General features: G+C 48.8%; 6 protein-coding genes and 1 long non-coding RNA gene across 36 annotated transcripts; 5 read left to right on the top strand and 2 right to left on the bottom strand.

Moving 5' to 3' along the window:
• Positions 1-13,441: 13,441 nt before the first annotated feature.
• MECR (mitochondrial trans-2-enoyl-CoA reductase) lies at positions 13,442-20,584 on the top strand. 4 transcript variants are annotated; one of them, XM_033080842.1, is made up of 10 exons: positions 13,442-13,727; positions 14,970-15,067; positions 15,242-15,373; positions 16,846-16,989; positions 17,075-17,177; positions 17,389-17,491; positions 17,885-17,958; positions 18,369-18,429; positions 18,923-18,995; positions 19,767-20,584. In XM_033080842.1, exons 1-10 carry the CDS (start codon positions 13,537-13,539, stop codon positions 19,928-19,930), a joined length of 1,143 nt encoding a protein of 380 aa, XP_032936733.1. In that variant the 5' UTR covers positions 13,442-13,536; the 3' UTR covers positions 19,931-20,584. The 4 variants fall into 4 exon arrangements, with proteins under 4 accessions (XP_032936733.1, XP_032936736.1, XP_032936734.1 ...); XM_033080845.2 differs by having other exon boundaries at positions 13,458-13,584; XM_033080843.1 differs by having other exon boundaries at positions 13,560-13,644.
• A 1,261-nt stretch (positions 20,585-21,845) lies between these two features.
• LOC117007580 lies at positions 21,846-23,192 on the top strand. The gene is made up of 2 exons (XR_004420170.1): positions 21,846-21,934; positions 22,028-23,192. It is a non-coding gene; the product is annotated as an uncharacterized LOC117007580 (long non-coding RNA).
• Positions 23,193-25,092: 1,900 nt separating this feature from the next.
• Positions 25,093-33,993, top strand: SRSF4 (serine and arginine rich splicing factor 4). The gene is made up of 6 exons (XM_033080627.2): positions 25,093-25,247; positions 28,466-28,608; positions 29,500-29,612; positions 31,319-31,533; positions 32,326-32,409; positions 32,577-33,993. Exons 1-6 carry the CDS (start codon positions 25,141-25,143, stop codon positions 33,346-33,348), a joined length of 1,434 nt encoding a protein of 477 aa, XP_032936518.1. The 5' UTR covers positions 25,093-25,140; the 3' UTR covers positions 33,349-33,993.
• Positions 33,994-39,192: 5,199 nt separating this feature from the next.
• Positions 39,193-83,816, top strand: LOC117007415 (lethal(3)malignant brain tumor-like protein 3). Of its 7 annotated transcripts, none has more exons than XM_033080574.2 (20): positions 39,193-39,268; positions 48,950-49,058; positions 49,372-49,480; positions 50,840-50,897; positions 51,919-52,007; positions 53,123-53,227; positions 53,815-53,950; positions 54,449-54,540; positions 55,478-55,629; positions 57,025-57,101; positions 59,272-59,357; positions 63,601-63,711; positions 64,846-64,960; positions 65,061-65,160; positions 66,002-66,178; positions 68,730-68,861; positions 69,244-69,305; positions 71,821-71,987; positions 76,441-76,503; positions 79,792-83,816. In XM_033080574.2, the coding sequence occupies exons 2-20, from the start codon at positions 48,997-48,999 to the stop codon at positions 79,918-79,920; spliced, it is 2,022 nt and encodes a 673-aa protein (XP_032936465.1). In that variant the 5' UTR covers positions 39,193-39,268; positions 48,950-48,996; the 3' UTR covers positions 79,921-83,816. The 7 variants fall into 7 exon arrangements, with proteins under 7 accessions (XP_032936465.1, XP_032936466.1, XP_032936463.1 ...); XM_033080575.2 differs by having other exon boundaries at positions 39,236-39,268; positions 49,375-49,480; XM_033080572.2 differs by having other exon boundaries at positions 39,236-39,268; positions 49,320-49,480; positions 79,795-83,816.
• A 12,911-nt stretch (positions 83,817-96,727) lies between these two features.
• Positions 96,728-115,370, top strand: TMEM200B (transmembrane protein 200B). 2 transcript variants are annotated; one of them, XM_033080989.2, is made up of 2 exons: positions 96,728-96,888; positions 110,771-115,370. In XM_033080989.2, the coding sequence occupies exon 2, from the start codon at positions 110,794-110,796 to the stop codon at positions 112,093-112,095; it is 1,302 nt and encodes a 433-aa protein (XP_032936880.1). In that variant the 5' UTR covers positions 96,728-96,888; positions 110,771-110,793; the 3' UTR covers positions 112,096-115,370. The 2 variants fall into 2 exon arrangements, with proteins under 2 accessions (XP_032936880.1, XP_032936879.1); XM_033080988.1 differs by lacking the exon at positions 96,728-96,888 and adding an exon at positions 103,719-103,763.
• Positions 115,371-118,284: 2,914 nt separating this feature from the next.
• Positions 118,285-213,501, bottom strand: EPB41 (erythrocyte membrane protein band 4.1). Of its 20 annotated transcripts, XM_033080730.1 has the most exons (25): positions 213,480-213,501; positions 168,424-168,883; positions 165,531-165,761; positions 163,083-163,187; positions 160,019-160,061; positions 157,729-157,804; positions 157,049-157,267; positions 154,813-154,900; positions 154,122-154,274; positions 153,224-153,321; positions 152,714-152,886; positions 151,134-151,250; positions 149,790-149,918; positions 148,483-148,596; positions 146,788-146,993; positions 144,979-145,035; positions 144,822-144,866; positions 144,002-144,064; positions 140,927-141,106; positions 138,972-139,007; positions 126,853-126,981; positions 124,728-124,829; positions 124,196-124,276; positions 122,635-122,742; positions 118,285-121,725 (listed from the first exon to the last, which is right to left on the bottom strand). In XM_033080730.1, exons 2-24 carry the CDS (start codon positions 168,877-168,879, stop codon positions 122,644-122,646), a joined length of 3,000 nt encoding a protein of 999 aa, XP_032936621.1. In that variant the 5' UTR covers positions 168,880-168,883; positions 213,480-213,501; the 3' UTR covers positions 118,285-121,725; positions 122,635-122,643. The 20 variants fall into 20 exon arrangements, with proteins under 20 accessions (XP_032936621.1, XP_032936622.1, XP_032936623.1 ...); XM_033080731.1 differs by lacking the exons at positions 148,483-148,596; positions 213,480-213,501 and adding an exon at positions 175,270-175,340; XM_033080732.1 differs by lacking the exons at positions 148,483-148,596; positions 213,480-213,501 and adding an exon at positions 175,270-175,340 and having other exon boundaries at positions 146,788-146,990.
• A 2,852-nt stretch (positions 213,502-216,353) lies between these two features.
• LOC117007475 (CCN family member 2-like) lies at positions 216,354-232,084 on the bottom strand. Its single transcript, XM_033080685.1, has 5 exons — positions 231,960-232,084; positions 222,347-222,560; positions 218,252-218,503; positions 217,057-217,265; positions 216,354-216,875 (listed from the first exon to the last, which is right to left on the bottom strand). The coding sequence occupies exons 1-5, from the start codon at positions 232,020-232,022 to the stop codon at positions 216,564-216,566; spliced, it is 1,050 nt and encodes a 349-aa protein (XP_032936576.1). The 5' UTR covers positions 232,023-232,084; the 3' UTR covers positions 216,354-216,563.
• Positions 232,085-238,439: the final 6,355 nt, after the last annotated feature.

The raw sequence follows: 238,439 nt of genomic DNA, 5'->3' as shown, positions 1-238,439 counted from the left end.
CGTGCGGGGAGGGGGGCGGTACCGAGAGTTACGGAGAGGTGGGGCGGTGAGTGGGTAAGAGCGGGGGGGGTGTCCTGTACTGGGGGGTGCGAATATCCGGTACCGGGGCAGGAAAGGAAGTCCCAGGGGAGGCGGGCAATGAGAGTCCCGGGAATTACGGGTCTGAGGGCAGTGTACGGTTAAGGGAGGGGCGGGGAGGGGAGTCTCCGGTGCCGGGGGAGAGGGGCCCGGGCTGCCTAGGAGCGCCTCTTGCTGGCGCGATGGTGCAGGGAAGGAGCCCGCAAGGGTGCGGGGGAAAGCACAGGGGTGCCTGGCTGCAGGGAGGTCCCACTGCGCGGAGGGTCCCTGTTGCTGCGGGGAAAGAGGGGTTCCCTGTGTGCAGGAGGCTGCCAGGCTTTGGGGGAGTCCCTGGTTTTCCGGGTATGCAGGGATGTAGGCATATCCCCCCATCTTTGGGGAGGCTTCTTCCAGAAGGGAACTCGCGATGCCCCAAATGCAGGGAGTATCCTCAAGGATCCCAGTTGTAGGGTCCCCACCAAGCTGGAGTGGATGCTGCTGGGTTTCCAGCTGCAGGACAGGTGCTGGGAGGTGCTGGGAGGAGGCTGGGACAGAGGGAGGTGATGGTGACACCCACTCTGGGGTGAGTGTCCCCAGCCCCTTGAGTGCCCCCCATCACCTCTGGGCTGTGCCTGAGGCTGTAGGGCAGAGACCAGACCCTACTGGCTGGACATTGGAGACAGAGCCTCCTGCCCATCCCGGGGTGTCCTCGGACACTGAACCCCCCCCCGGTCCTCCAGCACAGGCTGGATGTCCGACAGGGACAGGATGCTCTGCTCCGAGGGATGGTGACAGGGAAAGCTGGATAAGGCTGTATGAGAGCGGCAGTGGCACCTGAGACCCCGGTGACATCCAGCAAAGCCACCATCCCGCAGGGTGAGAAGAGGGTGACAGAGGGAGGTGCAGGATCTAACTCAGAATTAACAGAAAGGACAAAAACCCAGAAGGATGTAAAAGGAGGAAATCTCTCTTCCTTTCCCAACCGAGTGCACAGGATCAGGCACAGAGCATTGGCAGCTCTGGTGTCCCTGCTGGCAGTGCCAGCGGGGATGAAAAGGCCCGTTGTTCATTGACATCCTCTCCAGCCCTATTTCTGGAGGAAAATGTTTTCCCAAAGCTTTGGGGTGAGGAGGAGGGGGAACTTTTGTATCAGCTTTCTGGCTGATGCTTGGGTCATCTAGCCTTGGCTGTGACTCCAGGGTGGGAAACTGCCTGGGCACAGGAAAACTTGGAAGGCAGAGGGAATAATGCTGGAAATATTGGAACTTTTTACCCCAAATCACACAGGGAGAGTCCCTAGCATTGGGATCACCCTGCAGTCATTCAGCCTTGTCCTGAAAGACAGCATCCCACAAGGTAACAGAGGGACAGGGTACCTGGGTGTTGCTGAGCCCGGTGAACCCATCAGGAAGCTTCCAGCCCTAGAAGCAGGACAACACTGCCTGCCAGCTTCATCCAAGTTCGGCTCATCCCTAGGGATCCTGCTGGCTGCTCCTCCATGTTGGGCTGGCTTCGTTATCTGGGGACACTGTACAGCCCTGGGGACACTACACAGCCTTGGGCACACTACACTGAGCTGGGGACCCTGCAGAGCCTCCTGCCAGCCCCCTTCTCCCTGGGACAGGGGTTCAGTGCATCTGAGGTCAACTCAGAGCTGCCAGCCCCAAATACTCCTCCTGGCAGTGTCACTCCTCCCTGTGCCATGGGGATACAAAACGTTATCTTTCATTCCCAGTTGCCCCCAGTTGCTCCCAGCAACCCCCCAAGCAGGTTAGCACCATGGTGACACTTCTTGCAGGGATGCATCAGTCCCCATGGATCTGGGGACAAACCACACCATGTGTCCCCCAGCCAGAACAGCATATCTGGGGTGAGGGCAGAGGGTGATGGACAGTCCTCTCCACGTTGCCCCATGCTGAGCATGGAGTGATCCTGACAAATCCCTTCCCCAGCGACACTAAAAGCCTGTTAAAATAATGCCCGATAAAGGAATTAAGCTGCTTAGATGTGTGGCAGCAAAGGCAGGAGAGGGCTGGCACGGTGCTAACTCTGCAGGGTCCCTCTGGAGTTTCCTGGAGAAAGATCTCCCACATCATTCTGGGAAGAGGAGCTGGGTGACACACCAACCGAGGGATGAGCTGGGGGTAGTCTCTGCCCAGTCTGGGGGGGTCTTGTCTCAGCAGCTGAATTGAAACAGTTCAGGGGGGAAATGTAGCCAAGGGCAAGCAGAAGCAGGATTTTCCCAGGATTGTGGGGGAATCAACCAGGAAGCATGGAGTTTTTACCTGCACAAGCCTGTTGGAGCACTGTGCTGTGCTCTCCACCACCTTTTACATCCCTGAATTGTATTTCCAAACCAATCACTTCACAAAAGAATAAAAAGGGGGTTTTGTTGCAGCCAGTGTATCACAACAGAACTGTTCCCCATTCCCTGTGGGTGACCATCCTGCTCCAACTCTACAGCTCAACCATGCCACCTCCTCAGGTGAGCCCTGGGAGTCATCTGGTGACACTCCTGTGCTTCCCCACAGGATCGTGAATGCACCCAGGACCTGCCGCGCACGGGGGTCACAGCACGAATGGCACAGGAGCGGAGCAGGACAGACACGGGGGCTCCACAAAGGCTCCTTGTCCCCGCCAAGGGCTGGCACTGGCCCCGAGCAGCCCGGTGCGGGTGAGCGGCACCTGCCGGGGGCTCCTCCCCTGGGGAAGGGGCTTGGAGGAGCCTCCCGGGATGATGGATCTGGGTGTGGGGAGGGATGCGTGGAGGGTGTGCATTCATGTTGCCACTAGGTTTGGGGACAAGCAGGAATTGTCCTCAGGGCTCTGCATGAGGACAGTTACAGACATTTGCCCCTCCAGCATATCCAGCTCAAATCCCACCTGTCCAACAAGGCTGAAAGGGGGAAAGTTTGGCCAAGGACCCCCCGAGCTGGGGGGGACCTGCCTGGCACTAACTGGGCCAGGGGTGCAGACAGAGACACAGGGATGTGTTTGGAGGTGGCACAGCACCCATCATGAGTGGCCTGGGACTAATCCTGCACCTACGGAAGAAAGGAGGGACAAAGGGAAGCAGTGAGGAAGGAAGGATGGATGGGCAGACAGCACTGCCCCATGCAGCTGCAGGGATAGAGCCAGTGACAACCCATCAGGATCAAGCTCCATCCCATTCCTGGGGTGCAAATCCTTTCCCCTAACCCTTCTCAAACCTCTCCTCCCACCCTGAGCACTGGTAGGATGAGCCTGCAGTCCCCTGCCCTGTCTCCCTGTGCCATCAGCCCCCAAGTGTCTTGCAGGAGCAGTCGAGCTAAAATGAAGTAATCACTCTTCAAGTACAGTCATTTGCAGGAAAAATACAGACCTTGCTGTGATTGCAAATGGTCTCCACTGCAACCATCCCTCCCACCCGAGGGAGAAATGTTTTCAGCTCTGGGGTGCTCAGTGACAGCAGCCTCAAGCGCAGCCAATGTGGCCACATCACATCTTATGGCTTCTCTTGGGTTGGGGGTAAAGAGCTTGGATTTGGGGCTTTTAATCTCTTAGGAGCCAGCAGTACTTTCAGTAGGATTATTTTGCTCCCAGATATCTCTGTAAAATGGCAGGTTGAGGGAGAGGGGCTGCCCTGAGCCCTTGTCCTGGAGCCCAGGAATGGAGCTGCAGCACCCACTGGTCCCCCCCAAAACACTGGGTGAGCATGTCCACATTGACCACACCAAAATCCTTTAATTTTTGACTCATTTCAGAATACCGTCTTTTGCTGCCAGCACAGTAATTCCTCATTTTTCCCCATTAAACCCACAGGACACAGAGCCCATCACTCCCTCCCCAGCACCGCTCCCAGCAGCGCCTTCCCTGCAGCTAACGGCTCTTGCAGAGCTGCTGGGACACAACATCCTACACTGAATTTTAAGCAATTTTATCCCCCCAAATTTTTCGCCTTCTGGGTTTTTTTCCTCCTTTTCCTTTCACTCGAGTCTCTCCTCCTCTTCCTCCCATATCCCCCTTTTTCTTACTTCCATCTATCACACCCCCATCCAGCCCTTTCTAACAATTCTCTGCCATTTTCTCAAATCACCTGCCTTTTGCCAATGCCAAAAATCCTTTTTCTTTCTTAACAGACAAAATAGATTATCTCATTCTGCTGTTCTCCTCCCTGTCTGTCCAGCCCCAAGCGGTCAGACGCCCGCCGCAGTGCTGTGGCCGGATGTAATAGGGCTATTAGATGAGTTATCACAGCCTGAAAGGATGAAATAACTTCTGTGCCTTCATCCAAATAAAACTCCCTATTCCTGTTCAATGCAACGAATGAACAAGAGTTCCCAGGGGAAATAGTCAGGAAAATGTTAGAAGACGTTAGAAGGTGTTAGGAGATGTTATTTAAGACCCGACCCTTTGCCAAGCCACTTCTTGGTTTGGGCTCAAAGGGCTCTGGGGTTTCTCCATGAGGAATTGGGAAGCTCAAGGATCAGTGCCAACACCCAGAGCTAAATCCTCACCCTGGTGCTGCTCCAACATTTTTTGAGTGCTTGGTGGCATAACCTCTTGAATGTCCCACATGTGTCTGAATCCTCGGACCACGTGCATCCAGCAAACTGCTGTTTGCTCGCTCCAGGTACTCATTCCAAGGAGAAACTTTGCTTTTCATCTCACAGAGAACTGTCTCAAGCTGTCCCTGCATTTCCCAAGAGTTCCATGCAATGTCCCCAGATCTGCAGGTGGAATATCCAGCCCAGCCCACGGCAGTATCCCAGCTCCTGTGGGAGATGCTCCGGAGCCAGCTGGGAGCACCTGGGCGGGCCCTGCAGGGCACCACTGCCCTGGCCAGCCCTGACCGACCTCCTTGTGCCACCAACTCCCCCCGTGGGGTTTTACAGGGATTTCCTTAGAGAGGTGCAAGCCCCCAGGGCCTCCCTCCTGGGCTGGCAGGGAATGGCCCAAGGCAGCAGCTCCACTGCAGAATTTAAAATCCCAGCAGTTATTAGGACTCTGCTTGTTCCCCCTCTGCTACCCCACTAAACCCTCTCATTTCTGTTCTGTCTGGAGTGTGACAGACATGGGGACATCAGTGCTACCAGTGTCACCTCTGGGCATACTGTGCTGCTCCTGGAGCTGCACCCGCAGCACCTGGAGCCACAGCTACTTCCTGGCCACCCATGCAGGAAAAGCCCAAATGTTTCCTCCATTCTCCTTGTTTTGAGCTTATTTATCTCCCTTCAGGTCACTTTTGTCTCATTTTTTTTGTATTCCTAGAGAGACCTCTGTGAGAGCAGGGTGGAAATGCAGAAATAGCTCTGCATTACCCTGTGGTGCCTACCCTGGAATTGTCATGTAGAACAGTTAAAAATCACATTACTGGGGACACAAGGGTCCATTTTAGTCCCTCCCCTGCTTTTGGAGCCGTCTGGGAGCATGATAAATCCTCCTAGAATTTTCAGAAACTGCTTTTAACCCCAAATATTCCACAGTACCGTGCACCATCCATCTGTCCATCTGCTCCGCACTTCACCCAGCCCAGCTGCCATTCCAGCTGCATGGATTTGCCCATCCCTAAACCTCACAAGAAAATGACCTTGATTAAAAACCAAACAGAACTAAGGCATTGAACCCAAGCAGTTCTACACCAAAACCCTTTGTGCTGCTCCTTCGGTATTGCCTCAGGATGGAGGTTTTTTGAGGGGGGATGTAAATCAGCTGAGGCATTTTGTGTCTCTGGTCACATCAAAAATCACAAGTATCATTTATTTTTCAGACCAGAGGTTTGGCTATTGCTCAAATTTCTCATAATCATGTCTCAGTGCTGACAGGCTGGAGTCTGAGCACAGAGCTGGGTGTGCAACCAACTCTATTTAAAATCTGACTGCAAGGAAAAGAGGGAACAGTATCATATCCAACAGTTATTTATTACAATTTTTAATTTGGTTTTACATCTTGCGTAAAGGGTTTGGGCTTATTTTGTTCAGTTTTATGTACAGGGAAAGCAGCTCTCCTCTCTCTTGTTTGCCCTCTTCCAAGCATCAGCAGCTCTGCTTTGGTGGTTTTCCAAACCCCATTGGGCACTTTGTGGCAAAGAGAGTTCATTGGGCATTTCACAGGAACAAACAAAACCAACCAGTTCTGGAACAGACGGAACCCAGACATCCATCAGTTCTTTTCCCAAATAATTTTTTATGCTCACAATTTCCTGCAATGCTGGGAAAATTTCAGCTCTGCAGACAACAGAAGGAAAAAAGTTAAAATACAGTTTTAAAAGGATAAAAGACACCAATTTGGTGTCTTTCTTCATCTGAGAAACTTTTCAAGCTGTTTCAAGAGATCTTCCCTGCCAAGTCACTTGGGATAATGCCTCTGGGTGCCATTGCAGCAACATGGGCCCCAAAAGAAGCATGTACCCAAAAGCAGTATCTCCCCTCCCCATCCTAGCCGTGCCTTTCCTCATCCAGCTGGACGATGCCCAGTGGACATCACACCTCAGTTCTGTGTCACCTCCCAAACACCAACCCCAAGGACCAGCTCCTGCACTGTCCCAAGCTGGAAAAATGCCTGAACAGGATGATTTTTGCATCAATAACCCCTGAAAGTCCAGGGATGGACCAGCTCCACTGCACAACCTGAATATTGGTGGCACGGGAAAAAGCTGTGATGGGAAAAACAAGGAGCAAGCAAGGACGATGGCCCAGCACAGCTGGATCCTCTCAGCATCTCCCTCTCCTTCTTTATTTATGGCTGGAGCTGAATCCGCCTTGTTCATCTCCTTGGCAGAGGATCAGAACTCATCAGTTCTCCATTTGAGTGTTGTGTTTCTTCCTATACATTTTTTCTTAATTATCTGACAATTAAACAATATAAAGGGGGATTTTTAAAAAATCAGAGAGGCAAGAAACAGCCATCAGTGTGCTTAAAAAATAAAACCTCTGAGGGCATCCAATCCCACTGCCTTCATCCCCATGTGGAGCTAGGAGCAGCATTGGGCATGTGTTTTGAGGTGAAGAATTCAATAGTTTATGGAATTGTCCAGCTCCATCAGAGGTGTTAAATGATCGATTCAGGGATAAACCAAGGATTATGTCTTTAAGGAGGACAATGTGTTTTCCATTCAAAGATTCAGGCATGTCTAATGAAAAGCAATTGATGTCAAAGCAATGGGGCTCTGTCAGCACTGCTGGCTTTGGGGGGAGAGAGGCTCAAAATGGGAAAATAGACAGCTGACCTGTTCTCAAGCACTATGAAATGCAGGAGGTGAGGAGGGACTGGCCCCAGGAGCCTGCAATGGACACAGGATGGTGGCTGCAGTGATTGGGAAAAGGGAAAAGGGTCCAGAGACATGGGAGCTCAGTGCTCGGGGGCCAGGACACCCCTCCGCTACCTTCCCCCATGGGGGATTCTGAGCATCCCCTTCTCTGCCTGGACAAGGAAATTATTTTGCAGCTTGTTTCACAAGCATTGTCCTTTTGGTGCATCCCTGCCCTGAGATCCCAGCCCAACCTTCTAACCTGATGTCCAGGGGATCCAGCAGGGCTTGGACCACATCTGGCTGCCCGGGGACGACCACTGAGTTGCAACATCAAATTCTCACCCCAGAAACCCTTCCCAGAAATCTCTCTAGCCTCAGCTTTCTTATTTTTTCCTAAGCAAAGCAGACACACCTTCCATTTTCTCCACCAAAAAGGGAAAAGGCAATAAATTCTTATTCCCTTTAATTAAAAGGCGTGTCAATCTTATAAGCAGTTAATTAATAATTCCACATTAACTTGATTAAGCACTAGGAGAGCTGGAGGTAGCACAGCCCACAAGGCTCCTGGGGTCAGGCTGAACCTTCTGGGCTCAACTCCTCCTAAACCAGGAGAGAAAATCTCTGTCCTCAACAGGATTTAGGGAAGATATGGCAGCAGATGTCATCCTGGTGTCACGAAGGTGCTTGCTCCCACCCGGCATCCCTTCACGCCTGCAGGAGCAAACCCAACTTATTGGCAGCACCTTTGTCTTCTAGCTGTGCTCAAGTGCGAACGATTCAAATTACAGTAATTTCACGACTATAAGGCGCACCCTTTTGACTAAAATTTTCCCTCGAACCCGGAAGTGCGCCTTATAGTCCGGTGCGCCTTATCTGATGTACAAAGCGGCGAAATTTGCCAAACCGGAAGTGTGAGCTGAGAGCCGTGGGGGGAGCCGGAAGTGCCACTGCAGCCGGCTGGGGGCGGGCCCGGAGGCCCGCGGCACTGCCCCTGCCGGGTGGAGGCGGGCCAGGGGGACCAAGGCACCGCCCCTCTCCGGTCCAGGCAGTCCTGGGGCCTCATGGCTGCCGGGTGAATGTGGGCTAGGGAGGCCGCGGCACCCGCCTTCCCGGGTCCAGGCAGTCCCGGGAGCCCACGGCTGCCGGGTGAATGTGGGCAAGGGGGGCCGCGGCACCCGCCTTCCCGGGTCCAGGCAGTCCCAGGAGCCCATGGCTGCCGGGTGAATGAGGGCAAGGGGGGCCGCGGCACCCGCCTTCCCGGGTCCAGGCAGTCCCGGGAGCCCACGGCTGCCGGGTGAATGAGGGCAAGGGGGGCCGCGGCACCCGCCTTCCCGGGTCCAGGCAGTCCCAGGAGCCCATGGCTGCCGGGTGAATGAGGGCAAGGGGGGCCGCGGCACCCGCCTTCCCGGGTCCAGGCAGTCCCGGGAGCCCACGGCTGCCGGGTGAATGTGGGCAAGGGGGGCCGCGGCACCCCCATTCCCGGGTGGAAGCAGTCCCAGGAGCCCATGGCTGCCGGGTGAATGAGGGCAAGGGGGGCCGCGGCACCCGCCTTCCCGGGTCCAGGCAGTCCCAGGAGCCCATGGCTGCCGGGTGACTGAGGGCAAGGGGGGCCGCGGCACCCGCCTTCCCGGGTCCAGGCAGTCCCGGGAGCCCACGGCTGCCGGGTGAATGTGGGCAAGGGGGGCCGCGGCACCCCCATTCCCGGGTGGAAGCAGTCCCAGGAGCCCATGGCTGCCGGGTGAATGAGGGCAAGGGGGGCCGCGGCACCCGCCTTCCCGGGTCCAGGCAGTCCCAGGAGCCCAGGGCTGCCGGGTGAATGAGGGCAAGGGGGGCCGCGGCACCCGCCTTCCCGGGTCCAGGCAGTCCCAGGAGCCCATGGCTGCCGGGTGAATGAGGGCAACGGGGGCCGCGGCACCCGCCTTCCCGGGTCCAGGCAGTCCCGGGAGCCCACGGCTGCCGGGTGAATGAGGGCAAGGGGGGCCGCGGCACCCGCCTTCCCGGGTCCAGGCAGTCCCAGGAGCCCATGGCTGCCGGGTGAATGAGGGCAAGGGGGGCCGCGGCACCCGCCTTCCCGGGTCCAGGCAGTCCCGGGAGCCCACGGCTGCCGGGTGAATGTGGGCAAGGGGGGCCGCGGCACCCCCATTCCCGGGTGGAAGCAGTCCCAGGAGCCCACGGCTGCCGCGTGAATGAGGGCAAGGGGGGCCGCGGCACCCGCCTTCCCGGGTCCAGGCAGTCCCGGGAGCCCACGGCTGCCGGGTGAATGAGGGCAAGGGGGGCCGCGGCACCCGCCTTCCCGGGTCCAGGCAGTCCCAGGAGCCCATGGCTGCCGGGTGAATGAGGGCAAGGGGGGCCGCGGCACCCGCCTTCCCGGGTCCAGGCAGTCCCGGGAGCCCACGGCTGCCGGGTGAATGTGGGCAAGGGGGGCCGCGGCACCCCCATTCCCGGGTGGAAGCAGTCCCAGGAGCCCACGGCTGCCGCGTGAATGTGGGCTAGGAGGGCCACGGCAACCCCGCTCCTGGCTCCAGGCAGCCGCGGGAGCCCATGGCTGCCGGATGAAGGCAGGCTAGGGGGCCGGCAGCAGCCCCGTTCCTGGGTCCAGGCAGTCCTGGGGAGCCATGGCTGCCACGTGAATGTGGGCTAGGAGGGCCACGGCAACGCCGCTCCTGGCTCCAGGCAGCCGCGGGAGCCCATGGCTGCCGGATGAAGGCAGGCTAGGGGGCCGGCAGCAGCCCCGTTCCTGGGTCCAGGCAGTCCTGGGGAGCCATGGCTGCTGCGTGAATGTGGGCTAGGAGGGCCACGGCAACCCCGCTCCTGGCTCCAGGCAGCCGCGGGAGCCCATGGCTGCCGGATGAAGGCAGGCTAGGGGGCCGGCAGCAGCCCCGATCCTGGGTCCAGGCAGTCCTGGGGAGCCATGGCTGCCGCGTGAATTTGGGCTAGGAGGGCCACGGCAACCCCGCTCCTGGCTCCAGGCAGCCGCGGGAGCCCATGGCTGCCGGATGAAGGCAGGCTAGGGAGCCGGCAGCAGCCCCGTTCCTGGGTCCAGGCAGTCCTGGGGAGCCATGGCTGCCGCGTGAATGTGGGCTAGGAGGGCCACGGCAACCCCGCTCCTGGCTCCAGGCAGCCGCGGGAGCCCATGGCTGCCGGATGAAGGCAGGCTAGGGGGCCGGCAGCAGCCCCGTTCCTGGGTCCAGGCAGTCCTGGGGAGCCATGGCTGCCGCGTGAATGCGGGCTGGGGGGCCGCAGCACCCCCCTTCTCAGGTGGAAGCAGTCCCGGGGGCCCATGGCTGCCGGGTCCAGGGTGGCTCGGTGGCTCGCGGCACCGCCCCTACCGGGTGGAGGCGGCCCCGGGGGCCAATGGCTGCCGGGTGGAGGCGGGGCCTCGGCCAGCAACCCCACGGGGTGAGCTGGGGGCGGGGCCTCACTGCAAAAAAAAAGTGCGCCTTATAGACCGGTGCGCCTTATCTGATCTACAAAGTTGCAAATTTTGCCGAATCCGGGGGGGTGCGCCTTATAGTCCGGTGCGCCTTATAGTTGTGAAATTACTGTAATCAATGGCTTGCATAAATCATGATAATATGATAATTCAGAGCTCATTAACAATAACAGGGGTTAAAGCAGAGGGGAGCAGAGGACATCACTCCTTCCCCCAGATTCCAGATGAGGAATTATCTCCTCTTCCTCATCTGCCCACCTACTCCTAAACCCTCAACTGCAAAGTGGATTTTTATGCAACACTTCTATAAAAAAGTGCAATTCCAGGATATGAAGTAGTCATTAATCACCAGGAAATTGTGCTTGTTACAGGAGAAACATTAACAAAATAATCATAAATCATCTGCAGCCCTGATTTGTGAGTGCACAGGTTTGTAAGGGAATGGAGAAGCCTGTCATTTGGCTGCTGTAATTAGTGATTAACCCTTTGCCATGTGGGGCAGGGCATGGACACCACCAGTGTCCTCCACCATGGATTGCTCGTGTGTGTCCCCCCAACACAAAATATCTGAGGCACTTCTGGCATCCTTTGAAAGCTGCAGGTTTTGAGGTTATTAAAATCCCATCATTTTATTGCTGTGATTAGATTAAAATGCTGATTGAAATGCCAAGCCATGCTGGAGGCAGCCGGGGAGGCCCCTTCCTGCCCGGAGGTGAAGTTGCTGCCAGGACCTGAACGTGTCTAAGATCACACCAAACCAACCAGGTGGGAAAAGGCTGTTTTGTCCTCTGAGTCTGCTGTCCTTGGAGTGCCATCACATGGGAGACTTTTACATACACCTGCAAGTGACCTCAAGACTCCTTTATAAACTGAAGAAGTTGGTGAGAAAAGTTTTCTCTCTGTCTCCCCTGTGTTGTCACAGAGGCTCTGGTGGGAACACCCCTGAGCCATCTGAAGCACCCCCAAAAGCAAATCATACCCCAGAAAAGGCAGAAAACCCTTCACTAGCACTTTGGAAGAGAGCTTTTTCCAAAACTGAACTTTTCCTTCATCTTGAACCTGAACTGACATGAATTCATACCCCAAAGAATATGTTGTTTTCCTTTTGTATTTAAAAAATGAGGTGAACTGTGAAGCAGCTTGACTAATTTTTTTTATTTAGGATCATGACAGCCTTAGGGATGGGTCACCTGAGCCAGAAAGGACCCTGCCCTGAGCACCTGGCCTTGTTTCAGTGCTCACCAGGTCTGTCTGCACTGGGTCACTGGAATGGGACAGTGTTAGGAAAATCTGTGAGGATACAGGAAGAATCTGTGGGGCCAAACCAAACAACTCCTCCCTTGGATATCAATCCTTTGCCAAGCAAGTCTGTGGGGATAAAATACCACGTGCTTGAGAATAGGATGGGGTGAGCAGTCAGGGAAAGCATTTGGATTTCAGGGTGTTGCTGGTGGCCTTTGAACCCCAACACTGCAGAGCGGGGATAGAACTGGCCCCTAAACTGCAGGTGCCAAAGTCTGGGAGGGGCAGGACCCGGCCACAGGCTCCTGTTGGAGCTCCCTGAGGGGTTCTCACCCCGCTGGGTGCTCCAGGCCACAGGGACCAGGAAACTCCAGGGCTGGTACAGGGAGGGATGGTGTTAATGAAGGAATCTGCTAATTGCTGGGCAAACCAGGATTTAGGGAGCTGCTCCCAGCATCCAAATGGAGAAGTCCAATCCCAACGAGAGAAGAAATAATTTTTAAGCCCCACTGTTCTCTGTGAAAGGTCTGTCAGGATGGCAGGAGGCTCCATTTCTTTTTTTCCCCTCTAACCTAACCAGTTTTAATTGGAAGACTAAATGAGACCTTTCCTTCAATATGATTATACAAAACATTGAATTAAATTACTATCAGGAATTTTTTTCTCACCACTTGTGTCAGGCATCTGTTGTTTTAAATAATCATCTGATGAACACTTCCCAGCAGCTCACCCTGCTGGGAGTATGTCCATCCTGGCCAGGGCAGCTGGAAGGCACTGGATAATAAAGCAGAGAAAAGGGACTTTTATCCCCAAAATCACAGAATCATGGAATGGTTTAGGTTGGAAGGGACCTTAAAACTCATCTCATTCCATCGCTGCCATGGGCAGGGACACATTCCACTATCCTAGGGTGCTCCAAGCCCCGTCCAACCTGGCCTTGGACACTTCCAGGTATGGGGTGTCTCATAACGATGATCCTGGAGGCATTTTCCCATCCAAATGATTCCATGATCCAGTGACCACATAGACCAAGATGCTTCCGTGTCATCGCACAGAGAGCTTGGCTGCGCCGACACGGACACAGTTAATAATTTCAGAGCGTTTTTGGGACAAACCAGCGGGAAGCGGGGCCCCACTGTGTCCCCGCTCAGTGAGTCCCAGCTCAGTGAGTCCCCGCTCAGTGAGTCGAGTCCCAGCTCAGTGAGTCCCCGCTCAGTGAGTCCTCGCTCAGTGAGTCCCCGCTCAGTGAGTCGAGTCCCAGCTCAGTGAGTCCCCGCTCAGTAACAGCTCAGTGAGGCCCCGCTCAGTGAGTCCCAGCTCAGTGAGTCCCCGCTCAGTGAGTCGAGTCCCAGCTCAGTGACTCCGCGCTGTGCGAGCTCGAGTCCCGGCTCAGCCAGTGAGTGCCACCCAGCGCACGAGTGGCCGGGCCGCCTTAAGGGCGGGGGGAGGGGGGAGAGATCTGTAGGGCGGGGCCAAGCTGAGCGTCACCGACGGCAGCGCCGGGCTCAGCCGAGGAGCGCCGACAAGTGCCGAGTTCAGCCGAGCGGGGCCGAGTTCAGCCGAGCGGGGCCGAATGCAGCAGGCAGCAGCGAGGGTGCTGCGCGGGGCGCGGACCCCCCAAGTACTGAGCCCCCCGGTTCGGACCCCCCAAGTGCTGAGCCCCCCGGTTCGGACCCTCCCGGTGCGGGCGCGATCGGCCCCGGCGGGGAGCGCTCCGCTTGGGCTGCTCTATGAGCGGCACGGGGAGCCTGCAGCCGTCGTGCAGTAAGGGGGAGACACGGGGGTGCATTGCAGGAGCCTGCAGGAATGGGGTGGGGGTGAATTTGGGGGGACATTGCAGGTGGGGTGCAGGTGTAGGGGCCAAGGCTGGGGGGGACACAACTGGGCAGAGATCTGGAGTGGGGGCTGGCACAGGGGTGCAGAGAGGGGTGGGGGTGCAGGTGAGGTTTTGGGGCGCTGCAGGGCTGCTTCGGGGGTGCAGTGCAGGGGGGTCAGGACTTGCCCACCCCAGGTGTAGAGGGTGGGGATGGGGTACAGCTCCCTGTGGGACCTCCGAACACAAAGCAGACAGAAGGACCCTGGGATGCCCTGATGTTTTATTGGTGCCATGGTCTCACAGGTGGATGCTGGGGGTGATGCTTCCATATCCCCCACCCTCCTGCTGCTGTTCCTTGTATTTGCCTTAAACCTCGTGTTTTTCTCAAAAAGCCCGTTCTTGCTTAACTTGGGGTACGACAGGGAGGTCCAGGCCCCAGCATCGCTGCACCTCAACTTGTTGCACCCCATTGATGGGGCTTCTCTTTGAGATCCCAGTTTAGAGACCAAAGCAGCATCACAAGCATTGTTTGCTCAGCATCAAAGATCCTGGAGAGGTCAAAGTCATAGTTTAGTGGAGTTCAGGGATTTTTCCCAAGGGAGGAGACTTTGAGGTCTTGCTGGCCCACTTGAACCAGATCAGTTCATGCTGATACATCATCCAGGTGCATCCAGAAACCAGTCCCCTGTTTTTTTGGAGAAAGACTGTTGCTTTTCCAAATGATCATTTAGTTGTGCAATTGTGCTTGTGATGCTGCCACTTCCTGAGATTTGCTGTTATCACCCCATTGCTTGCGCAAGACTGGTCTTGCTTTGTGCTTCGTGTCTTCTCCTTTTTTCACAGATTTCCAGAAATATCACAGGTTCCCATAATGCTTGAGCAGGGCAGGACAAGCCGTAAAATCCCTAGCCAAAACCACGTCTTTTTTTGCAACCTGCTGAGTTTGTTAAGTTTAGTGAGCATCTCTGGGATTGGTGGTACAGGATTGTTTTGGATGACTTATCAGCTTCCTCCTAAAATCTGTTCTTCTGTCTAACATAAATCTGATTTTTTAATAGCATGGGACATATGGTGCTGTTAATTTAGGTGGGATGTGTAGGTGATACAGGCACCCTCCAGCTTCAGCCACAGCACAGAAGACATCATCAAACTGGTGTTAATGCCCTTTTCTTTTGTGTCTCCCTGTTCAGACTGAAGGATCTGGAAGTGCCCAAGTTGGGGGACTGTGATGTCCACGTCAAGATGTTGGCAGCCCCCATCAATCCTGCTGACATCAACATGATCCAGGGTAATGTGTTGGATTAATACTTTGCACTTTAGTTCTTGCAGGATGCTCTGAGTTGGAAGGGACTAACAAGGATCATCACACCCAGCTCCTGTCTGGGAGGGTTCAGAGATGGCTCCTGGCATAGTGACATTGGGGTATGAGGGGGTCTCCAGCTCACCTGCAGCTTCCCTACAGGGACCTACCCGCTCCTGTCACCGCTGCCGGCCGTAGGAGGGAATGAAGGTGTTGGGGAGGTGCTGGAGGCTGGGCGCCGTGTGACTGCTCTGAAACCTGGGGACTGGGTCATCCCTGCAGACGCCGGACTTGGTGAGTTTATCCTCAGCACCATTGCGTCCTCGCTCATCCCCCACCTGCAGAGCATCTTCTCAGGGGATTTTGGGGGTGCTAGAGCCCCTGGGGGGTGCCCAGGCTTGCCCAGAGAGCAAACCCATGGTTGTGCTCCTGTGTGAGCTACTGGGGGGATTTTGGGGGCTCCAGAGCAACAGCACAGCTCTCCAAAGCACCATCTTTGTAGGGTGCGGATAGAGCCATGAGCCCGTCCGCTTAACAGCAATTACACCTGATGGGATGAGACTCAAAATGGGGAACAAAGCTCCATAAGGGAATGCTGGGGAAGGGAAGCAAGAGTTGGAACCCATTTACTGCTGTATGAGAGCAATCATAGTGAGACAGTTGGGATAATTGATGGAGTTATTCCTTACTTCTTTGTGTCTTGGTTTATTTTCACCACCTGTTTTTATTTTTAATTTATTGATATATTTTAATTTTATTTTTAATGTATTTTTTTTAAAGCAAGCTCAGTTCCTACTCCTCAGCCCCAACAAGTGATGCTGCTCATCCTCCACAGACACAGGAAGGCTCTCGGGAAGAATGAGGGTCCCCAGGGAAGAGGCTTCTGTGCATAGGACTTAGCATGCACTCTAGAACACTTGGAATAGGAGCAGTGGCAATGCCCTTGCTTGTGCCAAACTTAGCAATAATGTTAGCAATAATCTTCCTTCCTGTAGCATAGATCCTTTATGGGATGTCTGTGCTATTATAAAGCATTGCAGCAATCTGTGTTTCTCTGGAAACAAACATGTTTTGTCCCATCAGCTTAGAGCTCCCCTAAAGACCTGGGATAAAACATTCCACATGGGCAAGCTTGTGGTGGCCTCTCACTGAATTTTTCTCTTTAATAATGCTCCACTGGGAAAGTGTGGGAGTTTATTTCCCAACAAATGTCTCCCATGCTCCTCCAAAATGCCAATGGCCTAATATTTGCTGATTGTGGTTTCGTGTCACAGCTTGTTCTTTGCCTATTTCTTCTTAAAAGGCTTTTTGCTAAATGAGAGAAGGAAAACGACGGAGTTAAGAGCCAAATGGGGTATTTTTAAGCATAAAACGCTGTAAATAGATGATAGAAGGTTAAATTGGATGTAAGTGTAGAGGGAGTAAAGCTGACTGAATTGGCTTGGAATATATGGGCTCATCCATAGGATGGAGAGTATTTCCATTATCTCAGCACACATGGCCAGGGAGCCCCAGTCCCATTATGCCTCTGGGAAATGATTAGGCTTTGCTGGGTGATAAATCTTGGCAGGCAGCGAGGAATCTATTCCTTGCCTCTTGGAGCATTCTGACTCTACTCATACTAGAACCTGTTCCATAATCCCCTCTCCAGGGTGTAGCTAGTTCCCGGTGCATAATGCTGCAGCGCCAAGGCTACGCTGTGAGCTGATGGTTTTCCTTTGCTTCCCCCCCTGCTGTGGCTGTGCCCATGGTGCTGCCGTGCCCAGGAACGTGGCGGACACAGGGAGTGTTCCCTGAGAAGATGCTGCTGAAGGTGCCCAGTGACATCTCAGTGCTTTGTGCTGCCACTCTGAGCGTCAACCCCTGCACAGCGTTCCGTGTGCTGGCCGACTTCGAGAGCCTGGTGCCTGGTATGGTCTCCTGTCATGAGGGAGCAACTCCACACAGATTTCCTGGCTGCCTCTGCAGTGGGAATCTGGGTTTATCCACCTCCAGGCGACTCTGTCATCCAGAACGCTGCTAACAGTGGTGTGGGCCAGGCTGTCATCCAGATCGCCAGGGCCTCTGGTATCAAGACCATCAACGTGGTGAGGGACAGGTAGGTCCTCTGGGGAGGAGCAAGTTTGAGAGCTGGATTTGCTCATCCTGCCATCCAACCCAGGATTTTCTCCTGTTTGCTCCTCCAAGTTGTCCTCCAGCCTCTTCCCTGTTGTCCCATCTCAACACCGGAGCAGAAGGAAGGAGAAGGTGGAACCCTGTTTCCTGGCTCTTCTAGTCCTCTTTTTTAAAACTCGTTTTTCCCTCCCCAGACCTGATCTCCCAAAGCTGGTGGAGAGGCTGATGGCCCTGGGCGCTGACCATGTCATCACAGAGGAGATGCTGAGAAAGCCAGAGATGAAAGATATATTTAAGGTACCTCAATGCTGATCCCACTGGAATGATGGTCCAGGGCTATCACTGCTGTTCAGTACTGGAGAGAAATGCAGGGATGGTGAGAAGGACAAATTCCTCTCCAGATCAGGATTTAGCCCCAGGAGTGGATGGATTTTGCTGCTGCCACAAGGGAAGGATCACAGATTTTGATTCCAATCAGACTGGGCTTGAAGCAGCCTGGTCTAGCTGAAGGTATCTTCTGCACATGGCAGGAGATTTAAATGTTCCTTGATTCTGACAGATTTTAGCTCTATAACTCTCAGCAGCCCTCAGGTAAATGTTGAGGTTAATGCATATGCTTTGTCAAGAACAGTGCTCCCATCCCCTAAAGGAGCCATCAAATTTAGGAACCTTTGTCATAAACCCTTGCAGAGCATCCCAAGGCCCCGGCTCGCCCTGAACTGCGTTGGAGGCAAAAGCACCACGGAGATGCTGCGGCATCTGCAGTAAGTTTGGCTGGGTGGTGGCTTGGGCACAAGCTTGGGGACAGAAACTGGCAATAGAGGGTCCTGCTTTGGAGTCTGTTGAACTTTTGGAGGGGGAAGATGAACGGAAAAGTGGTTTTGGATAACAACAGTGATTTGAAGTCTCACGCTGCTGGTGGCTGGGGGCAACTGGGGTCCAGTTGTGAAGGTCCTTCAGGTCCTGGCAAAGTGTAACTGGTGTACTGAGCTGCAAAATCAGCTAACGGTGCACAGAAGCAAGAGGAAAGCCTGGAAAGTAGAATCTGAGGGGTAACTGGGGAGCCCTTTTTGCAAGGACAGCCCCAGAGGGGTTGGACATGGCAGAGGAGGAGGTGGTAACTCAGTGCTGCACTTTCAGGACCACCTAACCCAATACCTCTTTCCTACTCCAGGCCCAAGGGGACCATGGTCACCTATGGGGGGATGGCAAAGCAGCCTGTGATGGTGCCTGTGGTAAGTACTGGGGATGCCCCTCCTTAGTCCTCTGCGCTCCACTGTGTGTCCCCATCCCCTTGGTACTGTGGGCACCTGGCTCTCCCCAGCTGCAGATTGAGACCCTCCAGCCTTTTTCATTTGCCTAATGGGTTCCATCACAGGACAAACTGCGTCTCACTGCTGGGCTCTTGGCTTTTTGTACATAGGGTTTGGGCTGCCTAAAAATTTCAGTGGGGAAATGACCCTGCAGGTGCTGAGCATCAAACCTGCCCTGACTCCACATGTCAGAGTCACCTCTCTGTATCCCTGGCTTATAAATGGGAGTTCTAACGAGGGGCCTTACTGCCACTTTCCACCACTGTCATACTGGGAGGGGACACACGCGTGTAACTGCCTGTGTGAGGGGACATGGGTTGCACAAGGGGATGCTGGTGTCATTTGCACAAGGGGACATAGGAGTGTCGCTGGGTACCAGGAGGACACACAGGTGTCGCACATTGCCTCTCCACAGAGCGCCTTCATCTTCCGGGACGTGCGACTCCGCGGGTTCTGGATGACGCAGTGGCGGAAGGACCATGTACAGGGTGAGCCAGGGAGACTGAGGGACCTGAGCTGGGGGGGGTGGGGGAACTGAGCTGGGGTCCTGAAGAGCTGTCCCTGTGCCAGGTGTGGGAGCACAGCCAGACCCCACCCAGTACCATCCTCACTCCCACTCATGGAGCTGTCTCTGCTTGTCCCAGTGATGCCTTGAGAGGCTACTTGGAACAGAGGCTAGACAGTGTTAAAAGAATAGATAAATATTTACTTAAAAGCCTTCAAAGGATTCACCTCGAGCAGTACAGGAGCCCGGCTGAGGCTACACCCAAGATGTACGACAGGTCACACATTTTCACACTTTTCTAAGTTTTGGTCCATTTCGATATTGGGGTTAATTGTCCAATTACAGCTCCAGGTTATGCAGTCCCACTCTCCCAAATTGCTCTCCTCAATTCGCTGTTGTTTCTATTATTTGTGGACTTAAGCTGGTGTCCTTGGTTCTTGGGCTGGAAAAGGATTGTTTTGTCTAACTAAACTGTGAAGAGAACTTGCTCACACTTTATATGAAGTTCAGAGTTATACACTAATGCAGTACAGAATCTGGAAAATATGAAAGCTAAAACCTAAGGTGTCACCAGGGCACCGAGACACTGGTGCTGGGCTCAGGCAGGGACTGTGCCGGGGGCTCTTCCCTCATCCCACATGCCTGAGCTGGGAGCACGTCACACCCAGGGACCCTGTATGGCCTCGGGCAAGTATTCCCAGGGGTGGTGGATGGCCCTGCATGGCACAGTGAGAGCTCCTTCCTTCCCGTGCAGACCAGGAGAGTGTGGCCGCAATGATGGACAGCCTGTGCCAGCTCATCCGCAGGGGCCAGCTTACAGCGCCGGCTTGCACTGAGGTCCCACTTCAGGACTACAGGGCAGCGCTGGAGGCCTCCATGAAGCCCTTTGTGTCCTCCAAGCAGATCCTCCTCCTCTGACCTGCAGCTCCTGGAGCCCTGTCCTGTTCCACATGCTTGTCCACAGACTTGAGGGGGAAAAAGACTCTCCAGATCAATTGAATTTATTTTTTCCTTTGTTATTCACATTTTGGGTGCCCACTGAAAGCTTTAAAAGCCTTTGCAGCTTTGTGTGAAAGTGCTCCTGGAGGGAGGCTGCATCTCACTGTGGGTGGGGGGAGTCTGGGAGCCCAAATTATGGCTCGCTCAGCTGAGGGTGTGAAAAGAGCAGCAGTTCCCCCTCACATGTGCTTTTGGGGCTGGCAGGTCTGTAGTTATCCCAGCTGGAATGTGATACGGGCAGGGAAGCCCAAGTCATCTCCCTGCAGCCCTGCTACCTCCAGGCCTGCTCCAAGTAGGAGGAGGAAGAGGCTCGGACTGCCAAATGATGAGGAGTGCTGTGGTTGGGGTGGCCCTAGGTGGTGCAGCAGCTCCTGGAGGTGCCGTGGGTCATCCCTGGCTGGGTTTTGCCAAAGGCACTACCAGTGCCAGACCCTTTGGCCATCAAAGGCTGGAGCCAGACCCTCAGTGTCCCTGAAGGCCCTCCTGCCCAGGTGTGGGACAGTGACCAGGACACTGCAGAGCAATGTAAAAAGATTTATTATTGAGAACAAGCAACAATGTGTTCTTGCTTCCTCCTGTGCTGCTCTTCTACCTCTATGACCCCACAGGCTCCCTATGGTCCCTGCTCTTCCCAGTCCAGCTCTGGCGGAGGTCCAGCAACGTTGACTATGCAGCTGCAGGTGGGGCAGTGGCCATGGGCCAGAGCATGGCCAGCTGCTGGCCCTGGCCCCAGCCTGACCACCCCAAACCACAGAGGGCAGGGTGGGGGCAGCGCAGCCCCAGGCACCTGCATAGCGCCTGGATTTGGCTGCCCAGAGAGGGGAGTGGGCAGCGCCTCGAGTGTGAGGGGCCCGTGTGGGGCAGGAGGGGTGGCGTGGGGCAGAGGAGCTGCGACTGGAGCAGGAGCTGCCTGCTGGGTGCCGGCGGGGCTGTGTCTGCAGGGCCGTTTGCATGGGGAGGGCCCGGTATGACCCGCCTGGGGCCTTGTGGCTGCCTGTGGCCTGAGCATTGTGCAACTGCTCGTAGATGTCTGGGTGTCCTCATCCTCCTCCTCCACTCGTGCCGCCGGCTGAGCATCACACCTTTTCCTTGGGAGCTTTGCCAGGATCTCAGTGCCCAGAGGGGGCACAGCCAGGAGGTTTGTGCTTTCCCCAGCACCCTGCACACCCCTCCGGACGTAGGGTGGGTCATCCCTCGTGAAAAAGGGGTTGGAGTAGAACAGCAGCTGCAAAAGGCAAAGGAAGGTTGTTTGCTGCAAGGAGGAGGAAGAAATCCGAGAGAGAGCCAGGAACTGGCACAAGAAAGGGGAAATGAGGGTTTAAAGGACTCTGGCATTTCACATCTCGGGCTTTGGCTAAGAAAAGTGTTAGGACAGAGCTTTGTTAAGTCACAACCGCCCTCATGTTTTGAGCACTGGGAGCAGAGAAGTGCAGGGTTTTCAAAAGCCAGAAAACTGCTGAAGAAACCCAAAGCCCACTAGTTTTCAGGCCTCTCAGCATGTCCAGAGTAACTGACCCCACAACAAAATGAAGTTGTTTGCTCCCATCCAGCCATGTCTAGGCTCATTTTAGCTGAACTTGAACCTCCCTCTGAGTGTCCCAAGGGATCTCTGAGTCAGGAGGAGCTGACGTACCTTTCCAAGTGCAGACCCTGCTGCTGCTACTGCTCGGAGCTCCTCCATGGAGGTCAGCAGGGGAGAATCCCCTTCCATTCTGCGGAATCCATGGAACATGAGCTGGAGAAGGAAGCCTCTCATGGACTCCATTTCAAAGATCTTCTGGGGACCCCTCCTGCCCAGCACTTCCTTCCTGAAGAGCTTTTCTCCGATGACAATGCAGTTCCCATCATTGCCCCACCAGATCGACTCAAAACTCTGGCTGCTCAGGATCTCCCAGAGCTTCTCAAGGAAAGAGTCAGCCAAAGGTTTGGTGCTAGCAGAGATCTCCAAAGAGCTAAATTTCATGTTGGGGTCCCAGAATTCATCAGGCAAACCTTCAAGGGTATTTTTGTCTGCAGAGGGTCCAGCAGCAGCATCCCAAGATGGTTCCATATCATCTCCGGGATGGTCAGGAGAAGCTGAAGCCACCCACCAAGCTGGATCCTCAAGGTCCGAAGCACAGGATGTCTCCTGTGAAGATAGCTCCATTTTGACTTATTTTACCACAGCTTGGCTGCCTCCAACCAGCTTCTTGGTCCTGGCAGTCAGCAGGACGGAGTCTTGTGGCTCCAGCTGCCTGGGAAATTCTCCAGCCTGTGTTCCATCACAGTGACATCACAGCGTGACACCTGTCTCCTGGCAGCAGGAGGTAGGAGATGCAGAAATAACCCCAAAACCCTGATTTCCCAGAGAGCTGTTTGAGCCCAGAGCTTGTTCCAGCTATATTTCCATGTGGAATGTCCTGACAGGGCTGTGTCCCCATGCCCCTGGGAGCCATGCCCAGGGAGGGATAGGGAAGGGGACAGCATTGGGCATCCAAGTGCCCCAGACCTGAGGTTTTTCACCTGGGCACCTTCTTCCCCATGCAGAAATGCCTGTATGGAATTCCTCTGGAATAACCCAGTTGTGTGGTGCCCACAGGGCTGCTTCTGCTGTGACTGTCCCTGTTCCTGGGTGATGCTCTTGGATCCCAGCAGGCTCTCCATGCTGCTCCATAGGATGAATTATAGGGGAAATGTTCTGCAAACACATCTTGCAATGGAAATAACCTCCATTGGGCTGGGTTCCGTGAAATTTCTTTGCCTCAGAATCTTCAGAACCCGACCCAGGGACCTCACTGGGGTTCTCCCACCTTGTGCCCAGTTCCCAACACACTCCGAGTGGGAGGATTGCAGACTTGTGTGTGGACAGAGGAATTGTGAGGGACTGGTTATGTCAGCTGAAGGCTCTTCTGGGATCATCCTGCAGTCCTGGATGAATTGGCAGGGCCCGTCGGGATCTACTAAAGGCCTGGGGGGCCCAGGGAGGCCACTCCTCACTGGGACATGGCAGTGTCATTCCTGTGCACAGGGAGGCTGTGGGGGACAGCCCAGGAAGGTTGGGATTTTCTGGGTCCCATAGGGTGAGCCGAAGAGCAGGGCAGGAATGTTGCTCAGGGTTGGAGGGAGCACTGTACAACTGCATGTGCACTTGGAAGAGCAGAACTCTCTGAAATTAAACCCCACTGCCATGCTGGCAACTAAATGGATGTGTCAAAGCCATTTCATCCTCCCTAAATCCCCTCACACTGAGACCTTCCTTAGCAGAGAGCAGGAGTGCCTCAGGATAGACTCTGTGCCAGTGTCACCCTTCTGCTCCTCCATACCTAATAAATCTCCCAATATTTTGCATTTTCCTTCCTCCTTCCAGCATTGGAGGCAGAGCCCCATTCTGTGCCTCTGTGCTTCCTGATCAATGGATAAAGTGGGGGAAAAAGCAAAGAAAGAACTCAGAGATCGTTATAAGCACTATTAAGCATGACATAAACCAGAAAAATTAATGCAAAGCTTTTATCCCCCATTGTTTATTTGGTTCAGCAATAAAACCCAACATGCTTTAGAGAACTCTTTCACAAAATGTTCCGACCTCTCACGCCTACACCAGGGCACGAAGGAATAAATAAATAAATTTAATTCTCCTTGTTAAATGAGCAGGATCATGGTTGGAAATCCAGCTTCTGATGTTGCACCTACACGGTATTAATTGATGAGGTGGAGGTGATTGTGGGGTTTTCTGGGAGGGTGGCTGCTAATGCTGGAATGTTCCAAGAGCCTCTGTTGTGATTTGGTGTGATTTAGGCATCTGACATCTCAACCAAAAGGATAAATTTCCCCAAAACTGACATTTAGAGTTCAGCAAGAGGGATGTTGCCGCTCACCAGAGGGAGTGAGGAACAGGCGAGTCTTGCCATGGATGGGGAATGCCATGGCAGGACGCCTGGGCACCCCAAGTGGGGGGACGGGGGACCCCCATCCCCGCCCGCCTTCAGGATCCCATCAGGATCCAGCATTTTGGGAACGGGGCGCTCCCCGAGACACTCCACAGGCCCCTGCTGAAGAGAGGACCTCATAGACACCTTGGCACCCTTATTAGTGCCCCGCATGTGGGACAGGTGGGATCGATCCATCCTCTCCATGGGGAACGGAACCTCCATGGGAAGGCAGACCCCAATACACATGGGAGAGGGGACCCCACAAGCCCCCTGACCATGGGAAGGGGGATGCCACACTGCCCTGCACATCAGACACACAGGAATGCCCATTAGTGCCCTGCACATGGGAAAGGGGGTGTTACAGATAATAAACTAATCAAGCCAAATTAAAAAGATTTAAGAAGCAATTTTTATTTTTGGGACCGAAAATACGGTCCTCAATAGCCACAATCAAAAAGACAACACTGAGCCCGGGATCAGTGCTGGGTGAACACTCATGCTGATCGCATTGAAGCCCCGTTTCACAAATGCCATCCTGGGCAGCCCCCGTTTTTATACAGTTTTTCTGGCCTGGGGCAAAAGTCCCTTTGTTTCTGCCGTGGATTCGCATATTTGTGTCGTTTTCTTTCTCCGCAGTGGACTGGACAAAAACAGTTTCGGGGCAGCGATGAATTTTGATGCGTGCAGATTTTGGTTTACTGGAACTGGGTATTGAAATGTAGGTTTTCCTGAGGACCCTGGTTATTTTGATTGATGGCGATTATCAAGTCCTCATGGCCGGGGAGTTTCCTGGCCTGTCCCATAACGAGTCACCTCCATTGGGGCTGGTGCTATTAATTTGCTAATTGCGGCTTTGTTAGCATCTGCAGCGCTGGAATCCAGTGAAGCAATCTTTTCTCCTCTCTGTGGCTCAGTGTTCCTGAAGTTACTTTATTAAGCTCTTTATTTATACAAACATGATTCATCTTTCATAAAACACGAATTACTTTATAACATGTATCACAGGGGGATCGATCCATGTTCTCCATGGGGAACGAGGCTGCCATCTCCGCAGGTGGTGGGGCCCACACAGAGTTGTGGCCCCTTTAAGAGCCAGCCCGTGAGAGGGGCGTGGCCCGCGGTGACGTTGCCCCGCATCGCTGCCTGCGCGCCGCCGTGACGTCAGGCGGCCGCGCGGCCCGCGGGCCCCTCACGCCCTCCGGGCGCAGCCCCGGCCCCGCGATGCCGCGGGTCTACATCGGCCGCCTCAGCTACCAGGCCCGGGAGCGCGACGTGGAGCGCTTCTTCAAGGGCTACGGCAAGATCCTCGAGGTGGATCTCAAGAACGGGTGAGCGCGGGCTCGGCCCGGCCGCCGCGAGGGGAGGGCCAAGGCACCTGAGGCCCTTGGCGGGGCCGCAGGAGAAGAGGCTGCTGGGGCGCTCTGGGCAATGTGGGGGCAGGACGGCTGAGTTGCCACCTTTGGGTGGGAATGAAAGGGGCAGGGAGCTTGGGCTCCCCCGTGGTGGGGGGACGCGAAACCTAGGCCTTTATTGGGGCGGCATGTTGGGTTTTCTTTTGGGGAGTGGGCAGGATGCTTGAACTTCCATTGGAGGAAGGACAGGGCGGCTGGGTCCCCCCTTTTGCGGAGGAGAGAATGGCTGGGCTTTTATTGGGAAAGGGCAGTTTGCTTAGGTTTCTTTGGTGGGGGACACAGAACGTCTGGATTTCTCCTTTTGTGTGGGAGGCGGCAGGACGCCTGGGCCCCTACTGGAGGGGGGAGCAAGACGCCTGGGCTCTCCCCTTGGGGGAAGCAGGATGCTCGGCTTCTCTTTTGGTGTGGGGGGCAGGATGCCTGGGTTCCCTTTCTTGTCTGGGGGGACAGGACGTCTGGGTCTTTTTTGCGGGAGGCAGGGTGTCTGGGGCTCTGTTGTGGGGGGAAATGCAGATGCCTGGACCCTCCTTTGGGTAGGGGTGAGGGACGCTGAATGGTTGGGTTCCCATTTTTTTGGAATGGATGCAGGACACCTGCACTGTCCCTTTAGGACCGGCCCGGATGGGTGGGTTTCTTCTTCTTGGAAGGCGGGACACCTGTGTTTCAGTGACAACCGGGGGGCAGGACGGCTGAATCCTACCTCAGTTCTTGGGGGCCAGCTCGTCTGTGTCCTGCCCTGCCTCCTGCAGGGAGGGGGTGTCACCCAGAGGGGCCCTCCAGGCTCCTCTGCACCTCAGGGCAAGCACTCACGGGTGAGGCAGTCTGCACCCCAAGATAACAACTCCCCAGAAAGAACACCATTGTTTTGGGTGTGGGAGCAGCACTGCTCCCAGAGCCCCTAGGCTGACCAGGGATATGTTCTGCCCCACCAAACCTGCCGTACCTCTGTGTTCTCACCTGTGCTGTTCCAGCAGCTTGAACCTTCACTGCATTTCCAAGAGTTAGATCCTGCTCTACCAGGGCTTGGCCAAGACATTAAAGTGTGGATTTTTGAAGAAAAAGCAAATTGCCATTTTTGGTGGGTTTTTCCCCAAGACCCAAACCCTCATGAGTGCTGGTGCCTTTGCTTTTTCCAAGAAACCAAGCTTGAAGTCTTCCTTAGGAAGGCTGAATGGAATATGGATTTATCATTGTATAACCAGGAGGGCCAGGTATTGATTATTCCTCAGAAGTGGACAACAGGAATTTCTTGTACAAGTTAGTCCTTCAGCATTAAAGTGAAAGAGGTTCATTAAGTTTTAATGCTGCTTGTGCTGGCAGGTGAACATTTAACAGGATTATAAGATGAATAAAATCCATTATTAAAGCAAACAAGTTTTCATGTGTCAGTGTTTTAACCCACACAGCCTCAGGTGTTGTTGAAGATTAGCTGAAATATCTGAGGCTGCTGTTTTCCAGTCCTACTGTTTATCCTTGGAAATGTTTGGGGGGTCAGCTTTCCTGTTGCTGAGGTAACTCCAAATTCAGTATTTCTGTTTCATACATTTTGGGTGCAGGGGGAGGGAGCCAACTAAACTTTCTTAACAGATGTGGAACTGCTGAGTTATGTGGCTGATATGGAAAAGGGACTTGTCTTCCTGCTTTTAAGTAAATTTAATTGTCTTTTTAGTTTTATATTCTGGAGTCTTTTAACAGATTTGCAGTTAAATTCCTTGTCCAAAATGGAACTTGAGCGGTCAGGTTTTGTGTCTGTGCTTGGGAAGACCTGGGCTGAGCTGTGCTCTCCTGAGCCTTCCTCCATGGCTTGTTTCTAGTATTGCTCAGGAAACAATGGAAACTTCCTGCATGGTGTTTGACTGGAGAGATTCTTGAAGTTGTTTCCAGAAATCTGGGAGTTCTCTTTGGTGGATCCTTCACTGGGTGTTTCAGCAGCAAAACTGGAGTGCTGGAGCGGGACAATGGAATGCAAAGTGATACCACAGAGCTCTAAAAGCTTAGCTGGGGCTCGCTAATTGTAACGTGAACTTGAAATTTAATGGCTCAAAGCAATTATTACCTGAGGGAAGGATGGGGAAATGAAAACGTGGGTCATGTAGGATTCTCCATTTCAAATTGCAGTTTTTAATTGTGTGCTCTTAGTTTTCATATTCTTTCCTGCTTGGAGCTGCACTGTCAGTTGTAGCTCTGTATGTGTAGTGAATGTATGAAGTGACCAGAAAATTGGGCTTTTCAGCCTGCTTTTTATCTTCTGTGAATACACTAAAAGCTACTTGTGATGCCTCTAAGACAAAAGCAAACTGGTTTTCCTCCTGTACTTACCTGCCTGCATTACTCTGGGCAGCTCTGAAGAATTCAAGGCTTTATCCTAATACAACACCTGCAGGACAGAGGAATGTAACTTCTGCAGTGAATTGAGAAACACAGATAAAAGATTCAAACTTCCATCCTACCCTCTACCTCAGTTCAAAATCAGTGTTTGCTTTCCAAAGAAAAGTAGTTTGAGTGGGAGGGGACCTCAAAGCCCATCCTGCTCCACCTCCTGCCATGGGCAAGGACCCCTTCCACTACCCCAGGTTCCTCTGAGCCCCATCCAGCCGGGCCTTGGACACTTCCGGGTATGGCTAAGGCCATCTCTGAGATCACGGTCAGACTCCCTGACCTCGGAGGGCTTTTCCAACCTGAACAGTACCGTGATTCTGTGTTTATTTGGTGTGTGTGGGGTAGTGCTCCTGTCTAATGGTTGGGGATTTTAACTTCTACCTTTACAAAGATAGATAACATCCTTGTTTTCATCAAAGATTACACCATGATAGCAGTGTCTTGCTAACATAATTCAGCCATTACACTCTCACATGATTTATCATTTTGTTGAAGAATTACTTCAGGTTCAATTCAGCAAATCAGCAGATGTGTTTTCATGCCCTTCCTATTTCTCTCCCTATTTTTGGGAGGGTTTTCATTTTTTTTTTAGTTGTTTTTCAAGGCTCAAGGCCCTGAACACTCCGGTATGCTCAGGAGGCTCATCTGTAGGAGAACACACACAGGGCTCTGCAGGAAACCACAAGTTGCTTTTGAGTACAGATACCTCAGGTTCAGTTTCTTCCCAGTGATCCCTTTTCCCTCCATGTCCCTAGGTATGGCTTTGTGGAGTTTGATGATCTGCGAGACGCCGACGATGCTGTCTATGAGCTAAACGGGAAAGATCTGTGTGGGGAGAGAGTGATCGTGGAGCACGCCCGGGGCCCACGCCGGGACAGCAGTTACGGTTCTGGACGCAGTAAGCACTTGTGCATTTGTATCCATGGCTTCTTTTAAATAAAACAGTATTTTACTCCTTTATAAAAGTAATTTAAAAGGAAAGCGATACAAAGTTGTGACTGTATCACAAAGTTTGTGATACAAAGTGTTCTGTAATTGTAAATGTAATTGTTGATCTGAATATTTATTAATTTGTTTGTTGTATTAAACTCTTCTAATTGATACATTAATAAACACAGTTTCTTGTACCATTTTTATTATTATCATTTTCATTTAACTATTTAAATGGTTTATTTGCAATGTGATGTTTAACATAGATTTAACAAAGACCTCAATGTTTTAATTGAAAGAGTCCTTTGAGCTAAGATGACTGCCCGTTCCATTTGCTGACCTTGGGGTACCTTTCCATGAGTGGCTCTTTGACCTTTGTGGCCCTTGACTGACCAAAAACTAAAGAAGCCATGTGACGACTGCAAGCTTTCCCCATTAGACCTGGGTGGTGAGGATCCCAGGGGTTAGAGACAGATGAGATTAATCTGAAATAGGTGCCTGAAAAACTTTTTTCATGTCAGATATTCAGAAAGCCTTTAAGCAATGTAAGTAACATTAGTCAACTGGCTTTATTCAGTTTCTTATCTCAAACTGTTTTAAAAATAATATTAAATATAATTGCATGTTAATTCTAGTGTAATTATAGTTCTGCGCCTTGTTTAATTACAAGCTTGCAGTAAAACTGTTTTAATGCTTTGGGTCCTTGTAAGGTGTTACACAGGGGGGGTTGGATTTAACCATGAGGAGGGGGTCTCTGATGTCTTTGGGAACACCAGGGGCAGAGCAGCTCTGTCGGGGTGGAGAGCGAGGCTCTGTTTCCCTGGCTGAAGCTCTGCTGTCTGCTTGTCACCTCCTAAAGGTGGATATGGTTATAGAAGAAGCGGAAGAGATAAGTACGGTCCCCCGACCCGTACAGAATACAGATTGATTGTGGAAAATTTATCAAGCCGCTGCAGTTGGCAGGATCTGAAGGTATGGGGCCCCTTTCCTTACCCTCCCTCTGTTCCAGAGTACAAAGGGTAAAAGACATCTTCAGCAAGGCAAAGAGGTGTGCAACTTTGCTTTGCTACAACTCCTGAGCAGCTCCATGGGGAGTAGGTTTTGGAAGTAACACACACCTTAATGCATTTACACACCTTAATATATTTACATATATGAAACCATTATGAGAGGTTGGGAGTTGCACCTCCAGAACTGGTGGCACTGGACAGTGGGAGAATAATTTTATCCTTAGCACCAGCTACTAAATGTGCAGGTCTTTTATCTTCTGTTATGCCCTGTCAAAACAGATTCAAATCATGCCGGGATAGGATTCACTAGAGATGGAGTTTGCCCTTGTCAGTTTGGATTTAACCCATTAACTCATAAGGTGCTACAGCTGTTTGAAACAATAGCATTATTCCTGCTGTGTTCCAGTCTCTGTTAGGAATTTCCGCAACATCTAAAGCTGTTTTAAGGAGAGTTTCAGGGAAAGGATGCTTCCAGAATGAGTAATCATGCAGTATCTCTGCCAAGACCTTCTTTTTGAAATCCAGAGGAGTGGCAGGTGATTCTCAGTAGTGAAGGTGTTGAGTGACACTGTGGAGCCCACAGTACCTCTGAGTACTCTGGAGGTGACGTGTTGGCTCATGATTATGCACATCGTGGATTCAGGGAGGAGGGAGCAGGAATCGAGAAGTTTACTGCTTCCTTATCAAACTGACCAACAATGGTTAAACCCCCTTGTTCTTGCTGGAGCACTTTCTCTTATGGTTCTCTTTTAAGGAAGAGACCTTTACAGAGAGACCTTTAAGTGTAAAATCTGTTCTAAACAAACTTTAACGTAGTAGAAACTGGTCTGTAATTGAATTTTAGAGTAGTTCAGGTAGGTATGGAGATGCTTCCAGTGTCTTTGTTGTTAATGCTTTACACCATCAGTAGCTTGTCTTTGCTTCTGGTATTAAAATCCTAAGTAGAGCATGGCATGATTAATTATCCAATGGGTGCATTACTGCTTTTTTGGGAATAGCTTTCATTTCAGTGTACTTAAAATGGGTGAAAAACTGGATTGAAAACAAACCAAACCAGAGCTCTGTTTCCACTGCAGCCAAATTTCACAGGGACTGAAAGATACCCTGGCTTGGCAGCTTGCTCGAAGCAGAACAGACCCCTGATAAAGAGAAGAGTTTAGTGATGGAAGCAGAGAAGCCAGGAAGCATGAAGTGGAAAAATGAATTGAACTTGGAGTTCTGTGGGGGCTTTTTCTAGCAGAACATGCTGTGTAGACGAGGTGGAAGATGAAGGAAGGTCTGCTTCTCTGTGGGCTTCCTCTTCTTCATGTTCAACCTCTACCACTTTTCTCAATTATTTTTGAAAACATTTAGAGAGCAAGCATTTTACTGCTTTAATCACTTCTGTAGTTTGAAACTTAAGAGTCTAGAGCATATTTGATCTAAGCCTTGAAGTGGGAGACCTTAGGTTATCATTTGGCTCAAAACTTGTCAACCTGATTCTAATCACACCAACTCTGTGAAGTCATAGTGCGTTATTTAGCACTACAGATGCCGTTTGAGTCAAACCCTTGCTGACATGCCTGTGAATAGAAGAGGCTCAGGGAGCATCATGTCAGAAGTGAGCAGGGTCAACTGGAAGCCTGGCTCTGGGTTCAAGGCGATGGTGATTCTGTCCTCTTCCCCTAGGATTATATGCGTCAGGCAGGGGAAGTGACATATGCAGATGCACACAAAGGAAGGAAAAATGAAGGTGTGATTGAGTTCAAATCCTATTCTGACATGAAAAGAGCCCTTGAAAAGCTGGACGGGACAGAAGTAAATGGCAGGAAGATTAGATTAGTAGAAGACAGACCTGGATCCAGACGGCGCCGCTCTTACTCCAGAAGCCGAAGCCATTCAAGGTATGTGTGTATCTATCTCAGGCTGCAGTTATTGAACACAGAGCAGATTCAGACTTTCAGGTTCTAAAACACCTTGGGAATGTTTGGAGTTCTCTCTAGCTTTTTGAGCATGTATTAGTATCCAGGGCAAATGAGGGCTATGTTCTCAGGTGTGTCCCTGAATACCTGTCACTGTTCTTCCCTGATACTCAGCCCTTGTTCCTAGTGGGAGCAGCTGCGTGGCCAGTGGAGCCATGCACATGGAATGAAACAGAAGGTGCTTCTAACACTAGCTCTGAACACTGTGTTCTTCTCCAAGCACCAGGACTAACAGTTCCTTCTCAGCTTGGAAACCTCCACCTGTTCCCTGTTTCTCAGAGATTTGTTGCTTTCCTTATCTGACCAAGAGCTGCTTCAGCAGCACCAAGTGTTCTCCCATTTCCATTCTGGGGTAGAACTCATTGCAAGAAAACTGAGGCTATTCTTTACTGTTCCTAGAAGAACTTGCTTGTGAAATAAAAATCTGAAGTCAAAGCTTTATGCCAGTGTCTCATCATATTCAAACTGTGATTTGACTGGGAAAGTGATTATCCCTTAAATAAAGTGGCATCTTTTCTTCCAGATTAGTATCCTACTTGCAGCCAGACATGGCAGCAGGGATGAGAGGTGGGGAGAAGGATGCTCTAAGTGACTGTATTGTGTAACTGAACATGTGGCTGCTGAAAGGTGCTTTAGCCCCATGGGGTTCTGTCCATGGAGATCACAAACTCTCCATGGACATATCTAACATGAAGCTGGTTCCTTGTGTTGCAGGTCTCGCTCTCGAAGCAGGCACTCCCATAAGAGTAGGAGCCGCAGTGCCAGTAGCAGCCGCTCCAAGAGCAGATCCAGATCCAGGTATGTCTTTTTCTTGGGAGAGCTGGGGGCTCCCACTTCAGTGAGAAGAATCATGTGAAATTTGGAGCAGGAACACTTTGTTTTTCTATTCCCTCCCATTCTCTGCACACTCTGCTCAAACCCTTGCAGTGCTAAAGCAGAGCTGTCTGTTGCTTTTGCACTTCCAGGTCTGTGTCCCGTTCCAGAAGCAAGAGTCATAGTCGGAGCAAGAGCCGTAGCAGAGGCCAGAAAGAGAAAAGCAGGACTCCAAGTAAAGAGGATAAAAGTAGGAGCCGCAGCAGGAGTGCAGAGAAATCCCGAAACAAGAGCAAGGATAAATCTGAGGTCATTCTCCATAACAGCGATGAGAAAGCAAAGAGCAGGAGCCACAGCAAGGAAAAGAGCAGGAGCAGGAGTGGGAGTAAGGAGAGGGGAGAGGCAAGGGAGAGCATGAGGAGCAGAAGCAAGGAGAAGAGTAGAAGCAAAGACAGGGAGAAGAGCATTAGCAAGGCTAGAAGCAGGAGCAAAAGCAGGGATGAGAGTAGGAGCAGGAGCCACAGCAAGGATAAAAGGAAAAGTAGGAAGAGGAGCAGGGATGACAGCAGAAGTAGAAGCCGGAGTCGCAGCAAGAGTGAGAAAAGCAAGAGGCGCAGCAAACGAGACAGCAAAGGCAGCGGCAAGAAGAGAAGGAAGGACAGCCATGAGCGGTCCAGGTCAGGCTCCAAAGAAAAGGAGCAGCTCAAATCAGAGTTGGACAAGAAGGAGGCAAAAGGTGAGGGGGAGGATGCAGTGTCCCGCTCCAGGTCTAGGTCCATTTCTAAGTCCAAACCAAATGTCAAATCAGATTCTCGTTCCAGGTCCAAATCTGTTTCAAAGCCAAGGTCCCGGTCCAATTCCAGGTCTAGGTCTGCCTCTAGGTCACACTCCCAGTCGCAGTCAAGGTCCCGCTCCAGATCCTAACCTTGATGCAGCCCCACTTGGAATGGTTGGAAAAGTCTTTTGTACATGTTTAGTAGCTGTAACCAAGTGATTGAAGTAGAAACTCTGTCGATGCTGTGTATTTTTAACAACCTGATGGTCTGTCTGTCATTAACTGCAGCGCTCTCTCCCTGCAGCGCTCTCTGGTGTGAGGCTGCTCCGCTCATTTTCTATCCAATAGAAAGGTTCTCTTTACATACAGCTCTTCCCTGAGCCTCCAGATTGCCGTTTTCCAGGGAGAGCCTTGCAGGGATTGAGCACTGCACCCTGGTGGGTTTATGGGATTGCAGTGATGACTGATAGGTAGGTATGACAGATTCAACAGTCTTTGCCCTCGATTGATGCCCTTTGATGTCTGCCATTAGTGGAAGTGCTAAGTCTTAAGTTTCATACTTTTGTTCCATATTTTTTGGACTTACAAAGTTGTGAATAGCACAGTCAAAATGAAAAAAAAAATAGAGGTACTTGCAGTAATCTATAGGGAAAAGAACTACAGTTCCATATTCTGGTATTGTGACAATATCCTTGTTTTATATTAAAATTTTTTATTTTATTTTTCCCTGTCTCGCAAAGTACAGTGATCCCTGTTTCCATGAAATTTGAATAAAGACTATTTTTGCTTGATGACATTTGGTTACATGGTGCTGTGTTGTGATTGTCAGCATTTTCTATTGATCAGGGTAAGCCTGAATTTGTAGAGAGTCACTCAGAGAAAAGGTTCTTAGTTTGGAAAGTCACATTCAGTGCAGGCACAACTCTTGAATACAGTCCAGATAAAGAACTTATTTCTCCAGCGTATTTTCCATGAGTTTTTCCTCCTAATAAAACACCTGTGCTTGGGAGGAGCCTTCATAAAAGAAAAAGCTCAGGATGTGCTTCTGGGCTTGAAAGCACAGAGGGTGGTGGCGGCTGTTCTGTGGCATGTTCCCAGCATTCCTGGGGACCTGGGGAGAAGGGAGGGCAGCTTCTAGCAAGAGTTTCGTAGGTGTGTAGGTGTTCCTGAATAATACCCCAAATTTAGACTTGGGCCATTTGCAAATTGCTCAGACTGAACTTCCCACAAGCTCTTCTCCTGCACAATTGGCTTTGAATGAAGAAGTGACATCCCCAGCACCTGTTCTGCCTGCAAGCAACATTCTGAAAAATAGAAGGCAAAATGTATTTTGTGAATTCTTGGTCTGGAATAAAAGGGTTAGTTACAGCTTCCCCTAAAACTGTCCTTTTAGCCAATTCCAAACTGCTCACAACTGATGGCAGGAGCTCTCCAGCAAGAGTCACCTCATAGGTGCAGTAATTCCATATAATTTGATCATTTGGAACTTGTCCTACCGTATTAAAAAGATGAAGAGGTACTACATCATCAGAGTTGCTTTCAACACAAAATATTTCCCCACACTTTGAGAGGGATCAGGGCTTGGCGAGTGGCTCAGACTTTATCAAATGTCATATTACCACAGCACCATGAGAAATCTCTGTGGAAGTGATATTTAATTTCTTCAGAAGGAAAAGCCTTTTCCAGCTATATGTATTTAGTGCTTTAACATCTTAAACTCTCAAAATGACATTTTTAATCCTTTTTGCTACTTAATCTTAGTACAGAAGCAAACCAGCAAAGGCAAGATATTTGCTAATAAGGGATAATTAACTGGAAGATGCTTTTAAGACAATCTGCAAATTATATGGTCTAGGCAGAGACTAAAAAGCGACTCCAGTTTCTGCTGTCTGGCAACTATATGAAATGATCAAGCCAGGTTTTAGTGAGCCTTTTGGGAGAAGCATCCATTCCTTAAATACCTGAGGACAGACCTTTGGAGGAAGGCTTGTGGTAAACTTGTCTGAGGTGGAGCTCGTCACTGCATGCAGTAAGAAGAGGGAAAGCCAAAAATCCTTCATGTGTGAGCACCTGGAGTGATGGTTCCTGGGTGTGCAGTGTGCGGTTTGTACACAGCACCCTTTGCGAGAGCACTGGGGCTTTACTGCCCACAGCAGGGACGCACCTTGGGATGGGCTGATCTTCCCCAACCACCACATGTGTGGGTTGGAGTGTTGGAGCAGGAATTCCCAGGGAATGGACATTCTTTCCAGTCTTCCCAGATCCATTCTTCCCAGATTCTGTGACATCTTACTGCTGATAATTAGTGAGAAGCATTGGGAGTGCCCCCACAACAGTGATTCCATGGGCAGGGCCAGGCACCTGCCTCAGTTGGGCTCTGCTGCATCATTTAATGTTCATACTCATATCAGAATGCACTAAAAAACAGCCCAAATGTGATTTAGGGTTGGGGTACCTGTCCTATGGGGCAAAAGCACCTTGGAGGTGAGCTCTGAGAAGGGAAGGCGGGAGTGCATCTGGTGGGCATGGCACAGGTTCTGGCAAAACCATCGGAGCAGCAAGATGAAAAGGCAAGAAGCCTCAGACTAGGGATCTCTCAGCTAAACTTAGAACAATTAAAATCAATTAAGAGTCTAAATAAATATGGATGGTTCAATTACTTGTAAAATTTTTTATCTCTGTCACTCCTGTAAACCCAGACCAACTGAATGCTTCAGTGCTGGCTGCAGGCATCTGCAGTATTTGTGTTTCAGCTGGAATTGCTAGCACAGATGAGGTGAGAAATGTATTTGTTTTCTGCTTAAATTTAAAGATTCTAAAGGGTATTTTATGTGCCTTGCTCAAGGGATGAAGAATATTGTGATGTGTATTTCAAATGAGCCATTGCAAATCTCATTTATTATTTTCCTGAAATCCCATTCCATTTAAGCTGTCACAGCTTGGGGCCTGCTTTCCTCTTTCCTCACTCACCGTGGTGGAAAACCCTCGACGCATCATTAAAAAATCCTACTCCCACCTCTTTTATTGTTCCAAAATTCAAATACAAAGGAAAATAACAGTCCCAGATGAGAAGACAAACAAGTTTTACAAATGCAGAGAACAGGGGGCAATACCCTCTGTAACTCCTGGGCGTGGGAGGCAGTGGGACACCATGGTCATGATTTGCTGGATGCTGGTGGCAATGGTGATTTACAGCTTCTCTTCTCAAATCTCCCCTTCCCAAATCCCCAGATCAGCCACGAACGTGCCCCAACACCCATGGCCATGACCAGGCTTCACCTAGCTGACTCTGGGAGCAGCACTGGGAGTGGGGCTGTGCCCCTCACACCCACATTGTCCCCTCTCAGAGCCCCCAGTGCCCCGCACCTGCACCCTCCCAATGCCAGCTCTGTCCCAGTTCATGCCTATCCCAGTGCCAGCCCTATGCCATTTCATTCCCATCCCATGTTTCCATATCCCAGTACCAGTCCTATCTGAGTTCCAGGTCTGTCCTAGGTCTCTCCATACCCCATATCTAGTACCTCGTATCCCAAGACTCCATATATAAGTACCCCAAATTGCAGTACCCCATATCCCATTACCCTGTATCCCAGTACCACACATCCAGTGACCCATATCCAGTACCCAATACCTAGTACCCCATATCCCACTATCCCATACCCAGTATCCCATATCCAGTACTCTGTATCCCTGTATGCCAGTCAGTACCCCATATCCAGTACCCTGTATGTTGTTACCCTGTATCGAGTAACCCCTATCCCAGAACCCCATATCCCAGCACCCCATATGCCAGTACCCCATATCCAGTACCACACACTCTGTACCCCATATCCAGTACACAATACCCAGTACCCCATATGCCAGTATCCTATACCAAGTATCCCATATCCAGTACTCTGTATTCCAGTATCACAGAGCTAATACCCCATATCTCAGTATCCCATACCCAGTACCTTGTATCCCTGTAGCCCATATCCAGTACCCAATACCTAGTACCCCGTATCCCAGTACCCCATATCCCAGTATCCCATACCCAGCACCCCGTATCCCAGTACTCCAGAGTTAATATCCCATATCTCAGTACCCCACAACCAGTACCTCGTATCCCAGAAGCCCATATCCCATTATCCTATGTCCTAGTACCCCTCATCCCAGTGCCCCGTATCCAGTACCCCTTTTGGGGATTGGGGGATTTTTTACTCTTTCCCTCGGTGGAGAAAATTTTTTCCATTAGCATGTTAAAGGAACCTGGCCCAGGCAACTCCCTGGTTTCTAATTACTCAAGACAAAAGAGGGGTGGGGATGAATAGCTGTAATTGGCTTCGTCTTGCAAGGGGACACTCACACTCGCCGGCCCGAATGTGGAGGACAGAGATTCTTTTTCTCCGTGGTGGGACGAGGCCCTGCACTCCGACACTGCTACAGCTTCCTGCTTCTGAGAACACCGCTGACAACCGGGACGCAAATGGTGAGCGGAGGTTTTTTCCTTCACCCTTCTCCCACCTGGGACCCCGCTGCTGCTGCCGCCTGCCTGCTCCTAAAGTTGCTGCGACTGAGAGAAAAGAAAAAGCCACTCTGGCCCGCTCCACCGGGACTGTGCGGAGGAGAAAAGGTGTCTGACTGGACAAAAGACTGAAACTAAGTTTCATTCTGTTTTGTCACTGATCTTTTCATATCTGATGTTGTTCTTGTTTTGTCTTGTAGATATATCAGTAAAGAACTGTTATTCCTGTTAATACCCCGTATCTCAGTACCCCACACCCAGTACCTCGTATCCCAGTAGACCATATCCCAGTATTCCACATCCCAGTGCCCCATATCCCAGTCACCCATATCCAGTACCCCATATCCCAGTACCCCATATCCCAGTACCTTGTATCTCAGTAGCCTATATCCAGTAACCCGTATCCCATTATCCTATGTCTCAGTACCCCTCATCCCAGTACCTCATATCCCAGTATCCAATACCCAGTATTCCATATCCAGTACCCCGTATCCCAGTACCCCAGAGTTCGTACCCCATATCCTGTATCCCAGAGCCAGTACCTCATATCCCAAATAGCCCATATCTAGTACCTCGAATCCCAGTACCCCATATCCAGTACCCCGTATCTCAGAGTACCCCATATCCCGGTACCCCAGAGTTTGTACCCCGTATCCCCTACCCAGTACCTCGTATCCCAATAGCCCATATCCAGTATCCCATATCCCAGTACCTCAATATCCCAGTACCTCAATATCCCAGTACCACAGAGTTAGTACCACATATCCCAGTATCCCATATCCAGTATCCCCTATCCCAGTACCCCAATATCCCAGTACCACAGAGTTAGTGCCTCGTACCCCAGCATCCCATATCCAGTATCCCATATCCCAGTACCCCAATACCCCAGTACCGCAGAGTTAGTACCCCATACCCAGTATCCCATATCCAGTATCCCATATCCCAGTACCCCAATATCCCAATACCCCAATACCCCGGTACCACAGAGTTAGTGCCCCGTATCCCAGCATCCCCTATCCAGTATTCCCTATCCCAGTATCCCATATCCCAGTACCCCATATCCCAGTACCCCAATATCCCAGTACCACAGAGTTAGTGCCTTGTATCCCAGCATCCCATATCCAATATCCCATATCCCAGTACCCCAATACCCCAGTATCCCCTATCCCAGTACCCCAATACCCCAGTACCGCAGAGTTAGTACCTCATATCCAGTATCCCATATCCAGTATCCCATATCCAGTACCCCAATACCCCGGTACCACAGAGTTAGTACCCCGTATCCCAGTATCCCATATCCAGTATCCCCTATCCCAGTACCCCAATATCCCAGTACCACAGAGTTAGTAGCCCATATCCCAGTACCCCAACACCCCAGTATCCCCTATCCCAGTACCCCAATACCCCAGCACCGCCCCGATCCCGGTCCCCATGCCCAGCCAGCGCCCCCTCCCCTGGGCCGGGGCCGCGCATGCGCCCGGGGCCCGCGGGGCTCGCAGTGCTGCCCGGCTCCATCGCGAGGCCCGGAGCGGCGGCGGCGGCGGGGCCGGGCCGGCCGGGCCGCGGTGAGTGAGGGCGGGCGGGCGGGCGGGGGCCGCGGGCCCGGGCGGGGGCCCTGCCGCCATCCTTTGCGGGGAGGGGGCACCGGGAGCACAGATGGCACCGGCGGGCCGGGCCTGGCGCGGCCCCTGGGGGCGGAAAGTGCGTTTAAAGTCCCAAAAGGGGTAAAAACACCGCAAACCCGCCGATGGACGCCGGCAGAACGCGGGGTTATCTCTGCACTGTCGGAAAGTATTTACAGTTTCTGAGGTAGTGTTTGCCCAATTTTGAAGCAAGAAGTGGCAGAGAAAATCGGGGTTATCCCACTTGGGCGCTGCTCCGGTGAAACTTCTCGGTATTGTGACAACTCAAAAATATTAACAAGTACATAAAACCGGTGCAGTAGAAACAATTTTTGGAAACTTCTCCAAAACCAGAAAGATTTAAGTTTGAAAATAGAGATTTAACATGACTGGAAAAACAAAAAAAAAAAACCCATCAAACTTTCTGGCAGCAAATTCAAAGTGCAGAACTAATGGAATGGGGATTTTGGGAGGGGAAGTCGGTGCTGAATAAACAGAGGGATAAATATAATCCTTCAAAAGTATCGATCGGCTGCGGGTGGGGATCGGTGTGGGACAGTCTGAGTGATGTTTGGTGTCAGCAGAAAGGGATTAGGACAGTTTTATGGACTCCTGGTGCCGCAAGGAATCAGATTAGATTGATAATATGAAAACATTTAATTTATTCAATTACAGCCCAGATAAATTTAAGAAAATGGCCTGTAACTGGGATTAAGGGAAAAAGAGCTCTGGTATTTTGTGCCTAGTTATAAAAGACCTTTCTGGTCTGTGTTTTATTATATAATATAACAGAAGTAAAAAGGAGGGAAAACAGGGACTTGGTCCTTCAAACTTTCCTTCCCTACACAGCAATTAAGAACAGTCTGATGTGGTCTCATCAGCGTTTTGCTTTCTTACTTTATGATCTATAATCTACTCAGATTATATGTTTTTGGGGATGGAAACAGGCTTTTCCTGAGTGAGCATTCCTGCTTGGTCATGGGAGATATGTAATAGTGATTAATAGGGGTCCCCAGGGTAATTTGCTGGATTGCAGTCTTACAAAGTAATTACAGATACAATTAAAGCAGAGGATGCTTTTGGCCTCTGTGCACTAGTTTTGCCCTAAAATTGATTGCACTTTATACTGCAAGTAATCCCATTAAAGATGAATGTGTGTGAAATGAATTGTAATTCCTGGTGAGTGCTGGGGTGGAATCAGAGCTGATTTGAGCTGCTGAGGACAGCCCAGGGTGCAACTCCTGGGCAGATTGTGCAGGGCCAGCTCTGATTGTCTTGGCCAGAGGTGATTTATTCTATCTTCAGGGGCTTCATTGCTATAATAAGCAAGTTGCAGCAGGGTGAATGGGTACACAGCCAGATGTGCTCTGCCCCACTGACTCCTCAGGAGACAGGGTGTGTTTTCCTTGCCTCAGCCATGCTGTTTTTCAGCAATTTTATCACCAGCTCTTTATTTACTGAAATCTTAAGGCTTTACACTGATTTTTAAAAGTAACTTCGTGAATTTATTTAAAGCCGTGTCTGCAGTCTTACTTTAAATATGCTTAAAATTGTGTTGGTTTATCTGCAGGAGAAAGCCTGGCTGGCCCTTATCTCACTTCTGTCTTCATGCAAAGCTTTTAGTGCAGATACTTCTGGGAATGACAATATATTCCATTGGTCCTGAGGGATGTGGCTTTAGAGGTGACGTTTCAGTGTAACCCACTTGTCCTTTTCCATGAGTGCTGGTGTTTTTTGTGAGATGACACATGCTGAAAGCCTGACACTGGGACATAGAATCAAATTCTTTCAGGGTGCTGATGGAGATCATAAAATAATGGAATACTATGAGTTGGAAGGGTCCCACAGGGATCATCGAGTCCAAGTTCTGGCACAGAACTCCAACAGTCCCACTGTGAGTGTTGTCAGAGTGTCCACGTGCCAGTCCATGCTTCACCTCTGGGCAGGAAAGTGCTCTGGAGGCCTAAATCTCATTCTCAGAATAGCACAGTTTGAATATCAAGGAAATGTAGATAAACTGGATCAAAACCAGATTGACCCACAGCAGTGATTACTCTGGGCATTTATAGTCTCTCTGTGAAATAACAAGGTCTTCTTCCCCACACGTTGTTCCCTCTGTCCCATATTTTCTGTAATTTTTAATTTATGTCAGCCTTTCTTCAAACCCTCCAATTGTGCTGCATGGGCAGAAGAGCCGGAAGAAGGAGACACAGTGGGATGAAAAATTAGATTGGAGACTTGGGGAAAAAATGACCAAGTGAGTCCTTATTAAGAAAGGCTGGCAGCTGCACAGTCCTACATGTGGAATCGATTAGCAGCCAAAGCCAACAGAGATCTGACCAAACCCTCTTTCTCCTAATTGCCATCACTCACTGTGCTCCACAGGTGAGGTGTGGGGGCAGATGTGCTTTGCTGAATTTGGCAGATTATCTTGTAGAGAATGGTTCAATTTACTGGTAAAATACGTCCAAGGAATGGGTGTTTTATCATTATGTTTAGCATCTTTTGACTCATCTCTTTGTTTTGTTTTTTAAATTTCTGATTGAATCCAGCAAAGTGATGGGATAAATGCATGGTAGAGCTAAGCAAACAAGTAGAGGTTGTATTCATGAATCACACAGGCTTTGTTTTGACAACACTATTTATACTGTAGCTTTTAAATTTTTTGAAAGGCTGAGAGAATTGGGATTGTTCAGCCTGGAGGAGAGAAGGCTATGAGGTGACCTAATTGCAGCTTTCCAGTACCTAAAGGGAACCTACAAGAAAGCTGGAGAGAGGCTATTTACAAGGGCCTGGTGTGACAGGGGAAGCAGGAATGGCTTCACACTGACAGAGTCAGGTTTAGATCAGATATTAGGAAGGAATTCTCTGTGAAGGTGGGAAGGCACAGGTTGTCCAGGGAAGCTGTGGCTGCCCCTGGATCCCTGGAAGTGTCCAAGGCCAGGTTGGATGGGGCTTGGAGCCACCTGGGATAATGGAAGATGTCCCTGCCCATGGCAGGGGGTGAGACTGGATGGGATTTAAGGTCCCTTCCAATTCCAAACCATTCCAGGATTCTGTGATTCTACTTCGGGTCACTCCTGCAGAGTGTGAAGGTTTTTAAGGTGTATAATTCCTGTGTGGCGCCAGGTGATGTTCAGAAGTGTGTGTAGGTGTTAGAGTGGTTACAAGTGATTCCCAGGGACTGGGATTAGCAATTCTGTGGTTTCAGGCTGGAGGAGATACTCCTGGGGCTCCCAGCTGAGCCCTGTGGAGTGTGGGGTTTGTGCAGGGCTCAGGCAGTGTCTGAGTGCCTTCCCCAGAACCACTGCTCTTCCCAAGCAAGAGGAGGTGAGAGCTGGGGAAAGTAGCTCAGCACCCATGGCTCCTAGTGAAAGCCATAAAACTGAAAGTACACTCTGTTTCTGCTCCCCTCTTTCCATAAAGGAACATAAAGCATTAACTCTGTGGAAATGGATAAGGTTTTGTGCCTTCTTTTACATCCCTCTCAATCTGTTTGGAATAGGTCAAAATGCTGTCCAGCATGGCACAGAGTGCCTGTAAGGACAGGAGAGAGGAGCTGTTGCCACATGGCCATCACAGTATCACATAAACCCACAGAGACAGGCAGCAAGGTGGGTGTGATGGCAAAGGGGGACAGTCAGACTGCACGTGAGGCAGCACTGTCAGGTGTGCTGCTCCGTGTGCTCTGTGGGAGCGCTGGAATGCCGGCTGTTGGCAGGGAGAGGGGCTGAGTGTGGAGTGGGTACACGTTCAGTGGCCACAGCCTGTGCCAGTGCTTCTCTTTTGACTGCTGAAGTAGATACGTGTGTGTGTGTGCGCGTGTGTGTGTGTGTGTTTTTGACACAACTGTGTCAGCAAACCAAGGTGAGTAGCTCACAGGCTCCAACAGTGCTTTGGGCTTCATTCTGAGATGAGTGACTGGTTTAAACTCACAGTTTTGCTGTCTGATCCTATGAACAGATTGAGGTCACATTGCCATGGTGCTGTTTATCTGTCTCCCAGTGCAGTAGCACCTACCATAATCCATATGTTTATTGTGTGCTTAGGGGAAACTTGGAGGGGCTCTGTTATACAAATGAGCTGGACAAACTCCTGAAAACACAAGTACTTCATCTTGTGGTCCTGTGGCAGAACCTAGAGAAGAAGTGTTTGCTTTTCTCCATACCAGCCAAAGCATGCCTCTCCCTTCCTAGACCGTTTTCCACTCTAATCTTTCCGATATTTTCCTTGATTTGTATTTACAGTTTTTCCCTCTTTGTGGGAAACAAAAATTAGTAGGAAGTGCAATGAGTGAAGCTTGGAATTCCTCAGTTCTGAATTTGTCTTTTTTTCCCTTCACTGACATAGGCAGTCTCTTCACACTGTTAAATGCTTGCTGGTGGCTACTGACACTTTCTCTTGAGACATTGGTACAATTCTGTCGCAGACTCTGAAGGTTCATTTCAGTCCCTGACTGATGAGGTTCCTGGAGATGAGGCTGGGGTTTGATTTGGTAATGGTATTAGCTCAGCCTTGCAAAATATTACTTGCCTGAGGTGAATAACAGGTGTTGATAGGTGAGTAAAGCATCATCTGTCATTGTCACAGCAAAGTACAGGCGAGGTGGTTGTGTCTGAGCTCCTAAGTAGCAGGTTGTGTCTGCTCCTAAGTAGTTCTGAGACCAGTTTAGTTGTGCTGCGATGAGTCGTGCTGGGGTTTGTGTGTTGCTGTTTAAACTGCAGCTCTGCTCCTCATTGATGGCACCTGAGAGCCTGGCAGATGTCACACATCAGGTGTCAGATACCACTGAGAGCTCCCAGGAGATGGGGGATGCACAGAGCTCTCAGAGCCAAGTGAGAGGAGCGGCTTTGCTCCTGCCCTGTTTCAGGGCAGAAGGGTGATCTATAAATCAGTTATTACCAGAACAGCGCAGTGTCAGATGGTTCTCTCGATGCCAGCTACTTCCTGGATGGGATTTTGCCTCCTGGTCCATGGAAGCTCAGCTGCAAACTTCATGTTATTACTTGATTTACAGTCTTTGGGTTTATTGCACTATTGCATTCCTCGCCAGAGAGAGACACTGAAATCCTCATGCCATTGAAAATGATCCTGGCAGCACCTGAAATGGGATTTCTGTTGAAATGTTTCTCTCTCCATCAAGTCTGATGGTGTTTATAGAAGTAGAGTGAACCCCCGTCCACCCATTTAGCCTTTACACTCACTTTGTGTGAACTTTTACCCTTTTTTCTTCCTGTTCTTGTATTTTTTTGCTTTTGTTTTGGTTTAGTTTTTTGTTGTTGTTTTTTTGTTGTTGTTGTTGGGTTTTTTTGGTGGTTGTTTTTTTTTGTTTGGTTTGGTTTTTTGTTTTTTAGGTTTGTTTTTTTCTTTTTGTTGTTGTTGTTTTTTTGTTTTTTGGGTTTTTTTTACATTTTTGGTCTCCTAATGAAGGTAAAATGGATGTTAAAAGCCAAAGCTGGTCTTTTACAGTAAAAATGAGCTGGTTTCCCAAACCTGCACTGGTTCAGGGGCAGAAATGAGATCAAAACCTGTGTATTTCTGACCTCTTCCTGTGGATTCCCTGTCTAAAGATAAAGCATAGAGGTCTGGGTGGAAGCATATTAATTAGGGTCCATTATCTCTGCCGTCCTGGCAATAATTTATTATTTCATAAATCTGAATCTGCAACTTGGAACTGAGTGACTCATCTCAGTTTTGCAGTATATTCTTTTGCCTTAATGTTTCTGAGACTTAAAATTCTAAAGATGAAAAGAAATCATAAATTGGGATAAATGAGGAATGTTCGGGCCTAATTGTGGTTCCTCAAAATGTTTCATGTTAGTTTTTACTCTCTTCTTAATTGCCCCATTTGCTTCCTTTTATTGGGTTGTCTTGATTTTATTGTAGATTTTACTGATAGAGAGCATTATAAGAAAAGCAATTTATTATATTTTTTGTGGAGTTTACTCTATTTATAAAGTGCAGAGATGAGAAAGACCGATTATTTTATCAGGTCTTCTCTGATTAACTTTAAGATTATTTTTTACATTGTGATTTTTGACAGTTTTTCTGACCCAGTTTGAAGTAAACTCTCTGAGTTAATTAGTTCTGTCCAAGCAACTTCCAAACTCCTTCTCCCAGAGGAAGCTTTGTAAATAGTCCTGGTGCTTGAGCTTCTTTATTTTTAAAGCCTGAACACAGTAAAATCTAAAAAGGGGTGGGTTTGCCCTTGTTGAAACTGGCAACCAAACATTTGCTATAAACAAATGTTTATAGATGTATAAGGCTACATCAAATATTAATATATTCAATACTGCCTGACACGAGGCTGATTTAGTCCAATTCCTTCCTTTCCCTGCAGCCATGGGCATGTGGATGTGTTTTGTGACCCTGAGCATGGACACTGGCTGCAGATGTTCTGCGCCTGCAGTTTGGATAAACCAGTGGAAGCTGGGGAACTCCTACAGAGATCATCCTGTGCTACCCAGAGATATTTGCTACTGCCATTTGCAAAATGTCTGTCCTGCTTGTGGACCAATTAAATAATCATGAAGAGCCGTGGTGGTGCTGAAATTAGGGCTGCAGGAATGCTGAAGTGTCCTGTGTTTACCCTGCATCAGGCCCGTGGGGTCTGCCTTTGGCTGAATTATGCTCAAACTGAACCTGTAGGTAGAAGTTGAGCACCTGGAAGGCTTCAGGTTCAAGAGTGGAGTTCAGGAGCAAGCAGGGCTCTTGTGAATCAGAACCAAGGTGTGATGGTCACAAACCTAGGGTTGTGTGTTAGAGGAGGGGGAGTGGATGTTGACATTTGCAAATTGCCTTCAGCTGTTCTGTTTCTTTGTGCTGAAAACAAATATGCAAAATTATCTTCAAGGTGGCAAGTTCTGAGTCTTGGGGAGGAAAAGACCAACTTCAAGTGAAAGAAACTGGAGCTGAAGGAACTTCAGAGCTCTGAAAAATAAGGTTGTTGCTACCACATCAGGCATTCAAAATCAGGCCCCCGGCATTTGACCAGTGTTGATAATCTTCCTTTTCTTCTCCTCCTCCCTTTGAGCATTGGGGAAGGGCTGGGAAGGACCTTGAGCTGTGAGGAAACAATTCTGCCAGCAGATGTGGATAAACCTTCATGCTTGGAGTGTTCTGAGATCAGCGGTCTGCACTCCCATAAAACATGGAATTGGTCCATGGACGCCTTTCAGTTATTTTGCCATGGCGTAACTTTTGCCCTGTGTTCAATCCAAGGCATTTCACTTCTGCTCCTTACCCAGTAGTAACATTCCCTCGCAGAAACAGCTTCACTTTTGTTGATTCCTCCTAATAGCAGAGAATCAGCAAAGCACCACATTATATATTAGCCTGAAAGACACCAAATAATAATGTGTTGTTTTATATTGATGATCAAGTGTAAGAACCTCAGTACCTTGGTTAAGAGGTCTGGCTGGAATGTTCAGCTGGAGCACAATAAATGTCTGCCAGAGAGCTGCTTTGTCCTGAAGATGCCAAATATAAATATAGATTTTTGCTGTGTAATCCTACCCCCACCCCCTCCATATTCCTGCTATATTCCACTTCTTGCATGCACAGAATACATTTTTCCTTAATACCATTCAAGAAGATCTCTGGAAGAACAGATTATTTCTGAAGGGTTTGTGTGGATTTCATATTAGCAAACCTGCTCTATTGGGGTGTGTTGTGTAAAGGAATATGCAGTCCTGACAGTAAATTCTGCATTTCCAGAACTTAGCAATGAGGGATAGAACTGTGGGATGAAACTGGAGGATGCCCCCATTATCAGCCAGGCCTCACCCTCAGATCAGAGACTATTAGTAAAGATGCTCGTTGTTTTTCTAATACAAAATTAGAAGTTTATGTGTTCTGGGATTGGGGTTGGGCTTCCCCAGCTCGCCTGGCCTCAGGTGTGTTGTAAGATTATGGCAGGAGGGAGCCCCAGCCTCTGTCTGCACCAGTTTGGGCAGAACCAGAACTATTCATTCATGTGCAGGAGCGTCACTGTCCCAGAGACGTCTACTCCTGCAGCACCATGGGCACCTTCCCACTCCCTGGCACAGGAACTCTGTCTGGAACAGCATGTGGAGCTTGGAGATCTTCCACTGACCTTCTGCCATGGCACTGAGCCATGCCATCAGCCTCAGCCCCTGGAATCTGCACCAGGATGCTGCTGCTCCTGAAGTGTTAGAGGGAAGTAAACTGGATGAAATCCTGCAGGAAGCTGAGTCCACTTAGAGTTATCACTTCTTCAAAATGGGATGTTTCTCTTTGTGTTGAAATGAAAATAATGTTCTGTCTCCTTGGGGCTGCACAGAAGGACATGAGCCTTTCAGAAACAAGTCCAGCATCTTTGAAGCTTTAAGAAATACAAGCTTCAGATAAAGAGAGGGAAGAACATTTGGGATGAAGCTTTGATAGGGTGCTGGAGGCAGGATCCTGAGGCCAGGAAGCACGCTGGAGTAGAAGACAGAGAGGGCTTCTCCACTCAACAAGGAGCCCTGTTTCAGAGTGAAGCAAATGTTTTCAGACTGAGGTTTCAGTGAAGTGCAGATGGCTGAGAAAAGATCTCAGACTAATGAAGTGCTTTGAATAAAAGCTTTGGAGCACAGCTTGCAAATGCAACCATCTTTGGCTTGTCTTTCATTCTGGAGTTCAGTAGCTCTGTCATGCACAAAGTAAAGAAGATGAAGGAGTGAGTAATCTTTGCAGCTATTTGCTCATCAGAAATGTGGTTTTTTAGTTTTGTTTTTTTGTTTGTTTTTGTAAAATGCTTGGTTGTATTTGCAGGTCAGGGGTAATAAAAGATGCACTTTCATAATTTTATCTGGACCAATAAAGTGTTCCTGCATGGCCTTTATTTTAAGCTCCAGGGATGAATCTCTGAAGTCTGCCTTCATTCCTTTTTCAAAGCTGCCCTCTGTGTGTCTAGATGGGTTTTATAGTTCTGCATCTGGATTTCCTGTGACGTCCTTAGCAGGACAGGCTGAGTGTGTGCAGGGCTGTGCTGGAGCAGGGATGGGTGTCAAACCCCTCCTTCCTTCCCTTAGTGGCGTAGGGAGATGGGAATGGGGGTTCTGGTTGGTTCATCCCAGATTATATCTGGTATTTCTGGGGAGAGGAGTCAGATCCTTCCCTGCTCCAGCAGGGAATTCCTTTCATAGGAGACAGCTTTTAATGAACTTCTTAAAGTGACTCCATTCCATGGGCAACAGTTCTCCATAAACTGCTACAACATGGGTCTTTCTTCCTCAGGGCCAGCCCTTCAGGCTGTTCAGCATCACTTATTTGTAAATCACCAGTTTCCTTTGATTAAATTACTGTTTCAGCAGCACTCCCGCACAGATAGTATCACAGAGTCATTGAGGTTGGAAAAGACCTTTAAGATCATCAAGTCAACCAAGATGTGCCTGAGAGTACTACTGGAGACCAGTGCTCCAAAATTAAAATGTTTCAAATAAAAGGTTTTTTTTTTCCTGCTGAGGTGGTGTGGCAGCACACAGATGGTAGTTACTTCCCTCATGATGGGATACTGAGTGTCAGTTAATGAAAGTTTGTAAAGGACTTTGACAGAACTCATTGCCTGAAAGATATTGTATCATTTTAATTTAATAGTAATCTTTTTCTTTACTTCTGCAGTGCCCAGACAAGCCGTGCCCTGCTCCAATACCCAAACCTGTGAGGAAATGGATTGCTTTGAGAATGGAAAGTTTTGTACTCAGATGGGCTCCCAGCAGCACAGGGAGAGGTACAGAAATCCCAGATTTTCCCCGTTTCGTGTTTGAATGCATTTAAAGAGACCCTGGTCTTGCTGTGAGTAGAATGAACCTGTCAGACCAAGTGTTACAGTTCTATATCCAGGAAATACAACAGACACCTTTCATTTCTTCAGGTTCTCAGCCCAGGCTTCCTCATTCCAAGAGGTTCAGAGACACTGGGAACAGTGCAGAAATAATGTTACACTTTTAATTTGATATTGTTTTAAATTTTGGATGTTTAATGATATCAGAGACATTCCAGATGATTGCAGAAACGGGAAATAATGGAGCTTTTACTGCCAGCAGTGGCTGTCAGGTGACTGAGGCTGGCAGACCTGTCAGACGTCTCCGGAGGAAGAGAAGATTGCCTCTGGATTCGGAAGATGAGGAGGAAAATGCATATGAGGATGAGGTAAATGTGACTGCATGTACTTCCTTTAAAGAGAGCTGTGAAAAGCAGGGACAGTTGTCTCAGAGTTCCTTGTGCAGTGCAAACTGGGCTGAGGGAGGTTGTTCTGTAGCCAGGGAATGGTCTGGGTCTGATCCTGATTTACATCAGTGATGGGAATATCCCTTCTGAGGAGTCACAGAGGTGAATGAATAGCTCAGGGATAGTGAAAGTCAGTTCACAGTGTAACACCATGTGTCTCCAGAATAACTACACTCAAATACGGTTGTGTGATATTGAAGATGAGTGTCAAACTACAGGGTTGGTTTGGGTTTTATTACATACTTGCATGTACTCTCATTGCACCACCAGAAACCTCTATTAGTGGTGCATAACCAGCGGTACCTCTGTCCCGAGCTGATCTTGCCTTCGGTTTCCTGCAGCCCCTAACCCTCCCAGGGCCCTCTGTGCCCGCCCTGTGCTCTACTCCCACCCATCAGTGCTTCTGAGCCATTTGTGTTTATTCACATGATGCAGGGTTCTGTATGGCAGAACAGGGGTAGATGTTTGTGGGCAATAAAGCTACAGCCTCTGCTGTCATGAGCAGTTTACTTCATCATCTTGCTCAGCTTTTCTCTGAGATGTGGGTGAGATGTTTTAAAGGATGGATGTTTTTAGAAGTCCTTGTAGTCTCTCTCTTCCCCCTTCTCCTCCTCTTCATTGGAAACTGCCCCGCTGTCCCTTCTGGGGAATGTTTGGCAGGCAGCTTTATATGGCACATTTTGCCTGGTTTTGGTTTGCTCTGAGAAATGAGAGCCTGGGAGGAATCAAACCCGAGTTTGCAAACACACAGAAGAAACAGGAATGACAATCAGGCTTGGAGTGTCACACGGGGAGACCACATTGTCTGGGGTGCTTGTCTATGACAGGAGTTACTTGAAGCTTCTGTTTCTTTCAAGGCTTGATAAATTCCTTTTTTACCCCTGTATCTATTCCCTGGCATAGATGGACGTAAGAAAGGGAAAAGAAAAAGGAGTGTTCCAGTAAGGCTGCTGACGTGAGCAGCAAATCCTGCATTGCAGAAAGTAAATCCTCTGTATTGTAATGGAGATTTTGGTCCTGTGCTGCTCTTTAGGAGCCATATTTAAATGAACTGCAGTAGCATATATTAAATAACTTGTAAAGTACTTTGGGACACCAAGATCAGCATTACCTGTGTAACATTCCCTCCTGATGTTCTTCCAGGGTTGTTCAAGAGACAGCAATGCTGGCTAATAGTCCTTTTAGCTACCTGTTACATCCGTGTTGTACCTGCATTGTGAGATGATCAGAGGGAGGGAAAAACAATCTTGCTAAACTTCTTTTTAACGTATCTGTGTCTAGGAGAAGAATAAATCAAATAATATGAAAAGCCGCAGAAACACTAAACCAATAAAACAAGGTGAGCTAAGCTCATAGTCTCTTTTCTTTAATGTTTATAGATTTTTGTAGTAGTTATTATAAAGTAAATAATAATAAACAGAAGAGAAAAGGACAGGAGAGCTCATTTCACATTCAGAACAGCTTATTCAGTACATAACCCTCTTACCACAGTCAGCTTTGGAGGTGTATTAGCAGGAATATCCTGGATTTGCCTGCATGATGGGCACAGGGTAAGGATCTGGAAGGAGTCAGCTTCATCCAGAGCTCACTGAAGACAAAAATAATCTTTTTTCCATTGACTTTGAAGAGCTTCAGCCACAGCCTACAGTGTTAAATAAAAAATAAATTGTAAACAACGTGATTGATTGTAGACTATGAGTTAAATGTATTATATACCTTAAATCAGTCACTATGTAACTGGGGGGAGAGTTTTAATATACATTTAGAATGTAATTTTATGTGTGTATGACTGTGGTTCTACCAGAATGAATCCAAGTTGTTTTCGTCATCTGGGAGCTGCCTCTGTAGATGCATTGTGTTATTAAGGGATTATAAATATAGGTGCATATATATTAAAAAAAAATTGTGAACTGAGAAAAAAATGACTTGGTTTTTAATTTATTTTATTTTAGGCTTATTTTAGCTGCAGTTATATGCCTCTCTGTGCTGCCTGTTAGTTTATATTTAACCCCTTACTCCTCTGTGAAATGTCAGGAGGAGGAATTAATGCCCACAATTTTAAATTATTCTGTTTTAGCCAGACTTTCCCGTGGCATCTTTCCATGGGCAGCTTGCCAGCAGTCCAGGTGCTACAGTTCATTTGACTTGTGATACAATTAATGGTCATTTCCTGAGGAATCAGCAGGTTTTCCTTTTGCTGTAATTCCTACCTTTCCTCAAAAGTTGAGTAACACTACCTCTTCTGGGGTGCCACAGCAGACATGGGAGGAGAAGGAAAAGGAAGGACAAGAAAGGAGGAGAAGTAGAGCAGGAGGCATCAGAGAGAAATGTTCATTTTCTTGTTGTTTTTGATTAATTAGTGCTTCCTGGAAAGAAGAAGGTATGGAACTGGTCTTCCTACTTGGAAGAGGAACAGATGCCAGCTGCTCCCCAAAAACTGTTCAGAGAGGTTGGCAGCTTTTTTCACTCTCTTGCTGTTTTTCTCGGGCAACATCACAAGATTACTGGCATTCATAGGACTACAGGCTTAGTGAAGGTGGGACTGAAGACCACCCTTTAGCCAGCACTTGTATTTCTGAGTTGTTTTGGTACAAGTAGGCAGCAAATGTTTGTTTTCTGCCCAGGCAAACAGGCATTTGCCCTGGGAGTCTCATCCCAAACCAGGGTGTAAAAAATGCTGGTTGAATCTCCAGATAAGCAGCAGCTGTTAGGATCTGCTCTGCTCTGGCCCTGTGGGCTGTTAGGCAGCCTGATGTGTGTCACATGTCCTGTGTGGTTGTACAGAGCCTGTCCCACCCTGGCTCAGGAGTGGTGTGGGTTCCCTCAGAGTGCCAGGAGGGAGGCTGGGCGTTGTGGCAGTCACATGGAGGTGCCAGAGTCTGAGTTCAGCCTTGGTGAAGCTGCCTCTGCACCCCAGTTCAATATGCAGCTCCCAGTGAGCTGTTCAGAGCCCAGGGCTGTCGGTCCTTCCAGAGAGAGCTTAACAGGAAGGTCCAGTCCTGCACTGGGTCATTTGCAATCCCAGTTCAGGGTGCTTTTAAACTTTTACTGTATTTCAACTGTTTCACTTAGATTAATACTGCAGATAAATGAAAACCACAAATGCTTTCTGGAATAACTGTAAAACTGGGCTGCCTTGTCCCTTTCACCATTTGAAGATGACAAGTTACCTCTGGGGAGAGTCTGCACTGACACAAAGTGATTGTAGCTTTCCCAGCTCTTTGATTCTGCATTGAGCCGGGAAGGGAATTATTTTGTGTTTAAGAAGAGCTCATTTCTGCATCTGCTCAAAGATGTGTTTGTAACTAATTACAACAGTTCAATATTTTTGAGAGATTAATTAGAATAATGAGTAAATGTGAAATATGGTGATGGTGCCATTACTGATCCCTAAGCCTGCACCTGTCTGTTGGAGCTGCAAACACTTGGGGTGGGATTTTCTTCTCTGAACTGAACATTTGAAGCCTGAAATACAAAAATTTGAAGTCTTAAGTATTTTATGACTGCTCTGTAATAGATTTTGTCTTTAGGAATTAAAAACAAATGTTTCTTCCCCCTCCACAGTATCAGTCATTCCCACAAGGCCGAAATGGATTTAAAGTTGGAATGAAATTGGAAGGGGTGGATCCTGAGCACCCCTCTCGATTCTGTGTTCTCACAGTGGCTGAGGTAGTTGCTTTTCTTGTCTTTGATTCCACAAGTCCCATGTACACCTAGAATTTTTTTTCAATAAAAAGTAGAAACATGAGTGCAAGGTGACACTGAAGGAATGATGTTATGTGATTAAGGATCTTTGCCTGAAATCCTACTGGCAGATTTTTGCACTTATAACTAAGAATAGAAAACCTATTAATTGCCTGTAGTGAACAAGTATGAAAAAGAATAATGCCATGAGGCCTTAAGACTTAGTAAATATAAGCAAGTCAGAGTGCTTTTATGCAGCTTCAGTTATGTGAAATCTGGGTTGATCTGGTATAGGCAAAAAAGTTCTGGGGCTGTTTTTGTAGCCCAGGAATGTGTGCATGGAGCAGGAGCTCAGGGAGGTTCCACTGACCAGTTCTATTTCCAGCTGTTTGATGTGGGGAAAGAGGAGCATGGAAACTGGGGGAGCAAGTGAGTTAAAATACAACTACAGAGAAATAAATGAGATCCTAAGTTACTTTCTCTGTAAGTGCAAACATGAGGGAGTGTTTCATTAGTGATTTTTCTTTCTCCTTTGTGACTTTTAGTGACAATCAGAGCTTCTCTCACTGTAGGTGCAGGGGTACAGGATGCGACTGCACTTTGATGGTTACCCAGAGTGCTACGACTTCTGGGCTAATGCTGATTCCTCAGACATCCATCCTGTGGGCTGGTGTGAAAAAACAAGCCATAAGCTGCTTCCTCCTAAAGGTATGACAGAAAATAGAATGGTATACAAGAAACCATAAATTCTATTAAGAACTAGATGTCCTGGCTCTGCATATTTCATTTTTGGTGTGATTTCATCGTGGAACTCGATCTGAGGGGCTAAAAGGAAGAGGTTTAACTAAAACAGTGACTCACAAAAGAGCAAAATACCTTCGCTGTGATATTCCCAAAGACTGACATTGTTAGTTACAGTAGAATCTCTGAATTGGATGTCTCTCTCTGCTTCAGAACTTGCTTCTTTCCTGCGTTCAGTTCTTTCCTGCGTTCAATTTCCTAGAAACATTTGAAGGTTGAGATTAATGATTGGCCATTATGGTGAAAAAGAGAGAGCTGGTTTAGCTGAAATGCACAGCCCCTGGAGATCATAGCAGGGCAGTTATCATGCAAAGTTCATATTCTTTCCAGGTAATTTCCATTTCTGAAAAACTCACCAGAATGTACCAGGGCCATGTAAAACAGTCTTTTTTTCTCTCTTCCTAGGTTTCAAGGAGGGAGAATTTAATTGGACTTCCTATCTGAAGAACTGCAAAGCTCAAGCAGCTCCAAAAAGCCTTTTTAAAACCCTCAGCAGTGTAAGTAGTGATAAAGGAATAGAGGGGGTTTCAATAGGTCTGGTGCTAAGTGAGTTTTGACCAGAATATTTATGGGGTTTTAATATGCTCATGTCAGAGGTACAGCCACGGTACAATCAGATGCAAACTACCTCCTGCTGTTTTATTTTTAAGAAGAAAAACTAGTACAATTTTTCTTCCTTTCCGCAGTCACTGACTTTCCAGAGAAAGAATTTTTATTTCCATTCCTCCTTAATGCTGGAGAAAAAGATTTACTGAACCATTTATTAAATATATTGCAACCGTCTGTTTTACTGTGCCCCTACAGTCGAGATATTTGTGTCACTTTCCTCTAATTTAATCATTTCCAAAATAATTTCTGTTTTCCAGCAGCATGCTCATGTGTGCTGTGGGATTCATTATGGGGCTGTGGGTCTTGAGCATTTGTCATCCTTCCCCACTGGTGCTTTCTCAGTGGTTGTTAACTTCAATTCCCATGAAATCCTCCATCCCATTTCATGTTACTGGGGTGACATGGAGCTCACAGGCTGATGGTTGAAAGCTGCACATGGACAGTCACTGACTCCAGTAGGATCAGGGCCCAGCTCTGTCCTACTTCCCACTCAGCCACTTCATCTCCTCGAAGACTCTCCTAACATTTCCACCAGCAAAACAGGATGTGCAATGCCCGTTATCCTCAGCAAATCACTGCAGGATGTCTCAGCCTGGGGAGTCTGCAGTGGTGGGTGTGCCTGGAAATGCTGTTTTTTGAGCCACATTTGCTCTTTTTTAGTAATAGTAATAGTCATTGCCAGAAATCCTGTCTGCAAACCTCTTGATAGTCACTGTAGTGTGTTTTGGTTTGTGGTTTTTGGGGTCAAAGGAGTTTATAAGGGGGATTTCAGCAACTTGACCAAGAACGTGGCTGATTTCCCTTTCGTGATGTCCTGTTCCTCAGCCTGTCACACCTTCTGGCTTTCGTCTGGGAATGAAACTGGAAGCAGTGGACAAGAAGAACCCGTCACTGGTTTGTGTCGCCACCATCACAGACATGGTGGAAAACCGACTGCTGATCCATTTCGATAACTGGGATGAGAGCTATGACTACTGGTAAAAGATTCTATTTCTGTTACATGTCTGCAGGTAGACTGACTTTGCTTTAAATGCAGGCCCTAAAGTTGGAATCCTATATCAGTTATCAGGCTTCTGAATAGTTAATTGGGGTTTTCACAAAGAGCCAGTTGTCCAGTAGTTCCCTTCCCGTTTGGGTGCTGGGCAGTCCAGTAGAGAACCAGTGGGGGTGGCCTGAGCTGTCTGGGAAGCATTGGAGGTAAGAAAACTCCTTGTGGTACCTGAAGGGGCTCCAGAAGAGCTGGAGATGGACTTTGGGTAAGGCATGGAGGGACAGGACGAGGGGAATGGCTTCCCACTGCCAGAGTGGGATGGATGGGATATTGGGAAGGAATTGTTCCCTGGGAGGGTGGGGAGGCCCTGCCACATGGTACCCAGGGAAGCTGTGGCTGCCCCTGGATCCCTGGAAGTGTCCAAGGCCAGGTTGGACAGGGCTTGGAGCAGCCTGGGACAGTGCGGGGTGTCCCTACCTGTGGTAGGGGGTGGAACAGGATGGGCTTTAAGATCCCTTCCAACAAAACCATTTACAGTAATTTCACGATTATAAGCCACACCATTTTGACTAAAATTTTGTTCCCAAACCGGAAGTGCGGCTTACATTCAGGAGCGGCTTATATATGAACAAATTTTGGAAATTTCCCAACCCGGAAGTCCGAGCCAGCAGCAGCCCCGAGCCGAGGCTGAGCCTGCCCGGCCCCAGGCAGTGGGGCAGTGGCGGCGCAGCGGCAGCACCGACCAGGCACACCCCTCTCCCTCTTCCTGGCGGCACTGGCTGGGCACGCCTCTCTCCCGCTTCCCGGTGGCACCGGCTGGGGGCACCCCTCTCCTGCTTCCCGGCGGCAGCAGCCGGGCACACCCCTCTCCCTCTTCCTGGCGACACCGGTGGGCACACCACTCCCCTGCCTCCCGGTGGCAGCGGCAAGCGGGGCTGGGGCCACTCCCAGGCCTCCACCCCGAGCAGGGCTGAGCCAGTAAAACCCCGTGATCCCGCGATTCTGTTAGTATTTGGCAACTTTGTGAAAGTTGCACGCAGATCCTTGCTGCAAACGAAAGTGCGGCTTACAATCCGGTGCAGCTTATATATGGAGGAGAAATGAAATGTTGCTGACACCCTGGAAGTGCGGCTTATAATCGATGAGGCTTGTGATCGTGAAATTACTGTGCTTCATATTTCCCTTTCTTTTGGGCACAGCTTAAATGCCTTGAAAACCCAGTGTTACACATTCCAACGAGGCAGTGCTTATCTTCTACACAATGATCACACCCACTGAAAGCATCTGCTCACCCAGCAAAGGCCTATCAGACAGCATTTGAAACCCTGCCTTTCTTTTTGCTTTCCATCTGACTGCTGCCAACTTTTCCTCTTTGATTCAGGTGCGAAACGAGCAGCCCATATATCCGTCCTGTCGGCTACTGCCAAGAAACTGGAACCCCACTGACAACACCACCTGGTAGGTTGCAAGTGAGACTTAAGTCCTGCCTAAGCCAAAAAACCTGCAAACTATCTTCCACATAATTACATGTTTGTAAGTTCCAGGTGCGCTTCAGAACTCTTTACTGCCTGAGCAATATTATTGTTCCTATAATTTGCCACTGCAATTTATGTTGTTTCATAGTTCTTTGAAGAAATGGAACAGGGTTTGGTAGTTTATGATTTAATTTGATTTTAGAAGGGAAAAAGTGAGAAGGATTTCCAGCATTTCCTGCAAGGTGAGCTGGGAGGAAAAGGGATCTGTACCATGATTTCCTGGAATTAACAGAATACAGTAATTTCACAAATACAAGCCGCAGCAATTTGACAAAAATTTTGGTGGAAACCCGGAAGTGCGGCTAATAGTCGGGGGCGGCTAATATGTGAATAATTTTCTGACATTTACAACCCCAGAGGTGCCAGCCAGGGCACCGAGCCAAGCACCTGCCACTAAAAGCCGGCATTCCGCGATTGTTACAGTGTTACTGTGTTGCCCTGGCTCCCTGCAGGCAGCACGGGGGGTGGGGAGAGAGGCGGGAGAGCTCTCTTTCCTCCTCTGCCGCAGCCCAGGGGAGAGACGGGGGGCCCCGCGCCGCCATTGCCGCGGCTTGGAGAGGAGCGGGGAGGGCTGCGCCACCATTGCCGCAGTTCAGGGAGGACGGTGGGGGGCCGCGCCGTCATTGCCGCGGCCCGGGGACGACGGGGGGCGGGGCGCCGCCATTGCCCCGACTCGGGGAGGACGGGGGGGGGGGGGGGGGGGGGGGGGGGGCGCGCGCCGCCATTGCCACGGCCCGGGGAGGAGGGGTGGTGCTTTGCCCCCGCCCTCCGCTGCCGTGGCGGGAGCAGGGGGTGCTCCGTACCCGGCCAGCGCCGCGGCGTGAGCGGGGCGCTCTCTCCGTGCCCGGCCGGTGCCGCGGTGGGAGCAGGGCCGGGGCGAGCGAACCCAGAGGCGGCGGCCAGCCCCGAGTGGCAGCGCCGGGCTGGGCCACCTGGCTCCGTCAGCAGCCCCTAGCGGGCCAAGCCTGCAGAGCCTTAGTTGAGCCAGTAAACCCCCCGCCATGCCACGGTTCTGTTAGTATTTGGCAACTTTGTTGCATGCGGGTCCTCGCTGCGAACGACAGAGCAGCTTATATTCAGGTGCGGCTTATTTATGGATAAAAACCGAAATATTTGCCAACACCCAGAGATGCGGCTTATACTCAGTGCGGCTTGTATTCATGAATTTACTATACTCTGTTGGAAGGACCCGCAGGAATCATTAAGTCCAACCCTTAAGTGAATGACCCATACAGGGATTGAACTATGGCCTTGGCATTGTTAGCACCATGCTCTAATGATTTCCTAGATGGAGCTTCTGGAAATGTGATCCCTCTGCAGGGGTGGAACTGGCCTCAATGTCTTCACTGTAGATGTAGAAGGGTTGTGAACATTCCCTCTCAGCAGCACCACATCTGTCCTTTTTCGTGCAAGGTTCAGCAGTGCTGGGCTCTGCAGTTCTCTGCTCATATCAGGATTTCCTGTGCCCCCAACAAAACCTGTAGCCAGTTCTGGTCTCTCTGCCAAGGGACTTAAATGCAGCAGTTTGCAGTCTGTGCTCTGCATTTAGTCACTGCACTTTCCTGCCAAAAGGAACCCAGCCTGGGAGTAAAAATTACCGAAATAGAAAAAAATTGAGTAGTTTCTTAAATGTAATTGTCAGGGAGAGACATCCACTGTTGTTAGAGCAGCACACCTGTGGAGCCTTTTCTCTCCAGGCTGCTGAGTTTACTCAGTCTGGGTGTGTTGCAGGAGAGGAGAAGTTTCTACAGTCTTACAGGCATACACACATAGAGTAGTTAATAAAACAGGAGGTTAATTTAGTGATGCCATTGCACATCACAGAATCCTCTGACTAGCTCATAATTGGAGTTTTCTCTAGAGAATAAGAATTGATTAAGCTGTGCAGAAATGAACTCACCAGGGTTCATGCCCAGTGTAAAACTGGGGAACTGGCAGAGCTGCTCTGGTGGAGGTGGTGGGTAGGAGCAAACAGGCCACTTTCCAGCACCATCCATTGTAAGTGCTAATTACAGTGTCAGCTGCCTTTTTGCTGTTTGTAACAGTAAATGTGGGGGTTTTCTTAGAGGAATGTTAATTCTCTGTTTTTTCAGGACACAGGGATTCCAAAGACTTCTCATGGGAGAAATACTTGGAAGAAACTAATTCCCAAGCAGCCCCAGCAAGAGCCTTTAAACTGGTGGGTGAATCTCTTTAATGTTCTTGCTTGGGTGCTGTTATCCACCCTTTTTTTGCTTTATTTGAGTGTGGTTCACCTTGTCTGTGCCAGGAGGGTGAAACTGTGGTTTACTTTGAGTTTAAGATCATCTCAGTTCTGCTGAAACAAAAACACACAGCAAAATACAGGATTTTTTTTTTTTTTAATACTATGGAAAGCTGGCTTGGAAAGGATTTTTGACTGAATATCTTAAGTGACTCTATTAGCAGATTTAAGGGCAGAGCCTTCAGTCCACACAGGTAACTGTGGCTTCTGGAGGTATGTGGGAAGTGTCTCACAGAGGGCACAGAGAGGAGGAGTGCAGTTACCTGGTGTCCCCTCTACATGAAGTTTTAAAAACCTTTCTAAAATTCACCTTGCAGTTGTGCAAATCCATACTTCCCTGGCTGGTGGGGCTGGAGTTAAGGTAGAGAAGTTCATATCAAGGGTTTACGTGTGCTGATAGAGACCTTAGTCCATCTAGGGAGGAGCCAGCTGTGCCCTTCACAGAAATAAATGTCTTAACAGGTGAAAGAGGATCTCTGCCAAGCCCCTGGGTGCACTAAGACCATCCTGCAGCCTCAGTGTGGAGGTGCTTCTCTCAACCTTGGGATCATGAGCTTTTGTTTCTTTCATTGCAGTTCAGTGTGTTTGTCTGGAATCTCACTGTGAGCAGAAACAAACCAAAAACCTTTGAAAATAACTGTACTTTTAATGTGATTTTTTTCCCTTCCACACTGCTGACTCACCTTGCTAAACTTTGCAATATGTTTAAAAACTCTTCTTTGCCATCGTGACACGTGTCCTGGTTCCTTTTTCTGAAGTGAGAGTTGCAGGTTAATACCTACTGCCCTCCTGTGTATTTTTGTGGAAAGGTCTTTGGGACTGAGGAGGAGAAGCAATCAGGGAGGTCTCAGATAAGAGAGGCAAAAATCCAGCCAGACAGCTCTGATAATTGCCAGATTTCAGCAGGTGTCCGCATGAGGTTGGTGCAGGCTTCAAGTTGGTGTCAGGGAAGTGGAAGAGAATTTTGCCTCTTCAGAGAACTGTAAGGCTTTAACTGGAATTATCTGCGGCACAGTGGAGCTCCAAAACATCCCTGGGATTGAGGCTTCCCATAGCTGGGAAGCACCTTGGAGCCAGGGCCAGGATGTGGAGTGGAGCCTGTCAGTGGGACAGAGTTGTTGCCCTCAAGGGTGGACTAAGCTTTTTTGAGCCACACTCCTAAAATCCCAATAGAGCTGGGAAATGTGAACTTAAAACTCTCAGGTCAAATCCTTTGTAAGATCTGCCATTGTGGCTTCTTCCCTCAGATTTTCAGGGTCTAAAAGGTGGTGAGAAATGTCATCTGAACATAAGAAGGCTCTGCTTAGGACAGGGACCCTGTTCAGTACTGAGAACTCCCTTCTTTGGATTCTTTCAAAGTGAAGTGTCTTCCCAAGGGGGATGCAGCTGCCTTGTCTACCTCCTTTCCTGTTTTCCAGACATTTCTGCAGCCATTGCTCTGCTCCTTAAGGTATCAGGCTTTGAGAGAAGAGTAGAAGGACCAATTCTGGCTCTCATGAAACTCCAGAGTGCAAATTAGCATCTAAAACTGTGTTTCAAAAATGAGACAGAAAAGAAAAGATATTTGAGATATCAGCTATATCAGATATATATAGAACCAGATATATATATCAGATATATATAGAACTCTTTCGAGATCAAACCTCGTTATTTTTCTGGCTTGGATGGACTGAAGTGCAAATAAATGGCAAAGCTATTGATTTTTTAAAAATTATTATTATTATTCCAGCTAGCAATTACAGGAAATCAGTACATAAAAATGCGGATTGAGAGCCAGAACAGACATTTCTCACTGAATTAGCTTTTAACAATTTTAAAGAGCTGTCTTATGTAGTCTGGAGACACAGGTCACCAGCACAAATAGCAGGTCTTCGGTCTGGATTTCTGCCCTCTTCACCCAAAAACTCAGGAGACAGCTCCAGTGTAAGCATTGTTATTTCAGCTCATTCTCTTGGGCTGGCAGTTCCAAAGCATTTATAAACTATTGTCAAAAGGGCAGCAACCCTTCAGCAAGGGTTAAGCAAAGAGCCTGGCTCCTCTTCTGGGCAGGATTTGGACCTTGAGCACTCAGCTTCTTCTTCAGGAGGACAGACAAGGTTGGCTGGTTAATAAGATGCTCTTGAAAATAAAAGCAGTTTAGATTGTCTTTTTTGTGGTGTGTCCAGTGTCTGACAGCCCATTGATAGATGTCTGTGTCCAGGTGAAATGACCAAAGAGGAACTTCAGGTGTGGAGTTAAACCCCTTAGCTCAGGAGTGCATCTCCTTCCTGTCCCCAGCCACTGTCAGTAAAAAGGGTAAGGAAGGACTGGGAGGGAAGTGTGATTTTAATAATTTCATTATCCTTTTTGTCATGTTCAAATAGACAATTTATCATTTCTTGCTAAAATCCTGACCATTGTGTGCAGAAGTGAAGAGGGACATGTTTTGACTGATCATCCATAACCCCGCACTGAGGAGGTCAGTGGATGAATTTGCAGTCAGATAAATGGAAAAAATTGGTAAAAGCTGTTTACTGCTTAGAGGTTACCTAAGGTGGTGCCAAAGGCACACATCAGGTCAAAGGACATTCTGGAGTTTTCCCAAAGTCTTCAGGATTTGAGGAAAAGGGTGAGTCTCTGCAGGGGAAGGCTCCAGGCCAGAGCTGCTCTGAGTCCTAGCACAGCAGCTCCCAGCAGTTGTTAACAAGCAGTGCAGGTGTTGTCATAAGGAGTAATCTGTGTAACGAGGGTAACTGTGATAGCCAGGAGCTCTAGCTGATGCCAGGGAGGATGTAGTGTACTGAAGAGCGGCCTCACCCAATGGCGTGTTCAGATGTGAAAAGTGGGGAGCTGGCCACTGTCCTTGCTGGTGTGACATCACAGAATAGTCAGGTTGGAAGAGACATCCATTCCAACCCCTTGCCAAGGCAGAGTCACCTAGAGCAGGTGACACAGGTGGGTTTGGAATTTTACATCCAGATAGGTTTGGAATGTCATCAGAGAAGGAGACTCCACACCCTCCCTGTGAGTTACCAAGATATGAGTATTGGTCTAATACCAATACTCAACTGTGATGGACAAAAGACTCTGTAACAATTTAAAGTTAGAAAGTGTGTGTTTATTCAGTGCTGGGCAGCAGTGTGGGGTAGCCCCCTAAAACACACTGCAAAATCACAGGTGATCACAGAGTCTATTTATTGACAAAAGGTTCAAATACATATTCATAATACCAGCCCCTCCCATCCCCTGCTTCCTATGGTAATTAGCTTGAAAAGCTATTAAGCAGCGTGGTTGGGGTTGTTTTTTGTGGGGAGGGGTCTTAAACAGAGGAAGTAAGGCAAGTCTTCCTCGCCCTGACCTTTTCTGCTAATGACAATACAAATGGCTTTTGGGGCAACTCCAGTTTTGCAAAGAATGAGTTTCTGGTTGCAATTGTTTGTGTTCTTTGGACCTAACTACCAGTTTCATCCTTTCCCATTTCAAGCACAGCTAAGCAACCATAAATTGACAGGCAATCAATTATTTGAGTATCAGGTAACTATCTCAAGCCCAGTTTCTTTCAACTTTTCACTAAAATCCTAATTTCTTTAAGATTAGTGTTTCATCTGGGCAGCTGTTCCAGTGCTCTGCCATCCCCCATGGAATGTTCTTCCTTATGTTGAGGTGGAACTTCCTGTGATTTAGTTCAGGGCCGTTGCTCCTTTTCCTGTCGCTGGGCCCCACTGGAGAGTTTGGCACCATCCTCTGACATCTGCCCTGGAGATACTCGTATGTACTGTTGAGATCTCTCCCCTCTCAGTCTCCTGCTCTAGAGAAAACCATGTCCCTACTGTGTGGGAGGTATGCTGTCAGGCTGGGGAGGCTGTGTTAGTGGAGCTGCTCGTGGTGGTCCCTGGCATTTTGTCCATGAGGGAAGGGTCTCTTGTCCTGGCTGGGACCCCTCCTCTGTGGTGAGCTACCTCAGGCTGCCTCTCCAGCAGCATGGGGCTGCTGACAAACACTCAGCTCAGTCCTCTTGGGAGCTCTGATTTTAGACTCTGAACAGTCTGCCATGTGAGATAACCCAAAGCTCCAAAGGCAGCTAGGAGTGGATGAAAACTGGAGCACATTTCATTCAGAGCAGGTACCAGCTCTGAGCTCCAAGACTTCTTAGCATTCTGCTTACAATCCTCTCTTTCAGCGTCCTCCTCACGGATTTCAAGTTAATATGAAGTTAGAGGCTGTGGACAGACGAAATCCCATCTTGATAAGAGTGGCAACAATCATTGACAAAGACAGCCACCGTGTTAAGGTATGACCTTGCTCACAAGTGCAGAGCCTGTGCTGAGAGCCCCGCGATGGGCAATGCAGGGAAAACACCCCTTGGGAAGGAGGAGTGGCAAACAACAACCTGGCAGCTGCTGTGGCCCCTGGGCCTGCCCAAGTGGACATGGTTCCTGTTGCTTTGTTTTGCTGAAATCTGATGGAACTGACCTGGTGTTAGTTGCTGTTCTAATGCAACTGTTTTGAACTAACACTTGACAGTGTGATGTTCCATCTCTTGGCATTTTCTGTGTGATCTCCGTGACTGATGGCAGCATGAGTGTGCTGCTGGGGAAGCTGCCTGACTGGGTTTTTTTCCTACCAGGAGAGGAAAAGCCAATGCAATTTAAACTCTGGTACATGTGGGAAGCAGTGTCATTCTCCATACAAATTTGTCACATAAATGCATTTTAACCTAGTCTTTTCATGGAAGTTTGTTGCCCAAATAATCTGTTGCTTCTGAGGAACTAATTATGAGCCAGCTAAAGTGGAGGCTGCACTGATGGAGGCTCAGTGGCCACAGGTCTCCTTCCCAAAGGATGATTCCATGGGCAAGAGTGGAGTTGACTCCCCATTTTCTGGTTGATTCTGAATCTCATTGCTATGAACAAAAGCCAAACTTTACCGGACCGTAGTGGCATGATACTTAATTCATTCATACATTGAAACTTTGCTGTATGAACAGCCCAGTAGCCTTTAAACTCCAGTGATCCTCAGTCTCTGTTAACCTGACCTGGATCTGAGCTACTACCAGTCTTCATCTAGCAGAAAATTGCAGCTTGTTCACTGCAAAACCCACCAAACTTGTTGGGTTTTGTGTTGTTCTGGGATCCACAGAAAACAAAACAAATAAGCGTTTGTGTTTGCATAGCCTTGGACTTTGCGTGTTAGAGCACCCCATGGGCTGTGGGGTGACACACTGTGTTAGCAGAACCCAGTTATTCTGTAAAACACAGGTGCAGGAAAACAAAGAGACTGAGCACAGAGACGATTGTGCCTGACTGAAAGATTGATCTGAATGATTGAATGAATCAGCTGAGCAAGGGGAACAAAGGGGGAAGTTAACCTAAAAGCTGAGTCATGCCCTGAACTGTGTCTTTCCTAAGACTTCCGCTTCTTTCAGATACATTTTGATGGCTGGGACCATCACTATGATTTCTGGGTGGATGCAGACAGCCCTGATATCCATCCTGTGGGCTGGTGTGACAAAACTGGACACGCTCTGCAAGTCCCTCTAGGTAAATACAGGACATGCTGTTGTTATGCTGGATAATTTCCTAAGTGTAGTTCTGCTCCTCATGTGAAAATCTGTTTATCTTCCTTTTTTACTACTCTCAGGTACTGAAGATCCAGAGGGAGCAGTGGGACAGGCGTGTCCTACTCCAGGCTGCCAGGGGATCGGGCATGTCCGGGGCCCCCGATACGGAACACATTACACGTATGTAGATGAGTGCTGTTAATAATAACAGCAGCAGCAGCAACAACAAACAACAACAACAACAACAACAATAATAATAATAATAATATTAATAATAATAATAATAATGTTGCAGCACCAAGCAACTGCACTGCACTGAAATGATCTCGGTGGTTATTCAGGAGATAGCTGCAATCACAGCTCCCTCTTGTGTCTAAGCAGGCTGGTTCATCATAAATTCTGTTTATATCACTATAATCATGATAGCTGCAATGCAAAGATTAATTCCCTCCAGTTTCTACATTCCAGCAGTACTGAAGGAGTTCTATTTGTGAAATAATATACCCAAGGACAACATGAAAGGAGGCAGTTGAAGAGGAGAGGGCATGGGTAGGATGTTAAAATGAGGAGGGGTTGCTCATGTTTTATGCTCTGTCTTTTGATTTCTTGTGTGCTCTTGGAAGAGGAAGCTTTTTCTCAAGTAAATTATTTTAAGAGCAAGAAAACAATCTCAGGTGGGAGGTCAGAAGACTTGGTAGTTTATAATGTAGTAAAGTGCTTTGAATTTTTCAGACTGAAAGTTGCAGAACTCTGTTGATTCATGAAATGTTCCAGTTTGCAGGTTACAGAGGATGAGCTCTTCTTGTCCTGTGCAGTGGTTCTTTGACTACATGAATTTGGCTTTTAATTCTGCCATATAGTCCCCTACTTTCTCATACCTAGAGCTGAGTAACAGCACCTCCTGAGAGTTTGTGGCCTCGTTTTTTCTGGTTTTGTGGCAGATTTCTGTGCTGGAGGTAGGGAAGACTGTATGACTGTAAAGCTTTCATTGTCCTTTCTCTTTTTTGTTTTTCTGCCACAGCTTAGTTGGCTGCCCATACTCTGATGTAAACCTCAGCAGAGAAAACCTGTTACAGGACCGGCTGAGTGGGGAGAGACCTTCCCCTGGGAACAGCATGCAGAAAGCCAGGAAGCTGGAGACCCCTGGCCCATTGTTGGGAACAGAGGAGTCTTCTCAGGGTGACTCTTCACAATCCAGGTGAGCTGGATTTTACTCTTGGCTAGGTACTGGGGAGCAAAACCATTTACAAGGATGAAAACCACCAGAATTGGCTGCAATGCAGCAGAGCATTGCGTACATCTGTCTGTACTATTGACCTGTGCCCCAGACACTCTTAGCACAGAGCAGTGCACTTTTATACCCTCATATGCCTTAATAGGTTTCTTGACTCCTTAATCCTGGTGTTCTGGTCCCATTCCAACAAAGGAAATTGCATTCTGTCTCCATAAATTTTTCCTTGCTGTTGCAATTTAAAATACAGTAGTTTCACGAATACAAGCCGCACGGATTATAAGCCGCACCCCCGGTGCCTCGACAATGTTGCTGTCTTTGTCAATAGATAAGCCGCACCCCGAATATTAGCCGCACTTTCGTTCGTAGCGAGAATCCGTGCACAGCTTTCACAAATTGGCCAATTAGCAACAGGATCGCGGCATAGCGGGCTTTACTGGCTCGGGGCAGGGCCAGGCAGGCTCGGCCCGCTCATGGTTGCCGATAGGGGTGGATGGCCCGGCTCGGCGCTACGGCTTGGCTGGGCCGGCCGGGCGGTGTTGCTGCCGCCGCCGCCGCCAGGCTCCCTGCTCCCGTCTGCACTGCCACTGCTGCGTTTGCTTGCCCTGCGGGCGGTGCTGCTGCCGCCGCCGCTGCCAGACTCCCTGGCTCCCCGCTCCCGTCTGCACCGCCGCTGCCATGTTGGCTCGCCCTGGCCGGCACTGCTGGCCGCCGCACCGCCGGGCTCCCCCACGCTGCTAGCCCTGGTTCCCCTGGGCTCCCGTGCACTGCCAGCCCTGCTTCTAGGGGGCTTTTCCCCGCCGCCAGGCAGCCCTGCTCGCCGGGCTTCCTGCTTCTACTATCCTATCCTATGCAATGTGGCTCCCGTGCACTGACAGCCCTGCTTCTAGGGGGCTTTTCCCTGCCGCCGGGCAGCCCCGCGCCGCCGGGCTTCCTGCTTCTACTATCCTATCCTATGCAATGTGGCTCCCGTGCACTGCCAGCCCTGCTTCTAGGGGGCTTTTCCCTGCCGCCGGGCAGCCCCGCGCCGCCGGGCTTCCTGCTTCTACTATCCTCTCCTATGCAGTGTGGCTCCCGTGCACTGCCAGCCCTGCTTCTAGGGGGCTTTTCCCCGCCGCCGGGCTTCCTGCTTCTGCTATCTTCCCCTATGCAGTCGGGCTCCCCTGCACTGCTAGCCCCAGTTCTCCCAGGCTTCCCCGCCCTGCTGGCCCGGGCTCTGCCGCCCTCCCTGCCCCGCCCTGCTGGCTCAGGCTCAGCCGCCCGCCCCCACACTGCTGGCCCCGCCTCTGCCCGGCTTTCCCACCTCAGCCGGGGCCGGCCGGGCTCCAGCTTGGCTTGGGGCTGCCGCGGGCTCTCACTTCCGTGTTGGCAGCTTTTAGAATTTTGTTAATGTATTAGCCGCCCCGGAATATTGGCCGCACGTCCGGGTTTCCACCAAAATTTTGGTCAAATTGGTGCGGCTTGTATTCGTGAAATTACTGTATATTCTTTTCCTTCGTTTCCTGTCCTAAAACTGTCAAGCCGAGGTTGTTTTGCGCTATTAAACTGTAACTGTGATCCAGCCCGGGTTGGCTGAGCATTGTGTGTGTATCACTTAGCAGCAAACAAGCTGAGTGCTCTCAGATACTTTGTTTTCTTATAAGGAAATCTTGCCTTTGAGTATCATTGAAGGAAACTGTGCCTTGGTTTGTGGAGTGTAGGAGTTGGTTAAACCTGTCATGGGACAGACCAGGATATGTAGGATTTTTATTATCATTAGTGTTCATAAATCCCGTCTCACCAAGGCAAGCTCCAGCAATACTTTAGTTTCTTCGTTGTATGTGAAGGCTTATCTATATTTTAAAGTTCATCTATTTGTTTAGGTTTATAACATTTTCAAGATCTGTTTGTCCAGAAAAAAATTAATAAATGCTTCTTTCTCCTCCCTGCCCTTCATGGCTGAAGTGCTTCCTCCCATACCACAACTATGCAGGCATCTTCATTCCCTAATTTCCACACCAAAATGTATTGCATTTCAATGGCATTGTTACCGTAAAGCTTTCTTGGGAGATTTTGAATTCTGACAGAATAAATGGCATTTCAGAATTGTAATATACTTATTTTCTTCTAAGTATTTCATTTCCTGATAGTGAGAGGTCCAAATTCAGCCTGGAAATCTGGTATCACTCTGCTGCTTGTCCTCACTTGGCCAACTCTATAGCGCAGTTTATGCATCAAATTTAGTCATGGAAACTCTTAAATGTTATCCAGAGGTATCAAGTTTCAGAAATCTTAATCTCTTGCTTTCACCATGACACTGCCGGGATCAGAGCCTGAGTCCACAGTGGCTGATTTATTTCACATAAACTCTCTCAATCCTTGCAGAAGAACAAAGCACTTTGTACTCATGGAGGGGAAAGTTCTGCCACAAGGTGGTGGTTGTTGCTCTCACTTGCCAGGAGCAGCAGGCTTTGCTCTCCTGTGGGAAAAGAGAACAGAGGATGTCAGCTCAGCTACTGTCATTTATCTGTCTTTTCAGAAAATCTGCACCAAACAGTGAAAAGTGGTGTGAAAGCAGCATCCATACTCCATCAGAGCAGTCAGAAAACAGTCAGGAGAGAGGCTGGGGAGATGAGGATTCCTCTGCAGACCTCAGAGCCACAGCAAAAACGTAAACAAGTTTTGTGATATATTTTCATGCATTAACAGTTGCATTTCTTGATGCTGCTGCTGTATCTGAAATAAGGTGTAAATAACAAACAGCCCAATTTGATCAGAGTTTTGCAGCGGAGTGTTTTAGAATGACATGGTAAATCTCCTCCCTTCCTCCTGTTGTTTTGGGCCCTCTCTTTCCTGCAGTAAACTCAGATCTGAGTTCTGGCCATGACTTTAATAGAATAGCCCTTAACTCAGAGGGAGGTCAGGGATGGAGCTATTGCTTCTTTTAAGAAGAAAAAGTTTTCCGTTTCTATAAATCCCATTAATCTTCATATAGAGAAGAAATTGCATCAGTTTCTGTGTCTTCTGAAATGTTTTGTAATTGTTGCTTTCAGGCTTGGGTGCTCACATGCCTATATCAAGTTTCAGCTGGTGAAACAGGAAAGCAATGGGAAAGGTTGGTTAAATTTTATTCCTTCTTTCTCTATGTATGCCCATCTACAATATCCCCACAGTCACAAGGAACATTCAGAACTTCACAGCATTTTTTGTCTTTGATTCCACAGTCAAGAGAAAGCATGTGCTGGAGATGATGGCAATGGTAGTTTTTTCTTCCTTTAAAATGGGGAGAAAGGGTAAAATTACTTAGAAGTGAAAGATTTAATAGAGGAGTTTGTAAAGTGGAGCCTTGTATTTATTAACTGAGAAGACAAGTTTGTACTGGTTTTTGTGCCACTTCGTAGTGATAAGGGGTTTGCAAACAGTCTGTGACCTGTGTCAGGCTGTGATAAAGCCAGCACAGAGCTCAAGGGAGCTTGCTCAAAACTTAGCAGATAGTTTAGGTTCCATCACCCCTATTTTTTTAGACCCCCATGGATATTCAAAAACATATTCTGAGGACTTCTTAAAGGTTCTCTTAAGGATGAAAAAGAAAATGAAAAGCTGAATGGAAAAACAGTGGGGTTTTTTCCTGGTGCATGACAGGTTAAGTTTTCAGAGCAGCTTTCTGCTATCACTTTAGCAAACCATATGCTTAACTTTCAGATTTACTATAAAAAGCCATTTTAGAGTACAGAGCTGACCAGGCTTTTAGGAGGATTTAACATGGTAATAAGTCTCCAATCAAAAATAGCTAAGCAGGCACAAACTGGGACAGGTGCCTGGATTTTTTTTTTTTTAATGCTCATTTTTACCTAGTGCTGAGTTCTGCAGTCAGAGCTGAGTCTGCAGCAGTTGCAGCTGGCAGGGAAAGCTGCCCACTCTCCCTTCACATTCACCTCCCATGGAGTGATGGAAATCAGGGGAGGGAAATGCAATCATCCACTGACCTGCAATTACACAATTACCCAGAGCTTTCCTCCCAGCTACATTTAAACTATGAGATCACTGCTTCTTCATCAGAGGGAAAGTCACTTGTCTCAGTCATGGTTTGGGTGCTTAGTCCAAGGATTTGGGCTTAGTGGAGAAAAGGAATTACTCTGAGATGGAAGCAGTCCCCACCCATCAGGGCTGTGGTAGTGGGGGAGACCTTGGACATGAGTGGGACCTCCTGAAGCAGGAGGTGGAGCCAAGACCAGCTGCTGTCTGTCCCCACCATTGCAGCAGTGCAGCAGGGAAGGAGGGGGTGATAGCCCTCTCACAAGCAGGTCCTGTGCCCTCTCATCACCAGGAGCTCCTGAACTGAGCAGTTCTTACTCAGGCTTTATTTATCCTCCTTTGGTTTCATTATTAGAAATTTGATGTTATTTGATGCTGTCTCATGACCTTTAGGGATGTGGAGATGAGAGGAGCTGAGGGGGCTCTGGGCCCAGGGGAGTGACTGTTCAATAGGACAGGCTTTACCTCCAGAGGTGCTTTCCCTTCAGCAGGGAGGGAGCTGGCAAACTCTGTGAATCTGATTTTGTTTTTATTCCAGCCGTTTTCATGTGCGCTTTCCATGTAGTGACTGCTCACGCCCCACATCTGACACCCCATCCCACTGAGAGCCACTGAGCAGAGCCAGCAGAGGCTGCAGAGCAACAGGGGCAGGAGGAGCAGCAGAGGCTGCAGAGCAACAGGGGCAGCAGAGTAGCAGGGACTGCAGAGGCAGCAGGGTTAGCAGAGGCTGTAGGGCGGCAGCAGGCGTAGCAAAGGCAGCAGGGGTAGCAGAGGCAGCAGGGGTAGCAGAGGTTGCAGGGGTAGCAGAGGCAGCAGAGTAGCGGGGGCTGCAGAGCGGCAGCGCAGTAGCCGCTGCAGGCACACGGAGCCTTCCCGAGGCTGGGATGCAGTGTGAATGCTCGGGAATGCCACCCGATGGCGCTGGGCAGCCTGCGGGGCCGAGGTTGGGGGCAGCCCCCGTGCCGCTGTAAACCAGAGGAGTGCTTCCCTGCCTGTTCCCATCCTCTGCCTGACTTCCTGTTGTATAACCAGCATGTCCCTGTAGGACCATGACTCTGCACTGCTCCAGTGATCTCATTAGGGAGGGGTGATTCCTTCCTCCTTTTTTTGCCTTGGTTTTCAAAGCTTCCATCACTTGATACATGAGGAGGGAGTTGATGTCTGGAGGTACCTTAAGCACTCCTGGCCTGGGAGTCTCCTGGGGAGTAAGCCCAGGCCGTGCTGGCGGCACAGAGCTCTGCTATAGCTGGGACTGGAACGGTGCCATCAGTTCCCAGCTGAAGATGCTGTTACCAGAACTTCTCCACCTTGTCAATAAAACGCTGCAAACATCTTCTCTGTTAGCAGCATGACATCATTTTCCAGGGAAGAAGCTAAGGATAAAACCTCCAGCCTGGCAATCTTACTTTTTTTTTCCCTTTCTGCTGCTCAGGAGGGTGAGAACACCCTGAGAGCTCTGTGTGCTGCACAGTAGCTGTGCCTGGCTCTGCTCACCCTGCCTTGCTTTGCCCTCCATGCTGTGACCCTTTCTCCTGCTTTGTTGTAGTTGTTCCGACTTGAAGCCTGGCTCTGACTTGTCTGGGTTCCTTTTCCAGGCCCTGATTTGGATCTCCAGCAGGCTCTCCACCAGTCTATCTTCATGCCTTCCCTGACCGCTAACCCGACCCACCGCCTCCATCTCTTCTGGGAGCAGCACTGCAGGCTCTTGCCGGAGGTCTCAGGCCTGACAGCCAAACAAGTTGCCAAATGGACTGTGGAGGAGGTGAGTTACCTGTTCCCTGTTCCGCTCTCCAGGGCTGCAGGAATGCCAGAGCACTCTTCCTCTGGAGTGCTAGCTGGGAGACATCTTTATTTCCTTCCCTCTCCTAGGCAGTGCTTGTCTGTATGCTGTTCGTGGGCAAGAGCTGACTCAGCTGGAGGTTAGACCCAAGACCCTTTATCAGGGAGGGGAAGGACCCCTGTTAACCCTCTGGTATTTGCAGTTTATTGCCCTCAACAGAATTCCCTCCCTCCCTCCCTCCCTCTGTTTATTTACCCCTTGATCTCTCTCAGTCCTCAGGCCTGAAGCATCAGCAGATTCCCTTTCTCTGATCTCCCTCCCCCTCTCCTGTGACTTTGCTGCTGATTCACTTTTATGATGGAGAGAATTCCAGAGTGCACTGTGCATGCCCACTCCTGCTGCATCTCCATGCCTGATTCCCTGGGAACAAAACTGCCCACAGCCTGACCTGATTTCTGGCAGAGGTAGCTGTGCAGCTGGAGATGTGTCTCTGCAGCTCTTGAGATGTCTCCTGTAATTAGGTGGTGTGTGAAAAAGCCAGAGTGTTTTGTGTGCTGAGTAGTTGGTTTTTGCCTTGATGCCTTGGGCACAAATAATATTTCTCTCTGTGCTTGGGAAGTAGTGACAATTTGGATCCTGGTGCTTAATTGCAGGGCATTTAATTCCAGAGAAATGTGCTGTAGTGTTGCGCTTGCAAGGATGCAGGGAATGTGCAAAGCAGGAAAAAGGTACTGCTGTTCATGATGCAGAGAGGATCTTCAGAGACTTTTAGAAAGTGCATTTTCCCTAAGTACCTCTTAACATCAGATAAATCCAATCTTGACTTTGCTCTTCGTGCTATAGGAGTGGTAGGAGTCTGGTGGGATTGCAGTGATTTGGGAGATGGGAGCCACAGCAGCTGAGAAAGGGACAGAGCAATTAGTGTTGATGTTTTAAAATCTGGTCCTTTTTTTGTTGAGTTGTTGTGGTTTGGTGGTAGTGTTGTGGTGTTTGGTTGTGGTGTTTTGTTTTTTTTCTTTTTAATAAAAATGTGCTAGAATTAAATTCATACCAAGGAGGAAAAAATATCTGAAAGATATATTGTTCCTGTCCTTTTGAGAAGGCTTCCAATGATTTGTCCAAAAGGTCTTTTAGCAAATCAATAAAGTCAGAAGCAGATAATCCTCTGACATGATAATCAAAATCTCTTTCTTTTGGATAAAACAGGAGGCTGCTTCATGGAAGTACAGTGTCAGGATCCAAGCCAAATAAAATTTGTCCTTTGTAGTTGACCTTTAAAGCAACTGTTGGTAAATTTAACTGGGATATTAGTTTGATAATGGATGAGTGTGAGCAGGGACCACAGACATGGATGCAGGGCACTGGATATCGTGATTCAAGCCCAGAATAAACTGAATTGTACTGCTGTCTGAAACAACTGGGGAACTTTTGGCTGCCATTTGCAGTGTGAATGGCACATTAAAAACCTCAGTTGCAGCACCACAATGGACTGGCTAAAGTCATTACAGGTTTTATCTCGAATTTCAGTAAAGTGGGTCTGGTTTTGCAAATTATGTTCATCACAATTTCCCAGAGGAGTCAATTTAGGCTCTCTCTGAGCACTTGCAGGATCAGCATGTGCACTGCAATGTAGCCACAGGTCTGGAAGTTGAAAGCAGCCGGACTTGCTGTGTTTTAGGGAGTCCAAAATACATTTGGTCTGTTGGCATTTGGGCTCCCAGCATCTTTCTGCAGGGCAAACATTTGCCTTTGGGTTGTGCTTTGAACTCTGCTGCACAGAGAAGTCCATTCTGCTGATCTGAAATGGGAGTGTGGGGGTGTAAAATTCTCCTTTGGTTTCAGACTGAAGAGCTGTTTTTATTTTATAAAACCCACGTTAATGAAAAAAACGTTTCTTTAATTCTCCACTGGTTGAGAACAGCTGAAATGGCAGAGCAGCAACAGCAGCAGTATTTAGGGGCCCTCAAGCTAAGAAAGTCCTAGTAACACTGAGCAGTCACTGTGAGTAGTTACTTTAATGCATCTTTGGTATTTATTGAAAGCTTCCTGTCATGTTTTCAGAGCAGACTATTGACTCATAGAAGAACATTAGGATGTGCTAGAGTTGTATTGTTCCTTAGTTAATCCTGCTTCAAATGCTAATACCTGGGGGCGGGGGGACTGTCCTTGTGGCAAGTGTGAGTAGCTTTCTAAATCCCAGTTACCCCAGGTCCTCTCTGTGGCCTCAGACGGGGTCAGTCCTGCAGCAGCTGTTGAAGGGATGTCGTGTGGGGCTGCTTTGTCAGCACGGGCCATCAGTCCTGTGCTGATCTCAGTGTGTCTGCCACACATCAGCACCTTCCAGAAGGGTTGCATCCAGTTTCCAGGGTGTTCTTAGGATTACACAAAGCTCTTTTTCAAGCCCTTTCCCTACACCAATGTGCTTTGAGAGTGTGAGAGTTTGCAGCAGACGTTCTGAGCCATGAGGTGGTTACAGCAGGAAGGGTCAGCAGACTTTCACCTCCTCATAGAAAAGCTCTGATCGCACTGAAATGTTCCAAACCTGTCCCAACACCTGTCCCACCCTCACTTTGAGCCCCACTAGTCTCAGCCTTTCCCGGGGTTCGAGGCTTCTCTGCCACCATTCTGGGGTTGTGTTGGTTTCCTGTGGTGTTTTGTTCTTATTCTCCCAAGCCTCCCTCATCCCTCAACTGTCCAATCTTGCTTTGGGAACCCTCCTCCTCAGCAGTGAGAGCCAGGAGGTCCCTGTTGCTCAGTGGTACCTGAGGTCTGTCTCATGTCCTGGGGATCTTCTCTCCCATTTTCTCCTCTTGCATCTTCCTTCCCTCTCTGTTCTCCATTCCTGGTAAACCCCAGGGCTGCTGTTTGTTCAAGAGGCCTCTTCAGTGGCGCAGGGAGCTTGCAGTGTCCCTACAAACGACTTTGGGGCAGATCAAAGGTCTGTCACTCTGTGTCAGTGACAGTAGCCAGCAGTAGTTGTACAGGGAAGGATACAGGAGAAAGGGGAGCCCAGATCATTCCCTGGAGATGTCTGCCAGCCTCTCAGTGCCACAGACACTGAAGAGCACTCAACTCTTGCCCCGAGGGTCCAACTGTCTTTAAAATTCTCGGGGAACTAGATCTGGCAGAAGGATTTTCATTTGTGTTTTAATTATTAGCAGACGGGGGGACTCAAAAGGAAAGTAGTATTTTGTTATTGATTGCTAATAGGAGTTTACACTTCTACAGAAGAAAATTTGGATTTTAGGGGTTCCCTTTAAGATGGAGTGGAAGCAGAGGACAAAGGAGAGGGATGTTGTGCTTTCGGGTTACGTAACAGAAACCACGAGAGTCAGAGCTGCTCCTGCCAGGGCAGAGCAAACCTGGAGGGCATTCTGAGAGCCCTGTTTCTGCTGGGCTGGAACTGGGGGGAGGGAATGACTCCAAGTCTAGTGGGAGGATGATCTGGAGGTGATTTAGGAGAGACTTTGACAATTCTGAGTTGTAGGGAGCCTGTATCTGACAGTGACCCCTCCCAGCTGCTTGTTTGTGTGCAGGGAAGAAATGTCACATCTGCAACAACTCACATGGTTATGCCTCATGAAGCAGAGCTGCTGCTGCAAGGGAGCATCCAATTAGCAGGAGATGTTTGATCTGATTATGCCTCAATATACAAATCTCCTGTGAACCAATGAAGCTGCAGCTGGAGGGTGATGCCCATTAAGTCCTCCTTGACTGCACAAAGGGCTGCTCCTCCCTCACACTCCTTGGTGTTACATAATGTAACCCCAGGGCTGCTGCATGACTCCAGGGAGATCATTCCAAATGTTAACAGATTTCTTGCTTAGAAAGGTTTTCCTAATGTGAAATGTAAAATTAACTTTTACTTGTTTAATCCTCTTGGTTCCGTGGATCCTGTGCACCCAGCACAGATTAAATGAAACAAAAATTCCTTTCCTTTCCAGCTCTTCTGCCTTGGCATGTTGGTAAACGAGCAGTGCTCATTCAGTTGGTTTAACTTGTCTCTTACAGGCATGTCATCTTGGGAAACGGTCTAAATCCTTTTTTCTTGTTAGTTTTACTTTCCGACAGTACTGTAGAGAAAGTGAAGTTGTGAGTGAAATTAAAGTAGTCTAAGCCATATACAGTTTTTAATCTGGAAAAATAATGTTGATTCTGTGAGGGCCTTTTAGAGGAGCAAGAAGCTGGATTCCTACAGGGAGAGAAGTGGTCAAATGGCAATAGGGGCAGTTACTCCTCTAAAATATGCAGAGGAGTTGCAGCAACAACCCAGCAATGTTTTCCATCAATAGCTTTCATTAATGTGAGACTTTTAAGTATTAAAATTTTAAAAATTCTTGCATAGAAAACTCTCATATACAGAAATAAGAGGGTTTTTCTTGATGGTGTCTCATTTTAATTGTCTGTGTTTCCTTTCTCTCACATGCAATTGCAGGTAGTGAGCTTTATCCAGCATTTACCTGGCTGCAAAGAGCAAGCATCTGTGTTCAGGGAAGAGGTAAGTGGGTTGTGCCCAGACCCTGTGGTGCAGATCCTTGGAATGAGGGCAGAGAGCTCAGACCTGCTCAGCCATGTCATTGCAGAGGAGTGGCATTTAGGAGGCAGCTTCAGCATGGAGCTGAATTCCTCCATGGCTTATTGCATCCTGCTGCTTTAAATTTCCCCTGCAGTTCCAACCACGGAGCTTATGCTTAACATCCTGCCTTGGACTATGGGTTTGGCACTGCTCTAAAGATGCCCTGCTGGAATGGTTAGTGAGGATCTCACTTGCTGCCTCTAATGAGGACATGTGCCTGCTTCTGCTATGGAGCCTGGTAGGCACAGGGTTTCCCAGGAATTACTGGCTTTCCTCGTGGGCTGGGGTGAGAGCAGGAGGGGAACCTTTCTTTTTGACAAGCAGAGGTTGGGAAGTCAGAGCATGTCCTTGGTGAGGTGTGTCCTGTCAATACTGCTATGGGCTGGGCTCAGGTCCTATTCCTGGTGTGTTCATCATGGCCTCTGGGAGACCTCCATAGGCACAGGGTGTGGCTGTCCTCCTTTTTGGCACAGCTCTGTAGGTGGATCACAGACAAGGATCTGTTGGATGCTTCAGCTTCCACTTACATTGCAGGTAAAACTTGGAGGTTCTTTAGGGGCTGCTGATGAATTTGCACCTTGTCCTGGACTCATCTCACAGTGTGGGCAGCTTGTGCGGGTGGAATGCTCTGTCCTGCTCAGGTGATTCCCCACCTGCAGAGCTCCCTCCAGCCATGGGCACCAGCCTCAGAAGCATGTGGAACTCATGGAGTGAATCCAGAGGAGACCACAGAGATGCTCTGGAGGCTGGAGCCCCTCTGCTCTGGAGTGAGGCTGGGAGAGCTGGAGGTGCTCACCTGGGGAAGAGAAGGCTACAGGGAGATCTCAGAGCCTCTTCCAGTACCTAAGGGGGCTTCAGGAGAGCTGGAGAGGGACTTCAGATGAGGAGTGACAGGACAAGGGGCAATGGCCTTAACCTGAAGGAGGGTGGGCATTAGAAAGAAGTTCCTCCCTGTGAGGGTGGGGAGACCCTGGCACAGGATGCCCAGGGCAGCTGTAGCTGCCCCATCCATGGAAGTGTCCAAGGTGAGGTTGGACAGGGCTTGGAGAAGTCTGGTCTAGTGAAGTGTCCCTGCCCAGAGCAGGGGGTGGAACAAGATGAGCTTTAAGATTATTTCTAACTGAAACCATCCCATGGTTCTGTGATTCTGTCCTTAGAGCTCTCCTGTGTGGCTGTAAGAGTTCCAGGGAAGGGCTGGAGTCACTTCTCCTGCCTGGCAGTGACTGAAGGAGCAGCCCTGTAATCGCTGTCTGCTCCAGAGCTGGCTCCCTTTCAGGGAGAATCAGGCTGCAGTGCATTTTGTGGATTTATGTATCTGTGTTTTGTTTTCCCTTGTTTTAAAAACCATGCACAAAAAATAGGAGGCAAAAGAAATAGAGGCTTGCAAAAAGCACTGTCTACAATGTGACAATACAGCAGAGTGCTCGTTAGCTGAATATAGTGGGAACGGTGACATTTGTTTAAATGAACCCCTCTTTCACTGTAGCTGAGTGTAAAAGGGATTGCTGAAGAATGTGTATTCAGAGGTGAGATGTACCAGCAAATCTCCTAATAAATCCAACTATTCTCCATGTGTTTAATTTCTTCTGGTTCTGACCACAGCAACTCCTTTCTGGTTCTGAGAGTGCCATAGCCACAGTTTGTTCTAATCCTTCTTTTCTGCAGCCTCAAAGTGTGATTCCCTATGCCCACTTTATAGGGGCTTGTGTTGTTTTGCCAGTTTATGCTCAAACCACATTGTCAGTTTGCAGTTAAAACCCTTTTAGCAGTTTGGCTTTGGCCAGAATACAGGTGTGAGTGACAGGAGAGCTGAACTCCCCCGCACTGTCCAGGATCAACCTCCAAGTGCTTCCACTTGTGCTGTCCGGTCCAGGATAAATAAATCCCTTGCAGACTTCCCTTGGTGGGGTGCTGGAGGGGAATAAGTTGCTGTGTACATTAGGAGCAAAGAGAACAAATTGTGCACAGAATTCTAAAACCCATCCAAATAAGATGGAACAAAGAAATTAATAATAAAGCACAGACTTGCTTCTAGGTCCAGTTCTGGGCAGGACTGTTTAAAATAAGCAAGTGTGAGGCAATGTGATGAAAATGAAGCATAAGAATAAATAATATTGGCCATAAAACCATTTTGAAATGTAGGACTGATTTCCAGCAGTTTTCTGCTCGTCTTGACTCTGTTATTTAATTTAAGCAACACAGTCCCATTTGTTTCAAGCTATTTTTAACATATTCATTGCAGCAATGTAGACTTGAGGCAGCTTGAAAATAAGATGCAAGGACATGGTGTGACCATCTGTGGACTGGGAGCATTACTGTTGTTCCCAGTGGAGAAATTAACTTCCCAGTTACTCCCAGTTGCTTAAGTGGCAGGTTAAGTACCTTGCTGAAGGTCTTTTGTCTGGTGAGAGGCAGGGAAAACGAAAACCAAATCTCCTGGCTCCCAACCCTTTGCTTTAATTATGTGTTCTCTAAGTTTAACTCATTGTTTCCTCTTGCACCAGGCATTGACATCTGAAAATATTCTAGTTGGGAAGACCACAAAAATAGCAGAATTGTTATTCTGGCTAGTCTGAGTGTACAGTGCTATGTGCTGCACTGGTGAGCATCAAGTGAGAGGAGGAGACGCTGTCAGTCTCTGTAAATGGACTTTAATGGAATAACTTAGGGAGACACATATTGTTTGTCTGTGTCCATTAATCTTTGGCTTCATCCCTGCAGGATTTGGGGTTTATATTAATTATATCTATGTTGTCTCTGTGGATGTTTTTGCTCGAGTGAATTTTTAACCTTTTCCAGAAACAATGTGTCATGATTTCACTGGCTGCTATCTACAGCATCCTGGATTTTCACATGATAGTATGTTCATCACTTGCTTAATTTGCATCTAATCAAATGTGTCTCCTTGTTGATGGATTAGAAGACAGTGTTTTTCCAGCTGTATTGCATCTTCACTACGCCTTAGTCTGTATAGCATATGGAATCATGGAATGGTTTGAGTTAGACAGGCCCTTAAAGCTCATCTCATTCTACCTCTGCCATGGGTAGGACTTCTCATTTCTAGGGAAAGCTGAGAGAGGAAGTCTGTGTCCCTTGGAAAGGGGACATCACGGGGTGTAGGGGCCAGAACTAGGCCAGGATGGCCAGAAGTGGGAATCCTACCTATCCCTTGGTGGTTAATCTCTGTCCTGTTCATCTTTCAACCTCCAGCAGATTGACGGTGAGGCATTCCTGCTTCTCAAGCAGAACGACATTGTTAAAATACTCAGCATCAAGCTGGGCCCTGCCCTGAAGATCTACAATGCCATCCTCATGTTCAAGTCTGCAGAAGACAACTAAGAAGAGACCTTTGGCAGATCCAGGAGGAATTGACAGGGATTGGATCTTCAGCTGTGAGCATTACAACACACCAGACAGGTAGATTGGGACTCAGATGGATTTTAAGTAGAACTTAGTAAAAGTGGTTTGAGGTTATAAAAATCCTGCCACAGTCTGGAATATGGGGCAGCTTCACTTCCAAGAAGAGGATATTATTATATTTTGTAATTGAATTTGGTTTTGATATATCAATCTCTTTTTGAGATCGAGAAGAAACCTCCAGTTCTAAGGGGAATCCAGGGTAGCACTGTGGAGCTGCACAAGCAAGAAGAAAGTTTTGAGACACTGGCTTTGTGTCCAATGATAGTGCCTGAAAGACTGAGTGATCACCAGCGAGATTAATGTGTTCTTTGTAATAAAAGAGAGAGGAAAAAGATGCACTTCAGAGCAACTCCCCTGTGTCCTTCACTGCTGTGACTCAGGAGCTGACCTTTCTGGGACTGATTGTTAAATTCCAGTTTTTCCTACTGATCCTGGTTGTTGTGATAGCCTTGGCTGCTGGGCTGTTTACACCCCAGCAGGATGGGAGTATGGGCAGAGGGTTTCCATCAGGGTTGGGTTGCACTGGTACTGCCAGCAAGTAAAATGTTGTCATTCCCTGTCAGGAGGCAGGGGCAGTGCAGGTGGGCTTTGGGTAGGCAAAGATTCCGTAAGGGCAACTGCTACTGGAGACAAAGAGATGTATTTTAGCTGTAATTCTCCCATCAGTGCTTTTGTGCAGCTCCTTCTGGGCCAGGAACATCTGGCAAAATGGCACAATCAGGAGCACTTGGGGATTGGTGTGTATTCTTGCCCTCTCAACCAAATGTTAGGAACAGGAATTGGAAAGCCAGCAGTGGCCAGAGTGTGTGTGTAAACAGATTTCCTAGAAACAAATGACTTTTCTTTTGAACCATCCAAACTGATGAATGTGAAGTGCTTTGGCCTTCTCCCCTTGAGGTGGACTTTGGTGTGTTCTGCCAGAGAGCTGGAGAGCAGGGCAGCAGCTCCTCTGCCCCTGTGACGGGGGCAGGCAGAGCACACAGGGATGTGAGATTGGAGAGAAATCAGGATTTAAACAGCAAAATGTTGGAACAGTTACTTCCCAAAAGAAAGCTGCTGTGTGTGAGGAAAGGAGTGTAGCCTGCGGCTGTGTTCCTGCACGTGCAGCCTGTGCTCTCCTGGGTGGGAGCACGGGTGGTTCCTGTTCCAGCAGAGCCAGTTTAAGAGCGTGCCCATGGATATCCTGGGTGGGGTTAGAGTACTTCCAAGCTGTCCTGTCCCCACGGACACCCTGGCAGGCGCGGTGAGTCCTGCTGGGCTCTGCTCCGTGTTCCCACTTAGTGCTGGCAGCACCAGCTCATGACTGCCCCTCTGGCCACTCTCCTGCTGACTGTTTGGCTGTTCTAGAACCGCCTCAGCTCAGGCAGCCCTTGTAGCCCCTCATCTGTAGCTCCAGGCTGAATCCTGTATTTGGGAGTCCTGGGGGTGTGTTCTGGTGCTGCCAAAGGCACGTTCTGCCCTCAGCCTCTGCCAGGCTGTATGGGTGTCTCAGGGCACTGCATGGTGATGTGATCTATCCACAGCTCCTCAAACTCCCTTGGCATCTCTGCCACCAGTGCGGCTTCCCAGAAGCTGTCAGGAACAGAGCAAACACATTGTCCATGACTGTGTGGTGACACAAGGAACACACTTGTTCCCCATTCTTGCATCATCCACGTCTTTTGTCCAACCTCCTGCTACTGAGAAGGTTATTGTGACTTGGCTGAAGCAGAAGGTTTCTTAAATTGAAAATATGAATCCACACCACTGAAGCCATCCAGTCCTGGAATAATACTTAGAGCACTTTGTATCCATATTTTTTTTTAAATAAGAATTTAAGGAGTTTAAGCCTTCACACAGGGAAGACACAGGTTTCGTGGGATATTTAATAGCTGAACCATTAAGTATCAGCCAGGCAGCTGCAGGGGAAAGATTTATTGCAGTGTTAAGACTAGCAAGGGGTGAATTTATTTTATTAAAATAAATTTTTAGTATGATAACCAGGATATTCACCAAAGAGTCATATTCGTTTATCCTGCTCTGCACATCCAGTGTCAACATAAAGACTTGAATTGTAAGTGGCATGTCCTCTGACAGAAGTCACCTTCTGGGCAAAGCAAAATTGTTTCTTGACAGCTGGAACAGAGGATCCAGAGCTGGGCTGTTTTATTCCTGGCTCTCCACTGAGTTGGTAAATAACCCTGAGCCCTTCCTTGCCCCAGTTTTCCCCCTCTGTGACACCCAGCCAGGTGGGGCAAGTGCAATTTTGCCTTTTTGTTGTTTCAAGCAAGCAGGTCCTGCCAGATTTTCTGTTTCACCTTCTTCCTTTGGGAGCCTGAGTCGGGGGACAGCCGCTTGCCTCTATCAGTAAACCAAAATATAATATGAATTCCAGTTCTTTTACTATATATAGATGGAGGATGAAGAGAATCGGTTAAACAAGCAGTGAGATTCTAGTCAGTGAAATTATTCAAACAGAAGAGAAATCTTTAATCCTTGGGGCTTCCAAGCCAGCTGGATCAAAGAGGAAAATGTGTACTTGGAGGTTGTTCAGTGACAGCCAGCACAGTGCTTTCAGCAGGGGGGAAGGAGGAACCTTTTAGGGATGGAAGAAGGAGGAATGTGCTTCTTGTGCCTTTTTTTGTAATCTGATAATTGTCTTTGCAGAGCAAGCAAGAATGTGCACACATCTATTACCAACTCCTTTCCCAAATATAGCTGTATTCCAATAAAATCTGGCACTTCACAGGACAAAAAGACTTCCAGTGTCTTCACTGGACACATTTAAAACTCCTTGATATTTACAAGATAGAAAAAAACCTAAATCAGCTCATCTTTTAGCCCCATAACTTAGGAATTCATCAGTTGCTGGTGCCATTCCATTTGTGTCAGGGAGTGTGAGTTGTTTCTGCTGCCTGTCCAAACTCTGCTCCGCCTGTTCTCAGTCCTGCTCCAGGCCTGTGGCACAGCCAGGGCTCTGCAGAGGCCTTTGGTTATCTGATGCCTTGTGTAATTTGAAATGTGCACTTTGAAGCAAAAAATCTAGAAGTTGCGCTTCTGTGGGGAGCAAAACTGAATCTGGTTAATGCCAGCTGGGACTGGGAGGATTTCAAGTCTGCTGGATCTCAGTAGGAACCAGTTGTTGGTCCAGTTGTTGGTCCAGCTGAACCCAGAAGTCTCTTAGCAATACAGATATATTCCTTAGAAGCAACTCAGAGCTGTGACAAGTTCCCAGGGGCCAGCAGTGCAATTGGGAATTTCCAGTTCTCACAATCTTATTCCTGGCTGTGTTTTTGTTCCCTTACCGCTGTGTTTGAAATTCAAAACAATCAAATTTTTTCCTTTTCTCTTTTTCTTGTTGGCTGGGAGTCCTGTTAAATTTTTTCTGTGCCATCACCAACAATCATCCCCGTAATCCAGTAGCAGCAAATTTCAGCTGTGGGTAATGAATCACATTAAAGTCAGACAGGAGCATTTGGTGTCACCAACAGCAAAACTCCACCGCTGCAGGAAAAGCCCAACACGGCCCCAGGATAAGCCAGTTCAGCTGTACAAGATTTCCTGCCCGCTACTTTTATGCCCTGCTTAGGGATTTATACCACAGAGAGATTTTAAAGTTTTTGACATCCCCCCATCATGTGATGAGCCAGCTTATTTTGGAGATTCCTGTTACTTGAACTGGAAGGACGAGCAGAGGAAGGGAGCAGGGGCTTGGCTCAGCCTCAGAAATGTCTGCCTGTTTTAAACCAAATACTTGAGCTTTTCGACACTAGCCATGACCTTGCACTCCACCGATGCTTTCCTCTGGAAATTTGAATAAAATTAATGTAAGTTAACACCTGGTTTGTTTCTTCTGTATGTGGGGCTGACCTCAGCAGTGCTCAGGGAGGCATGGGGCTGTCTGCCCTGGAGGGCTGGCACTGGGAAGGTTTGGTGATCACATCATTGTCCTTCCCCTAAACCTAAACCTGGCAGTCACAACACAAGGCAGCATGTTCACTCTTTTGTCTGTATCTCTTATCTCTGTACTTGAGCTCTTCTTGTTGTGTTCACAAGATAGCACTGGCTGTTGCAGCTGCACCTGATCCCCAGTTCCTCACTGTGCTCTGCTGCTGCCAGGTTTTAATCATGGGATGGTTTGGGATGGAAGGGACTCTAAAGACCATCCAGAGATGGAGTATCTACAGCTGCTCTGGGCAATCTGTGCCAGGCCCTCCCCATCCTGCCAGGGAACAATTCCTTCCCAGAATCCCATCCAGCCCTGCCCTCTGGCAGTGGGAAGCCATTCCCTATGTCCTGTCCCTCCATCCCTTGTCCAAAGTCCCTCTCTGGCTCTCCCAGAGACTCTTGAATTCCTTAATCCCTCGTGGTTTCCTATCACAAACAATCCCAGAACTCTTCATCTTCTTAAAGCAGCTCCCAAATTTGGGTTTTTAACTAAAACTAGCATAAACTTTTTCTCAGTATAAATCATGTTAGAGCACTGCATTTTGGTGTCTGTTTTCCCTTTCCATAATGCCCCCCTGAGTTTCTTCACTGTGTGTCCATAACTGTGGTAATTAACTAACCTGTTTCTGCTCTAATCATAATTAGCTGATAAATTTCAAACCATTCTCTAATGTGCCCCAAATAAGTAATTGAACTTCTCCTCTTGCTCCTCCCCAGCGGTGTCTGGAGCTGCACCTGCAGCAGGCCACCCGTCCGAGGGCAGAGGGGCCAGGGCCACATTCGCAGCTGAGGTTTGCAAACCTTCTGAAACTAAAAATATTGGAGAGTTGGCTCCCAGCCGTAATTTCTAAACTATCCCATCTTTGGGGTAAACATTTGCTCTCCTTGGTTTTTCCCTTCCAACGTTTTTGCTTCTATTTAAACCATGGCTTGTTTGCTTTTGTTACCGTGATCGGATTCTCGGTCTGGGGAGCTGGGCTGCTTGGAGCAGGCTCAGGAACATCAAATGCTGCTCTGTACTCTTGTTAGTTCCCTCGAGGCTGTGCTGGGTTGTGTGACTTTGTCCTTGCACTTAGGAGATCTGAGTTTCTCTGCAGCAGCGATTTTTTTCCCCCCCAATTTTGATAGAGAAGTTTGAGCAGAGCAAGCAGCATCAATCACCCAAATGGCTGATTGCATTTGCAGATTATTCTGCTCAGGCAAACATGGAATTTTTTTGTCCCAAGTCATATTTCTCCTTGGGCAGGGAAAACTTGTGGTTGATCTTTTTGCCTGCTGAAATTATTCTTTCATCCCTGAACATGCTGTGAGGGACTGGTTTGTCCCTTGTGCCAAGACCCATCATACAATGCTCAGTGGGGTTTGCAAACTCACTGAGGGACTGGAGGTGCCTCTGATTTTATCAGGTAACCTGCTGTTAGCTGTGGGTGTACAAGGAGGAGGGCACAGCTCTCATCTTATGCTGGCTGGATCCTGCACCACCCTGGTTTCCACAACAAACCTCATCTGACAACCTAAAATTCTCAAACCCTACAACTTTCTCAGGAGCAGGAGCTGTAAAGACAAACCACTGCACTCCCCTGGCAGCCCAACCCAGTGGGAAGAAGGATGTGGGGATGGATGGAGAGGGAACCTGCTGCCTCCATCCTGCACTTTGCAGCTGATGGGCAAATTCCAGCTTCAGGAGAAAAAAAGAGTGGTGGCATTAGAGAAAAATGGTGTGTTGGAGGGGTTCAAGAGAGCTGCGGAAGTGCCAGACCTTGGCCTGTCACTTCCCCTAATATTTTTTTTCTCCTTGCCACCATGTACAGCCTCAGCTTATTAATTGCCCCACAACAATTTCTCCTCTCTACATTATTCACCATCCAGACACTTCTAATGTAAGCAAGATTTTTTTTGGAGTTGGATACATTTGCTTCTGGAACATTTCCAGCTGTTTCTTCATGAAATATGCTGAAGGCCTTTGCAGAAGGGTATCAGTGCCAGAGCCCCCAAAGGTGCTGGCTTTCCTTCAGAAAATCCCTTCCCACCCACTCCCATCCTGGACCAGGGCACTGGTGCCTTCAATCATATGTTTTGTCCTCAAAAAAAGGGTTATAACTTCACTATCTGGTGCCCTCACATGTCATCAGCAGTGGATCCTTCTGGGCCAGAGTGGCCTTTTGCAGCAATTGAAGGAGCTTTTTAAACCAGGGCATTGTCCGTGTCCCTTTCAGCACTCGAGTTGACTCAAATTCCCCAGGTGTTCAGAAACACTTCCAAAAGGTTGTTCCAAACTGCGGTGGTTTCCATGTTTGGGGTCATGGTTATGCTGAAATCCAGCAGTTCCGTGGGTTGGCGTTGCTTTGTGCACACTCCTAAAACTCAAGAGGAATTTTCTGCTGCAGGCTCAGGTGCCCAGAGCCCGCAGCCCCGGGGTTTGTTATCTCTGGCAGGAACAGAGCAGGGGAGGCTGTGCTATGTCTCTGCTGCTCTAAGTGGGACCACACAACTATTCAATGAGTCTCCAAATGGTTTTCACACTGTCTTGAACTCGTCTCTCTCATGGGTGGAATTGAAAAAGGCCAGGGAAGAGCTCAGATATAAATTTCCCCATTCCCAAGCATGTCTGTGCTGCTGGTTGGCAACTGGGGAAGGTCTTGCTGTTCATTTCAGAAGAAACACAACAGCCGAAATATTGATTTCTTCCCACAAACAGGTATTTTTCTCGTCCTTGCACTTTACCTGCACACAACATGCTGAAGAAATTAATCAGATCAAATCTTCAGAGCTCAGTAGCACATTCTCCCTTTTTCTGACTGGGTTTTTTTTTTCCTCTCTCTGGCCGTGCCTGTGGGATTTCCCTTCCCAGTGATGTTTGTTCCTCACCAATCAATTCTTCATGCCATCAGTTAATTCTGCCACTGTCCCACCATCCTTTTCACAAATGCTGCACACACATGTGAGCCCATGGATATCCCCTTCTCTTTACCACCATCCCTCCTTCCCAACACCATCCCCAAATGCCCCTGACCCTGTGTCCCTCCCAGGGCTGGTGTGTTGAGCACTAGAGGACAGGGTGTCCCTTGGGCCTAGTGGGGTAGAAGCAGCCCCTTGGATTTCCCTCCAGCTCCTCCAAATCCTGTCACAAAACAGCAGGAAGATGCTCTTAGGCAGCAGCAGCAGTGCAGCTCCAGCAGCATCTCAGCTTCCCCCGCTCCCACCGAGCCAGGCTGCAGACCCTTGCCATGGCAGAAAGCCCAGGGTAAACCAGAGCAAGCAGCACTGGATCCACCCAGCCCGGCTGGAGGCAGGAGCCCTGTCTGTGTCCCCAGCACCACAGCCAGAGCCAGGGCAAGGTGGCCCAAAGCGAGTGGGAATCCCACGGCATCCAGAGGGGAGAGGCTCCAGCGATGACATGGGAATCTGTTGGGATCCCTGTGCCCCCATGGTGCTCCCCAGCTGGAGATCAGATTGGGCTGGAAGCAGAAAGGAGCCTTGGAGCTGTGGTTGTTCCTGACAGGAGTGATGCTGGTGGCTGCAGCATGAGCCATTCTGCTCATCTTGTTGCAGCAACAAGTGTCCAGCAAAGGCAGCTCTGGGAATGCTTTCACAAGGCATGGAAGGCCCCTTTCCCACTCGCCATAAATCAGCCAGCAGGTTTTGTATGTCTTCCTTGCTGTTTTCTCCCAGGATTTTGCAAAACTCTGGGCTGAGCAACCTATTTGGAAGGAAACTGCCCTAAACAACCCCTGAAACAGGCAGATGATAGAGGAACCATTTACATTACAAATAAATAAAGCATTTTTGGCTTTGGATCAAAACCAAGTTGTGTTCAGTGTTACCAGTTTCAGTGAGTCATTTCTTTTTATACCCAGGCAGTTTCTCTTATAAAATGTGCATGAGGACTCATTGTAAGCAGGGCAGGAAGCAGACTGGGATTTTTCACTGTTGCACAAGGTTTCCCCAGGACAGAGCCACCAAAGCTTTTCTCTTGCCTTGAAGCTGGTGCTTGTTTTTGTCTGTTTACAAGCAAACTCCATTAAGAACCAAGAATGATGCTGTGGATGGCTCTATTGTATGTTAGCACTGTATTTCCAGCTGGATGTTGCAAGTAACTCTGTATCCATTACAAATGGAAAATGTTTATAAACTTTAATTGGAGCTTCTGATCATGCAGCCAAGGAACTTTCTTGCAGGCAGGGTGAAAATACAGGGTTTGCCCCTGTAACTGCAAAGGAAAGGACTGGACATGAGCACAGACAAAATAGCCCCTGTCCACTTGGAACCACTAAGAGCTTGTGGTGATAACCAGGAGGAGAATAAGTTGTTCCTGTCCCCCCAAAATTGATAACTAGCCAGCTGGAGACTTGCCATGGCTCAACCATGAGCTTTGGCTCTTGCCCACACTTGAGACATGCTAGCACCAAAGGCATCAGGGGTTCACAGTCTTTGTAGTGAGGTGATGGAGCTCCTCATCAGTGCTGCAGCCCAGGTCCTCCTTGGGAACATTCTGTCACCCATGTGAGATGGATGTGATCTTCCTGCATGAGCTTTGCCAGTGGGAAGAGCTGGGAATATGTGTTTAAGTCCTTCAGATTGTTAGAAAGCAGGTAATTCATCTTTGAAGAGGAATGCGATGTATTAAAGTGAATTCTCCAAGTGCTGCTTGATCTTAAATCCTAGAAAGCATACAAAAGAGGCTACAAGGATGCTGAAGAGTCAGGAGGGGCCACACAAGGAGTGGCTGAGTGTACTTGGAGTGTTCAGCTGGAGCAGAGGAGACTAAGCCCAGACCTCCCTGGGGTCTGCACTTCTCCCGAGCGGCAGCTCCGATCTCTGCTCCCTGGGCCAGGGACAGCACCCAGGGAAGGGCTGGAGCTGGGCCAGGGCAGGCTCAGGCTGGAGATCAGGGAAAGGGTCTTCCCTCCCCCAGAGGGTGCTGGCACTGCCCAGGCTCCCCAGGGCATGGGCACGGCCCTGAGGCTGCCAGAGCTCCAGGGATGCCCAGGGGAGATTGTTGAGGGGTCTGGTCAGGGCCAGGGTTGGACTTGATGATTTCTGTGGGTCCCTTTCAGCTCAGGACATTCTGGGATTCCATGATCTTCCAGGGTGCTCAGCCAGAGCAGTAGCATCTACATCCCTTTAAGAAGACATGTCTGGTCAAGATCATCCACCACTTCCCCTGAAACAGGATTTAAAATAGGACACCTCCCCTTCAAAGAGTCAGCTTTGTTTAGCTGTAAAATTGATTAATTGCTGGCAGGGATAAAGAAAACAATGTCTCCTGTTGATCCCACGTGGTCAGGCTCGCTGTGTCAGATGCCCTGCAAACACTGGGTGCTTTCACCTTCCCTTGCCCTGCTCCTGCTGTGCTGCTCTTTGCTTTGGACCCTGAGGGACCATCCTGCTGCCTGCTTTGAGAGAGAGAAGCATCACCCAGAAGGGTGCAGGGACTGCAGTAGCTACCACAAGGAGTGTCAGCTGCTCAGCACGAGGGCAAACAAGGACAGGAGCTCCAGCCTGAACCTGCTCCTGCTGTGCGTGAGTGCTGCCGGTTCTCATCCCTTCTCCCTGGCATGCGAAGGAGAGCTGGGAATGAGATAGGACAGCTTGGATGTGATCTGGTGTGTCCAGAGACATGCTGGGCACTGTCAAAAGTCTGATTCGTCTCAAGTGGCATCAGCCCTCACAAAGCTGAACATCTTGTCTGAGGTACCTCAGCTCCAGTGCTGGGCACAGGAGGAATTATCATCTGATGAAATGGAGGAATCCCCTTCTCCTTGCACAGCTCTTTTGGGATTAGATGTATGGAAATGCTGACTTTCTCCCTTAACCCTCAGAAGAGCCCAGGGGACAGCTGATTTTCAGCTGGCTGAGGTCAGGCATGTTGAATTCTCTCAGACAGGATGTATGGAATGCTTTCCATAGTATTTATTACATGTATTATTATAATAACACAGTGGGATTTTTCTCCTTTCTCCTCTTTCCTCATGCCTGCTTGCCCAGGCTCTGAGCATGATTAACCTAGAAAAACTCCTTGCAATGTTCAGTAAATGCTGGATAACTTTAAGAAAGCATCAGCTGGGAAGCATCCCCAGCCAAATAGGTGCAGAAGTGATGTGTGGTGGGGCTCTGTCCTCATAGGACAATAGAGTCCCTTAATTCACTGCTGCTCAGGCAACTCAGTTAAATCCATAGATGCAAAAAATCAGTAGTTATATGTGAGATCATGAAATAGTCCCAAAAGAGTGAAAAAAACCACACCCTGATACTCCTACGGGAGCTCAGATTCATGAGGACTCATAAAATCACCACTTGAACTGTGGCAGAGTGTTAATTATTTTCTTGCCTATTACAGTCATGTGGGTAATTGTTCCAGTCCCCGTTAATAGGGTTAGCAAAGTGCTCTCCCAAATGGCACCTCCTTTATTTTTTCCTGGATTTCATCTAGACACAGTCACTTGGAGACTGGATCCAAGTCTTCTACTTAACATAGTGTCAAAAATCTCTGCTCGTCAGATGATCCCTTTCCCCTGGGCCACTGTTGCCTTGGGAGAGCTCCAGGATTTGTGAGCTGATTTGTTCCTCTTTTCTCCAGAAGATCACCCCAAATTTCATACCATTTCTAAGAAGATTAAACAGCATTCTAACAGCTGAGCTCCCTCTTGGTTCAGGATTCCCAGGAATTGCTTCCCTCTGGGTGAGATCCAAGGCCAGGGCTGTTCTTCAGTTGTTGTTTAATTAGTTTCTAAGTTCTTCCAGTGCCAGTGTAGATCTACATAAATTAAGTTCAATACTCTCTATAAGCACTTCTGTAAGAAATAGAGCTTTGGAAGGCCCCATGGCAGAGATTACGCCCTGCCCCTCCTTTGGAGGACATCTCCTCCCCTCCCTGTTTCTTCCCCTTTTTACCCTGTTTTTAGCTCCAACTTCTATTTTCTTGCTCTGTCTGGGTCAGGATCTCCAGCCAAACACTCCATGGCAAGGGGGCTGGGAATAGATGGGGTGGGTGGCTCAGGCCCCCAAGGGTGACTGGGACCCTGGTGGGTGGCTCAGACCTCTCAGGGTGGCTCTGCCACTCCCCATCTGTGCTGAGTTCCACCACGAGCCTCTGTGGAAAGGAAGAATGCTGCTTTTGTTTTCTCTGCAGCCCTCAGAGATGCTTTAACTCCCGAGTTTGACTCCTTGACAGTCTTCAGCTGCTAATCACACCCAAAAGTGCCTGCAAATATAACCAGTGGCAAATGCATAGATCTAATCACACCAGGGAAGGGGAGAGGTGCCATTTAGCAGGTCTAGAAAAAAAACATCAGCTTTCTTCAGACTATTGGGGAGTGATAGCACATGCAATATTCAGTGGGACATGGAAAGCTGCACAGAAGGAGCCAGAAATACTCTCAGGAAAAATGTCACTGATGGAGATGAAGCTGAAGAGGGTCATAGGGCTGGAAAGCCTCAGCCAGCACCACCATGTCTTGAGACCTTCACTGACTCCCTCCAGCTCGTGCTTCGAGTGGGAGAAATCCACAACCTTTCCCCACCACATGATGGGTTTTTTTGCACATCAGGAGGGTTCCTGCACACTGGAATCTCTGTGGGGAGCAGAAGAGGATGGAGGGAAGTGGGCACATGGAGCAGGTTGTACATGTTGCCCCCCTGCTCTCCAGAGGAGCCTGGTGCAGCCCCAATCTCATTACTCCATTTTCCATAGTACTACATCATGGACATAGTTATTACAGGATTTTCCACTACCCAGTCTGTAATTGAAAAGTTACTGGGACAAACAGTGTCAGGTTCCCTAAATCAAAGTTATCCCTTTTGCTCCCAACCCCCTGCCCCCAGTTTCTTGTTACTTGCACTCATTCCCTCATGTGTCCCTTTGCTGGTGTCTCCTCCCTTGCTCAGTGCTTAGGTGGCCATAAAATGTCTCCGTTTCTGCATTCAGCATGGCCTAATCCTCTCCAGAGGGAATATGAAGAGCATTTTTCATGGTTGTTGCTGCCTTTGCAGCTGTGGCCATCCTGGGAGCAGCGCTGGGGCACCGGGCTGCAGTGACTCACTGCAACTACAGTTGCAGAGTGTGGATTGGGATGGGCTATGGGAGGCTTGGTGTTCCCACAACTTCTGAGCACAACGTGGTAACTGGTGTGGTTTCCCCTCCGGAATTCCATCCAGCATCCAGCCTCCTCAGCTCTGCTCCGTGCCATCAGTGAGTCCTTTCCAGAGACCTGTTGGAGAGGAGGGGTGAAAACTCACCCAGTGCCAAGGAACTCCCAGCCGAGGGCTTTGAAGCTTGCTGAGGTTCAGGGGCGAGAAGCAGTCTTGCTTTGGAAAGAGCTGGGCTGTTTAATTGCAAACAGCATTACTGGCTTCGCTCATAAATGCCTGTGCGCTCAGCCACCCCCTCCAAACCTGTGCTGAGCCAGCAGGAGCTCAAAGTGCCTGCTCGCGGGGTCTGGAGTGGCAACTTTTGGATGTTTCTCCCCAAGAGCCGAAGCACAGGACAGGGCAGGAAAGTCTGAGCCACCCTCTGTCCATGACGGGCTCCTTTGGTGCAAAGCCCACTCAGGCAGGCCTGCGGGGCAGGCGCGCTTGCTTCACTCGGGGCTCGTTCCAATGTGGGGTTGGTTTTGCACCAAGAGGGTCAGGGGGCTTCGGGGGGAGCTCTGTGTGTATGTCTGTGTCTCTCTCTGTGTGTGTCTGTGTGTCTGTGTGTCTGTGTCTGTGTCTGTATCTGTGTTTCTGCGTGTGTGTGTGTGTGTGTGTTTTCTATGTCTCTGTGTGTGTGTGTCTGTGTCTCTGCAGTGTGTGTGTCTGCGTGTGTGTTCTGTCTCTACATGTGTGTCTGTGTGTGTGTCTATGTGTGTTCTATGTCTCTCTGTGTGTGTGTCTATGTCTCTGTGTGTGTCTGTGCGTGTGTCTGTGTGTGTGTGTCTGTGTCTGTGTGTGTGTCTGTGTGTGTCTGTGCGTCTGTGTGTCTGTGTGTGTGTCTGTGTGTGTGTCTATGTCTCTGTGTGTGTGTCTCCGTGTGTGTGTATGTATGTCTGTGCATGTGTGTGTGTCTGTGTGTGTGTCTGTGTGTGTGTCTGTGTGTGTCTGTCTGTGTGTGTCTGTCTGTCTGTGTGTGTGTGTCTGTGTCTGTGTGTCTGTGTGTGTCTGTGTGTCTGTGTGTGTCTCTGTGTGTGTGTCTGTCTCTGTGTGTGTTCTATGTCTCTGTGTGTGTGTCTCCGTGTGTGTGTGTATGTATGTCTGTGCATGTGTGTGTCTGTCTGTGTCTCTGTGTGTGTTCTATGTCTGTGTGTGTCTGTCTGTGTGTGTGTGTCTCTGTGTGTGTCTGTGTCTCTGTGTGTCTGTGTCTCTGTGTGTGTGTGTGTGTGTCTCTGTATGTGTGTGTCTGTGTCTCTGTGTGTGTGTGTATCTGTGTGTGTCTGTGTCTCTGTGTGTGTTCTATGTCTGTGTGTGTGTGTGTCTCTGTGTGTCTGTGTCTCTGTTTGTGTGTGTCTGTGTCTGCGTGTGTGTTCACGGTGCAAAGGGCTCTGCTTGCCAGCGGTAATCGCTGCCATATGGAGCACGGCGCGTTGGATGCTTGGCCGGCAGCGGGCACAGCCTGGGTCTCACGATCACTTTAAGCTGCAGAACGTTCTTTGTGAGCCCTTTTTCCCTACAGAGCGGCCATCTGGGGGATGTTCACACACTGGGGGTGTTGCTGGTGTCGGGAAATGAATCCTCCTGACGCCACTGGCTTTGTGCCCCATCCCCAGTGCCCAGGGTGGTGCTGGGGACACCAGGATGTCTCTTGAGCACCTTGTGGAGTATTTGCAGCACAAGTCTGATGAGGAGCAGCTGAGGGAGCTGGAAAAGGGGCTCAGCCTGGAGAAAAGGAGGCTCAGGGGCGCCTTTCTGGCTTTGCACAACTCCCTGACAGAAGGGAACAGCCGGGAGGCTCAGGCTCTGCTCCCAGGGAACAGGGACAGGAGGAGAGGGAACGGCCTCAGGCTGGGCCAGGGGAGGCTCAGGATGGATATTAGGAATATTTCTTCATGAGAAGGGTGATTCAGCCCAGGCACAGGCTGCCTAGGGCAGTGGTGGATTCCCCATCCCTGGAAGGATTTAAGACATGTGCAGATGTGTCACTTGGGGACATGGTCACTGGTGGCCTTGGCAGTGCTGGGGAATGGTTAGGATTAGGACTTGATGGTCCCAGGAGGTTTTTCCAACCTGAACAATTCTGTGATTTCCCTGATTTAAGCCATCTCCCTAGATCAGATCACAGAATTCCAAAATGATTTATCTTGGAAGAGACCATAAAAGCCCTTCCCATTCCACCCTTGTGCTGTGGGCAGGGAGGTCCCTGACCAAGCCTCATTCAACCTGGCCTTGAACCCTTCCAGGGATGGGACAGCCACAACTTCTCTAGGCAACCTGTGCCAGGATCTCACTACCCTCAGAGGGAAGGATTCCTTCCAGTGTTCCACCTATGCCTGCTCTCTGGCAGTAGGAAGTCATTATACTTTGTCTTGTGCCTCCAGGCCCTTGCACAAAGTCCCTCTTCAGCTCTCTTGGAGAAAGGGACTCTCAAGTCTCCTGGAGCCTTCACTTCTCCAGCCTGGCTGGGGATCCCACCCAGCACCACAGGGAGATCCCACCTCCCCATCTTGCTCTGTTTCCAAAGCCTCTGTATGCCCACACAAGGAAGGACCTCACAATGTCAGTTCCAGAAATGTCCTGCCTTATCCCCAAGTTCATCCCTGTCCCCAGAGCCTCTGCCTCAGGCAGTTTCTCCTGGCTGAGTTTCAACTGGCAGTTCCATTTATCTAGCTGCATTAAGTGCCTGGCAAGTTGCATTATTCTTTAAGTATGTGAGGCTTTTCCAAAACTCATCTTCTCCCAGTAGCTCCCACAGGCTGGCAGTGGGGAAATCTTACAGCATCCCAGCTCGTGATTCCCACTGACCTTCCCCAGCCAATAGTCATTGTTGTGGGATACTAGAACTCCTACATCCTGCTTTTTTCCTGATAAGTATGGAAAAGTGGGGTTACAGCTTAACCATTTGGGCTTATTTCTCATTTGCAGTCAGCTGAGGATCTGCTTATTTTCATCTAGAACATAATCCATTGCTATATATATAAAATATATCCATATATATGACATATACCTGTAGTTATTTAAATTGAGATCACAGTCCCTCACTTCATCTGCGGGATGAGGGTTGCAATTAAAAATTATCTGTTCTGCCAATAGTAATTTAAAAAGTCCTTTTATTAACTAGGGCAACACACTTTTTGATTTGCATCAGCAGGATCCAGGGATGACAAGTAAGATGTTGCACTATCCTGCATTAATAGCTCAGTATCCTGCTCTGAAACTTCTGGGATGAAAAACTGAGATGTCCCAAAAATGTGTTACAGGCTGAGGGGAGGGAATGGAAACAGGAATTTTTATATCCCAGAACACACAGGGCATTAGCAAAAGGAGCTGTGACCTGCACCATGTACCCTCTGGGAACCACAGCCAAATCGTCTCCTGTCAGCTCCCGGTGCTTGGAAATGGGAATCCCTGGCCCCCAGCTCATTGTTCCCTATCCCCTCTGGCTCTGTCCCCAGTCCATCCCACTCCTGGTTGCAGTGCTCAGCGTCCAGCTCCGCTTACAGCCCGAGTGGGACCCTCCCCAGCACTAGTCCAGGGCAGGGGAGATGCCTCCAACTTTTCTACATGACAGGAGAGGACATCAAAGGCACCAAACCGCTGCCTCATCCGTGCCCTGCCTCAGCCTCTCTCCCCCCTCCCAGTTTGCATCATGGAAAATGATATCTATGGGGTGCAGCCGAGGCCGCTGGCTCAGCTCCACATGCCCGGGGCCAGCTGAGACAGAAACATGAGCTCCTCTTCTGTCCTGGGAGGGGGCAATTGTTCCCTCCCTCCCCAGTCCTGCATCTCTTCCCCTCTTCCGGAATAGTTACAGCTGCTCAGGAAACACCAGGGAAAGCCAGCAGAAGAAACTGCTGTGTTTCCCTCCTTTCTTCTTATCCACCAGCCAGAACCAATTAAATTCACAGGAGCTCAGCTCTTCCCTTCTTCCCTTTTAATTTCAGACCCTCTGGCAAGAGGAGAAATTATAAAATGTAAGATTAAATGTCTAATGCCTGGGATTTGGGATTACCAGGGCCAGGCTGGATGGCTGGAGGTAGAATCATGTCTCGAGTTAGGGAGATATTGGGCTGGTGGTGCTTGTCCACATCTCGTCTCTTATCTGTGGCAAAAAAAGAGCAGGGAAGTGTGAAACCCCTGCACAGATCCAGCCCAGAGCTGTTCCAAAGGGAAAGGCTTCGCTCCATGATGCTCAGGAGTGGCTTTGGGAGGGGATTTCTGTTCAGGGCTGGGGGATGAGGTCCAAAATCCCCTCATGGCAGCAGGGTGAGGATCTGTGGGGCCAAATCTCTTGGGTTGGTAGGTAATGACATTGGATAACCCCTGTCATAAACCAAACATGCATCACCCTGCCTCCCACCTGCTCTTCACCCCATACAGGAGAGTTTCAGGCTTTGATGGCTGGAAAGATGCTGCTGATTTATTCATGGCCACTTCCCACCCATTAGCATTAATAGCTCTTCTTGCTCTCTGTCTATGAAGCCTCTCGGTGACCTGGGAAGGTCAAGCACAACGAGGTGCTGGAGGCCAAATAATATCCTGGAAGTAACTGGTGTGGTGAGTTTCCATCCTCAACCCATCTTTCCAGCAGGGAAGGAGAAGGATGTCTGCAAATGTCTCCTCTCCATTTCTTCTTCCACTTTTAGAGAAGAAATTTCAAAGATGAAATTGTGGAAGCTCTCCACAGCCTTCCTCCCAGCTACTCCATTTCTTCTTCCACTTTAGAGAAGAAATTGCAAAGATGAAATTGTGGAAGCTCTCCATAGCCTTCCTCCCATCTACTCCTGGCTGCACCATATGGCAAACAGGCTCAGTTCCAGCTTGCTTCAGGTAGGAAAGTGCCCTTTGGGTAGAAATGTGTCCTTTGGATGAATCCCAGCCCTATATAAGCCCCATGGATTTCAGTGAGGTCAGCACATCTCAATCCACTGTGTGGGAGGTTTCCAGGACGTTCCCAAGGGAGAGAAGACCATTTGTCCAAGATAAACCCCCATGTCAGAGCTGAGCAGAGGGAAATGAGTTCTCTGAAAGCTGCTGTTTAATGCCTGGGAGTTCGTGCATTTTGGGTCTCATATCTCCAAACCCATCACCCCTGCTCCAAAAGCTTAATTTTGCCAGCATCACCTTAAACATGACCAGGGTGCATCTCCAGCCCTGCTTCTGGTCTGGGGAACAGGGGGGAAAGGATCTGTGGGGATCATGCTGGGATTCTGGTGCTATAGGGCTGAGATCCCCTGAAAGCCTCGGGGGCTGCCCTGCTGTGGGGGAGCATTCTGCATGCTCCAGAAAGTGGGAGAAGATCTAGTGTGCATTGGCTCCATGTCTGTGAGGTGATGTGGGTGGGGGGATCCAAATCTGTCAAGGAAAGGGCTGCAGAGGGTGAGTTTGTATCCTGGGATGAAACAGAAAGCTTTGTGGCTGAGATTGGCCTGGTCTGCCTTTCCAGGGGATCTCACCCAAGTCCTCCCCCCTCCTGAGGTTTTGGCTCCCTGGATGTTATTTAAAACAGGGACATGGATAAATGCAATAACGTTCCAGAGATGTTAAGATGCAGATGATGGGCCGAGGAGCAGATAAATGTATTCATGCTGAGGCACTGCAGACGCTCCTCCTGCTCCTGCCTGACCTCAGTAGCCAAATTTAAAGCACAAGAAAAGGCTGTGGATGTTGCACTGGGTGATGTTTTTATTCTGGTTTGGGTTTGGTTTTTTAAAATTGACTAATCCTTTGGCGGCTTGGTAGCAGAACTGGAGCCTTCTCTGGGGCTGCTGGAAGAGCTGGTGCTCAGGCACAGCAAGAGACACCATTTCAGTGAGGGTATTCACCGCAATCTGGCAACACTGGGCTCAGGTATCTGAATTGCTAGTAACGGCCATTTAATGTTCTGACCCAAGATGTGTCCTCAGCCTGTGAATTTTTGTCTTATGGGTGTCCAAGCACCTGAGTCGCACAGTTTTCCTTGTGTGGGGATGCTCAGCTCCTGCATCACCAAAGCGGATACTGAAACATTTTGAGAAGGGGCTTTTGTACAGAATGGCTCCATGTCCCACTGTGGGAATGAGGAGCAGAGACACTGCCAGACCCTGTGGTTTCACCTCCCTCAGGCTTGGAGCAGGGGACAGCACCTTCCCTCTGCAAGCTGCTAATGAAGGCCTGGTGCTAATGAGAGTGTGATTTAAGAAGGGAGGGAACAAGGAATTGGAGGGTTTTGGGATGTGGATCCTGACATGGGTCAGGGATGGATGGAGGACAGTGCTTCCCTGGTGTGCTCCATCCCTTCAGAGTGACAATGCCTTGAGGGCTTCTGCAGTGTAGATGTCATCCCATCATCCCATTGACCATGTTGGTTAGCTGATGATGCTCTTTCCCCTCAACTGGACTTTGCCCCTTCCGAGCTTGTTCCTGAGCTCCTGCAGTGACAAGTTCAGCAATTTGATTAAACAGGATCTAAAATGGATTTCCCTTGGTGAGTGTTCAAATTTGGCCTGGATGGGTTCATTGGATTCCCATGGGATTTCTCCTGTAGGATGAGACATCAGGAAGATCCCTCAGCTTCTGCCTTAAGCCACACAGCTGCTGCCAGTAAGAGCCCAGCCTGTCTCAAATCTTTCCCTGCCTGCTCTGGCAAGGCACAAAAGGTTGAAAATCCAAATTACCTCCCCCACAAGAGGCATGTGGAGCTGGAAATATTATGGCTCATTTTGAAATGAAAAGGTAATCTCAGAATATTGCATTTCTGTAAAATATCTCATCCCTTCAGTACTTCAGCTTTTATTTCTGTTACTTCAACATTAGCAAGCATTAATGCTTAGTAATTTAGGATATAACTGAAATGACAAACCAAAACACTTTGATGCAAAAACTCTCTGAAAGCTGGTGAAGAGATAGAAGGATGAGCCTTTTGGTGCATTTTGGGATAATCCTTCAAGACAGTCCACACTTCCCATCAAAAGCTGGATCTTGATCCTTTTTATGACCAAGAAAAGCAAGTGCTAACCAGATGCAGCTTCTCCAGAGCAAAAGCAGAGCAAAAGCCCCTCTCCTGAATGCTTCTGGCTGCTAAAAATTCATTCTGGCTGCACTGACCCCAGTTCGAGCCACCCACTGAAGTGCTGGGTATGTATAGACAAGATCGAGCACTTTCCCTGCAGCTCTCTGCTCACAGAGTGTGTTACAGACATGGGCTGACATTGAACCCACTTCAGTGCAGATCTCCTGCCTGGCCTGTGCTAACACTGTACTGTCCAAGCTGGAAATGCAATGGCCCAATATTTTCTGGCAAGTCCTGCCCCCAGGTCTGCAGTCTCTTCCTTCCTGCTCCTCCTCCTTCTTTTACTCCTCCTCCTCTTGCTCTTCCTCTCCCCAAGTGGCTGCTGGAGCATCAGGAATGTAAATGCAGCAGGCAATGTCATCTTCCCAGATATTTTCGGTCGAGCATGGATGTGTTTCTGTGGACTTTCAGTTGCATAAAACTTCACAGAGCTATGCTTTGGCTAGAAGTGGTCGACTTGATGTTCCCTTCAGTTGGGTTTTATTTTTTTGTTTGGAAAGAGGAATTCATTACATGGAACTCTGCAGTCATGAGCCCAGTCAGGCAAAGAGGGATTGCTTTACATGGCAGTGGAGGACAGATCTGTAAATCAGATCCCATCTTACGTCCACTGGCTAGAAAATAAAACAGCACCACAGGATGTGTCCAATACCGGAAAAGTTTGCAAAACACTTTCATAAATCCCTGGGAAAAGAAGAGGCATTTAACATACAGCTTTGGAGACATATTAGAACTCACTCATTTTGCACATTCGATTAACTTGCATTAACATGTGAAAATATGCAGCTTTTCTTCTACATGGAGATGGATGACATTTCCAGAACTCAACTCTTTAGGCTTTTCCAAGTTCTTACTGAAAAGCTGGAGATAATTACTTTTCCAGGGATGTACAGATAATGACTTCACATTTACAGAGCATGATTAATTACAAGTCTGTTTGTATTTACAGTCGTTTCACTTACCCCTGTAATGGGGCCACCTCTGAAGCAGCCTTTAGAGCTTTTAGCCCACGGCACCAGGAATCTGGTGCTGTGGTTATTTCCAGGCATCATACAAAAAACATCTCTCTGAAAGCAACTTTGGGAAGGTGCTGGCTCACCCTTCTGCTCCTAATGCCTTGCCCAAATCTCCTTCTCTGCCTGCCCTGGCTCCACTGGATATGGGGGACTGTTTTCCACCCTTATCCCTGTGGCAGCCTTGTGAAATCTGGGGAAGCTGCTGCAGCATCTTCCACTGGATGGAAGTTGGATGGAAGCTCTGATGCCCTACAAGCATCAGCTGCCAGCAGCCCAGGAGGGATGGTGGTCTGACTCCTCAGGCAGAAATCACTTCTAGGCCCAATCCACCTCTCCCAGCACAAGAAGAGCATGATCATGGGCCAAGGAGCCCACAGGGAGCATATCTCTGCATGGAGATGGAGCCCTAGCTCTGCTCATGCTTTGGTTTCCCCTGTCACTAGGTAAGGGAGGAATGTCTGCTTCATGCCTTGTCCTTCACATCTGACCTGTCCATCCCCATTCCAGCCCCATTGCTCTGACTCTCCTTTCCCAATGCAGCATCCTGGAGAGCAGAGGAGTCCTAGCGCTCAGGATACACATCCCTCAGCCAGAGCAGCTCTCACTACTGAGCCCTCTCTCCTGCCCAAAATACCTCTCCAGGCCATGACCCTGCTTCAGCAGGCAGCATTCTCTGCCCATCAGCTCCAGCACAGGTTGACAGCTGCCTCTGCCAGGTTGGAGCCATCATGGAGGCGCCTCTTTCCCCTCTCTGATAATGGGGAAGGCTCCTCAGCCCCACGAACCAGTGCCAAATCCCGCTCCAACAGCTGTATGTTCTCCAGCATGAGTCATCCCCACCCTGAGCTCTCAGCCTCTCCATAACAACATTCCTTTTCTCTGATCTCAGATCCTGGCTGTGATCACTCCCTGCCTAGTCCTTCTTCCTCCATCCACATGGTCCCTGCTGCCCAGACTCAGTCCCCGGCCAAAGCAGCAGAGAGCAGAGGAGGCTTTGCCAGGATTACCAGAGCTTCAAATAAGGATTCAGGTTCCCTCCCTCCCTTAAAATCAAGAGGAGGTGCCGACTTATCATGAGATCCATTTTTTCTCTCTTTAAAGAGAGACAGTGAAGTTGGTTGTTTTTCATATTGTTTTTTGTTGTTCTTCCCCATCCCAGATGTCTGTAAGAGTCACCACTGTCACCCTCTCCCATAGGGAAAATGCTCTGAGCTTTTGGTCCTGCATGTCTTCTGTCCTGCCACAGGCTCTTCTCCAAAACCTCCTCCCTGAGCCCCATCTTCTCTCCCTGATGTCACTTTTGTCCCCAGTGGGTTCTTCTTTTCACCCCTCTGCTCCTCTGGAGAGAGGTGGTCCCACTGTCTGCAAGGACACAGGAGGAACCCACATCCCCATCCCAGCAGCTTCCATCTCAGGAAGGGTGGAAAATCCAGGCTGAGCTCTTCCTGCCCTGCACATTCCCACTTAAACCCCGGGGAACCACAGGCAGTTTCCCTCTCTGCCAGTCCTGCCTCCAGCATCTCTCCCCACATTAAACATTGACCCCTGAGGGATACCAGCCCACTCAGCTCATCACTGGTGACCTGCAACCGGAAAACTGCTGTAGAGACAGAGAGTGTGCAGGGAGTGGCACTGCTGGAGCATGGCCAGCCCCATGCTGCCAGTCCCCTGCCCTGCCCATGCTGCCAAACCATCAACCCCTGCTCCAAAAGCTGCCAGCACTGAGCTCAGACCACTTCCCTCTCCAGCTCTTTGGCCAGCACTGCCTGGCACAGGTACAGCCTCTGAATAGAAATCAAATTTTTCTCAAAAGCATTAATTTTTTCTAGATCATGCCCAGATGGGTTCCAGTGGTGGCAAAGGGAAACCTTTAATATGTTGCTTCCCTGTGCAGTGGTGTTCCTTTGTCTGGAAGGTTTGGATGAGTGAGGCATCATTCCACTCCAGAAATGCAGCTGGCAACTTGGACCCACAGATCCCTTCCCTTAAGAAACTCCAAAGATTTACGGAAATTGTCTTAATTGAGCCCAGCAAGGAGGCAAAGAACTGACCCTGTGCAGAATTCCCCCAGAATCAGGGATTTATTTCCCTCATCATCAACCCTCTGGATGATGCTCCCTACCAGAGACAGGTGAGGAACTTGGTCCTGCACCTCATTGTTAAGTTTTATCCCTAAAAACCTTTCCCAAGAAGTGCTCTGTGCTATAGAGACATACAGCTGGATCCCGGATCTGCTTCTGGATTGTGGGATGTCAGTGGCAAAGTCACACAGGGAATTGCTGAGTTGTTTTGTAGCATCTTAGGGGAAGCGGAGATCTGGGGAACGTGACCTTGGCACACTTTTAATTAAAGGCTGAGAAAGAGCCTCTGGCTGCAGAACATCTGGGCCTCTGGGTGAGATGAAGTGGAGTCCCCGCCGCACTTGGGTGTGGTGCTGGGGAGGAAATGTGCTGGTGAAGGCTTGGATTGGCAGCTTCAGTGTGTCGGGATGTGTCCCTGGTTACAGCCGTGAGGTTCTGCTCATTGCCCTGTAGGGATGAGGATGTGGGCACAGGGAGGAGGAAATTGGAGCATGTGGGGATGGAGATGAGGGATGAGGATGCAGAATGGGGGTGCTGTGCCATAATCCCTGGGGCTGATAGATCTGTTGTGTCTTTGTCAAGTTTGCCAGAGGAGGGGAAACAAAGCCCTGCACTCTGAGCAACTCCTTGCAGAGGGTCCTTGCTCTGCGCCTGCCTGGAGGAGAAAGTGTCTCTGGAACCTGCATTAGCATCGTCTGGGGGGCTACAGCAAACGCCTCCAACTGCCAGGATTGACGTGGGATAATGCTTCACCCCAACTGCTGAACTCTGTGTGCTGAATGGGGGGATCCACTGCAGCCCCAGCCCCAGTGCAGGCTGGCCTGGCTTGGAGAACTGGGATCTTCTGGTGCACTGCAGGCTAGGGAGCTGAGGTGGGCTTTGCTGGAGGCATGGAGAAGAGTCTCTGCGCTCTGAGTATTTCATAGGATCAGAAAATGATGGAATAGTTTGGCTGGGAAGGGTCCTTAAAGACCATTCAGTTTCATCCTTCCCCCGGCGTGGGCACGGACACCTTGCACTGGAGCATCCCCCGGCGCGGCAGGGCCCATCCTGCCATCTTGCGGGGGGGCCTGGGGTCGCCGCAGGGCGAGGAGACCCGCGAGCGGGGCGGAGGAAGGATCCCAGCCCGGCCCCTTCCATCCCCCGCCGCTGCCGGCCCCGCTCGGAGCCGGGGAAATCCCAAATCCCACAGATCCCGCACCGCGATCGCAACTTTCCCACGCCCGGGAAGCGGCCCCCGGCCCCGCCAGAGCCCGGACCGAGAGCGGCACAGGAGGGTCCGGTCCCGTCCCGTCCGCGTCCCCGCTTCCCGATCTCGCCGCGCTCCGCCCCCCGCGGGGCCGGGGCGGGACCCGGGGCCGGGCGGAACCCGCCGCCCCCCCGCCCGCACCCAGACGTCCCGGCGGCGGCGAGCGGGGAGCAGGGATCCGGGAGCGGGGATCCCAGCGCCCCGCTGCCTCCTGCCGCTCCATGGCCCCGGCCGCGGTGGCGGAGCCCAGCGCCCGCCGCCCACGGGGCACCGGCCCCGGCGGGAGGCGCACGGCTCGGCGGCCGCCGGTGAGTGCGGGGACGGGGGGATGGCGGGGGGGGATACGGACACGGACACGCGGCACCGGCCGTACACATCCACATCCACGTCGGGCACACAGAGTCCGGACGGGGATGCGCACCGGGCACTGAGCACCCCCGGGTACCCATGGGCAGGCACCGGGCACCCACGGGCAGGCACGGAGCACCCTCGGGTACCCATGGGCAGGCACCGGGCACCCACGGGCAGGCACGGAGCACCCACGGGTACCCACAGGCACTGCGCACTGAGGGGCATCAGGCACGCACGGGCACGGTGTACCCACAGATAAAAATCTGCTCCCTCAGACAGCGAGCACACGCAGGGACACCTGGACACGCACACGGACATTCACCACACGTACACATCGCAGGCACACCCAGCTGTGCACAGATGTGCACACACACTCCTGTGCAAGCCCGCACAGAGACACACACATCTTCACACAGCCAAAACCCAGGACCTGAGCGGAACTGCCTAATCCCAGCACTTTTTGCAATTCCCGAGGCTCCTGGCAGAGGATTGGGGCAAGGAGTAGCTATGCAGCTTATCTCCACGCAGGGTTTGATGTAGACGCTCGAGAGAAACGGGGTGGAAATTATCCCATAATAATATCCATTATTATGAAGTTTGGGATCGAGTGGACCTGTGTGCGCAAGGGGATCAGCTTTGTGGTATGGAGAGGTCAGTGACTGCAGCCAGACCCATGGCTCTGTTTTCAGCCCTAGGTGGGTTTGGATCCTTGCTCATGAAATCAGCGAGATATGTCTTGCAGGGTAAAGAGAAGGGCAGATGGGGGTTAGAAAGTTGGAGGTAAGAGTGATGCCAGCTGGGAGTACAACTGGGAACTTCCTTGCTTGCAGGCCGAGTGGGATGCGGGCCTGTGGAGCAGGAGATGGGATCTGTGTGTCTGTACCCCCTAGATAACTTGGGCCATGCCTGGGAGTGGGGAGGCAGCCCCTGGGCTCTATCCCTCCCTCCCTCCCTTCCCCACCCTCCATTCTGGCCGGGATTTTTTGAAGGAGCAGCAGGGAAGGTGCCAAATTCAGAAAGTGTTTGGTCCTAATTCCCTGGAAATTCCAGCCTATGGATTTTTCTTCTACTCTCCTTGCTTTTCTCTTGGCCGAGGATTTGCAAGGTGCTTGGCAGCAGCCTGCATTCTTGGGTACCCTGCCACATACCACTTTCCAGAGGCAGGAATTCTCCCAGGAAATCTCCCTGAGCCCCTTACTCCTCCCCCTCCTCCAAGTGAGCAAAGAGCTGCCATTTGTCTCCATTTAAATTTAGATGTCTGCATTATCTTGAATTTGGATTTATTAATTATTTGCATCTGGTTCCTATCAAAAAAGTTGAGCAATGCAGATGTCCTGATTTCGGCATTGGCTTGGGGGAGAAACACCAAATTTGCAGATTTTCATTGTCTCCTTAAACAATGGCCTGTCAGAAGCAGCCGGGAATTACAATCCCGATCCCGTCGCAGGGGTCTGACATATCAGAGCTAAGCATCATCCAAGTTAAGCAACTCCAAGTTGCATGAGCTTCTCACCATGGGTGACTGTGGCTCATTTCCCAGCCGTGGAGATTAGTCTAATTAGCAGAGCAAATCTGGGTAAGGCAAGCTCTGATTAGTAATCAGTGGGATGTTTCCACACACTTTCTTTTGCCTGAGGGGTAGAGAGGTTTAGAGCATGGCCCCGTTTTTTAAGAGCAGGGAGGAGTTCGGAGAAGTCAAGGTGAATGGAGCTGGTGAAACTGATGACTTCCACTCCTCACATCCCATTTGCCCATCAGGATCCTCTTGCTTCAAGCACAGGATGGAAAGCAGAGGGAGAGACCCATGTGTCCCCAAATCACCCCAGCACCATCTTTCCCTGGATCATATTCCAAATGATGGTAGTGGCCTTGGTGGCTCCTGACTGCTCTCTGAGATGTGTGATCTGATGTGTGACCTGATGGTGGGGGTGATGCCCCTGTTGATAGGACCTTGTTTTGTGTTAACCCCTCCTCCATCCCATCCTTCACCTGTGAAAACCAAGGTCTGCTGCTGGGGAGAGAGGAATAAAGGGCACTTCTGAATTTCAGGTTGTCACTCCTGGGGTCTTCCGTGCTGCAGCAAAGGTGAAAATCTGTCACAACCCTAGTGAGACTCCCAGTCCAGGACCTGCTGGGAAGGGGATAATCTTCCCATGCTGTGGTAATTAGCGTTACTCAGTTTATGTTGAAGTCTCTATGAGGGAACTTAATTAATTATGGTTGATTAATGGGTGTCCCGAGCTGGAGCCACGGATTTTGTCACTGCATTGGGAACATGCTTGTGTCAGTTGCACACAGGAACGTTTTATTCCTTGGGAATGAGCCTGGGGGAGGCTCTGGACTGGGAGCTGCCAGTGGGTGCTGGAGTGATGGCAAGGTTTGCTCCAGATGGGAGACCCCTGGAAATATCTGGCAGATTTTTCTCATGTTCCCTCTCTCTGGAGACCTTTATGTGTAGCCAAGGAGGGAACTTGAAGTGAACTTAGAAAACTAGGAAAGGAGGAGGTGCTGCACAGTTGGGGATATGAGGGCTCAGACCAAACCAGGTATCCAGCATGAGGGATGCACCGTGCACTGGGATCACTGCTGTTCCCCTGCTGGCCTTGCCTTCGGTCTCCTGCAGCCACGATGGGACGTGGGATGGGGAAGGAGCAGGTCCCCTCCTGCCCCGTGCTGGGGGCGGCGTTGGAGGTTGGGCTGAAAAGGAGTTATTTTTAAGCATCACATCTCAGCACAGAGTGTCATTCCCGTTCTCCGTACCTTCCCGGTGGGTGGGAGAGCTGAGGGGGCTCCAGCAGCTCAACACAGCCTCATACCCGGAAGGTCTTGGATTCCTGGGTCCCCTTTCTTTGTAGAGGGGGATTTAGGGTAGCTCAGCCACCACAGGCTTGGATGTCACAGGCTCCCAAGGGCTTGTATGAGGCAGAGGGGGCTGGGCTGTGCTTGCTGATTTGGGGTCTTGCCCATCACTGTGGCCTTTAAACACACTGCAGGCTTTGCTGGCTGATTCAGCAGCAAATTGCAAAACCAGTTTATTCCCAAAATCAAGAGAGCATCTTTAAAGTCACAGTACTTTAGGAAAAGGGAAACAGAGGTGTTTTCTCTTTGTTGGGCATTTCTTGGGTGCTCATTACATCTGGGGCTACTCCTCTGCCAGCTCCGGGGTGACGCCCTGCACAGCACCCACAGGATGGGAGCCTGTATCCAGGGTGGGATCCTGGGTGCAGAATGGGATCAAGCCCCACAGATGGGCAGTCCAGCCTGGGATGGAGCATGGCAGCAATGGGAGCACTCTCCCTAGGGAGATGCTGGGTTTCAATTCCCTTCTGTGTGGAGGACACTGTCCTGTAGTGAAGCCCTTTCCTCGTGTGAGCCAAGGAAAATTAAAAGCTCCTGGAAGGATAACAGGCAATAGGGTTAAACCTTCGAGGGCAAGGCCCTCAGAGCTGCCTGCACTTGGCCCTTTTCCATATGGCATTTCTGCATCTCCAGCCCATCACTGAGCTGGGTGGCACCTCCTGTGGCACAAGACTGGAGTGGCACTTCCAGACACCAGTACAGCCCCTCATCCCTCATCCAGAGGGAGATTTGGAGGCCATTTATGCTTTTTGATAGCCTTTGATGCTGCAGATTCAAGCTGACAGTATGGTCATGGCAGGGGCAGAGCATCCCAGGGACACCCAGGGGATGTGAGATTCGCAGTTCTGCTTTACCACCACCCAGCTCTGCTGCTGTCAGATGCATTGGGATTTAGTGTCAAATTTTAGGAGCATCAGTCTGCAAAGGCGGCAGGAAAGGATTGAGGTGGGAGGGTGGAGCCAGCAATGTGCCTTCGTGACGGGGGGGATTAGAGAAATATTTGGGTTTATTTTAATGTCAGGCTTATTGCAGGGATTGGGAGCTTAACCTGGCAGTGAAGCAGCGCCCATCCCACTCTGGAACGACATTTACAGTTCCATACTGTCATTCCACTCTGTCATTCTTTCCCACCAGAATTGAAACCTCAGAGATGGTCCTGGTGAGCCACAAATATCTCTGGACTGGCCAGAGGTGACCAGGAATGCCAAGCCACTGCCTGTCCCCAGCACAGGACCTGGCTGTCCCCGTGCCCCAGCAGCACCCCCAGGAGCCCCATTCCTGCACTGTGTCTGACCCTGCTGCTCTAACGTGGGAATTTATGGAATTGTGGAATGGATTAATCCATTTGCGGGAGTGTCGGCAGCTGCGGGGTGCAGGAGGGGATGGCAGTGCTGGGTTTTGTATTTTTTTAAATATTTCTTTTTTCTAAAAGGGTTATATAACCTTGGGGATTCTATTAATAAAAATAATGATTTTGAACTCTGGGAACAACCAGCCCCAGCAATGAGCAAGGAAATGCTCCAAGTTCAGAACACGACAATGGGGAGATATGGGACAGGCACTCTGGGCAGTAATACTGGCCAGGGACACAGAGGGGATTCCCTGCCTGCAGCCAGATTGGTGGCATCTGCCTGTCCCTCCTGCCAGCACCTCCATCTCTGTGCCCAGGTAAAAGGGAGGGAGGTGGGAAGGGGATTGTTTCAGCCCCAGCATGGTCTGGACACTGTGGATGTGAGGTGGGTGGGCACCTCTCATCCTACTACACCCTTTCCCAAGCAGCCTGAGATGACCCCCAGCCTGTATCCAGTCCAAAAGTGTAGCAAGAGCAGCCTGGTGCAGACCATGTGAACGTCACCTGGATGGGATCCAGGGGATGTGCATGGTCCTCACAGGCAGGACCCCAGCTTGTTGTCCCCATGGGATGCTCTCTGTCGCCATAGGTGGGACATCAGGGATGCTCCTGGTCCCTATGGATACTGGTCTTGATTCCACTGGGTGGGTTAGAGGTTAGAGGAACTGGGGTTAAAGCAACATGTCTGAGGCTCCAGAATAAAATAGAGGGTGCCTGGTGTGTGTTCAGTGTGAGTTTGGAGTCATGAGCTGTGGGAGTTATGCTCTCCCCACTCACTGTCTGAGGGCTTTATCTTGCAGTGTAGGGGATCATTTTTAATCCCTAAGTAACCAGCAAGGCATTTAAAGGGTTTGCTATAAAAATTAAGAGATCTTGAAGCTAAGATGGCAATTAGAGAAAATTGAGACATAACCTAAATGAGGGCATTTGGAGGCAAAAAGCTTACAGTCTTTGGGATGTGTTCAAGTGTCCAGTTGTTCCCCTTTAATACCAAAATATTTAAAGCCTCATTTTTCAGGATGAACATTACTTTGGGTTAATTATGTTTCTCCCTTTGCCATGTGGGATTATCAACTTATTTTTCAGAAAACCTTAACACCCCACTTAGTAGTGGCCTGGGGTTTGGTCTGGTTCGTTTGGGACTTTTTTTTTTCCCCTTTAAATCTTCCTTACTCGAGTTGTCACAGCTTGGCAGCCTTGTGCCAGGAACAAGCTGTCATCCTGGAACTCATATCTTTAATTCCTTCCCTCTGATGCTAATAACATCTTAAGATGATTAACTGGAAAAAAAAAAGTGGTATTTTTCTGCTGTTTGGATGCTGCTCACTGGCTCTCAGCACTTCATTCATCCTGGGGAGTAAAACTGGAGTGGTCACCCCTCTCCTCCTGCAGGGCTCTCCTTGGGTTTAGTTTCTGGATTTGATTTGCTGAATATTCTTGATTCCAGTATCTTTTGTCCAAATGCTTTTCTTGATAGTTTAAGATGCGGTGGGATGACAAGCTCCCTCCCACAGCATCCCTTGGCTGAGGGTCACCCTGCAGTTCTTCCTGCTCACATCCCCTTTGGGGTCTTCCTTTGGGAGTGGCCTGGGCAGCATTCCCATGCTGGAAGAGCCAGGAGACACAAGAATGCACGAGCACCTCATCCTGCCCCAGCCCCACTGCCAGGCGCGGCTGGGCATGCAGTGCTGCACTGTGAGGACACGGATTCCTGTCGGCATGAACTTACTCGTATTTTTTTAAAGATGTTTTTGGTCTGGGACTTTTGGTCTGTTTCAGTTTCCCGGGGTTCCACTTATCCCAGGCACAATGGTGCCAGCCCAGCAGATGCTTCCTGCCAAGCTGGTCACCTGCTGTGTTGGGCAGCAGCTTCCACACATTTTTTGCTCATCTAGGAAATAAAGTTCTGGATAAAATAACATACTATGCACTGTAAATTCCTGTAAATCCATAGATGGGGAGTTTTATGTTGGTGCGTGTGTGGGTAGGATCCTGAGGATGCACTGAGCAGGTCAGAGGAAATAGGAGGCAGCAGAAAATTGGGGAAAACACCTATTTTAGCTTAAACTCTCCATGGGTTGGTGGCTCCTGCTGTCTGATGAGATGGCTTGATGTTGGTTTAGGCTTTTAGGTCCTGCTTGGATCATCACTCACAGGGCTCTGAGTGATGCGACTGTGTCAGACCTTTCATTTGGGTTTCCAGGTGCCTCAGTTTCCCCAGCAGATGAATAAATAGCCGCTTCCCTTACTGCTGTTGTGGCAGACAGGGGAGCGGCACCTTCTTCCAGTGTCGCGGGACTGGGTGACCCAGGACAGGTCCCTTAGGCTGTGATACCAGTGATGGCTCTGTGCTGGGTGTGGCACAGCAGGGTCCCAGCTGTCCTCACTTCCTACACAGCTCAGGGGTTTAGAGGGAGAGTTTGGGGCCTTTGGGAGTGTGCTTGGAAGGGATTCCTCAGCCCTTCAGTCCTGAGTGGGGAGATAGAAGTGACCTGAGGAACGAGGGGAGCAATGGGGCACAGCAAAGCTCCTGGTCCCTGCTTGGTGTAACCTGTGGGCTGGGTGTTCTTGTGTTCCTGACATCCCCGTGCTCCCAGTGTCTCTGTACCCTCCATCCCACTGGTAACCTGTGGGCTCAGTGTCCTTGTGCTCCTGGAATCCCCATGCTCCCAGTGTCCCTATAGTGCCCATGCTCCATCATCCCGGGCACAAAGACCCCCAGTGATGCCCACTTTTTCTTCTCCCATTGTGCAGGAATTGTGGCTGAGCCAGAAACGATGACTGCGGAGAGCGCCAAGTCCAAGGGGCCCATGCGGGATCCAGAGCAGGGGGGGCCCAAGGTGCCAGTGCCCCCTGCCCCCCCGCGGCACCGGGGCCGCCGCCTGCGGCACAAGCCCCCGACAGAGCCCCCGCTGAAAGGGCAACTCCGCATGCGCTCGCCAGCGGGAGCCTTTGTCATGGTGGGCATCTCAGTGGTCCTGGTGGGCATGACCATTGCTGTGGTGGGCTACTGGCCTCACCGGGGCCATGGGGGCACTGGGGCCAGCACAGGGAACACCAGCACGGTGGGGGACATGAGGAGGGAGGTGGCAGCCGGGCGCCACATGCCCCACAGCGAGAAGCTGAAGCTGATTGGCCCTGTCATCATGGGCATTGGGCTCTTCATTTTCATCTGCGCCAACACAATGCTCTACGAGAACAGGGACATGGAGACCCGGCAGCTGATGCAGAAGGGACTCTACGGCCTGACAGTGGGGCTGCCTGAGGGGACTGGCCCTGAAGACAGGCACTGCCAGTGTGGGGACAGACAGCCCTTCCCCAAGGCCAACGCTGAGTGTGTAGAGGGCTGTTACCAGGTGGACCTGTCCTGCCAGCCCTGCCCCACACCCAGCAGCAAGTTGTCTGACTGCTACGGCCCCAACCGGCTCCACACCATGGCCGAGTTCCTGCAGCACCCGGCAGCTTCCCCTGCGGCCTCTGTCCACAGCCTCCGCTCCACCGAGGTCAGCCTGAGCCTCCCGTGCCGCCCTGGAGCCGAGTCCCTTCTGTCTTCGGCTGTGGGGGCCTTGGCACTGCCCATCATCAAGCTCAACAACTGTTTGCTGGATGGGGCAGCACGGGGGACTGGTGGGGGGGCAGGGAAGGGCCCTGCTGAGCATCCCCTCAAAACACCACACATCTCCCAGGCTCCACTTGCCGTTGGTGACAGCACCATGCCCTGCGGCCAGGATGGTGCTGGTGCTGGTGGTGATGGTGGCCGTGTTGTCATCAACATGGATGACAGGCGTCCTGGCGCAGAGCCGCTGGTGGAGCTCAGCCCTGATGTGCACCTCCACACCCCGGGACATTCCAAATCCCTGGACCTTGGCCGGACAGGGGTGCTGCTGCTGGCCCCCATCAAGGACCGTAAGAACCGGAGCTGGCCTCGGCTGGACCATGTCAGCCTTGTGGGCTATGCCAAACTGGAAAGTACTGGCGAGTCCTCGGACCAGCTGCTGGAGCCCAGTGAGCCCCCAAGCCAGGGTGAGCACCGACCCACCTCCTGGGTGGTGGGAGTGGAACAAGGCACACGGGTCTGATGTCTCCTACACCTCTGGGTGTAACATCCCAGTCCCTCGTCCTGGCCCCCAGCACCCACCACTGACCCCAAAACCCCACATCCAGGAGGGGTTTGGGGGTGGCAGTTTTTAAGCCAATGCCAAGAGGAAGATCCTGACCCTCCGTTCCTGGCTGGGGACTCACCTAGGGTGGGATGTCCTTCCTGGTGGATGTCCTTGGCCTTACAAGCCCTTCTCCTGGTGGCTTTTCCAGAGGAGTCCTCGCTTTGAGACCCCACACAAATTGTGGGGTGGAGACGTGGGGGCAGGTGAAGCCCCACCAGCTCCCACAGCACTTTATTTCAGCAGGATTGGGGTGGGGAGATGTTTTGGGGGGTGGTGTCCCCTTGTCCAGCCTCAACCCACCAGAAAATTTGTTTGGCTAGAGCACATAGGCCCAACAGGACTATTAAATATTATCTGGATGCCATGTGGTCCTGCCTTGCCTCCTCCTGTTGCCTGTGGGATGCTTGGGAGGGGCAGCACCTGTGGCAGTCGATCCAGAGTCTGTGAGACCTTGTGCCCCCACCCAGGCTCCACTGGAGAAGCAATGCTCCAGAACCAGCTGCTCAACATTCACAGGATGAGGTGATAAGTGCAAGGTTTGGGATTTTTATGGAGAGAAGGGATGTAGAAGGTGTCCAGGGAGTTGCCAGCAGTGAGCAAGGTGCTGCTCACCTGGGGTGAAGCAATTGAAAGAGCCTCTCTGTGGATCTGGGTTTGTTTGTGCTGGTTTTTGGTGGGATGAAGGATGCAGGTGGTGGGAGGAGGGATGTGAAGGGATGGAGAGGTGGGAGAGTGTTGGTGCTGGTTTTGCAAGGTCCTGTTTGGTGCCATTCTGGTACTTGGTGCCTGTTGGATGCAGAACCAGAGCTGTGTGGGATGAGGCCAGAGAGGCAGCCTCAGCACTGGGATGGATTCCTGGAGAAAAGGGGCGTGGGGGTTCATCCCATCCCTTCTTACTCCCTCCAGCTCTGTCTTGGGCTGGAGGAACCCTGGGATGCCAGGGGCTGTGGAAGGATGGATTGGAGCAATAGGATGAAGACAGCTCTGCTCCCCAGCAACTCAGGAGGCTTCAAAATGGCTGTGGCAGCCTAGATGGGATCTTTGCCTCTTGCCTTCCCAAAACCAGGGCCTTTTGGGATGGCTGATATCTCTTTTATCTGTATGGAATGTTTGGGAGGGTGGGTGTATTCCTGTTTCTGCTTCTCACTCTCTGGTCTGAAGTGAACACAGAGTGTCAGACCTTGCAAACTTTGGGAACAACACCCTTCTCCAGTTTAAACATCCCAGCAAAATCATTGGAAATTGCCTTTTCTACCCCAGCCCCCTCTTCTCCTGAAAAGCAGTCCCCCACAGTGTTTTGGAGGGGAGGGGGAGGGTTTGCTTTACAGGGAAAAGCTGTCTCTGTTTCCAATACCCTCCCTGCGAGCTTGGGTACAGCTTCCCCCAGTGGAGGGAACAGCGATGGGACCAACAGCTGTGGCTGGGAGCCAGTTGCAGCCCAAAGGATTCTCTGGGAGTGATACCAGCCCAAGCTCATCTATTTATTTGGTTGCTTAATCTCAACATTATTTAGGCACTGATTCAATGCAAAAACAGCAACAAGAAAAAGTCACCATCAGGGTCTGCCTGGGCGCAGCATCCCAGGGGAAGTGCCAGAAGGTTGTTTTTGTCCAAAAATAACTTTTTACTTGGGCTTAACCAGCTGCAGCCAGAGCTGATGCTGGGCCCTGGGCCATGCTTTGGGAACTGGCAGCAAGAAATTGGAGTCCAAAATGTCACAAGGAGCTGCACAAGAAGCTACCGGGGGTGCTTGTTTTAATTTTTCGCCTTCATTTTCTGGCTGAGGCTCAGTCTAACCGTGGGAAATGGCTGGATCACAGGGGAACCTGCCTGGACCAATATGCCTGCCACCAGCATTGTCCTCCTGCCCTATCCTTCCCAGCTCAGCAGCATCCTCCAGGGGAAGCATTTCTGAGTCACATAGGGATTATTTCAAAATGCAAAGCAGCTTGATTTAATTAATCTGGCAGAGTGAGAAACCCTGTGCCTTCTCCAGGGAGAGGAGCATCTGTGCATCCCTCACCTTCAGTTCCACCTGTGGACACTGTTCCCAGACTATTTGTGGGATGTTAGCCGTGCTGGTTTCAGTGGATGTATGCCATGTATACTGTCCTTATAGTGTCTGGGAATGAACCAGGCAGGGATGAGGCTGGGTTAGAAACAGAAATTAAAAGAGAATATAAAAATATACACCCTGGATGGATCCCTCTATTGTCTGCTTGACTGTGAAGTGGAACAATCCTGGAAGCCCTCACACTGCACTGCACTGAAGACCTCATGCTGCACAGCCTGTGAAGGGCAGTGCTTGGTGGTACCTTCTGTCCTGCTCAGGAACAGGCTGGATACACAATGGACTAAATATTGAGCTGTTGTCAACCCCCAGGGAATCCCTCCCCAGGAGGTGGCCACTACAGGATGAGATTCCTACCAACAGAAGGGGGATTTCATAAAAAACACCAGCAAAGAAAATTGGGGGATTGTCCCCAGTACCAGCGTGTCCAGGCTGACAAGGACCCCTGGGATCCCTTGGACCAGAGGATGGAGGCTGGAGAGACCAAGAGCAATTGCAGTTGTCCCCCACCACCAAGTGACCTCTCATTCCGCTGGTACATGGCTACAGGGCAGATTTGTTTGGGACAAAAATGGATAAAATGTGGAAAATGGATTGAGGGAACCACTACCATAGGCTGTGTGTGGGAGATGTGCCCTGGCGAGGTGCAGATCCTGCCAGTGGCTGTAAGAGGGTCTCATGCCCAGGGACACTCCAGTAGTGCCAGTGAGTCTCCAGATTTGCTGCTGGGACACCTCTGTCCCTGCGAAGCACAACAATCAGAGCTGGGGACAATCACTTCTGATGCTGTTCAGCCCTTGGCTGGCTTGCAGCTCTTTCTCATCTTCTTCCTTCACTTCTCCTCCTCCTTCTCTCCCTGCATTGGGGCAGTGACAGCCATGAATCTTCTTGGCCGGAGAGCCCTTCCTTAAGATTTGTGGCATGCGGGAAGGCGAGGGCTCCTCTCCCAGCGCGCACTTACAGTACAGCCAGGAGTGAGATCCCGGCCCATGAATCTCTTGGCGAGGTGTCGGGGAGGGGGGCGATGTGACCTGTACTGACCTGTACTGGCTTTTGCCCTCCGTGGCTGAGGAGGAGTAGTGTGATGGGTGTGCTCTCCGGGTCTGTAACACCCTGCACCCTTTTGGCAGGGGCTGATTTCTGTTGCTTTATTAAAAAAAAAAAAAAAAAAAAAAGGGGGCAAGAGTATACACATATACTGTATATATATATATATATATATATATACTATGTATATACAAAATACCTCTCTTCATTAGTGAGCCAGCACAGAGCCAAAGGTACCTCTTATAGTGCTTCCTGGTAATCAGGGGAGCTGGAATGGGGCTGGATCTGGGGTGGGTTTGGGAGTAGTTGCTGCTTTTTTTTTTTTTTGGTGGGTTTGGGGGTGTCCTGTATAGGTTCCTTGGCACTCAAGGCTCTGCACATTTATTCTACTATAGAAATGGGCTGAGCAGTGTGGGATGGATCCCCCTGGAGTTGGGGCTGGAGCCCAGATCTCTGAGGCTTTGGCTTGCCGTGCTGGGGGCAAAAAGCAAAAGATGCCCATAGATCTGCAGGAATCTGCAGTGGTGCTTCCCTGGGTGGTTGGGGATGGAGCAGGGATTAATCCAAGGCTGTTGACCCAGCTCCTACAGGACCTGAGGTGCTTCCCCACCTGGTTTTGGCTTTTTTTTTGTGCCTCAGTTTCCCCAGTGATGGAACTCAGAACTGAGCTCAGGATATGCAATCTGGCCTATTGCCAACATAATTCTTCCTTTTCAGCCTTTTAACCCTGTTTATCTCAGACCCTGGGATGAACAATCCTGGGCTCTCCCAGCTGGAAGTGATGGAGTTGCACCACTGCTGCCCAGCTGCCCCAGCAATTCCCCCTGGAGCCCTGATCCTCCAGGAACACGACCGGCTGCTGAGCCCCCAAAACAGGAGGAAGAGCCTAAAAATAGCCTGGGCTGGAACAAACTGGAGACTGAATGGGAACTTTCTTGTCCTGTTGTGATGCCTGCTCCTCCATTTCTGTGGTTGAGTTCTGGGATGGAGACATAGCGAAGCACCAGGGAGGGGTGATGAAGGGAAGCCACTTTTGTGGCTTCTTCCCAAAGGATGGGACCTCCAAGACAGAGTCATTGCCTTTGGTGTGGGATCTGGAGGCTGGGCAGGTGTGGGACCACCCAAGAGCACAGACTCGGCCTGCCATGAGCTGCTGCCTCTTGTGCAGCCAGCACAAGGAGTTGGGGTTTATTTATTTGCATCTGGAGTGCCGTGGTGTTTGTTTGCCTAACATTTTCCCTTGTTTGTAGCCATGCAAAACACAACATTACCACACCCCTCCTGCACTGGCTCTGAGGTGTATAAAGGCACCCTGGGTTTGGGACACCCACCCAGAGGGGCTGGAATGGGGGAAGCTTTAAGGAAAAGCCTTTCCAGACTCCTGGGACGGCCCCAGACAGTGCTGAGCATCAAGGTGGGTGTTTGCTGTTCCTACCCTTGTACCCTGGGGCAATGAGATGAGCACACTTTTACCCTGGGCATTTTGGACAGGGTTCCAGTGTGATGGGGTGTCCCTTCAGTAGCAATGGCGGCACTCCTGCCCAAGAAGACACCATGGTTTTGGTGGATGGGCAATGTGGGACCATATCCCTGGTGCCACTGATGTCCCTGCAGTGTGTCCAGGACAGGGATGTGCTAGAAGCCCTTTGAGAACCATTAGCCTCGTGTCTCCTCCCTGTGGGAGTCCCAAGGCTGATGATGGTGTTTCTGCCAGCACACACTGGTGCAGTCCAGCACAATCCCCTGTTGTCAGAATTGGTAGCTGTGGGACAGACTGGGACCCAGAGGAGCCTGACAGAGCTTGGAGCTGCTCCCCAGATGATGTTCAAGAGGGCCAAGAGTGGGAGCAGCTGATGACATCTTGGCCACTGAGCAGAGGACTGACACCCCAAAGTGCAGCGGAGCAAAAGCCATTTCTTGGTTGGTTGTCCCCAGATGTGATATTTTTGGGGCTGTGGTTCATACCCAGCCATGACCCCTCACACCAGTGCATTGTCTGAAGGAGCTGGGACCTCCCTGAGCCCCAGCCTCCCAGAATAGGGTTGGTTTTGGCAGGACCCTGCCAGGCTTGGGGGAAGGCAGGAGCCTGGGAGATGACATGTCCCTGCTGCAGAGCTGTGCGTGAGTCACACTACCGTGACACGAGAAAGCAGCTCCAGTGGTGGCAGTTTCCCAACTCTCCAGGGTCAGTTTCTGAGGCTCCTTGGTATTTTGGCTTTACAGAACACTGAGATTTAGTACTTGGAAGCAAACTGTCCAGGGTGAGGGTGGAAGAGGTGATGGCTGTGTCTGGAGCAATAGGAATTCAGAGCTTTTAGCATGACATGCCATACGCCACCCTTCTCTTTCTGCCTATTAGGGGAAACTGAGGCACGGGGAGGTACCACAGCCAGCCCCTGGGCTGCCCCCGGCCCGAGGGAAGCTCTTTCCAGCTAGTTTCCAGTCTCCAGCTACCCTAACTGGGCCCTCTGGCTCTTGTTCTCTGTCAGGCCTGCAGCCAAGATGCCCTGTCAGCTTTTTGTGCCCTATTTCTGTCCTACCTAAAGCTGCTGTAGCCAGAAAAAAAAATGAGATGGGACCAATGTATCGATGGTTTTGACATTTCCCCCAACTTGAGTCACACTCACTTAGGGAGCAGTGGCCAAGCACAGACCTCACCTGGGCTCATCACAAATTCCGCAGCTCAAAGGAAGGTTTTATATCAAGTGATGCTTCTTTGGGACAAACTTGAACTCTGGGAATTGCTTCTGGCCCTTTTGGGGGCTTTGGTCCCACATGTTCCCACACTGGAAACTGTTTAAGGGTGTGAAGACATCAAGAGCCCAGGGAAATGCACCCATGGCACAGGACTGGGAGAGCTTTGGCACCATCGTAGCTACCTTTGGGGGCTTTGGTTTAGGCTGGTAAAACCAAGTCACCACAAAGCCAGACTAAGGAGAGAGACCTGGAGGAAGGTGAGAAGAAGGAAGAGAATTCAGCACCAGGGAGAGAGTTTTGTTTGAAAATTTATTGAAAAATGCAATACAAGAAGCAGTACTGAACACTTTGGTCTGCCTAAACGCTACGGCAACTTTCCCTTTGATTCACTATGAAAATCCAAAATAACAGCTTCCATCACTAGTAGATCTAGAAAGTTTTGCCAACTTTAAAAGTTCCTATTTTTATGAAGTGTAAACGCCTAACCTAGACAATTCACAATTGCCTTAAAAAAATTTTACAAAGCTCCTTCATCTTCTCAACTAAATTATTTTTTTTAGTTGTTTACAAGTTTCATCTCTAAGGCTGGGACACTATCACCTCTTAAGGTAATTGTACAATTAGGAAAATCAGCAAACCACAGTTTATTAAAACCAGAAATCAGTCCTCTGCTAACACATCTCTGTTGGTCAGGGATTGCTACTGGGCAACCAGAGCGGCAATTCCAGTTTAATGGAGGAGAACAGGAGCTCCTTGCTTTCCTTTCTATAAAAACATTCATTCATATATAAATAGCTTCCATATAATGTGTATTATACAATCAAGACAGTCTCTGGGTTAATTTGTGGAGTGGGAAGAGCTGGGAACATTCATATAAATAGACCTTACTTAGCTGGTTTGTCCCTTGAGCTGACACAGCATGCTCAGAGCCAAGGATTTTAAATCCCACCAGAGGTGGGAGTGGGTAGCCCCACCATGGCCTTGGCTGAGGGTGAGAGAAGCTTCTTCTGCTTTTAACTTGTATCTTCTTCCCAGGCTCCTGTCCAGCTCCCGACTTGGGCACCGTGTTGGCAGGAGTGGGGCTGGAAACCCCTGAGGTCAGACAGCAGGTGATGGCAAAGGGCAGATGAGGCCATGACTTGTTTAAATTACTCCAGGAGAAGCAAGAACTCAGCAGGGGGAAGTGTGAAAATGGACAACCTAGAAACGGCCACCCAAAATCCAGGGAAAAAAGAAAAATGGTTACTCTAGACTACGGGCCCTTTAACAAGGGACATCTGCAGCCAAAGTGAGCAAATCTTTTGGAAAGGAGCCACCCCTCCTGGCAGCAGGTTTCTCACCCCAGAAATCCCCTGCCTGGGGTGTTTTGTCCCACTCATCGTGCTCAGGGCATGGGACACCCCAAGGGAACACCCAGGGACCACATTCCCCTAAACTCTCCTGACAGCCAAGTGCCTTTAAGTGCTATGGACAAACTTAATTTACAACGGCGGCTCTGCCTAGTAAAGCCCAGAAATCCTCTCAGCCACTGCTCCACGTGCCCCTTCACTCCTCAGGTGGCTGTTGAAAGTGAGAAGAAAGGACTGAGTGGCAAAGAACTCAATTCCCAGAAAAAGGACAGTGCCAGAGGGTGCTCAGCACAGTGGGTGTTTAAGGCAAGCATTACCCAACTAAGTTGAGGACAGCAGAGACACAGACTCCTTCCAGGGCCTGTGCGGCAGAGTAAGGAAGGAAAGGGCTTTTCAGACATGGATAGGAAGACTTAATCTCTGCACTACATCCCAGGACTCCCTGAATCCCCAGAGCATGATGCACTGAGGAAGGCAGAGCATGCTGGGAGGGGACCCTGCACCAGAGCAGCCCAGAGGCAGCTGCTGGCATGGGAAGGCTGAGCAGGACCCAGGGCCAGCAAGGCTCAAAGAGAGCCAAAATTCAGCAGCTCCAGCAGAGTCTCCAATCAATACTGACAGCTTAATTAAAATTGCACCTGAAGCTGAGAAGCTGCACCAGCCCCAGTGTAGTTCCAGAGCTGCTTGCAGCTAAACACTGGAGTCGTTGCAGCCTGAGCTAAATCCAGTGACTTCTGAAATACATTATTGAAATTTAAAACTGGAGAGTTTTTTTCTTTATTGCCATTTTCTTCCCATCCTCACCTGAGGAGCAGAGCACTCCCTGCCCTCAGCTACCACTGTGCCACACTATATATATATGTATGTATATTTATACATTAAAAAAAAATTGAATCACAACCTCAAGTGGACTAAAGTGTTCACAAATGTCTGGGCAGACTCTTTACAGAGATTGGTTAGTTTTTAATTCTTGAATCTTGAATTTAAATGGTAGAAAGACAAACCAGGCAGGAACATTCCCATGAAGCTGAGAGCAGTGGGAGCACATCCAGCCCCTGAAATAATATTTTTGCATCATCCCTTCTGTGCTGGAGATGGCCCTGGGGGTCTGTAAGTTCAGCCTCAAGATTCAGACAATCACCCTGATACTTCATTCCAGCAAAGGGGTCATGAAGCCAAATCCAGACCCTCAGGCCAGCATGGAAGAGGGAATGTCAACACTTCCCATGTGGTTTGACTCTATCACAACCAGCAACACCTGACACTTCCTAAAATTCCTTGTTCAGCCTCTCCAAATACAGTTTGCAGGCCTGGCAGTTTAAATGCTAGTAGGATACACGCTCCGGGAAATGGGTAACATGTTCAGCTTTAAATAGCACTGTGAGGGGAGAATAAAACCCCAACCCATGACTTACCAAAAAAAAAAAAAAAACAACCCTCCCTAATTTAAAAATCATGAACACAAACAAGTGAAAAACTATGACACCAAAAAGCTCAGTTCCTGTGAATGCTGCACAAGCCTACCTTAATATCATCCCGAGTCCAAACACCTTAAACACACACTTCTAAGGGCTTTTTAATTTAATGCCATCTAGAAAACACAAACAGGTGGGGAGCACTCAGCAGAGACACACGGGAAGAAGGTGAGATGCTATCACAGTCCTCTTAAAGCTCTAAAATTCACAGTATAAGATATTCGAAGCAACTTCCAGTATTCCTTAAATCTAGTCAACTATTCAGATGTGTGCATAGGTTACACCACAAAACCCTACTGATCACACGTCAGGGCTGGAACCCAGAGGGGAGGGAGCTCGGAGCAGCCCAGGGGTTGCAGCGGGGCTGGAGCTCCCCAGAGCTACAAAAATAATCCAGAAGCAATTGGAAATGCTATACAAAGTCCAACTCTTTAAACTGACTCTTCTGGAAGAAGGATCCATGGCTTTGTGAAGGCGCGTACGGATCCTGCACAGGGAATATGCACGGATCCAGCTCCGTTATTCCTGACGAAGCGGAGGGAATACAAGTTAAAACAGGGAGCCCTGGAGCTGGGATTCTGTGTCTGAAGAGGCTTTGCGTGAGAAGGAATGCAAAATTGAAAACCTGTAAAAAATATTCAGTACAGTTAGAAATATGGCATATTTCTGTCACAATAGATATAAAATAAAAAAAAAAAACCAACAACAAAACAAAACCCTATGTCCAATAGGATCCAGTGGAGTCTGGAAAAATCCCAAGTAAAATGTCAAAGCGCAACTCTTGATAAAATGATATGAATGTCTCTAAGTGTCAAGTCTGAAATCCGAGATCTTTGTGCTCCAGGTAGTTTCTTGGTAGTTTTGCTGGGTTTCTTTTTCCTGGTGTTGTCACAGGCAGGAACGTTTCCTAGCAAGAGAGGAAGAGACTAAGTTACAGCTACCAACATGCTGGAAGAGACAGGAATCTGCCTCCCTGAAGTGGATGGGAACTGGATTCAGGGGAGTTACCACAGGTGGCAGGTGAAAAGTGCCTAAAGGGGCTCCAGGAGAGCTGATGAGGGACTTTGCACAAGGGCCTGGAGCGACACGACAAGGATGCCAGAGGGCAGGGTTAGATGGCATACTGGGTAGGAATTGTTCCCTCTGAGGGTGGTGAGACCTAGGCACAGGGTGCTCAGAGGAGCTGTGACTGCCCCTCGATTCCTGGAAGTGTTCAAGGCCAGGTTGGACAGGGCTTGGAGCAATCTGGGTCAGTGGAAGGTGTCCCTGCCCATGGCAGGGGTGGGACTGGATGAGCTTTATGGTCCCATACAACCAAAACCACTCCAGGATTCTGTGATCAGTGGCATGGGGCAGGATGGGCTTTAAAGCACTGAGGCACAGACAGAGTTCCTGGATTCCTTTAGCAGCTTCTTTCCAAAACTCATAAAAAATGCAGAAAATGGGATATGCAGGCGAGAATGGGGTCTAGTTCGGGGGTTACCGAGCTGGGCACTGACCTGGGCAGGGTACCTACAGCTGTACATTGCACCTACAGCTGCTCTGTGTACTCCCAGCACATCACGGATGTTTGGGAAGGCAGAGCAGCCTCATGGAAGGAGCTGTGTAGCTTTTAACCCATTTAGGCTTATTTCCACAGGATTAGTATACCTGTGACTGCCTCATCAGCCTCCATGGATCTAACAGGAACAGTGTGAGCGGGACTTGGCAGAGAACAATGATCATTTCACTTCAACTCTGACCCTGTTTACTCAAATCTCCTGTGCACAGAGATCAATCAGCTCCTGCTCCCACTCGAGGTGGTCTCTCTACTCACCCAGCCCGGCTATTCCTCTGCAATCTCTGTCTCCTGGTGCACAACCACTTTGGTCACCGACATGTCTGGGTGCTGCTCCTTGGCAGCCTTGATTGCCTGTGCCAGGACCTGTGGGACAGCACGAGAGAGCAGGGGTTAGAGCATGCCAGAGTGTGTCAGAGCATGGCACCCACCACCCCCAAGGGCACAAGGAACTCCAAGGTGTAAATAAGAAAAGTAGATGCACTTGACAAAATTACAGAAGATCCTAAATTGGAAGGAACCTACAGGGATGATCCAGTCCAATCCAACTCCTGGTCCTGCCCACACTCCAGCATGCCTGGAGTGCTGTCCAAATGCTCCTGGAGCTCTGGCAGCCTCAGGGCCGTGCCCATCCCCTGGGGAGCCTGGGCAGTGCCCAGCACCTTCTAGGGAAGAACCTTTCCCTGATCTCCAGCCTAAATCTCCTCTGTCACAGGGAGCAGAGATTGGAGCTGCCCCTCAGGAGGAGCTGCAGACCCTGCTGAGCTCTGCTCCAGCTGAACACACCGAGTGCCCTCAGCCACCCCCTGTATGGCCCCTCCTGATCCTTCAGTGTGTCCACAGCCTCCTTTGGAATCTTTCTAATTGTTTTAGGTCTTAAAACTGTGGTGCCCAACACTGCCCCCAGGAATTCAGCCACACACTTTGGTGACTTCTGATGCTATTACATTATCTCTGAAAGGAAAAGCACTATTTGAAGAATACCCCCCATTTCTCCACATCCCATGGCAGAAGATGGATGAGAGCAATTAAGCATAACCTGCTTATTCTTCCAGCAAGTGTGATAGGCACATTTCAGACATCTCAGACATTTTCTGCTGCTGTTAATAAACTAGATCTTGTCATAAGAATATTTTCCACCCCCACGATACTTGTGACTAAATTTAAATTCAAAGTATAATTCTCTGATGACAAAATCATCACTTCCAACACATGCAAGAGGCCAATGAGGCTGAGTCATGAGAAAGGTTTCATCTAAAGCTAAAGAGATGTAACACAGGTGCTGAGCACTCTGAAATGACTTCTGGCACAATAGAGTAGAAGTAGTGCTTCAAAGTTATGGGAAAATGAATGCAGATCAGACAGATGTCAAGGAAAACTTTTATTTCACATTTTTATGGATTTTTTTAAAAAGCCTACAACCATCCAAAACAATTCTGGAATCAAATCTGCTGCCAACGTAAGTTTCAGAGTGCAATTCAGCTTTCCTGGCTCAGCTGCAGAATATCAAAAAGGAATTTATTACTGATACAGAATCATGGAATGGCTTGGTTGGAAATGGACCTAAAACCTCATCCCATTCCACCCCCTGCCATGGGCAGGGACACCTGCCTCTAGACCAGGTTGCTTTAAGCCCTGTCCAACCTGGCCTAGAACATTTACAGGTGGAGCAGCCACAACTTATAAAAATATTAAGTTTTATCTCTACCCTAGTAAAATTTCTCTTGGTCATTTTTTGGTGACACTGTCTTTGCACAGGCAGCCTGACTGATTTTTGCCAGCTCTGGGAAACTCTTTTGGATCATATCCACACTCCTACCTGGTCATGGTCTACATCTGCATCTCCTGTGATGACAATCCTCTTCTCAATTCGTGTCTCTGAAATGCCCCCTTTCACAGTCTAGAACAGAAGGAAAAGCTGCTGTTAGTGTAGAAGTACAGAGGAGTTAGGGGCTCACTGGGGCTGCCTGTCTAAAGATGGCACCCAAAAATAGCTGCACCAACTAGTGTAGTTGTACCCAGCATTAGAGTCACAGGGAAAACTGCTGCTCAAGGAAAAACTGCCAAAGAGTTATTTTTTATAGCTGTGCCATGGAAGTGCTTTTCCTCGGAGTACAGCTCTTCCTGCTGCCCCACAAGACAGCCAGAGTCAGTGTCCAGACTGTGCTGCAATTAATGCATAATCCACAGATTTAACACAGGCAAAACTGAACCCCTTGTGCTTTGCTCCAGGTACTAATCACGTATTTGAAAGGACCTTCCAAAAACTTTTTTTCCTCTCATTCATCTCTGCCCATCTCTACATCAGGCTGTTCTTTGAATTAGTGTTTTGTGGTGCTCCCTGGTGTTACCTTGGTGATCTGGGTGGTGGTAGTGCTGCTGGTGGTTTCTGAAGTGATGGTCTGGGCAGTCAGCAGGATGCCAGGGTCTAAATCCCCATTGCCACTGTCTGTCTGTGGGATACAAGAAAAGGCTATCAGTCCCTGAGCAGTGGGGACAGAAGCAGGGGCTCCACATCACCAGAGCCAGACAGAGGACATTCTGAGGACAGCAGCTCCATCATGGACCACAAGACACAAGTCAACCTGTGCCCAGGTGCACAAGACCTGGGCAGGTCTCTGAAAGCTCAAAGTCCCTGTGCTTTAAGGCTGAAAAATCATAGATCCTTCAGGGAGGACCTTTGACACCCCTCAGACTGGGAGGGCTGGGATGTACCCAAATCTGAGCATGCTGCTGGCCCCACAGTGCTGGTCATACCATCCACGCCTGAACCATGACAGGAGACCAACACAGACACCAATCCCAAATTCCACCTGCCTGCATCCATGGAGATCAACAAAGCCAAGAGCACAATCTGATTCAGAAGGTACTTGTCGACACCCTTCCTCCCTCCTGACAACACCTTGCACATCCCTCACTTTATGCTCTGCATAAGCAAAGAACACCCAGACATTTGCTGAAACAGGAATAACTTTTAGAGTTGGTTCTTGGATCTCCTCCTGTCTGACTTGATCACTCAAGGTCTGCCAAATATCTCAAACTAAGTCATCCTGGCTAGTTCATCCTAGCTGTGCTGCCCCTATCCTCACTGGGCAGCATCCTCGCTCAGCACTGGAACAATATCTGGAATTACCACAAGGTGGGACCATTTTCCACAGTCTGGAGGAGATCTCATGGCACACGACACCCTGTGCACACATGGCCACTCTGGAGATCACTCTTCCTTCCCATTTACCAGTTAGAGCAAAACTCCTCTATTCATCTACACGCCTGCTGAAAGCCAGGGCAATGCTCACCACCATTGTCTGAATGATCTCTCTGATGCTGCAGTTGGGAGATTGCTGAGCAGCCACAGCATTCTTTAGGAATCATGAGATTACTGCATCCCTAACAACATCTTACAGTCACTTCACTGCAACAGCAGAGTACGTGCTGCTGCTGACAGCCACAGTGATGGCAAGGTCAAACTGACACAGGCTCCAAAATCTCAAATACATAAAGAAAGGCTGTGAGGGATGGGGGTGTTCATCCTGGAGAAGAGAAGGCTCTGGGAGACCTTAGAGCCCTTTCAGGACCTACAGGGGGTCCAGGAGAGTTGGAGAGGGACTGGGGACAAGGGATGGAGGGACAGGACACAGGGAATGGCTTCTCATTGCCAGAGGGCACGAATAGGTGGGATATTGGGAAGGAATTGCTCCCTGTATCCAGGGTGGGGAGGCCCTGGCACAAGTAGGTCACAGAAGCTGTGGCTGCCCCTGAATCCCTGCCTGGCAGTGTCCAAGGATGGACGGGGTTTGGAGCAGTCTGGGATAATGGAAGATGTCCCTGCCCACAGCAGGGGGCTAGAACTGGGTGAACTGTTAGGTTCCTTCCATCCCAAACCATCCTGTGATTAAAACCTGTTTTAGACTGAGGATTAATTTTAACCTCAGCAATTAATTCATACTTGCATATCCTCTGCTTCATAATGTTGCTGCACTAAGATTTTTACTTCCCAGTCACCACATACCCACTGAGGTAGCATTTTATACAAAACATTTGGTGTCTAACAACCATTTCAGTCTCAAAACCTAAGGATGACCAAGTAATTTATAAAACAAGTTCTGAAGAGGCATAAACAGCCTCTTTGGGGGAGCTGGGAAAACAAGACAAGGCATCTGTTGCAGAAAAAAGGCCAACTCAGGTTAACTTTGTACAGAGCAATCCACATCCTGAAGCCACCAGTGGTTGAAGATAAATACTGGTTGCAAGCGCATCTTGAAAAAATAATTACTCTTCAGGGACAGCAAAACCACTGCTCCTCTAAAAATATCAGATGCAGCTGGAAATAGTGTTCACAGCATCAGTTAATGCCTGTGCTGCACTTAGACATGCAGAGACAGGCAGGTGCTGCTGTTTCATCCTGAGGATTTGGAAAACAATACATTTACTTGTGTTTAATTAAGCCCCTAGGAAAGCTATCCAAACACACCTTACCTGTGCAGCTTCATAGGTGATGGTCTTTGTCTCAGTGTGGACAATAGGGACTTCTTTTGTGGGAATTTCGCTTTTGACAGCGCTGGACACATCAGAGATGGTGACAGTCTGTGTCTTCACTAGTGGGGGCTGTGAGACAGGGTTAAAAACATCTTGTAAGCACCCAGTTCCCATCTCCGCATTCTGACGGCTGCTGGCAAGTGTTCTGACACTGATCTGATAAAAGCATTGTGGGAACTAAGGTCAGCCTGGAAATCTTTGGGTTTAAGTCTCTGGAATAACACACTGCTCCAAGAGCAGAGATCAGGCATGAGGATTAGACAGGCAGCAAAATCCTCCAGCCCCTCCCCACACCAAAGACTCTAGTCAGCCCAAACCAGGCTTTAAGGGTTTAATGGGTGTGTCACAACACCATAGACGTTGTTTCCACTGATTCTCAACTTTCTAATTACCAGAAGCTCATTGCCAGTTGCCAGGAGAAGATGACCCTCATCTGCTGATGCCAGTATCAGGATTAATGCCAACCCTGTGCACACAAAGACTTGATCACAGTTGAGCTGCTTTATCCTGACCTCAAGAGCAACACTGTGTTATTAAAAATCCTCATTATGCCTTTAACTTTTATTAAATCAATGTCAGATAAAACAGAAAGAAGAGTAAGGGTGGAGAGAAATCAGTTGTTCCGCCACCTGATGATCGTCCAGAAGAAAACAGAGTGAGTTCAGAGCCAGTGCTTTCCCAGAGGGCTCGATTTCTGCCACCATCCCCAACCCTGCCAGATGTCACCATAATCATTAGGGGGGAATAGGCATCTATTGAAACAAAAGCAACATCAACACTGAAGCAGGCAAAAATCCCTTCCATTGTTGGGAGCACAAAGGCACACACTGGACAGCACCTCAAATTTGCTGTGCTGTGGGTCAGCTACCAGTCCAGCCAGAGCCAGCAAAATCCTTAAGGAGCTAAAATGACATGGTTTTTGAGCCTAAATATTGCCTTTTTGTGGAAACACCACAGGATGCTTCCATCCAAGAAGGGCATTGCACTACGGCGATTGTATTTCATGCAAAGATAAATTGAGAGGGACTCATATTTAAGGCAAAGGCAAATTGACGGTAGCTCATATTTAATTCAAAGATAAACTGAGGGGTTTATTGCACTGAGTGTGGGAGATTCAGTGGCTCATCAGCTCCAAGCACGAGTCCAAGCCAAGAAAACCCAAGTCCTCTGCAGATCTGTGGTGTCTGCTTGCTGCAGTGTTTGGGTTCCCACTCCAAAGGTAGCCAGGGCATGGGGTGAGGAGCTGGGCTCACTACCTGGAAGCAGCGAATGAGCTCCGGCAGCCCGTTAGGAGCATCTGGCTTGGGACAGTCACCATGTGGCTTTCTAAAGTCAAAGTTGTCTTCACCATCCTCTGCCACCTCCTCCTCCTCTCCTCCCCAGGGCTGCTGGAGAAGTGTGGCAGGGCTGGGGCGGGGCTTCGGCTCGGAGAGCTCCGAGTCCTTCTCCACATCCACACAAACCCCCTTTCCACATGTTACGTCCTCCTCGCTGGCAGAGTGGCTGGGAACCTCCTCCTCCTGCTCCTCCTCCTCCTCGCTGCTTAGGGAGGAAGCACCAAAGTGCCAGCTGGGAGAAGGCTGTGAGGTGGGTGGCACTGGAGCCTCACTAAAAACTACTGACTGCTTTGAGCCCTCCCATGCAAAGCCAGTGTTAAAACTCCTCCACTCTGCCACTGCAGCCACATCCTCTTGGGAGGGAAAGTCACTCATTTTCTAAAATGAAATGGATACACAAAAAAAGCCAAGGAGAGAGAGAGAGAAAGAGAGCAGGGAGTTAAGGAGAGCAGGAGGTCAGAAGGCATCAAGGCAAAACATCAGGTTCTTATCATATATCACATCTCCAGTAACACATGCAACAGTGGGGCTGGACACTGGAAGACCTCTGTGCTGAACCCAGTGCATTTACTGACACAGTCTTCCTGGTACATTAATAATCCACCCTCCAAAATTTCAAGGAACTAATATGAAAACATCTCCCTACACCTAGAGGAAGAGACACCACTAAGCGCTTTTTGATCAGTTTGGAATAATTTCAGTGTATCAAGTGGGGACTTGTGCACATCCAAAACTTCCATGGGCAACAAAATCCACCCACTACTTGAAAACCATCTCCTGATTCTGCTTTTAACTCCTTGAAGCTGTTGCCTCACTTCCTAACAAGATTCCCCGGGCAACCAAAAAAACTGTAATTTGCGCTTAAAGTGCGAGGCCTGAAGCCTGTGGGTTATTTGGTATGATTCATTTTTTATACTCCAGAGGCTTTCCCTTTGACTGACCTCCTCTCATGACACAGCTCAATGGCAGGATAAGAGCAGGAGCTGCTTTATGTAGGAACAAATAGCTGCTTTTTAAAAGTGTAATTTCAAGAAATTACTCTTCCCCCATTTCTCATGGGTATTTTTCAGTTCTCTGCTTATGTTGCAGACAGGATAGCTGTAAGATTTCTATTTATTAGAATTTCCAGCCGCTTGTGCTTAAGTTGTTGGGATATTGCTTAGCAAAATGCATTTAACGGGAGTGGAGGGAGAGTAAGCAGCACTGAGATGGGCACGTCAGACTGTGCTCATAGAGAAAGGTTATTTCTGATCCAAACCCACTTCCACATGTTCCTCCAAAGGCATATTCAAGGGGAGACCTCAAGGCAGTTTGCAGCTTCCTCCTGAGGGGTAGCTCCAATCTCTGCTCCCTGGGACAGGGACAGGGACAGGGAAGGGCTGGAGCTGGGCCAGGGCAGGCTCAGGCTGGAGATCAGGGAAAGGTTCTTCCCTCCCCCAGAGGGTGCTGGCACTGCCCAGGCTCCCCAGGGAATGGGCACGGCCCCGAGGCTGCCAGAGCTCCAGGGATGGACAGGGGGGGTTGCTGGGGGGTCTGGGCAGGGACAGGGGCTGGGTTGGATGATCCCTGTGGATCTCTCTCCCATCAGGATATTCTATGATATCATATCCAGAACCCACTGTCATTTCCTAACACAAGACTCTACCCTGCAATATTCCACAAAACAGAACATGAATGGGGTTATCAGCTGTGTACAGCCATGTCTTGTTGGTTTAAAACTTGACTGAATATACTGCCAATATCCTGACCTTTTCTTAATTATAGATGCTGAACCTTGCAAATTATTCATGGGACCTTGAGAAGACACAGCTCATCTTCAGGGGTTTAATGGAACATGCCTTAGGAGTGAGATTTCCTTATGTAAGAGCTGGAACACTACTCAGCCAAGAGAAGAATCACAGATAAAACAAAGAAGATTAAGCAGCTACACAAACACTGACGTATTTAAGAGGTAAAATCTGTATACAGTCATAACAACCTCCCAGTTCCCTTTCAAAGACAGATAAAATAATTTGCATTTTGGAAGCATCTCATATGACAGATGCATAAAGGAAGGGAGAGCTGGAATGGAGCCTGTGCTGTGCGCATTCTGGTCACCAGCAGAGCCAAGTGCAGCAGCAAACATGAAAGCTGGAAAGACAGAATGAAATCCTGATAAGATCAACTGATCAGAAGCACTTTTTGCCTTGCCTTCCTATTCCACTCCTAAGAAGATAAACTAATGGGAAGGTATTTGTTTCTAGATAAAGTTATCTATGTAAAAGTCCTCCTTAGGAATTTCAGAATCTGTTACAAATTCTGATCTTATCAAGATTTGTTTTAAATTGCAAATGCCAAAGCATCCCTATGTTTAGGGCTCAGATTTGCAGAGTTCCAAGCTCACCTTGAGACCCAAGAAACCTGAGAGGTGCCTGGACTGCTAACTACTCATTTCCAGGAACACAGCCCCAAACTAGTGAGGCCTAGATCAAGCACGAAGCAGTCAAACACAGAGTAAATTAAATACAGGACAGGATGCAATGCCCCAGAAGAAACAAACTGACCCAGACATGAATGCAACTAAAGCACCACCCTTGAAATATAAATCTTTGTGCCCCTGAAGACACAGCGGAAGCGTTGCAATGAAGTGACACACAATAATTCAGACTGGGGATAAATTAATAACAGGCTTAATTTCATGTTTGATACCAGCGGCCAAAAGGATTTATTTTTCTCAGAAAGTGGTTTTGTATAAATTGGTTTGCCTGAATTTTTTCAAGACACTGCTGTTTGGGATCAGAATCTATTTGTATGACCCAGCTGCCCTATGCTGTCAGAGTAGATGTTTTTTCTCATGCCTCTCTCTGAATATTCCATTATTTCCACCCCAAATCAGACTATTATCCTGCAGAAAACTTAAGGAGCACTAAAATGATGCCAACTACCAGTTACTATTTAATAAAAATTGCTAAAACCATGAAATTATAGCACACAGTAACTCCCTACAACCACCACATGAAATGTTGGGAATCCCAGCTGGTTAAATACTTCCCAGTCCTGTTCCCTTCCCAGAATGGCAATGGAATTGGTGACGCTGTTATTAGGTTATCCCCAAACAACGATCCACAGAAGCTCACAGGCTCGGAGTGAATGTCTAGGGATGCACAAGGAGATAATGTTGCTTTGCAGCAAACCACACTCACCAGAGAACGCTCCCAGATCAACTGATGCTCAACCTCATAGCTGGCAAAGCACTTGGGTAAAAAGTATTATAAAGCAGAAAACAAGAGATCCTTACTTTACAGTACCCACCACTGCCTTACAGAACTGCTTTGCCTTAAGGTAAAAATTAAAAACATTTAGAAGCTGTTTAAAACACCCTGGCGTTGAAAAGCATGGACATTATCTACAAATTTGTGTTTTTCAACGAATTTTTTCACTGTCATTGATCAGATCACAACATTGTGACCAGCCTACCCAGACAATAGATGCATAAAAGAGATTTTGACCAAAATTAAAAGTAATGCTGGAAAACACAGTGTGTCCAAACCTTCAAAAGACTAAATTCTGTTCTGAACAAGGATCCAATATATTACACAACACACAGCAACCACCTCCAATCATTGCATTGATGACTTGGCAACATGAATCAACCTCAAGATCAATACTTCAATTATCAAAATAAGGTTGTTAGGCAATAAGATTCCTCTGCCCACTCCCACTGGTCTCCTTCCCATCCCTTCTGTGAGACAGGTACTCTCTCATAAAGGGTTTTTTATTCCAAAATCCCTCTGCAGAGAACAAAGTAGTGGCATTGCAAGAGCTGCCTTAGTGCAGCAGCAGCTGGTGAAAAGAGGGGATAAAATCAGGGTTTATCAATGCCATCAATTTTGTGCTGCTCATTCCACTTCCTTCATTCCATAATTGAAGTTACAGCTCTGCCTCGGTTCCAGGCTCATCTCAGGAATCAGCACTATGAGCAGCCATATCTGCCTTCCTGTAATCTCACAAAACTTGGGACTTAAAACTGACTCTTCACACAGCCTTGAATTACAGCCTGAGCTTCAACCAGAAAAAATCTACCAGAAGCTCGTATTGTAGCTGAGGAACAGCGGTTCATTAGGAATGTGGTTTCTTCACTTACAAAACCCAAAAGAAGCATTTTTGTCCCCAGATTAACACACCAGATGGGACAAAGGCTCTTGTAGCTGAGCTGTGCAGGAGCTGCCTCACTTCTGCTCTCAGAACAACTTTCTGCAATTAACTTTTCCTACCACACAGTCTCCTAAGTGAAGAGGGAGAAGGTGTTAGAGTCACATTAAGCATGTAGTAGGGGAATACTGTATACAAAGCCTGTCTTAAACCAAGCTGGATTTAATCCTCAGTTGAATGATTCTGGTCAGTTTGAGAGCTCAGAGCTGCAGCCTTGTCTACTCCCTCTCCTCAGGAGCACCCAACTCACACCCAAGAGCGTCCAGCAGACCCTACACCGTGAATGCCATCAGCAATGACTCATGGTCTGAGGGGTCCTGCTTTGAGAAAGGAATATTGAGGGTTAGTCCAAGGAAGTCACTAACACAGGGCATATATAGCTTTTTTGGTTAATAAGCAGTGGAAAGAAAGATCTGTTTTGCAGTAACATTTATTAATGGATAAATGTACATATTTACAAAGAAAAATCTGAGAAAAAATACAAAACCAAAAAAGTGTTCCAAAAGAGAGCATTTTAGGTAAAAAATAAAGTATTTCTAGTCCCCACAGACTGATCCAACAGGACTGTCTACCATTGCTAAAAGATCCCAAAGGGGCCCAAAACAAGGCCAGTCCTTCCCTCCAGCCCCACAAACCACAACAGATGCAAACAGAGACACAAGAATGACCACCTCTGTCAGGTTCTCCAGTGTCACCCTCTAATAAGTAAAGACCAAGGAGTTTCTGTCATCCTGTAGGACAGAACAGGTACCATCAACTCATGACAAGGAAAAAAGAAAACCTAATAAAGTAGCGGAACAATTCTCGGAGGGACAAATTACTGACACTGATGTGAAGTCAAAGACTTTGCCCATAACCATTAGGATCTGGACTTGTTGATGTTTGTGGGTCTCTTCCAACTCAGGGTATTTCATGATTCTATGATAACCTTCCCAGGAGCTGGTGGTACAGCCAAGCCTCATTCCTCCAAACACAAACCACTTCCCTTAGTGCTGAGGAAATCCACCTCTCCTGATTATTTCAGGATAGGAGGGAGATGTGGAATACCTACTCTTTAGGGTCTTCAGTAGTTACTGGACAAAACAAAAGAGAGGGGAGCCAGTCTTGGCTGAATACTGCCCTGACTGAGCTGCCCATGGAAAGTCCTCAGCTCACCATCACTCCCCCAGTAAGGCAGGATGTGGGAGGAGATGCAGCCAACACCCTCATTTATTTGCTCCCCTTCAGCAGTTGAAAAAGTGATGTTGTTTTACTGCAGTGAAGACCTCAAGTATCATCACAGACTTGGAGCTGAATCCAAGTTCCAAGCTATTGGTTCTGGCACATCTGCTCCTTCAAAATACTGATGTCCACCTTTTCCTAAAGCAAGAAAGCACAAGAAACTCCTGTGTTTTAGGTGGTGTTCAGAAGAGCTGGAATCCAGGTAAGGAATTCTGGAAGTGAGTGTGGAGCTGACCGTTAATATTGTGATGGGAAGCACTGAACCCCCAACAGCTCCCAATGGGATCCTACACGTGAGCATCAAAGAGGTGAGTGACCACACCACAAAACACTGGGCAAAACTGCTGGCAGACTTATCCTGCCTATGGTCACCAGCATGTCAGACACTAAAATGCCATTTTCTGCAGCAGGTCACATTGAAAAACACGGATCTCTCATGCCAGCCTGGATAAGGTTACATACTGCAGACATTTCCAGCTTCCCTGCAGGAGGGATAACTCAGCTCTCCATCACTCACAGCATGGCACTGCACCAGCCAGGCTGAACAGGGTGTGCGAATCTCTGTGTCAATGGGTCCTGGTGTTGGGGCAGGCAGCCAGGAGCTGCTGCTGTTCCCAGTAATTTTATTCCTGAGGAAAATAGGAACAAACCACATGTATTGGTTCCTTTACAGATCCCCTGAGAGCTCAGCCCTTAAAGAGCACTGGAGCCAATCAGTTCTCCCTGTGCACAGGGATGACAGCAGGACTCACAAAATCCTCCTCTCGGTGCTGCAACCTGTGCTGACATCATGGAAAAAGGGGGAAACCACAGCACCAAGGTGTAAAAAATACGGAATGTGCACAAACGGGATACAGAATGTGCAGGAATGAGACCTTATGTGGATTGTCATGGACTGTCACTCCCTTTGCATTACAAGCAAACAGGGAATAAAGCAGAGGAGTGATTGGGAAAGGGGCTGCAGCCCAGTGGGCACATCCCTGAGGCGCTGGACAGATGAGGTTTCTCTCCCTGGTATGTTACAGGTTTCCTTTGTCAGGAGGGATCATAATCTACCTGGATGAATACAGGTAACTGGTCTCTAAACTGCCAGAGAAATAGAAAGCATTTGTTCAATTTCTTTATAGTCTCCAGTGATAATTGGTATATAAATCCCAAAAATGTTCCTAAGCCTTGTCAGAGTGTAAAGTTTCCAAGGTTTTTTGCTGATGACAACCAGCCTTACCTCAAGATTAAAAAAGAGAGAAAGAGACCATTTGAATTAAAGAGTTACAGAATTGAGTAGAGGTGACAGAGCCCATCTCTTATTCTGCTGGGATGAGACATCCTGAGCACTCTGGTCTAAGGCTGCTCTGGGCAAAAGACTTCAGGTGCTTTGTAAGTGGATGACAGAACTACAGAAACCATAGCTTTGCCAAGGCCACCAGTGTGGCTTCCGAGTTCTTGTCACTGGATCAGAAATGCAGTAAACTCAGCAGTGCTCACCACAGCATCCCAAGCAGCGATCTCAAGCAATGGCTTTGGGAAGGAAGCCCCTGTGTGTTCAACCTCTAGGAAATATGAACAGAAAACTGAGAGAGATATAAACAACTCCTGTTTCTTCCCTCTCCACGCCAGGTTGGGGAGAACAAACAATCCCTGTTCTTCATCACAAGTGTTAAGATTTTGGGAAGGAGATGCAGTCAGGGAATGCCAGCCACAAGTATCTCCTGACTTTTTCCATCCTGCATTTTCTGCACAGCACATGGCACCCCAGCATCCTCCCCCACTTCTCCTCTCCAGGTCCCACCTCTGTCTTCCTAAACTCCACACCTGATCTGCTGGAGTCCAAGTGCATTCCAAGGGATGCTCCAAGGATTCAGGGCTGCAGCCTGCCGACACCCTCCTTCACACCAGACTATGTCTGTACAACAACCCTCAGACTTCTACACTTCCTAGTGCCAAAGGAGGAAGACTGTGTATTAAAGGCAGTGTATTAAGAAGGGGAGAATATTTTCCAGTGAAAAATCAACATCCTCACAAAACAAAGTCCTAAAGGCACAAACTGGTGAACTAATTGGAGCAGGTTACAAGAGGAATTGGAAAGATTCCTGTGGGAATAAAACAAAGGGTTTCACTAGCAGAATGAACCTAAGTTTCTGAGACAGCATTTAGAACCTCAACCTGTACATCGAGCACATGAGGTGACTTGAGTGGTCCATGATACCCAAAGATCCTCAGATCAGACAGCACATGGCCATGTCTGCCTTATTCCTTCAAGCTTATCTGCTAGCTTCCTAAAATAATACTGTTCACACAGATAGAGATCTAGAAAGGGTTATAAATACAGGTATTTATATATATTCACACATTTTAGTCCATATAATAAAGGCCTGCTTCCTTCTCCTCCATGCTGCTGGAGCAGATGCCACCACTGGTGACACTAGGGGGTGTTCTCAGAGTGACTGTGTCCAGCCCAAGTCCTCCAGTGAACACAGGAGAACACAGATTAGTGCTGAAAGGAGAAATGGGGACCTCAGCTCAGCCCTGTCATTACTATTTACAGAAAAGAAACCCCTTAGACACAAAGTCCTACCTTCCCTCCAGCTTACAAACCAGATCTACTCAGTCCAGTTGGGCTGGAGCCTGCACAGCTCAGCCAGATAACTTGGCTATATGGGAGCATCATCCAGACACTTACATTGTGGGCAATAAACAACAACCAGCATGCAACAGTTTGGTTAAAGAAGTCAAAAACAATCGAGGGGTTTAACATTAGAAGTGTGTCCTGATGTGGCCAAGCCAACATGCCAACAGGGGGGAATGCTCAAACAGCAGGTAACTCCATCCCTATGACCTGAGCAAACATGCGTCAGTTAGTTCCACACAAATTAAACACATCCCAAGTGCACCAAGACCATCAGATTAAAAAAAATTATTAATCTATGTTTACAATAAATATCTCCTTGCTATGGGTTTTCTCCTATAACACTATGTATTTTCTTGGATGTGAGAATAGGGGTGGAGAGGGAAGCTGGGATACTTTGTCAAAGGTGAAAAGCTGACACTGTCCCTAAGTTATTACTAAGAGCAGCAGTGAGAACCAGCACTTTTTATTTAAACACCAGTCTGAGTTTCCTAGAAATGGAGTGTTTATGGATTAGATTCCAATGTTCCTCCTAGAGAGTCAACCTCCTGTTTGCTCACAGAGGCTGTGGACTCCCATACCTGTAAGTGTCCAAGGCCAGGTTGGATGGGACTTGCAATAACCTGGTCCAGGGGAAGGTTCCCTGCCCTCAGCAGGTGGTGGAATAAGATGATCTTTATGGGCCCTTCCAACCGCAAACCATTCCAGGATTCTGTGATTCAGCAGATTCCTGTAAAGCCCCTTTTACATCAAATGTTCTTCAGTTTGTGAGTATCTCACATTTAAAACAACAAGCTTAAAAGCAACTCTCCAGCAATTCCTATGGGAAGTCTTTCAGGGGCTTGGGAAACCAGACTCTCCTCCCATGATTTCCTCCCCTCATCTGCCCTCCCACTGCAGTTGGGAACACAGTTCAAAGAATTTGCTTTTCACCACAGGAAACTTGAGAATGGACCTGGAAATCCACGACCACTCCTATCAGGTCCCATCACAGCCACACACGGACAGAGAGCAGGATTAACACATCAGTCATGGGGTGTCCCTCCCTGGGACAGCGAACTATGGAGATTAAAGACCAGGACAAGGAAGATGCAGCAGACTACAGCCAAGAAATTCAGGAGCTTTGGTCTTGAGGTTTCAACACGACCCTGTTGCCACTCAGAGAAAGACCAGCCACCAAACAGTCAGTGCTATGACCAGAAGAAAGGACATCATAAAGGGAATGCGTGGAGAAGGAAAAAGGCTAGAGTACAGGTGACACTTTTTGAGTGATTTCTGCTCTTCAGGGATTGCAATAGAAACCTTTGGAAGAGTTGCTTCACTTGCTGGCCGGGGAATGGCTGTCTCAGTAGGTATCTCCTGCTTTTTTAGTTTGTCTTCATCCTGTACTAACAGAGGCCGTTCCCGTGTCTGCTTTCGTGGTAGAAGATCAAGAAAGACAGAGAGAGATGAACAAAAATGACAGATGGAAAGTGCCCAAAATGACACTTGGAGATGTGCAAAGCATTAGGGCAACTCTTCTCAACATAAAATAAACTGCCCTGGGGAGCAGAGCCGCTGGTGGTCTGGGTCACATCAGCCCTGGAGCTATAGAACCATGTTCTCTCTGCAGACCTCATCAACATCTGCATCAGGATCATGGGTGTTTGGTGCCTGCCATCTCAGAGAAATGGATGCCCAAAATCTTTCAGGGTGTTTTGGAATTGGAATGGTGAGAAAAAAGCTTGAGGCATTTGAAACAGGAATGGTGCAGTACAAAATGTGGTCTCTGACAGCCTCCTAATCTACAGTGCCCTTAAAACCCAGAGTTTGGAAACTCCCTTGGAAGAGCCAGACTGCAGAAGAGATACAAAATGCTTTTCCAAAGTTCTGACCAAAGTATCAAAATTTCGATTGGTTTGAAAATTCTGTTAAGCAAGTGAAAAACTGTAAATCTTAGAAATCCCACAGAATGAGCAGAGTGACATTAGGAGCAGTGTAAACTCCTGGAATTTTGCTCTGTTTTTTAGTGTTTTTGTTTCTAGAGTCTAAAGAATGATAAAATCTCAGAATGAGTAAATCAGCACACAGGACCATGCAAGGGCTTCAGCACTTCCACTGAAGAAAGGAAAGATTGTGTGAGTGTTGCTGGTCAGTAGCTCTGCATCCCTTTAGTTCGCCAGCCCAAGTGTACTTAGGAGAGGAAAAACTTGGCTCTAAGCTCCCTCAGCTGAGCCAACCTCCGCTGGTCAGTGTGGTATTTTGGGACTGGTTCTTTGCACACCCCTAAGTGGTGAGAATTCATGAGAAAGTAGCTGGGAGACTGGGCAGCAAACGAAAATATAAAATGCAAGAGTAACATGATTGTTAAAACAACAAGGATAAAAAAAAAAAGGAAGAAAGACAACATAAAAAGAACAGGGAACAATTAAATTTTCAGAATTGCTTTTGTTTCCGAATACACGGTTATATCAGTCATGCAGCTTTTTCAAACCAGCCATGCACCAAAAGAAGCAAAAATTGAAAGCTGCAAAAGCTGCAGCAGTGCCAAAGTCCTCTGGGTGTCAGTTATGAAACTACTTCACGTAGCCAAAAAAAAAATGTTATCCAGCAGCTGCTGTTGAGTTTTGCTCGGTGCCATTGCAATAGCAAGTCTGGTTCAGAAGCACTGATCAGAGCAGCAGCTTTACCTCAAGCCCACCAACCTGTCTTTCAGAAGACGGGACAGTGACTTTCTTGACCTGGACACACAAAGCGTGTTAAGGTTCAGTTGTATCATAATAAAACATGGAGGAATAGCAGAAAAGTAGCCCCAGTAAAAAACCCTTTGGTCACTAAGGCAGGGTGAAGGTACCATCATGAACAGGAGCAATGGCTCTGCACCATGATTTACCATCCTTAATTACCATCTGATTTATGATCCTTCAACACATGCAGGTGAGGGAAAACTTTCTCCCCAGTCAGTGCCTGAGGAAGATGCATTTCTGGAAGTTCATAGCAGGACATAGCCACCTCAGAGTGAGATCACTTCAAAGAGGACCAGATTAAGAAGGAACTTCCAGAAATACAAATCTAGGGCTGACACCAATTCTACGGTGCTGTAGACCCACTGCAGCCTTATGTGGGACAAGCCCACACCAACCAGTTATGGTGACCAGCAGTCCTCCAAGGTCTCAGTGTGGTCTTGCAAGAAATTGCAAGATATTCTTCATAAAAACCAAGAATAACACTCTTGAACTGCAGTTGTGGAGCTTGAGAGCCTCTGCTCTGTCCCACCCACACCCCAAAACCCACTGGGCACTGCGAGCAGAGCTCTGTTGCCTGCGTTCCAGGGGAATCTACTCTGAGGCTCAGCCACAGAGAGCAATGTGTCAAACAGGGTAATCCAAATGACATGACAGGTTGACCACAAAAGCTGTTGCTGCCCCTTGATCCCTGGCAGTGTTCAAGGCCAGGCTGAATTGGGCTTGGAGGAACCTGGGACAGTGGAAGATGCCCCTGTCCATGGCAGGGGTAGAACTGGATGGGTTTTAAGTTCCCTTCCGATCCAAACCATTCTGAGATTCTGTAACAACCAATCCTGATTAAGTTCATTTTGGGGAATCTCATTTTTCTAGCAGACAAAAAAAATCCTGGTTTTATTCCAAGCTTTGAGGAGCCCATAGTAAACTTGGTGTTAAGCCCCTTGTACATGTTACAATAACTCTCCATCCACTGTAAGATTATTTCCTGATTAGTAAGTATCTGCCTTGTTTGAACATGAAATATTAGTTCATCTACAGGGTTGTGGGAAGGAAGGGGAAAAACTGGGATTTCAACCAGGAGAGTCTTCAATTGCCACTACTTGCAGTCAGGATGCAATTTTTCTATAGCAATAAAAAATTGCATTTACTACTTAAATGATTACCACAGGCACTAACTACAGTTTTACTCATATGCTCCAAATATGAAGCGGTTACCACCAGTATGTCACAGAGGGGTCTTTTAGTTAAGAAGAAATCAGTTGGTAACTGGCTTTTCCTTGAGAAATTACCTTTTTAAGGAAATTAGCAGAGAAACTGAGTGTATGTGGTTACTAATACACAGTTCCTGGAAGGAGGGAGAGTCCCATTTTGTTTGAACAGTCCTGCTGTGGCCACCTGAGGAGTCTTCTCGAAGCCTCCACAGCAGATCAGCACCTGTAGTTCCTAATGCAAGTCTAAACCCAATTACATATCAGATTAACTGGAGAATAAAGTGATTTTGGAAAAATCATCCCATCCCAGTGCTTCTCCATTCGGTTATTTGCAATATTATATCTGAAGTAATAATTTAGGTCTTTGGATTTTGGGTTTGTCAGAGATTTTTCCACATTTTGGGGAGATCCAGGAATGAGTCAGTTCCCAAACCAGTCACAGGAAGTGCCCTCTAGCATCACACTGACAGCAACACTAGGAAAAGCAACATCAATACCAGTTAAGGAATTCATACCTCCTTCTCTACCAAAAAAAAAATCACACTTTTATGACACTATTACTAAAGCTTTGATTCTCTCAGAGAACGTTCTATCATGTTACAAGTCAACAGTAACTATTAAAACTGAAAATAAGCAGAAGCTAAGGGGAACTGAATCCCACATTGCAATGCTGGCCCTTGGAACAGCCCGTGCCAAGGTACTCACTCCATCTGCTCCCGTGGGAATCTGCCCGTTGATGTTGAGGCTTCGGAAAGGAGAGTGGGTGGACAAACGTTTGTCCCACTCACTCGGCCGGGGCTCGGGGACGGACTCCATGAAGTTCTTCTTCAGCTCACTGATGTTGGCATGGTGCTTCTTTATTTCTTCCTGCGTCTTATCTAGATCCTATCAGCAAAAGGACAGGATAAGTGAAGGGACACAGAGACACCTGGGACTGCTTAAGCTGTGCTTAGCAAAGCTGCATTCAGCAGAGCTGCTGACAACTTCTCCAAACTGTGTTCACAGTACAAATACACAAAGGGAGTGTCTTCTCTCCTCCTCTTTGATTAATTGAGATAAACTGCAACCCCAGAACAGGGTCTCCTCCAGCAGCAGGACATGCCATTGGTTCATCTCAAGCTACGCCAAACCAGGTGACAGCTGAGATGGAATATCATGGATTTTCCCCAAACAGGATTTTTTAAAGTTGTGAGACTATATTTCTTTGGGTTATTTAATTTAACATCTTTAAATTTTGTGGGTTTGCTTTCTTTTCCCTCTGCTAGCCTGAGTATTTCTAGGTATTAATACAATTGATGGTAAAGAAAATGTTTACCAAATTTTATTTACTCTCTTCATACCTGTTTCTCTTTTAACCTAGCAGAAATTATCTTTGCTTCCAGAATATCCCCATTACCATTTTTCCCCTCCCTCTCGTCTCATCCCTCCAGGAGCTATCATAGGAGGTTTTAGACTTCAGAAACAAAGATGAGATTATTTTTTTTGGAAAAAAAAATCAAACCGAAACTTTATTTTATGTTGGATCAAACAAGGAACTCCTGCTAAAATTTTTCATCTGGAAAAAGTTAGATTTTTAGTCTGTGATGCCAGTTTACAGCACAAACATACAGACTTCAAGGCAAACCAATTTGTTAAAAATAGTTCTTCCTTGCAAGCAAACCAGAGGGTGCAGAAAAGAAAGCTTTTGCAAAAGTCAAACAACAACTTTTCAGGACAGGGCCAAAAAGGAGCAAGAAAGGGCGAAATCAAGGTCAGTAAAAGCATCACCAGGAAATGTCACTGTTTTTGTGCCTTTAGTTGTAACTCAGCCCATCAGCTTTAGAAGATGGGACAGGGAATGTATCCCTAAAGGAGGGCCCTCCCAAAACTCTCCATTCCTGCAGCTCACCCAGGACACACCCACCCTCCCTCCACAGGGCTAAATCCCAAATGCCTTTTTAACAATATTTACTCTTTTTGGCACAGTTCAGGGGGAATTTTGGCTTCTGTTCTAGATGAAAGTATAAGGCAAGTGCCTGCTAGGTACGAAAAAGAGGTAGAAATGAGTCTGCTGTGGATGCTGGGATAAATCCCTGCCTGGTCCAAGAATCCTACAGCTGCTCCTGGCCCAGAGAAGACAGAAGGACCACCTTAGCTTTCCAGCACTGCACAGGAGCAGGGCCTGGGAGGGCTGGCAGAGGAGCCAAAGCCACGAGGAGCTACATGGAGCCAGGTCTGGATATCACCTTGAGGAGCCAGCTTGCTCAGCATCACCCTTTTACTCCTGTTTTGCCCTTTCTGCAGGAACCCAGTGCACATGGAGCATTAAAAGGTTTTCAGTATAATCAACAGGCAGCTTCAGGAGGGTGAGGTCTGCCAGGAAAACATCTGATCTGCCAAGTGCATGGATTAAAAAAATAGAGGGAATAAAGGGGGTGAGCTGCTGGGTCAGCCCTGTTGTAGGGGAGGGCTGGAGCACCTGCAACAGAACTGTGGGAAGAGGAGTGGGGAGGGAAAAGGTTTGGAGGCAACTATTGCACTGATGGGTAAAAGGAAGTCAGAAGCAATGACAAAACTCTGTTTGGGGCTGGGGAACTGGAGCTGTTTAAGTTGGGTGAAAAAGCAACAAGCACGGTCTTCAGAGTGCTCCAGCGATGGCCAAACTCTGCCTATCATGTGCAGACCCTTCACTTGTGACTCAAAGTTCTATGTTGCAGTAGTCAAACAAAAAACCTCCAAAAAACCCCACCAAAAATCAAAAACCCCAAAAAACCCCACAAAACCAAAACCAACCAATCAAACAAAAAAAAACCAAACAAACCCAAAGAAACCCACAGAGAAGCTGCAAAACTTTGAAGATTCTGATGAGAAGAAGGCAGCTAGTACACTCCACTTTCAAGAGATATCACCAGGGAAACCCTAGGAGCTGCTGGTGCTGCAAGTTTGAGTAGAAACATGTAACACAGGACCAGAGTATCAGAAGCCACAAAACATCTCCCATAACAGAGTGTATTAAAGAAAATAAAATATATGATTGGCATGATCTGTTCTGAGACTGAACTTAGGTGAAACAAAGTGGGAAGGGCTCCCAAATCCAAGGAGAAGAGCTGTAATGTGGAAGGATGAGTCACCCATGACGACTGAGCCTCTCTGTGAGATCCAGAGGGACCTGCCACTGAGGCAGGACGGGGCCCAGGGGTGGTGAGATGCTGCAAGGCCAGGAAGGGCTGGGAGGGGGATGGAAAAGCTGCAAACACCAGTGCAGCATCCAAAAGGATCTCTCCTGCCTGAAGCACCTTCCACTATCCAAACTCTGTTGCTCCAAACTCTGTTCAACCTTGCCTTGGGACACTTCCAGGGATCCCAGGGTGGCCACAACTGCTCTAGGCAATCTGCCCCAATTTCACCAGCAGCTTATCCTGAATTTTGTATTTTAACAGAGTGGCTTTTCCCCCAGGAAAATAATTTGTTTCAAACAGTGAAAAACTGGTTAAAGAGCCCAGCACTACAATCCATGACCCCCTGAGCAGCCAGTGGGTCCCAGAGCAGATCTGAGCACTGCCAATCATGTATTTTGGGGAGGTATGAGAGAATGAAAGTCAGAAGAGGAAGAAGGAAGAAGGTCTGCACATCATCATGTTTACTGTCACCATGCAGAAGCATAATTAAAAAATAAAATGAAAAGGTCTTTCATGCAAGAGCATGCAAAAATAAAGGCAGCAGCAGGAGAGGAAGAAGTTCAGCACAGATGCAAAAGGTTTAGCAAATGCAACTCAAAAAAAGCTTCAAGTTCATACAAACCTCCAACATTAAATTGCTATGCCTGATATAAATGTTTTCACCATCTAGCCTCTTTGATCTCTTCTGTGAAAATGAAAGAAAAGGGGAAAACAAAACAAAACAAAACAAAAGCACAAAAAATTAAAACGTTGGTCTTGCGGGATTGATAAATTGGCAAATTAAAAAGTTAACTCAGTGTTGGGGGTGCAGCACTGTGGCAGCATGGGGTGGGAATTTCTGCTGGGAATGGGCATCTTGGCTCATGGAGAATGGGAGATGCAATGAATCCTTTAAAGAGACAGCCCCCAGAGGGCCTTGGCTCTGGCCACAAAGAGACAATTCCTGGTTTTCTGTGGAAGCCTGGCACAGTCACCACATTCCTCAGATGCAGGCCCACTCCTGAGTTCAGGCTGCACTGCCTGGGGGGACTTGAAGGAGGTCCCAATGTGCACAGCAACTGTACCTCAACCACTTTCCCATCTTGGATGTTTCCCTAGTACTTAATTAACACCAAAAAAGCTCTCTCCTGACTTTTGTTTTGCATTTCCTGCAATGCAATGCAGGTTACATTTAGTTTCTAACTTCTAAAATTACAGAGAAGAAATTTCATAAATCAAACCAAGTGTGCTTCTTTTGAACATTCAACATGCACAATTTCAGTAATCAGGTTGTCTAGGGGACAAAAAGCTGTTAACTTCCAAATCAAGTATTTGATAGTTTAAAGAAAACCAACATCCCAACCCAAAGCCCATGAAGAAATTGGAGCACTGTCTTTTTAAACAGGTTACAGATGCATGAATGATATGGCAAATTTAGCTAGTGAAAGGGTAAAATGGCTAACCTTCCTCATTCTTATCAGCTCTTCCTCTTTTTCTGCAGGCTGCTGCTGTTGGGCAGTGATAAAAAAAAAAAAAAAAGAGTTGTTGGTTCATTTAACTATGTTGAACCTTGAAAAAAAAAGAAGTGTGAGCAACCTAAACTGAATTATTAGCACAAACCTGGGGCTGCGCACCATTCGTGGTGGGGACTGTGACCTCAATGTGTGTTTTCCTCACCTACATTTAAGAAATAAATTGGTAAAAACATTTCTTGTTAGTAGATTTGTTCCAAGAAACCATTTAGTTTCCAAACACAGCTTCATAAAGTTGGTTTTGAAGTGGTGAAGGAACATGTAAAAACCAACATGCAGGCCTGGGCAGGGGTTAATGACACAGCAGCTCCCCAGCACTCTGTTAGTCAACAGCATAGTAAATAATTCCTCCAGCTTGAGAATTATTTGTATTTGAAACCAGTGCTCTCCAGTGCTTCTGAAGAAGGGCTTCCCACTTGCATTAGCTTGATCAGGCAATGTTTTCAAATGGCATTTGCAGCTGGATCTCCAGTGAAAATCCAAACAAAGCAACATGCTCAAATTAACAGACTTTCCCCAAAACAGAAATGATTGGTTATATCACAGGTATTATTTTGGCAAAGGCAGTAAGAAGAGGCATAGCTACAAAATCAAGCCTAACATCAAAAATTAGGTTCTTTCCTGTCCGTAAGAAGAGAGTCAATATTGTCTTAACACTTTAAGGGAAGTATTTTAGGGAAACTGGATTGCCAAGTACTCTGAAGGCAAAACCATCAGTGGGTGTTAAAGAAGTGATGCAGCTCCTTTGGAGAAACAGTAAATCTGCTACGTTCAAATTCACATTTCCCTCCCACATCTCTATTTAAAAGGGGGAAAAAAATCCAATGTTTAAGCATTTAGGAAAAAACCTGTAATAAGTAAGTTGGGATAAGCAAAATTTCCTCGTTCTCAGTGTAACATGAGGCAGGGGGAGCAGCTGGGCAGGAACAGCAGGATCTCTGTGCTCTCATTCCCACCCCACAGTGCCAGTCTGAAGTTTCCTTCAGCAGTTTCATTTAAAAATTACTATTCACGCAGGCCATGGAATTTTTTAATGCACCTGCCCATTCCTCACCTCCTTCTCCAAACCTTAATTAATAGGAATCTTCCCTGGAGATGTTCACACAAGACCACTGCATGATATGTTTAGAATTATGTGGCTCCAGCAATGCTGAGAACCGTTAAATTTTGGAGTAATGTGAAAATTGTGTCTCAAGGCAAACACTTCTGTTGCACCACCACAAGGTTTCAGTAAGTCAGCAAGATCTGCTGAATAGTAAGGACACTGTAATATCAACAGTAATTTTGCACATTATTTTGACTTATTAGAACAGCACACACATATCAACCACAGCAAAGAACAAAGACATTTGCAGGAAGATCAAATAATGGTTAAAAGCACTGAATTTAAACAAGAAACTCCCCAAGGTCTCACCAGTGCCATTTTCAATTATAGTTTTAGTCCAGTTTACAGCACTGTATTGCCAGCTCTCCCAGCAAAAGCCTATCAAGGTGAAAAACATTCTGGTGCTGGGCTGCACACCAGATCCATTATCACTGATTTCACTGGAATTCCCTCCTGCTGTCATACCCAGAATCAGGGGGCACAGCCTGGCCACGTGTGAGCTCTGAATTCTAGTTCCATGATCACATGCAGCTCTTGCCAGTGTTTTTAACCATCTATCAGCAGGCTGCACTTGCTTCAACTATAATCACCAAAACCTGGTTGCCCTGGAGCTCCTTCTTCCACCTGGATGTCAGGGCTGAGATTTCCTGGCACTCAGACCCCTGTGCTGCTCCCACCTGCCACTGGGAAGAGGGATAAACCCCTCATGTCCCAGGAGAGAGCTGTTGCTTTGGGGTGACTTCTTGAGCAGCTTTAGCCCAGCTCCTCCCCAGAGACTCTGCTCTGACCTACCCTTGAGACATCCACTGGCTCCTTGGGTTTCTCTGGTGGCAATTCTTCACATCTCACATCAGATTTCGCTGTTTCCTTCCCTACTTTAGATGTGGCCACATCCTTCAGGTCGGGCTTAGCTGGGGCTGGCTCTGCAGCGTGGCTCTGAGCGATGGCTGGGGCTGAGGTGGGCCGGGGACTCCGCTCTGGGGTTATCACAGCCACTGCTGAGGATGAGGGACAGATAGGGACAAGGTTCAGAGTAGGTAACTTTTCAAAGGACTAGGCAAAGTCTTTCCAAATTACAGTGCTGTCATTTAAAAGGAAAGGGAGAAGGAGGAAGATGAAAGAAAAGGGAAAAGAAATAAACATGTTGAGCAAAGCAGCTTGTGCATTTAGTATGGGAGAGTTGAGATTTATTTTAAACCATAAGGAAAATAAATCAAATAAAACCTCACACCAGATAGTTTACAAAAAGCAAGCTTGCACTCTGCAGAGAAGCCACACCAGAAAGGCAAATCTTTTTTTGACATTGTGCCATGGATTTCTGGGTCCTTCACACACAACTGACACAGACTCCACTCCAGTGCAACCAGAAAAGAGACAGCTTGATGAGTTCTGTACTCATGGGCATCTCCTCAAGTAGAAATAGATGGCTTCTGGAAGAGAAACACAGGCTTCTCGCCCTTCTCTCCCCCCCAAAAAATGAACAAGCATTGCTCTAGAAAACTTCTCTGCAACTTGTTGGTGGGTTTCAAGGCAAGCTGCTGCTGCGTGTCTGAGCTGGGTATCTTCAAGGCATCAACAGTGGGAAGATACCCAGCACCTCCAGACCAGTGACAGAGGAGAAATGAACAGCACACTGCCAAAAATCATCTTTTCAGAGGATGACAGTCCTAACTACAAGCACAAGGTCCACACAAAATCAATTGCCTACTCCTTTCCTTTAACTCCTCATTTACCAGGTAGTTGTCCAACCCCAAACAAATATTCAAGCCAAAGCCATGTGACAAAGCAAGCCCAAATTAATTTCCTGTGTGTACCTAGGGATACAATAAGCTATTTGGTTCTCCTGATACTGGTTTTTAGGGATGTTTCACTAAAAAGATACCCTGTCACATAAAAGAATATCTTTGATGTGGTCTCACATTCCCAAAATCACAGTTTGCAGCAGGATTATACTGTGTATCCTATTCCAGCCAACATGAGATCAACTCATGTCCAGCCAGTCACTCATAGAAAATCTGCTGTTAAAATAAAAATTGCAATTTCAAGCAACTCCTTAGTAAGAATTCCTGTTGTACTGAAAAGGTATGTTGTACTGTGTCTTAATAAAACAGAGAGAATAAGGTATCCATGTGGCCAAAAACATACAAGGTGGAGGCAAAAAAAAGAATTTTTTCAATTACTGAATTTCCAGAGACTGGAATTACACTTTCAAGAAAAACTCCTGGACACCACATCCTGTTGTAAACAACCTTAAAACCCATCCCACCACTGCCAGGTGCACTCTCTCCCTGCTCCTCAGCACAGCAGTTCATTTCTGTGACCCAGCCACTGTGTTATCCTCCTCGAAGGACAACTGGCGCTGTGTCCCAGTGTATTCATGTCACGGAAGCAGTGACAGCCGCTGGGAAGGTTGTACAGAGGTGACATAGCAGGGATGGCCGGGATGAGGAGGATGCTGGCAGTGCAAAGCTGTCATGGCAGTGGTACCTGACTCCTTCGGCAACGGCTCTAGTTCTCTCACCACCATCATTTTCTCTTCTTCCTCCTCCTCCTCCTCTTCTTCAATTTGGCTTATCTCAATACTGCCAAGATCACCTCTGGCTAAAAAAGGACGTGTTAAAATGCCACCTTAAAGAGGAAGCTTCAAAGGAAACATTGCCACCAGTAAATCCACATGGCCACCTCTCTTGCTGCTCTCCCAGAGCATCAAGACATGCAGGAAAAATGGTAGCGGACACCAAGCTTCTCCTGTGTCATCCAACAATGAGTTCTGGGCTGCCAGAACTGTATTTTAGTTACATTTTCCTGATTAACTGCCTTTGGCTATTTTGACACATGATTTAAACACAGTAAAAACCACTGACATATAAAACATAGATTAGAACTGGATGATTTTTAAGGTCCAAACCAAACCATTCCAGAATTCTATGACTGATCACTATCACCATGGTCATCACCTCATCAACAGCCTCTGCTGGGAGCAGAAAAGGAAAAGTGCAGGAGGTGGTTGAGAAGGGACAGCTACAGCAGGAGAGCCCTGGATGTGCTTGGGTCTGACACCAGCTGACGTCCAATCTGCTGCCACACATCCCATGGAATACAGAATCACGGAATCTGCTGAACTGGAAGAGACCCACAGCGATCATCAAGTCCAATTCCTGGTCCTGCACAGGGCACCCCAACAATCCCAGCCAGTGCCTGAAAGCACTGTCCAAATGTTCTTGGAGCTCTGGCAGCCTTGGGGCCATGGCTGTCTTCCAGTGGTTTTCATACCAACCAAGGAAACATGTGATGCTCCCAGTTACCTCCCTCCACATCTTTAACCTCCTCTTCCTGCAACAAATAATCCACTCTACTCTTAAATATGATTAATACGAATCTATCTGCAGCAGCGATGTTGCTGTGACATCCTTCCCCAACTGAGCAAGCAGCAGCTCCCTAGTGAAGAAATAAAGTGGAATATAGGTGACCTCCAGCAGTCCCAGACCTTGTAACCTGATTTCCAGGCACTTCACGCTCCTACAGCTCAGGGGAACAAACCTCACAAGAAGGGGCAGTATGGGAGGAGCTTTAAGACACCACTGCACACTCATTTCCACAAACAGCCAGGGCATGGTACCCCCTCACTGTACCCAGAGCACACCTGAAAAGCAGCACACAGTAAAGCCAGGGTGATTTTAGTGCCAACAAACACCACCACAACCAGTGTAAACCCTGTCCTACAGCACTGCATCACTTCACCCCAGGAGCAACAGCACAGGAGCCACTGCCACCAAACACCACTGCGGCTGTACCTGACTGTGGCTGCACCAGCTTCGCTGACTGGGGCTTGGCAACAGGAACCTTAAGCACCTCTACCTTCTCCTCCTCCTCTTCCTCCTCTGCAATGGGTTTCATTTCAAAAGTTTCAAGAGTGTGTTTGGCTAGAAAGAGGTTTGCAGGTGTTAATGGGGGTTGGGGACCCACACAGACACACGATGGTCACCACAATAAGGAGTGAAGAGATCCTTCTCAGTAGCTGGGAACAGCAAGGAGGTTTGCAGGCAGCTCAATAGTAATTTTCCACCATGAATCTGTGTGTCAGTCCTTCTAGTGCTGCCAGACCCAACAGTGTATTGGATGAGAGGAGGAAAGAACACAAAAATAAGCTTTATGGGTTGCTTGCCCAGGAAAGGAGATGTGGGACACATGAACAGCTCTCAAGCGAGGAACTAGGAAGGGCTCTGCCTGCAAAGTCTGGAAGGAGGCAAGTGCTGGCTGGCAAATTCCAAGAAAAACATATCCAGACAAAAACCTACCTAAAACCTAGCAGCTTTAATTAAATGTACTTGAGTGATCAACTTCAAATCTACCCCAGTGCCTGAAATTGCCCACCTTCTGCTTTTACAGCATCAGGCTTTCCCCACCAGGAGATGCTGATTAGTGAGAATTCAAGGAATGCCCATGGAGGGGAAGTTTGCCACATTTCATGATCTAGATACTAGGAAAGCATAATGCAGTCAAAAAGTACACTGTAAAAATTCTGGGTGGGAGGAGGGTATCCAAAGCATTTGCATATAAATTATCTCCAGCCCTAACACACCACAGGTGGTCACTATCCAAGCGATGAAGACCGCAAATACTAGCAACATTGCTGCTGTAATATGTTTCCTAGCATTCAAATGTGCTCTTGTACCTACACACCTCTTAAGGACATTCATATTTATTAATTGTACCTGTCCTAAGAGAAATATAAGCTCCACATAGAAAAATTTTCTCAAACATCAAAAGAAAGCAACCCAAAATGTCAAGGCGCTCCTGGGATGAAGAATTTCAGAAGCTTCATGAGAAGTTGTAAGACCAAACTTTAAAGTTTTCAAATCCATATATACAAAACCACCCAGATTAAACAAGAGCACGGCCAGCACATCCTGATCTTTTCCCAATCTCCCCACAAGAACTGCAGTCTAATGAAGTGCAAGGTGGAAATTTAAGGAGTTGCTCAGGGTTGGGCTGTGTCTCCTCTCACTGTGAAATTCTTGCAAAGAAGTGAAAAGAGAAAGCCCCCAGATTTGGTGAAAATTGGAAATTGTCAGGAACAAGCATGTAGAAGATAGGAAAGGCACTGCATAGAGTTTTAGCCATCACCACAGCTATACCTGGCTTCTCTCGGATCTGATCCGCAGGTTTTGGTTCAGGAACCTCAACCATCACCACCTCCTTCTGCTTCTCTTCCTCTATGGATCTGAACTCAACCTTTTGAGTCGCATGTTTAGCTGAAGAAACGGGGCACATGTTAACGACCGCCCGCACGGCAAAGGCGCAGACGTCAATGGGGCATGAGTGTCACATTCCCAGGCTGCTCTTTTCCAGCTGTAGCACTGCAGCTGCCATTTCTCTGCTCATCTGGGGTCATATTATGGTCGATGGGCAACCAGAACTGGTCCCCTCACTGCTGTGCACTGTGCCCAAGGAACCTCACATGCCCAGACTGCAGGGAAGCTGGAATTGGGGTTTGCTGCCTCATTGAGCTTGAACCATCCCTTCCCTCCTGCTCCATGACACAAAACCCAGGCTCAGGATGTCACTGAGCCCAGGAGCAGGGTCAGCCTAGCTGCTGCTGGCCATGGGGTGCTGGGAAGCCCTCGTGCCCCCAGGCTGCAGCACAAACTCAGGGCTCAAAGCAACATGGTCCCTGCTCCATCAGGTATCCATGGTGCACAGGGATGATCCTCTTTCCCTGGATCTTAATACCCTGGGATACAGATTACATGGACCAAACTTAGGCATTCCCTTTTCCATGCCTCACCTCCTCTGCTGCTATCTATTTCTTTTAAAAAACTCAGGGATGAGCCCATGTGACTGACACACCTGCACTCCATACTGAGCATCGCTTCAAGAAACACTGAAAAAGTTGTGGCAAAAAATCACCTCACATAGAACTATGAAGTTTAAGAAATTATATTTAACAAAACAAACAAACGGAATTACTTAATTCGTGATTTTCTAAAGGAAAACACTTTGAAATCAAATGGAGAAAATAGCTTTATAAGCAGAACTCTGCCATAAGCCTTCAGCACCCACCTACATTCTTGTCATCATGGCAGTTCTGCTGGGACCACCCTTGGTTTGTGTTTTTGTACTGGGTCTGGCTGAGATGGAGTTCATTTACCCATAACAGCCCTCACAGTGCTGTCATATTGAGATAAGGATAAAAAATTGGAGATGTCATGGGCAAAAGTACTGAGTAGTGTTAGACAGCAAAATGACCATGGAGAATTCTTGTTGTAATTGTGGTGCAGGCAAAAGGGGTGGATTAGGTGTAAATTGCCCACTCTTGTTCTGTGTTGTGACGATGCTGTTTTGGTTTTTGTGGGGGGAATTTTTGGTTTGGTTGGGTGGTTTCGTTGATGTGAATGAAGGTTGCATGATGAATCAGAATTTTCTGAGTTGGAAGGGACCCACAAGGATCACAGAATAGATCTTAAGTGAATAGGTTATACAAACCCATCCCCACAGTGTTATCAACACCCTGCTCTAACCAACTGAGCACCAATTCAGTCTCACTACAGGCACATAATTCCTAAACATGTGAGGGGCAGGAACAAGGTCTTGTACTATAGTGACAAGTTACACCTGTATTTTTGTACAGCAGGGAATCCAGCTGCTCCTTAAGAAGTATTTCAGCATCCTGGTGATTCCAGAAGGGAGAGAGCAGACGCAGCAGGGACTGACTCACCTCCATCGAGGCTCCTGGACGCTCTCTTGCTGGCCGTGCGCTCGAACTGGGGCGCGGGCCGGTCGATCAGGGCGCTTGCCTGCCGCGTCTGTGCCTGTGTCCGGCCGCTGTAGCGGAACTTGGAGCCCAGTGCCAGGAACCTGCTCTTCGGGATGGCCTCAGTGGAAGTCAGCCTGAAAGATATACACATGTTTAAAAACTGCACCTCCAGAGCCAGGAAGGGGCATGTGGAGAGGAATTAAAATCGAAATTGAAGGAGTCTTCTGCATCCACTTGGCCAAGGAAATGCGCATATGAATGATGTTTCGCATCTACATGACCCAAAGATCTCTCTCTTACGGGTATTACAAAGCAAAACTTGCTTTAAAATTTACTGCAAAATAAACATCTACTGTCCCTGAAACTATATTTCTCCCATTTTTCTAAAATGCTAAGGAACAATGTTCATTTTCAATAGTTAAATTCAAGCACTAAGTTACTTAGGCTGAGGCTATTGTTCAGAAAACCCACCTGAAGAAGGTGTGATGTTCAACACATACTTTCCACAGCTTCTTTGCTGCCCGGTAACTTGGTAGCTTGAACCCAATTGTACTTTCATACTGTTCTTGCTGTAGAAAACGTAAGTTATTTAAGTATAGCAGGATATAAATGCAGCAGCAACCCAGTCCCCAGCCCACCACCCTGGTCTGCTGTGGCACAAACTGCTGAACTCGCTCCACAATGTGCAGCAGGACCCTAGGTCAGAGGAAAGAGAGGGCTTGGCCACTAGCTGGTATCTCTCAGGATGCACTGAGATTTGCAGAGCAACATGTCACGGGTTTTGAAGCCAGTCAGATCATTCATTCCCTGCTGTCATACTGCCCAGCTGTGAATTGAGGTTCAAACATTGACCTCCCTGCAAGCCTGGGTCATGGCAGTGAAAGCAGGAGAAGGAGGAAGAAGACAAAAGAGGTGGATCCCCATTGTAGCCACTCTCCCTGATGTAACCAGGCTGCTCCAGAGATTTCCGCACTCACGAGAGGCAGCACCAATGCATCCATTCCCTGCTTCCTACACTTAGGTGGAAAACTAATTCTAATTTTGAATTATTTTCTTTGAATAAAAGCAAGACAAAGAGCCATTGTCTTGCCCAGTTTCTAAAAAATGAGTTAGTGTTGCCCCAATTTCATCTGCGAACCTCCCACGCCTTCCCCTGGATGCTAGGAATACCCAGTGATGCCAGGAGGTGGTGCTGGATGTCGCTATTAGACTGTCACCAGCCGGCTTGGAGCTTCAGTTGGGATCAGAAACCCCGATGTCAAATGCGCCCGCAGAGAAGAGCCTGACCCCGCCCCATTCCAGGAACACACACACGGTGACGATCCCAAGCAAACACGGGATGACAGGAGCCCATAGCAGCCAGTCATACCTCCCCTGGCCGAATCTTTATGAAAAAGCTGCTGCGTTTGTAGGAGATCTTCAGGACTTTGGGCCACGGGAAGCGGTTGATTCTCAGTTTATCTTTGTAAACAAGAAGGCCACTGGAACAGACTCCCAGAGTGATATCCACGCCTTCCAAGTCCTGGGAATGCAGATCAGGATTTAAGCAGTGTCAGGTTTATGAGTTTCATGTCATGACAGCTGCCTTCCAAATTATCCCTCTGGTCTTCCCAGAAATTCAACTCCCACCACCCAGACTCTAGCTCCCAGCTCCACAGCCACCCTTCCTTTTCTTTCATGCTTTTCCTGACAACCTCCTCTCTCCTGCTTCTCTTTCCTGTTCTGCTAGTTGCCCAAAGGGCTCATCAAGAGCCCCTCCTGCACTTCCTGGAGCATAGAGACTCATGTGGCAGAGAATACATATTGTATTCTAAGTTACTCAGAGCAAGGACCTTTCCATACAAGGAGCTTTGGAAAGCTCCCTTGACATATAAATAAATAAGCAACCACAAAGAATCACTTCTCTTACAGGAATGCTTGAAGCATTCCTGTTCTATGTGTGTATTTCCACACCTTCTCTCTTTCCAAAGGAGCTTCCCAAAACAGGTAAATGTGCTCCGCAAGGGAAGGATAATCAAATTACAAAATCCACAGACAGGTGCACACATGCTGGCTCTCACCTTGGCTTGGTGAAGGTCAACTCCATACATGGAAAGCTTTTTTGCATTCTCAAGAAATTCCAGGTCTGCTTGGGCTGGAGTCATGGATCTGCAGAAAAAAAAAGGACTTGGTATTCTCAAAACTGTTGCTTTTAAGAGGAGACAAGTAAGACTTCATGAAATCCATTAGATTTTCTTTTGCTTCCAATACAAAAAAATCTGTACCCAGATGATGAATTATGAAATCACTCTGCCCAAATTCGTGCTTTGAAACATCCCAATAACATGGCTGTACTTTACTCCTGTGAAGCTGTACAGGCACTAGAGAAGGAAATGAGAAAGAGCAGTGAGGGGACAAAACTTGATTCAGCAGAAGAAACCCAACTGATCAAAAGGTGATAGGTCCTGTCACCTACAGACTCGCCTGCCTCCAGAACTCCCCAAACCCAGGTATTGTTCTCCAACCAAACACACAACAGCTGAAACTGCTCAGCAGAGATTCCAACCAGGGGACCAGATGAATGAGGGGTTTTCTGGGAACAGATGGCACCCTGTCTGCAGGAGGGGCACAATTTAACAAAGACATCCTGATAATGGAGGCCATTATCAACATTATTGAAGTGTCCCTGTTAATAGCTTTCTGGAGTATGAGGTACATTAACAGCTCTGCTGGGAGAGGACTCAGCTGCATACATTTCATTTTCTACCCTCCTTTGATGTCTTCCTTTACCGAGGGCTCACATACATCTTTGTATGTGATGTCAATAGAGGTCTGAGTGGCGGGAGACAGGACAAAATCCACCGTAAAGGACTATCTTGTAGGAAAGCCCCAGGAGCAGTCACCATCTTGATATGTGCCTTGTGCTTTGCAAATACAGCAGCAAGAGCTGGAGAATGGTTTAGCAGAGATTTCCCTGGAAATGTCCAAAGAACACACAGATGTTACACCTGGGGACATAGTTTAGTGGTGAGCTTGGCAGTGCTAAGTTAATGGTCTTCAAGGTCTTTTACAACCTAAACAATTCCATGATTCTGTGATTCCCACTGAAAACCCTCGGAAGTTTCATGTTCACAGAATATGGAGCAGAACTTACACGGGGATGTGTCGTTTTCTCCTGCACATGCAGATAGATGAAACATAACTACAGCTTATACCTTGAAGTCTCCTTCTGATGAAGCCATGAATAATTCAGCATTGTGATCCACCACTTCTAGCACAGTGAATGGCCTTTGACTCCAAGTCATGAAGCTTGTCAGAGGCCCAGTACTTATTTTCCCTCATTTCCTCTCCTCTCAGTGTAAATGGAAGGGAATCAATTTAAAATATTGATTTGCAGGCTTGAGTGAGGGTTGACTAATCACAACCAGGGCCCACATCCATCCTTCCCACTGTGCTTCAGTTTTTTTGTTCTCATCTGCTTATGAGAAAGTCTTGTCTTTGTTCCATCTTTTCCTATCTAGGAAGATACACCCAAAATAAGATGAAGAAGAGGTTTAGCTACTGTCAGCCTTGAATCTGATACCAGGGAGACTCCCAGGAGTTGTTCAACCCTACTGAACCAGACATACCTGCCCAAGTCATGGCTGCACTAGAAAACAACTCCAGGTTTGTAATTCCTGGATCACCTGGAATCCTTCCACATTAGGAAATGAACGTTACTCACTACATGTGGTAGAAGAATGCTACAAACAGGCTGCAGGCGACAGTGGGTAAACAGAGAGACTAGATCAAACTACAATCCAAAATGACATAAATCCCAAAGAAATACATTAAAAAAAGGCAAAGGGCAAGGTTAAAACAAGTAAATTTTGTATCTGCACATGAACTAAACCCCACTTTCATGGCTATTCTGTGGGGGGAAAAAAAGCACTTGTTAACAAATAATTGCAAGACTTCATGTCTGCTTTCTAAAAATGTATTTTTTCTTCATTCAAGAAAAAAGAATTCCTGTTCCTAGAAAGATTTTGTTCCAAGTATTAGATTTTTTGTTTAAAGTTAATGTTCACAGAATCATCATAAAATCACAGAATGGTCTGCATATTGGAAAAGACCTCAAAGACCATCTCATTCTACCCCCTACCACAGGCAGGGACATCTTCCACTATCCCAGGTTGCTTTGCCTTGAACACTGCCAGGGATGGGACATCCACAGGTTTTCTGTATCTCACAGAGGTGGGGAAAACACCAGAAAATCCCATTATTTCCCTTATTTCACATTGCTGTGCACGAACAAGTCCTCCAGCTGCTGCACCTTACCTATATGTTTTATGAAGTTCAACAACCTTTTCTTCAAGTTCTTTTGTCTGGTTTGGGGCCAGTTTGAACTCACTGATGTAATCTGGGCCATGGAGATCAGGATCGTAGTCTCCCAACTCTGACTGGACCGTGTAGGAGCCCAGCAGAGCCAAGGTGGCAAAGGAACAGGGCAGCCGCCCTGTAAGAATGTCATGTCTAAGCTGCAGACACAGGTAATACCTGGGGGCAGAAAGGAAAATACTATTCACACAGAACAAAGAGAAATGTACTAACTTGAGGATCAGGGTCTCTTTTTTATCCCACTGATGAACAAATGACAATGCTTGTTTCCAGTTTTTACTTATTCCCAAGGTAAACAGTCCCCCCAGTGGAGGACTGGGGATTCAAGGTTATTCTGCAAAGGGAATAAAGGTCACTGTGACCAGAAAATCTGGGCTTCAGGCAAGAATTTACTTTTCTATACAAGCCCGCACATAGCAGAGTTATAAAGGACACTGCTTTACACATGGCCTCCAGTGGAGAGTGGGAGCATCCTCACATCCACCAGAAGCAAACCAAACCCCCTCCAAAAGGTGAAGGCATCTGATCTCCTTGCTGAAATTAGGGAAAAAATCCAGATATGAAACATTTCTATTTCATATTCAGGAGACCATGGCAGTAGGATTCCCAGGCACACTCACCTGGTGATGTCCTCTGTTAGCTGGGCAGGATCTGGTGGATAAAACTTGACATTGAAGGTAAAATCCCAGGGGCCTCCTGTAACGACAATGGAGAGCTTGAGCAAAAAAAACCACACCGGGATAGCTTTGTGATGGTCAGTTGATATAAAAGAAAAGCTGGGAATATCCAATCTGATCTTCAGAATTTAGCAGATACAACACAGTTTGATACTGCTTGCTCTCACAGCTGGTTGCAGCTTAACACCTGAGTAAGATGTGATTTCATTTACAGCAGGTAAGAAAAGTAGGAGAAAAAAAGCAAGGCAGGGAAAATCACCTGGATTAACCACAACTTGTAGGAAAAATTAAATTGATTGCTAAGAAGCTTAATGACTGATGTGGTTTTTTTTATTGACTGAAAAGGGATTCATGAAGACAGGTCAGGTATAGGCTATAAATGAATGAATTAGGATTGGTCTACTGCCTCACCCACATTTTAAAGTTCAAGGAGGGCTGTGCTAAGTCTCTCCTCAGCCTAATGCACCAGGTGGTCAGACATAGCTTAAACTTAGCTCAACACAAGCATCAACCTCTGGATGAAGACAGAAAGCACCAGGATAGGAAGAGCTTTTAGGTCCAGACCTAACTGCTTTAATATAGCTTGTTGCAAACCTTGTATAGCACCACTACAGATCCACATAATCAAACACAGAATTGGCATTATATGTGGTACGGACAGCCCAGATGACACAGCTGAAGATGTAACTCTGTCTTTTCCTTGAAAATAATCCCATTTCCCAGTAGAAGATAGTCCTGACTGAGTGATTTTCACGGTTATATCTCCCCCTGCTGTGCCCCTTTAACACTAGTTCAAAATAAGATTTATTCCAGAAAGAGATCTACCCCTGCACTTAACTTGCTCAGAGGTTTAACTCAATCTCACACAGGGAACACAGGAACATTCCTTGATTTACTTCTTACGCAATGCCATAATTGGCATTAAACACAAGGCATGGTGTTTTCATCACACACAGTTCAAAGCAAGTGATTCCAAGGTGACAATGAAGGGAGCAGAGTTATCTAAACCACCAAACACTTTTGTTCACACATTTATATGTACATGTAAAAGACCTTCAAGTAAAATCAAGTACAGTAATTTCACAAGTATATGTCAGAACCCAGAAGTGCGGTTTATACTCCGGAGCAGCCAATATATGAATGATCAGAAATTTGCTGACCCGCAAGTGTGGGCCTGCAGCGGCCCCGAGGTGAGCCAGTAAACCCCACGATCCCACGATTCTGTTACTAATTGGCAACTTTGTGAAAGCAGATCCTCGCTGCAAACAAAAGTGCGGTTTATAATCCAGCGCGGCTTATATATGTATATGGACAAAGAACGAAACATTGCCGACACCCGGAGGTGTGGCTTATAATCAGGTGAGGCTTATACTCATGAAATTACTGTAATTTGCCATTTAACCCATCCCCAGGGGACCAGATTTCACAGCAGGCTGCTGTTCATTACACTCACTAAGTGAATTTTATGGAAGGAGCAGCTCCTATCCTTCACACGCACCCTGCTACTGATTCCAAGAGAAGCTGGAAACACCAGGAGCTTCCCCTACTCCACAGCCTTGTGTTTCCCCCCTAATCTGAATTTAATGACACTCTTTGTCCTGGGCCTCCCAGCAAAAGCATCTGAAAAACAGTATTTTCCTTCCCAAAACTTCCAAAGCAGTCAGATTTGCTCCCAAGAGAAAACAAAAGCCTCTAAAACATATTTAATTTTGACACTGCCTTCATCTTGAAGTAATTCAGTGCTAGCAGACCTTAAAACACAACTTGGGAGAGAATCTGGTATGTGAGCTGGTATTTCTCAAGTCATTTTTCATTCCAGTGCTCCTATTTGGACCCCACACAGCCTCAGGGTCCATAAAACCTTGTTCAACCATAAAATTCTGCTTGGGATCTCCCAAACTCTTCTAGGATTTCAATGGTTCCCACTGACAGCCATTTTCCCATCCTCCAGCAAGGAGCACATTCCCATCTCAGCATCGATAGTGTGGCTTTGCTTCAGGCAAACACACCCCAAGCTGTCTTACCAAGGAAATGATATTTTTTTTTCCTAAATCTAGAGCATACCTAAGTCCTCAAGAAGGACAGAAAGTATGCACAGACTGCTTGAACTTGTGCTGATCCCTGCCAGCCACCCTCACTTGACCTCTCCCCACCCCTGGGCCCCCTGGATGGCTCACCAAAGCCACACTGGGAGAAACCACACCCCCACACACGATGAATTCAATCTACTTACCATGAACCTGCTTTTTTATTTCTTTGGCAGGATCCAGCCATGTCTGTAAGAGGATAAAAACATTAACAGTTTACCAGACAGTTTTCCAGAAACACCACAGAAAGCTGAAAATTGCTAAAAATATAGGGGGGAAAAAAAAAAAGGACAATATTTGACACAAAGGCAACCATGGAAACTGGAGAGAGGGTGTATACATTTTTCACTACTTTTACTCCAGGCTGTGGTCTCAGTACGTGTATTTCCAGCCATTTACCTACCAGGGACTGATAAGGGAGGCAGGAGTAACAAGAGGCGGGAAAAAAAAGCAAATTATTAGGGCTGCAAGAACAGAGCAGCATGTACGGCCACAGCTACCAGGGACACTTGTACAACACCTTTTTTATTCTCCAGAATTTTTAATAATAAGTAAATAGGACAGATACATTAATTCTAAGCATCCTGTCTCCTTACTTACCCTATTCCAATCAAAGATCACCAGAACTTCCTATTATTAGCTATAATAATAGGTTTTCAATGACCTAATTGCTGAAATACGAGTAAAAACACTCAATTCTTGCGTAAGGCAGAAATTTTTTACAGGAATGTGACATAAACTTCATTTCTTTTAACTATGACTCAAGTGTCTAGTAATTATCTCTGCTACCAATTTAGAAATATATATTTTTCCCCCTCCTCTGTAATTTGGGGTTTTGTGGGATGGGGGTGCAATTTAAGCCTCAAAACACAATTCCTGCTTTTTCCACGGTTTGAGCCTTTCCCTTTGCAGGGGTAAGGGCCTGTCCTGCTGCAGGCGCTGGCACTGGGCTACCAACCCTCCTAGAGAGGTTACATTTAACCACCTCTTCATTTTCACCAGCTCTGAATAGGATTTGGACGTCCAGGTCTCCTGAGGTGAAAGCATTAACTCATTGAATCCCCCAAGCTAATCTCTCCTGACCAGAAGGACACGTAACTTAATGGCAGGGAGACAGCAATACTTACATTTAATCTTCTCTTTTTATATGCCTGCTCGTCTAACATATAAAAGTGTGCATACAAATTCATTTTAAAGGAAGATTTGCTCCCTTTTCAGGGCCACAGCTTGAAGGAGAGATGGTGCCACAGCTTTATGGCCGAGCTGGGGCCACAACTGCTCGTTACTGGGGCGAGCCCAGGGTGCAGTCATGCATCCCACTGTGCCTGACCCAGCAGACAATGATGGGAACAGCAATTAACGGCACTTTTACCCCACTGGGTCATGAATCAGTGGGAAACAATCCTCCCTTTCAGGGCAATGAGCTCCTTGCTGCTCCATGGTGCCCAGCTGCTCCAGCCACTGTCACAACCTCCTAATCCCACTGTCACCCTCTGCTATACCCACGGGGGTAATTACTGGTCCTTAGAAAGTTCATTCCCTAAATATCAAAGCGGAAAATCTCACATACAACCATTCCCTATCCAGGTATACACACATGTATCTCCACCTGCTCCACACACCTGCAGGTGAGGTGCAGGAACTCATCCTTGAATCTTATTAATACCATTTTACCTGTGAATCAGTAGCTCTGGGGAGGTCTTCTTTGAAGTTACAGCAGGATAGAGATGAAGCTTCAGATTTTGAAGTTCAATGAAACGTAACCAGAAAGATTTTTTTTTTAAATAATGGTGCTTTTACCCATCAGAGCAAACCAAACCAGCCTGCTCCACGCTGGAGCTGAACAACCTATGGACAGTGGCCCCACCGCCCCAGCTTCTAGCTCTAGGACACAGATCTGACAAAACAAATCTGGTTTCAGTCCCTACAGTTAAAAAGCTGCACAACCTCTCAGCCCTTGTTGGCTTGGGAGAGAAGGTACATGCTTCTGCTTCCAGAAGAATCAACACCAAAAGCTTGGACATAAGAAAAGCAAGTCCGACGGTCTTTTAGACCACAGAATCATTTAGGAAAAGCCCTCTAAGATCATCAAGTCCAATCATTACTCCAGCACCGCCAAGGCTAGCACTATGCAGTGTTTGCAAGTGCCACATCTATATGCTTTTTGATCACTTCCAGGAACAGTGATTCCCACCACTTCCTTGGGCAGTCTGTGCCAAAGGCCTGCCAAGCCCTTCCAGGAAGGAATTTTTCCTAATACCCAAATGCAGCAGTGAGTTACACACAGCACATGCAGAAGAAGCTGAGCCACTCCAGCTACACTTTTTTTGCTCTTAATTGGATCTAAAAGTACACCTACCCCTCCCTCTGCAAGAACAAACTCTGATAAAAAATATCCATGTTATATACATGGAAACACATTTCACATCCAAGAAAACTGGAAGACACCAGAGACTGCAAAACAAAGTAGGAGTTCTGTCTGCCTCAAATAGTGTTATTTGTGGTTGTTATTTTAGCTGTGTATAAAACAACATAAAGTATTTAATGACAGGCATCTGTCAGTCAGTAACCTGGTCACAGTAACTTGGGATTGTTGCAGGTGAAGCAAAGGAAGAGTCAGAATACAGACCAACATAACTGGCCTAAACGACACAGAATTGAGCCCTTAATTTCAATTATCTCACTTTTGGCTTTATGAAACAGACCTTGAGTAACTGTAGAGTTAAAGAACAACCAAGGTTCTAATAGATAAAACACTGCTTGAGTCAAATCAAACAAAGACCTTAAATTGAAACATGAGTAGGAGCTTTGGTATAGAGTCACATCTGCTCTTCTGCAGGGCAAAGGCTCAACTCCAAATGCTCTGGATGGCTCCAACCAAACCTTTCCAACGCTGACACCAGTGTCAGGGCTGCCTGACTCCTTCAGCTTTATAACTTCATGACGTATTTTTGCAGTAAACTTATAAAATTACTTTTCTCCAGGTGAAGACCCAAGTTCACTAGGACTCATTCTATGATTCACATAGTTTTTGACTAAAATCCATACTCCCGTAGTCATTTATTCACCATTTCTTCCTGTGTGATGACCCACAGTCCATACTTAGGGAGGACATCAAAACGAGTTAAAAGAGGAGCTTCTGCCCCACTTCCTGCCCTGGGGAGATGATGCAGGAAGAGCTGAATCCCCTCGGGCCCAGCAGTTGCTTACCCTGGAGGTTGGTGTATCCCATATGGCCAAACCAAAGTAGTCTTCTTCCAGCAGATTGAGGTGGTCACATACTTTTTTAAGCAGATCCTGTCCCTTGGCATGTTTCTGCAAATAGACAAAGACAACCTGTAAGACAGGGTTGGGTTTTGCCTGTCTTTGTTCAATAGGGGAGGAAGCAAACAGGATCAAACCACACGGTGCACTATCAGTAAAGGAAAAAAGGGTCCCGAGTATTCCAAATTGTATCTCCTGGCTGTTTCAGAGCAAGGATTCCTTACAGGAAAAGGCACTGTACATGAAAGTTGCACGGAGGCAACAAGAACCACACTGGATCTCTTTCTTCCCACTAGCTCCATGTCTGAAAATCCTCCAAAGCCGGACTTCCCAACACAGCTCAAAAGACACCAAGGATCTGTACAGGTTTTCCCTCCCAAGGCACATCTACAGCACTGGTATCTCCTGGGTCCAGGCTGCCAGATGATCAGGTGTGGATCAAGAGATGAAACTGCTGCTACAGCCTATTTATTTCAGGGGCAACCCGGCTTTTCTTAGGTTTAGAAAAAAGACAGCAGCACATAACCAAAGCCCATGATTTCCATGGCCTTTCCATCACCCTGCTCTGCTGATGAAAACCAGCTTCTCCCATCAGCCTCATGTGCCCAAAGTTGCTCAACACACAGCTTCCTGCCTCCACAAACACACTTTGAGCACTCCTATGTCCTCTCTTTGTTTCCTCCATATCCTGCAGAAGTTCACTGGCCCAAGAACCAGACACACTTTTAGTCCAATAGCATGAAGGAAAACATCCCTGAGGCAAAAACCTATGGCAACCAGAAGCAGTTTATTCCATTGGTGGCTCTGCTAGAAGCAAGTGCAGTTCCAGTGATGGAAAATCAACTTCACTAATGCCTGCAGTTCTCTTGTCAGTCATCTCTGGCAACTGCTCCAAGACCTCTGCCTTGTTTCATTCCTTGGCTTTATTCCAGCTTTTCAGCTATCAGGTCCTTTGTGCACATATTGTGACTTTATTGGTAATAATGTATGTGTTAGCCTGGGTATTCCTCAAGGAATTGGCACTGACATAGGAATGAAAAAGCTGCCAGGGCTGTTAGAAAGGATGCCCGAAAACACTAATTTTCCCTGGATAAATGCATTTGTGCTGCTCATTGCCTACACCTTTGCAATTACTTCTTTATTAAATCTATTCCCCTATTAAATTAAATTAATAAATTCTCAAAATGCCAGAGGAGAAATATACTGGTGCTAAAGCCAAGGGTGCTTCTCAAGTTAAGAGGGTTTACTGACACAGTGGCCCCCCTAATCCTCTGCAGTGCCCACCATGACACTCTGGACCTACAGAGAGACAATTCTCATGTCCTGCTCAAGTCTGGACCATCCATGGCTCTCCCTCCAACAGTGTCCACGATGGTATCCAAAGGCATGGCTGCAGCAAACCAAGGCACAAGGCCACAGCTTTCACCACAATCTGGGGAAGAGGCTCCTTGGGGCTGAACAGTCTCCCTGGCCAAGGCGAAGGTGATGGGGGTAGTGATGCTTTGAGCTGATCCCAGGCAGTACCAGCAGCTCCATCATTACACAAACACTCAGCACTGACCTACTTGCCCAGGATCACCCAAGGTGATTGTTCCCACAAGGAGCCCTGTGCCCAGATATCCTCTCCTGGTCCATTTACCAGCAGGACTGAGGGAAAACAAGCTGGTGGAAGTATGTTCCAATGGTATCAGATTATTAATATTCTGGACAAGTACTTCGATATTAAAATAGGGATTTCCGCTCTCTTTTTATTACCCTGACAGCACCACAGCCCTGTGAGAGAATGCACAAAATAAAGGGGAAAAAAAGGTCTCAGATGAAGGGGGCTGCAGTGCTCTAAGTCAATATAATTTCAAATTGTCTACTGGAAATATATTCAACTGCAGGCTAAACTCAGTGTGTTTTTCTTTACATCCAAGTACCAGGAGGTAAGTTAACCAGCAGCCTGAGAGGTAAAAGCACCTTGGGAGACTAGAAAAGCACAAATTTATTTTATATAATCCATTTTATTCAAAGTTAAGGAGGCCAAAGTTACTCAGACAATTGCAACCTACCCCAAAAACCTAAACTCTAGCCTGGGATACAAATGAGAGAGATCATGAACAGCAAGTAATACAAAATTTGGGTTTGGGCTTTTTTTTAAACTGTCCCCCCACCTTTATAAAGTAAGTCACCCTGGAATTGTAGAACAATAAAAAAATAAAGATTCCTAGTACCCAGAGGGTTTTACAACACACTTGTTATAGCTTACAGCAGTCTTGTTCTGCAGTAAAACCTGTCATGTAATTCCCTGGCACCACATTAGGCCCCTATTAAATCGTGTTTGTGGTGATTTTTCAAAAGAAGCAGAAGGGAGAGGGAAGAGAAGCAGAACCAAACCCCCAAAGTACTTACATCCACAGAACACTCAAAAATGGTGTCATCCAGCAAGACAACTTTGCAGTACATGTTTCTGTGTCTTTTCACTGTTTTTTGGGCAGCTTTCAAATCCTTGTCTGCTTTAGTCTCCAGAGACTCTGGCTTCGGTACTGGCTTGGCACCCTCTTCCTTTGCTTCCCCTTCTTCCCTGTCCTCGTGGTCTCTTCCCTCTGGCTCCTGGTCGTCCCTCCTCTCCTCCTGAGCAGGCTGAAATCCCCAATTTAGAGGTGTCAAACAAACAAACCAACAAAGCATCATGTAGAACAAGCACTACAGGGCTGGGGTCTCAGTCAGAATTCATTATCCCACTTTAACGCAAGACCTGGAGCAGCAGCTGGGGTGACCAAGGGAATAGTACTAATTTTAAAACTCTTCCAAGTATTTTTCAAGTTTTCATTTTGTAAAGGATGCAGTAAGAAGTAAGGGTTGATTAGAGAAATCATGCACTCATGGATTCATGGTGTTAGTGACAGTACCTTCTGGACTGGGAAGATTTTTTCCCTACCAGGCAGGACTCCCAGTGCTCCCACTGCCACTCTGGCGTAACTGTTGTTCCAGTGCACCGGCCCTTGGCATTTTATGGAGAAATTGTTTTAAACTGACAGAGGCTAGATAGGATATTGGGAAGAAATTCTTCCCGTGAGGCCGGACAGGCCTTGGCAGAGGGTGTCCAGAGCAGCTGTGGCTGCCCCTGGATTCCTGGCAGTGCCCAAGGCAGGTTGGACATTGGGGCTGGGAGCACCTGGGAGAGAGAAAGGTGTCCCTGCCATGGCAGGAGGTGGGATGAGATGGGATTTAAGGTCCCTTCCAACACAAACCATTGTGGGATTTTATGGTAGCAGTGGCACTAAAAGGAGGATCAGGGCTGAGGTTTCATAGCCATCGGAGCTGATCAAGCAACTCTCTGCCACCAAAAAGGGAAGGCAGCCTGGACACCACCGTTTCTTTGCCTACAGAAGCACTTTGCATGCCAGTTTAATCCACTCAAATAGCAGTAAGAGATGCAGTTTGGGGACAGTAGAAGGAAGGAAGTTGTTTTTTTCTTTTTTTTCCTCTGCCACCTCAGCAGGTTAAATGAGTTCACGGCAGGCTGCGACAATGCTGGAAGGGGCTGGATACAGCAGGAGCACAGAGCTGCAGCAGAGAAAGAGCAAAACCTTGTCTGTTCAGCCCATCACATCTCATGAAATCACATCCAGGCACAAGTGCACAGAGGTATTTAAAAACTAAATAATGTCCACAAGCTGCTGACTTCTGTTCCAGTAGAACTGGGACAATTGGGAGCAGGGAATCAGTCAAAGCTCCTAATGTCTGTCGGTCAGCATTTATCAAACTGCAGCACCTCGCAAATGCCTTCACAGCAGAAATATCTGCCGAGTATCACAGTTCAGAAAGCCACTGACAGTGATCTAAAATAAGAACTAAAAAAAAAAAAAAAAGACCCAAATGCGTCGTCTAGAATGAATGGCCCATGAAGAAAGGTTGGGGTTCAAATTCACATGGGCTCAGGAAGAGCAAATCAGAGATAAATAAAGAAATCATGTATTAAAAAAACCAGAATGGTTTGGGTTGGAAGAGACCTTAAAGCCCACCAAACCTTCCACTAGATCATCTTGCTTCAGGACCCATTCAACCAGGCCTTAAACACTTCTGAGAACAAGCTCCTCTTGAAAATACAATTTCTGGGCTGAAATTGCCTGAAGATCTCCACCTCTTCCTCATCCTGCTAATCCCAACCCTCAGAGGTATAAAACACGAACAGAGATCATCCCATGGTCTTCAGAGGCTCAGAAATTTGGGAAAAGAAATAAAAAGCTGTTACCTACTACCCTCTCTACAACTTTGCAATTTTAAGGAGGTGGATCTACAATTATTGCCTACTGGTAATGCTCAAATCTATAGAGTATTGCTCCAAAATTGAGCATTTGTGGGTATCTGGAGTCACTCGAACTGAAGGCAGTGGGTAAGAAATCCAGATTTCACTCTGTCTCACTCCAGCAATACACACAGGTTGGTTGAGATGTCAGAAATTTCCAGCCAAGGAGAAGGAATACCCAGCTTTTTCTACTTCAGGTTCAAGTAACAGTACAGCTGTAACCACCCAAGAAGGAAGAAAGGACACCCAGCACCTCCAAATCAATAACCAACCACAGCTCAGTGAATTTTCCCTTGGGTGTCTCTACCTCAATTTCTACTTTCAATTTTTAAACTTTAAATTTTGCATGAAAAATGACCGTGGTTGGAAAGAGCAGACATCAGATATGTCCCTGAAAAGAGCAGACATCAGACATGTCCCAGGAGTTGGGCTCAGCCCCTGTGCCATGCAGAAATCCCTGTCTATATGATGCATAAGCAGAAAATATTTATATCTGGCAGGCTCAGCAACAGCCCGTACCGAGCAGATGATCAAGTCCTAAAATGCCGTGTTTACACTCCTTGAAGTTGAAGAAACCCGTCCCCAAATCCATGTATTTTTGCAATCTCTACCTTGGGCTACTGACCTGACTTGATCCTGCTCACACCAAGGACATCCTGATGATCAAGATCAACCCTGGTTTGGGACCCAATGAATGTGAATCCTCCATGTTTTGATGTGATGTCCCATGCCTCAGCAGAGCAATGATTCAGCACAGGGCATTATAAATTATGTGGAGTGTGACCCTAATTCCTGAAACAGGTACTATGCACATATGACGCAGGGATGCAAGAGTGGGAAGTACACTATGAAACACAGGGAGCTGACAAGAGCCTTTTTGATATCTCATGACCTTTTCTGGTCAAGTTCACCAGCCTGGGATATGAAGTTGCTATTGTTCTGGCTACAAAGACACATTTTAAAGAGCACATCTCACAGAATGGGATGTTTTACCTGTGTTTCTGCACTGCTCAAGGAATGGAGATCGAGCGATGGGTCAGTTTTGAGCTCAGGCTCAGGAGCTGCAATTGGGGCTTTCACCAGGATGTCTTCATCAGGGCTGGCTCCTAATTCTGCGTCTTTCGGGTCACCACCTCCCACCTCTTTAGGAGCATCAGTGTCTTTGTCCTCTTCCGATACCTGAGACTTGGGCCTCCTGAGGAAGGAGGAGAAGAGGCGGGAGAGCCCCCGGCCCTCAGAGGTGCGACGTTCCTTCTTGCTCTGCTCCTCGTGTGTGGGGGTGTCTCCGTTGGAGGCCTTCTGCCTCTGGGGCTGTCTCTCCGGTGTTGGCTGAGCCCCTTCCCCCAGGGAAGCCTCTTGCTTCTGTGTTTCAGCAGCTCCTTCCTCCTCCTTGGTTTGCTGTTGCTCTGAGTTGTCAGTGTCGGCCGTTGGGTTCTTTTCTGTTGTCATGATGCTGTATGAGAGGAACAAAAGGGCTTGATCAAGAGGTTTCCAACACTCATGTCTGACTGAGCTATTCAAACAAACCACAAGCACAGACACTCCATGTTCACCAGAACAGCACCCTGTCACAGAACCGAGTAGAAGGGATCCACTGGGATTATTGAGTCCAACTCTGAAGTGAATGGCCTGTAAGGGGATGGAAACCTGGCTGACTCCAGCCTACAAAGTCAGCAAAAGCAAAGTCATTCCTTTTGTTACAGTTTGCTTTGAAGATAATCTTTGAGGTCCCTTCCAACCTAAACCATTCTAGGAACCTATGATCTAAAACACACCAAACCACACTGCTGGGGACAGGACCCATCAGGGTTGAGCAATTACATCGTTCTGCACCAGAAGAATCCAGTGGAGCCCAGCAGGCTTTGGGATTCACAGTGCTATTTGCACTGCACACTGGAAAAACATCAAATGAAAAGGTTTCCAAACAACATCCATAATGGAGAGCAGATTTCCTTCAAAGCTTGTGCTATTATGCTGATGCAATGTTTATTTCAACTTCAGCTTGGGTTGTTGACACAAAAAGATGGAAATCACATGAGAAAAATATCTATTTAAGGTATAAAGAGAACCCAAAATAATCATGCTTTAGAGGGGATAGAACTAATCTTTGCAAACCACATCACATGTATCTGCAGCAATAAATTGCCATTGCTTACACTGAGCAAATAGCACATAATCCAACACGCTTCAATTCCTCAGCCCAAGCCTCAGTGCTCAAATATTTGTTCAAAATACACTTAAAATTAAGAAACATTCCAAGATGTCATCCTCCTATGTATTACTGCATTCATCAATTTTAATTTAACTCATCCTGACTGCTAGAAGAACCAGAGTGCTCTTCCCAGCTCTTCAAAGGACTTTCCCCATGCATTTAATGCAAACATTTCATATTATTTCTAACCCCATGGTTAAATCAGCACAGCATCACAGACCTTCCCTGGATATGTTTCTGCAGCAACACAAATTTCCTAAGGTTACAGGTTTGGTATGGGGTTTTTGTTGGATTTTTTCACTTGGATTCAGCCCCACCAGTCAGCCTTGGGGACAATCCGCAGGGCTCATTTCATATGGTCTCCTGCAGAAGCAGAAGACAGAATTACTCTCCACTCACCACCTACCCTCTGTGAGCTGCTCTGGGTATTTCCAACCCAATGGAGTGGCAGAGGCCACCTGAAACAGCAGCTTCCAGCGTGCACTGAAAAAATAGGCACCCAAGCAGAGAAACTGCATCATGAGCACCTGATGCTACAAGGGATGCTACAAGGCAAAGAGAGTGCCCAAACATGTCTGCGATCAGTGTGCAGGTGGAAGCATATGTGTGACTTGTCCTTGCAGCTCTTCTGCTCCCCCTTCTCCTGCAATCCCTTGCCACAGATGCTGCTGGCCCTGTTAGCAACCCATGGTTCCTGTTGCAGAGAATCCAAGCTACCATGCAGCCAATTTCTGCTCTTGTCAACTCTCCAAGAATTCCTGGAAATGCCACAAGGTAGCAAAGAGACCAAGGACTCTATTCAGCCAAACAGCCATCATCCCAAACCCACTATGCCAATGCCCAGGGCAAAGCTCCCAAGGCCTCAGCACACATGGAATGGAAAGGATGTTCTGCAAGCCTGTCCCACCACAATCACGCACCAGCAGCCAGCTCCCTCTGGCACCAGCTGTTGGAGTAGCCTGCTTTGTAGTTGCTTCCCACTGTGTTTGTTTTGAATGAATACATTTGTAGGAGTTGTTATCAAAACACACAACATTGGACGAGTTGCTCTTCAAACCAAAAAGGCAGAACTAAAGCTTTGGAGATGACGTTGGTGGGGAGGGCACAGCTCTTATCAGCCGCAGGAAGCCCCAGAGACAGTCCACAAAAGAAAGTTTCCTCTGGATGTACTTTTCTCTCTTTAAACACCAACAACTTGGAACAAGATTTGTTGACTGGTTTACATTTCAAAGCAGTCATGGACCTTTCCCAGCGCAGGAAGGTGGGTCTGGTTGGTGATAAGCAAATATCTCCTTGTCTTACCTCCATCCCTCAAGAACCACACTTGCAGCTCAGCCAGATCCCCCTCAGCAGCACCGGGGATGCAGGGATGGCTATGTAGAAGGCCTTCTTTTCCCAATAAACATTTCATAGCTACCAGCACCAATAACTCACTGGGTACAGCAAGCATCTTACTGTGAGACCCGAGTTCACTGCTCCAATGTGTGATCTCCTGGCCAGCTCCCTCCCTTGGAAGTTTTATGCTCAGAATATTTCCCCTACATTCATTATCAAAAGCAAAGAGATTTGTAAGTAAGTAAGATAACTGAGAGGTTGTCCTAGCAAGGGGGTGGAACGAGATGGTTTTTAAACCTTCCAACCCAAGCGCGTTTATGATTCTGTGATGATACAAGAAAAGGACTTTTCCTGCAAGAAGATGGGTGCCAAGAGGTGTTTTGCTTTCCAGACCACAGCAGAGCAGACACAGAGAGCAAGGTTCCCACTCCATTGCTCTTCAACCCATCCCTTGGAGAAAGCACTGCCCACAGCCAAACCACAAGCAGGTTTTTCTTTAAATTAAATTTCCTTCCTTTAGTATTCCATAAGGCGATTCTGATGAGCCTGCAGGGGCCTCATGAGCTCCCTGGATGCTGGAGGAAGATGCTCTGATATTCTATGAGCGCTCAAGTAGCGCTGCTAACTTTCTGCTCTGAACTGCCACATTGTAAGTACTTCACTCAGGGTGGGGGAGAGGGGCTTTCTTTGGTAGAGGCTGAAGGTTTGATGTCCGTAGGAGGCTTTCTCTTCTGTAAAAGGCAGGTTCTTCACAAGTCTGGAGTGGGGAAGGTGTTGAACGCTATGAAAATAAGCAAACTACAACAAAACTCAGATATGATCCCAGCGAGAGATTTCAGAGTAGCAATCTCATCAGAAAAGAGTACAAATATGTATTTAGATCTAAGCATTTTTAAGCTGAAGAACATCCTGCAGATAAAAAGGCTTTGGCAACAGGAAGTAACCTGAAGAGAAAGGAGTTAATTATTTCCACAGCAGAAAACAGGTTTTGCCCTGCTGTGGACACCTGCACCACAGGGTGACTTCCCACAGCCAACATCCTCCCTCGTCTGAACCAGAGCAGCCCCCGAGGGAGGACCTGGACCTCCTCAGGAATGTCAGTGCTTTGGTGATGAAGAGGGAGCGCCATAGATCTTCTCTCAAAAGGCATCAGCAACTCTGAACACCAAATGTCAAAGTAAACTAGTGCAGGGGCACCCCATGCACCTGATGGTACCTGCAAAGACCTTACATCCCCCAAAACTCGAGCCCCCCCAACCTCAACGCTTGTCCTTCTTTCTGGCCAAGGGCAGGGCTGTAGGGAACACACAATATCATTGTGGGCTTGGTGTAATTCATACATACCCGTGCCTCTTTCCTGCATCAAAATCCATGAAACAAAACAGACTTAAAAGGAGTGCAAGTGCACATTGCTCACCCCATTCCCAACACATATGGTTCAATCATAAAATCATGGAATGCTTTGAGTTGAAGGGACCTTAAACTCACCTCATTCCAACCCATCGGCATTGGCAGGGACACCTTCCACTAGACCACGTTGCTCCAAGCCCCAACCATCCTGCACTAATTATCTGATGGGCAGATAATGGCTAAACTCAGTTTCACGCCCACTCAGCTCCATGGGTTCTGCTCTTATAGACATCCCAATCTAAGCCAAACCATCCTCATTTTCCAGCCTGCACAGACACAGAGACTTAGATAAAAGATTTTAGAGTAGCTCAACACACCACAACAGCTCTCTGTTCAGAAAGCCTTCAATCCTTAAGAGAAAGCTAAATCCTTTCCTCATGGCACCTGAGCTCTGGAAGGCTCTCATTAAGTGATAGCACCCGAGTTCTCTGGAAATGACAGTGCTGCTCACTCAGGCTGTTCCATGACGAGTTACAGAGGCTCAATAAAACAGGCATGTTTAGATATGTCTGTCACGGTTTCCTACCTGTCAGCCTACTTCAGCATCTCTTATTTAGGCACCTGGTAAGTTTAGTGATAGTAAACAGAACCTATGCTGATGGAAGGAAGGGTTAAATAGAAATCAGGAAGAAATTCCTGCCTGTGAGGGTGGGAAGGCCCTGGCACAGGTTGTCCAAAGAAGCTGTGACTGCCTGGAAGTGTCCAAGGCCAGGCTGGATGGGGCTTGGAGCAACCTGGGATAGTGGAAGGCATCCCTACCCATGGCAGGGGGTGGGATGGGCTTTAATGTTCCTTTCAACTCGAACTGCTCTGTGATTCTATGAAAAATCTAACCGTAAGCCTGGAAAAATGATTTGTGGCTTATGTCATAACTTACTTAATTCCCAGTGGCTTAGTCTTTCAGAGAAAGAAGAAAAAGGACTATCCATTCAGTTCTTGGAAACACAAACTGTCTCGCAGAGATGCCCAGTATCAGATAACGGGTGGGACAAACTGTCTTGACCTTTCTACACAAAAATATGTGGCTTCACTGAACACTGCTGCTCCATCAAGAGCTGGAGACAACAATAAAACACAAACTTCTGCTAAAAATAGGCAAAAATCAAAAAGTTACAGCAACAGTGTGGTGGGTTTTTTCAAAATGCCTTCCTCCCCATTTCATAATGTGTGTGAAAAGCACATAATTCACCAGGGAAACTATACAGAATGCTGCTTGAAATAGAGAGCACAGCCTGAAAAAACAGTTTCGTCAAAACCTGGTGCACCTGCAACAAACCTGCAGGCAGGAGAGGAGGAAACTGTAGCTGACACAACTCGCTCCACATGTGTGTTATGTGTCCTACATGTGATTTTTACTGCAGTAAAGAAAACACAACAGAGCGTGAAGCAACCTTCTCTAATGTAGGGTATCCCTGGCCAGAGCAGGGGGGTGGAATGTGATGGACTTCAAGTCTCTGCCAACCCAAACCAGTCTGGGATTCTATGGCCGTAGCAGAGAGCTGTTTGCTTGGGGGGATTCAAAGTAAGAAATTAAAATGCAATAAAATAAGCCTTGCAACAGAACTTCAAACAACTTTAAAATACTCTAAAGACTCAGAACCTTTCAGAATTTATTTAACACACTTTATTAGAGGAATAATTAATGCTGACATTTTATAACCCTTCTTAGAATTAACATTCCTCATCTTTCTGTACTGGTACTTTAGATCCTGAACAAAAAGGATGCTGTCACTCAGCCTGACCTGGAGGGAAAACAGAAGGCTTCAGGAGCCTCATTGAACAGTGGAAAAATAAACCACCCAACACAACACAGATGGCACATACAACTGCCCGGATTTAATTCTCACCAGACCAGCCCTGGTAATCTACTGCATGTCGGCAGCACCGTGCTCCTCTCCCATCTCCTGCTATCGTACAGCTTTCCTAGTTAAATGAGGGCAAAAATAGTAGCTCACCATCTGCTGAAAGCAAATCATTTATGTCAAATTGAGGACTGGGCTTATAAAATGACCTGACTAAATGGAGCAGCAAGTGCATTACAACCAAAGAGAGCTGAGAGCTCCTCCTCCTTATCCTCAAAATCCTCCTGTAGGCTACAGAATTCCTTACATGGAAATTCATGGGCTTTGCTCATTGCTGAAATGCTGAAATTGAAATGAAAACACATACTTGTCGCTGGGGCCTTGTCTACAGCAATGGGTTTGGAAAGGCTGCCTGTGTGGGACCTGTCTGGAAAACTCACTTGAACTTGGAGCAGTTGGACCCAGAACAGACATGGAGAAGGCACATGCACCAAAACTGACAGCAAAATCAAGCTGCTCATGGACTATCCCTCCTCCCATTGAATGCAGTAGTTGGCTGGGAAGACTAAGAAAAGCATCAGTTTAATACAAGTGCTGTTTCCTCTTCAGCAGCAAGCAGTAACTCTTGGAGCTCCCTTCCCCTCCCTTCCCTGCAGAAGCCAGAGCAGAAACAACACGGTTGGGTCTCAAACACAGTCCCTGACGGGGCTGCTTGTGCAGAACCAAACCGAACAAAACCCTCCCGGAGGACACAGGGGCCCAGCCTGGCAGGCACCAGTCACTCCAAACCCCTCCTTTGCCGAAAGAGCTGCTATCTGCCCAACCCTGCGGAGGGTGGGAGGGATCTATCTAAGCCCATCCCCACCCCAGGAGCAGCTCAGCCCCTGCGTGGTGCAGATAACATCCTGGAGCTGCTCCCTGCACCACCCTCCCATATAAACGGGGAGCACGGGCACCCGGCAGGCACCAGAAATCTGTGCAAAGAAAAGCAGCGGGAACAGTGCTTAAAAAAGCACCATGAGTGAGCCACTCCATCTCAGGGAGGCAATGGCAAGGACAGGCTCCGTCCCAGCAGGTCACCTCATCACAGCCACTCCGGACTCCGCACCGAAGGAACACCCACGGCGGCGATGACAGTACAGCAGAGATCACAATGCCACCGCTGTGTGTGACGATGGCTCTCCCTGCAGTAGCATCCCACTTGTTAAAGCAACAGTTCCAGAGAAATAACCAATAGCTCTCCATCAGCTGAACAGGAGGATTTTTCCCCTGAATTATTCATAAGGTGTTTTTTTTCCTGTCTGAACACAGATGTGTTTACTTACACTATGCCTCATTTACACTCAAGGTTTAACATAACAGGGTTCATATTCTTTCCTTACAGTTTCCCAAGAATGGGAGTAAAGCATTTTTGTTGCTCTCCTTTTGGTTGTTTCCAAACCAAAGCTATAATTAGAAGCCCAGAGGGGCCCTGCATGCTCCTTTGATAAAGAACTGCCTGCTAGATAAATACCACCCCTGCACACACACACACAGAAGCACCTGCCAGGATGAACTGCTGCTGCACCAAGAGCCAGAAGGATGTTTGATGCTAAAACCTCTTAACAGGCTCCATCACTGACTGCTCCAGTTCACATATTTGGGCTGTTCTTCCCCTGCATGCCAGGGACACTGCACTTAAGGGCTTCATTTGTCACTTCACGGCTGTAATGCAATTTGCATTCACCCAACTGCCTCAAATACATCTGCTGCACCCTTTGTACAACGCCCCAAATTCATTAAAAATAACCATAATCACGCAGTTATTCGGATGATATTAGCACACAAGAAATGCACAATATTTGAACTATCTGAGGGAAACACTTACAGGAAGGGCTGGGAGAACAAGTGCTAGGCTTGTTCTCTGCTGAGCCCTCATGAAAGCTGGAAGAAAAAGCTGGATGAAAACATCCTTAACCCTGGCTTTCCACTGGGCTTACTGCTTCAAAATTGCCATCAATTATTACAGAATCCTAGAATGGTTTGGGCGGGAAGGGACCTGAAAGCTTATCTCGTTACACCCCCTGCCACATGCAGGGACAGCTTCCACTATCCCAGTATGCTCCAAGCTCCATCCAGTCTGGCCTTGGACACTTCCAGGGATCCAGGGGCAGCTTCTCTGGGGATCCTGTGGCAGGGTCTGTCTCCCCACCCTCCCAGGGAAGAACTTCTCACCACTATCCCACCTAATCCTGTCCTCTGTAAGTTTGAGGATATTCCTCTTTGTTCTCACACTATCTGCCTGTGCAAAAAAGTAACTCTCCCTCCTTTCTGTAAGCACCTTTAGGCACTGAAAATGGCTCTAAGGTCTCCCTAGGGCTTTCTCTTCTCAAGGTTGAATACCTACAACTCCCTGAACTTGTTAAGGACACTTAAGTTAGCACTCAACTACACTTAGTTGATTCCAAGACCTTTTCTCCTGACAGCAATTCTCCAAACATATTTAATACAGAGGAAACATCATTTTCCCTCTCAAGAGCCTGCAGTGAGGGGAACTCCCAGGACACAGTGGCTAACACAGAGGTGCCTGGGTTTGCCCAGGGGTGCAGCAAATGTGGTTTTGTGCTGTTTTAATGAGTTTTAAGAAGCTGTACCAGCTACCAGGCTAAATTTATTTACCTGGTTTGTTCTCACATGCTCACTGCCACCATCGAGCAGCAAAACAAGGGTTGCAAGGTAACTAAAATTACCTTTACAGTAATTATCAGCCTGAACATTGCACTTTAAAATATTAATGACCCTTACCTATGAGTGCAGGAAGGCATATGCCAGCTGCAGATTATTTATAAATTTCTCAATTCTTGGTTTTCTGGCCAAGCCCCAATCACTTACACCAGCAAAGTAACACAGGGGATGAAGAACCTGGAGATCTCTTCAGCAGCCACCAGCATGGAATGAGCCAGATCCAGCACAGACATGGATGCCAGTTCTGGAGACACAACTGGGACAGCAAGAGCTCCAAGGAGCCCAAGGGAATGAATCAGCGAGTAGGGGGGTTGTGAAGCCGAGTTTTGCTGGGTGGGTACAAACACTGCAGGTATCAGCACGAAGCAGCCTGTGCTGCTTCTGAGCTGGGGCAAGGCTTTGTTTAGAAAGGCCAACCCCTTTCTGAAGTCTCCTCTTCTTTAAGGGCTCAGCATCCCATGCAACAGCACAGAGAAGGAGAAGAAATCAATTCCCACCACAAACCTTGAGCTGCAAACTCCCAGTATCACAGAAAGAACCCAACCTTCAACAACTTGAAAACTCTCAAGACCAGGTAGCTTGGTTTTAGAGCCCACTAAGAGTTAATTGAGGCCCCCCGCTTCAAAAGCAGCAGAGCCCACTCCAAGCCAGCTGCAGCTCCTCAAGGCACATAGCAATGGGGAATACAAACTGGGATGCTGCTGACCTTGCCTCAAGACTGGGAGCAGCAAAGCACGTTCTGTGGGCACTGTGCACAGGCAGGAAGTGAGGAGACACCTCCTCCAGAAAGCTCTCCTCTTTTTTTTTTTTTCCACTCCCTTTAAAAAAGTATTGCAGGTGATGGTTGAACTCTGCACCACTCCCCCCCAAAAAAAACCCATGGGGACGATCCTACTGCACATCTGCAGGCTCCAGTCTATGCCCAAGGAGAGCAGGCAAACATCCAAAACCTGGAAGTAACCATGTTCCCCCCCCCCCCCAACAAATCTAGTCCACACGCAACAGGCAGAAAAGCAGTCACTCAGCTGTTCCCCCAAACATGCAGAGCAAGGAGTCAGAAGCTGTTTGTAAAGTCTCGAGGTACTGGCTCCATTTGATTGGGACAAATTCCAGCGCCACCAGGGCCCCAGAAGGATGTTGCCCAACGAATCCAGCAACAGAAGAACACTGCATGTCCCTAGAACATGCTCAGACACTTCATACCACCTCCATAGGGATAGTTTTCTTCCTAGCTTTCCTGCTCGTGATGCTCAGTGACCACAAAGTCACACTTGATCCTGGGGTGGCTCCACAAGCCAGGTAGCAAAGGAGAAGACAGTTCCTGGAAAATCAAGGTGGGTTTTGCAACACCTCCCACACAGGATGCTCTCCAGAATCCCTCCACGGATCCTGCACCACAGGGCAGGTGACACCCACTTGGAGTAAAAAAAGCAATGGGATATCAGTGCTTGGATTAATGAGACATCCTCATTGGCAGTCCCCAGCCCATAACAAAGTCATTCTCCTCTTCACAAGGCTAGGAAGAAGCTCTCAGTGAGCACAGCTTCCTAATATTTCCATTGCACAATGTTCTTTGTCATCTATTTGCACAATTTGGCCTGTTTCGTGCATGCAAAAAGCACCTCAGGGATGCCTGGAGGTTCTGCCCTGTGTCCTCACACACATCTCACTTCTGCTTCTACACAACAAGATCCCACAGCACCATCCAGAACAGACAAAGAGTTGGGGATGGGTACTGAGATGATGGGAGACACCAGGACACCAAACTGACATGGGGTGATACAACTGTCACCTTCCCAAGGCTGCAGTTCCGCATGGCTGTCAGGGATGAAAATCCTCCCATCCCCACCAGAAACAGGAACCAAACAGAAGTGGAATATCAAGCAGCAATTAAATACCATCATGTGCAGTCAGCAGTCAGTTATGGGCATGTAGCAGAGCAACTAAGTCCTGTCACCTCCCAGAGCTGTTCTCATGAGCCAACAGACTGCAGCAGAACCCCTCCCACCTCCCCAAGACTTGGCCTCCAGCCATTTCCACAAGTCTGTTTTTTCCATCCAGCAGTGAAATCAGGCAGCTTGAGTTTTTAATCCCCTTAATTAGGGGTGTGCAGCAGTCTTCATTCCCTAATTACATCCATTGACACATCTGATGCAACACATTTACAAACAACCATTTTCACTGAAGATGGCTTTGAATCAGAACTGCTGTTGAATTCCCACACTGGCTGTGCAGTGTCACCAACAGGAAGAAGACATAAGGTGTTCTGGATACTTTGACACAGAGCTTGGAAATACTATTTTCATTAAATAATCACCTGTTTCTTTGGTAGGATTCAGGTGACTCCAGAGCAGAAAAACCAGTGGCAGTCTGAGACTTCAGAATGGGAGTGCAGCTCTCAGAAGTCTACAGCAAAAAAGTGACCATTTCAGGCAATCCTCTCAATCCTGTACTGACCCACAGGATGGAGAGATGGCATTTCAGTGCCTATCCTGATGATTTTGGTCCATCACCATTCAGTAGCTCACTTAAAGGCAGACAATGGGGATGTTTCATTTCAACTGCCCAGTTATCAGGAATCCCTTTGATCCTCTGGGAGAGCAAACACCCAGTGAGCACTTTATCATCCCCACGTCTGCTGCAGAACCAAACGAATGACGGTGATGCCTTCTGCCTGCCCACAGAGCCATGGCAGCATTATCCCACAGGGAGCCTGTGCTCATGCCTGCTTTGACTTACTGCCCCAGATCCCATTCTGATGCAGTAATGGCTCACCAGGGCACAGCAGCTGAGCTCCAGCCAGCAACCTGGACTATAAGCAGTAGGAAACAGTGAACAGGATATTAAACACCATCATGGGGGGAAGGGAGAACACTGATTTAAAGAATGGGATGGAAGATAAGATGGTGAGGATTTTTTCACCACTGGAGACTCAAGTAAGGATCCATGCTGGCTACTGCAGCACCCTCTGCTCAGCTCTGGCATCAGCCTAGGGTCGCTGCAATTATTTGCATGGAGGAAATGTACGCAAACATTGGTTTCTTCAGACTACAGAAAGGAAAAGGAAGTTGTGTTCATCCTCAATACAGCAGGGAGGGGTCAGAAATACATTTTGCACCCACATTCAGAGGCTGTTTGCTCATATTTTTGGTTGCCGCCCTCCTTTCTGCGCTGGATGGGTTGGTGTGGGAGGTTGTCGTGGGTTGTGATTTCACTGAACAAACACACCAGCATGGCCACATTCCACCAGCTCTCAAGAGGTATTTTCTATCTCTTCAACACCCACCATGGCCACGCAGCATGCCATAGCAGGGTTAGAGCTGAGTATCACACTGCTGCTCCTGGATGGCCCTTGTGTTTCTGAACAAAACACCACAGCACCTTCCCCTCCAGCCACACTTAATCCTGCTGATCCAACCATTGCTCCACACAGGAGCTCCATGGACAACAAGCACTAAAAGGATCTCTCCCACCCTCCTGTCTGGCTGCACCAGACCTGCTCTATCTTCCATCATCCCTGCTTTATTCCACCATCCCCTGATTCCCTCCAACCTTCTCCCCACTTCCAGGGGCTGCCCAGGACCCCCTTCCCCAACAACCTACACCTTTCTCTCCAGTCCTCTCCCTTTTATCCCCACACTGGGAGAAGTTTAACATCCCTGAGGGCATTAAAGGGAGCTTGGGCATGAAGTCAGGTGGGCATGTGCACTGGGGAAACTGGGGCAGCACTTGGAAGCTGTAAACCAGCTTTCTCCCCTCCCACCTGTGCCAGTGCAACCTGTCACGGCAGAGCCAGAACACTGCTGGCCACCAACCAGCTGCGAAGACAACAACAAACAGCTTCCAACTACTTTAACATTGCAATACTTTTAAATAAACGAAGAGCCAATAAAGGCAAAATATTTTCTTTAGCAGGGATAAAGCATATGCAGAAAACAGTAGATGGTTTAAATTTCTCCCAATTAAAATAAATCGTACAAGGGGCTAGTGGTGCTTTCTGGATAAGCTACTGGTCTTATACACACAATTTAGCATCCCATTGATACTTATGAGTTAGGTTTCAAAGTAATCCTTATCCTATTTAAAGTGTGTGTCTGTGTGTATACACACAAACCCTCAATAATATACTGGTGGTAGGAACAACTACCATGTTTTTTTGGACAAGTTTTGCTTATTTTCCTCTTTTTTATACTTACAGTAAATTCACGAATACAAGTTGCACTGAGTATAAGCCACATCGCTGGGTGTTGGCAAACATTTTGTTTTTTGTCCATAAATAAGTTGCCAAATAGTAACAGAACGGCGGCAGGGAGGGGTTTACTGGCTCGGCTCGGGCCATGAGGGCTCAGGGCTGCCGACAGGGCTGGGTGGCCCAGCTCGGCGCCGCCGCCACTGGGCTCGGTCACCCCGGCCCGGTGCTGCCCCGCGGTCGCAGCGGGGGCACAGAGCCCGCCGGCACCTGCGGCGGCCATGGGAGCCGGGGATGTAGCCTGCCTGCTCCTGCGGCGGCACGCGGGGACGGGAGCCCCCCGAGCCGCGGGGCCAAGCAGGAGAGAGCCCCTGCTTCCCCCGGGCCGTGGGGCCGGCAGGAGAGAGCCCCTGCCTCCTCCGAGCCGCGGGGCCAGCAGGAGAGAGCTGCCCCTGCTTCCCCCGAGCCGTGGGGCCAGCAGGAGGGAGCTGCCCCTGCTTCCCCCGAGCCGTGCGGCCAGCAGGAGAGAGCTGCCCCTGCTTCCCCCGAGCCGTGTGGCCAGCAGGAGAGAGCTGCCCCTGCTTCCCCACCCCCTGTGCTGCCTGCACGGAGCAGCTCCACCCGCCGCGCAACAGAGTAACCAATTTGTAACAACCGCGTAAATGCAGGGTTTTACTGGCAGGAGCTCGACTTTGCAGTTTGCACTGACTTGGTTTGCACTCCCAGGGTTGAAAATGTCAGAAAATTATTCACATATTGGCCACACCTGAATATTAGCCGCATTCCCGGTATGGGAGCAAAATTTTGGTCAAAACGGTGCGGTTTGTATTTGTGAAAGTACTGTAAATCCTCGTTGTGCAATTGCTTCATGCACAGTTGAAGATACACTGAGCCCAAGAGTGCATCATGCAGCTGAAAGCTCCAAAGACTCACAGAGACTCAGGTAGCTCAGGTATTTATCAAGTATTAAAAGCAACAACAAATTAAGAATAAACCATATTATTCTCAGTAATTTTGACCCAAAATTAATTGGTCTTGCCTAGTGCTGAGGACTAAATGGAGAGCCCAGCTAAAATTATGCTGCTAAAGGGCTGCAAGTTCCATAGTCACAATTCCAGACAAGTGAGCCACTCTTTTCACCATGCTGCTGACAGCAGGAGTCACACAACAATATTGCTAAAATCCACATTCATGCAGCACAAGGGAATAAAATGCCACATAAATCCTCTTTTCTGCAGGCTCTGGTGATATCATTGTTCGGGTTAAAACTGCCATGAGAAGACCTTTCAAATGAGGCCAGGGTGAAAGAGTGGAGAGAGCAAAAAGCATCAGTGACCTCACTCAGGTGCTCCAGCCAAGCGGCTCCTGCCAAACATGCTCTTTGGTCCTCCAATAAATACATTCTTAAATCACCTACCTCCTCTACACATCCTTCAGGTTCTCTTTCTGTACACACAATCTGAAGGTAAATAGCTGCTTCTTCCTCTCTAAGATGAAAATAATGAACATACAAATGAGGTCTAAGCAGGTTGAGCTAGCTGGAAGGCACTTCCTCACCAGTGTAAGCTGTGAGCAGGGCAATATGGAAAATAAAAGTAGAGAAATGGGAGCCCTCGCAGTGGCAAGAAGTGTAGTTTAAGAGTAAAAAGTGAAAATAAGACAGAAACAAATGCAATGAGCTGGTCTCTGGTTAGGACACTAGTGTACAGCCTGAGTTCACTCCAGCTCCCCAGCTAAACAAGCTGCAAAAACTCTTTAGAACAGAACTATAACTCCACAACATGAACATTTAATTCTCTTATTCCTGAGCATGGGAGATGTTTAAAAAGTGTCTGCCTTACCAGGTTGTTTACCCTGTTCAGCACCCAGGGAAGGAAATGAGGACCTGCCCTGCCCTGCTCTGAAGGCTTTGGTTCACTGCCTTGACTTTGAAGTGCCCGTGTTGAGCACAGACCTTGCTGGCATCACTGCCACGTGGATTTGCTGTTTCCTGGGCATTTTACCTGCTGACATTACAATTGCAAGCCTGTTTGTTTTATTTTATTAAACTGTGCTCCTACTCTTAAGTTACCATCCAATTACTGCTCCCAATTACTCAGTGCTCAAGAGCCGACATTAATTACAAATCCCTGTGAATGAGGCTGCTGCCTGCTGAACTGCATAGAGTTGGAGCATCCAGGACCAGTCTCTCCTCTGGGAGAAGAAACAGATTCCTCGTCTCAGTGGTGGATTAACAGTCCTGAGCATGAAGGGCAGGTTTAGTGAAACAGACAATGAGCATCACAGCCTTAGTGCCCAGATTACAGCAGCCCTTTAGATCCCCCAAGTATTCACAGCAATAAATATCCATTTTTCCCTATGGGATTCAACAAAACACAGCACCAGTTCAAACCTGCGATGTTAACCCAGAAATCTCTGGGATTAAAGGCACACACCAGCAACAGCAGCCAGTGCTGTATAAATAAATGCCCATGAGTTTTAAGCACCTTTGGCAAAGCACACAAAACCTGGAGGATGAAAACCCCAAAATCTATGGGGGAAATGTCTGAATACCGTGGCCCTTCAAGCACAGGTTATTTTATACCAGGAACTGAGCTCTTCAGTCATTAACAACAGACCTTTGAGGTTACAACCCAAAACAACTCCCTGAGCAGAGCCCACAACACAGGAGTACAGCGTGAGCCTTCAGGAAGGGCACGAAACGCCCGTTTGCCTTCACACAGTGGCCTCTGCAGACAGCAGAATAACAAGTTATTTTGCAACTCATATTGCTCAGATTTAATAATCCCCCTAGCACAAGACATCCTTCTGTTGGATTTGGAGAAAGATCCCATAAACTCCGGCCTCTTTTTTTCCTTTCTAGAAATAGATTTTTATTGCACAGTGTACTGATGCTGCACCATTTGCATGAAATAGAGATATGCCAGAAAGAAACAGCACTTCACCATGATTATCTAATCATTTTTTAGTTGAATATTAGATTTTTTTTCTCAAAAATGTGTTTCTCTTTGCATGGTGCAGTGCACTTTCAAAGAGTTTCACCAACAGCACTGCAGAACTCAGTCATGACAACAGCAGGGAAGATCAGTGCTAGGCTTCTGAATACAAGAGGAAAAATAAAAAGGTGAATAACTCTTCTCTGTGCTTCACTTCTGTTCCCCGACCTTGCCAAACACAGCTTTTGAGAAAAATTCATGTTGTAGCACTGTGGGGCAGGGAACACCATGGTGGCTGGAACTGCTCACACTAGGGACATGCCTACAAGGGAACACGAGGAACACATCCCTCATCTGGGACAGTGTTGGTCGAGTACTGTGAAGCAGCAGAACATGCTTCTATAACCCACAATATATTTCATATTAAGAGTAGCAATTAAATCAATTAGTGGTCACCTAGTGAGCTACTACTTTTACAGGAGTTCATTTTAAGCAGAAAAACCAATTCACAGCATGGTTTAAAATAAGAAGGTGCCACACAAGCATATACATGCTCGTGCCATTGGGAAATTGGGAATGGCAGAATAGGCTTCTGCTGCAGGTGGCTTATACCAAACACTTCATTAGTACTAGATGGGTGGATCTCAGATTCCAAATGAAAAACACACATCCCCACTTACAATGATCAACATAAAAAAGCAGTCCTCCAACTAAAATGCAATTGCCACATCCATTTGTCTCTGCAGTAAGTGCAGATCACATACATGATCACTGCAAAAGTCAGAAGGGACTGTGCTGGGTAGCACACTGGCTAATTACTTGTGTGACAAATTACCAACTTAAAAATCAAATATCAGCACTGCTGCAAGCTGAATTTTTTTTCCATTTTGCATTCTTTTTCCAATTTGCATTTTTAAAAAAATAAAATTCACTGCTTGGAGTAGCAAAAACTTTTTTTTTTTTAAACACAGCAACAAATTTCAAGCCTCAAATTTCCCAATGTACCATCAAAGAGCTCATCACTTCCAATACTAAGAGGGCTGGATCTTTCAGTGTCTGGGAATCAACTCTTAATTTTAAGTTTTCACAAAGCCTTTTTTCTTGTTTTTGAGAAACTTGCCCCATCCTGAGCTCTAGTGACTCATCCCCAGACGTCTCCAACTTGCAGCACCTGAACTGACTGCACCCATGAAACACCTTGTGACTAGGCAAAACCACAGTCCATGGGTGGAAAAGCAGGGCAAGAAGATTAACTTGGAAAAACTGACAAAAGCTGCATGTTCCCCAGGCACTGTTTCTTCTGGATCTGTGGAACTGAGCAACTGCTGGGCTTGGCTGACACAGAAATGTTGAGATGATGCTCAATCTTCTGAGGTCCAGCCGGCTGTATATCTGCCCTGTTTTCCTAAATCCCAAACGCTCTTGCTCCAATAGCAAAGGTCTGACAACATTTTACAACAGAGAGGCTTGTGCTTTTCTCTCTTTTTTGTTTTAAAGAAATGTCTCAAAATATTTTCTCAGGGAGTGCTTCTGCTGAAGGGAATTGGGGAAAAACACAAACAGACACTTGAGGTAGACAGGAACCACCCACTCACAAACCTCCTATTTCAGAGGTGCACAGCTGCAGCTCCAGTTGATGTTCTCTCCCCTCCAGTCTAGAAAATTTATTAGAACAAGTGTTTCAGTAAAAACACAAATGTTTTTCACCAATCCTATAGTGTTTTCCTAATGGTAAAGCTGAAGTGCTATGAAAGTTACAATTACTTAAACCTCAGTTTCACTATAACTCATCACTCCTTGGTTTTCTGCCAGAGTCAGAAGTTTCAGAAGGTTAACCGGTTTCCAAAACAAGCAGAATCTATTCACAAGTTTTCAGATGATTTGGTAGTTAATACATCGAAACGGCAGAGTTCTTTGTTTCCTTACATTTGTGTTGTTAAAGGCCAGGCATGAGGTGGTACCTCTGCACAGCAAAACCAGGGCTGAGAGCTTTCTGCATCTGCTCGTACCACAGGAATGATTCACAACTCTTTGTGCTGATAAATCATGAGAAATTGTTAACATAAAACCACTTCCCCCAGCAGTATCAGCCCAGGAAACAGAGCCAACCCAGTAAGCAGGTTAGCACCTCACTGAGACACCAATGAGCTCTGTGCACACCTTCCAGCCTCCTGAATCTATGTGTGATGGAGCTGCAGGCACAGGGCATGGCACCTCTCCTTCACCTGTATCTGCAGACAACCTCATCACCGGCACAAATGCAGCTGTGAATCTACCTCAAAAAAAGGAGAAAAAAGTTTAATTCCACTGTATTTTCATATGCTGTGTATAATGTATTTGCATTCCCAGATCACCAGCCTTTGCTGTGATTAGCACTGTGCAGACCAAACTTAGCAGTGCAATCATCAAGCAATGCTCACACTGGAGACTCCAGCTCAAATATAAAAAGAAATAAACCTGCAAGAAAAGCATCACGGTGAAATACCAAATTTCTCTGTAATTGCAAGCCTCCTTGCTTTGTGAATTCATTCCTCATGTCCATTATCTACTCCCATTCTTGCCTCCGGAGGCATGCAAGCAAGTAGCACTAATAGATTCAGTTTCCTCAAGCACTCCCTCTTGATTCATCATGCAACAGGGATTCAGTTTTTAATAAACCACATCTTTGCAAAAGGAGTATCACCATATACCATCATCAGGGTAGATGAAGAGAGTCAATCATAATTTTTAAATAAGCCAAGAGCAGCAGCTGCAAAACATGAAGCCACTAACACTGTCCATGCCACTGCTGATTTCCCCACCAGCATCTGATGGGTGTTTGCAGGTGGAAAAGCACCTGAACCGAGAAGAGGAATGTTTTCTGCATTGGTGCCCCAAAACTGAGGGGATGGGAGATACCAGCTACACAAAGCATCTTGCTTCAGAAAAAAACAAAACAAGAAAGCTTGCTTCAGTGTGTAGACGAAAAAGGGTCATTTTTTGAGACAAAAATGGTTGGACTCGAGTCCCTTGGGTTCTCGTTATCAAGAGGATGAAGCATCCCAAACCTCACTGAAGAGATGGGCAGGGATGGGGTCCTGCACCAGGATGGGCAGAACAGATGCTCTGACCTCACTGACCAACCCCAGCTTTATTCCACCATTTCCTGGAGGAGCGAAGGAAAGAGCAGAGATGGGTGGGAGCAAACAAACTGATACAGCCACCCATAAACAAAGGAAGTGTTTTTTGAAGGCAGCATCTAGGCAGACCTGATATAAATAAAAGAAGCAGTTACAACAACAAACTCCTCCAGAAGTCTGAAAAAACTATGGCACTCATTAGAAGCAGTTATCAGAGGAATTCAGCACGTGGCCATTTTCCCCCACTATCACCAGCATACCCTTCCCATGTTGATGCAGTTGCTCCCACTGCAGATAAGCTCCCTTCTCCAGGGCCATCCTGACAATACTGAATTTTTCAGAAAGCCTGAAAGAATGAAACCAGCTCATCTGTGTGAGTCAGCAAACTCACATGTCAGCAAGACCCCTTTTCCATCATGTTTAAACACCGGGGGGGGCCCTGGCTGCACATGAAAATCATAGAAAAGCAATATATATGTAACCTACATTCTTCACCTTCCAAAACAGTTTCTAGTTGTTCTCCCTGTTCAAGAAAGTATGGGAGTCCTTAAACCCTTTTGATTAGAACAGCTGAAAACTCACTTTTTCTCGCACCTGAGCTCTTCTTCAGGCCCCAAAAGCTTCCAGCTTTTCCTCCATGAAAGTTATTCTCACAGCTGGAGCAGGCAGTCCACACTGAGTTTATCATGTTGCTACTTCATGTGCATATTCACCAAGACTCTCACTAGCTTCTCACTACACACACTCAACTTTCAAGTTGGCAGCTGGAGATAAAAAAGCAGCGATATCAGCATCAGCCACCAGCACCAATCCCAGGAGGAATGGAGGGACACGGGAACAGTTCTAGTACTTCCCAGGAGGAGGGATGGAGGGACACCAGGAAGTGCCTGGTACTCATCCCACCTGGTTTCTCCCTGCTCAAATTGTAATGCATGCTACTAAGGGTCCTAAAAATGCTGTTTTCTTGCATGAAATGTGACGCCTTCCTCCTACAAGCTATAGGGGTCTGCCTTCTGTCTGTGTCAGGGTATGTTTACATGATAAACGGCCTTCCTACTGCCTCCATACACTTACACACACTCATGCAGGAGAAACAGGGATGCTGGTTGACTTCCTCTGACTTCAGACCAACAACCACCCCACAATTTAAACAATTCACTGTCAATTCACTGCCAAACAACAGCTGTAAATCAGGTATTTAAGCCAGAAAACTTTGGTCTAATGCTGGATTTCAAGATATTTCAGACCAAATGAACAGCTGAGTTTTCATGGTACGTGAAGGATAGGAGGACTCCCTTGTACCAGGAGGATGACAGCTCACTGCTGCTCTTCTCCAAGGGGCTGCATCCCTGGAGGGCCCCACTGACTTGTGTCTGATGTGTATGTCAAGGCGACACTGCCACAATATGTGTCTTTGCCAACAGGACTAAAACACTATGCACACACAGAATCCAGTATTTAAAGGACAGACCAGCAGTATTTTTGGGGGGATTTAAGCAAGTTTTTTGTCAGTCTGCAAAATGCCACCCTGAGCTGCCCTCTGCACCGACTAAAATTTGCATTTTCCCTTAAAGTCCCAGGGCATCCTGTTCTCCTTTGCCCTTCATGTTAAGAGGGGAAATCAGAGATATACATTTAGGTGAAATACCAGGAAAAGTTTCTTCCACCAGAGGATGGTTGGGCACTGACCAGGCTTCCCAGGGAACGGCCAGAACCCTGAGGCTGCCAGAGTTCTAGGAGTGTTTGGACAATGGACAACCCTCTCAAGGATACACAGGGTAGGTTTGTTGGGGCATCCTGCACAGGGTCAGGAGTTGGACTTGATCCTTTTGGGTCCCTTCCAACTCGGGAGATTCTATGACATTGGTTATAGGGTCTTCTTATCCACTGGCTCAGGAACTGGAAGGCAGCATGCAAGGCAGAGCTGCAGGAGGAAAAATATTTGCTGGCTAGGGCAGCTGAAGCTGGACTTGAAAGATTTTTATCCTTCCATGAACCAGCCCCTGCCCAATAACAAACAACTCCTAAAACTCCCCAGGAATGGTTACCAGCTACATGTTTCTCATTTTCTAAGTGCCTGGCTCAAGGCACTGCAGGCAGTTCACAAAAGGCAGAAACCAGATCTGTAACATAAAACGTTCCATCATGGTCCATGTCAATGTGATAAAACCAAACCACCCTTCAAACCTTCCTGGAGCATCCAGATCATCTCATGAATGAATTGCAAAGACAAGCTCACGCTTTTGATTCATTTGCACACAGGCATTGCAGATGAATTCGGGTGGGAATTATTAATCCTGTCTTCTGAGCAGAGTTTGAATAACAGGGAATAAATACAGCCTGGAGTCCTGGACACAATAGCATGGGACTGTCCCCACTTACACCCTGCTTGCTCTCGTGTTCATTGATACACAGGCCCTAGGGGTGAAGCACGGGAAGGAGAGAAGATGCTGTGGGACCAACAGCAGCCCACACCATCTTCCACCTCCAAGGGTTTGGCTCTGCAATTCTACTATAAAGGCGCCTGAGAAGCCTAGTTATTTATTTCACTAAAACCTTTTAATTATCTGTCTCACACACACACATTGCATGGGGCGGGGAAGCAATGGAATAATCAGCCTACAACCAGTGACTGGAGGGTCCAAAGCAATTGTGGTTTTCATAGAAATAGTTAACTAGCCCAATCCTTCCACTGCTTTCAAAGTGCACTCCCATCCCCAGGTTCCAGCCACGGCATGTTTTGCTGTGGTTACATCCCAGGCTGAGCTGATCCCTGTAAGAAGGACTCAATTTTGACAGAGCAAAGGAACCTCCAGAGGTCTGGGCTCCAGGTCCTGAGGCAGACGTGGAGGATTACTCCATGGTGTGACCCTGTCTGAAAGCCACGCTGACATCACATGGCACTCACCCTCACCAGAAAATGGACTGGGTTGCTCCCGAAAAATACACATCTGGGAGGGAAGCACCCAACGCTGTGGCTGCAGCCACACAACCAGGCAGCCATGGAGCTCTCCCACCACCTGCAAGAAGAAGCACTCCCCTGAGCTGCTCATCTTCCTACATCTTTTAGGTCCTGCATTGAGATCAGAGAGATACAAAATTCTCAGTCCCCTTCAAAAGCACCAGAGTTCAAGTGCTGTGAGACTTTATAAATTATAGATTACAAACCACTGCTGTCGACATTTGCTCTAAGCACCGCAGCTAAAGCAAGCTGGCATGGGAATTCGTTTAAAAATCCCAGATCAGAAATGCAGCAGGGTCTGGAGGAACATGCCCTGGAAGAGTACAATTGCTTGAACACACCCTCCAAGCCCACACAATTTCCCTCTCTGTGGAACTGCTTAATTTAAAAAAAGAGGGAAAAAAAAAGAGAGAGAGAAAGATTTAGTCCATCTACACGATCTACATGGACAAATTAAAAGCACTGGCTTTTAATACACAATGTGAGTGGCATTACACAAGCAAAAACTCACATAAACAGAAAACAAGCGTAAACAACTGACTGAACGTAAAGAAACTAATAATATTAATCTGGATTAAGTACAAGCCATAAACATGCCTACCTAATCTATCTGATGGACAAAGATAAATCCCTGCTATGCCGCATCCTACAGTTCTTTGCAACTTAAGAAACCACAATACTGATCAAAACAGTAGTAGATAAGACATATACAGGAAAATCTTTACGCATCGTTGCCTGTTTAATCTACACAAGATTACAGCAAAAGCCAAGCACCAAGAAAGCAGAATAATCATTGCAAAAGATCCCCAGGCCCAGACTGCAATTTCTACTCCTGATGCAAAGCTTTATCTTGAACTTCCCCGGAGAAATACATGATAGCAACAAACACAGCTCCAAGCCTGAACAACCTGTGTATCTGATATTCCTTAGTGCTCTAAGAAAACTGCACAGAAGTTAGAGGGAAGCCGATAGATTTGCAGTGCAGTTTAAAAGTACAAAGTAGGTTTATGATAGGAAATTATTTGCATCCATAGGGTTTGCTGCAGGGACCCTCACATTGTCCTATTTAAGCCCTTAGATTCATCTTAGCTTATTCCCAGGAATGCAAAAGCAGCTCCAGCAAGTTCAGACACTAACCCAGTGTGGCACACCACCATAGCTCAGCTCTACCTCCCCAGAGCAGCCCCACCCACACATGCCTCCATCCACAGAGGGGTGCAAAGCTCCCACTAGGAGCAGGGATCCCAGGCCTGGATATTTGGGGAGAGCCTAGAGCTTTCCCATCCACCATGGACACAAGATCTCTGAGCATCACCAATTTCTAGGGCTTTTTTCAATAGGCATATGGCAGTAAGGGCCTGAAGAAAAATTCACCTGGCGGTGACACAGGTACTGTCACGGTTCCCCCAAATTAAGAGGCTCTCAGCACATATCCCTCATTTGGGAACACAAGGAAAGATACTGGAGGAGAAGCTCCTAGTCAGATTCTGTGGATACTCAGCCAACACTTCCACTGAACATCCAAGGATGAAGACCTGAGGTTCACCTGCTGACCCCAAAAATACAAGATTCCTTTGTGATGCCAAATAACTGCTGATGAAAACCTAGTACAGAGCCACTGCCCTCCATCAGCAACCCTTCTGTACACACAACTTTATTCCAGCATGTTACATGCCACATTCACAACATCATCATCATGATCCACCTGTCAATGTATCAAAGCACATGGAGCGCCCCAGCATCCCTGCAAGCTACCCCAGCAGAGCAACAGTTTGATCTCTAATGAATCAATTTGTGGAGGTGGTTGCTCACTAGATAAGCCACATCCTCGCCAGCCTATGTCCCATCTATCACACATCTGCTCAACAAGCAGTAAACGGTGCAGTAGGAGAAACACTTTTACTGCTTTCTAAAAATCAAATGCTGTCAAATGAAAAACACAATGGATGCTCATGCAGAGCACACAGGCACTTGGCAGGGAGATACTGGAGCCAGGAGCTGTAGGTTTGGACTATCATTGCCTGAAGCATTTGTAGGCTTTAGGAACATACAGTATTTGGAGATAGACTGAGAGGAGTCCTTACTCCTCAGGATTGTTCCTTTCCCATGAAATGTTTTGCTTCTGATAAGATTATTTGTTTTAACTTGCAATCGTAAGATTAGATGAAAACACAGGTAATTCCTGTTCTCGTAATCTAAACTGATACAGGAAATAACGAACGTGTTTATATTGGGAAAAAAAAAAGAAATCATCCTTCTCTCTGTTTCATAAGGCTCTAATTGAGTTTTCAAGGTAAGGAGCACACACTGTGTTTATCCTGATATTTACCTTCCACAGCAGATTATGTTTGTCCATGGGAATCCTAGAAAATCCTCACCTTCTTTATTAAGGCCATGACAGCAAAGATATGCAAAGGAACCTACTGCCATTTAAATCCCAGCCAATGTTCAAAATTGCCCCAAAAGTGCAACTGAAGATGCAAGATGATGTAAAATATAAACATCAAGAGTATCAATATCGCTGACATGCAACACACAGCCCTTAACAACCATCACAATGCTGCAGGAAAACCTTCAATTCATTAAAAATATGGCTGGACCAGCCATTAAAAAAGAAAAACAACCTACTTTGGATCTCCATAAAGCAACCTTTGAAGCACAGGGAGCACATCCTGGGGCAGCGACACGACTTAGCTAACTGTGAAAGGAACTGCACTCGACAGCACCACAGCAGTAACAGCAGCCAGAGCAGAGCCCCTCCGCATTCCTCATCTAGACCCAGCATATTCTCTGCCCCACGAGACCTTACAGGGATTATATTTACATATCTCAACTGTGAATAAGAATCACTAATTCAAACACCATCCCTCCAGATCAAGCAAACTAAGGCAAGCCAAAATCCACTGTGTTTGTAAAGCCTTCAAATCCTAAATGGAAAGAGCAACGTAAGACAAAAATGGAGTTTGTGGTACTGTTCAAAAATAAAATTTTAATGGAATTGTTTAGATTGGAAGGGTCCATTTTGTCTTGCTTCTCCAGTATCTTAATTAAATTAACACACAGAATTGTAATTGAACCAGCATAGCACCTACCCCAGAATTTGGACAATCTCTAAGAAATCTCCTCTCCACCAACAAACATGCAATTCTTAAATTACCATTTACACAGCCACAGAGGGAAGAGCTGCCAGACCCTGCCCAAAACCAGTTTCCCCAAACCAGTGCACAAAGAGTGAAAAAGTTCCTTTTTCCCAAAAAACAGGGAAGTGAAGACTTGGGTCACTTGCAGCTGCAGCACTCAGAAGTGAGGTGGATTTTAACTCATTCCAGACCTTCTGGAATTATTTTCATTACAAACAGTGCCTCGTTGGAGATAGGAAATAAAAATACACTTTGATGGAAAATCCAGTAAGAGCATCACTTCCCAGCGGGCCAAGGTGTTTTCTTGAGCTAGAATTCAGGGGAAGGCAGGATGCACGGACAGGAAAGAGCCCTTGCCCGACTGATGCCAGACCACACCATCCACATTTGTCCCCATGGGTGGCTGAGCAGTCATCGGTCTGTGGAGCCCGAAGCACTTCCCTGCCGTATTTCCCTCCTCCTCCTCCTCCTGCACAATGGACTCCGGGCAGAGCTGGGGATCCCAGCTCGGCCACGGCAGCCCAGGCAACCCCACCCCAGCAAAGAGGGACACTGGGTGCCAGTTCCCACGAGCTGTGTGTCCCCATCCTGCTAGCCCCATTTGTTGCCTCCTGCAGAATCTGTCTCGGGCTAAGCCTCAGCCTTTTGACTTCCAGTACTCCATGTCACACACAGCCCCACTTAGCGCTCGCACACGAGCCGCGCACACACACACGCTGTGCAAACACAGACCCGCTATGCACACACAGCCCACATACAGACATGCTGCAAACACACGCACAGCGCACAGAAACACGGTGCACACAGAAACACCACGCACACTCACCTAGTGGGCACAGACACACGGTGCACACACACGCACAGCTTGCACACGCACTGCGTATACACGCAGTGCTCACACGCAGAGCTCACAGCAGTCACGCCACACTCCCCGATACAAACTACACACGCAGGTGCTTGTGCAGGCCACGCGTGCACACTCCCAACACCCCACGCACACGCACCCTTTACACGCACAGGCACGCTGACCGCACGCACTCGCTGTGCAGATGCCACTTTGCGCAGATGAGCACACGCACAGTGCATAATCACACGCGCACATGCCCACCCGCACAGAGACCGCGGGCACGCACCGACCCGCCGTTTGCGGGCACAGGGACACGGGGACACGGACACGGGGACACGCACCCGCCACGCAAAGGCCGTGCGCGCTCCCCCGCGCCGCGCACACGCTCCCGCGCGCACTTACCCGGCCGCCCCCGCGCGCGGCGCCCGCCGGCCTCACACTGGGCTCCGCAGAGCCCCCGCAGTGGTGCGGCACCCCGGGGCTGTGCCGTACTGTGCCGTGCCCAGCCAGTCGCTCCGCTCCGTCTCCGTTCCTCCCCGCTCCGCGCCCGCTGCCGCCCGCCCGCGGCTCTGCCAGCCCGGCCCCGCCTCCTCCCCCCACAACACTGTAGTAAGTTCTCATTGGTCGACATCGAGGGGCGGGACGCCAGCGCCGCCTCGCCATTGGTTACGGGAAAACCGCGGCTGGCGGCGCGGGCGGGGGAGCGTGCGCCCCCTCCTGGCTCCCCCCATTCCGTTCTCTCGCGTTTCCCTCCCGCGGGCGGCCCGGAGGGAGCGCCTGGTGCGCCTTCCTGAGCCCGCCACAACCGGGCAGCGAGAGGCTGAAATAAGGGGATTACCGCCTGCTCCTGCCATCACCACTCCCCCCACTTCCCCGGCTAAGGTGATGGTGGCGGGGGAGCGATCATTTGGCTCCGCACGGCCCCGGTAGGAAGGGTGCAGCGCCGCTCCCCCTCCCTCCGTGACCTAGATTTTAAATATCGTTCGCTGCCTCCCAGAGAAAGTCGTGGCCCAGCTCTGAAGGGAAACCCGGTGTGAAGAAGCGAGGAGGAGGAGTGTATGAAGAAAGGGGGGGGGGGGGGGGGGGGGGGTTGGGGTTTTATTTATGCTGTTATTATATTCTTCATTTTTTTAAGCATAAGGCCATTGGTAATCGGACAGGTACTGCCTCAGTCTGTGGCAAGCCAAAAAAGCGGTAGTTGAGGTGGCGAGCGTTTGCCAACAAGGAACACCCCCCAGGAGCCCACCCTGCCCCTGCTCTGGAATCCTGCACCTCCAGCATGGGCTGGATTTTCATCACTTACAGCCAAATTAGAATCAATCAAGCAGAGCTGTCCAGATCTCCCTGCTACGTACATCACAGCAAAACACGCTGCCCAGTGCCTCTCGAGCGCCTGCAAAGGCTCCAGCAAGGCTGAGGCCAGCCTGCCGAGCTCAGGAACCAAATCCCACTCATATATTTGCACAATTCCAAAATATACCTGGCACCAAGGCATCTCCGATTGTCTCCCAGAGAGAATTAAGGTCTCAGGCACATTATTCTGCTTAGATTAAGAGCAATCACCCTGCCTCTTCATCAGCAGATAATACCCTGCTGATGCACACCCTGGCTGGGATGGTTCCATCATCATGCTGAGCCCTGACTGGCACCAACCTAAAAAGGGCCACTCACACACTGAGGGCATTTGTGCTATATGGGAGCTAAAAATACCCAGATTTTTAGAAACATTAACATGCTTCTCTCAGCTATTTACCCCTCCTCCTTTATGCGTCTCTAACACTCAATTCTGCCAAGAAGAATGGGGCAGCTCCCCTTTGTCTCAGTGCTGAGACCACTTGCAAAAAGCTCCTTAATGAGAGAGAAGACAGATATTTTTGCCTTAAATCTGGACTGCTTGGTGGTTTCCTCAGACTTAGATGAGCACATCTAATTTAAAAAAGACAGTCTGAGTAAGGTCTGATGGCTCTAAGTCACTGCTCCTACATTAGGGACACGTAGTTTTTTTGAAACATGCCCTGAAGCTCTGACTTAAGTCCCCAGCACAATAAATTAACACATTTTAATAGCCCAGGCAATGCATGGAGGAGCATCAGATGTTCAGTGGTGACCCACCACAACTGCTACCTTTGCTACTGCTCACCCATGGATGGGCTTAAAACTCTGCCAGAAGGGAAATACCAGTTCAACAGGCTTTGAGAAGAATACCATGGAGCAAATAAATCACAATTTTTGGTTAGCAACAGCTTCTTGCAACTAAGAAAAACAAGCAAACAAACCCACACTGCTTCATTGTACACCACACACACCAGATTACATGGAGTAAAGACCAGGGCAACAAAAACTTTGCATCCAAGCAGTGATTTAACACCACACAGAGAATCATCCACTGCGCTCAGATCACCAGATGATCCTCAACTCCATCTGCCAACAGCTGAGAACAGAGAGCAGCAGCTCCTGCATTTTGTATTCCCCAGTGAAGCACTTATCCACAGAGAGCACTGGTGCAAGCTGCCAGCGTGCTGTGTGTGAGGGCAAAGGATGCTGTCACCTCTTCAGACCCCAAACAAATGGCTGAGAGCTTGACTGGCTGCAAAGCTAAAGGAAGAGAAACTAAAAAGTTATCAGATACAAAAAGACACATTTGGTCTACGCCACGAGAGCCTGAAAAACATTATTCAGGGGCAAAGGGACCTGAGCATACATGAAAGCAATTTTTTATCGAGAGCACAAAATTTTTCTGCTTTTCTTTTTCTGGAGAAAAGAAACCCAAAACCACTCTTGTGCACATGGAAATGTACCTATTACCACCACACTTCTGCTAGAAGTCACTGGCTTAGCTTCTAACTTTTTCCTTCCTACAGAGCCCCAAACTGACCTCTGAAATCCCATAGGAAGTAATGGAAATTTCTTAAATTCTTCACTATAAGAACAGTTTGCCCTGTGCCAAGCCTGGCTTGCAACTATTTAAAGAACTCTCCCAGTTACAGCTGGTTTAAGTCGCTTTATGGGAGTCATTTAGAGACTGAGAATTATTTTAATAAGTCAGGATTTCTTGGTATTTGCCTGCTGGATATAGGAATAAGGACAGGAATTATATTCATTTTAGGCATGTGTTCGGGGTTGCTAAAGCAGAGGTTGTTCCTCGCAAGGTGAAAGGCCACTGGGAGCACTCAGACCCTGTTGGATTCGGTCAGTGCAAACCAACTGGGTCATGGAGGACAATGCCAAACCCTGCCCTCTGCCAGGGTAATATGCAGGCACTTGCAAGCAGCTCACACTGCAGGACACACAGCAGCGTCCTAGGAGCATCCAGACAGCAGATTACATCCAGCTCAAATTAAGTTCTTCATAGAACAGGTCGTTGTAAGGTGATCCAGCACTCCATAGGTGCCACAGGATACACTCCTGGTGGGATTTATTGTAAAACAAGGCTCCCAGTTTACAGCAGTGCTGGGGAACACTGCCCAAAGCATTACTGGCACAACAATAAAAGGCACAGAGCTCTCCTCTTTGCCCCGAGGAGCTTCTCCAGTGAGGAATTCCCAATCTAAACAAAGCAATTGTGCATCACACTGGTGCTGCCCTCCCCCCCGCCCCCCACAAAGCAAGCAGGATTTAAAGTGAAGAGAAATATTTGGGATTACACCAAGTTCTAGGAAAACAAAAAACTTAAGCTTAATGAATCTTTTATCCATCCTGCTCTAAATGAGCTGTATTATTATACAAACATATGTGAGCAGGCACAACAGGCACACTCCATTTCTGTGCCACACACACACTTTGCAAACAAGTGACAGTCTCCACTGCAGCAGCAGCCATTTCACAAGAGCAAATAAGGTGGGAGGAGAGCAGGTGGCTCAGTTTTGCCAGCTCCTGGACCTCTGCCCTTGGCTCCTCTTCCAGCTTTGCTGTCACCATCAGCAGTGCTGATTTGGCTGTGAGCAGAAGACAAGAATAAGGAGGAAAGGAAACCACCCTTTGACTTCCCAAGCTTTGAGCTCCTGTAAAATGGTGATCTAAAATTAAGATATTGCAGGTAAATTATTCACCTGGAAGGAAAGGATGCTTCAAGGCTGCATTTTTCCCCTGCCCACTCTTCTCTCCAGCACAGAATTCTCTGCTGAAAAAGTCTCTGACAGGCTGAACTGCAAACTCTGGGAATTTTCACTAAGGTCTAGAACACTGCACTGCATTGCTTCAATGGATGGTGTGCACAGTGAAGGCAACATGGAAGATCTACACTCACCTGGCTCTGTATCAAATATTTAATAAAAGATTAAATCTAGTCCAGCCCATCTCCAAAACCAACCATTGATTCATTGCTGAGATAGTTATTAAAGGGTCAAGGAGCACTCTTCATAGCTAAAGAAACTGAGTGATTTAGGTATTGGAATCACACTTGGCATCAGGGCAGTTCACCTCCAATTTTGCAAAAGCCAAACTGCTTCTCCCATTATTTTTTTTGTGGTTTCCTTCAGGAGAGTTTTCTTTTGTTGGCTGTAATTTGTAGCCTTTAAAGGCTGCTGTTGCTAAACTAAAACCATGTGTTCTTTCCCATGGGCAGAAGAATCCCATTTTTTAGCCATTTGATCTTTTTTAGTACTGGGCTGGCTCATATGGATCCCTTTTGGGCAGGCAGGGAAAGCAGAGGGGGTGGCTGGAAACCAAATCTGTATACTCAGGAATTCCCATCCCACCTGCAATCTGGTTAATTAATACAAAAAGCTCCTGTCATGGTTTTCATTGATTTGTATGAAGCTGATGTTCATTTGAGTCAGTGTCTTGCAGCACAGAAGACAAGCTCCAAGTAAAAAGAGGAACAAAACAGAAGAGGAGCTTCAGTTCTCTTCAGGCTGTGTGCCAGCACAGGGAAGAACAGCTTCTGGAGAGTCAGCTTTGTTTAGACTTAGGGCTTAGAGTCAGCGCATAAAGCACATTTCTGCCAAGATGCACTATAAAAGATAAGAGGAGGTCAGCTGCAGCCTGCAGGATCGAGTGTTCATATGCTGAATGTTTGTACATTGACAGAGAAATGCTTTTCCTCTCAAGTATGAGTAGGAAGTACTAAACACATGAGTGGCTGCACTGAAAGGATCTCAAAACAGCTTAACAAATCCTGGCGAATAGACTACAGGTGATGCTTGCAGGCTCAGGAAAAGGCAGAGTCTGTGGCATGAGCCTGAGCTCCAGAAACAACCCAAGAAACTGACTGAACCATGGAAACTGTCACAGGAACCTCAGACTGTCCCACAGCACACTCATCTCCATCACCTCAAGAGCTCACCCTCCCTCCAAGCATTTATCAGAATTTCATTTCCCAGCAGGCTCAGTAAAAAACTAAAACCAGAGGAGTGTGCTCACAGACAGCACTTGAATCTCTACTCCTCTTTAAGGAATGTTGCTGGAAACTCCTATGTTTATGCAGCAGGAAGAAGTTCAAGCCCTTGTGTCAGCCTCCAAAGCCAAGCAGGACCAGCCAGCCTGGCCAGAGAGGCAGTTGTCCCTTCAGCAGGGGACAAGCTCAGCTATGCAACCTTTCTTGAAATGCACCCAAAAACAACAGTGAGTGCCACCTAGAGACCAGCCAGGAGGCAGCCAAGTTGCACTACAAATAAAAGATGTCAGGGGCTGATTTACTCCTTGCATGGATGAGGAGTCAAACAGAGTAGCCAACAGAGGCTCTGGCTTTTTTAAAAAACACCAGGTAGGTATGTTTTCAACTGCAGCTTCTCCCCAGAAAGGCACCAATTCAGTGAAGGAGATTTGACTCCATATTGTTATGCTCTTTTTGAGCAAAGAACGCCCCTTGGCTTCAAAATGCTTAAAGCTCTTTGGTTTGGGGAAGGACAGTTTCAAAATCAGGGTTTGTAATAGCAGTAAGTTGGAGGCAGATACTTGGCAGAGAGCATTCAGGCCTGCACTAAAAACCAAAGGCCAGGCAGAAAATTCATGCAAGCCATGAACCAAGCACTAGTCAAAAGACAGCAATTGGTGACTAAGGGCTAGACCTGTGCATCAGTAACATTTATTTAAATTAAACTTTACCTGTGGAGAACAAATACAACTTCTAACCATTATTTTTTCTCTGAACAAGGACCACTACTCATCACTCTGAGTCCTGTCTATGGATGTTCCCAGAACCTAATAGAACACAACCAAAGTCTGCCCAGAGGCATTTCTGCAGGTGCACAATGATTAATTGGTGCACATTTCCATATAACAAATTAAAAAGACCTTAACTTGCTTGAAATGCAGTATATTAACCTCTGAAACTGACAGTCATGGATACCAGTTTCAAAAAGATCAATATCAATAAGACAGAATCCCAGAGGATAGCATCCCACTGATGCCAGGTTTTCTGGATCGCAAAATAAGGCATTTTGAGGCTTTTTTTAAGGTAGTAACTTTCAATGTTTATTTTATTAAGAGAACCCAATGTGGTTCATATTTATAGACAGAATTAAAGAAATTGAGGAGGGGGATAAGGTTGCCAAGAAAAGCTGTGGGCATGGATGGATAGACAGGGAGCCAGGGGCAGGAAGCATACTGCCATTGTCACAGTTAATTGCCAAGAGTCCAAAAAGGTTTATTACTAAAATAAATAATAACTTTGTTAGTTCAGAGCATTCTGCAGGTCCACTGAGGCAGCACAGTAACAGTGCCCACAGTAAATCTCTGGAGCAGGAGATGCAGCAGCAGCTTGGAGACGCAAATCTCATCCTGCACTCACTGCAGGCTGTTTCAGAAAAGCTAATAATCATTAAGCTGCCATCTTTTATTTCTAATTATTTGTCTCCACAGCAGGGCTTCTCCAAGCATCAAGCAAAAGGAAAGCAAGTCTCAAAGGCATAACTGTTTTGAAGTGGGCTCACAGCTGCCACCGCATGAATGGCTCTCCAAGAACAGTAGCAACTGCTCTGCATAGCCCACAGAGCTGGGAGGGAAAGCATCTCTGTTTAGGCTGGTTTTCAATGTCGGTTTTTAGGTCAACTAAAACAGCTTTTCTTATGCAACAGAACTCTCACTTGCTTTGGAGTTTTTGCTTTCATTTAATTAGATGGTAATTCAGAGGGCAGCACTGCTGTTCTGAACACCACAATGAGAACGGTTTTCACTGCTTTACAAAGCAACAAAGTGAAAACATTGAACTAAGCCGGCCCTAGAACTTGACACCACGTTGGAGACCATGGTCTCCTCTGACAGGGTGAGACAAGTGAAAGAGATACCCTGCTGCCACATTTCCATAGAATCACGGAATAATTTAGGTTGGAAAAGCCCTTCAAGATCAGAGTCCAACCATGAACCCACCACTGTCAAGCCCTCCACTAACCCATGCCCTTAAGTGCCATATCTACATGGATTTTAAACGGGGACACCATCATTGCCCTGGGCAGCCTGTGCCAGTGCTTGATTACCTTTTCCATGAAGAAGTTTTTCCCTAACATCCAACTTAAACCTCCCCTGGTACAGCTTGAGGCCATTTTCTCTCATCCTGTCCCCAGACCAATCCCACCCTAGCTGCTCCCTTCTGTCAAGGAGTTGTGGAGTGACAGAAGGTGCCCCCTAAGCCTCCATTTCTCCACACTGAGCTACCCCAATACCCCCAATTGCTCCAGCTCTGTTCTTTTTCCTGGACATGCTCCAGCCCCTCAACGTCTTTCTTGTTGTGAGGGGCCCAAACTGACCCCAGGATTCAAGGTTTGGCCTCACCAGTGACCAGTACAGGGGGACTGCCCTGCTGGCCACACTAGTGCTGGTACAAGTGTCATTTGCCTTCTTGCCCACGTGGACTCATGCTCAGGCACTGTCGACCAACAGGAGAGGTTAAAGAAGAAAATCTCACTGAAAAGTGCTGGAAGTTTCATTTGTTCTTCCTCTTTGGGCTATGTGTAAACAAGAACTAAGGGGAGACCCAAATTCACAACGCAACATGTTGTTCAAGGGCTCTGCAAAGCAGTGCCCTTCTCCAGGTCACCCATGAATTCTGGGATAGAAAGAAACGTGTAGATAAAGATAACAGCATGTAGCTTCCAGCATCACCAGTGCCACTACACAGAAAGAGCTCAAATGCAGCCCATGAATAGACACTCTGCACTTACCCCACAGATACAACTCTGAACAATATTTCAGCAATCACCTCACCTTGGATTTCTTGACAGGCTTTAAATAATGGCAACTTAGGTGAATCTCAGCTTGAAGGTCAAGAGCAAACCCCCAACAGAGGCTCCTCTGGCATTTTCAGCTTTCTCTTTCACGGTTTCTGCCCCACAGCTACTCCCAGCTTCCCTCAATGGAAGCTGCTGGTGTGTTACTTTCAGGACTGATGCCCAACACGTACCAGGTCAGGAGAGGAGATTATATTACTAAAACTCCTATGCATTTTATGTTTACCTATGAGATAAGCTAGGCTCAAAGATGGAGAGGCAATCTGAGCCTGCTGTTTTCTCTGCTGAGTGAGGGTGAGGGCTGTCCCTGAGCCAGTGAAACCGTACCATACCCCCTTTATCTTTGCTATCCCTAACAAGGTACACATGGCTTTCTTGTTTGCTGACAAAGATTGACACCAATTATTCAGCAAGCAGCAAATTCCATCTCATATCATCTCCAAAGCCTGTAACAAGCAGGACCACCAAAATGCAGTTCTCTCCCTTCTGTGCGATACATGCAAGAAAATAGGCAAAAGTAACATGGAGACTGCTCTGGGGAGAGCAAACCAGGGATCGTCCAGGTTATCAGTGTTTCCCAAGTGAGAAATTCAGCCTTCTCCTGAGACTTGTCACACAGAGATCGCCAGATGGGTGACTGTCCTGAGGGTCTGCTCAAGCACTGAGCAGGAAGAGTCCCTGGCCAAAGACCTGCTCCAGGCTACCCTGGCACAGCTGCAGCTGCTGTGCTGATATAGCTTTGCCTCTCACTAACCCAATCCAACCATCATGCAAGTGAGCACTAGTATCTTACTCCACATCCAAGCTGAGAGCAGCTTCCACGTCAAGGAGTTTTATTCTGCATTCAAATAGCTGCTGGGTGTTTGGTGGGGTTGGAGCTTAGCACTTCTGACCGAGGCAGGTTTTCTAGTTATTTTTCTAGTTAATCTCCTGCTTTTGGAGATTTGATAGCAAAGCTCATTCAGATCAGGAGGCAGCTGGTCATCTTCCAAATAAAGTGCTCACTTCTGAGTAAGAACAACATGTTTATGCTTGGATTTGATTCATCTCTCCTGCCCCGCCATGAGGCATTGCATAATGATGTCAAGTTTAAGAATAAAGCAATCTGTTCCCAGCACGTTCCTTTGCTTTCCCTTCAAGTCTTTCATCAATGACTGGCAGCACACAGAATACTCAGGCACAGAGCAGAGCGGCCCTAAATGTGCTCAGTTCCTTCCTTTACTGGGAGAGGAGGTTACTGGTGAAGAGGAGTGATGGAGAGGAGAGGGGAAAGCTTAGCAAGAGGACAGTTTGAATTTAAAAAAAGCAAAAAAAGTAAATTTAAACTTACTGAAGTTTCCAGAGAACACAACCTCAATGCAAAGGCACCACTGCATCCAGAGAAACAGCCTCACCAAGCAGATCTCTTCCTTCCCTCCACCCCGAGCACACACACCTTGTGCTCAGAGGCCTTAATATACAAACACCACCTCACAGCCAAGTTCATGGCAGGCACCAAACCTCTGCAGGGAAACCAACAGAATCCACCCCACCAGGGCAATTTTTCCCCCAAGCAAAGCAGGCTCTCCACGAACACAAACTGAAAACATCAGTGCTGGATACTCTTCTCCAAGCTCAACGTGCATTTCCCCTCATCTCCTGCCAGAATGGCCTCAGGCTCCTCTCTGTGCCCTGCAAAGCCCCAAACACCCAAGGTTTGCAAGGGGCAAGGTGCTCCATCAGTGCCATCAGAGAGCCCCTTTCATAACCACAGTGCTGACTTCTCACCAACAGATGTCAGGAGACATCCTGGGAAGAACAGGAAACATTGCTTTCCATTTGCAAAAATATTTTCCCCTCCATTTGCTCACTTGCTGGCACTTAGTGTGTTTTTATCCCCAGGTCACTTCCCCACAGCCTAGGCTGGTAGGAAAAACTACTACTGGGGGCTTCTTCATATTATAAAATACAGCAATTTCCAGGCCAACTGAGTGCTTTTCAATATCCAAAATCTTCACATGTGCATGGACAATAAATCATGCTGTTTGATAACAACCAATGCTTCACAGTTTAAGACAGAATAAACAGGTCAGTTCGTTAAATAGGTCCAATCATTAAGTCAAAACAACTTGTTTCAGCCATTTCCGCCCACTAATCTAACAATGCAGGTACTAATCTAACAACGCAGGTACTCACCCAAAGATGAGAGAGCCAGGCCAACCACACAGGTGAGGCACCAAAATCCATCGTGGGGCAATGGATAGAAGAGAAAAGGAGAAGGGACACTGGTTAAAAAGCAGTTTCAGCTAAACAGGAAAAACCCATGCACCCACTAGAAAAACCCCTCAAGCCACAAAGCCAACTGCTCACACTTGTACCCACATGAGCAAGGCAACAGAGCAAACTTCAGTATCTGACTCTTCCAAAAGTGAAGGTGGAACCGGATGTTCATGGTCAGCCACTTCTTAGAAACGTAAACACCAAGTGGGGAAGGAAAAAAAAACCAAAACCAAAAACATCAGCTCGGCATTACCTAACACTGATAATATAGTGAGCAGTGACGCAGGCAACTCATGCCTGCCAGCCTGCCGGTGAGTTCAGGCTCCCGGTGAGTGCCGCCTCCCAGGCCGGCCCCAGGGCACGGGCCAGGCTCTGCCAAGCTCGGTGCACAGCCGGACTGCCGGAGCAGTGGGCTCCTTGGAGGCTGCGGGCTGGTCCCATGCGCCCCTCCAGCTCCTCCGGACTTACGTAACTTCTCGCGCAAACTTCTGGATGCTGGACATGGCCCAGTTCTGCCAGTCCCGGCTCCACAGGGCTCCAACCGAGCCCTCTACTGGGCTTCAAAAATTCCACAAAACATCAAGAGCCTTAATTTAATTAACACTCGGCCAGAGGCCTCTAAACCCTAATCCTCTCAACAAAAGGATCATTAACTAAATGAAGAGATTCAAGAGAGCAGCGGTGCCGCAAGGCTGGCTGTGTGCTCTGGTGGGCACACACCAGGGCCCGAAATGCAGCCAAATCTTCAGCCCATACAACAGCCCTACTGAGGGTACAGGGACTTGCCTCACAGGAGCACACAGTTGAGCACTCATGGCACAAGTCTGGTGTGATGCCACACTCAACAGTCCCCCTGCCACACCAGAGAACCATGGAATGGTTTGTGTTGGAAGGGACTTTAAATCACATCTCATTCCAACCCACTGCCACAGGCAGGGACACCTTCCACTAGACCAGGTGGAGAGATGGGTACAAGCCCATACCTACCCTTTGGGGTGCACCATGATGCCAACAGTCCTGGTGCCATCATCTCCATGAAGACTGAAAACCCAAACTACTGAACTAGGAGAGGAGTAAGACCACCATTTGTTTTCTAAGTGTTATTATCCAGCCTGGATGCAGGTAGAGAACAGCTCTCCTTTCAAAAGGCAGCCTCAGTCCCTTAGTTGAAGGCTGGGAAAACACCTCCATCTTGCCCAGCCCTGCAAGCATGAACAGCCAGAAGGCTCTCCTCTCCAAGGAGCTAGGGTGTGCCTTGGCAGAATTCACATAGCACATAGTCCGGAAAAAGCCTTCACAGACAAAGGTTCCCAGCCCACGTACCTCACCCCAACGTGACACGGATGGAGATCTTGCCCTTTGCAGGTGGCTCTTGTGGAAAGTCACCTCCAGCTTCAGAGCCACACAGAGGCTCCAGAGTAGCTGTTAGGAGCACATCCATGAGACAGCTCAGTAGTGTGGTGAACAGGAGCAGAAGAGCTTAATTACAGAGCAGGAATCATTCCCTCTGGGTTTGGGTGCCAGCAGCAGCCTCAGCAGGGCCATGCTGCCCCACAGGATAGGTGTTCCTCAAAAGCACCTGCAGCCAATGTCATCACTGCCCATGGTGAGCAGGATTCCAGCTGGGGCTGTAAATGGTCTACAGAACCTCAGGGTCCAAATGTGAGAAAACAAAATGAGGAAAAATTCGGGTTTTGCTTGCAGAAAAAACTTCTCTGCCAGCAGCAGCCTGCACAGGTCTGAAGATGCTAGTGCAACTCACCTACAGGCACTGGTCCCCTGATTTTGGTGCTGTATGTGAGCACCACAGTCTCCAAAGCAGCTTTTGAGACTCCAATTGAGCAGTTCACCAGGACAGAGACAGCAGTAGCTGCCACAACCTGGGCAGGGTTTTTAGGATGGCCAGGAGATGCTTTAGTGTACTGTCTCTCCTCAGACTAACACAGCCTTCCCTGGAACCTCAGCCTTCTAGGGTGTCAGTTAAATTGGTCACAGACCCCTGTATTTGGGACTGAATGCTGGACAGCATTCACAGAGGTTTCCATCTTTAGTCTTTGCCCCTATCTCCTCAGGATGTGCCTCCAGGATAGTTGACACCTCCATGCCTCTTTGCCCAAAGACGCAGGAACAACCGCTCCCAGAACTAATGAGGCTGTCCCGCTGTGACCCAGGGCAGTTTTCAGCATACACAGAATAAGCAGTCCTCTCTATGTTCACCTCTTGGGAAAATCCAAAGAGCTCCCATCTCCCCAGCCTGCGAAAGAACACAGATGGTCATGGAGATTAAAGCATACAGAGAATTAACCATGCTATGCAAATGAGCTTCTTCATCCAGCCCAGAGCTGCCACGTGGTTTGAGGTCCAGCATTTGGATGTGATCATCATGGCTTGCTGAGCTCTGATAACAGCGTCATATTGAGCAGGACAGGGACCAGGAAGCTGAGCAGGATGAAGATAGTTTGTAGAGAAGGCAGGATGCAAACTGCTGCAGCCAGGCAGCTGCTGAAATCATATTCGCCTCGTTCTACAGCAAAAGAAAAAGCAGTAGTGCCAGAAACAACCCTGGACAGCAGCACAGATCAATTCTGCACTTGGATACCTTGTATGTTCCCACTCAAAGGCAGCTCGGATGAAGCAAGCAGCACTGCAACAACAACGTGAGCCATCTGTGACTCTGGACGCTGCTCGCACAGCACCAGGCACCCACAGGATGGCAGAATAAAATGCACACTGGCTCTTGCTGCCTTTCCTAGAAGGCTGAAGTCTTGGCACCCAGCTGAGGCATGGGATCCCAGCACAGCACACTGGGATGGGGCCATATAACTTTCCCAAGAAAGGCAGGGCTTCTCTAGGCTACCTCCCAAGGAGGAGCTGCACCTCAAACCCACCAGCAATAGGTTTAAGTCTTATTTCATTTTTTCTCAAAACCATTTTACTTTACTTTAACACTTTAAAAAAATTCCAGCAGGCATTGAAATTTTGCTCAGCCAGTGCCCAGCTGCCAGTGGATCCTTAGGGCCAAGTTTCAGGCCATGCCATGATGCAGATGACTGCATTTGCTATTAAAAGCCTCCACTCTGCACCCGAGGAAATTCTCAAGCAATGCTGACCCTGTCTGCCAGCCTGTGAGCCTCTGAGCAGCTACAGATTGGCCAAGGCCAATCCCAGTCATATGGGAGAAGTTCACCTCCATGTCAGACACAGCACCTCCTGCAACAACATCAACACAGATGCATAAAGTCACGCTACAGCTCAACGTGGCTCTGTGCAGGGCTAACATCTGCCCTCCCTCACTCCCACACTCCGCATTTGAGCTCCCCCGGGAGCGGGGAGGCAACTTGTGCTGTCCTGTCCAATACATACCCCCAGCACAGACAAAGAGTTCCCCTCAAGTTCTGAAGTGCCCACAAGCAGCTTACCCCATCTCAAGAGCTTTTGGAGAGTGGATATAGAAATACAAGCCCTTGGATGGCTGCTACTACCCAGTGAGCACCTAAACCACTGCAACAATCAGAAGAATCAGGTCACGGAGGTCACATACGGCATGATACACAGCTGCCTTAACACCCTGGTGATGCTTCAAGGCATCACTCCCTCCCACTTCCCCCTACAAAGCTGAGGTAAGTGCCAACACCGAGTTTTCCAGGCCCTAAGCTTCCCAGCTTCCCCATAGCTGCCCTGCACTGCCTTGTTAGCACACCTACCAGACTGCTGTAATGCCACTGCAGTCAGCTCCGAAGGCTCCCAGCACACACCAAGCCTCGCTTCCCCTCCTTAAATCCGGCTCTGGTCAACTGTGGCCAGATGTAATTACCCACATGAAAGGTACTCAAAGCCACCTCTACTAAGAGAATGTATTCATGCTGTTAGGCTGGGGTTCCTCCTCCTCTGCTGCTTTCCAGGACTCAAAAAATTGCCTCACATTAAGTGGACCAGCAAGAACTTCACCTCATTCCTTGTTACAAAACCTGTCTTTCCCAGGAATGGAAGAAAAAGTCAGGTTTCTCAGTCATCTATCCACAAACAAGCAGAGAACATTTTAACAGGATTTGTTTATTTAATTGAATAGCACACGGGGGCTATATTTGTGTTGGCAGAGGGTTTTGGGGTGAGCAAATGGAGGAACAAGGGCAGGTCCTATGCCCCAAAACACTTCTCAGGGGCCAGGAAACATGTCCAGGTTGAGCCTGCAGCCATACACAGGCTGGGATGAGCCTGGAGTGGCTCCCACAGCCTCAGCATCCTCCCAGTGGGCTCCCAGCTGCCCCAAATCACCAGAAAGTCACCAGCAGGGTTGACACAGCATAACAAGACACCCCAAGTTCCCATCAAGCCTTTTCTCCTAAAATCTGCCAATGAGCAGCAGTTTTGGAGCCTACCCAGAGCCTCAGAGTCTAACTTGAAGAGGCTGAGACAGCAAAAAACTGTTCCGACATGGCATTTGTGTCCCAACACAGACTGCGAGCCGGGAGCCCAGATGGTGTCTGTGTCAGCCCTGCCCACGGTGCCCCATCCTCATCTAGTAGTCCAGGATTTTCTTGGGGGGCATCAGGAGGGGACTAGACACAAACCATACTAATTGGATAGACAGAGTCCTGCAGCCCAACAAAGCCGCCAGCAGCTGCTCAGAACCTCTTGTGAACCACAAAAACAGTTTCATCTACAGAGCATAGATTAAATGCCACAATCACCCTTTTCTTCTCTATGCGCAAAGTGTGTTTTCCCCCACTGCGGTCCCAAAATAAAATCCAGCCCTGCAGATCAAACCAGGAAATTTAGCAAACTTTGAGCATGAACAATAGCAGGAGGATTTTCCAGACCTTCAAGCTTGTTTGGCAAGTCCCAGATTATGTAAAGCGCTGCTCTGCCATTGTTGGGGAAGCCATGCCCTGTGCCAGAGCCAGCTGGCACCACATTGCCCACCCAGCACTGCCTGCACCCAGCAAAGGCAGCAGGGCTTGTGCACAAACTCCCTCCCAGGCACTTCCACTGTAGCAGCCACTGCCTTTCATTTTACACATTGTTTGTGATTAATCATCTTCCCAGGGTCCCAGTTTCCCAGCCCATCTTGCCCAGGTGTTTGGTGGCCAAGACAAAGAGTCTCCTTCGTGTCTACAGGACAGCTTTACCACGGCTGTGCCCAGAGGTGAAGGATCCCTTCCACGGCTTAACTAATCCTTGGCTTTTCTGCCAGTTGAGCCATGCCAGAGGGCTGAAGTGCTTATTGCTGTGCATACATCCTCTGGGAAAACAATACAAGCGCCTGAACTCATTCCACATTCAGCACCCAGCTGGAAAAAACCCTGAGGCAGGCAGGATTGTAGCCCGCATCCTTGGTACCTGGCTCCACACATGATCCCTGTCCCCTGGCAATGGCCTCACACATGGTCCCGGTGCATTTACCTAATTAAGACTTAATGAAGTAGGGAGATCTATTGTGAACCTGTCAGGGGAGCAGATGTGCCCCCTGAACCCAGCTACTGTCAAGGAAAGTGCACTGCTGTCTCCAGGGTGAATCAGCAGGAAAAGCTCAGGCCGGGATGCTCAGCCCTGAAAATTCCAGACCCCGCTGCTTTTTCAGAGCAGGGATGGAAAATGCTCTGGTTATCAGCAGCCTCTAGTGGGGAGAGGTGGGCAGCCGTGGTGGCTGCTTCAGCCAGACCCCAGAGCCAGCTTTGCTGTTCCCACCAGCTCGGAAGGGGATGGCATGACAAAGTCTCAATGTCATGGTATGAGGGACCCAAACCATCATGGCCTCATTGGGATAACTGCTGTGTGAGACTCATCCCCTGGGCGCTGGTCCCAGGTTACCAACTGCAGCCCCTCCTGGTGAATCCCAACTCAGAGCTCACACAAATCACTGCATGAAGCAAAACTCATAAAAAGGATAACCAAGACATCCCTCCTCCTTCCTGAGCAGCACACTGAGAAACACCTCTAGGCTAACAGTGAGCAAGTCCACCCCTTCCCAAATTACACCTCCAATCACAGCATCCAGAGTGGCCAAAAACAAATTATGACCCTAAACTTCCAGCCATCACGGCCTCGAGCCTCTTCCTGCAGCTGTGATCACAAAGGTGATCATTGCTGAGCAGAGACAGGACAATTCCTGCCCTCTGGGATAGGGACCACCTGAAGCCTGCCTTGCCCTCCAGGGAACAGCTGGGGAGGGAGCTCAGAAAGACCTTGCTATATATTAAATCAGTGACATAACTACAAAGTGCCCTCCTCAGAAAACAGCTGATGTTTTGCCTTTGCTCTGCGAGATCCTCTCCCCGCCACTGGCTCTGAAAGGACTGTGCCAGCCTGGGGGAGCACGCGGTGCAGAGCGATGCGGTTGCAAGCAATTCCAGCAGCTGCCAGGCTGCGTGTCAGGAAGAGGGAGCCTCATCCCAGCAGCACCACCGCAGATGAGAAGGCACTTTCTCTTCTCAGCAGGTTTCAAGCCCTCTCGGAAAGGCCTGAAGTTTTCACCTAAGCACAAGGGAAAGTGAAGTGAAGGTACAGGAGAGCCCCACAGCCACAGAACATGTTGAGCACCACCATGGGATGTAGGTTGATGCACAGATCAACGTTTTGCTGCTGATGATTCACCGTTACCATCACCACAGGCAGAAGAAGTATGTGCCTCACTTAATCAGAGAAACTGAGGGGCTGCCAGTGCCCTGAGCTGGAGGAGACCCACATCTACAGTGGCCCTGGAACTGGGAGAGGATCTATACTCCTGGTGGGATGCAAATTGCTTCACAAGTTTCAACTGCCTCCTCCAGAGACAGGCATGGTGCAGTTGCACAGTGGCCATGAGCAGGGCAATGGCTCAGAGGAAGGATTAAGCCAAACGTGGAACCTCTGTTCCATGTCATCCCTATTCCAGTGCAAGTTAACTTCCCCGGACTAACTGGGTTACTCTAGCAGAAAGAGGATGCAAAAGAGACTAGACTCTGGCTCTGTCCTTTCCTTTTCCGGAAGCATCTGTGCTTCCACTAAGTCTCAGGAAGAGAGTACAGGGATGGGAACGTTCTGGGATGCACCTTGCAAGAACCCAACTTGCTCCCATGCTCCAAAGGCAACTTCTCTCCCACGGGGCAGCAGAGACTCCCTGCACCACCACCCTTTCCCATGCCGGCCATTTGCTCCAGCTCAGCTGTTCCCGCTGCCAGGCAGTGGCAGAGCGCGTGTGACATTTTACAGTGCCGGGGCTGTCGTGCACCCCAAACCTCAGCTCTGCACACCTTGGACAGCCTGACCTCATGCAGGGCACGTGTGACCGACATCAGCCCTGTTACTCTTCGGCTCGGCTCACAGCCGCACGGAAGCTTAAGCACAACCGCTCCTGCTCACACAAACCGCAGAGCAAGTGTTGCTTTTCCCCATGCGGGAGCCTCGCCGTAAGTCAATCCTCAGGCGAGGAGGCGGCTGCCGGCAGCGCCGAGCCAAGGCACACCCCTCCATTGCAACACAGCCCTAAAGATAGTCACTGTCCCTCGCTGTCCCCTGCCATCCCACCAGCCGCTCGGACCCCGCCAGGGAGCGGGGAAGGCAGACGTCGGCGGCACAGCCAACAGCACGGACTAACGAGCAGGCCCACCAGGTCTCTCGTCCCATCACGACTGCAGGAAAGCGAAATTCAGGAGGAAGAGATTGCAGGAACCGCCGGGCACGCCGCACACGCCTCTGGCTGCAACATCAGCGCAAAGTGTCCCTGTCGAGCAGGGGACGTGAAGACATCGAGACCCCCACGGGTTCGGGAAGTCGATGGGAGGTTTCAGCACGGCCCCGACCGGCGCTGGGACAGGGACAGGCGGCAGGAGCGGCCCCCGCCGCCCCGCAGCTCGGGTACTGCCGGCGACTTTGGGAACCCTCCCACCGCGGGCATGCGGGGTCTCAGGGAGGGGTCGCGGCCGCCCCGAAGCCACAGGCTGAGCTGCTGCTGCATCTCGGACACAGCCCCAGCAACACCGAATGCTCCAAGAACCAGAGCTGGACCCAAATGCCAAAGGGGGAGCTGCCACCTCTCAGGAAGGGACACCAGTGCTGCTGCCGTGCCGTGGGGTGCAGGGGGGTTCCACTCCCCGAGGCTGCACCTGCCTTTTCCCCTCCACTGCAACAGTGGAAACAACAGAACAGGGGGAACATCCGAGTCCCAGGGTCGGCACCCCGCGCCAGGCAGGGCCCCATCCACCTCCCGAGCATGAATCCCCTGTGGGTGGCCCTCCACCCCGCATCCTCCCCCGCAGCCCCACTCAGAGTCTCTAGGAGAGCCGTAGTGCACCTCATTCCCCCCACACCCAGCCTGACCCTACTGAGGATCCCACCACTCCAGAGCACCTCACTTCCCTTCTGCCCCATAAGCTTCCTGACAGCGCTGCAGGTGTTCTCCTAGTCTCCCCCAGCCCCTGAACACCCCCAGTTTCTCCATAACCCCCCTGTTCCACACCTCATTCACCGTGGGTCCCCCACACCTAGACTGACATCCCCACTCCTCCCCAAACCGCTGAGAACCCTAAAGCACCTCACATCCAGCTAGACCTCTACGGGTGCCCTTGGTTGCCGCAGCCCCAGGTCACCCGACACCCAGCCAGACCCCACCGGAGACTCCCTGCTTCACAGCACGCCATATCCCCTGGCACCCCCTCCACTCCACAACCAGCCTGAGCCCCCATGTGCCCCCACAGCACCACAACTCTTCCTATAACCCGCAGCCCATGATCATACTGACTCACCACGGGTCCCTCTCGGGAGCCCCAAATCCTCCAGAACCTGCCTGACCCCTATACCCCACCAAAGCATCGCAGGACCTCCATACCCCCCACACCCCATAACCTGCCTCACCCTACAGCCCTCACCCGCTCCCCAAAACCGCTCTCACCCCATAACAGGCCTGACAGCCGAGGAACCCTCACTTCCCTCCGTGACTCCCGGTCTCTCTCCCCCACCCCCCCCACTCACCGGGGCAGCCACTCCGCTCCGCGCTGATTCCACCTGCACCGCCGGCCCCGCCCCCTTTGACGTCATCACACGATCCCCGCCCCCTTGGCCGCGCCCACTGGCTGCCGCCCCCGCCCGTCAGCGAGCGGAGGGGGCGGGGCCAGCGCATGCCGCTGCAGTGGGCGGGACCCGCAGGTGACGGGCAGAGGGTGGGGCCAGGAGATTCCTCCCAGCGCCCCCCGTGACGTCATTGGCCCAAATAAGGAGAAGTTCCCCCCCGCCCCCACTGGTTCTCCCCGCCCCGGGGCAGAGCCCTAAAGCCTCCCCAAAACCGGCAGAATCAGGGCTTTTGTAGATTTTTTTTTTTTTGCTTATTTTCACTATTTTCCGAAGTTTTCTTAGGGGAAAACCCCGTCCTTGCTGGGGGCTGCAGGAGCCAGGGGTGTCCTCGCCCGAGCCCATCGCAGGAGCTGCTAAGGGCGTCGAGGGTCACTGCAGTGCCCCCAAACCTGATGCCATCCCTGGGGCCACGCCCGGGTTATCGGTGCCGCGCAGGCGGCGGCTGCGGAGATAAGGGGGAACAGGGCCCCCGCGAGGACGGGGATGGAGGTCGCGGCAGGACGGAACTCGGCCCCAGCACCAAGGGCCTCGGTGTCGTCTCCTCTGGCGTGCCGGTGGTGGCCCTGCGATGGCACTGGGTGCCGGGACTGGGCTGCAGTAGGCGGGTGTTACTCGGGGTCACGCTCAGTTGCCGGGTCCCGCAGCACCCCAGGGGCCCTGCACGGCCCCGTACCCTGCCCCGGGGACGGAGTGTCCCCGTGGGGAGGTTCCTGGTGCCATCTAATGATCACCCCCCTGGGCACATTGGCGAGGACCGTCACTGTGTGTCCTTCGCTGCCCGTCCCAGGGCCTTTGCAGGCCCCAGAGGTTCCCCGGCCGGATCCTGCCCCGAGCGCCAAACCTCAACAGCACGCAACCCAAGCGTGACAGGGACTTGTTCCCCCTCACCGGCCCCGCCCTGGAAGCCCTAAGCCTTCCCGGTGAGAATGAAGGTTTGGGGGCAGGAAGAACCTCTAGGCCCTGCCGCCATGCCACAGTGGGAGAGGGGGGAGTCCCTGGCTAATGTGATGAGAGAGGGATGAATCCATAAGCTGTTAAGCCACTGCAAAGCCCCTCGTGTTCTGGCCCTGTTATCACCGACTTCTGCTCACATCTGCTCCCAGGGTTATTTTTAATCTGCTATTAAGGACTTGAGGGTCCTTCAGCAGGTGGAGGGGGGTTTTGCTGGTGGGGGCTCCAAGCCCTGGAGGGAGGAGCTGTGTTTTGTGGGCTGCAGAGGTGCCTGTCAAACACTAACATCAATCCTGCTGCTATTTGGGAACGGGAAAAGAATCTTCTATCATCCCCTCCAGCACCCAGCCATCAACTCTCCAGAGTCCCAGCACTAGGGAAAGGTTGGATGGGGAACCAGGCAGGAGCCTCACACAAAAGGATGAGTTCAGGGGTATAAAAAATAAAAATATATTTATTAGCATTAAGTAAAGTGCAACCTTAGTATGGTTTGAGGCTCAGCAGATGTATGAATAGCAGAAAAGAAGCTCAGAGAGGGGAAACAGCCTGAGCAGAGCTGTGCCAATGGGATCCTGGGACTGTACAAAGGCCTTAAAAACAGAAACAACATCAGATAAATTATTTACAGTTCAAATTGATTATAGGAGGGCTCATGAGCTGCTGCAGACTGAGAGAAAGAACAGAGGCTGGAATGGGACATGGGCCCTGAAATGGTGTGTCAGCAGTCTAGAAGTTCAGGGCAGCAGCAGGGGACAGCTGGGACTGTCCCCTGGCATCAGTCTCTAATTTGGGGTAGAAAGATATGGTGAGGTGAAGTCTTGGGGCTGCTGCTCCTGCCTAGCTGGAACAGAAATTCTTCATGATTTCCAATGGAGATAGGCAAGGATGACTTAAGAAACAGGATCAGGTCCTGTTTTTAGCATGTTTCTGCTAAAAATCAGATTTTTCCACACCTGACAAGACCTTAGCAGTCCCACAGAACTGCGGAGGTGCTGCAGGAGATACCACTGGCACTAGCTGCTGGTGGCCTTTCCTGGAGCTATGGGCTGGCAATGGGGTCCTTAATGGCAGAAAGACTCTGCCAGGTCTGTGGCCAGTAGGGAATCCCAGTGCTGGAGACACCAGTGCCAACAGCTCCCCATAGCACTGCCCCAGTAACTCCGGATGAGATCTGCTCCATGTACAAATATGAGAATTTCTCTTGCCAGTACCTTAAACTGTCCAGGGAGACTGGAGCTTAACAGTGTTCCTCCTACTTACTACTTACAAACATCCAGAGCAAAGACTCTAGAGCTGAAACAGCTGCAGCCTCAATGTGTATGTCTGAGTTTGCGGGGTCCAGTCCCTCTCCCACCCCAGAGCCATTTCTGAACAAAATTAGGAAGAAATTCCTCCCTGTGAGGGTGATGAGGCCCTAGCACAGGTTGCCCAGAGAAGCTGTGGCTGCCCTATCCCTGGAAGTGTCCAAGGCCAGGTTGGACAGGGCTTGGAGCAGCCTAGGGTAGTGGAAGGTGTCCCTGCCCCTGGCAGGGGGTTGAAACAAGATGAGCTTTAAAGTGCCTTTCAATGCAAACCACTCCACAGTTCTACAAAATGCTCAACAAGGCACTAAAAGCTTTCCAGAACAGCACCTGCAGGGCACACATCTTGGTCTGGCAGCCTGGTCCACCCCCACTTCATGCTGGAAGAACTCTTGGGATCTGAATTGGGAATTGTACTCTGGCTGGAGATGGGCAGAAGCCACGTGATTTTGATCAACTCTCCCTTCTGGCCAGTGGGAATATGGATCAAGTTTGCAGCTCAGGCCTGTTTCTGGTTCCTTTGCACCACTATGCAAAGGGGGTCAGGGGGCTGGGGCAGCTGGGGCTCTTCCCCGTCAGCTCGTTGGGAAAAACACAGGGACCACTGGTGTGAACAGTGCTGCTGTGGAAGGCACAGCCCCTCACAGAAGGGAAAGTGGCTGCACTGGCCCAGGACAAAGCCACAAAAGCACTGCAGATCTCTCTTGCACACCTCAGATCTGGCAAGGCAGGGCTATTGCTGCTCAGTCTTGACGTGGTCTCCAATCATCTGGCGGTGATACGTGGCCAGGAAGATGTCATTGTCTTGGGGGCAGTCATGGTGGCAGGAGCACATCCTGATGAACATCATCTTCCTCTGGAAGAAGTCCCCCTCGGGGCAGCGGAACTCCACGTCCATGGTGCTGGTCAGGAATGGGATGCAGCAGCGCCCGTCTGAGCAGCTGCCGCAGAAGCGGGGCCGGTAGGACTGGGTGCTGGTGCATCCCGAAAACTCAAAGTGGAGGCTCTGGCGCTGCTTTGGGGTCCACACACAGTTCTTCCCTCTCTAGGAAGAGAGCAGATTAATTAATGTGGAAAGATGCGCTGAGGCCTGTGCTCTGATCCCATCACTGGGCAATGGGACAAAGAGGCAGTGGAAGCACAGAGCAAACCCTGTGATCTGGGATCATTCCCAAGGCTGTTCCCAGCATTTGGGGTGCCATGTCCCCTCTCCTCCAGCACTGTACCTTGATTTTCTCCATGGAGAAGTCACAGGGCCGGACCATGCAGAGCCGAGTCTCCTTCTCCAGGCGGCACTGGGGGTTGTTGTTGGTCACGCGGGTGGAGATGCCCATCCCACAGCTCCGAGAGCACGTGCTCCACTCTGTGGTCTGCACCAGGCAGTTCTCCTGCAGTTTGTTCAGCTCTGGCTTGTGAGCTAGATCCTCCCTGAAAACTAAGCCATGAGGAAGAGACACAAGGCAAGGCTCACGGCTTTGGACCAAGAGTGGCAAGCTCCATGGCTGCTCCCAACTCAGTTTAACACTTCAGGAACAGCAGCAGAGGTCTGGCCCATCCCATGAGAGTGTTGGCCTCTCAGCAGGAAGGGGATGCAGGTGAGCAGGGGCCATTTCCTACACAGCCCAGCTCCAGCCAGGTCTGCTGGGAAACTTCAGGACACAGGAGCCTTCCCATAGCATCACTGAGGTTTCACTTTGTATTGGGTCTGGTTGAACTGGAGTTCATGATCCCAGAGCAGCCATTCCAGTGCTGTGCTCTGCAGTGGGAGCTGGAAAGGTGTTGATAACATACCAGTGTTTTTGGCTACTGCTGGGCAGGGCTGGCACAGAGCATCAGTGATGTCTTTCCAACATTACACCCCGATCAAGGGGCTGTGAGTGGGCAAGATCCTGGGAGTGGACACAGCCAAGACAGCTGACCCAAATTTACCAAAGGGATATTCCAGACCCTATGATGTCAGCTCAGATATAAACGCTAACAAAAGGAGGAGGAAGGGGAGGGAGGGTGGAATTTGCTATTCACACTTGCCTTCTGGTGCAACTGCTCCATGTGCAGCAGCACTGCTTCCCTGGAAGCAGCTGGACACCACTTGATGATGGGAAGTAAAGAATAAATCTATTTTTTTTCTATTTGCTCGTGCACATGCAAAATTCCACTATTGCTTTAGTAAACTGCCTTATCTCAACCTACAAGTTACTTTCCATTTATTTTCTCCCCCTTGTCCCGCTGGGAAGGGGGGTGATAGAGCAGCTGAGTGTGCTGGACCTGATGTTTAGCTCTTGGTACCTACCCCCAACTGAAGTATAGAACTCACCATGATGACACACAAAGCCACAACCAGCCCCAAACCAGTCGGTGCCCCAAATCTGCCCTCCTTCCCCAGCAAACAGGTCCTTGCCCCATCCCATGTGCCCCGCTGACCTGCCATGGCTGTTCCAAAGCGGTTCTCCTCACTGCCCTCCTCACACACCCACTCCTCACAGCACTTGTTGTGGAACTTCACCCTCCGGGGGTTGGGGCACTCTGGGGATGGCAGGCGCAGGTCGTTGGAGCAGAGCGGGATGCAGCCGATGGCCCCATCCATGCAGATGCACTGAAGCTTGCATGTGGGCTGGAAGCTCTCCCCATTGAGATAGATCTTGCCCAGCAGGTCACACGTTGTGCCCTCATGAGCTTGGGGAGGAAGAGGAGGAGTAAGCAGAAGGCTGAAGCCCTGCCCCTGGGGGCACAGAACTCCTGAGGAGGGACAGAGCCCATCCTCCCCTCCTGTACCATCCCAGTACTGGATATTTCATATTTGCCTCCCTGGACCCAAGGCTGTTCCTGACACTGATTTTTCAGAAGTGTTGGTCCTCCCAAACGTCTCTAGAAAAATTTCTTCTTCACTTGGACGAGCCACAAAGTATGACTTTTTCTTTGGTGCCTGTAAAGAGCCTGCTTCCCTGTCAGAGTCCTTCCCAACCAGCTCGGAGTGGTCAGTGGTGCTGTGCAAGACACAGTCCTGACATGGCGTGTGAGCATGGCTTTGCTCCTCAATACTCCTGGAATACCAAAACACAACATTCTTCTAAGAACAGCTGGTTCCTCCATGCACATGATAGTTACAAAGGAAAACACCACTTTGGGTTGGTGACCTTTCTGGCCCCTCTGTGATGCACAGATCTCTTCCTCCTTCCGGCCCCAGTTTTTTCCAGGTTGCTCCCTTCTGATCTCTGGATCTCTTGTCTCCAGACCTCCTACCAGTCTCTCCCTCCTTCCCAACAGAATTTAAATGGGCAAAAAAAGGAAACTCAACAATATCTGACACAGAGCAGCTACCTTTACTCTGCAGGTGTGACAACACTCCCAAGTTCTTACAACTGCATTAGCCAGGACTTTCCCAGTGGAAGTTTTCCAGCATAAGTCTCTTACTTTATTAAGATCAAGAATGTTTTCAAAAAGAACCAACTGAACCATTTGATATGAAAGATTTGTTTTATGCTCAACCAAAATTCTCATGGGACAGTATCCACAGAGGGAAGCAGTTTGCTCTTGTAATTATTTTGATACTATAAAGATCAAGATGAAATATTTTGATAGAATGGAAAGAGAAAGTTTTGACACAGTCAAATGAGTATTCTAAATAAGTCATGGAAAGTGTCGAGGTTTTAAAAAATATTTTCATTTATTTATTTAATGCATTATTTAATGTATTTTTTTCTGCCAGCCTGAAATTAAATGTTGACATTTCAGAGTTGTTCACAGAATAGAAATCCTGATTTTGGACAGTTTCCAGCAGCTGCTGCTTTCTGCAGTCCTGAACCTTATAAAAAAAAATAAAAATCCATGCAAACTTCCATGGGGAAATTACCAAAAGGACGGATTTTTGGCTGCTTGTGGAGGCTTCCCAGGAAACCTGTTCTGTTTTCACCCCAGTCCTGCTCGCCCAGGGGACACTGTTTCAGACAGAAAGTGTTTGAATCAAACAAGGAGTAAGAATCTCTTTCCATCCCATCCCCATCCCTTGAAGGGACACAAATCCTTCTGGACTGCTCCTATCATGACCTGCATCTCATCTTGCAACTCATTTCAGTATCATTGGGATAAAAATACTCCTGTGTTCCAACTTAGACATTTCTAAATCCTCACTTTTCCATCAAAGTGGAAGCCATCCATCCACCCTCCCTCCACACCATTCATACTTACTTTTAAACACTCTCCCTGTTTTGCAGCCTGAGTGCTCTCCCATCCCACTAAGTGGATCATGCTGTTCCCTCCCCTCCCAAGAAAATAGCAGCTCCAGGGGTTGACTGTGTTTTCCAAACTCAATCACTCTGTTGTGCCCTTCATGACCTCCATGACCTCCCTTTCCCACTGACCTGATCCAATTAAGTCTACAAAAAGACAACGCCTGTGGAGTGATCCAGCTCTTTATTCCCCAGCTCTGCCTGGCACCACCTGCCTCCAAACACCAAGTCCAGCCAAGGAGATTTTTGCCCTTTTCCTCAGGAGGTATGGCACTGCTGAAAGAGCTGCTCCATAAAACTCTACCAGCTAGCTCCCTGCACTCCCTACCACCTGTAGGACCCATACAGGATCCTCTCTACCTTTCTGATACTCTGAGGTCTCTGCAGGAAGGAAAGAATTCCTCTGAAATATGTGGAGTGTGGTAATATTACACAAATACAAAATAAGTTTCCCTTTCATGGTTCCCTTCCCATGTCTCCCAATACAGCCTACAGACTGTCTCAACAGACACTTTTCCCATGACACCTGAGCACCTCAGCTCCTTCCTGCTTCCAGTACATCTGCTTATTTGGATAAATTTAAGTCAGAACATTGATCTTTCATTTCCTCTGATTCACTTCTCCAGCTTCCTTTACTGCCTCCAAAATCCCTCATCTTCAAACAGATCCATGTGGACATCATAAAAACATCACCCAAAAAGATGTTACAGCCCAAACTCTCAGCCCATTTTAGAGATATATCCTGTGTTCTCTGGGGTTTTTTTGCTGTGAAAAGCTTAATTTCTCATTTAAAAGCGTGAAGGACAGTTGTGTCTGCAAGTCTGATTTCCTCCACAGCAGGGTCTGGGACTTTCGCTCCAAAATGTTTGGATCAAACCTGGATGTCGTAGTGAATACAAAGCACCTTAATTAGAAGGATTTAAAGCCCTCATGGAGAGACTTTGAAATGGAGACTCCTACATTCCTGAGGAAATTGTTCCTGTGATTTTCCTACCCTTCCTCCACAAACAGACACCTCATTCCCATTTGGAATGAGGCAGCATGCAGCTCACACCTGCTGGATGTCATCACACCTGTGTTTGCCTTATTAAGCTTCAATCCTCAGCTCTCAGGAGTCTCAATGTCTGCAGAAAGTACCAGGAGCCCACATGGTTTCCAAAAATCCCCAAAACTGGGGAATGAAAATGAAACAACTTGTAAAAATTTACTGAAGGAGCAAACACTAACAAGTTAGATTCATTTAGACAAGGGCCTGGAGTGACAGAGGGCAGGGATAAATGGGATATTGAGAAGAAATTCTTCCCTGTGAGGCTGGTGAGGCCCTGGCACAGGTTGCCCAGAGAAGCTGTGGTTGCTCCATTCCTGGAAGTGTCCAAGAGCAGCCTGGATGAGGCTTGGAGCAACCTGGGATAGTGGAAGGTGTCCCTGCTCAAGGCAAGGGGGTGGCTCAAGAAGAGCTTTAAGATCCTTTCCAAGCTAAGCAACTCCATGATACTTTGATTCTATCTCAGGTTGGTACTGGATCATTTCCAGAGACGTCCAGTGCTAAGTACTCACACCAAACTGTAAGCTCTCAGGTCTTCCCAACTATTTTGAAAAGCTTGAATTTAAGAAAAAATGGTCAGCTCCTGTCAGAGATGGGGCAGACAAGTCTTGCTTTTAAACAAAGACGAGGAGGTAGAGGAAATACTTTATTTTCCTCTAGACCAAAATAATTTTTGGTTGCTCAGAAGGAGCTACTAAATAAAAATTTAAAAAACAATAAAATTTAAAAATATTTTTCTTTTCTAACTGACAAGAGGTGTCAGGAGAGAAAGCAGTTTCGGCACTTGCATTACCTGCCTCAGGAATTCTCATGTTCCACACAGATACAATGTGGTGAAGGAGCTGTTCAGCGATCCCACCCATATGCTATGGCAAGAAATACACTTTGCCTCTTGCACAGGAGCAGCCAAGTGCAGAACACCCATCCCTGGCACAAGGCAGAGAGATTTTGGGTGGCATATTCCAGGGAAAAGTACTTTCAGTAAGAGCTCAGATTGCTGATATTTACCCAAAGGGTAGAGGATGTCCCCTGAGGATGTCACAGAACATGGGAGAGTCCCACAGCCCCCCGACGCCTGGCTGGAGCTGTGGGAAGCCAGATGTGCATGTGCCAGGGGATCTGCTGCTCCCAGGACTGGCACTCATCTCCCAGCATGACACTGGATGAAGCTTCATGGAAATTCTGATGGGTGTTCTGGGAAGTACCACGGAAAAAACACACAAGGATGGAACCTGCAGCTCTCACCTAAGCAGATCCCGCTGCCTTGGTGGATTTTGGAGAAGTCGCAGTAGAGGCCCTTGTGATGGTCACAAGGCCTGTGCAAGGAGCAGAGCTCGCCCAGCTGCTGGGCGCACACCTTGCAGCAGCCACAAACATCCCACACATGGCTGGTACCTGCAGGGCACTGCCGGGTCTGGGGGGGACACTGGCATGGGAGCATGCAGGCCTTCGGTTCTACCTGGAAGACAAAAAGCCATGGAGAGAATGAGTCTTCCACAAGGCAGCTGGGCAGGGAGAGGAAAAACATGGCTCTGCTGCAAGCATAAACACCCCAGAGAGAGGGGGGACAGCCCTGCTGCAGAGGAGTATGTGCAGCTCCCAAAGATTCAAAGGACTCATGCTTTCTTCATTCCTATTTCATCTAGAGCTTAAGGGGAAAAAAGAAAAAAGGTGCCTCTGGGAAGCAGAGCCAAAACAAACAGGACAAGTGGTAGCTCAGAGTCCCCCGTGCAGCTCACCCTCCATGAAAGCAATAAAGTAGTAATCATTAACAGCAAGAAATTCCAGCTTTTACACAGGACAAACATCAAAGCCTCTGCACCAATGTCAGACCCAGTGGCAACTGGAAAAGCGAAGTGCAGAGCAAGAGGACTTGCCCAAAACCAAGCAGTGGGACTGTGGGGATGCTGAAAACCAACCCAGAAGCTCACAAGTTTAATTTTGTCCCCTGCATCTCACACCTTCTTCCTTATTTCATGTGCCCTCTCCTTTCCATTTTTCAAGGAACACAGCATAACCAACCTTCCTTGGGACCTTATGAGTGCACAGATGTCCCCCTTTGGCAGCATTTCACTGGACAGCCCTTGAAACTCATCTTTGGCTTCGTGACACTTCAGACATTAAACAGAGACCAGGCTACAACTGAAGTGGGTTTACCTGTTCTGGAAAACCCAGATGTGTCCAGCATCCCAGTCACTGAGTGTGTGCATCCCTGTCCTGCATCAGCTGAGCAGGAGCACCAGCTCAGCTGTGGCTGTGCCCAGATTTGAGCCAGATGTAATGCCCTGACTGTGAACAACGCAGAATGTGTACAGTAATTTCACGATTATAAGTCACACCATTTTGACTAAAATTTTGCTCCCACCCCAGAAATGTGGCTTACACTCAGAGGCGGCTAATATGTGAAAGATTTTCTGAAATTTCCAACCCAGGAAGTGCAGCCGAGGTGCCAAACCGAGCACCTGCCAGTAAAACCCGGGACTGCACGATTGTTACAAATTGGTTACTCTGTTGCGCGGTGGGTGGAGGTGGGCTCTGTGCCAGTAGCGTGGGGTGGGGAGGCGGGGGGTCCCTCCTTCAGGAAACGTAGCCCGGGGCAGAGGCGGGGGGCTCTGTGCTGCCATCCCCATGGCTCGGTGGGGGAGGCGGGGGCTCCCTCCTGCTGGCCCCGCGGCCCGGGGCAGAGGTGGAGGGCACCTGCCCCCGCCTGCCGCTGCCGCACAGGAGCAGGCAGGCTCCATCTCCGCCTGCTGCCACTGCCGCAGGAGCAGGGGGGCTCCTTCCCCTGCTGCCACCGCCGTGGGTGCCAGCGGGCTCCATCCCCTCCTGCCGCTGCGGGTGCTGGCGGGCTCTGTCCCTGCCTGCCACCGTGGGGCAGTGCCGGGCCAGGGCAAGCGAGCCTGGTGGCAGCAGCAGCCAGCCCCGAGCAGCCCTGCCGAGCAGCCCCACCGAACTGGGCCACCTGGCCCCATCAGCAGCCCCGAGCAGGCCGAGCCCGCACGGCCTGAGCCAAGCCAGTAAACGCCGCGATCCGGCAATTCTGTTATTATTTGGCAACTTTGTTGCATGCGGGTCCTCGCTGCAAACGACAGAGCGGCTTATAATTGGGTGCGGCTTATGTATGGACAAAGAACGAAATGTTGCCAACACCCGGACATGCGGCTTATAGTCAGTGCGGCTTGTAATCATGAAATTACTGTAGTCTTTAGAGATCCTCTGAAACCTCCTGAGAAACATCAGTGCCACCTCCAGCCTGGTTTTCTGTTCAGATCCTGCCCATCCAAATTCCCCCTTGCCCCACTCCATGCACCACTCTACTATTCTGGACATGGCTGAGCTCTCACCCAGGGCTGACACAACCCTGGCACATGGATGATGCCACCAAAACACCCTGAGATTCTGCACTGCTATGAGCAGCGTGGAGAGAGGCAGATCTCTCTATCATATCAGAGACCCCTCACAGCTCTGCTATCACCCCAGAAGAGCAGCAGCTGAGCTGGTAAAAGCTTTGAGGGCAACAGGGAGGGGGACACACACCTGCAACAGGTAAAAAAAATACAGTAATTTCACGACTATAAGGCGCACCTTTTTGACTAAAATTTTTCCCTGAACCCGGAAGTGCGCCTTATAGTCCGGTGCGCCTTATCTGAGGGACAAAGTTGCGAAATTTGCCAAACCGGAAGTGCAAGCCGCAATGGGGGGGCGGTGCTGCAGGAGCACCGTGTCGCAAGCGGGGGCGGGAGCGGGCGGCCACAGCCGGCAGGAGCCAAGAGGGGAGGGAGGCAGCCAACGCCAGTCCTGGCCTGGGCGGAACAAGGAGCTGGGTGGCGTCACCATGGGCGCTGGGGGAACGAGAAGCCGGGCGGCGCCGGCCCTGGCCCGGGCGCGGAGGGAACAAGAAGTGCGAGCCCGCAACAGCCCTGAGCAGAGCCCGCCCGGCGGCGGCATCGGAGCAGCGGCAGTGAAGCCCCTGCGGCCGCCAAAAGGCGACGCCGGCCGAGCCGCTGCGGCCGCCATAAAGCGGCGGCGGCGAAGCCCCAGCGGCCGGTGGATCGCGGCATCGGGGAAGCCCCCGCGGTCGCCAAATCGCGGCGCCTCCGGAGCCCCCGCGGTCGCCAAATCGCGGCGCCGCCGGAGCCCCCGCGGCCGCCGAGAAGCGGCGGCGGCCGAGCCCCCGCGGCCGCCGAGAAGCGGCGGTGGGGAAGCCCCTTGCGGCCGCTGAATCGCGGCGCCGCCGGAGCCCCCGCGGCCGCCGAGAAGCGGCGACGGCTGAGCCCCCGTGGCCGCCGAATCGTGGTGCCGGCGGAGCCCCCGCGGCCGCCGAGAAGCGGCGCCGCCGGAGCCCCCGCGGCCGCCGAGAAGACAGACGCCATGGCGCCCACGCCACCGTGCCCCGAGAGGATGGGCGCTGGGGCGGCTGTGATGCCTTGCTGAATGGGGACAGGCGCCGGGGTGGTCGCACAGCTGTGCTGAACGGGGACAGGCACCGAGACAGCTGCGCCGCCTTGCCGAGCAGGGACAGGCGGCCGGGCGGCTGCACCGCCGTGCTGAGCAGGGGACAGGCGCTGGGGCGCCGCACTGCCGTGCCCGGAGAGGACAGACGCCATGGCGCCCACACCACCGTGCCCCGAGAGGACGGGCTCCAGGGAGGCTGTGCCGCCGAGCCGAGCGGGGACGGGCACTGGGGCGGCTGTGATGCCTTGCTGAACGGGGACAGGCGCCGGGGTGGTCGCGCAGCTGTGCCGAACGGGGACAGGCACCGAGACGGCTGCGCCGCCTTGCCGAGCAGGGACAGGCGGCCGGGCAGCTGCACCGCCGTGCTGAGCTGGGGACAGGCGCTGGGGCGGCCGCACTGCCGTGCCCGGAGAGGACAGATGCCATGGCGCCCACACCACCGTGCCCCGAGAGGACGGGCTCCAGGGAGGCTGTGCCGCCGAGCCGAGTGGGGACGGGCACTGGGGCGGCTGTGATGCCTTGCTGAACGGGGACAGGCGCCGGGGTGGTCGCGCAGCTGTGCCGAACGGGGACAGGCACCGAGACAGCTGCGCCGCCTTGCCGAGCAGGCATAGGCGGCCGGGCGGCTGCACCGCCGTGCTGAGCAGGGGACAGGCGCTGGGGCGGCCGCACTGCCGTGCCCGGAGAGGACAGACGCCATGGCGCCCACGCCACCGTGCCCCGAGAGGACGGGCGCTGGGGCGGCTGCACCACCGAGCCAAGCGGGGACGGGCGCTGGGGCGGTTGCACCGCCGAGCCGAGCGGGGAAGGGCGAAAGGGTGGACGCGCCGCCTTGCCAAGTGGGGACAGGCGCTGGGGCGGCCGCACTGCCGTGCCCGGAGAGGACAGACGCCATGGTGCCCACGCCACCGTGCCCCGAGAGGACGGGCGCCAGGGAGGCTGTGCCGCCGAGCCAAGCGGGGACGGGTGCTGGGGCGGCTGCGCTGCCTTGCCGAGCGGGGACAGGCGCGGGGGTGGCTCCGCGGAGCCTCGAGGGGGAACAGCACGGCAGGAGCGTCAAGCCGAGCGAAGGAACGGCACGGCAGGAGCACCGAGCCGAGCGAGGGAACGGCACAGTGGCTCCGCAGAGCCGCGAGGGGAAACAGCATCGCGGCAGCACGGAGCCGTGAGGAAGAGGCGGCCCCGCTGCTGCGCCAAGCCACGCCTGCCGGCACCAGGGGCAGGCGGGAGTGCCAGGGCCCACTGCACGAGGAGGGCGCCTGGGGCTGCCTTTGAAAGCCTACACTCTGTGAAAAATGTTTCTAAATTGTGCTCCTTCCAGTAAACTCCACGATCTCGGGTTTCCGTTACTAATTCGTTACTTTGTTGCGCATGGTTCGTATCTTTGCGGCAAAAAAAAAGTGCGCCTTATAGTCCGGTGCGCCTTATCTGATCTACAAAGTTGCAAATTTTGCCGACTCCCGGGGGGTGCGCCTTATAGTCCGGTGCGCCTTATGGTCGTGAAATTACTGTATGTCATGTTATGGCTCTGTTTGCACTTGTCAGATCTCATCCAGTCCTCACTTGTGAAATAGCTTCCTTGGATTTAGTGTCTGTCACCAATCACAGCAGGAAAACCTTTCCAGCTGTTTTGACTGTTGCTCTGACTTTAGCTCACGTGCGGTCAGAAGGTGCCGACTTCTTTGTACAGCTGTGTCACCAACACAGTGCTTGTGGGACTGAGATTGGGTTAAATATTCCCTAGAAGTCATGGAATATCCCAAGTTGGGAGGGATCCACAAGGATCATGGAGTCCAGCCCCTGTCCCTGCCGAGACACCCCAACAATCCCACCCTGTGTTTGAGATCTTTGTCCAAACACTCCTGTAGCTCTGGCAGCCTCGGGGCTGTCCCCATTACCTGGGGAGCCTGGGCAGTGCCCAGCACCCTCTGGGGGAAGAACCTTTTCCTGATACCCATCTAAACTACTCCTGAAACAGCTCCAGCCATTTCCTCAGGTGGTCCCAAGGGGTGAGTCCTTCCAGAGCCTCCCTGCTCGGCAGCAATCACCATAATTCTCCTGGATAACTCCTAGCATAAAGTACAGTAATTTCACGAATACAAGCCGCACCGTTTTGACCAAAATTTTGCTCCTACACCGGAAATGCGGCTAATACTCAGGAGCGGCCAATATGTGAATAATTTTCTGACATTTTCAACCTTGGGAGTGCAAACCGAGTCAGTGCAAACTGCAAAGTCGAGCTCCTACCAGTAAAACCCTGCATTTACGCGGTTGTTACAAATTGGTTACTCTGTTGTGCTGCGGGTGGCGCTGCTCTGTGCAGGCAGCACAGGGGGTGGGGAAGGCGGGGCAGCTCCCTCCTGCTGGCCCCACGGCCCAGGGGGAAGGCGGGCAGCTCTCTCCTGCTGGCCCCACAGCTCAGGGGAAGGCGGGGGCTCTCTCCTGCTGGCCCCGCGGCTCGGGGGACTCCCGTCCCCGCATGCCGCCACCACAGGAGCAGGCAGGCTACATCCCCGCCTCCCACCGCCGCCGCGGGTGCCGGCGGGCTCTGTGCCCCTCCTGCCACCGCGGGGCAACGCCAGGCCGGGGCGAGCGATCCCAGAGGCAGCGGCGGCCGGCCCCGAGCAGCCCCGCCGAGCGGCCCCGCCGAGCTGGGCCACCCAGCCCTGTCGGCAGCCCCGAGCCCTCATGGCCCAAGCCGAGCCAGTAAACCCCCCGCCATGCCACGGTTCTGTTACTATTTGGCAACTTTGTTGCACGCGGGTCCTCGCTGCGAACAACAGAGCAGCTTATACTCAGGTGCGGCTTATTTATGGACAAAGAACAAAATGTTTGCCAACACCCGGCGATGCGGCTTATACTCAGTGCGGCTTGTATTCATGAAATTACTGTATTTTAGAAACAAGCCTCTCCAGCTTGCAGCCCAGCTGTTCCCAGTTGACTGTCCTGGAGCCACTCACCAGAACCTGGCACACCCCAGGAATTCCTGTGCATTAAAAGATCTAAAAATACAGAAATTTTCCCTACTTTTTTCCATGTAGGCAGCTGCTGGAGCTGTCAAGGAACGTATTATTCAGTCTCAGATGAGTTGGAGGGGGTATATGAGATCACACAAGAGACAAAGTATTCCTAACATGGGATCTATATTAAGAAGTAATCCATGTACTTAAGAAAAATAATGGTAACAAGCATTTTCTAATGCAGGGTCAGCCACAGCCCATAGAAAGAAACACTCCCAAAATAGCTCTCCTGCTGAAATTCAAATCAAAACAAGCTCTTCTGGGATGAGAGAATGCAACAGCTTTAAACCCAACTTAGTTGTCTCATCCCTGGAAGTGTCCAAGACCAGGTTAGACAGGGCTTGGAGCAACCTGGTCTAGTGAAGGGTGTCTCTGCCCATGACAGGGGGATGGAATGGATGGTCTTCAAGATCCCTTCCAACCCAAACCATTCCATGATTCTACAATTTTATGTGTTTTCTTTCCCACCCTCTTTAACCATTGTTGGCACTAGTTATTTCCTTAATAAGTCACCCGCATAAACCAGCCCACCTGGTTTTATCTTCTGTTCACAGCAGCTTCACTTCCTCATTGTATCACAGCTGCTTTTCAGCAGGAGAACATCTGGATCCAGATCCCTGTTGTATCAGAGACCAGCTGAATGACCCTTCATCCCCCTATGCTGTACCTCAGCTCCCCCAGCCATCAGCTCAAAAGCCCAAATTCATTATGATTTTTAGGATCTTTCTACATACTCCCAGATGCTCCCACCAGTCAGCTCAGATGTGTCTCCCTCCATTGCCCAGGAGGTGTTGGGGCTTCTGTTTGCTGGTTTTATTGCTGAGCAAAGTCAGCCTGAGCTATTTATAATTCCTTCTGCTCTCCTAGACCTGGCAGAGGAGGGAATGAGCTGGAATGGGGTTTGGCTCACACATACCCAACACCCAGAGCACTGAAAAACTGCCTGGCCAGGGAGGCTTTAATGTTGGGAATAGCTGGGGGAAAGGCAATGTTGAACTGATTTCCTTGAGCCCTCCATTACTGAATTTTCTTTTAGAGAGGCTGAAGAGTGGATTATATTGGTTTTGCATGGAGCACCCTTCACCCTGCATTCTTTCTAAGAGCTGCTTCTGGTTCTTCCGCCGAAAGAACTGCCCTAAAACTACCCAAAGAAACTGTTCCCAAGAACTGCCAGGATTGGAATTCAAGACTTTGTTGCAGACCCAAAAGTAACACAAAGCCCTACACTTTTACATAACCTGCCCCTGACCTGGGTCCAGAGGGATTCAACTCAGAGAATATTTCATTTTCTTCCCTCTGCAGAAAGGGTCGCCCCAAAACTCACTGGGCATGGTCCTGACTTCAAGTTCCACTACAACCTTGACCTTCTGTTGAGGGTTGCAGGTTTTCTGTTTTCTGTTGAGGTTTTCCTGGAAGTCTGAGGGCAGCAGAACAGAACCAGTGTCAGAGACCAAGGCCATGGATTTAAGAAGGTTCTAAAGCCTGGAATGTTGGCTCTCCCTGCTCCTAGCTTTGCTGACAGCTCTTGAATCCATTACCAACACTGCATGTGAAGCTGTGGGATTCCCAGGACCCATGAGTGATGGCCAAGCCACTCCAGAAGTGCCAACACTCAGACCAGAGGATTCCCCAGCTCTGCTCCGTTGTGTTCTCCACTTCTGACTCCCCAGTACCATCTGCTCAGCTGACAAGCCAGAACAAGCTCCCTCCCAACTGCCAGCAACAAACCCAGTTACCTGCAGATAAGAAAAACTGAGAATGTTCTTCCTCCTTCATATTTACATAAAACCTCTTCCCCTGCACCCTCAGGAGGGCATGAATGCTGTAACATGAGCTCCTACCACTGCAGCAGATTTGTGGCACTGTCTGGATTTCTCATACTTGACCACTGTCCACAAGTGCCCTGGGAACCAGCTAAGGGAACCGAATCAAAGAGGATGTTTTAAACTGTGTTTGGGCTCATGACTGCACTCAGAGGACAGGAAAAGGAGTTTTGAGCTGAGCTGGGTGTTTGCAAAGAGCTTTGGGAGCCAGGGGTTAATGCTGCAAGGTAGAGGTGATATAATAAACACCCAGCTGGTTCTTTTAGTGCTCCAAGACTAAGCAGCCAAAACATAGCTATTCATCCTTCAAACTCTGAATGACCGTGGAAAAGCCCTGTTCCCTCTCCATCTCAGGCTCTCAAGATGCTGCAGCACATTATAGAACAGCTCCTTTGGGAGAGACAAGAGCCAGTGACCCCCTTCACAGACAGAGCACTGGGATACTGAGACCTGCCCAGGATGAGGCTAAACATAACTGTCAGTAATCCTGAAGCTACTCCCACCTCTGAACAACACAGGAGGCAGATTCAGAAATAACAGCTCTCCATTTCCTGCCTCAATCCACAAAGCATCACAGAATCATTAAGGTCAGAAAAGACATCTAAAGTCACTGAATCAAACCTAATGCTCAAAGAAAGTGAAAAGTCACATTTCTGAGGCACTTGGCAGGTTTAGGGAAAATCACCCGTCGCAGAGTGGTAACCAAGGGTCACAGTGGTGGGATTGCTTGTTATTGTTTATATGAGCCACATGGTGCTGCCAAAGCTGAGCCAGAGCAAGAATCAAGATGCTCACCCCAAATGGCTGCAGTTTTCCTTAGATTGCAGCCCAGTTCACGTTCTTGGCAGGAAAGGGGCTGGCACACAGTAAGTATTGCCAGGAGCAATCCAACACACCTCACCAACCAGGAGCTGATTGCCACTCCCACCAGAACAAGCCCTGAAAGGGGCTCTGTGAACCTAATTTCACTGAGCCAAAAAGCACTTACAGCAATTTAATTATGGCAGTAACATTCCTGATGCTGCAGGCACAAGAACGGCACACAAATGTCCTAAGAGGAATCAGGCGCTCTCTCAAGAACTTGTGTTGACAGGGAAACAGGCACAAATCCTGCCCTGGAGAGGCTGCAGTCTAATTTTCCCCTTGGGATCACTGTTTTTGGGAGCACATGGGAGGATTCAGTGACAGCTGGGGAAGGATGGTGATGGTAAGGAATTGGGATACGAGATTCTTATCCTTTACAATGACACAAACTCACTGACTTCCCTTCCCTCCGCTCTCTTCTCCCGCTTCTAGACCAGGGTCGATTTCTGGCTTCCAGGAGTGGGAGGAAACAAAATCCATTCCCATGTGCCAAGAGCTCCGAGAGCCGTGGATGACACACCTGATATGGGGCAGCCCCCAGCGTGGTTTAGTTACCCAGCAGGTTTGCATCACTCTGCTCCCAGCCCAGCTTCCCTCGGAAACCCGGGAGAAAGAGTCTCTCAGCCCAAAGCCCTCGCATGCATCAAAGCAATAAGCTGCAGTGCCCAGGCAGAGCTGCTGCAGGGCCGTACGTACCCAGCCAGGGACGAGGAGGAAGAAGAACAGGGTCCGGGTCACTGTCCCCAAGCTGCCAGGCATCCCAACTAATGGGAAGGGCAGGGATCCACGCTGCTGCCTACTCCCTCTCACCCCTTCCAAGTTTCCTGTCTCTCTGGAGCAAATTGTACATCAGCTTCTCTTTAAATATCCTCTGCAAGAGGTGGGCCCCGCGCTGAGTGACAGGCTGGAACCGAGCCCAAAAGAGTGCAACATAAAATGGCCAAGTTCCAGGAACACGAGTGGATTCCTGTGGCTCTGGCAGTTTCGGGGCTGCCACCACTGCCTGCAGTGTAGTTGCTTTCCAGGTAGGTAAATCCAACCCCAGCAAAAGCAGCATTATTATTTTTTTATTTTTCCTCCTTCCATCTCCAAATATGAAGCCTGGCACAGCCTTCCTGACACAGACCCCCTTTGCCTACTTACAACCGTTCCTTTTCGCCTGCAAGAGCTGAGGAGTGGTTAAACAGAGATTTGTGGTGTTCAGAGTCTCAGGAGGGAGGGATGGATAATTCGGTGCTTTCAGGTACCACGTCTGACTGTGTGTCACCTGTCAGCTCCAGGGAATGAAAGTTTTGTGACTATAACTCCCGCATGAGGAGCTGCATATTTTACAAGGCAATGAAAAGCTCCTGGACAAAAGTTTTTCATAAAGGACAGCAGTTCCCCAAAGTGCTTTGGATGGATGCAGGATCTCACACATCTTTATCTCAGGTCATGATCCTTTCTGTTTGCTGCTGAAATACAGCACCACGCTTGTGCACAGCCAGCATGGCAGACCTTCAGAAGATGAAAGAGTTGTTTTGTGTGTTAAAGAGTCATTTTGTTTATTCCTGAAGAGCAAGTGGAGCACTGCCATGGAAGGAGGAGGAGTGCAGCAGAGGGCACTCTTAGTCCTCGCTGGCGAGGGTCAGACATTTGGGCACTGGACAGGAGCCTCTGTACATATGGACTGACTTGAGAAAGATGGAGCCATTCCTTAGGGTCAGGGAGCTTTCCTGGGGAGAAATGGTGCAAGGGATGGTACTTTCTTTGGGCCAATACAAAGGTGGGCCAGGAGCCCAGGCATTGTGCAATGCAGCCCCAGCATATCCCCATCCCAGGTGAGTGCTGAGAAACAAGACAAGATTAAAAAAAACACAGGGAGTGTGTTGTGGGTTATTTAAATTCAGCCTCCTTTTTTCCTGCCTCCAAGGTAGGGCAGTTTAGCTGGGAATCAAGCCCTGCAATTTATCCAGATCCTTTCAGGTTCCTGTGCAACACTAGATCAGCATCCACACTCCCTGTGTGTCCACTTCTGGAAACAGAAAACTCTGACTCTTAATTACAGTGATTTCGCAAGTATATGCTGCACCATTTTGACTAAAATTATGGTCCAAACTCGGAAGTGCAACTTATACTCTGGAGCGGCCAATATATGAATGAAGTTAAGAAATTTGCCAACCCGGAACTGCGAGCCCACAGCAGCCTCGAGCCGAGCCGGAGCCCTCCTGGCCCCGGCGGCAGCGGGGCAGCACCAAGCCAAGCCCGCATGGCCCCGAGCCGAGCCAGTAAACCCCGCGATCCCGCAATTCTGTTACTAATTGGCAACTCTGTGAAAGTTGCGGGTGGATCTTCGCTGCGAAGGAACGTGCAGCTTATAATCCAGTGCAGCTTATATATGGACAAAGAACAAAACATTGCTGACACCCGGAAGTGCATCTTATAATCAGGTGCGGCTGATACTCCTGAAATTACTGTAATTAGCATTCGGAAATCCCCTTGGGATTTGGGGCTGGAGAGCATTAGCTCAGTGCAAACCCTCCCAGATGCACCTTCTTCTCCTCTTCCATGAGATGAGAGATTTTGCAATCAGTTCCATGACAGCCACCACTGCTCATGGCACACCAGAGGATTATATCTGCACACAAAAGATTTTGTGTTCTGGAGATGGCATAAACATCCACTGCCCTCAGGCACTTTGGAACTCCAGGCAGTCTGGCTGGAGACAACATTTTTCCTCCTTTTGTAGGGCCTGAACTATGTTGTCACCTAAAATCAGCTGCTCACATTTCCCAGGACATTCTCCTGCTGCTTGTAAATAAGACAGGGATCAAGTGCTTCACATTTCTGGTCTCATTTACTCACACGGCAAAAATATAAACCCCAGCTGAATTCTGATCCTTCCAGGGCCTCTGAAGATGGGAAGATACCATATTTGTGGCTTTTTAAAAGGACAGTGTGTAATGTGTTGCTCAATCGATTCCTCCTTCTGCAAGAATAAGACATCCCCCTTTGTCCATCGATAGGACAAGAAGGAATGGCTTTAAGGTGTAAGAGGACAGGTTTAGATTAGATATTAGGAAGAAATCCCCCCCTGTGAGGCTGGTGAGGCCCTGGCACAGGTTGTCCAGACAAGCTGTAGTTGCCCTATCCCTGGAAGGCAAGGCTGGGCTTGGGGCTTGGAGGAACCTGGAATAGTGGAAGGAGTCCCTGCCTATGGCAGGAAGTGGAATTGGATGAACTTTAAGTTCCCTTCCAACCCAAACTATTCCATGATTCTCTGATGCTGTAAGAAGCAGCAGCTGCAACTCAAACTATGATCTTCCAAATTTTGCTTTAACATAAACCTGCTGTGTGACCTCGGATGAACGGTTCAGCCAAAATCCCAATGTCCCTCACTCATCAGGAGTTCCATGAGGAATATTCAGCACTAAGCCAGCATTATGATGGCTGGTTAAGTTTTCAACCTACAACAAAAGTAAAGAATAATTCAATTATAAACCATCCTTTCCAAGCTTCTCATCATCGTCCACCTGAATGCTTCCTCCTTGCCAGGGCAATAAAACATACCCAATTCAGTCCTATTCATCCTTCAAGTCACCTCTTGGATTATAGGAGCAGGATGTGAAGAAGCATCAGCTGGAGATCCCTCGATTTGGGAGTTCACTCCACCCATGGTTCAAGATTTTCGTCTGGGCACTGGGACAACCAAAACTACCCCTCGTGCTAGAACTAAGTTGCTAACCACGCTGGACATGGCAAGAGGTAAAAGAAAAACATGATGATTGAGTGACTCAGAATGATCAAAGGCAGGAAACGCCCAAATTAGCACCAATTTTTATCTCTTCCTTTTGCCTGAGCTGCCTCGAGTGAAGGAATAAAGATGTCAACCCTGCTTAAAATCTCCCCCAGGCAAAGAATAGTAGGTGTTTAATATACCTTATGTTCTTCTGGGTTCAATCAGCATGCCCAACCGGCAGCTTCACTGGATTTATAGTTACTTGAAAAGCAGACACTTAAATAATTGCTAAAGATCATGTCAGGCCAAAGAATAAAATAAAAGTGAGCACACACACAGTTTTTTGGCCCAGTAGGATCTGTCCCCATGGCCCTCTGCCTGCAGAAGCCAAAATAAAGGCTGTAACAAGCAGCACGGTACAGAGAATTGTGCTCACCAGTCCTCAGTGACTTCAGAACTGTCTCCTGTCCCAAAGCTGCTTGGTCACCCCCAGAACACTGGTGGCCTCGGAGCTCTGCAGCAGGTTTGTGTTCTTACAGCTGGTCAGTCCTGGCCAAAGTTACCTCTGGAATAGATGACAGTCCCTCATTCCCATTTGGGACTCCTTCAATCTGATGACATCAAACTCTTTTAACATGATGACACCAAACACAAACTTGGCCCAGCAAGAGACGGCGAGATCCACCAAACTCGATGGTTGGAAACACAGGGGTTCCATTTCCTTGATCATTACCCAACCACTGCTGCCTGCTTGATGCATCCTGCTCTCACACTCAGGCTGGTCACAAGTACCAGATCCAGGGCCATGGAGGAGTCCTTTCCCTGCTTTTTGTTCTGAGGATATACTGCAATTCTTAAGTTGGGCTGGGCCCTTTCACTTCTCCCCTGCTGGTACAGGGCTACGGGACTCAAGTGCCACTGGTGGTTTCTCCATCTGTGATTTATTACTCAGAACAAAACCCACCAATGTCTCTCAAAGCCCTGTGTTTGCTGCAAGGCTGGGAAGGAATTCTGTTTGTCTGTATGCCTTGGGGCAAGACAGATAAACATACCTGGATATTTTGGGGGCTCAACATGCTTCCCGGAGAATTAACAGCTGAGAAGGGCTCTTTCAGACCCGAGTTTGAGTTCAAGTTCAGCGCTAATTCAGTGTGTCTAGAGGGACATTTAGGGTCAGATTCATGCTATCTAATTGATAGACAATTAATTAAGGCATCTCCATTTGGAGCCTAATCTCTCTAGGCTCCCTTTAATAAGGGGTGAAGAGCTGGGGCTCTTGAACAGCCTTCTGAGGTCACTGGCTCTGTTGTCCAAGTGCATCAGCTGTGACACCACATTAGTGGCTGTAAATTGTCAAAAGAAAATGCCACAGAAACGCAGCACCAAATCTCAGCAAAGGCTCAATGCTTCACCTTGTCTAACTCCAACCTGCACGCAAAGGATTCCCTTCCCTATGGATGGAAAGGGCAGGAAAACAATTCCCTCTTTACTCCAGCACAGCCCTAGGATGAAATGCTGACTGCAGGGGAACACCTGCTGGCTCCAGCAGAGCTGGGATTCCCTCTGCCTGGCTGGCCAGATACACAGCCCTGGGACCACACTGCTGAGCCCATGGCATAAGGGATGTCTGACATGGGGCAAATTTTGTCCGTGGTTGCAGAGTTGACTTGTGAAATCCACACTTGTATTAGTTCTGGAAGAAACTATTGTATTCAAGGATTTATTGTGACACTGAAGTTTATCAAGGGGTGTGCCACTTGGGATGGGTGAGGTGGCTGCTGATGTCCTTGTAAATATATTATACGTAAAAACAATCTTAACATCATAAGTTCAGAAAGAGATGGTGCTTTGACAGAGCTGGCCAGCAAAAGCACATGTTCTCTTCTTGGAAAAAAAATAAATGCCACTCTGAAGCCTGATCTTAGCAGGATGTAAACCTCAAGTCTGCTGTACCAGTTACAGCCCAGAGCACCCAGGGGAAAGACACCAAACCCCACTTATCAAAGCACAAGATTCTTGTTTCAGAACATTGAGAAACTCAGCACTTCCAAGGACATCAATGCAACAAGATGCAGGATCACAGCAGGTGATCCCCTGAGACCCTTAACAACTGCAAAATTTGGATGTTTAGATACACCATCATGGCCAGGTGCGTGCCAAGGCACAGGCTTGGACAGAACTGGGAGGAAGCAGCTGCACTCACCTGTGAAACAGATGCTTCCTCAGGTTTTTGCACTTCTTAACTTACTGAATGCTTAATTATCCCAAAGGAAAACTGCAGGGAGGGAGGGCATGTTTAAGGTGTACTTGGACAGGATCATTTAAGGAGGCTGTCAGTGCCACAGGACTCCTCTCCACAGCTCCAGTGTCTGTGACCACTGTGTTTGGTCCTCAACACCTGCACAGGCACGGCACAACAGGATGTGCTGGAGGTAACATGGCTTGGGAAAGAGAAGGGACAAAGGGACATCTCTCCAGTTATGGGCTATGAAATAACATTACTGGTTCTGCTGCATTTTCTCATCCTGTTTAATGGACACCGGGATCTGTCACCTCCTGAAGAAGCTGCAGCTCTGCCATAAAGACCAAGAACCTCCTCTGGTGCCTGTGTCTACACAGCTCTACCCAAAATGGTGCAACGGGGAATTCTCTGAATCCCATCCCTCCAAGGACCTCTAACATCAACTAAGATCTCAGCCCTAAAATCCAGGACTCGGACAACTAACAGCTCTGACATAGTTCTGTAATTCACACTAGCTGCACATCTCAGGAGCCTCAACAGGCAGCAACAGGTTCCTAAGCTCTGGCAGCTTGGGAAGACCTGGAGGGGTGGGTGGCCTCCCAGGACTCGTGCATAGCTTTCATTAGGGGTTTGAGATTCAAACAGGAGCCTGCCCACACCTTTCCCATCCGGGTTTTGGAACAATTCCAGCTCATTAAATGGAATTAGTGAATGTAAATCGGAAGGACCCTCCTGCAGCCCAACCCAGTCTTGAGGATAGAGGACAGGGGTGTATTTCAGAGACCAGAAGAAAGAAGCAGGTCTGGGGGGTCCCCAGCTCAGCCAGCTACTGCTCTGCCAGCCTTTCCTCTACACAGCAATCTCAGCACAGGAATCCTTGATTAGCTTCCAGCCCCCCTGAAACAAAGGGCTGGCACCTTTAGAGTGGCAGGGACTTCTCCCAGCTGAAGGGATTGTTAACCTTGGAATGTAACACAGACACCTCCGAAATCAGCTGCAAACCTGCTGATTAAAGAGTAACATCTTCCTCCAAAGTGTAGGTTTTTCCCTCCTCTCTGGTCCCTCTGGCTAGCTCCGGACCAGGGAAGAATGTGGAACCCACATAGACAAAAGTAAAGCAGGCGCCCTTTCCTGGGATAGAGTCCAAAGACCCGCCCCCGAACAGATTCCAAGGAAGGAGAGAGGGCGAGAGAAGATGGCGGGGCAGCTTTAAAGC

This window comes from Catharus ustulatus, chromosome 26 (genome assembly GCF_009819885.2).
Source record: "Catharus ustulatus isolate bCatUst1 chromosome 26, bCatUst1.pri.v2, whole genome shotgun sequence".
Classification (NCBI taxonomy): Eukaryota; Metazoa; Chordata; class Aves; order Passeriformes; family Turdidae; genus Catharus; species Catharus ustulatus.
This window is presented reverse-complemented; position numbering and strand designations above follow the sequence as displayed.

What these genes read in the sequence shown, in the direction of transcription:
- TMEM200B (XM_033080989.2), top strand. Translation starts at nt 110,794, where the DNA reads ATGACTGCGGAGAGCGCCAAGTCCAAGGGGCCCATGCGGGATCCAGAG.
- EPB41 (XM_033080730.1), bottom strand. Translation starts at nt 168,879, where the DNA reads ATGACAACAGAAAAGAACCCAACGGCCGACACTGACAACTCAGAGCAA. An exon ending in TGAGCAGTGCAGAAACACAG is followed by an intron (nt 165,762 to 168,423) that starts GTAAAACATCCC and finishes TGGGGATTTCAG; the next exon opens with CCTGCTCAGGAGGAGAGGAG. An exon ending in CTAACAGAGGACATCACCAG is followed by an intron (nt 157,268 to 157,728) that starts GTGAGTGTGCCT and finishes TTCTGCCCCCAG; the next exon opens with GTATTACCTGTGTCTGCAGC.
- MECR (XM_033080842.1), top strand. Translation starts at nt 13,537, where the DNA reads ATGCAGCAGGCAGCAGCGAGGGTGCTGCGCGGGGCGCGGACCCCCCAA. An exon ending in TGACATCAACATGATCCAGG is followed by an intron (nt 15,068 to 15,241) that starts GTAATGTGTTGG and finishes GCTTCCCTACAG; the next exon opens with GGACCTACCCGCTCCTGTCA. An exon ending in CTTCGAGAGCCTGGTGCCTG is followed by an intron (nt 16,990 to 17,074) that starts GTATGGTCTCCT and finishes ATCCACCTCCAG; the next exon opens with GCGACTCTGTCATCCAGAAC.
- SRSF4 (XM_033080627.2), top strand. Translation starts at nt 25,141, where the DNA reads ATGCCGCGGGTCTACATCGGCCGCCTCAGCTACCAGGCCCGGGAGCGC. An exon ending in GCAGTTGGCAGGATCTGAAG is followed by an intron (nt 29,613 to 31,318) that starts GTATGGGGCCCC and finishes CTCTTCCCCTAG; the next exon opens with GATTATATGCGTCAGGCAGG. An exon ending in AAGAGCAGATCCAGATCCAG is followed by an intron (nt 32,410 to 32,576) that starts GTATGTCTTTTT and finishes TTGCACTTCCAG; the next exon opens with GTCTGTGTCCCGTTCCAGAA.
- LOC117007475 (XM_033080685.1), bottom strand. Translation starts at nt 232,022, where the DNA reads ATGCCTGGCAGCTTGGGGACAGTGACCCGGACCCTGTTCTTCTTCCTC. An exon ending in CTTTGGAACAGCCATGGCAG is followed by an intron (nt 217,266 to 218,251) that starts GTCAGCGGGGCA and finishes CTCATGGCTTAG; the next exon opens with TTTTCAGGGAGGATCTAGCT. An exon ending in TCTCCATGGAGAAAATCAAG is followed by an intron (nt 216,876 to 217,056) that starts GTACAGTGCTGG and finishes CTCTCTTCCTAG; the next exon opens with AGAGGGAAGAACTGTGTGTG.
- LOC117007415 (XM_033080569.2), top strand. Translation starts at nt 49,013, where the DNA reads ATGGAAAGTTTTGTACTCAGATGGGCTCCCAGCAGCACAGGGAGAG. An exon ending in TCCCAGCAGCACAGGGAGAG is followed by an intron (nt 49,059 to 49,319) that starts GTACAGAAATCC and finishes TAATGATATCAG; the next exon opens with AGACATTCCAGATGATTGCA. An exon ending in CCCACTGACAACACCACCTG is followed by an intron (nt 57,102 to 59,271) that starts GTAGGTTGCAAG and finishes CTGTTTTTTCAG; the next exon opens with GACACAGGGATTCCAAAGAC.